Below are 288,358 nucleotides of genomic sequence, written 5' to 3'. Positions count from 1 at the left end.
AGACAACAAATATGTATGTATGTAAAATCATGCTATCTATATTTCTGTTTATCAGTTCTTTCGCTGGATGTAGATGCTCTATACATATTAACCCATTTGATTTTCACATCAAGCCTTGTGATGCAGGTGCTATTAATATCTTTCTTTTATAAAAGAGGAAACTGAGGCTAAAAGGGATTAATTGCTTTTCCAGGGTCATGGCCAATAAATATCTGAACTCAAGACTTCCTGACCCCAGGCCCCATTATACCATCTATCTGTCTCAAATAACAAAGAAGAGAATTGAGCAGTAAGTGTATTCTCAGTACCTATCTGCAAATGTGAACAATTTCTTGCACCTCCAAAGAAATTATAATCTAATTTGCTTTAAATCCTCTGATTCTTTGATATAAAAGAGAACACATTCATCTTGGAACCAACAGCTCCAATGGTCTGTACTTAGAATACAGTACCATTTACATCACAGAGTTTCTTCTGTGGGGGATGTATTGGAGAACAACTGAAATCTCTTAGCTTGCTGACCCTCTGAAGGGGTCAGGGTTCTGCCACAGTTTCTTAGTTGAGGCATGCCAAAGCAATACGACTGTACATTGTGCTCTTCTGTTTTCCCTTTTGATCCCCTTTCCTCCCTAGTTTTAATTTATGCCACTCATCCCTTCTCTCTCCATTCCTCCTCTTGACTTACGTCACCTAATTTTAAAACTTTCTGTGTTGCAAAACATTCCTCTATGGAGTCTTCCCTGGGCAAATCACTACATATGGCACTCACATGTACAACCTTCCTGGAAATATTTTGCAGAAAATTTATTCTGATAAGTTCTCCCTGCACTAAGCATTGTGGAAGATGAGCCCTTTATAGCAGGACTAATACATCTTCCTTGAAACAATACTATCATATTGGCCACTGCCAGCTGTCATTTAGACAAGCAGTTCCTACTTTGGGGTTAGTAAGTGAGAAGTCACCATATCCATTTTCCATTAGACCCAACCAGTCCAAACCCTACTCATCTTCCTGCTATGCTGCCATTTACATATCATCCCACTGTCCATCCATTCTTCGCTCCAGGAACAGTAATCAGCTCAACTCTACTATTCTTGAAAAGGGATTATCCATCAATTATTGCCTTATGTTTTCATTCCTTCTATGGCTTCTAAGACCAAAAATGTACTTTTTAAAATTAAGGTTTTTACTTTCAAAACATATGCATGGATAATTTTTCAACATAGACCCTTATAAAACCTTGTATCCCAAATTTTCCCTTCCTTCCACCCACCCCCTCCCCTAGATGGCAAGTAATACAAAATGTTAAACATCATATATATATATATATATATATATTCAATAATCTTGCTGCACAAGAAAAATCAGATCAAAAAAGAAAAAAATGAGAAAGAAAACAGAATGAAAGCAAACAATAACAAAAAGAATGAAAATGCTATGTTATGATCCACTCTCAGTTCCCACAGTCCTCTCTCTTGATACAGATGGCTCTCTTCATCACAAGATCATGGGAACTGGTCTAAATCATCTCATTGTTGGAAAGAGTCATGTCCATCATAGTTGATCATCATATAATCTTCTTGTTGCCATGTACAATGTTCTCTTGGTTCTACTCACTTCACTTAGAGTCAGTTCATGTAAGTCTCTCCAGGCTCTGTAAAATCATCCTGTTGGTCGTTCTTTATATAATAATAAGATTTCATAACATTCATATACCATAATTTATTCAGCTTTCTTCAATTGATGTGCATCTACTCAGCAAAATTTACTTTCCTAAACGCCACTACCCTATGTGTTCTGTCTTCTTCATTAGAGTATAAACTCCTTGAGAACAGGTACTATCTTGCTTTTTATACTTTAATTCCCAGTGCTTAGCACTGTGTCAGGCACATAGTAAGCATTTTCTAAATGAATTTGCATTCATTCTTTCAAGTAAAAGACTAAGACTTTTGGGATAATCTGTATAATATGCTTACTTTATACTGGACATTATAAAGATAACAACCAATCAGTTCCTGCCCTCAGGTATATTCCGGGGTTTTTCTGAGGATTAAATGAGATGGTAATTGCACAGTATTTAGCACAGTAGCTGGTACATAGTAAGCAGCATAAAATTGTTATTGTTGTTGCTATTAAATTATAACTCCTACATTGATCTAACCCTGAAAAACCCTGGCTGCTCAGTAGAAATCCCAAACGATCTCACTCATGCATTTAGAACACACTAGTCTTACTGAACTTTTTTTTCATTTGATCCTTCCATTTCATAGGTACTGAAGTTTCCTAACAACTGTGAGGGTTTTACTCTATCTGCTCTTGATTGGAAGGCCCATTGCTTCTCTGTTAAGTCTCTATATTTTCTTGAACACTGGCACAAAAGGGCTAAATTATTGGGTTCCAAGTCCTAATTTGCTGTCTGAGATGCTTTACCAATACTTTAAACAGACTTGAAAATTGGTCCTAATCAACACTGACACTCCAGAGATGTCTGCCAGGTCTGGACACAATAGAGCTATGGTATTCACCTTCTTAATGATAGCAATGACTTCCCTTGGAAACTCTAGACTCAGTCTTGACAAAACCCAGAGACAAATAGCCTTTCTCAATCAAGCCACAAATATTCAAACTCTGCATAAGCTATAGAAATATTGAAATTAACCTTCAAAAATGATGTTGTAGATATCAACTTTCCATACCACAGGGCACTCTCTACATTTTCAATCTTTACGGCTATTACTTTGTGGGGTCCTTGGAATACAGATGGAAAAGGCCCATGAAAGTTTGGTGGGACTGAGGTTTAACATATATTTTATATTTTTACTGGATTTAATATATATTTTAATATCTTTAGGGCCTGAAATGATTCCTAGGCCTAGCTCCATTCCAATTTCTGTGGTATTCTGCTGCTGTTAAACTGAGTCTAGACTATTCTTGGGTATATCTGTCTTACATGGACTCATCTATTCCAGAATTGTGATAGAAGACAGAATGGCCTCTTCACACTCTCTAGCTTCCCATAGTAAGCCATCCCGACTTCTGGTCCCTTTTATTCTTTAGGACAAGTATCTCTGCTTTCTGGTTTAATCTTTCAGCTGATTTGGCCAAAGGTTCATAAGCAATGTATGGCTAAACTGAGGAGATCTCTCTTGGTTTCAAAGGCCCATAACTGAGATGCTGAGGTACTCTGGGGCCACATAGGTCCAGCTTTTGTAACTTTTGAGTTGTTATTTTGGCTTCTATTTTTGCTGACAGGGCATTTCAATCAGGAATTAGTAAGAAACTTCAAGAGGATGACATAATTCAAGGAGTCAGTATGATATAAAGAACAAAATAAGCAATTTGATACTAATTTTTTAAAAAACTAAAGCTTGACAAGCAAGAAATAAGAGGCAAGAGCAAACCCCTAAAAAAAGAGATTATTGAAAATTTTTAATTATCTAGATAGTCACAAGAAAGCCAATGCAAAAAAAGGCAGGTGGGATTGAATAAACTGAAAAACTGCATCATTACTTTTATGATGAACAACTGTACAGTTACTTCAAGGTGAGTGGTAAATCATGGCTTCTTCATGAAACTCAAAAATGATAAGCTAGATAAAACTCACAACTGTTCTCAAATATTTTACATTGACACATAAATTACTAACGGATCAGTTAGGTGATACAGTAGATAGAGCACTGGCACTGGAATCAGGAAGCCCTAAGTTCAAATCTGGCCTCAGACACAATATTTCCTAGCTGTATGACCCTGAGTAAGTCACTTAACCCCAACTGTTTCACCAAAACAATAACAAAAACATAAATTCTTAACAGTTTCACTAGCTTTCTACAATATGCAAGCCTGATATCTTTTCTTTTTTTTTTATTTTTATTTTATAATTATATAATTATAACCTTTTTTTTTTTTTACAATATACATGGGTAATTTTTTACAACATTATCCCTTGCACTTACTTCTGTTCAGATTTTTTCCCTTCCTCCCCCAGATGGCAGGCAGTCTTATACATGTTAAATATATTACAATATATTCTAGATACAATATATGTGTGTAGAACCGAATTTCTTGTTGCACAGGAAGAATTGGATTCAGAAGGTAAAAATAACAGTTTACACTCATTTCCCAGTGTTCCTTTTCTGGATGTAGCTGATTCTGCCCATCATTGATCAATTGGAATTGGATTAGCTCTTCTCTATGTTGAAGATATCCACTTCAATCAGAATACATCCTCATATAGTATCATTGTTGAAGTGTATAATGATCTTCTGGTTCTGCTCGTTTCACTCAGCATCAGTTGATGTAAGTCTCTCCAAGCCTCTCTGTATTTCTCCTATTGGTCATTTCTTACAGAACAATAATATTCCATAACATTCATATACCATAATTTACCTAACCATTCTCCAATTGATGGACATCCATTCATTTTCCAGTTTCTAGCCACTTTGAAAAGGACTGCCACAAACATTTTGGCACATACAGGTCCCTTTCCCTTCTTTAGTATTTCCTTGGGATATAAGCCCAGTAGTAGTATGGCTGGGTCAAAGGGTATGCACATTTTGATAACTTTTTGGGCATAATTCCAGATTGCTCTCCAGAATGGTTGGATTCTTTCACAACTCCACCAACAATGCATCAGTGTCCCAGTTTTCCCACAGCCCCTCCAACATTCATCGTTATTTGTTCCTGTCATCTTAGCCAATCTGACAGGTGTGTAATGATATCTCAGAGTTGTCTTAATTTGCATTTCTCTGATCAATAGTGATTTGGAACACTCTTTCATATGAGTGGAAATAGTTTTAATTTCATCATCTGAAAATTGTCTGTTCATATCCTTTGACCATTTATCAATTGGAGAATGGCTTGATTTCTTATAAATTAAAGTCAAATTCTCTGTATATTTTGGAGATGAGGCCTTTATCAGAACCTTTAACTGTAAAAATGTTTTCCCAATTTGTTACTTCCCTTCTAATCTTGTTTGCATTAGTTTTGTTTGTGCAGAAACTTTTTAATTTGGTGTAATCAAAATGTTCTATTTTGTGATCAATAATGATCTCTAGTTCTCCCTTGGACACAAACTCCTTCCTCCTCCACAGGTCTGAGAGGTAAACCATCCCATGTTCCTCCAATTTATTTATGATTTCGTTCTTTATGCCTACAACAACAGCAGCAAGAGATACAAAGAGAAATTCCACTCAAAATAACGGTCGATAGTATAAAATATTTGGGAATATATCTACCAAAGGAGAGTCAGGAATTATATGAGCAAAATTACAAAACACTTGCCACAAAAATAAAGTCAGATTTAAATAATTGGAAAGACATTCAGTGCTCTTGGATAGGCCGAGCGAATATAATTAAGATGACAATACTCCCTAAACTAATCTATTTATTTAGTGCTATACCAATCAGACTTCCAAGAAACTATTTTAATAACCTAGAAAAAATAACAACAGAATTCATATGGAACAACAAAAGGTCGAGAATTTCAAGGGAAGTAATGAAAAAAAAATTAAGTGAAGGTGGTCTAGCTGTACCTGATCTAGAACTGTATTATAAAGCAACAGTCACCAAAACCATTTGGTATTGGCTAAGAAATAAACTAGTTGATCAGTGGCATAGATTAGGTTCACAGGGCAAAATAGTGAATAAAAATAGCAATCTAGCGTTTGACAAACCCAAAGATCCAAATTTTGGGATAAGAATTCATTATTTGACAAAAACTGCTGAGAAAACTGGAAATTAGTATGGCAGAAACTAGGCAGGGACCCACATTTAACACCACATACTAAGATAAGATCAAAATGGGTCCAAGATTTAGGCCTGATATTTTTTCTTAACAAAGGGATCACATATCTATTACTAAAAGATAAGAATACAATTCTTCTAAATATAGGTCAAATATAAGGTTTTGTACATTGTATAAAGAATTAGCCAGTTTTGGAATTTTAAAAATCAACAAATGCTTGGAAGAAAATATTAGCTGAGATATAAAAAGGTTATACTAAAATGTCCCAGAGGTGTAATGAACAACTTAGTATCCATAAAGTATTTATTGAACAAGTTGTCCCAATGCACTATAACATTGATGCTACATTGGTTGATTACTTCAAAGTCTTTGACTCATTTACACACTCATGACTGAAAATTTTTGAAATAAAAGTAAAGTGAGAATATTAGAGTTTTACTTATCCATATGTGATTTAAAACATGTCATCAACACAAACATGTCAGAAACAAATGGAGTAAAACATGACTTTTATCAGGGAAACAGTTTAAACCCATTGTGGTTCCATCTAACAGGGAGTGGGAGCCAGCTTGAACCTGCCAGAAAAAATCAATTGTTAAATTTTAATACAAGTATCTACACCTGGGAAATCGACAAATTCTACAAAATCATGGCTTGATTTGTTAATTGTCTTAGAAAATGGTGGGGAAAGTGTTAATAATATAGGTTTAAAATTCAGATTAAACTTAAACATATAAACTGTGTATATTTCTTTTTTCATGGAGGCAGTAAACATTTACCAGTATACCTCTTCTGTTTCATATTTCCTAAATAGAAGTCTGACTTCCAAATTAAAGAGGGAATTAAAGGAAGCATTTTATAAAATATGATTTTATGGATGATACTGAATTATGTAATACCACCAAAACCCAAAATAAACAATTCATTCATTTATTTACATGTCATTTGGAAATGTTTTCTTTTAGGTTAAGAAGATAATTTTTAAAAATTTAATAATATTTTATTTTTTCTAATTGCATATAAAGATAATTTTCAACATTAATTTTTTGAAAGATTTTGAGTTTCAAATTTTTCTTCTTCCTCTCCTTCCAAAGAAAGTAAGCTATAAGGTATTGATTAGAGTATAAAATTCTTATTATATACCAAAGAATGATAAAGGTTGAAGGCTTCCAAATTGATTCTTGAAGCTACATTGAACTAGTAGATAAATGTAATACCTATATAAATACATCAATCTTTCCATGTGAGATATATTGAGCATAAAATTATCAAAAATAAAACCAAGGCTGAACATGATGGGCAGCTAGTTGGCTCAGTAGATATAGTACTAGGTTTGGAATTAGGAAGACTCATCTTCATGAGTTCAGATCGGGTCTCAGAAACTTTCTAGCTATATGACTGTGGGCAAGTCATTTAACCTCTGCCTCAGTTCCTTATCTGCAAGATGAGCTGAAAAAGTTAATGGCAATATGTTTGTCAAAAAAACAAACAAACAAAAAAAAACAGAAAGGGGGTTATGAGATGATTAAACAACAAAGATATTACAAGATTCACTAGCATCTTGTATTCAAAGCTTAATGGAAATATGTTAAAAATCTATCGGCATCTCCAAAATATTAGTTTTCTTATATACTTTTAAAATTGCAAAATAGAAGATGACATTCAGAAAATTCTATCACCAAAAATCCATATAATACTGACAATACCCGAGGCCTCTCACCCTACAACTGTTTTAGAAAGATGAACACTCCCCTTCCAAAAAGAAGGAAGGACATACTTAAAAATTCATATTAACACCTGATAAACATGTCAGAAACTTACAGAAATTATTTTATCACAAGTAGAAGTCATTTCAGGCAATAGTAATAACTGATGAGTACATGCCTTTGGATTTCTCAAATACATCAAAAAAAAAAAAAAGTGGTCTACTTCTAGGTAAAGTCTATGAAATAGCTAAGATCCAAGAATGGAATAAAAATAATTTTTATGACTGATATCTTTGTGAAATCAAACAATAGTTGACAAAAGAAAAAATAGACAAAATAGCTATTCTACACATTTGTTTGAGGAAATGGAATAGTTTTGGATAGGGATTTGAACCAGATCATTGACACAAGAAATTGTCAAATGAGATCTACCTACATAGAGGAGCTTAAACTTAACAATAAAAGTAAGTTATGCCAGGAAATACTACAATCTATAAGACATCACTTTAGTCTGTACAAATTTTAAAACTACCAAATCCTTTGGAAGATATGAGCTGATGGTTAGAATTCTATTTCAGAATCTTACTTTCTGTCATTCCTTACAGATAACGAATCTCCAGACTGAAAAATAAGACTTCAATATACTTTGGAGAGCTCAACCAACAAACTTTATTAAAGACAGATTATCATTACAAATCAAACTTCTTGCACAATTGCCTGGACACAACATAGGATATACAAGAACTTAAAGCCAACATTTTTAATAGTTGTCATCATACCAAATATTCATAATCTCCAAACTACATGGGATGAAAAACTATCCAAATGTAGAAGGCATATGGAAACAGTGTTATATACATCATCACAGTCAACATGCTGCCTGTTGTCTACTAGCAGTGTTGCATGATGCATGCTCTTGATGAGACTGCTAGATTGGATGAGCTCTATTATTAATATTCAATTATAATAATACTTATTTTATCTTCTTCCGCAATAATCCACTCATAGACCATGAAGAATAAAAGAATAATATCTCAAAACAGCTTCTATTTTAACTTTATCAAAAAGATGAGAAGACCTATATAATAACAATAATTGAAATTTATATATTATATAAAGAATTGTAAAGTACTTAACATACTTCATTTGATCCCCTTAACATTATAGGTTAAGTCGACAGATGTAATTATCCCCATTTTGCAGATGAGGAAATTGAGACTCAAGTTTAATGACTCACCTAGAGACACCTAGAGTCACACCTAGTGTATATGAGGCAGGTATGATGGTGCAGTGGGTAAAGAGCCAGTCCTAGAGTCAGGAAAACTCAAAAATCTAGCCTTAAAAACTTATTAGTTCTGTAACACTTGACAAGTCACTTAATCCTGTTTTCTTCAATTCCTCATCTGTCAAACAAGCTGCAGAAGGAATGGCAAATCATTCCAGTATCTTTGCCAAGAAACCTCCAAAAAGAGTCTTTAAGAGTCAGACGTGACAGAAAAACAATTGAGCAACAATAATTTCTCACTGCAAGTCAAGCAATTAATCTATTGCTCCAGAAAAGGGGAAATTATCTTCAGACCACGGGCATGGAAAATTCTAATATAAACAAGTATGGTAGTAAGGCTACTTTTATAAGAAACTTACTCTTTGAAATCTAGTATCTAGATCCTTCTCCTCCAAAGGAAAAAAAAAAAAATCTTCAGTGGATTCTGCAGTGCTAAAATAGCCTTAGTTTGACCTGATATTCCAAAAGCAGGTCTACTGAATTATAAACTTTCAGGACAAACCATCGTAAATACAGCACTTGGCACTGCCCACACCGTTTCTATGACCCTGTAGAAACTGGTTACATCACTGTGTTCTATGGTCAGAGGTACAGGCTTCTTGGGAATTTCTCCCAATGAGTGATGTTCTCTAAGCCCTAAAATAAAGCATCCTAATGTCATTCCCACTGTATTTGCATAGAAAGATAGCTGGGAGAGGAAAGAGCTCACAGTTTAGAACCAGAGAATAGGAATTTAAGTCCTGATTAGTCACTGTAGAACCTTAAGCATATTATCGGGTCTCAATTTGCTTATTCACAATACTGGAAAAAGAATATCTTCCCCATCTGACAGACTTATTTCCAGGATCACATGATCCTGGAAATGGAATCCTGGATTCCATACATAAATGATGTGTATGGAAATGCTTGGTAAAGTTCTATGTAAATTTATCTATAAGTAACTAGTTATTCCTTAATCCATTGGAGAAGAAAATGGCAAACCATTCCAGTATCCTTAACCAAAGAAATCTCATAGACAATATTGTCATGTTATGGTCCACAAAGATATGAAGAATCAAACACAACTGAACACAATAAGTAAATAAGCATGGTGGATGAATACTGCACTTGAAATCAGAAAGACGAGTTCAAATTCTACCTCATATACTTACTATGTAACCATGGACAAGTCTTGAATCTCTCTACCTCAGTTTTCTCATCTGTAATCTGGGGATAATAATAGCCCCTACTTCGCAGAGCTGTAAGGATTAAATGAGATAGTATAAATCAGTTTACAAACCTTCCAGTGCTGTACAAACATTCACTCTTATTATTTTAAAAATTATTGTTTATTATGTTGCTGTTGTTATTCTTTTTATTGTGAAACCTTTCAAGGCTGCCCCATAGAAAGCTACTTCTGTTCTCTTGTATCAGGGGAGAAGGGATCCAGAATGCTCTTCTGTGGTCACAGCAGGAAGGAGGAGCTTGCTTAAGCTAGGGGGAAGCTGAGGAAGAGTTACTGTTCATAAATATCAGTGAAAGCAGACGAGGTTTACCAGCTGCAAATAAAAAGAGAGGAAAGATTAGTCTGGAGCTCTGCTGGAGCTTGTTTATTTGTAAATGTTTGGATTTTGAGTCTGGTCACACTCTAAAAACTGTTCAGATAATCACAGGAATTACAGATGGAAAAGATCTATTAGGTCCTCTCATCTAGTCCCTTGCCCATAGAGGTTTATTCTCTACACAATTCTCTCTTGCATTCTGTCCAACCTAGTTTTAGAGGTCCCTGAGGACTGTGCTTCCCCCATGTCCCTCAGAAAGCAATTCCAAAATTCATAAGCAGGAATGTGTGCATTCCTGCATAGACTTAGACCACGGCTTGGGTGGGGGTAGATTTTTAATTATCTAAAGCACTGAACAGCAGCCTGGCATCATAAAAAAAAATTGCTGAGGGCCCTCTCCCCCTCCACTCTTTCCCACCAATACACTCCCTCCAGTGCCTCCCTCCCAACTGTGAGCCATGATACTGGTGTGCACCAGCCCCGTGGCAGGATAGCAGATCCCATTGAGTCCTGCCAGGCAGTATGACTGACACAGCTCAGCGGGGTGGGCTTCAGGCCCGGGTGTCAGCCCACATGCCTTAAGTAAATGTAACAGAGGAAGTAACTCACTAATATATATAGTTTTCAGAACTCATTGGGAATACGAAATTCTACACAGTTTGCAAAAGTCACATTGGTTATCCCTATATATAATAGAGCCCCTTAAGACTTAGGAGAAAATGAGAAAATTGCTACCTGATCTTACCTCTGCAAGTTGGTAGGCACACTCCAGGATGAAGATTTATCAGAGAGAATTGCTAAGACAACGACAGCTGCCAGCTGTGATTCAGTAACACAATTACTCAAAAGCTACAGTATTCATTTGCCATTACTACCATCACTACCCCTTCTCAAGTATGGAAAAAGTGAATACCCCCTTTTTTTCCAAAGCTCATAATCAAGATTCGTGCAAAGGAATTGCTTGTTCATCCATAGGAACTAGATGGAGTATTCTGAAAAACAAGTTATAGAGTCAAAATGCTAAAGAAAAAATAAATAATGGTGATAATTTTTTTTTAAATCCAGCAAACCTTAACAAGGCAAGTTTTAAAGGCTGATCTTAAAGACTGAAAATCTGACTTTGAACCCCTGTCATCACTTGGGCAAGTGAATTTATCTCTATAATTCTCAGTTTCCTCTCTTAAAATGTAGTTAATAACACTAGTCTTTTCTCCATCAAAGAGTAGCTGTGTTAATAAAATTATATCATATATAGAAAGCATTTTCAGAACTATAACTAGCATAGGACAACTGGGACTTTGCCTCAGAGTGAGAAATTTCAAAGATGACTCATAGAAAGTTATACAAAGCATATTTGTTCTCAGCTCCTCCAGAAAAAACAGTACCTTTCTGCCTTTGTCCAGGCACTAGCATTTTTGTCAGAGTAAAAACCTTGCAATGTTCTAATAGTTACACCTGGCCCATGCCCTGCCTCCTTACTCCCTACATACAATCTTTCATTAATATAGGAATATTTGTGACCTAGAGTCACAAAATCAAATGTAATATTTCCAATTCATTGAGGACATTAAGGAAAAAATATCAGCCTCTACTCTCAGTTTCCCTCTGTCTCTCTTACATATACTATACATATATGTGCATACATACATACACACATTCTTACTATTACTATGGGATCAAGAACCAAAAAATTGACATTTCCAAATGATAAGTATTCCATCTGACCACTGGCATTATGCCTCTTTGCTAATTGCTTTAAGTTCTACATTTAGTAGGTTTGGTTGTTATTTGATATTCTAACTCTATAGTCAAATTTAGGCATCTCAGGAATTTTTATTTAGTTCATAAACGTCCTAGAGTTAAATTGATCATTCAATCTTGAAATGCAGAAAAAGTGAACAAATTCTTTGTCCTCCAGGATAATAAAGGGAGACAGGAATGCTCCTTCTGCCTACTCTCTTATATTTGGTGAGGCTGTGGGAAGAGTTGCTCAGACTACTTATTTACCTTTTAATAGCCTTTGTTTGTCTGAGTACAAACCAACAGGTCCCTTTGATTACCTGAACTTTATTTTACTAGGCAGAAAGCAGCACTGGTCCATCTGGTTTACTTGGACAATGGAAATACGTCCTCTACAAACACCAGCTCTGAGTTTATCATTCAGCTTTTGAAGAGGCTGCCTCACTCTCTTAGTTAAATGTTCCCTGCCAAGATGCTATCCGATTGGCTATTTTTCAAAACTAGTCCAACCAATAAGTTCTCTAAAGTATCAGTTAACTTACACACAGACAAAAATTCAGTTCCACACTCACCAACTGCTCCTATATGCCAGCAAGTTCATGACATGATCACAGAGGCAAACAGATGAGAGAATGAATGGTTTAGGGATCTCCTTTGCCATTCTTAAGGAAACAACTCAAAAATTATGGATTTGTTGTCATTATATATGCAGCCTATAATCTATGGCATTACTGACTATATGTTTTATATATTTGCAAACATATATGTATATATATGTGTGTGTGTATATACTTATTTGTCAACTTGATTTCATGTGTAAAAATGACCCTATTTAGCTATTATATTTATTTGTATATATATATATATATATATACATAAATTATTGCTGATGATTTCATTTATGAAAGTGACAAGAGAAGGAATATGATGTTAGATGAAGGCAAATATTCATCATGAAGACATAACTATTGCATTGTTTCCCTAGAAATGGTAAAGGGTGGCTAGAATCAAGATTTGTGCTAAAAACTTGGTTGTTCATCTACAAGAACTCATTCAGATGTTCTGAAGTAAAATGATAATATATATATATGTACCTATCTATCTATACACAATGTATATATGTTTGTATGTATATACATACATATACATATCTACTATATTTACATGTGTATATAAATATATGTGTGTGCTATATATGTCTATATATGTTCATATGTTATAAAATATATATATACATATAGTAATAGACATAATAGAGGACATAAAATAAATACATCTGTATACCTACCTTCAAGGAGTCTTGTTGTAAAAGTAAGAATTAAGTGATGAAACAATAAGAAAACAATACAAGAGAATGTCTATATATGCTGATTATAAGTGATTTAGGAATTGACAGAAAGGAAAAATGAATGGAAACTGAAGTAAGAGGTGAATATCTCCTTGATAAAGATATGACTTTGATTGTTCTTTGAAGATCTGTTAGATAGATTTGCCTACAATTAAGGTGGGAGAGAATAAAGACATATTTTTATTTTTTTTAACCATAAGAAAGACTCAAACATGAATGTTAATTCAGGGCATGTAGGGAACAGAGGTAAAGTATATTAGAGAGAAAGTCCCAGGTATGACCACTGATTGCACTACAAAACTACAATGAAGTTTTCTGCCCACATCAAAGCTACATGGAACCAGTACAAATCTGTAGCCAAATGGACACAGAAGTTTCATCATAAGTCTCCTCCCCCAAATAACTTGACTGGGGATCTTTTTTCTCATTTCCTCTTTACCACCCTAGAATAAAAGAAACATAATCAAGAATAAAAGTATTGTTTAGTATTTGCCTTGATGTCAGAATGGAGACAAGTTATGTTTTTCCCTTTTGCTTTTGATTTATGACACTCGATATATTAGGTATTAATGAAGCTGATGGCTTTACATTGTTTATATTAGTAACATGAATGATCAGATCTCCAGCTGAGAGAACTGGAATGCATCTTTTCCTCTTTTGTTGGCTGCCAAGTTGAGGTTGAGTGAGCTTACAATGTATGTTGATTTTCTGTTGTATATGGCTTTTATTTAAGGGTTCTTTTAATGAGAAACAGTATCCAGTGAACTTTTCTTACAGCAAATCCCAAGAGATAAAGGAAACTATGTGTTACCAGTGGGATTTAATTCTGGGCATCTTTCCTGATTGAACCTCTTCCCTCCCCTCCTCCTCCCATCCCACCTCCCATGCATACACTCCGACTCAGACATGCTTAATTTGGAAGCTCCCTTGGTTCTGTTTATGTCACTTGGGACCAATACCTCAGTGGCTCTCTTTCTGAACAAGTTACACTGTTTTGTGAAAAGAGTGAGTGGAGGGGGGGGGGGCGGAGCAAGTAAAATTTTCTAAAAGACTGGCTTATGTCCGGTGCTCCCCTAAGTCAACTGAGCCCCTGGCTTTTAGCCTTTAGCCAGACAAGAATGTTATTGTTTTATTTGAAAAGCAATAGAGAGCTACTGAATCCTCCTGAGCAGCAGAATGTAATTTGGCAGTTACATGAAGGGCAGAATAGATTCGGAAGAGACTAAAGTCAGAGAGACCAATTAGGAAGAATTAAAATATTCAGTGATTTTAGAAAAGATTGGATTGTAGACACTTTAAGATCACTTCTGATGAATATCCCAAGGTTCTATAACATAATAGAAAATACTCCAATACTTGATCTGTAAAGTGGAAACAGAGATTGGTTGGGCATGGGGGTATAAAAAAGGGGAGCCAGGGAGGGGATGAAGATCTGAGAAGAAAGGCTGCACATTCTGTAGTAAATGTGAAATGGATAGAAATCCACAATTTCTTTGGACCTAAGATGTCAATCTTCACCAATGTAGATTTCAATTTTCCCCCCTTAATATGTGGCCTATCTGAGATACTCAGTGATTAATTGTGTTGATCAGTTTAAGGGTTCCTGGAACTTTGCAGTCCCAAGCAAATCAATAAATTCAACAAACAGCTGGATTGTGCATACCAGTGTATGACAAAAATAATAAAATCCCTGTTCTCAAATAGCTTAAATTCTATTATAAGGATATAAGATGTATGTAAATAAGTAAGCACAAAATATGTAAACAATAAATACAAAGTAGAGGAGAAGGCATAATATTAATAACTACAGAAATCAGTAAATGCCCCTTTTAAGAAATAACACTTGAAGTGAGCATTCAACTAAGGATTCCAAAACTTGGAGGTAAGAAAGAAGAACATTCCAGACAAAGGTCCAAAGACAAGAGAAGGAATATGACATTAGATGAAGGCAAATATGCCAATTCATTTGAATACATGAAGGGAAATAAGAGAAATTTGTCTAGAAAAAAAAACAGACTAGAACTAGATTGTGAAAGATTTTTAATGTCAGAAATATTTTTATTTTGTTATAAAAGCAATAGAAAGTTACTGAATCTTCTTGAGCAGCAGAATAGCATAACCATAAAAAAATTAATTGGCAACTATGTGAAGGTCAGGTTAAATTGGTTAGAGATGAGAGTCTGAGAGAGACCAATTGGAAGGATATTTCAATAGTACAGACAAGGGATGAAATGAATTCGATACAGAGGGTGGACATAAGAGTAGAGAGAAGAGGACTCCTCCTGAAGAGGGAGCACATTTTGCAAGTGTTTGTAGAGGAGGGATGAGTACCACATATGAGACACAGAGAGAATACTATTTTGACTTCATCATAGAGATCAGGAAGGGGAGATCAAGTATAAAGGACTGAAACTCTGAACAGGTGCACTTGAATCAGACAACCGATCACTTAAGGCTAATTACCTATTGGACAATGATTCTATGGGGTGGGGTGAGAGAGGCCAGAGAACTTCACTTTGCAGCAGGACCAGGAGAAGGGAGGTTGGTGGTGAGCTTGTGGTGGTTTGTCTGTCTCCTTCACTTCTCCCCCTGAAGACTAAGGACTTTTACTTATTCTGACTAGGGCTGTTCCTGATGCCTCCAGGGAGCTAGCCCGGACTTTACAATCAAGTACCATACAAGTGACAAAAGCAGGTTTTTGTGAGGTTGTGAAAGCAAGACAATGATGAGCAAGCATTTATTAAGCTCATATGCCAAGCACTGTATTAAATGCTAAAGATACAAATACATGCCCAAAGAAATTAATCCCTGCCCTCAATGAGCTTGCATTCTGTTAGAGAAAGACAAGGCAAGAGGATAGAGAGGTACCAATATGGTAGTTTGGTATGAAAGTCTAGAGAGTCAGGAAAGCCAGAGAAAAGGAAGAAAAACTAGTCTGGCATTCTCTCCAAAATGGAAGCTTCTGGAGGATCATCGTCAGTGGACAAAAGAGCTAGCACAGTGGAATATTTTAGGGTGAAAAGACCCAGATGCTGAAGAAAGTTCCATGGTAAAATAGCAGCTCAAAGAGAAAGAAATAGAGCCAGGAGGAGAAATAAAAGGCTTTAAAACCAAAACAAAGAAGTTTATATTTGATCTTAGAGACAATAAGGGACAACTGGGATTTATTAATAGGACAACGACATGATCAGACTGAAAATAAGCTGCCAGTTTCACCATTTTACCCACACTCAGCCCTCAATGTGAAGAACAGCAGCAGTGGCCAGCCACATTCTCCAGTATCAAGTGAGCTTTCCGTAACTGGGATTCTGCCCTCCATCCCATGTTTTGAAAATCAAAACCTACCTTTGATTCATGACTCAGTGATGTGCTTGACTAGTTTCAGTTTACAGAAAGTTTCTTATTATTCTCAGATTGTCATTTTGAGGGCACAGTTTCTAATTGAATGTTCCAGAGGGGAATATTTCTAGTATTTGGTTTTGAACTTTTGCTTTATATTATAACCAATTAAAATATGACTAACCACAGAATACACTTTCCTTTTCTTCAGCTATCACCCCCAACAGAGAAAAAGAGGTTTGAACTTCATAATGTTATTTTCCATGCTGTTCCCACTCAAATAATGAAAAAGGAGAGGTTTTAAACTTCTTTTAAAACTTTATGACAACCCCATTTATTTTTCCCTGTTTCTTGTTATTCATTGGGCAGAATATATAAAATCTGTTTTCTCTCCAGTATTCACATCAAAACTCCTTATATGAGATAAATCTGGGTCACTTTCTATGTAGCTGAAAACCAAGTTATGAAGGATGGTTTTAAAAGATGATACAGACATATGGATAAAAGATGCCTGGCAACCAGCCGGCAGTTCCCTTAGAAGGGACTGGTTGCAGGAAGTTTCCTTACTAGTCTCATCAGAAAGAAGCCTGAGTGAACAATCAATTCCTGCTAAATAGCACAATTGATAAGGGCACTTGAAATCCAGAAGTCCTGAGTTCAAATCTCACTTCAGACACTAGATGTGTGATCCTGGACAAGTCACTTAGTCTCTTTTTCCCCCTATTTCCTCAACTCTAAAATAGGGGTCATAAGAGCACATATCCCCCAGGCTTGTTATGAGAATAAAATGAGGTTATATTTATAAAGTACTTAACATAGTGCTTGACACATAATAAGTATTTAATTAATGCATGAGTCCTTCCTTGAGTCTTCTTTGTAGGCAGAAGTATAAGATGCCAGGATTGAGATACAGAAGAAGCTCTAATACCAGGAATCCTTTTTACTATTAGCCTAGAAGTCAATCAGTCATCAAACAACATTTATGACAATGTCACAGAATCTCTATGTTGGAAAGTATTTGAGAGGCAAATGAGGAAAAACCCTTAGCTGGAAAACAAAACAAAACAAAACAAAACAAAAAAAAAAAAAAAAAAAAAAACAAAAAAAAACTCCATCTCCACCTTAATTCTTAGGAAATCTTTTCTTTCTCAAATCAGAAATGGCTTCTCTGCAGCTGCCATTCATTATTCCTAATTTCTAGGAGTAGAAATTGAGTAGAATTGAAAAGAAATTCTACTCATTTTGTGTAGAAATGCAGAATGAATCTTATCTGTCTAAGTTATCTGTCTTCAAATATTTGAATAGAATTATTGTGGACCTTTCCTAATCTTCCCCAGGGCAATCCTTCTTAGTTTCTTCAGCCAGTTATCTTGTATAATGGTCTCCAATCTTCTCACAGTCTTTATATAAACTCATGGACATTTTGTAGTTTATCAATGTTCTTTCAGAAGACAGCCAGTGAAGATTTCCCCATTTGAGTCCCCAGTTAGCTTACTTAACCCTGTATTCTAAGGATTCTTTGTGTCTGAAACACAAATCACAGTCCACACTGTCTATGACCACACTAGTGTGTTCTACCAATTAGTCACAAGACTCACAGCAAAAGTATCTAATTATATGGCAATATAGGTCAAATATTATCAGAACATTCCCCACTTACACTTAAACTTGAATTTACTCTTCCATAAAACATACACTCAGTGAGGAGAATAGATTTCACAGAAATTATATGTGTGGTATCCATACTTGGGGGGCCCATGGGGTCAGGGTTCCTGCTTAAAGGGATTCACTATCAACAAAGTAAATATGGAGCAAATGCAGGAAAGAACTACTGATGGCCATAATAATTGTTAGTGTGCTCTTATCTTTTTTGACCTGCTCGCAATAAAGTGTTGCTTTCTATGACCCCTTTACCAATATTGATCTTAGCTGTTTCTTGGCAGGTATTACATCAATACTATAAATGGTCTGTTAATTAGCTTTTTCATTCACTTCTACCATCTGATGAAAGTGTAGTGGTTAATAAGCCTCTCTCCTGTCAGAGAAAATTAAGCTCTTTCAGGATACTAAAAAAGAAGACCACAATGATCATTCTTCTCTTCCAGTATCCTTCTGTTTCTGTATTCTTCAGCTGAGCTGCTAGTTTTAAGAACCACTTATAATTCTTTCTTCCATCTACTGAAAGTACTTTGATTATTATATTTTTCCCCCATAGCTAGAAAACCGCCAACCCACATGCAGTATTTATTATTGTGCTAAGCAGTGAGAATACAAATACACAAAATAAAAGTTTCTACTTTTAAGCAACTTATATTCTATTGGTTTGAACTATACACACACACACACACACACACACACACACACACACACACACACTATTGTACCTAATAAATAGAAGTAAATATAAGGTATTTAGAGATGGAGGAAAGCTTCATATGGAAAATGGTTCTTAAATTGCATCTTGAAGGAAGTAAGGAATGCTATGAAGCACAGGAAAGGAGGGAACATATTCCTGGCAGGAGGGACAATTAAGAGAATCAAAGATGCCAGATTAGATCTAGACTCTGTTTGATAATATATTATTTATCCATAATATACAAATTAAGTACTTATTCTGTACCTGAAAATATACCAATCTGTCTCACTGGTTCTTAAGTAAGTCACCACACCTCTAGGTAGAAAAGTTAGAGATCAGGTTTGGAAGTTCAAAAACACATAAGGAAGAATAGAAGGCAGAAAGTAGGTACAGATAATTGAAGAATCAAATTCAAGGAAATCAGCTAAGACAAGAACCAAGAGTCTAGATCAAAAGACAAGGAATGAAAGAGGCCTTTCATCTCAAGGACTCAAGCTAATGGTCTGTCAGGTAGAGTAGAAAACACACATACTTTAGAGTTAGAGAACCAAGGTTCATATTCTGTCTCAATCTACTTATATAATCCTGAGAGAATCACCTCTCTGATTCATCATTTCCAAAATGAGGGGATGGGGCTAGATGGCCTCCAACATCTCTTCTAGTTTTAAACCTATAATCCAATAATCCAGTCCAACTACCTTAGGCATTCAGAGATCAGAAACTAGACAATGAAACAAGATGAAGGCAAAAATAAACATCTATGAAACTTAAATTTAGTACTAAGCCATCCTCTTCCTGAGCCCAGGATTGCTACAAAGTTTCTTGAAAGCAAGGACTTTGTCCACCTTTGTCAACCCAGAATTTAGCATAGTTCCTGATACATAGTAAGAACTTAATAAATATTTATTCACTGACTAACTGACTGTGATTCTTGCTTATAGCCAAAACTGGTCTTAAGTGTGTGGTTAGCTCTGAATATACCAAGGGAAAAAATAAAGAGTAAAGGATTAAAAGATCTGAAAGTATGATAGTATCTGATACAGACAGTGTAGAGATATAAAGGGCATGTAACTGGGGAGTCTGCCTTCAGGGGGCTAGCTTGGAAGGGGCTAGTCTTGAAGGAGTCAGTAAGAAAAAAAAGACCTAATGGAAAACGCTTCCATTCTCAAATCCCATGATGCCTCTGTTTTGCTAATTCTTATGACCAGTAAAAGAATGAAATTGTCCTATTCTTGTCTTCCTCAGTATCTGTGAGATGTCCTTTCTCTGATCAGACTAGTGATAGCTGGAGTCAATAGGTAAATAGGCAAGAAAGATTTAGCTCCATAATCTTTCCTGTAATGTCTTTGTTCAGTCTACTATACATTTCTGAAATATGTGATCTCCTCATTGTTGTCTCTTAGGACTCCTAGATTCCTCCAAATATGAGCTTATGTGATGATCTTTATAAGAGGTTTTTCCTGATCTAGTTTTGTGCTCATTCCTAAGCCATTTTATTTTCAGTTTATTTTTAATTTATATTATTTACATATATGTATATATGTAGTTTCCTCCAATAAAATATAAGCTCTTTGAAGGTAAAGATTTTTTTTTTGTTTTGTCTTTGTACCCATAGCACCTGGCATAGTAGCTGCAACTTAATCAGACTCTATTAAATAAGTAGATAAGAGTATAGAGTAGTGAATAAAGTCCCTGATATAAAGATGGGAAGGCAAGTTCAAATCCTGCATTAGATATTTATTGAACATGTGACCCTGGACAAATCATTACTATCTCTAGGTCTGTTTTTTCTTTCTTTACAAAGAAAGAGAGTTGGATTCAATGACTCTAAGATCTCCTTCATCTCTAATCCAATTATCCTATGAATAAATATGGTAGAGTAAAAAGGTTATGGAATTCTGAAGAAAACCTGGGCCAAAGTTTTGGGCTTGCCAGTTGCAAACTGACTTTGAACACATACCTTAACCTCTCTGAGGTTGTTATATTATGAGGAAATGTTTTTTAAATATTTTAAAGGCAAATATACACGAGTTATTATTATTACTATAGATTATAAGCCTTTTATCATTGTATTGTTCTTAGTTGGACAGCATTCTGAAAGTGATTGGATATCCAAATAGAAAAAAGTAGCTTTTTTCTAGGCCAAGAAATAGAGCAATTTCTGTCGATGGACATGAGCTAAGTGCTCAGCATTCCCAAACTTCCCCACAGACATACCAATATTCTTCAGGAACCATCCTGAGGGAGAGAAGCTGTCCAATTGAGGTCTTGTCCTCCGTGCTTTGAATGCCAACACCATGTTCAGTGGCTCCAGTTTTGATGTGAACTAGGAACTGAACTGAGACCATCAATTCATTTAACAAAAACCATGAAACAGCCAACAGATGGCAAGTCATTAGACTTTTACTCACTACTGACTTGGCCTGGATTTGAATCTGTGACCTCCAGGTAAAAGGCTTTGTGTTGCAGCAATAATGGCCTGTGTTATTTGGGGCTCCCCAATCAGCTTTTTATTAACTTAACCCTTTGGTATGCTGAGGGGAGGGCCCAGAATGAAAGTCTCTCCTTGAAAATAATGCTATCTAAGAGAAAGAGAGCCTTACCCTTTCATGTTAAGGTACTGTTGCTCTTTGTTGAGAGGCTGTGCCAATTTTTTTAAGAGATAGTCATTCATATGTCATTGTGGTATTGCAGAAGACAGTTGTCCAAGTTTTATCTTGACTTTATGTGTTGTATTCATTCATTCACAATAAACAACCAAACTTATTCAATACAATTTTCATAAAATTGCCTCCCTATACAGAACAATAACAACAAAAATCCAAATTACTAGAGATTTTACATCTACTGCTTCATTAATTTACCCAACCCAGTTAGAATGCTGGAACAAATATTCCCATCATAGAGGTGAAAAATCTGTACTACAGCTAACACTTATATAGCACCTGGAAGATGTTATCTCACTTGATCCTCTCAACATTCTCACAACAACCCTTGGAAGAAAGTGCTATTATTATTCCTGTTTTATAGATAAGGAATTTAAGCTGAGAAAAATTAAATATTTGCCCACGAATTTGCCCATTAAATATTTGCATCATTAGGAATGAGACATCATTCAAAAGCAAGTTGTTTTTTTTTTTTTTTTTTCCTAAGTCTAAGTCTAATATTCTATCAGCTTTGCAACAATGACGCTTGAAATTCAAAGACTAACACAGATCCCAGACCTCAAGTGTCACTTCCCAGCTCATCAGCTTTTGGGAAGTTCCCTACTGCATCTAAATTTAAATACTAACTCTTTAATCATATATTCAAATTTGTCTCCAGCCCACCTTAAAAACGTATTCTATATTACTCTACCCATTTTACAATCCAGCCAAACTGAACTACTGAATGATTCTTGAACCCAACATTCCTTTGTGTGTTTGTATAAACTTTTATCCATCCCCAGAATATACTTTCTCCTCATCTTTGTCTTTCAAAATTCTTATTTTCCTTCTAGGTTTATCTAATGTGTCATCCCTTCCTATATAAAGTCTTTTCTTACCCCCCCCCCCCATTGATTTCTCTTTTTTCAAATTACCCTGTATTTGTTTCTGGGACTATTTTATATCTTGCATCCCTGGTTCCTAGCACAGTGCTTTTGCATGTTAGGTGATTAATAAATGGTAGGTGAATTTAATAGAGAAAAACACAGAAAAAGACTAATGAAGGTTTCTTACTGGATAGTCCTTAAGTTCATCTTTCTCTTTAGTAATAAAATTGGCACTCAATCTGTAATTAGCTAATTCATAGATTATCAAATCTAAAGAAAAGATGAGTTGTTTTTAAGTGCAAATCATGAAAAAATACCATGCCAAGTAAATTAATAATTAACAGAATCTTATATTCACCTAAATATTCTTTGAGACTGAGACAGAAACGTTTTGGTATAGTGGAAAGAAGAGTGGATTGGAACTAGAGAACCTGGCAATCACATTGCCTCTTTGAAAGTCAATTTCTTCATCAGTAAAATCAAGGTTTTAAGACAGATGGCCTCTAGCATCCTTCTACAATTAATAGTAGGATCAGATCAATCCTATGATCCCATTTCCCTTTATTCCCAGACTCTTTCACACATTTAGTCTCTGTCACTAACCAAAGTATGTCAGATTACAGATTTAGAATTACAAGGAACTTCAGAAATCACCTAACATAAATGCTTCATTTTACAGGAGAAGAAACTGAGACCCAAAGAAGGTAAGCAATTTGCTGAATTTCAAATTGATAGTTGATAGCAGAGCCAATATCCAAAATCTGATTACAATATATTGTACTTTCTCTATAATGTGTGATTTTAGATGGTGGTTAACAATCAGGATCAGAAATTTAAGAACCATACCTTTTTATAGTAAGGAAAACCTATAGTATGTACTCAATAAGTGCTGAATAAATGACCATGTTGCATGACCTGTCTGTACATGTCCCCATTTGTGACCTATTAACTTAAACCTTTTCCTATCTAACTTCTTCACCTACAGACTCATTAAATAAGCTAAAATCATACTGAGTCAGAACACGTGGACAGAAATTATCAGTATGGTTAAAATTATATATCCTTCCTCATTTGAGCCATATTTCATTTTACTTTTTTGCCTCCCCTCCCTACCTTTACATACTCCATGGTCTAACTAAAGTAGATTATGAGCTATTGCTCAAACTCAGCATACCATTCCTTCTTCTATGCATCTATGAAGACTCTCTACCATGCCTAGAGTACACTCCCTTTTCACTTCCAACTTCCAAAATCCTTTCTTTTTTTTCAAGTTCAAGGTCAAGGGTCACACCTTCTTTATAAAGTTTACCCATGTTATAAGCAAGGTGAAAAAATATTTGTAGAGAGAAGAGGACAGAAATAAGATATGAAATAACATATGAGATAAGAAATGAGGTAGAGATTTGACAACTGACTGGTTACCTGAAGCAAGTGAGAGAGAGGAATGAAGAATAATACTAAATATGCAAACATGGATGACTGAAAGGACTGAAAGGACAGTGGTGCCATTGACAAGAATATGAAAGTCCATAAGAGAAAGTATGAAGAGAATGAATTGTGTTTGGGGCATATTGAGTGTGAGATATCAGAGGGACATTCAATTTGTAATATCCCAGCAGTGATCAATTGTTGGTTAGATATGGATTTAAGAAAAAACATATGTAGCAATGATGTTTAAACATATAAGAACTGATAGGGTCATGGAGAGTGTTGAGAACAAAACATAATTTTCCCATATTTACCTCCAAACAACCATAAAATAGCACTGTCCAAAAATCTTAGAACAGCAGAACTAGTAAAAAGATGGAGTGAAACAATCTTTTAGCCCAAGAAACTTGGAAGATCAGCAAGAAAGGTCAGTCTCACTTGGATAAAAGGAAAGCACAATCCAAGATAAGAAGCATCCAAGCAAGCTAGCAGGAGATCCTGAGCTCCAGTAGAAGAGAACAGGCAAACACCAATACCATTGGATCATCCCCATCTCATGTGCCTCAGCATAGCCTGGGCAACAGGCAGACTTTAGCTCCAAAACTACCAAGTGATTCAGGATAGTCCCTGCCAAAGAGACAATTTCCAGCAGCCATGTGCTGCATCACCATGTGCTTCAGTGTAGCCCCACGGAAATGCAAGGAAACACTCCACCAGCCTCAGCACACTCCAGACAATAATACCAGGATCCTGACTCAGAAACCTGGTAAGCTGCAAGACAACTAGGGCTTCTAGCAATACCAGTCAACTCTCACTCAAACCTTTAGCTCATCACCAGACATGAGGGTTTCTGTGGGCCTCACAGCAGTATCAGTGCAGCACCAGGTAAACAGCAGAAGCCAGCAACCCCTAGCATAAGAAGTTTGAGGTGGTCTCTTTCCACTTCAGGAACAGAGTTCAAAATTTTTAAAAGATCAACAAAATAACAACAAAAAAAGAATCTCACCCTAGAAACTTATGGTGATGGGAAGATCAAGACACAAATTCAGAAGACAACAATGTCAAAGAACACCTTTGGGCAAAGCCCCACAAAAATATGGAAGAAATCTCAAGCCTCACAAAAAACTCATGAAACAGCTAAAAAAGATCTTAAAAGCCATATTTAAAAAATAGAAGAAAGGTTGAAAAAAAAGGAATGAGAATACTGCAAGAGAATTAGGGGGGAAAAAAAGAATCAACAGCTTAGAAAATGGAAAAGGAAATGCAAAATTATTTTGAAGAAAAAACTCCTTAAAAAGTACAATCGGCCAAATGGAAAAAGAAGTAGAAAACTAACTGAAGAAAACAATTCCTTGAAAATTAAAATTGGGCAATGAAGGATAATAAGTATGAGACATCAAGATATGAGACATTAATTGAAAAAATTCAAAATTTGCTTTGAATAAAAAAAAATGCAAAATACATCATTGGAACCACCCAACATAACAAATAGATCCAGGTGAGACAATGTCAAAATCATTGGACTACCTGAAAGTCATAATCAAAAAAGAGGACCTGGACAGCAACATTGGAGAAATTATCAAAGAAATCTCCCCTGATATCCTGAAACCAGAGGGCCAAATAGAAATTGAAAGAATTTACCAATCACTTCAGGAAAGAGATCCTAAATAAAAACTCCAAGGAAAATTTTAGCCAAATTCCAGAACTATCGGGTCAAGGAGAAGATACTGAAGAAAAAAAATTCAAATACCAGGGAGCCAAAATCAAGATTACACACAACTTATCAGGCACAACATTAAAGAACTAGAGGTCATGGGATGTGATGTTCTGAAAGGCAAAGGACCCAAAACTACAATCAAAAATCACCTACCAGATAAAATTAAAAATAATACTTCTAGGGAAAAAGTGTTCATTCAATGAAATAAAAGGATTTCAGTTTTTCATAAGGAGAAGACCAGAATTGAACACAAAAGTTTGATCTCCAATTTCAAAACCCAAAATAAGTTTAAGAAAAAAAAAAAGAAAAAGGAAAAATAAGGGATTCAATGGAGCTGAACTATTTATATCCCTATATGGGAAAATGATACTTGTAATTCCCTAAAATTGTGCCACTAATAGTACGCCTAGAAGGAATACACATAGACAAAGGGTACAGGTATAAAATTTGAAGAATGATATAAAAATAATTAATAAATGAGAAATGGAGTACAGTGGGTAGAGAAGGAAGGGAGAGGTAGAATGGGATAAGTTATTTCACATGAAGAGGCTCAAAAAACCTGTTATTAAGGGGAAGGGGAAGATGAGAGGATAGGAATGAGAATTTCTTGAACTTTATTTTCATCAATATTGACTCAAAGAGGGAATAATGTATATAACCAATTGAATAGAGAAATCTATCTTGCCTAAAAGGAAGAAGAAGGGGAGGTAATTCAATTGGAGTGGGGGTAGGGAACTGACAGGAGAGAGGGAAGATCAGGGGAGATAGTAGACAATTAAAACCCTAACAAGGAGGGAAAAGGTGAAAGTAGAGAGAGAGGACAAACAGGAGGAAAATAGGATGTAGGGAAATACACAATAATCATAAAATAGAAGCAATTAGAAAAATGGGCCCAAATCAAAAAACAAAATTCTATAATATGTTGTTTATAGGAAAAACAATTGAAACTGAGAAACACTTCAGCTGAAGTAAAAACATACCAGGGGTAAAAAACAAGCAAACAAAAAACAAAACATGTCAGGGGTAGCAATCCTGATCTAAGACAAAGGAAAAGCAAAATAGACCTAAGTAAAAGAAATAAGGAAGGAAACTATATTTTTCTAAAAAGTACTATAAACAATGTGGCAATATACATATTAAAAATATATGCACCAAGTGGTATAGCATCTAAATTCTTAAAGGAGAAATTTAGTGAGTTACAGGAGAAAAATTAGACAGCAAAACCATACTAGTGGGAGATGTTAATTGACTCTTCTCAGAATTTAATAGAAGGGAAGAAATCATGACCAAACAAGAAATAAAGAGCATCACAAAATGTAAAATAAATAATTTTTGTTATATTAAATTAAAAAGCTTTTTGCACCAACAAAACCAATGCAACCCAAGATTAGAAGGAAAGGAGAAAGCTGGAAAACAATCTTTATAGCAAGTATCTGTGATAAGGCCTCATTTCTCAAATATATAGAGAACTGAATCAAACTTATAAAAATGTAAGCCATTGTTCAATTGATAAATGATCAAAGTTCATTTTCAGATGAAGATATCAAAGCTATCTATAGGCATATAAAGAAGTGTTCTAAATCACTTTTGATTAGAGAAATGGACATTAAAACTACTCTCATGTACCATCTCATACCTATCACATTGGATAATTAAAAGGGGAGGGATGATAAATGTGGGAGAGAATATGAGAAAATTGGAATACTAATGAACTGATACAAGTGTTCTGGAAAGCAATTTGGAACCATACCCAAAGGGCAACCAAATTGTGTATACCCTTTGATCCAGCAATGCCAGTACTGGTTTTGATGAGAATTAGGTAAGGGGTACCTAGATGTCATTAGGGTTAATTGAGGTCTAGTGGCATGTTCGGGGTACAGGGAGTCAAATAGAGCTCTCCTGCCACCCCTTTGGATTTGGCACAAGAATACAGAGTTAAAATGAGGTCTAGTAGCGGCGCAAGAGTTCTCTGTAAAGGAATTTACAGACCCAAAAACCTAGATTAATAAAAGAAGTTTGTTGTGGGGTTTGGAAATAAGGTTGGAAGGTAGAAAGACACCAGGGCCAGGGCTGGCACCAGGCTGGCAGGAACCCTTGACATAGCTGGCATAAGGATGCCATGTTTGGGGCTCCTGCAAAGAGTGGACTCCAGTTTTGCCCCTTTTTATAAGGGGTGGGGGTTGGTAATCTTGAATGCAGCCCATGGGTGGAGTCCCAAGTTGGCTCCCCGGCTGGTTTCAGCTAGAGTTAGAATTTGAATAGAAGTCAATGGGTTTTTAGATAAGGAACTGTTTGTGCTGGGGTTGGAGGGTTGGGGAAACCTGAGCAGATCATTAGAATGGGGGCTGGGACAGCCCAAGTTAGCTCAGATCCGATGGGGGCTGGGAGAGCCCAGATATCTCCCATTGGTATTCATGGGGGCTGGGAATTAGAAAGGAATCTTAACCCACATCATTTTGATATCTCATAAAAAAGGGGAAAGAATCTACATTGCAAAAATATTTATAGCAGCTCTTTTCATTGTGGCAAAATATGGGACATTAAGAGGATGTGCATCAATTCAGGAATATCTATGCTATATGAATTTAATGGAATACTATTGTGCAGTGAGAAATGATGAACAGTCAGATTTAAGAAAAACCTGTAAAGACTCATATGAATTGATATGAAATGAAATAAACAGAACTAGGAAAACATTATACACAGTAACAGCAACATTTTGTCATAATTAACCATGAAAAACTCAGTTCTTCTCAGTAACACAATGATCCAAGACAAGTACAAAGGACTCATAAAGGAAAATGCTATCCATATCCAGAAGAAAACAACAACAACAAAACAAACAAACAAACAAACAAACAAGCAAAAAACAAAAAACAAAAAAACCTGATGTATTCTGAATGTACTTTTTGTGTTTTTTTTTTTTCCTTTTGGTCTGTTTTCTTTCCCAACTTTTACTATTATTATGTTTTACATGATAGCACATGTACCACCCATGTCAAATTGTCTACCATTTTCAGAAGAGGGGCAGGGAAGGAAGGGAGGGAGAAAAATTTGAAACTTAAGATCTTGTAAAAATGAAAGCTAAAATTTTTCTTGACATAATCAGGAAAAAAAAATAAAATGCTACTTTTAAAAAAGATAGAGAAGAGGAAATAAAGGTGATTAAGCTTAAATAACTTTTATAAGAAGTTTGTCTTAGAAAGGGAGAAAAGATAAAAGATTATTTATTGTTAGTGGAGATGATAGGATCTATTAAGATTATCTTTTAAGGATAAGAGAAACTTTTAGATAGCTTAACTAAACTGGTAGATAAACAGAATGATCTAAATGTAATTTACCTACACTTTGGCCAAATATTTGACATAATATTTCATGCTTTGGGGAGAAGGAAATAAAAAGTAGACCAAAGAGGAAGTATGTGTATTCAGAACTGATTGAATGGCTGAATTCAAAGAATAATTGTTAATAGTTAAATGTTAGCCTGGCAGGAAGTTTCTATGGGATTGCCCCAGGGATGGCCCTGTGCTGCTTCATGTTTTTATCAATGACTAGAATAAAGACATATAGGACATGCTGATAAAATTTGCAAATAACACAAAACTGGGAGGTATTGCTAATAATAGTTCATGTAAGGATCCAAAAATGTCTTGACAATCTAATACACTGGGCTGAATCTAATATGATGAAGGTGATATTCAGTGGATAAATAAAAAATCAGCTACAAAAGTAGATGGGGAAGCCATGGCAAGATTGTAGCTTTTGTGTAAAGGAGCTAGGAGATTTTGTAGATTAAATGCTCAATAAAAAAGAGTAGTATAAAGTACCACCTAACACAGCTAATGAGATCTTAGGTTGAATTAAGAAAGACATAGATTCCAAGAGTAAAGAAGTGACCATCCTTTATACTCTACCTTAATCAGAGAGCATCTAGAATAATAGGTTAAGTTCTAGGAACCAAGACTTAGGAAGGTCATTGATTAGCTAACACATGTGAAGGGCAATCAAGATGGTGACAGGTCTAGAATCCATTATATATGAGGATCAATTGAAGGAAGTGGGCTCTTTAGCTTGGAGAAGAATAGATACAAAGGAGAGAAGACATAACATATATTGACAAATATTTGAAAGACTGTCATGAGAAAGAGGAATTAAATGTATTCTACTTGACACCAGAGAGAAGATTCAAAAATAATGAATAAAATTACAAAGAAACAAATTCAAAATTGCTATGAGGCAAAATTCCTGATTATAAAGAGTAATAATCTGTCTTGATAGTTAATAAGTTCACCCTTACTGCAGATCTGCAAGCAAAGGTAAAGTGACTACTTAAAAGGCATATTCTAGTGGGAATTTTTTTTTTAGATATGGGCTATGTTGTGTCACATTTTAATGTCCTGACTAATTTTCCCTAAATTGTCCTGCCTCAGTTTCCCTAATTGCTCTTCCTCAGTTTCCCTAAATTGTTCTACGTCAATTTCCCTAAAGTGTTCTGCCTCAGTTTCCCTAATTGCTTTGCCTCAATCTCCCTAGTTGCAAACCCCCCTTTCCTAATCATTAGGCCTGAGATAATTAAGGCTTGGAAATCTGGCTATTCTGACATTCCAAAAGAGTCATAAAACTCCTGATGTCCTATCGCAGATACCTCATTGGTATCCTCTATCTCTAAGTTCCAGACTTCCTGGTTTTAGTTGGACAACTCCTAAGTCCTCCCAATTTGTAAGAATTTATAGACCTTACCTCCCAACCTGTCAGAACCAAACTGATGGTCCCTGCCTGGAAATTCCCACTCTAGGTGTTCTGACTCCACCCCTGCCTTTGTCTATCTACCTTGATTGCTTAGAGCCATGTATATATATTTCATGAAAAATTCACATTTGCTGCTGGATACAGCCCTGGGGGAAACATGGATCCTGTTTTACCCCCAGCACAATCTCTCTCAAATAAAATATTAAATCTCTATCTTGCCTCAGTTTCTCCAGCATTACAGTTGGATGAGTTGGTCACTGAAGTCTCTTCCAATTCAAGAAATCTGTGACTGAATTTTCTTGGGATTAATCAATCAATAAACATTTATTAAGGGCCTATCAATGGATAGACCACTGGGCCAGGAGTCTTTACTGATTCTTCCCCACAACTACTAGTATCCTACCTCCCAAACACCTATTTTTTAACTACCTGGTATTTACTTTTTATAGTTGTCTTTATAATTATTCTGTATATAATTATATCGAGGACAGCTAGGTGGCACAGTAAATAGAGTCTCAGGTCTAGAATAAGGAAGACATCTACTGAGTTCAAATCCAGCTTGAGTCACTTAGTAGATGTATGATCATGGCTTGTCACTTAACTTTTGCTTGCTTTATTCTACTGGAGAAGAAAATAGCAAGCCACTCTAATGTCTTTGCCAAGAAAACCCTTTGAACAAGATTGGCACTGGGTCAGAAAGACTCACACAAAACTGAAAGACTAAATAAGAGTGTGTGAGGCAAGGTATTAAGTGCTAGAGTGGAAGACAGACAGACAGACAGACAGACAGTCTGACAGTCCAACAGAGATAAGAGAGGGAGAGAGGGAATGAGAGAATGAGGGACAGAAAGAGTTGGGGAGAAGGGGAGAAAGGGAAAGGGGAGGGGGGAGAGAGAGAAAGAGAGAGAGAGAGAGAGAGAGAGAGAGAGAGAGAGAGAGAGAGAGAGAGAGAGAGAGAGAAAGAGAGAAAGAGAGAGAGAGAAGAAAGTTTCTACTCTCAAGGAGTTTACAATCTAATTGGTAGTAGGAATAATAGTTTGGGTTGTTTTGTTTTTTAAATCTTTATATCCCTAGTAGTTAGTAGAATACTTTGCATGTAGCAGGTTCTTAAGAACTGTTTATTCTATTGCATTAAATTGAATTGAACAATAGCTAGAAAATAAACTAGACTTCAACTAACCAACTGATTAACAAATATTTATGTAGTAATTTAATATATACTGAATGCTATGAAGAATCCAAGTATAAGATCTATTGTAAAACAAATATTTATTATATATAAAAACAAGCCTTGTACCTTTAAAAGACCAAGTGTGAAGGCATTCCCCCAGCAGCTACTTGAGGAGGTTAATTGGAATCAGTTGAAATAGAGTGACATCACCACATGCTTCCAGTCTGTAAGGGCAGCTTTGAAGCTCAGAGGGAGATCTGCTTCAGTTCAGAAGAAAGAATAGCTACAGGGAGAAGACCAGACAGGAGAAACTTGTTCTAGAGAAAAGCTCAGACAGAAAGAATGAATGACAGAAAGGGAGCTTTGCTTCAGAATGGAGTCTATAGACAGATTGTTCCAAAATGAGTTGACTGGCAGCTTTGAAACTAAAGGAACAAATAAGATCAAAGGTATTTAAGACTTTGTGCCTATTGATGATATTAGCATTCAGTTATTGTTAGGATTATTTTAAAAGAGGTGGGCAAAGGCTATGGGAAAGAGTAGGCCAAAGGAAGATGATTACAATTGAAACAAAGAAGTAGCATACTTCTTGTGCTCCCCAATCCCCACTTTAATTCTAGTGCCTTTCCTCTGTTAATTATTTCCAATTTATCCTATATGTAGCTTGCTTTGTATATATTTGTTTGCACATTGTCTTACTCATTAGATTGTAAACTCCCTGAAGACAGGAACTGTCTTTTACCTCTTTTTTCATTCCCAAAGCTTAGCTTAGTGCCTAGCACATGGTCCTTAATAAATGTTTATTGATTAATTAATTATACTTAGCAGCTTCTTTTCTTTTGTTCTTGAAATTAGTGAAACCTATACCTCAGAGCAGCTAATGAGGTGGATAGGATGTTGGGTCTAAAGTCAGGAAAACACAAATTCAAATTCAGCCTAGTGCACTCAGTGACTTCATCTTGTCTCAGTTTCCTCATCTGTAAAATGAGCAGGAGAAGGAAATGGCAAACCACTCCAGTATCTCTGCCAAAAAAATAAAAATTCAGGACACCAAGCTCTGGGTCTACCAGTATAGTCTAAGGAGCATTATCACTTAATCTTATCTGTTTGGTTTACTTTATCCCCACCCAGGAATCTCAGAATACATCCCATGTTAAGGTGTCTACAAATCTTAGTTAAAGGGATCTCAACTCTTCTGCAAGCATCTAGTTCACAAACACTTTAAATTAAGATATCTTAATTTCATTCCATTTAAAATGCAAAACAATATGGAATCACTATAACCCAAAAACATTCATAACAATTCTTCCCTCTCTATTAGGTCCTATCTTCTGTCTTCATAGACTTAATACACTTCTCCAGACTGTTATGACCTGAATAAAAAAAAAAAAAAAATATGGCCCCAGACCCTGCCCTTCTTTGCCATTAGGACTGGGAGAATTGAATCAGGAAAAAACTTGGGGCTCTGATCATCTTAACATACCATTGTGTCATAAACTCCAGGTTCATTACCTTGATTCTTGCTGGGATAATTCCCCCTCCTTTTGAGTATTGCCCCTCACCTCACAGTCTCCTGCCCTAGATCTTCTTATCTTCATCTCTATCTTGTCAGGATTGTTATGATCCTTTCCAGGAATTATAACTTGTCTGCTTACTCACTGTCCTTGCTCCACCCCTCCTCCCACTTATCTGCCTTTGTTTCCCTTATAAGATTATATATTGAGGTTATGTGTTCTGCTTGCAAACCCTTGTTAGCTAAAGTCCTATATAAGTTCCCTACCTCAGTTTATGGAGGCCAAATTGAAGAAGGGACCCCAAAACTCGAAAACTCCTTGAAGGAGAAAATCTTCAACTCTGCCTCAGTGAGGGACCTGCCCAAGGGAAACAAGCCACACAGTTTCATTCTGTTATCTAACAAAAGAATTCCAATCCTATTCAATTAAAGATCTTCTATACAATTCTATTCAAATTCCAGCTCAAGCTGAAACCTAGCTAGTAAGTAAGCCAATTTGGGACTCCACCCACGAGCCCCCTTCAGTTCGTAGCTAAAGCTCTTATTATAAAAGAGCCAAACTAAAATCCTCTCTTTGCAGAGGTTCTAAACATGCCATGCTATTCCATGCTAGGCTATGCCATGCTATGCCAAGGAAGCCTCTGCCCACTGGAATAATATTCTTTTCCAGTGTTACCCTCTCTTTACCCTCACCTAGTTCCCTAACCAGACTTTATGCCTCTCTGTCAGGATTTCTAACCTTACTTCCCAATCCCTATAATAAACCTCTTTTATCAATCTAGGTTTTTAGGTCTGTAAATTCCTTTACAGAGAATCTCTGCACCGCCAGAAGGGGGTTCCCCAAAACTCCCTACCCTTGTGCCAAATTCCAAGGGATATAGGGAACCAAACCTCTCCATTTGGTTCCCTGAACCCAGAACCTGCCACTAGACCTTATCATTTAACTCTCTGACCACCAGAAACCCTAACCTCATTTTGATTCCCTAATTTAGACCTTATCATTTGGTTCCCTGAACCCAGAACCTGCCACTAGACCTTATCATTTAACTCTCTGACCACCAGAAATCCTAATCTCATTTTGATTCCCTAATCTAATCTAATTGCAATCCCTACAAAAGGGAACCCCAAAATCTGAACCTCCTATATTTTGGTTTCCAATGGTTCCCATTGGTTCCACTTTGGAGCCCCAAAAAGAAGACTTCATCTCATCAAAATGATTTGAACAGAACTCCCATCTGGCCAGCTAGTCTAAAACTTTCCACATAAAATTAAAAACCAATCTCTGTCTAGCCTCAGTTTCTCTGGTGTCACAAGACCTGTAACACTATACTACCCCACCAGAAAGAGATGAATTTGGAGTTGCTTAAAAGTAAATCTCTCACATTCTGATGAGATACACCTGCATCTCAAAGGCATTAAAATTTGCAATAATACTCTCAAAACAACAGTTCTTAACATAAAGTTCCATGAATTGGTTTAAGTTTTTTAGTAAAAGTTTTTTTATTTTCAAAAGAAATGCAAAAATAGTTTTCAGCATTCACCCTGTAAAACCTTGTGTTCCAATTTTTTCTCCCTTTCCCTCCTTCTCTAGACAGCAAATAATCCAATACATGTTAAATATGTGCAATTCTTCTAAATATAATTCCACATTTAACATGCTACATAAGAAAAATCAGATAAAAAACAAAATAAATGAGAAAAAAGGTAAGCAAATAACAAAAAAATTGGAAAAATATGTTGTGATTCACATTCAGTTCCCACAGTCCTTGCTGCAGGTGGCTCTCTCCATCACAAGTCTATTGGAATTGGCCTGAATCATCTCAATGTTGGAAAGAGTCCAGTCTATTGGAGTTCATCAGGACATAGTTTTACTGCCATGTACAATTTTTTCTTGGATCTGATCACTTCACTTAGCATCAGTTCATATAAGTTTTTCCAGTCCCTTCTGAAATCATCCTCCTGATCATTTTTTGTAAAATAATAATATTCCATCACACTCATATACCATAATTTATTCAGCCATTCCCCAACTGATGGGCATACATTAAATTTCCAGTTCTTTGTTAATATTTTGTTTAATATTTTATTAATTGTATTTCAATAGGATAGTTTCCTTTGCAACACTGAGATTGTGTTTTATATAATTTTAAAAAATGATTTCAAGAGGGTTTTACAGGTGTCACCAGATGGCCAAAAGGATCTATGATACCAAAAAGGGGGAAAGGTTAGGAACCCCTGCCCAAAAATTTGGAAAACTTTGGAAAGAAGGCAAACTTAGCATTTCTAGAAAGATAACACATTTCCTACCTAATTTACAAAATTCAAAAAGCTCAAGGGATTTGCTTGATCTTTCCCAGTCTGACTTAGTTTTTTGCGTTCTTCCAGCTCAAGGGCTACATACTAATTCCTCTCTATGGACAGGGTCCAGATTCTCTTGCTATTCTACCATTGCCTCCAGCTGCTACCCTTTAAGGCACATGGTATTATTTGCACAAGCTTCCACCATTACCAGAAGTAGAGTTTTGGGTCTCTGCTATAATGCTTTTATATTCATTTATACACAGATGTACTTTTAATTTTGCTCAAGGACTGTATTCAATGGTTTCCTTTGATAGTTCCATTTGTTCTTTTTTATAGGCCCAATACAAAATTATTGCTCAGAACAAAGCCAATCAAATCACTCCCAATGCAAAGACTTAATCACTTATCTTCATTTAAGTATGAATGGGTCAGCAAGCACTCAAGCCAATCAATGCCCTATCTCTGAGACTGGCTATATCAGGAAAACCAAATTTCCTTTTCTTTTTACAATTTCTAGAGTAGAGGATCAAGGAAATATTATAATATTTATATTATAAATATACAAAACAATGTATTTATATATAATAAGTTACATATATAATATAATTATATTTATATAATAAATATGTAAAATTTAAAAATTATAATACTAATTTGCAAAACAATTATCTTATTTGATTCTTAAAGTAATTTTATGAATTAGGTACTATTATCTCTATTGTATAGATGAAGCAATTTAAACTGAATAGATTATGGGACCTGCCTAGGATAATGCAATTCAGGTCTTCCAAACTCTTACAGCATTCTATCCACTAAGTCACTTACTTGTGGATTGGATGATAATATAGTTAGGTAAATTTGAAACTAGTTAAATGACCATTTCCAAAGAGCAGAGATTAATGAATGGATGTAGACCTGGAAGAATTTCACAAATGCCATGCTACTGGGTCACTTTGGCCCTGTTTCACCCAATGTGTGATATAGATGAACATATATTGATGGTATGTTTATTACATTTCTGAATGACTTGAATCAGGAATAAATAACCAATATAATAATAACAATAATAATGATGATACCTAATACAGTGATCAGTGTGAGCTCATATACATCAAAAGAAATGAATCATATTCATATCGATATCTTCAGTACAAATGTAACCAGAAGACAAAAAGAAGTTACAAAGAGATCAAAGAATAACTCACTCACCTTGGAGAGGCAAAGAAAAGTATCTGGCAGAGGTATTAGTGGTGCTTATTCACTTACTTCCAAAGTCAACAAGAAACCTTGTTTTCTGGATCCTTGGTCATCTCATATTGCATTTCTCATGAGAGACATTAGCAAAAGGACCACCAAGGAGATATGTATAGCATATGCTGCTATAATTGCTGGAAAGAATGAGGATTTAGAGAAATGCTATGAAGATCTCATTTAAAAGCCTTTCATATTAAATCAATACTTTAATAAACACATACTTTAATGCCAGGTGACTTTAAAACAAAGGTGGACCTATCAGAAGACTGCAAAAATATTTTGGAAAATATGATTCAGGATTCCGTAAACAAAGTGACCAAAAATTTATATATTAAGCAGAACCCTTAATAGGCAAGCATGGAATAACATCCCACAAAATGAAAATGTATTATCTCAGGAATAAGAAATGGCTTGTTAATAATGTAGGGATTGTTTTTGAATTTGTATTGTACAGTCAGACCACAGACTTCTTAGAGCAAAGATTCAAATCTATTCTAAATCAGAGAAGCAAATAAAAATGAATCATTCTGTACAGTTAAGTAATCTAATCACTAAATTATTTGATGCTGTTTAAAAGAGAGATTAATCAATGGAACAGATTATACAACATGCAAAACAAATGAATATAATAGCATTGTAGCAGAGACCCAAAACTCTAGTTACTATTTGAAAAAAAAATCTAAAAATTAGATATAGGCAAAAAGCTCACACTTTATACCAAGAAAAACTCCAAATGAGTGCATAGTCTAGACATAAACATTGACTTCAGAGGCAAGTTAGAGAAGCAAGGAAGAAACTTTCTTTCAGGTCTATGGAAAGTGGGAAAGTTCATGATTGAACTAGGAATAATGAGAATCACAAGATAAAACGGACAATTTTGCTTAGACAAAATTTTATAAGTTTTTGTACAAAAAGCTAATATACTTAATCTTAAAGGGGAACAGGTAATTGGAGAAAATCTTTGCAAAAATTTTTCTAATAAAGATCTCCCATCAAAGATTAATGAGACTGGTTCAAATTTAGAAAATTAAAAACCAGTCCCCAATAAATAGATGGTCAAAGGACATAAGCAGGCAGTTTTCAAAGGAAGAAATCCAAACTATATATATTTGTAAACTTTGATTGAAAATGGTGAAAGATCATCAGAACTATTGACTCGTAAAACAATCACTAGTGGTGATGTTTACAGAGAGTTTGGTGGAGAGTTTGCTGGATCACTCTGAAAGAATTTAGGCTTGAAACTAGAAAGAAGATAACAAAACAGATGAAAAGTGCAAAGATTCTTAAAATTTTTATAATGATTTTTCTCCATCAATGATAGTAGAGTCACCATTTTGCACTCATGTTAAAGTGCCTGATGGATATGCAGTATGAACAAATACAAATTATTTTAAAAGAAAACAAAGATGGTAAGAGTATCTGAATTAGACCATTGTTCTCATCAGAGATTTATGCTGAGAGAAACACACTTTCAATGCAAGAGCATTGAAAGATTAATTATCTAGGTAAGAAGAAAAACATCCCCAAAATGAGAAAATATCAATAACTACTTATACACATGCTATGTTATTATCTCTACAAAATATGTATGAGAATAATTTGCATATGCAACCAGAGCATCCTTAATAAAAGCATGAAAATAAACAAAAATTTGCAAATGACATTTTACAACAGACCACATCTTTATAGTTACAATATATTTATTATTTATTGACTATAAAAAGCATTTTATTTTGCAAAACAAAATGCTATCTTAGAATATCTCCAATAAGATGGCTTCTATTAATATGATAAAAACAAATCCCATTATTTGAAAGTTGCAACAATAGAGATCATTTTATGTGATGTGGCTTTTATTATTGGTATTAGTGATAGAAGACATACTCTTACTAAAAGTGACTGCCCACAACTTGGAGAATATCAATGCTGAGTACAAATGGAATGGGTATTTTTTATAGATAGTGAAGTCTTCCCAATGATCTTATTTGCAGATGATATTGTACAGATTGTAACAGTTTCCAAAATATTTCAATGCCTCATAAAAGAGATCCATAATCATTAAAAATGTTTTTGTTCATCTAGATACAGAGGAAAGATTAAGTGGATGAATAGTTTCTCTTGCTCAAATTCTGAGATGCAGTTTGATAAACTGCATAGACTTGGTCTATTGATACATTAACTGCTGCATTAAATACTTTTAGTCAGTAGGCAATATCTGCTATCCTCCACTTTTTTGTCTCCAAGACTCCCTATTCTTCCCCTTTCCTTTTTTTTTTTTTTTTTTTTTTTTTTAAGTTAAAGCTTTATGTTTACAAAACGTATGCATGGGCAGTTTTTCAACATTGATCCTTGCAAAGCCCTCTGTTCCAAATTACCCTCTCCTTCCCCTCACTCCCTCCCCTAAATGGCAAGTAGTCCAGTACATGTTAAATATGTTAAAATATATGTTAAATCCAATATATGTATACATATTTATATAGTTATCTTAATTCCCAAGAAAAATTGATATAGAAGGGGAAAAAAAACTGGGAAAGAAAACAAAATGCAAGCAAACAACAATACAAAAAGTGATAATGCTATGTTATAGTCCCCACTCAGTCCTCTCTTTGGGTGAAGATGGCTCTCATCATCACTGAACAATTGAAATTGGTTTGAATCATCTCATTGTTGAAGAGAGTCATGTCTATCAGAATTGATCATTGTATAATTTTCTTGTTGCTGTATATAATGATATCCTGGTTCTGCTTATTTCACTTAGCATCAGTTTATCTAAGTCTCACCAGGCCTCTCTGAAATCATCCTGTTGATCGTTTCTTATGGAACAATAATATTCCATAACCTTCATATGCCATAATTTATTCAGCCATTCTCCAATTGATGGACATCCATTCAGCCACTACAAAAAGGGCTGCCACAAACATTTTGCACATGTGGGTCCTTTTCCTTCTTTAAGATCTCTTTGGGATATAAAACCAGTAGAAACACTGCTGGGTCAAAGGTTATGCACAGTTTGATAACTTTTTGAGCATAGTTCCAAATTGTTCTCCAGAATGGTTGGATTCGTTCACAGTTCCACCAACAAAGCATCAGCATCCCAACTTCCCCACATCCCCTCCAACCTTCATTATTATCTTTTCCTGTCATCTTAGCCAATCTCACAGGTGTGTAGTGGTATCTCAGAGTTGTCTTAATTTGCATTTCTCTGATCAAAAGTGATTTGGAGCACCATTTCAATTTCTTCATCTGAAAATTGTTCAAATCCTTTGATCATTTATCAATTGGTGAATGGCTTGAATTCTTATAAATTTGAGTCAATTCTTTATATATTTTAGAAATGAGGACTTTATCAGAACCTTTGAATATAAAAATGTTTTCCTATTTTATTGTTTCCCTTCTAATTTTCTCTGCATCAGTTTTGTTTGTACAAAAACTTTTTAACTTAATATAATCAAAATTATCTATTTTGTGATCAATAATGATCTCCAGTTCTTCTTTGGTCACAAATTCCTTCCTCCTTCACAGATCTAAAAGGTAAACTATCCTATGTTCTTCTAATTTATGATATTATTCCTATGTCTATATCATGAACCCATTTTGACCTTGGTATATGGTGTTATGTGTGGGTCAATGCCTAGTTTCTGCCATACTAGTTTCCAATTTTCCCAGCAGTTTTTGCCAAATAGTGAGTTCTTATCCCAAAAGCTGGAGTCTTTGGATTTGTCAAGCACTAGATTACTATAGTCATTGATTATTTTTTTCTGTAAACCTAATCTATTCCATTGATCAACTGCTCTATTTCTTAGCCAGTACCAAATGGTTTTGATGAACATTACTTTATAATTTAGTTTTAGATCTGGTACAGCTAGTCTACCTTCATTTGCTTTTTTTTCCCCATTAATTCCCTTGAAATTCTTGACCTTTTGTTCTTCCAGATGAATTTTGTTGTTTTTATTTCTAGGTCAGTTGTTATGGGCCAGAACTTGAAACAAGGTGCTAAGTCACTGGAATTAATATAGACAATGCTTATGTACTTAGTTCACACCTTTAAGAGAATTAACACATTAGTTCACACATTAGAATTCACACCTTTAGAGAGCATATATAAGCTAGGAGCCTCAAATAGGATTGACTTTGGGACATTCACAAGTCAGAGTCAGAGACCCACAAGCCCACTTTCTTGGAGGCGGAGTCAGATTCATTCCATTTTCCACCTTTGTGCTGGCTGGAGGCTAAAGGACAAACCTTTAGATTCAGAGACATTTGGAGTGAGCTCTTGGAACCAAGGAGAGATATAGGCCTCTATTAAAGCTAACCAGGCCCCAGGAAAAGAGACAAGAATTAAAAGGAAACAATAAAGGATTTGGATTTTAACTCCTAGCTGAATTTGGGGTGATTACACTGAATTGAAACTAAGGCTGCCTCAAGCTCCCAAGAAAACTGCTCACAGAGAACGTTAAATTTTAGAGAAGAGAATATTACAGTAAGTAAAAAACTTTTTTGGGAGTTTGATTGGTATAGTACTAAATAAGTAGATTAGTTTAGGTAGTATTGTCATCTTTATTACATTCGCTGGACCTATTCAAGAGCTCTTGATATTTTTCTAATTGTTTAGATCTGACTTTATTTGTGTGGGAAGTATTTTGTAGTTTTGCCCATATAGTTCCTGACTTTTCCTTGGCATGTTATAGATTACCAAATATTTTATACTATTGACAGTTATTTTAAATGGAATTTCTTTGTATCTCTTGCTGTTGGATTTTGTTAGTGATGTATAAAAATGCTGATGATTTATGTGGATTTCTTTTGTATCCTGCATTTATAATACAATATTGAATAGTAATATTGATAGTGGGCAATTTTAATTCACTCCTGATCTTATTGAGAATGGTCCCGGTTTATCTCCATTACATATGATGCTGATGGTTTTAAATAGATGCTACTGACTATTTTAAGGAAAAGTCCATTTATTCCTATATTCTCTAGTGTTTTTAATAGAAATGGATGTTGGATTTTATCAAATGTTTTTTTTTCTGCATCTATTGAGATAATAATCGAGATAATAATTTTTGTTAATTTTGTTATTGGTAAAATCAATTATACTAATAGTTTTCCTAATATTAAACCAACCCTGAATTCTTAGTATAAATCCTTCTTGGTCATGGTGCATTATCCTGGGGATGATTTTCTGTAATCTCTTTGCTAATATTTTATTTAAAATTTCTGCATCAATATTCATTAGGGACATTGGTCTATAATTTTCTTTCTCTGTTTTCATCCCACTTGGTTTAGGTATCAGTACTATGTCTGTGTCATAAAAGGAATTAGGTAGAAGTCCTTCATTCCCAATTTTTCCAAATAATTTATATAGTATTAGAGTTAATTGTTCTTTAAATGTTTGATAGAATTTACATGTTAATCCATATGGTCCTGGAGATTTTTTCTTAGGGAGTTGATTAATAGCTTATTCTATTTCATTTTCTAAAATGGGACTATTTTAGTAATTTATTTCCTCTTCTGTTAATCTGGGTAATCTAATTTTTTAGGTATTCCTCATTTAACTTAGGTAATCAAATTTATTGGCATAAAGTTGAGCAAAATAACTCCTAAGTATTGCTCTAATTTCCTCTTCATTGGGGGAAAGTTCTACCTTTTCATTTTTGAGAATAACAATTTGATTTTCTTCTTTCCTTTATCTAATCAAATTAACTAAATGTTCATCTATTTTGTTGTTTTTTTTTTTCATAAAGCCAACTGTTAGTTGTATTTATTAATTCAATAGTTTTTTTTTTTTTTTTTTACTTTCAATTTTATTAATTGCTCCTTTTATTTTTGGAATATCAAATTTGGTATTTGATTGAGGTTTTTAATTTGTTCTTTTTCTAGCTTTTTTAGTTGCAAGTCCTATTCATCTAAAGATATAAAATTTCCCCTTATTACTAATTTGGCTGTATCCCACAAATTTTGGTCTCTTTATTGTCATTCTCTTGGATGAAATTACTCATTGTGTCTATGATTTGCTGTTTTACCCATTTCATTTTTTAGGGTGATATTATTTAGTTTTCAATTACTTTTTGGTCTATTTTCCCCTTGCCTTTTATTGATTGTACTTTTTATTGCATCATGATATGAAAAAAATGCATTTATTATTTCTGCTTTTCTGCATTTGATTTTGAAATCTTTATGTCCTAATATATGGTAAGTTTTTGTGTAGGTTCCATGAACTGCTGAGAAGAAAATGTACTCCTTTCTGTCTCCATTCAATTTTCTCCAAATATCTATCATACCTAACTTTTCTAGTATTCTATTTACCTCTTTAACTTCTTTCTTATTGATTTTTGTTTTGATTTATCTAGTTCTGAGAGAGCAAGGTTGAGATCTCCCACTATTATAGTTTTACTGTCTATTTCTTCTTGCAACTCGCTTAACTTCTCCTTTAGGAATTTAGATGCCTCACCACTTGGTACATATATATTTAATATTGATATTGCTTCCTTATTCATGGTATCCTTTAGCAAAATATGGTTTCCTTCCTTATTTCTTTTAATTAGATCTTTTTTGTTTTTGCTTGATCTGTGATCAGATGGCTACCCCTGCTTTTCTTTGTACTTTACTTGAAGCATAATGGATTATGAACCAGCCTTTTACTTTTACTCTGTATGTATCACAAGTAAACAACATATTGTAGGATTCTGGCTTTTATCCAGTTTTAGGGGAGAGTTTACCTCATTCACATTTATGGCTAAAACTACTAATTCTGTATTTCCTGCCATTTTATTAACCCCAAATTATACATTTCTCTTTTCTTTTCCCCTTTCCCTCCTCCCCAGTATTTTACTTATGAGTACTACTTGCCTCAAGCAGTCCTCCCCCTTTAGAATCTCCCCCCCCTTTTGTTATATCTTTACCCTACTGTTTCTGTTTTCCCTTCTATTTAGCCTATCTCTTCCATTTTCCATTTTCCCCTCCCGCTTTTTTATAAGGTGAGAGAAGTTTTTTGGTGAAGCCAAATATGACTAATATTCTTTCTTTGAGCCAAATAATATGAAAGATTCACACACTGTTCATCACCTTCCCTTCTTTCCCTCAATTATAATAGGTTTTCTTTGCCTCTTCCTGAGATGTAATTTCTCTCATTTTTACCTTCACTTTCCCCTTTTTCCAGTACAATCTCCTTTCTACCTCTAGTTTCTTTTTTATATTATATCAGTAAAATCAAATTATAGATATACTCTCTATGTATACCCAAATAGAAATACAGTTCTCAAAAGTATTCTTTTTTTTTTTTGTTTAACCTTTTTATGCTTCTCTTGAGTTCTATATTTGCAGATCAAACATTTTATTTAGCTCTGGTCTTTTCATCAGAAATAAATGGAATTTACCAGTTTCATTGAATGTCCATATTCTTCCCTAAAAGAAATGCTCAGTTTAGCAGGGTAATATCAGAATCCAGGCCTTTCAATTCTTTAAGGGGGACCCTGCTAAGTCCTGAGTAATCCTTATTGTAGCTCTTTGGTATTTGAATTGTTTCTTTCTGGCTGCTTGTAATATTTTTTCCTTGGTCTGATAATTTTGAAATTTAACCATGATATTCCTTGGAGTTTTAATTTTGGTATTTCAAAAGATGTTTGGTGAATTCATTCAATGGCTCTTTTATCTTCTGATTCTATGACATCCAAGTAGTTCTTTGTGTTGATTTCCTGAAAAATTGTGTCTAGGCTATTCTTTTCATCATAGTTTTCAGAGAGTCCAATAATCCTTAGATTGTCTCTCCTAGATCTATTTTCTGGGTCAGTTGTTTTCCCAATTAGGTATTTTACATTTTTTTTCTATTTTTAAATTTTTTTGGTTTTTCTTGATTGGTTCTTGTTATTTCATTGAATCATTCATTTCCATTTGTTCAGTTCTGAATTTTAGTGAATTATTTTCTTCCTTTACTTTTTTTTTACTTCTTTTTGTATTTGTCCAATTGAATTTTTAAATGAATTGTTTTGTTCTATGGAATTTTTTTTCTATTTCATAAATTCTGTTTTTAAGGAGCTATTTTCTTTATCCATTTCACAAATTCTGTTTTTTAGGGAGTTATTTTCTTTTTCTGTTTCACAAATTCTGTTTTTCTGGGAGTTATTTTCTTTTTCCATTTTATCACATCTATCTTTTAATGAGTAATATGCCTTTTTCAAACCCTCTTGCAAAATGTTTATTTCCTTTCCCCATTTTTTCTAGCTCTCTTTTAAGAGCCTTGTGTGATGGGGATCATTTTATATCACCTTTTGAGGCTTCATCTTGAGATGATCTGTTTTTAGCCTCCTCAGGGTATGAAAGCTGATCTTGTCTTTCACCATAAAAATGATCTATGGTTAGAGTTCTTTATGCTTTTTTATTCATTAAAAAAAAAAAAAAGTTGAGATTTGTTTTTAGGGCAAAGGGGTTTATCCAAGTTTCCTCTACAAGCAGCAGCAGTCCTCTGAGTCACTTCCAGTGTTGGGGGGCTGTGGGTCCCATGAGATTCTTGAGTTTTGGGGCTCCCTTTTTACTTTTTGTGTTTGTGTTGGGTATTTATAACTTCTCTGCTGATCTTGCAACCTGGGAAGAGTAGGCAACACTCTGGTAGAGTCCTCCCTATAGATTCTCTGCCATGTAGAGCACTCCCAGCCCTGGGTTTGCACTGTCTGTGCTGGCACCTGTGCTCTGCCTGCTTGCATTTGGTCTGCCTCCCTCCTTGCTCAATTGAAACAGACCTTTCAGGTGATCTTCAAAATTATCTTCTGCTGGTAATTTATTGCACTCCCAATATTTATGGATGCTGCCAGTCCAGAACTAATTCAGAGGCTGAATTTGCTAATTAGTCTGAGGGTTGTAGGAGAAGGTCAGAAAGAAATGTATGTCCTTTCCACCATCTTGGCTCCACCTCCTCCCCTTTCCTTCTTAACAGAATTAGGGATTAGTCTGATTCACAGATCTCAATCTGCTCTCTTGGTAGAGAATATAGACTGAACTCTGAAATGTAAGTATCAAAAATTTTAGCCACAAAGACTTTGCCTCCCCCAGTGTAGGAGTGGTGATGGAGGTTGGAAGCACCATAGAGTGATGAAACCTCCTGCTGGTCTTGGAGCACAAATTATCCCAGATCAAGGAAATGAAAGGGTTAATTTTGAAAAGTTGAGGGCCTGAATTTTCAGTTGCCACAGGGGTCATAGTCAGGTTGATGATAAATAAATTTGAAAGTACAAACGACATTACTGAACACTTATAAGAAATCCTTTCTATGCTTACCCACAAGTAAATTTTAGTTTTTAGTTTTAGGATGGGGACTCAATCTTTTTTTGTATCACAGACATCTTTGACATTCTAGTCAAGTCTATGGAATCATTCTTGTTGTCTATATTCATAATTGAGAGAAATGGCAAATTTTATTTAGAGGATAGTAAAAATAGAGAAAGAAATATTTTTCTCATCCAAGTTCATGAAACCTATTCATAGAACACATCCAGAAAACTCAATTTAAGAATACTTGGCTTACAAGCTAAGCACACTGGATGAATATGCTTTCAACAGCTATTATTATTGTTGCCATTGACTCATTTTCAGTCCTGCCTGACTCTTTGTGAAACCATTTGGCATTTTCTTGACAAAGATACTGAAGTGGCTTGTCATTTTACAGATTTTTACATTTTTTTTTAATTTTTTTTTTTACAGGTTTTATAGATGAGTAAACTGAGGCAAACAGGGGTAAGTGACTTGCCAAGAATTATACAACCAGGGAGCATATGAAGCCGGATTTGAACTCAGGAAGATGATTCTTGCTGACTCCAGGCCCAGTACTCTATCCACGGCATCACTTAGCTACTCCTTCAGAACTTGCGCTTTAATGTATTTTTTGAAGAGAGAATTTTCATTGCACAATAGAAATAGGTACATAAAAATTATTCTATATTTTTTTCTGTTTTTCTGTCAGAAAATCTTTTAAACTCTAACATAGTCTTATTTCAGAGACTTAACATGAAATGGAGATGACCCTGAACCTCAGAAGAATTTTTCAACAGAGTATTAGCCTAGAAAAGCTCTAAGTAGACCTGCCAGTACTCAGGCTCTTGTCAGTTGAGTCTATTTAACCTTGGGGATGTTCAACATGAGACAGAAATGCAATAATGAATTCTGCTTTAGCAGCTTCCCAAACCAAATCACCTTTCCATAGACACCACTCTATTGGATTAATTGTTTTCTCCCTTTTTAATGTAGCAACCTATGAAGAGGATCTCCTAAGTCATTTAAGTGTTTGTATCCAAGTAGACTGAGGAAACACCCACCTCCATGAAATCACAGATCTTTGAAGAATTAGACTGTTAGGAATCAGAATTAACAAGGAGTCCTTTTGACCAGATGTTCTGTTTAGCTTCTTTGATGGTTTGTTGCCAAAGTTTATAATTTTATAACACTAAGACATTAAAAAGCTTCTTTTCTGATCCTTCCCCACAAGTTCTAGTGTCCTCCCTGCCAAGCACTTGGTTTTTAACTACCTAGTATTTACTTTTCATAGTTATTTTTCATATTTATTTTGTATATACTTTATATCAAGGACAGTTAAATGGCATGTAGATATGGTGTCAGGCCTGCAATCATAAAGACTCATCTTCCTGGGTTCAAATCCAGTAAAACCTTACTGACTGTGTGATTTTGGACAAGTAAATTAAACCTATTTTCCTCAGTTTCTTCATCTGTAAAATGAGCTGTAAAAGGAAAAGGAAAACTACTTCAGTATCTTTGCCAAGAAAACCTCAAATGGAATCATGAAGAGTTGGTCACAATTGAAACAACCAAAAGACAAATATTTATATCAGTGATTGAGAGTCAGGCTTGTTTCATTCTCTATGTTTGTTTTCCTAACACCAACCACAAGAACTTAACAATAACCACTGGGTGGAAGGTAGAAGAGATGATTTTGGCTAAACATCTGGAATAATTAAAACTATGGGCAGTGAGGGAGAATTTCATTACTAAAGACCATTGAGTGGAGACTGGATGACCACTTTGTCACACCATTGTGGATGGAATTCTTGATTTGGGTAGGGCTTTGGATTAAATGACCTTTAAGATATTTTCCAACTCTGTAATTCTGAGATTTTAATAAGCATTGTGGTGAAAAGCAGTATTTTAGAAAGCTTACTCTAGGGGAAGTATAATTAAAATGGAGAGGGACACTTAGAAACAGGGAGACTAGTTAGGAGACTAGATGATAAAATCATGGAACAATGAAAGGAAGGGAAGAAAGAAATGTTACAGCATTTTTAGGCTGTTCCATAAAAGAGGAGATGGTATAAGTATTATTGATAATAGTTATAAGGGAAGGAATAGAAGCAGACACTAATAATATTAATATGAATGTTGTGACAGTAACCAAATTTTTAATCACCATGCTCAGTATTCACCTGTTGGGGAAAAATTAATTTTATATAATGAAGAAATCATTGGGGAATTGTACCAATGATCTTTTCTTTTTTTTTTTAAATCTCAAATCATTACTCTTCTAGTTAGTTACTCATGGCCTGATTTCATAGAAATGGGCCACGAACATGCAGATAGGCTATTAAAGGAAAAGCCTGGGCCCCAAAGATTTCACACCTCAGTTGCCTCATGCACAAGAGAATCATTTCATTGGGGGAGAAGGGAGGAACAAAGCACTTAAATGAAAGGTTGGCCTGGAATTCAGGGGAGGAATCAAAGTCTGAATTGCATTCCCTAATGGCATTTACAAACGTAAGAGCCTCAAAATTTTCTCTGCCCAGACAATAGGTGGAAACTGAAAAGAAGCAAATTTAGGCTTGCTATATGGTTCAAACAAAAAATGAGATAACCACTTGTCTCATTGCTGTGGCAGGAATTCCATGTCGGTTCTAAATTGGACTAGCTAACTAGCAAGGTCCAAGTGTGGAGACATACAACAATTTTTACTGACTTTCTTTGCCACATATTCAATCTTCTTGTAGTTTTTATCTTCTGGAGAAGTCATAAGACAATTCAATAAGTATTTAGTGAAGACTCATATGGTACTTAATCCAGGACTAAACAAATAGAGTTTCATTTCAAGAATAAATAGCAATAGCAAGAATAAATAGCCCCAGGGGAATTTAACAGTTTACTAGGAATATCAAAACTTAGAATCTGGTTTTGGGATGGCTATTTATTTCCAGGGTTATATCTTTGATGGATGGCAGATAATGAAAAAGGCACTAAATTAAGAGGCTGAGGACCTGGTTCAAATCTCAGTGCAGTTACTTACTAGCTGTGTAAATGCTTACACAAAGCATTTAATTTTTCTGACCCTCATTTTACTTACTTGAAAAATGAAGGAATTGAGTCAGATGGTTTTTTCTAGCTTTTGATCCTAATTCATAGCAGATGGAAGAGGTCACCTACTTGCTGTGATTTAAAACACATGAAAAAAGGACTATACCCAATAAATATGTCTACTGGCTGCCAGTGATTCCTGATATTAATAGGATTTAGAGTTGAGAAGAACTTTAGAAGCCATCTAATCAAACTCTTATATTTTATAGATGAGGAAACTGAGGCACAGAGAAATTGAATTGCCCCAAAGTATATCATAAGAAGTAGAAAAACCCTAACATACTGGGCTTCTGGTGTGAATTTCCCATATGCCAGAATTACCCTTTCACATTCAAATTCAGGTCTTCCTGATGCCTGCACACCCACCACACCATTCTCTGGCCATTTCTCCACAATATCACCATTCACATATCACCTACCTTCTGGAAATAATAATCAAATAAAAATCATTTTGGAAAAGGGATACCATAATCAATTGACCTATGATTCTACTCACCACCCTTATAATTTCACAAAAAAAGGAAAGCAATAAACATTAAATAAGTACCTAATATGGGCTAAGTATTATGCTAAGCACTATACCAATATCTCATTTGATCCTTCAAAAATCCTGTGAGGTAGATGCTATTATTATCCACATTTTATAGTTGAGGCAAATACAGTTAACTGACTTTCCCTGGGCTATTAAATGCCTGAGACTAGATTTGAAGTCAGTTTTTCCTGACTCCTAGTCCAGTATTCTATCCACTGTATAAGCTTATTTTTTCTTTTAAAATTGAAGTGGGGACTTAATTGCTTTTTTTGTTTGTATCCCCAGTATTTACCACAGTGCCCAGCTGATTAATACAGGAAGCAGTACTTTATTTGAATTAATTTATCAGATCCTCACTTTCCAGAATAGTATGAAGCCTCAGGTACCTAGGAAAGATAGAGCACTGAATTCAGAAAAAGAAGCAGAAGGTTAGTATTCACAACTAAAATCCAAACACTTCCAGTTATGTCTGTGTCTGACCAGCACTGTCACCATCCACGAGGGAAGGCTGATTGACTGTGTGGTCAAAACTCAGTGGCTTAGGCCACAGGACCTGATCCTTACAACAGTCCCCAAAATGCAGGAACAAAATCCATTTAATTTTAGGGTAATCCGCACTTTGTTTCTTCCACAGAGAAAACAATTAGTCCCTCTTAAGCAGTCCCAACTGCTTTAGCCAGGCTGTTTATTAATTCTTCTGACAGCCTGGCTGAGGAAAGCATGGAGGAAATTGTCTGCAGAGAGGGTATGGAAGAAGGAGCACATAGATGTGTCAGAATGGATGAATTCTTTCCCTAGGAGGCCAAAGCTCAGAGCAGTAATGAGAACGTGAGTTTATGACCAGCACCAATTAATATCACCTGATCTCTTGTATTGGCTTAAGTGCAGGGTTGACAAAGGCTCTAAGACCAAAAGGTAGAAATTGTTTGTTTTTAGAATTTGTTCCCCTCTCTTTATTACCTCCTTCTTTTTCTATATGATGCTCCCCAATTCCACTTCATAGGGTTTTTATTTGACTCAAAGACCCATCCCCCTTTCCACGATGGCATTCTGCCAAAACCTACCACTCTGAAACACATCCCATCTTTTTCTCCATATATTTTCTCTTCCTTTGCCATCAGAATCTACTTGCCCTCCATTCCCACTGGTTTCTGCACACTGATAACTATCCCATCAGAGCCCAGTCATGAAAACTTGCAGTGGTAGGATGTTGCAGTGATAATAACTATCATTTATTTGGCATTTTAAGATTTGCTTAGCCTTTCCATATGTTGATTCTCATTTGATCTTCACAATAGCCCTGTGAGGTAGGTGCTGTTATTATCCCCATTTTAGCAATAAGGAAAATTGAGAGTTGAAGAGGTTAAGTAGCTCATCTAGGGTCATATAGCTCATACTGTCTCAGGAAAGATTTGAATTCTGGTATTCCCAACTCCAACTGTGCCATCTAATGCTACAGAAAAAGCATTCTGGAAATTGAGAGATATGGGTTCAAATTTTACTGCTGATGTTGACCATTTGTGTGATCTTGAATGAGATACTTAAGCTTGCTTTACCTAGATCTTCATCTATAAAATTAGAAAGTTTGAGAAAATGACCTGAAGGCTCCTTCCAATTCTGGGTCCAGTTCATACTAATGGCTCTAAATGAATTATTCTTCCAGGAATGTTTGTATTTTAATCTGCCTCAGTTTCTTAATAATCCAAGGAATGATTTTCCAATAAGACTTTAATTTGAATGAGATCTCTGACACTTCCTCAATTGTTTCAGTCATATCTTCCTTTTTGTGACCCCAATTGAGGTTTTCTTGTCAAAGATACTGAGGTGGTTCACCATTTACGTCTCCAGATCATTTTACAGATAAGGAAACTGAGGCAAATAGGGTTATGTGACTTGCTTAGGGTCACACAGGTGGTAAGTATCTGAGATGAGATTTAAATTCAGGAAAAATGAGTCTTTCTAATTCCAGGCCTGCTGTTCTACTACTCTACCCCCTCAACTGCCCTACCTGTGCATCCTTAGGCAAGTTGTTTTCTTTCAACGAATTTCTTCACCTGTAAAATAAGAATAATAGAATAGATGACCTTTAAGGTACCTTGAGTGTATAAAATAAGTCTATGCAGTGATGATGGAATTTCAGACAATAAGAAAAGATTGGAGGAGGACATGCTTAGCAATGGAGTGGGTATGAATATGATTTTCCTATCCTACACAAAACTGTTACCTTTATGTGAAGCTAATCTTAGATCTATGCCATAGACCAGGCATGGTCTGAATATATTCTACAAAAAAAGTAACTACAAAACCAATGACTGGAGAGGAAATACATGAGGGGAGAGATAAACAAAGCACCTGTTCCCACCTTTCAGAATGCATTGAATTAGCTTGCTGCTGTGAGATGGTACATGCCAGCCTTGCCTGTCTATGACAATGCCATCATTGGAAACATGTATTCCAACTGAGCTTTAATCCAGATTGCCAAGAGAACCTGCACCTGACAGGCATCCACTAAGCCATTGGGGGTGGAGGGGAGCCTGTTGTAAAAAAGATCACGTCTGAATCCTGGGGCAGGGGTTGGCCTACAGAAGTAAGAGATATTTGGTGAACAGAAAGTATATGAATGGCATCAGAACTAAAGTTAAGTCTTCTCCAGTCCTGAAGTTCTTTCTGTATAGTTAGTTTCTCTAGTTAGAGAAACTCTTCAAGATATGTTTCTTTCTATACTGCTTTCTATCTGGAAACTGTAGTAAATAGTGATAGTTGAGTGGGAGGGTGAAATGTGCATAATTTCAATGAGAATTTGTCTGATGTCAATGATGAAAGTTCCCAAAATGAATACTTTAAGGGGATGCTAAGTAAATTTATAGAACATCCATGTAATGGGAGGCAGCAAGGTGTAATGTAATGTTGGATATGGAAAGAGAAGACTTGGGTTCTACTTACAATTATGCAAATTAGAATACTGGTACAGTGGATAAAGACTTGGGCATAGAGTCAGGAATACCTGCATTCAAACATTCACTATGTTTGTGACCACTAGCAAATCTCTGTTTGCTCAGTTTCTTCAAATGTAAAATCAAGAACATAATAGCAATCCAAAGGATCATTGTGAAGTTTGAGATGATATTTGTAAAGAAAGAATAAATATTTGTGATATCTGTAAAGAAAAAAAAGAAAATAGCTACCAGGAAATTCTTAGAACTTTCTGGATTTTCCAGCTTCTGGGATAAATACTCATTATTTGACAAAACTTGCTGGGAAAACTGGAAAATACTATGACAGAAACTAGACATCGACCAACATCTAATACCCTATAACAAAATAAGATCACAATTGTTTCATGATTTAGACATAAAGGGTGATACTATAAACAAATTAGGAAAGCAAGGGATAGCAAGCATCTCTGATCTGTGGAGAAGGGATGAATTTATATCCAAAGAAGAGCTACAGAACATTATGAAATGCAAACTGGATAATTTTGATTATATTAAATCAAAAAGGTTTTGTACAAACAAAACCAATGCAGCCAAGATTAGAAGAAGAGCAGAAAACTGGGGGAAATTTTTATATCCAAGGGTTCTACATTTCTAAAATTTCTAAAATATATAGAGAACTGACTCTAATTTATAAAAATACAAACTATTCCCCAACTGATAAAAGACCAAAGGGTATGAATGAACAATTTATTGCCATTTTTAGTCATATAAAAAAATGCTCTGAGTCACTATTGGTTAGAGAAATGCAAATTAAGAGAATTCGAAGGTCCCACTTCATACCTCTCAGGTTGACTAAGATGACACGAAAAGATAATGATAAATGTAGAAGAGGTATGGGAAAATTGGGACACTGATGCATTGTTGGTGGACTGTTGTGAACTGATCCAACCATTTTGAAGAGCAATTTGGAACTATGTCCAAAGGGCTGGGTTTTTATTCCAAAGAGATCATTTAAAAAGGGACAACAAACCACATATACAAAAATGTTTGTAGCAGGCCTTTTTGTAGTGTCAAGGAACTAGAAACTGAGTGGATGGCCATCAGCAGGGATATGGCTGAATAAGTTATGATATAAGACTGTAATTGAATATTCTGTAAGAAATGATGTGCAGACTGATTTCAGAAAATCCTGGAAAAAATTACACGAACTGATGCTAATTGAGGTGAGTAGAACCAAGAGAACATTGCACAGGAACAAGAAGACTATGTGATGTGATGGGATTGGCTCTTTTCAACAATGAGGTGATTCAAGGCAATTCCAATAGATTTGTGATAGAAAGAGCCATCTACATCCAGAGAGAAGACCATGGAGACTAAATGTGGATCCCAGTATAGTATTTTTACCTTCTTGTTGTAGTTTGTTTCCTTGTGGTATTTTTTCCCTCATTTTCCCCCTTTCTTGTGCAGCATGATAAATATAGGGAAATGTTTAGAAGAATCGCATGTTTAATCTATCTTGGATTACTTGCTGTCTAGAGGAGGGGGAGGAGAGTAGAGAGGGAGAAAAATTTGGAATACAAGGTTTTACGAGGGTGAATGTTAAGAACTATTTTTTCATTTATTTTGAAAAATAAAAACAATAATTTTAAAATGAAGAACATTCAAGGTTATGACAGCTAATGGTTACATAGAGTAGTCAAGATAAGAAACATTAATAAATGTCCATTAGCAAAATGTCCGACATATAATTATAGTTGTTCAATCATTTTAGTTAGGTCCAATTCTTTGTGACCCAATTTGGGTTTTCTTGGCAAAGACATGGAATGTTTTGCCATGTTCATTTTACAGATGAAGAAACTGAAGCAAACAGTTAAATGACTTGCCAAGGATCACACAGCTAGTAAGTGTCTGAGCCTGGATTAGAACTCAGGTTTTTTTGACTCCAATCCACTATCCACAGACATATAACAGGCATTTAATAAATACTAATTCTCTTTCCCTGCTCTTCCCTACCTGCATATTAACCCTGGGTAAATGCTCCTATCCTAGGTAGACCACTGTGTCCTAAAGACTATCTCCCTGCCTTCATGGATATAATCTATCTATGAATCTATTATATAAATTGATATATTGTAACTTATTGATTGAAATGTTTAATAGACATGCAAAGTCCTAAACAAATTAAGAGGTTGAAAAAGTTGTTGTTCACTAGGTATCTCATGAGAGGCTTCCTGGAAAAGTTAAAGGATTAATTAGCATTCAAGAAATAGAGGCTTGGCATGGGGAGCAGCAATAAAGGCAGAGAGATTGGAAGGTAAGGTATGTGCAATCCCCTAGATTGATGCAAATAATATCATTTTCTAAGCCTGGGTTGCTCCCCTTTCTCATTTCCACCTCTTAGCTTTCCTGACTTCCCTCACGTTCTAGCTAAAATCCTACCTTCTGCAAGAAGCATTTCCCATTCCAGCTTAATCTTAGAACTTTCTCTCTGGGAATCATCAGCTTATCCTGTATATATGCATATTACTTCCACATGGTTGTTTACATATTCTTTCTTCCATTAGACTTTGAACTCCTTAAGACAGGAAGTGATTTTTTGGCATAACCCAGAATGTTGTAAGACTTTGCTGATAGTTTTTTTTTTTTCTTATTTTGTCTGAAGCAGAGATTTCACCAGGGAGAAACTCCCTCTACCACTACAGATGGGCAATAGCACTGCAACTTAGTGTCTTAGAGAAACTGAGAGTCAAATGACTAGCCCAGGGTCACAGAGCCAGCATGTTAGCCAGCATGTTAAACCCAGATCTTTCTGACAGTGAGGCTAACTCTGTATCCACTGTCATGGCAGGCTACTTCTTAAATATAAGAAAAAACAGAAATAAAATCCAGCATAAGAACTACTCCATCTAAGTCTCATACTTTGCTACTTCTTGGCATTTTTTTCCTATTGGTCTAAAGCTGATGCTACAGGGGTTCTACCAATCTCTGTTTGGCAAAGGACATAATCTTTTTTTTTTTTTTTTTCCATTTTTTCCTACATCTTTTCCTCTCAGCAAGCCCACTTAGGAATGAAATTCAGTAACAACTTGCCATTGTATATTGCCATTGGAAGCCTGTCTCTGAAATGTTTTCTGCTTGCTGCTCCATTATGCAGAGATGATGTGGTAGTGTTCATGTGAACCCCAGGTTTTGGTTAGTTTGATGATATGGTACAACTAATAATAATCTTGTCCAAAGGCAGAGGAATAATCTGGGCAACCTCTTAATTCCCTTTCAGATTCATGATCTGATGAATCTTAGATTCATCCATTATTAGAGTTGGAAGGAGATCATCTTGGAGGTGATTTAGTCCAACGCTTTTATTTCCATATTAGGAAACAGAACCATATGGAATCAGAAAACTTGATTTCAGATTCTAGCCATACTCTTAATATAACTTTAGGCCTCTATTTTCTGTGCCTTATTTTCTTTTTCTTTTTTTCTTTTTTAAAATTAATTTTATAATTATAACTTTTTTTTGACACTACATATGCATAGGTAATTTTTTTACAACATTATCCCTTGTACTCCTTTCTGTTCTGAATATTTCCCCTCCTTCCCTCCACCCCCTCCCCTAGATGGCAGGCATTCCCATACATATTAAATATCTTATAGTATATCCTAGGTACAATATAGATGTGCAGAACCGAATTTTGTTGTTGTTGTTGTTGCAAAGGAAGGATTGTATTCGGAAAGTAAAAATAATCTGGGGAGAAAAACAAAAAATGCTCACAGTTTACACTCATTTCCCAGTGTTCCTTTTCTGGATGTAGCTGATTCTGTCCATCATTGATCAATTGGAATTGGATTAGCTCTGCTCTATGTTGAAGATATCCACTTCCATCACAGTACATCCTCATACAGTATCATTGTTGAAGTGTATAATGATCTTCTGGTTCTGCTCGTTTCACTCAGCATCAGTTGATGTAAGTCTCTCCAAGCCTCTCTGTATTCCTCCTGTTGGTCATTTCTTACAGAACAATAATATTCCATAACATTCATATGCCATAATTTACCCAACCATTCTCCAATTGATGGGCATTCATTCATTTTCCAGTTTCTAGCCACTACAAAAAGGGCTGCCACAAACATTTTGCTATGCCTCTATTTTCACATTCACAAAACAAAGAGAATAGATAGATGGACCTTAGAAACCAATTCCAGAGCCATGATTTATGATCCAATGTGACTGGACATAATTTTTGGAGTCTAGAAAAAATTAGTGGGATTGGTATATGTCTCTATGTATTTTTCCCATTTGGGGGTGAGTAATACATTATTTAAAAGGCTTCTCAAGCTACCTTTCCTACTACTGAGATTTGATTAAGTACTACTAAAGGCTGCTGTACTGTAAAAAGTTCATGTTAGCCCTTGTTCCTTTTACTAGAATCCAAATTGTTGTTGGGATCACAAAAACATAGACAAATTGGTCTGCATTTTTAAGGAACCTAAATATTGCTGTTATTTTGGAAGGATGATACAACATGTACACAAATAAGTATACTCCAAGACAATTTCATAAAAGAAGAAACATCTGGAGGGATTAGGGAAGACTTCATGGATGAGGTGGCACTTGAGCTGAGCCTCAAAGGAAGAATTTTAATAGATGTTTGCATACCATGAATAATTTCCAAGTTACGTGAAATGAAATGCTTTTAAAATATAGAGACCCGGTAGAGGAAATTAAAATCATGTGGGAACAAAATGAGGTACATATCATCCCAATTGTCTTGTTTGCTACTGGAATTGTACCCAGGATGATTATAGCGAATCTACAAAGATAACCTCACATCCTAATATTTGTCAACATCAACAACAACAAAAAAAGGTATTTCATTCAACTGTGCAATAGTCCAGAGAATAATAAATATAAAATGATAATAGGGCACTGCCATGTAATAGAAAAGATGGGATAATGAGATGATAATAATAATAACAGTCAAAACACAATCCATGTGAGGGGAGGGGAAAGAGGGAAGAAGAATCAAAGTAAAAGAAAGATGGCCAGGGAATTGTTCAACAGGAACACTGTGTGTCTAGAGACTACTATAGAATCTGTGTAGGCCTGGCAGAAGTGAATCATACCAAAACATTGCATTAATCACTCAGTGTATATAGCTGACATTAAGTTATATGGCTCCAATGAAAATCAATTGAAAAACTACTTCATCTCATGGAAATTTTTTCTACCAATATCAAAACACTATTAGAACACAATAAGTAGAATGTTTAATAGGTACTAAGGATGTATAGATAATGAAAGAATCAAGTTTGAATCTGAAAACCAAGTGGAACGAATTGATGAAGTGATTGATTTATACAAATACATTAATTTCCCCCAGATAAGACATGAAGAGTAAGGCTTTTAGGGATAAAGCTGTGGCTAAATATCTTAAGAAACTTACTGGTATCCTGAAATCAAAACTGAATGGAAAGAGAATTTTAAATCTCAATGTACATTTTTGGAATGATAAAATAGACCAAAACGTACTTAAAATGCCAATGAAATATCCGTCCCATTACTCTAAAGTAATGCAAGAAAGGTTAACACTCTCTCACTAAAAAGGAGGAAGAGGAATCATAGAATCACATCATATGTGATAATTGAGTTAAAAGTTTACAGAAATAATTTAAGAACAGAAAAAAATTCATCAAGCAATAGTAAAGTCTGACAAGTAGGTAGCCATCATATAATTACAACAGAAAATGGTTTACCTCCAGATAGAGCACATGAAACAGCTAAGATCCCAGAGTAAAATCAAAGGGCTCTACAATTAGGACAGTCACATACCCTCAGCCAACAGTATGCTGAAAGAGATGAGTCAAACAAATGGCTGAATCACGTGGATTTATTTATGGAAACATAGGGATTTATGATGGCAATTCAGGACTAGATCATTGCTACCAGAAATGACAGCTGGGTCATCATCAAGGAACCCAGATTTGGTGATTGATGTAGATATGCAAAGACATGGTAGGCAATGTGTAGTGCATTACCATAGACTGCAAAAATTTAACACCTACCTAATACCAAAAAGACATGGTCTGGTGGTTAGAATTGTACATCATAAAATCATAAAATTTCATAAAATAACAGATGACAAACCACCATATTACAAATACAGATCTCAAAATATCCTTAAAAATTCAACAAATGAACTGAATTGAAATTGGATCACTGTCACAGATAGAATAATTACTCATAGTTGCTTGACATAACTTTGATCCATAAAAATTGAAGAATATATTTTAATAGAAGCCACTATATGGTATATATATATATATATATGTATATATATATATATATATGTAAAACTTCCAAGGTGTGACTGATGAAAAGTTCTCAAAATATAAAGAGCTAACAAAATCATCATCAAGAGCTAATCAAAATCATGTGGAAACAGAATAGATTCATATCATTTCAGATTTGCACAGATGGAGTACAAGCTTATGTGCGAGCATAATTATTTGAAAAAAATTCCTAGATGCTTTATTCACTTGTGCAATGGACACAGAATATTAAATATTAGAATAATAGAATAGTAACTTATCCCAGTATTTTTTCTTCTGAAATCTACTAAGAAAAATATAATTTCATGAATAACAAAAAAATTGATATTTATACTTGTCCTATCACAATATTGTTGAGAGAATCAAAGAAAGCAATATACAGGAAGTATTTTATAAACATTAATAAACTTGGTAGATATCAGGTTATAAATAGTGAATTGGATTGGATTTAAGTGAGGCAGAGTTGTACAAAGTTGTCAGCCTCACTCTCTCCTCCAGAGTCATTGGTAGTATTTAACAGATAAAGAAACTGAGACACATGAAGTTGTGTGCTTCCTTAAGAATACACAGTTTGCAAGTGTCAAAAACAAAATTGGTACCCAGACCTTTTGGCTCCAAATTTTGTTTTCTTTGTGTGATTGAATTACTCTTAAATTGGTTGTGCCAGTGAATGATTTCACTTTTAGGTAAAGCAAATTTTGGCATTGGTTCTAGGTATAGGCATACTACTGAGTAAAGGAAGAAAGCCTTGTACTTGAAATGAAATGTTGACCTTTTTTGTAAAAGGAAATTCTTTTAAATCTCAACTCAAAAACTATATATTTTCAAGAGGCAATATTTCTGTTTCCTCATCTATAAAATGGGTATAAAAATGATAATATCTACTTCATAAGATTGTTTTGTAGATCAAAAAAGATTATATATGTGTGTGTCTAAAATTCTTAGCAAATCTAAAGCATTATTCTTGTTATTTTACTGAAGGATAACAAACAATCCCTTTTCCATCATCTTATGGCCAGCCATTCTACCACAAACATGGTTGCCTCCAAGAAACATGCCATATTCGTCATTACTTCAGAGCTATCTAAAGTGTAAGATCTTCTTCCTCACCTAAAGATTTATTTGATGGAGTAGTTACTGAACATGTGGGACTCCTTCCTCAGGAGCTAACTCACCCTCTATCCCAGATTCCATGTTCCTTTTTCTTCTTCTTCCTTGTCCTCCTTCTCATACTCACAACAATGTTTTCCCAACCCCCTGTTAAAGTTTCCTGAAACCAGTCTTGAGAATAGACAGAAGATTGCTGTCTTTAATCACAAGATTTTTTTTTCATCAAAACAGGGAATCAGAATGTGCACATGCCCTCCCCTGAACAGACTTCCTCTTTTGTCCATGCTGCTTATCACTCCTCTCCAGCGAAGCCTTTTGATCTCCCCACTTCACTGATGGTGTCGGGGTTACTCCTTAGCTTGCATCTCTGTTTGCAAAGATAGGTATCCATTTCAGCCACACAATGGAAGAATAACAACAACATGAATTACAAATGTTATGATGCATTATGCTTTGATTAAATAAGAAATGTGATCGGCTGAGTCCAAAAGGAAATGACTACAATTCCATCAAAGGGAAAGATGAATGAACAGAGCTACAGTGACATCTGCTGGTCTGCTCATTACTGTTATCGGTGTAAATGCCACCAAAAATTGGGGGTGGGTGAAAAAAAATGAATCTCATGCTCAAAATAAATCCTTAAAATAAAATGTGCTTTTCTATAAAGATGCATTAGGTTCAACTGCTGCAATTTGTAATGCTGCAAGTGGGAAAAGAAATCATCCTATTCGATATAAAGAGAAGGTTATTCCTTAGTTGCTCATAGCAAGACTGGAAAAGACCACTTAGGTCATCCATTTCCTGCACCCACACACACACACACACACTAGACACTCCTACTGGATCTGAAGCTAAAAGACCTGAGTTTTGAGACCTACGTCTGCTACTTGATGGGTAATTGTATGACCACATGCAAGTCATTTAACCTTTCTCTCAGTTTCATCATCTGTGAAATGGGAATAAAAGTATTTGCCCACCTGACAGGACTGTTTTCAGAAAAGCACCTTATAAATAGTAAAGAGTTATATGAATCTAAAGTGTAGATATACATAATACTTATTATTAAAGTAACCTGGATGATATGCTAGAACTACAAAGGAAGGGGATATGTAATTTTAAAGGATACAAATATCCTCAGACTAACACTTAGAAAACTGGATTCAGATGTTCATTCATTCATTCAATAAACATTTATTAAAAGACTCCTGTATGTCAGGTTCTGTGCTACAAAAAAAGCATCTACTCTATAAAAAGAGGCAAAAGACAGTTTTTGTCCTCAAACGAACCCATAATCTAACAGGGAAGATACATGCAAACAAATATATACAATATAGGCAAATAGGAGAAAATTAAAAGAAAACCCTGGAATTAAGAGCTACTTAGGAAAGTTTCCTGTAAAAGGTAAGATTTTAATTGGGACTTAAAGGAATCCAGAGATTAGTTGGAGTGAGGGAGAGAAAACACTCTAAGATCGGAGAACAGCCAGAGAGAGTCTTCCAAAGTAAGAGATGGAGTGACTTATTATTGAAACAGTCAGGAGTCCTGTGTCAGTGGGATAAGGTATAAGAAGACTGGAAAATTAGGAGATAACATTATAAAGGGTTTTGAATGCCAAATAGTGCATTTTATATTTGATCATGGAAGCTAAGGTAGCTGAGAGTCTAAGGATGGAGTCTACCTTCCCTTCTTGGGAAGAATGACAGTTCTCTGTAAAGACATGTCTACCACAGCTACTGTTCAGGCACTAGAAAACTATTGACAGCCAGCAAGCACAACCTGAGAGCCAGTGCTCAGGCTACATCAATGAACTTTGCCAGGCTATCCACCCCTTTTTTGCTGTTGCCTCCATTTTCATTGTTCTTCCACATCCTCTACATTAAACCAACAACCAAAAGGAACAGAGATTTCAAACTGTAAGGATCCTTGAATGTCACTTTATCCAGCTCCTCTCATTTTATGGATGAGGAAAATAAGGACCCAGAAAAGTTCAGTCTCTTGTTCAGGTCATACAGATTAACAGACCCCTACATGTTAGGTTCTATGCTATAAAAAAAGGCATCCACTCTACAAAAAGAGGCAAAGGACGGTTTTTGTCCCCGAACAAACCATAATCTAACAGGAGAGATACATGCAAACAAATATATACAATACAGGCAAATAGGAGAAAATTAAAAGAAAGCACTGGAATTAAGAGCTACTTGGGAAAATTTCCTGTAGAAGGTGGGATTTTAATTGGGACTTAAAGGAAACCAGGGATTAGTGGCAAATCCTGCAGAGCAGGATTTGAAAACAGATCATCTGGTTCCAAATCCAATAGTCTTTTGACTGTATAATTTTGCTTGTGTATAAGCAAGCATTAACTGCTCTCCAGTTCCTTTCTAAGTATTCTCCCAAAGGGAGCAGGCTTTGGAAGAAGGGCAAAACAGCATTTTTAAGGGTCTCTCAAGCTTCCTGGAAAACGGCCATCCCAATTCTCAACAGCTTGCACATGAAAGTCCAGGGCTTTCCACACAGTAGGTGCTTAATAAATGTTTTTTGAATGAAATAGAAATCAAAACTCTGACTGTCTTCTTTAATATTCTGTCCTTTTCAGGAGAGTCTGCTGGGCTCTCCACACCATTACTTACTTTAAAAAATATATATATATATATAAAGAATAAATGTCAGGTCTTTTAGAAACCACCTAAATTCTTTTCAAACATGTCACAAGAAGCTATGCTTTCCAGGTCACTGTGACAAAAGGTGGGCAAGCCTCAGGATCAATGAGTTTTTGTTTTTGTTTTTTGTCACTCTAGCTTGTATAGTTCTTTTTTTTCTGCTCTGCGTAGGAGAGGGTTGTGTCGTCCTGCCCTGTACTCAGCATCCTTAGCCCACGACAACAATAGTGACAACAGCAACAAAGGCAGAAAGAGATCCCACCTCATGGCAGCCTGTGGGAACAGGGAGATCTAACAATTGCCAAATATTGCAGGGAAAAATGGAGGTGAGGACAATATGCTCTCCTTGAAAGCTAAGCTACCTTATAGTCCTCTCAGTTGCTGTTAATGACTCCAAGGAACAATGCATCACCTACAGGACTAAAGTACATTCGATAAAACATCTTGGAGTTGGTGCCTGTGGAATTCATTTTCCAGAGACCGCCAGGCTTGGGGATTTAGTTTCCAAGTTTTTCTTTTTTGTATTTAAGCTGCAAAACTTCTTCCCTTTCTATCTCATCCCCCTACTCTCTCTCTCTCACACACACACACCACACACATGTACACACAATTTTTCTAGGATTCTTTTGTTCTGGAGGAGACCAGTCCTTTTTTCTTGCCCATTTATGAATGTTTGCAACACAGGTAGCTTCCTGATTTAACTCCTATTGACTATCATAACAACTACCAGTAATTATCCATGAAAAGTGAAAGCAAGATCTACTCTGGGCAATTCCTACCATTCAGGGATTTTTCAGCCTTGTAGTCAGGATAGGCACACTCTTGAGAGACCCATTCATCTGGTTCTGACAATCTACCTTCCATTATTTCCACAAATAATGCTACAGGATAGAGCATTGAACAGAACTCAAAATATCATTTCCTGCAGCTTCCACTTACAAAAATGGTGACTCTTTTTTTTTTTTTTCTATGAATATTTGTTGTAAGAAATCCAACTTTAACAGAACGATCAGTGGGCCTCGGGGCAGAAGTCTTAGTAGGTTTGAATCTTAGCTTTACCACTAACTCACCAGTAACCTTGAGTAAGTAATTTACCTCTTTGGGGCCTCAGGTACTTCTTCTGTTAAATGAGGGCTTTGGAGTAGATGATCTCTCCAAGGTCCCTTATAGCCCTGACTTTTCTATGATTGTATTTCTGAAAAGAAGAAAATAGGAGTAAGAAATATGCCACTGTATGGCAGGAGTGTGCTTTGTATCCACAGACCCCTCAGGGCCACTGTCACCTGGACATCATGACCACCCACAAACATCTGTCCTTTGGAATTCAATCTGAACCATTTTGGAAGCATTAGAATTTTTTCAGAAGTCACCCAAGATATTAGCTCATCCACAGGGTCCCTTTCCAGACTAAGATTTCTCTCTGTAGTTATGCCCTTTCCCTCAATATCCATCAAAGTGTCTGCTCTGTACCTGTGGGAGAGAGTAGAAAATCACCTGGACCATAACTTAACCCTGCCATTTCCGATGTGATAGGAAGAATACAGGGATATTGAAAATAAGGCTGTAGAAACCTCTTAGTGAGTGGTCTGGTCCCTTCCACATTGCAGCTGGATTGTTGATCTTCCCATGAAGGCTCCAATAGCTGGCACTTTACCCTGTTTCCCATCTCCTTCCTATCTTCCCTCAAATATACCTGTGTTCAAGACTATATGGCAAGACTTAAACATCCATTGAGAATTAGCAAAAAAGAAGTCACTCTAAGTAAAAATAATTGGTGTAAAGGAAGAAACTTTAAAGGGCCTCTTTATAACCATACTTCATTTAATAAATGATAATAATCAAGATTATGATAATAGTAATAATAACACTAATATAGTGCCTTAAGCTTTTGCATAACAACACATTTTTATAGTATTTGATCCTCACTACAACTTGGGAAGTTATTATTTTTCCCATTTTACATATGGAGAAACTGAAGCTGAGAAGTTGTGACTCACTGAAAGTATATAACTAGTAAGCATCTAAGTCAGGATTTGAATTGAGAAATTTCTAACCATAGGCTTAGTACTCAATTTATTTAGAGGCTACCAAACCTGAATTCTTGCTGTGTTAGGTAGGAAAACACTTGACCTTTATTTGTCATAATTAAAAAATATATAAATATGGACATTCATAATCTTTTCTCTTATTAAATATGCTTTCTTGAAATGGAAATTTATTGTTATATATTTTGAATCCTCCTTGTTCTACTGGGCACGTGACAATGTTTGTGGATTTTTTATTTTCCTTTTCTGTCTTTTTCTATTTTGTTTTTTCTTATTTTTATTTAGTTTTTTAAAAAATTAAAAAAAAAAGACAAAAAGAAAAGGAGTGTTTAACATCAGAAATTATAATGAAACATCATATTTAATTTAAGAAGTTTATAAATTTGCATTAAAGGGTTACTGGTACAGTGGAAAAAGTGTATGGCTTACTTAGCGTAAGAAGATTTTGGTTATCTCAGTTTCAACATACCTGTGATAGGGAGTAAGTCAGTTATAATAAAGATAATAATATTTGCACTGCCTACCTTACAGGGGCATTGGAGGAAGGGAGAAAAAGGTTTGCAAATCTCAAAGCTCCATATAAATGTGAACTGTAATTAATATTATTGTAATACAAAAAAATGGGAAATTAGTCAATCAATCAACAAGAATTTGTTAAGAATTTACAATGTGTCAAGCAAGCACTGTGCTAAGCACAAAAGATACAAAGGTACAAAGACAGTAAAAAGACAGAATAGAAGATGGAATAGAACTCAGAATATCCATCTACTGCAGCTTCCGCTTACAAAATGATGACCCCCTTTTCTTGCTATGAATATTTGTTGTAAGAAATCCTACTTTAACAGAAAGATCCGTGGGCTTAGGGGCAGAAGACTTAGGAGCTCACTGTTATATGGAGTACATAACCTTATGTACAAACAAACTTTGGAAACAACAAATTGGGAATAATCTAACTACAGAGGACACATTTTTGAACTTTGAGGGACTCTTAGGAGACTTCACCAGCAGCAAGTAACTTCTGATATCCTCATAAGTGGATTGTTGGTGTTCCCATGGCTTCCACTGGTTCCATCTTAAGAGAGTCTTCATGAACTATGCCCAAAGGGCTATAAAACTGTGCATACCCTTTGACCCAGCAGTGCTATTATTGGCTCTGTAGCCAAAGGAAATCATAAAAGAGGAAAAAAAGACCCACATATGCAAAAATGTTTGTAGCAGTTCTTTTGTGATAGCAAAGAATTATAAAATGTGTAGATTGCCCATCAGTTGGGGAATGACTGAACAAATTGTGGTATATGAAGGTAATGGAATATTATTGTTTTATTAAAATGATGAATAAGCTGATTTCAAAAAGGCCTGGAAAGATTTACATGATCTGATGCTGAGCGAAACAAATAGAACCAGGAATACATTGTACACAGTAACAGCAAGAATGCGTGGTGATCAACTATGAAAGACTTGGTTCTTCTCAATGGTTCAGTGATCCAAAGCAATCCCAATAGACTTTGGACAGAAAACACATCTGCATCCAGAAAAACAACTAATGAGACTGAATAGAAATCAACACATGTTATATTCACTTCTTTTTTTTTTTTTTTTTTTTAATTTCTCCCATGGTTTTTCCCTTTTGTTCTGATTTTTCTCTGCCAACATGATTCATAAAGCAAATGTGTATTAAAAATAAATTTTAGGGGCAGCTAGGTGGCGCAGTGGATAGAGCACCAGCCCTGAATTCAGGAGGACCCGAGTTCAAATCTGGTCTCAGACACTTAACACTTCCTAGCTGTGTGACTCTGGGCAAGTCACTTAACCCCAGCCTTAGGGAAAAATAAAATAAAATAAAATAAATTTTAAAAAGAGAGTCTCTATAGAATTCCACAACAATGATAGATTATTATCATCCTTTTTTTGCACTACCCCAGCTCCTCAACATTTCAGATGTTTTTTCAAGCTGAAGTTAGAAGCTTAGCTATATTGGTCCTTAAACAATAGACTTATTAATCCGTAACCAAACTATTGCTTCATGATGTCATGAATATGATGTTGAACATGAAATCTTGAATATCTGCATTCAAATCCTGTCCCAGACATGTACTGACTGTGAAGATATTAGAGTTAATGATCTCTAAAGTCTCTTCAGCTCTAAATCTATGACCCAACTTTTCTTCCAGAATTTGATTTCCAGTGGTATCGCTGTTAAGAATCCAGGTTCTTCTCCATACACCATACACCATCAGGGGGATATTTTATTGGAAGAGCTCATAGAAATAACTTATATTATATAGATCAAAATTGCTGATGAGGATCTTAGAGAAGAAAAAATTATAGTAAAAAAACACAAAGGGGGAGAAAGCAGCAAGACCAGCCTAAGTATACACTGAAAAAGTCTGTGATGATGTCACAATTTTGAAAGCATTAAAGGATCAGTTCTCAGGATATCTAAAAGGTATTGAACATATTGAACAAAATCCTGGAATGAATGAATGAATAGATGGATGGACACACAGATGAATGGAAGAACAGATAGATGGATGGATGGATTTATGGAGGGAAAAAAAAGTATTTATTAAGCATTCACTACATGCCAGGTATCATCAGAAGCAGTAGGGATTCAAAGATTCGAAGATACAGTTCCTACTAATGTACTGTTGGGAGAGTTATGAACTATTGTAATTATTCTGGAGAAGAATTTAGAACTATGCCCAAAGGGCTATAAAACTGTGCAGTATCCTTTGACCACTAGGTCAACCATTAGGTCTATATCCTAAAGAAATCAAAGGACCTAGATATAGCCAATCCTCAACTTTCACAGGGGTAACATTCCTAGAAAATGGAGCAACTCAAATGTTGATATATTGAACCTCTGGGAATAACTGTCATCCTTTGCTAAAGATTGCTGAAAATAGTTTTCTTCATCCTATTCAGTATAACAAAATATTAATTCTGATTAATATGCACTTTCTGGAGTGAATTCATAAACACTTTTAGAAAGGCTTTACTTCTTCTTACAGATAAATGAATAGTCAATCCACTAACACCAAATTCATGGTGGACAGCAGCTGCAGATATTTTGGAACAAAGTTTATCTTCTCAAAATTTATTTTCTCACTAAACCTCATCACTGTCTTGACGCACTTGGGTTTAGAGCCAAAAAATTTACACTGCGTTTTGGGGGCATAATTGCAATATGAAGCTTGAGTTCCAAAGGCAAGCAATGAAATTAATCAAGGAATACACAGGGAGATCTTTATAACGATTGTGTAAACAGAACCAGTGAAGTACCTAGAAGTTTATCAGCCACTCCAAAAACTTGCAAGCATTGCACCTTTCATTTTTTCTGTACTGCAAATAACCACAAATATGTGCAGTTGCCAATGCACAAAGGAAAATGAAATTATTAATGTAATCACACAAATTCTTGAAGTTGCAAAAACTCAATTCATAAAAGTTAAAGATCAACTGTATGGAAAAGTATTTATACCAGTTCTTTTTGTGATGGCAAAAAAAAAAAAAATAGATATTGATGGTATACCTAACAATAAGGGAATGGCTGAAGAAGTAGTAATGGAATACTATTGTGTTGTAACAAGTAATAAGGGAGATGGTTTCTGAAAAACTTAGGAAGACTTATATTATTGATGCAAAATGAAGTGAGCAGAATCAGGAGATCACTGCACATAGTAAAAGAAATAATATAACAATAATCAACTGTGAAAGACTTAGCTACTTTGAGCAATACAATGGAAAGACTCATGAGGAAAAATGCTATCTCCAGAGAGAGAACTTGTGAGTGCAAAATGAAGTACATTTTTTTCTTTTTGTTTGTTTGTTTGTTTTTCTTGCCTTATTTTTGCAATGTGGCTAATATGGGAATACATTTTGCATAATTTCACATGAGTAGATATTGTTGATTTTCTTCTCAGTGGCTTGTAGAGCGTAGATATTGTTGACTTTATTCTCAATGGCTTGTAGAGCTGGAGGATGGGAGAGAATTTGAAATAGAATTTTTAAAAATAAATGTTAAAATAGATGGTAATTTTTTAGGGGGAAGGCAGCAGGGAAGAGGGAGGGAAAAAGGGAGGAAAAGAGAGAGAGAGAGAGAGAGAGAGAGAGAGAGAGAGAGAGAGAGAGAGAGAGAGAGAGTGAGAGTGTTTCTGGCTTCAAGAAGGACAAAACAACAAATGTAAGTGAGAGATGACTAGGGAAAGAAATTTTATTCAGGGGAAGTGGGAAGAGGGAAAGAAATTGGCAGACAAGTGATGAGATTGCCTGAGTGAATGAAGGCTGGATTTCATATGAAAATTAGCATATTATGAGTTTTAATATCCTGAAAAAAGCAAGAGAAAAAAATCATTAACTAACAAACTGTATGCCTACATTCCTGTCTTTATAGGAATATATTGAATTATATTGTCCTATACTGAAGACAATCTTGGGGAAGGTATGAGAAAGTTAAAATTTTACAAATTCTATTCTATAGCAAGTCACTTTGGGGCAAGACTGGATCTCTCTATTTCAACCAGTTTGGAAGTACAATGGTCATTCACAAGCCCAATTCTACTATTGATTGACATGGGGTTTTTTCTGCTCCAATTGCCATTGTGTTGATTCTCTCCTATTTGAGCAACCTGATGCCCTCATCCCACCCCTTTGGCTCTTGAGGGGAATCACCATATTGGTGCCAGACTTAATACATATATACAATTGGTTATTGCCTACTGCAGCTCAGAACTCATGAACTCAACTGATTACCAGCTTCACCCTCCACCAGTAACAGAGAATATAGGCAATGTGATACCACTCAGTTCTAGATAACATCTTTAATGTAAAAAAAAAAAAAAAAGATTAAAAAATGAGAGTACAGAATATAACATGTAGGACAAGACTACTTAAACAACATCCTACTTCAGAAGAAACCAATCAAGCATTCATAAAAAGTTATATGTAGATTAGTTTAGGTGGATCCAAGATGGAGGAGTAAAGTCAGGAAGTTGCTGGAGTACTCCTAGTTTCCTGGAAAACCATATGAAGCCAAGCCTCTGATGGAACCTAATGGTTCTCCAGCTCAAGATAGACTGAAGGTCAATCTCACTGGGGTGAAAGGGGTGTCAGGTCAACTAGACTCTGGGAAAGCTGGGAGAGGGGCTTAATGACAGCAAACCAGCAAATAAGACCCTCAGTCATGGCTCAGTATAAGAGGAAATCAGTGAGGTAGCTTCCAGGCCCAGTCCAGGAGGCAAACTCTGGGAAACTAGGCTGTTTCCTGTATAAAGCAGGCAAAGCTATTCCCTGCAGACACAAGGAACCCCTGTCTTCAAAACCAAGGCTCAGAATTGCACAAGAAGCTACTTTTACACCAGGAGTAGAATCCACCTTAAAAATAAAAAAAAAGGAGGAAATACCAAAAGAAAAGGAAAGAAAATGAACAAGAAATAGAAAAGAGGCTTGATCATACAAAGCTATTAGTGACAAGGCAGACCAAAACACAAACCCAGATATAGACAGAATCTCCACAGAAAAAAATCTCACTGAGATAAACTGATCTCAAGATCAAAGAGGCTTGAAGTCATAAAAGACTTCAAAAAGCAAATTATAGAGGTAGAAGAAAAATGAGAAAAGAAATGAGAGGTATGTAGGAGAGAATCAACAGTTTGGAAAAGAAAGGAAAAATATTCTCTGAAAAAAAAATGACTCCTTAAATAGTAGAATAAACCAAATGGGAAAAGAGATACCGAAGATAACTGAAGAAAGTCACAGATTAAAAACTAGAACAGGGCAAATAGAAGCTAATGACTTTGTGAGACAGCAAAAATCAAACAAATTAAAAAGAATGAAAAAATGTGAAATATCTCATTGGCAAAACAGCCAACCTGGAAAATAGGTCCAGAAAAGGCAATTTAAAAATGATTGGCATACCTGAAGGCCATGATCAAAAAAAAAAAAAAAAAAAAAAAAAAAAAAAAAAAAGATCCTGGATAGCATTTTATAAGAAAATGATTAAGGAAAACTGCCCCAATATTATAGAAACAGAGGGGGAATTATTCATTGAAAGATTCCATCAATCACCTCTGGAAAGAGATCCCATAAAGAAAACTCCAGGAAATATTGTTGTAAAACTGCAGAACTGTAATCTCAAGGAGAAAATACTGCAAGCTGCCAGACCAAAAACAATTCAAATATCAAGGAGCAATAGTCAGGATTACTCAGGACCTGACAGCTTTTAGAATAAAATATTAGAGGGCCTGGAATAACATATTCTGGGAGGCAAAACACCTGGGGTTACAACTAAGAATTAATTACCCAGTAAGATTCAGCATCATCTTTCAGGGGAGGAGATGGAGCTTCAATGAAATAAGAGATTTTCAATCATTTCTATTGAAAAAAACAGAACTATACAGAAAATTTATAAACACAGGACTCAAGAGAACAATAGAAAGATAAAGAGGGGAAAATATATATATATAAAAGTTGAACTTTTTACATCTCTAGATGGGAAAATAATATTTGTAACTCTTGAGAACTGTATCTGACACTGGAGCAGACAAAGGGGGCATCATATGGACTGAGGATGTGGTTGTAAATGGATCTTGATGTGATGACAACAAAGAAAAAGACATTAAGGAGTGGGAAATGGTCTATACTGGAAAAAGAGGAAAGGGGAGGTATTAATGAGACAATTAGTTCATACCAAGAGACTCAAAAGACCAACTACAAAAAGGGGGAAAAGGGAGAGAGATGAACATTGTCTGAAGCATAATCTCATCAGTTTGAGCTCTAAAAGGGAATAACTTAATCATTCAGCTGGGTACAAAAATTTATTTAATCCTATAAAGAAGTTGGAAAACAAAGAAAAGAAAATTGAAGGAAGGGATAGAAGCCAGGGCAAAAATATTAGGAAGTAAGGTAAGAGAAAGAGCAGGGGGAGGATTGATAGAAGATAAGATAATGGATAGAGTGCATTTTAAAAAGCACTATTAAGAGAAAGGAGGAAGAGTTATAGGAGAAAATGTAGGGTGGGTAAAAAAAATTAAGGACAAGGTGAAAAGAGAGAACAAAAGTATATATAGGGGAGAAAATAGGATGGAAGAAAATAGAGCTGGTAATCATAACTGCCAATGTGAATGAGATGAACTCTCCCAGAAAAAAGAAGTAAATAGCATAGTAGATTAAAAAATAGAATCCTACAATATGCTGTTTATAAGAAACACATTTGATACAGAGACACATAAAGAGTAAAGGTAAAAGACTGGAACAGAATTTATTATGCTTCCACTGAAGTAAAAAAAAAAAAAAAAAAAAAAAGCAGGGGCAGAAATTCTGATCTCAGGTAAAGCAAAAGTAAAAATAAATTTTATTAAAAGAGACAAGGAAGAAAAGTACATCTTGATAAAGGATTTAGCAAATAATGAAGTTGTAAGGATACCAAAAGTGCATGCACCAAGTGGTAGAGCAGCCAAATTCCTAGAGATTTTAAGCCAATTATAGGAAGAAATAGACAACAAAATTATTCTAGTGGGGGACCTCAACCTTCCCCCCTCAAAATGACAAATCTAGCCACAAAATAAACAAGAAAGAAACTAGAGGGGTTATTTGTTTTTAATTTTAAAGCTTTTTATTTTCAAAACATATATATAGATAATTTGAACAACATTGACCTTTGCATAACCTTGTGTTACAGACTTTCTCCTCCTTCCCCCCACCCTATCTCCTAGATGGCAAACAATTCAATATATGTTAAACATTTTAAATATATATTAAATCCAATATATATAAGCATATTTATACAATTATTTTGCTGCCCAAAAAAGTTAGATCAAAAAAAGAAAGTAAATGAGTAAGAAAACAAAATGTAAGTGAACAACAACAAAAAGAGTGAGAAAGTTATGTTGTGATCCTCATTCAGTTCCCACAGTCCTCTCTCTAGGTGTAGATGGCTCTCTTTGTCACAAGATTGTTGGAACTGGCATTAATCATCTCATTGTTGGAGTCACATCCATCAGAATTGATCATTATATAATACTGATGTTGCTATATACAAATCTACTGTATACAGCAATACTGCTGTATACAGTTCTACTATATGCAGTAGAGTAGAATTGTATACAGCTATACTCATTTCACTTAGCATCAGTTCATGTAAGTCTCTCCAGGCCTCTCTAAAATTATCCTCCTGATCATTTCTTATAGAACAATAATATTCCATAACATTCATATACCATGACTTATTCAGCCATTCTCCAACTGATGGGCATCCACTCAGTTTCCATTTTCTTGCCATTATGAAAAGGGCTGTCACAAACATTTTTGTACATACAGGTCCCTTTCCTTCCTTTAAGATCTCTTTGGGATATAGGCCCAATAGGAACACTGCTGGATCAAAAGGTATTCACAGTTTGATAACTTTTTTAACATAGTTCCAAATTGCTCTCCAGAATGGCTGAATCAATTCACAGAAACTAAGGAGATTAATAGGATCCTAGAGAACCTAGACATGACAGACATCTAGAGAAAATTGAATAGGGACAGAAAGGAATCTTTTTTCCAGCAGTACATGGCACCTACACAAAAATTGACCATTTATTAGGGCATAAAAACCTCACAATCAAATATTAAAAGGCAGAAGTAAGAAATGTTTCCTTTTCAGACCACAATGCAATAAATTATATCGAATAAAGGGCTAGGGAAAGACTAAAAACCAATCAGACATTAGATAGTATAATTCCAAAGACTGAGTGGGTCAAACAACAAATCACAGAAACAATCCATAATTTCATCCAAGAAAATGACAATGAGACAACATACCAAAACCTATGGGATGCAGCCAAAGCAGTTCTTAGCAGAAATGTTATATCTCTAAAGAGCTATTTATTTATGAAATAAAATAGAGAAAGAGGAGATCAATGAATTAGGCATGCAACTAAAAAAAAACTAGAAAAAGAACAAATTAAAAGCTTCCAATTAAATATTAAATTAGAAAAAAATAAATAAATATTAAATAAGAAATGTTGAAACTCAATGAGAAATTAATGTAATAGAGACTAAGAAAACTATTAAACTAATGAACAAAATTAAGAGTTGGTTTTATGAAAAAACTAACAAAATAAATAAATCTTTGGTTAATTTGATCAGAAAAAGGAAAGAAAAAACGAAATCAACAGCATCAAAAAGGGTGACGTCACCACAAATAAAAAAGACATTAAAGCAATAATTAGGAGCCATTTTACCCAACTCTATGGCAGAAAATCTGACAATTTAAGTGAAATTGATGAGTATTTACAAAGATATAAATTTTTCAGGTTAACAGAAGAGGAAATAAAATGCTTAAATAGTCCCATTTTAGAAAAAAGAAATTGAACAAATCATTAATGAACTCTCTAAGAAAAAAATCTCCAGGGCCAGATGTATTCACAAGTAAATTCTATGAAACATTAAAAAAATAAATAATCCCAATACTGTCTAAACTATTTGCAAAAACAGGTAAAGAAGGAGTATTGCCCATATATTGTATTACCATATACTTTAACATATTCAACATGTATTGGTCTATCTGCTATGTGGGGGAGGGGATGGGGGAAAAGAGGTGAAAAATTGGAACAAAAAGTTTTGCAAGGGTCAATGCTGAAAAATTACCCATGCATATATCTTGGAAATAAAAAAATATATAATAAAAAAAGAAGGAACGTTGCCAAATTTCTTCTATGACTCAAATATGGCACAGATGCCTAAACCAGGAAGGGCCAAAACAGAGAAAGAAAATTACTAACCAATCTCCCTAATGAATATTGATGCAAAAACTTTAAATAAAATATTAGTAAAGAGATTACAAAAACTTAATAGCAATATAGTGCAGGGTTGGTTCAATATCAGGAAAACTATGACCATAATTGACCAGAAATCATATGGTAATCTCAATAGATGTAGAAAAAGCTTTTGACAGCACCCATTCCTAATAAAAACCATCAAAGAGCATTATTTGTAATGGAAAGAAGCTGGACACATTTCCAATAAGCTCAGGGGTGAAACAAGGCTGCCCTTTAACATCACTATTATTCAACATTGTACTGATTGGCTTTAACAATAAGAAAAGAAAAAGAAATTAAAGGAATTAGAATAGGAAATGAGGAAATAAAATTATCACTTTTTACAGATGATATGATGATATACTTAGAGAATCCTAGAAAATCATCCAAAAACTACTGGAAACAACTCACAGCTTTATCAAAGTTTCAAGATATAAAAATAAACCCAAATTATCAGCATTTCTATGTATTATTGACTAAGCCCATCAACAAGAGATAGAAAGAGAAATTCCATTTAAAATTATTATAGACAAAACAAAATACTTCGGGGTCTGCCTACCAAGAAAAACTCAAGAACTATATAAATAGAATGACAAAATGATTCTCACATAAAATCAGATCTAAATAATTGGGAAAATATCAATTGTTCATGGATAGGGCAAGCTAATATAATAAAAATGACTATTTTGCCTAAATTGTTCTACTTGTCCAGTGCCATACCAATCAAAATGCCAAAATATTATTTATAGAACTTGAAAAAATAATAAAAAATTTATTTGGAAGACCAAAAGGTCAAGAATTAATTAGGAATTAATGAAAAAAATAATACAAAGGATGGTGGCTTAGCAGTACCAAACCTAAAATATCATAAAGCAGCAGTCATCAAAACCATTTGGCACTGGCTAAGAAATATAATGGTGGATCAGTGGAATAGATTAGATATGAATGACACAATAATCAAGGCTTATAACAATTTAGAATTTGATAAATCCCCAATTTGAACTTCTGGAATAAGAACTTACTATTTGAAAAAAACTTGCTGGAAAAACTAGAAAATAATATGCCGGAAAGTCAGCATAGACTTACATCTCATACTCCATCCCAAAATTAGATCAGAATGGAGACATAATTTGGGCATAAAGGATGATACTGTAGAAAAAATAGGAGAACAAGAGAAAATTTACCTATCAGATCTTTGGAGAAGGGAGGAATTTATGACCAAAGAAGAACAAGAGAACATTATGAAAGTCAAAATGAACAATTTTGATTACATTAAGTTAAAAATGTTTTTGCACAAACAAAACCAACAGAAACAAGATTAAAAGGGAAGTACAAAGCTGGGGGGAAATCTTTACAGACAATATTTCTGATAAAGGTCTCATTTCTAAAATATATAAAAACCTGCTTCAAACTGACCAGAATATAAGTCATTATCCAATTCATAAATGGTCAAAGGACATGAATAATTTTTAGATGATGCAATTAAAGCTATTTATAGTTATATGAAAAATGTTCTAAATCACTATTGATTAGATAAATGCAAACTAAACCAACTCTGAGGTACCACCTCACAGCTCTCAGATTGGCTAAGATAACAGGAAAAATAATGATAAATGTTGGAGAGTATGTGGGAAAACTGGGAAACTAATGCATTGTTGGTGGAATTGTGAAATGAGCCAACCATTCTGGAGAGCAATCTGGAACTATGCTCAAAGAGCTATAAAACTGTGCATATCCTTTTGCCCATCAATGCCATTACTGGGTCTGTATCCCAAGGAAATCTTAAATGAGAGAAAAGGACCCACATGTGCAAAAATGTTTGTAGCAGCTCTTTTTGTGGTAACAAAGAATTGGAAAAGAAGTGGATGCCTATCAGTTGGGAATTGGTTGAACAAGCTGTGGTACATTAAGATAACTGGATATTATTGTTCTATAAAAATGATGAACAAGCTGATTATAGAAAGGCCTGGAAAGATTTACATTAACTGATGCTGAGTGAAACAAGCAGAACCAGGAATACATTGTACTCAATAACAACAAGAATGTGTGATGATCAATTGCAAAAGGCTTGTTTCTTCTCAGGAGTTCAGTGATCTATAGAATCCCAATAGACTTTGGACAGAAAACACTATCTGAATCCAGAAAAACAAGATCTAAGAAGACTGAATGTAAATGCACACATACAACATTCACTTTTTAAAAATCTCTTCCATGGTTTTCCACTTGTGTTCTGATTTTTCTCTCCCAACATGATTCATAAAGCAATATGCATTAAAAATAATTAAACTTACTATAACTTAAAAAAATAAAAGTATAAGATTTCACTACAATTGTTTGTAGACTAAGAAAAAAAAAACAAAAAACATTTGATTGGTAGAAGAGTAAAATAACTCTATAAAAGTCATTTTCCAACAACAAGTTTCTCACGATAAACCCAAATCATCAAAGATTTCCTAAAAGATGTAATAGTTGATATCACTTTGCTTGACAAGCTATGTATTATGAACATCATTTGACAAAGGCGGAAGATGCATGTTTACCATAGGTATTTGTCATTCCCATGGAGGGTGTCTAGCACTAAATTCACATAGAAGAAGGATTCCTCATGGACAGTGAAGTTTTCCAGATACTCCTGCTCACTCTGTCATAAAAACATAAACTCAAAGAATATTTCAGAACTTCCTAAATGTAATTACTAAAAAGGTTTTTTTTCCTATCTTTGTAAGAAAAATCAGGTAAATTAAAAACACCTGCTTTCTATATTAGACTGACATAGAGATAGTCAACTCCATATGTATATGTATGCCCTGAACATATCCTAAGGACAGACAATGACCTGAGAATAGAGATGAATAGAAAGAGAAGAGTGGACTAAATTGCTTTTGTACTATTATGCTGGGCTTTTAACTGCCTAAGTTTCTCCCTGAAATAAAGACCTATTTTTTAACAACAATATTCTTCTGATGATTCCAAATGACTGTGAGTCACAGAGTAAACATAATCTCTGAAGAAATAAAGTTGTGGATCACTCAGAGGTAATGGAGAAGTCCATGATGGCTCTGGGAAAGCTGAAACATATTTCCAAGGAAAAATTACACAAGAGAAAGGGCATAAAGGATGCCAGTTGGTGTCCGTGTAATATCAGTTTAGAAGAAGACCATTAGCATGTAGGATGAATCCTCACTGGAAGATTTATGTGAGAATGCATATAAAAGTTGCATAGAAAAAGAAAGCATAAATAGTTTGTGATCCTTTTTTTTTTTTTTTACTGAAACTACTTTTCATTAAGATCACAGAGCCAATTAAGTATTATTATGATATTTTATGATTATTAAAAATCTACATATTCATAGTCACATTGATCATTACAATAATATGTGAGCTAGTCTTACTAACCCCATTTTACAGAAGCTCAAAAATTTTAAATAAACAATTGTCAAGATTACTTAATAGTAAATAATGAAGGTTGGGTTAAACCAGGTTTTTTGAATCCAAGTCTAATATTTTCCCCACCATGCCCCACTAGCTACAGATTCTTATATTTCAGTTAATCCTTAATTTACCAGTGACAGAAGTGTTTGAGTGAAGCACTTTTTGTCTTCCTTAGTTGGTCACTATTTGTACATTAACATGTTTCCTTCTTGTTGCTTTTTTTTTGCCCACAATGATGAGAATTCTTGTCAAAGAAAAGGGCAGTCCAGTACACACACTTGAGCCTTATTACAAATAGAGAATGAATGGAGGCATTGATTTGCCTCATAAAAGTCAGCAAAAATGAAGGGGTAATCAAAGACATTGATCAAAACAACTGAATATTGAGAATCCCACTTAGAAACATGATTTTCTTGTTCCAAAGAGAAATGAACAAAGAAAAGAGGCCAAGGCAAAGAACTGTGTGGAATGCAGTAATGAAAAGAAATCAAAGTTAGAGCCCAGGGGACATATGGCTCCATAGTTGGGTGGACTGTGTAATACTTATTCACTGTTGGATCTCCATGGCCAGGGTTCCATGGCCAAAGCTTCTCATTATGAATGCAATGGAACAAAATCAGACCAAATATGCTCTCTTCTACACTATTGACTCATATTGCTTGTGGTGTGAGTGTGTGTGTGTGTGTGTGTGTGTGTGTGTGTGTCTGTCTGTCTGTCTGTCTGTCTGTATTCTTGCATGTTCTCAGGCTCTTGTTTGTTGGGGGAGTTCCATAAGACACATATTTTGCTACCCTGAATCTTTGATATTTCAAATCACAGAGGAGAAAAGGAAAATGACAATGAGAAAGCATTTTTAGAAAGGAATTTTATAATGAAGAAGGTGAGAAATAATGAGGAAGAGTTCTAAAATTTTAGCCCCAACTTTTCCTCCTTTATTTACAGATTAGAAAACTTAGACATAGAAAAAAAAATAATAGTGATGCTTGCTGAATTGAACAGAATTAAAGAGAAGTGATTGATTCAAGTAAAATCACATAGATTGTTGAGAGCCAAGCAAGGATTAAAATAAGTATTGGCTTTCATGGGTATATAACTGCCAAAAAGGAGAGAACACACAAAGTGGTGATTTAGAAAAATAAGGGTCAAGAGATGCTAGGAAGAGAGTCCCTTGAGGTGCCAAGATTAGGGTGGAACAAATATAATGACCATTTTTGGAATACCTTCCATTCATGAAAAGTATGATAATCTGTTATGTTATTGACAAGATTAACAAAAGACATTCAAGCTGGGATAAAGCTCCATCTTAACCAGAATTAACAGCATCCCCATGAGTCACAGATTTTAACAGAGGGACTAGAGGTTGATAGTTCTAATTTATGCTCTATTCTAAACCTCCTCCTTGGCCAATCCATATATTTCAAAGATGAATTTTGTCTCAGTCTTTTTTCACTAATTTTGCCACAGTATCCCTTGAATGCTTTAACACTACTAGATGCAATGTAATGAAAATTACAGTGAGTAGAGGTGAGCCTGTGGATGGCAAATTAAAAGAAAGCTTAATTTCAAATTAGATGGATTCAAGTGCAGGGATTCCTGATCATGAATAGAAGTGCAAAGATCTCTAGGAGTAAGGGGGAGAAGGAGGAAGGTTTGACATTAAATTTATATTATGGTGTCTTACTAATTAAATTGTTTTGCCCATATGCAGAAGCCCGTAACAGCAACTTTTGTCTAAGCCCCCCTCTTCCCACGATAAATGCCTCTGGGACTTGGGAACCAGCAAGGACTGCCATCATTTTCTATCAACTGAGTTGACCTTGAAGTAAGCAGAATAATTCAGTAGAAAAGAAGCCTGAGTTTTGAGTGCTAGGACCTGGACTTAAATCCTCACTTCTTACTTTTAGAAGACTTTAGCAATTGTCACCTCTCTGGGCTTCCTTCCTCCTGCTTAATACCACAAAGATGGGGACTGTCCTAGAGAGTTCTACTGATAACAGGACTGTGCAGACTTAGCCCCAAGCAGCCATTTAATTTGGTCTAACTGGACAATTCCATGAAGGAAGAAGCAGACCAAGCTCGTTGACTGATTTTTCCGGCTGTTGGCCTGAAAATGACCAATCGACTCAGGCCTGTCTGATTTCTGTTTTCACTGATATTTAAAGCTGCTTTTGCTGGTAAAAATAGCAACTCTGCTGGCATTTGGCAAAGCAAACCAGGAGCTTAAAATGCATTATGGAACTTAAAGATCATTTGATGATAAATACTTGAAATCCATAGTACCCAGGTAGTCCCTGGATGGTGCTGATGTTGCCTCTCTCGATAAATTCTAAAAGTCAAGACAATTTCAAATTCCTTTAGAAACCCAGTGGGAAAAGTAGTGTGGATCCCACTTGATGCCCCATTTCATAAAGTAATTCTTTTTTATGTGAAAAAACACAATGAATGGACTGACACATGCCAATTAAGTGTGTTTCAGGGGCCCCAGCCCTGCAATCAGTGTTGGAAAGCAGCATTCTCTCTGAATAGACGTGCCTGTCCTGCTTGCCTGCCCTACTGATGCTTGCATCTATTTGTTTGACTTGAGCAGGCCTGCTCTGCATACACATCACATGCAGGATTCCATTATACAAGAGCAGAGCGAGGTTTGTTGCATGTTTTGTACTTTTGACACCTAAATAATCCAGTTATCATCTTGACATGGAAATTGAAATGTCTTTGTTCTAGTGGCCCAATATGCTCCTGTTGGAATACATACATCAACACTTTCAAAACATGCTATGTTGTAAAAATATTAAATCTTCTCCCTTCTCCTCAGCTGCAAACAAGCCGCACAAACAGTTCATTAGATAGAAAAAGGCCTGTGCAATTGTCATTCATCAGCCAGCACTCAACAAAAAGACCTGGTGCTTTCGTGATGTGCTCTCTTTGGCCTATCTATTTAGTCTCCTGAGATGTTGCCCCCATACTTCACTCCCTTTTTGATGAAAATAGAAGGCACTGAAAAATTTCAGATTATAAACCAGATTTTACTTGTTCTGTTATCTGAGGGAACTCTATATATTGTATTGGCTAGAGAGTTAGACATGGAAGTTAAGAAGATACAAATCCAAGTATTTTCCTCAGATACTTATTAGCTGAATGATCCTGGGAAGGATACTTAGAATCTCCCAGACTTAGGTATCTCACTGTAAAAAATTAGTAATAAAATACCTACTGGGAGGGTTGTGCCAAATTAAATTATGGAAAAAAAATTATGCAAAAGTAATTTGTGTAGATGTATATATATATATATATATATATATATATATATACATATATATATATATATGCATACACATACACATGATTGATTGATCTATCTATATGGCAACTAGGTGGATAGAGTGCCAGGCAGAGAGTCAGGAACACTTGAATTCAAATTCAGTTTAGTTATATAATCCTGGGCAAGTCATTTAAGCCTGTTTGCTTCATTTTTCTCAGCTGGAAAATTAAATGGCAAACCACTCAGTATTTTTGCAAGAAAATTCCAAATGGGGTTAAGAAGAATTAGATATGACTGAAAAATAACAACAACAAAAATATGTCTATATATGTATGTATATGTGTATGTATATACATATATATGTGTATTTATATATACATATATAAATATATGTGTGCATATATAGATATAAAGCATTTTTGCAAGCTTTAAGACATTATACAAATATCAATGGTTATTCTTATAATTACTTTTGAATGATTTCTGGTTTTCATGGGATAAAACTCTGTATAGAGTGCCCATATAATTCATTGCACAGTCCTTTCCATCTTTTGTAATTCCATGAAAAGCCAATGTAGTTTTCAGCACAGAGCTTCAAATTTGTTGCTGAGTGACTGGACTGATGTTGCTATGACTCTGGCAATAATAATTAATAATAATACATACTTTCATAGGACTTTGAGAGTCTATGTGGCACAAGGGATAGACAGTTGACCTTGATACCAGGATGAGAGGGTGAAAGACTAAACCTTGGTGGCAGAGTAGCAAGAAGTTCAACAAAACTCAAATAGATTTTGAAGACCCACTGCTGGATCCTCAAGGAGAAATCACACACACATGCACACATGCGTGCGCGTGTGCATACACACACACACACACACACACACACACACACACAACACAGTGAGTCATTTTGTAGCCCAAACTGTAAGATAGAGGGGTTTTTGGACATTGCAGATACGGTCTGGAAAGAAATATGTACAGGGCACTCTGGGACAGAAAGAAGCTGTGCACAAGGGAAAGATGAAGTCACTGACTTATATCGTGTAACAGGAATTTTGTGCAGGATATAGGAAAAGATTCTAACTTGTAGACTGAAGAGAATATATTAGTTTAGGAGTAGCATTCAGGGATAAAAAGGCAGACATGAGCCAAGAACAAATTCAGAAGCAAAAAGCAATGTCATTGATCAGCCTTCAGGAGCAGAACCAGATTCCAGCCCAAAGTAAAGATGCAGACAAAGCATTAGGTTAGAAATTCCAAACCAAAAGGTAGCCTGCTGTTCTACTATTCTGAACTAAAAGAGCTTCCCAGCTGGCTGAGAGTGACCAAATCTAGTAGTGAGTAGTAGACCAAATCTACTGTTGCTTAGCTGAACTTCAGTAGAATCTACTATTGATGGTACCAAGACACTAATCAGAAATTTGTGAAGCTCAGACCAGGGGACAGCAATCAGACTTTACCCTGTATCAGACCATTTAGAGAGTAATTAAATCTTGCAAGTCACTGCCTTAAACTGTTTCTAAAAACCTGAGACAAGGCAACATTCAATACCCCTCAGAAAGCAATAAGACGATCCATTCAGCAGACATTACCTCCAGAAGTACACAGAGCTCAACTCTTAACATCAACTCTGAAATCAAAAAATAGACTGGTAGAATGAGCAAACATAAAAAGAATCCCACCATGAAAAGCCACTAAGATAACAGAGATGCAGAAGATACAAATCTAGAAGAGGAAAATGATTCCAAAATTCATACAAGAAAAATCTCAGGGAAAAACACATCTCTACAAATTCAACTAAAATTCTTGGAAGAAATAAAACAAAGAGTTTTTTTTGTTGTTGTTGTTAAGAAATGAAAGAGGAGTTTTTATAAATGAAATGGGAATGCTAGAGGAAAAAACTGAAGGGAAAAAAAATAAGTTATGGAATAAAGAATTGGAAAGGGAATTAACAGTTTGGCACAAGAGGTATAAAGCTTTGCACAAGCAACAAACTCCCTGAAAATTACAATGGAGTAAATAGAAGCCAATGATCTTACAAAACATCAAGAAACATTAAAACAAAGTCAAAATACTCCTTAAAAGACATAATTGAAAAGAGAGACTAGACACTGTATTTCAAGTAATCTTAAAAGAAAACTGCCCAGATCTGTTAGAACAAGAGAACAAAGTAGAAAGAAAAATAAAGAATATAACCCCCTGAAAAAAATGAAAACTTCCAGAAACATTATAATAAAAATCCAGAATTTCCAGGACAATGAAAAAAAGATTGTGAGTGTATAGAAAGAAATAATTCACTCACCAAGGAGCATCAATCAGGATGAAAAACACAATTTAACTAGCAGCCACCACTAATAAAAGAGCAGACGGTAAAGAATTTACAACAAGGCTTACAAGCAAGAATTATTTGCTTAGCAGAACTGAGTATCATTTTATAAGGTAAAATGGACTTTAAAAAAAAATGAAAACTTTCAAACATTCCTAATGAAAAGATCAGAGCTGAGAAGAAAATTTGAAGTTCAAACACAAAAGGAATAAATTATATATATATATATATATATATATATATATATATATATTTATACACACACACACACACACACATATATATATATATATATTTAAACCCAGGAACAAAGAATTGTAAAAGAGACTGAACAAGGATTAGCTATTTATATTTTAATATAGGAAGATGAACCATGTGTCCCCTCTGAACTCTATTATCTTAAAGCATCATATAGAAACTTTATTTCCATAGAAAGACTGGAAATGGTTCTGTTATATCTTAATGTCCTAATGGCTAAAGAAAAGAATGAAAAGAAAGGGAACAAAGAAAGCACTAGCAAAAAAATAAAAAGAAAAGAAAAGAGATTTGGGAAAATCATCTCATATAATCAAGATGTATAAGTAGATATCATTACAAATAGGGAAAAAAGGGAAAGCATCAATATATGCATGGGTAATTTTACAACATTGACAATTGCTAAACCCTTTATTCCAATTTTTCCCCTCCTTCCTCCCCCCCAGATGGCAGGTTGACCAATACATGTTACATATGTTAAAGTATAAATTAAATAAAATATATGTACACATGTCCAAACAGTTGTTTTGCTGTACAAAAAAAATCAGACTTTGAAATAGTGTACAATTAGCCTGTGAAGGAAATCCAAAATGCAGGCAGACAAAATTAGAGGGATTGGGAATTCTATGTAGTGATTCATAGTCATCTCCCAAAGTTCTTTCGCTGGGTGTAGCTGGTTCAGTTCATTACTGCTCAATTGGAACTGATTTGGTTAAACTCATTGTTAAAAAGAGCCACATCCATCAGAATTGATCATCATATAGTATTGTTGTTGAAGTATACAACGATCTCCTGGTCCTGCTCATCTCACTCGGCATCAGATAATGTAAGTCTCTCCAGGCCTTTCTGAAATCATCCTGCTGGTCACTTCTTACAGAACAATAATATTCCATAATATTCATAACCACAATTTATTCAGCTATTCTCCATTTGATGGGCATCTACTCGGTTTCCAGTTTCTGGCCACCACAAAGAAAGCTGCCACAAACATTCTTGCACATACAGGTCCCTTTCCCTTCTTTAAGATCTCTTTGGGATATAAGCCCAGTAGCAACACTGCTGGGTCAAAGGGTATGCACAGTTTGATAATCTTTTGAGCATAGTTCCAAATTGCTCTCCAGAATGGCTGGATGTATTCATAATTACACCAACAATGTATCAGTGTCCCTGTTTTCCCACATCCCCTCCAACATTACCTTTTCCTGTCACTCTAGCCAATCTGACAGGTGTGTAGTGGTATCTCAGAGTTATCTTAATTTGCATTTCTCTGATTAATAATGACTTGGAGCATCTTTTCATATGGCTAGAAATGGTTTCAATTTCTTCATCTGTGAATTGTCTGTTCATATCCTTTGACCATTTATCAATTGGAGAATGGCTTGATTTCTTATAAATTAGAGTCAATTCTCTATATGTTTTGGAAATGAGACCTTTATTGGAACCTTTGACTGTAAAAATGTTTCCCCAGTTTATTATTTCCCTTCTAATCTTGTCTGCATTAGTTTTGTTTGTACAAAAACTTTTCAATTTGATATAATCAAAGTTTTCTACTTTGTGATCAGCAATGATCTCTAGTTCATCTTTGGACATAAATTTATTGCTCTTCCAAAGGTCTGAGAGGTAAACTATCCTATGTTCCTCTAATTTATTTATAATATCATTCTTTATGCCTAAATCATGGATCCATTTTGATCTTATTTTGGTGTACCGTGTTAAGTGTGGGTCAATGCCTAGTTTCTGCCATATTAATTTCCAATTTTCCCCAGCAATTTTTTGTCACACATTGAGTTCTTATTCCAAAAGCTGGGTTCCTTGGGTTTGTCAAAAACTAGATTATTAAAGTTATTGATTATTTTGTCCTTTGGACCTAACCTATTCCACTGATCAATTAGACTATTTCTTAGCCAATACCAAATGGTTTTGGTAACCTCTGCTTTATAATATAATTTTAGATCTGATACAGCTGGTCCACCTTCATTTGATGTAATGTTCTGTTGTCTCCAGAAACTGCCGATCACTCTCTGGGAGGAGATCTGCTGTCTCAACTCAACCTCCTGGCCAGACTCTAACCTAGAGTAGATTCTCCTCTCCCTTGCTCAATGTCGCTTCTTTTATCCTCCCAGAGAATGGGAGTGGAATAACTCAGGGGCTTCTGGGAAAAAATGCTTCAACCAATGAACTTGCTCTTCTTAAACATGCAAGCTCCTCCCCAGAAGTTCAAAGGGAAAACTTCCCTTAAAGGCCGGAACTAGAGAATTATTAAGTACTGACTTAGCACTTAGTAAGAACCTAACATCTCCCCCTTTCTTTTGGTTTAGAACATAGGGTGGTCATGACCTTGAAACATAAATCCATCAATATGGGAGGCATTACACATAATTACATAGATTACATAAACACATAGTAACATAGTAACACATGCTAGAAGTATGTAACAAATAACATGATCAAATAATCATAAATTGAGAATTTATAAATGTCCATAAGTCCATTGTCCATTAGTCTCATCTTGTGTTAGGAAATCCAATGATTCCTGCTGGTTTTAAAGTTCTTTAACAGTCTTCTTATTAGCCATACTCTTTCAGTGTCAGATGTTTTTTAGATTTTCTCCTTTGTTTTGAGGTCTTTCTCTTTTTCTATCTCTCTCTGATGGACAAGACGAATAAAACTCATTGGCACCCATCTGATTCCTTCTCCATCTGAAGAAATACAAGCAAAAACTCTCTCCAGGCAGTTAACCTATCTAATTTCCTTCTATTTACCACTTTCTAAATCTCTTCTCATCATCTGGCAATTACATTGGAGTTGTTTGCACTGGACACAGCCCTGTTGGTTTAAAAGGCCTGTATTCTCCCCAAATATAATCCATTTTTGCAATCTGATTGCCTTTTGGCTGACTTATCAGGTAATCCCTTTCTGCCATGTGATCGCTTTTCTGCTGATTGATCAAATCAGAGTCCTGACCTTCTAAAGGCTCTTTGGGTGTAACATCAGCTGCCATCATGCCCCAAGCCTTTTTTGCCTGGGGCCCTGGACCTGGGCCCCTCATCCCATTTCCCTGAATTAGTCTACACTCTGATGCCCAATGGAGTCCTCTGTTGCATTTTGGACATGGGGTATTGGGTCTTGTTCTCCATATGTACACTGAGCTCTTATTTGTCCAATTTTTTCACATTGGAAACATCGATGAATTTCTCTAGAAGTCCTTTGCCAAGAGGGACCCTATCTTTCCATGTTCATCATAGTCCGGGTGTAAAAAGCATTTGTTCCTACTGTAGCACAACATCTTATGATCTCCTTTAAAGAAGTATCTTTGTCTAGTCCCCATATAATTATTTTGCAAATCTCATTGGCATTTTCCTTAGTCAGATGTCTGGTCATTATTTCTGTAGCTGCATTTTCTCCAATAGTTCTTTTGACAGCAGTTTGCAGATGTCCCACAAAATCTGCAAAAGGTTCATTGGGACCTTGCTCTATTTTAGTGAAAACCTCTCCCCGATCTTTCTGTCCAGGAAGGACACCCCAAGCTTTTATTGCAGCCTTAGCAATTTGCTCATACACTGTCATGGGATAATTAATCTGTTCTGAATTCTCTCCATATTGACCTTCACCAGCTAATTGCTCAAAAGTGAATTGTGTGTTAACACCTATTTCCAAATTGCATCTGACTTGGATTTTACATAATTCATGAAACTCTGCAAGCCATAACAAATTTTGTCCAGGTTCTAGACATGTCCTTGCTATGGATTTCCAATCATTCGGGGTTAGGACTTCATAAGCCAAACCATCTAGTAACATTTTAACATAAGCTGATGTAGCCCCATAAAGGGTACAACCTTTTTTCAAATCTTTAATTTTATTCAAATCTAAAGGTATATATTTTCTCCTTTTTTGACCTACAGAGTAAATCCCTTCAATCACAGGATATGCATGTATAAAATCACTTATATCCTGTCTTTCTCTCTTAGTCTTAATCAATGCTTTTTCTAATCTTGTCATAGGCTGCTTCATAGGTGATTCTGTTTGTGTTTCTGCCTCTTCCCCTCCTCCTTCTTGCTCCACCCCTGAAGGGTTAATTGAGGGAGGAGATGGGAAATGCTCCTGTTGCTCAGAATTGTACTTAACTCCATTGTTATCTGATTCATCCTCTTCACCTAGTTTAGTTGACACCTCCCCATTTTGCTCCTTCTTCTTTTCCTTTAGAATAACAATTTTAAAAGCCATTTGGATTAAATTGTAGGTATGAAGTGTATCTTTGGAAATTAAGTTTGGTTTGGAATTATAGTGTTCACCTAATTGCTTTCCTACTAATTCCCATTCATCTAGATCCAATTCTTCTTCCAGAGAAAAACAAGGACATATGACTTGCATAGTTTTTAAAAGTTCAGTAATCTCCTCCAAAATTATAATTAATCCTTGGCTTTTCATAACCTTGATAATGCTCTCTAAACATTTTCCTTAAACAGAAGGCATTTACCCCATTTCACTGAAATCCTACTTTAGCTCTTTAACAAAGTTTAACAAAGTTTCTGTAAGTTTCCGTGTTACTCATGCTTCTGGGTCAGAGAGACTTTTCCACTGAAATCTGGATCGGAGACTTTTCCACTGGGATCTGGATCAATGGCTTTTCCACTGAGATCTGGTTCGGGGGCTTTTCCACTGGAATCAGGATCTTATCTGTCCCTATTTGGGCACCAAATTGTGAAGGCCCGTTTTAGCTTCTCTGAAGGGCTCAGAATAAGTCCTTGTCAGGATAAGCAAAAGTCCTTGCCCCACATTGGGCCCCAATTTGTCTCCAGAAACTGCCGATTACTCTCTGGGAGGAGATCTGCTGTCTCAACTCAACCTCCTAGCCAGACTCTGACCTAGAGTAGATTCTCCTCTCCCTTGCTCAATGTCGCTTCTTTTATCCTCCCAGAGAATGGGAGTGGAATAACTCAGGGGCTTCTGGGAAAAAATACTTCAACCAATGAACTTGCTCTTCTTAAACATGCAAGCTCCTCCCCAGAAGTTCAAAGGGAAAACTTCCCTTAAAGGCTGGAACTAGAGAATTGTTAAGTACTGACTTAGCACTTAGTAAGAACCTAATATCTCATTATCTCATTAGCACTTAGTAAGAATCTAACAATTTGATTTTTTTTCATTAATTCCCTTGAAATTCTTGACCTTTTGTTTTTCCATATGAACTTTGTTGTTATTTTTTTCTAGGTCATTAAAATAGTTTTTTGGGAGTCTGATTAGTATAGTGCTAAATAAATAAATTAGTTTAGATAGTATTGTCATCTTTATTATATTTGCTTGCCCTATCCAAGGCATTTAATATTTTTCCAATTGCTTAGATTAGATTTAATTTGTGTAGAAAGTGTTTTGTAGTTTTGTTCATATAGTTTCTGTTTTTCCTTTGGCAGATAGATTCCCAAATATTTTATACTATCAGTAGTTACTTTAAATGGATTTTCTCTTTGTAGCTCTGTTGGATTTTGTGAGTGACATATAAGAATGCTGATGATTTATGTGGGTTTATTTTGTATCCTACAAGTTTGCTAAAGGTATGGTTTATTTCTAATAGCTTTTGAGTAGAATCTTTGGGGTTCTCTAAGTATACCATCATATCATGAGCAAAGAGTGATAATTTGGTTTCCTCATTACCTACTAAAATTCCTTTAATGTCTTTCTCCACTCTTATTGCCAAAGCTAGCATTTCTAATACAATATTGAATAGTAATGGTGATAGGGGCAATAGAAATCATTCTTATCTGAACTAGTCAAGGAAGGGAGGAATATTTATGCACATACACATACCAAAATACACTTCATTCAATAGGGCAATAGGAGGAAAAGAAGAGAATGAGAAATTAGAGGGAAAGTAGATGATGGAAGGGATTAATTCTAAGCAAAACAAACTGATTAATGATATGTTAAAATATTTATAGCTCTTTTTGAGGTGAAAAAGTTAGAGAAAAAGAGGAGTGCCCATCAATTGGGGAATAGTGTAACAAGTTGTATTGTATAAGTGTATTGGAATACTACCATGCATTGTGAAATGATGAATGGGATGGTTTAAGAGAAATATGAGAAGATGTGTATGAATTGATGCAGAATAAAGTAAAAAGACAACAATATTTGAAAGACAAACTTTGAAAAACTTAGGAATTCTTTTCATCCATAATGAGGTCATTATGTGAGTGCAGATAAAAAAACATGTTCCTGGTACAGAAGTGAAGTATTCTTCATAGTTCAGAAATACACATATGCATGTATATTTGTGAATGAATGTATGTGAATGTGTGTGTGTGTGTGTGTGTGTGTGTATGTAAATACTCACACAGGACCCTCCAGGTGCTATATCGAATACCCAAAAAAAGAAAATCTTTGTTGCCAAAGCCCTTGGCATTATCAAATGGCTGGACACGAGAAACTGGAAAAATTTTATCTGTAGAAATGGCATCAAAGAAGATGCATTATCAACAGATTTGGGACTAAAACCTTCTCTATGTGCTGTATCCTCCATTAGAAGGTGAGCCTCTTGTTTTTCTATTTGTTTGCCTAGTACTTAGAACAGTGATTTGAACATAGAAAGCACTTAATAAATGCATTATGTATTCATTCATTTGTTCATTCACTCTACCCCCACATAACTACAGAAGGGAATTAACAATGAATTAATGATTAGCCATACACATTGCCCTTAGAGTTGCAGAGCTGAGACATTTAGCCTCTAACAAGACTACCACAGTACAGTGCCTGCCACAAGACAGCATCATGGAGAGGGAGAAACAGCAAAAGCTTCCAGGTACCTATTACTATTAACTTTGTCAATATCTTGTAGCTAAAACTCTAACTTTTGGCTGGATTGACTCAGATTTTCAGTGAGCCTTGAGGCGTGCATAAGATATTTCAGGATAAGTTACTTAAAGCTAAAAAAAAGTATTTGAAGTGTATAATAAAGAAATCTCTCGTTGATAGGGAGGGGGGAAATCCAGTAACTAGTGAATTAATGAATCCTAATTAGAAGATACAACACCATGACTGCTATGAGGTATGCCAAGGGGCATAATAAGGTTATATCAGCAACTAGCCTTCAAATGTAAGTCAGCAAAGAAATTTAAAATATTCATAAGCTGGGACATAAAAAGAGATGGCATGGTGTAATAAGTAGAATGGGGCTAGGAGTCAGGAAGAATTGAGTTGAAATCCCACCCCTGACATTGTGTGACAAATTGTATTACTCAATTTGGCCCTAAAGAACCAAATTTGAAGCAATAGAAACAAAATACAAAGGAGACAAACGTATGTTCAATGTAAGTGATTTAAGCTTAATGTAGTGATTTGAGCTATTCAAAATTGACATTTGGAATGGGTCAGGAGGTGATCTTCAAAGAAAAGTTAAATGACCCTCTTATTGGGTATGTTGTAGAAAGAATTCTATTAGAGAGTAGAGCCCCTCAAATTCCTTCCAACTATGAAATTTTGTGATGTCACTTAACCTTAATCTCCTTAAACTTATCAACAGATAAGTTTATCCTTTGTTTTGGAAGAGGATACAAGTGATTTTCTGATATGATTGTGAATTGGTTTTAAGTGAGAAGCAAAGTTTCTCAGCCTTAATCTCCCTTCATAGACATCATAGTCCAATGCCTAGACAAAAGTCAAGAAGGCTGGCAATGGGTTGCAGTAGATGTTCCCAGGCTGTGGTTTGTCCAAGGAAATGTTCATCTCCATGAAAAGATCACTGAATGAAAATATCTTAATAACTTTCCACATCTAACATCTTATAACTCTAAGCAAGACCAACAAACAGCAAATCCTCAACAGTAGGTCAGATATTGTTATTTAATAAAATTAGCAAAAATGGTAACAGTAAACAAGAATAGAGTAGGATGATACTAATTCTCTAATTCTGTATGATTAGTTCATAATAGTAAAGCAAATGGGATGTTGAAGAACTGCAGTCAGGCAGTCAACATGCATCTATCAAGCACCTGCCATGTGCTAAGATTGGGAGAGAAAGAAAGGCAAAAAAAAAAAAAAAATTAAAAAAAAATGTCCCTACTCACAAGGAACTCTCAATTTAATGAGGCAGAAGTAAAAAATCAGGTGGGGCAGTTTCATCTTCACCAGTCCAAACATATCATAGGATTTTGTTGTGATTTGGGCAGTACAAAAATTGTAAATTTGCCCTTTCACCACAATAGATCTTCATCATGTACTACACTTGGCTAGTAAGGCCCAGGACCTTATTAAATTAAATGAAGTTTAGAAGTGAAAAAGATCTTAGAAGCAGGAATCCCCTGAACAATATACTTGACAACATTGTCCAACAGAAAGTTTGCTAGATATGGAGTCAGAGGGTCTTAATTCTGTCACTTAATAGCTATGTGACTCTGGGTCAGTCATTTAACTTTTCTTTTATCTGAATTTTTATGAGAATCAAATAAAATGACGTGTGTGAAGATGCTTTATGACTTATAAAATGCTATGTTGCAAGTTTTAATCATTCCTACATATACAATACTTATTATGCACTCGTTGTACACAAAAGATAGGACTGGATTCTAGAATTTCAAGAACAAAAAAACATTTTTAGTTCCCTGAAAGTTTACCTTTTATTAAAGAGAATAGGACATGCAGAGTTAAGTAAAATGCAACATAGGAATAATAGAAGCCAAAGACATATTGAAACTAAATGATGCCCAAAGGACTATCAAACTGTGCATATTCTTTGATCCAGCAGGGTTTCTACTGGGCTTGTATCCTAAAGAGACCATAAAAGAGGGAAAGAGACCCACATGTGCAAAAGTGTTTGTGGCAGCCTTCTTTGTAGTGGCCAGAAAGTGGAAATTGAGTGGATGCCCATCAATTGAAGTTATACTATATGAATGTTATGGAATATTATTGTTCTATAAGAAACATCTAGGAGGATGATTTCAGAAAGGCCTGGAGAGACTTACATGAACTGATGCTGAGTGAAATGAGCAAGACCAGGAGATCATTATACACGGCAACAACAAGATTATATGATGATCAATTCTAATGGAGATGGATCTTGTCAATAAAGGGTGATTCAGACCAGTTCCAATGATCTTGTGATGAAGAGAGCCATCCAATAGAAAGGAATATACTTTCTTCTCAGCAGTTCATGGATCCTATACAAAAATTGACCATATATTAAGATATAAAGATCTCAAAATTAAATGTAGGAAGGCAGAATAATAAATGCCTTCTTAGATCACAATGCAATAAAAGCTACATTCAGTAAGAAGTTAGGGGTAAATAGACCAAAAAGTAATTGGAAACTGAATAATCTCATCTTAAAGAATGACTGGGTAAAACAGCAAATTATAGAAACAATTAATAATTTCACCCAAGATAATTACAATGATGAGACATCATACCAAAATCTGTGGGATGCAGCTAAAGCAGTATAAGGGGAAATTTTATATCTTTAGAGGCTTATTTGAACAAAATAGAGAAAGAGAAGATTAACAAATTGGGCTTGCAACTTAAAAAGCTAGAAAAAGACCAAATTAAAAACCCCCAACCAAAAATTAAACTTGAAATATAAAAATTAAAAGGAGAAATCAATAATATTGAAAGTAAAAAAACTATTGAATTAATAAATAAAACCAAGAGTTGGTTTTATGAAAAAGCCAATAAAATAGATAAACCTTTGGTAAATCTGATCATAAAAAAGAAAGAGGAAAATCAAATTGTTAGTCTTACAAATGAAAAGGGGGATCTTTGCACCAATGAAGAGGAAATTAGAAAAATAATAAGGAGTTACTTTGCCCAACTTTATGCCAATAAATTTGATAACTTAAGTGAAATGGATGACTTCCTCCAAAAATATAGGCTCCCTAGATTAACAGAGGAGGAGATAAATTGCTTAAATAGTCCCATTTCAGAAAAAGAAATAGAACAAGCTATTAATCAACTCCCTAAGAAAAAGTCCCCAGGACCAGATGGATTTACATGTGAATTCTACCAAACATTTAAAGAACAATTAGCCCCAATGCTATATAAACTATTTGAAAAAATAGGGGATGAAGGAGTCCTACCAAACTCTTTTTATGTCACAGACATGGTACTGATACCTAAACCAGGTCGATCGAAAACTGAGAAAGAAAATTATGGACCAATTTCCTTAATTAATATTGATGCTAAAATCTTAAATAAGATATTAGCAAAAAGACTTCAGAAAATCATCCCCAGGATAATACACTATGATCAAGTAGGATTCATACCAGGAATGCAGGGCTGATTTAATATTAGGAAAACTATTAGTATAATTGACCATATTAATAATCAAATTAATAAAAACCATATGATCATCTCAATAGATGCAGAAAAAGCATTTGACAAAATCCAACATCCATTCCTACTAAAAACTCTTGAGAGTATAGGAATAAATGGACTATTCCTTAGAATAATCAGGAGCATATATTTACGACCGTCAGTAAGCATAATATGCAATAGAAATAAACTGCAACCTTTCCCAGTAAGATGAAGAGAGCCATCTACACTCAGAGAAAGATGATTGTGGCAAGTGAGTGTGGATCACAACACAGAATTCTACTCTTTTTGTTTTGTTTGCTTACATTTTGTTTTCTTTGTCATTTTTTTCTCTTTTTGATCTGATTTTTCTTGTGCAGCATGATATTTATAGAAATATTTATACAGGAATTGCACATGTTTAATATACATTGGATCACTTGCCAAATGGGGGAGAGTGGGGGAAGAAGGGAAAAAAAAAACTGGAACACTGGGTTTTGTAGGGATAAATATCAAAAATTATCCATGTATATATTTGAAAATAAAAAGCTATAATTAAAAAAAATAAATAATATAGGAAAATTTGAAGAGAGAGAGAGAACACTTTTAATTAGGGGGACAAAAGAAAGATTACTGGAGAAAGAGAAAACTTGAGTCTTGAAGGATTCTAAAAGAATAGTCTATATGAGTTCATGGAGGCCAGAGGTGGTATATCAGGCTCAGTCCAGTTTGTCTGGAATGCTAAGAAGAAGCACAATGTGAAATATGACTGAAAATTAAGGTAGAAGCAAGACTCTAGAATGCCTTAAATGTTAAACTATAGGATTTGGGGGGGAACTTTTAAGCGACAAGAAATCACTAAATAGTTTTGATGTTATATGATCGTGTTGCAAGACATGATGAACTGAATGATTTTAGAAAAACATGGAAAAACTTGCATGAAATATTGAAGACTAAAATGAGCAGAACTAAAAGAACTTTGCATATAGTAATAGCAATATTGTTTTAAGAATGACTTTGAACAAATAAGCTATTAACTATTATAAAGACCCGAATTAACTATAAAGGACATATGAATAAAGACTATCTATATCCAAAGAAAGAACTGATAAATAGAAATATGTATAGATTAATTTTACATATATGTATATATCTCACATACCTATTTGTGTCTGATGATGTAGAGGGCAGAGAGAGGAGAGAAGAAAAGTAGAAATTTATGTAACTATAATATATTTAAAAGGAATAACAAGTTGAACAAAATAGATTTGAAGTTTCATGTGCAATTGTCTTTTTTATACTATGTTATGGAAATGGTTGTTTTAGTTCATAAATTAAAATTTTTAAATCGAAGAAATAAAAGAGTTTTGATCATAATTAAACTTGTGCATTCAGAAATATTATTTGTAAAATAATGAAGTAAAAGGGAGAAGCCCATTTTGTGGAATCCAAGGAGCTTTTCTCTTGGGATTAAACTTGAAGGGAGGTATTACAGGAGGTAAGGGAGCCAGGGAGATCATTCCAGGCTTGAGGGACCATATGTGCAAATGCATATAGGCCATAGGCCAAAATAGCAAGTGGTCAATCTGACCTGATTGTAGAGCACATAAAGGGAATGACCCATTTTGGGTCATTAAAAGTTAGACACGATAAAAGACTTAACAGTAACAGAAGAGTCTTTTTCTTTTTCTTTAATTTGTTTGAGGATCTACTCCTAGTGTAACTCAATTAAAAGGTATGTATTTTTAGTAACTTTGGGGGCACGTTCCAAATTGTTTTCCAGAATCACTAGATCGTCTCAGCTCTGCCAACAATGACAAAGGATGCTCATTTTACTAAGGGTCCCACCAATATTTATCGTTTTATTCTTTTGTTATCTTTTTCCAATACGATAGGTTTGAGGTAACAACTCAAAACTGCTTTAATCAGCATTTCTGTAATTATTGATAATTTGGAATTTTTTTTCCCAAATAGTTGTTGATAGCTAGCATTTTTTTCCTTTGAAAGCTTCCTGCTTATTATGTTCTTTAACACAAGATTGGGGAATGGATCTTGAAAAATTTGAGTCATTATCTTATAAATTTTGTTCTATCACTAATTCATTCATGAACTCTCTCTCTCCATGAATACAAAAGATAATTTCTTCTTATCTCTTCTAATTGGTTTATGATATAATCTTTTATATCCTTAGCATATATCTATTTAAAGTTTATTTGGTACTTAGTATAATGTACTGGTTTAAATCTAATTTTTGCTAGATTCCTGTCCAGATTTACCAGGTGGTTTTTTGTTTTGTTTTGTTTTATTAAATAGTGACTCTTTTCCCCAGTAACTGGGGTTCTTTAATTCTATCAAACAATATGCCATTGATGGGCATTTTGTCTGTATATTATGTACCTAGTATGTTTTACTTATTGATCTTTTTTTCTTAAACAAGTACTAAATTGTTTAAATGATTATAGCTTCCTTAATCCTCTATATCTTCTGTATTACAGAATCTGCTACTTTCCTTCTTTTTTATATATCAGAGCAACATTTATCCATTTTTGATTTCCAGATTGTCTTCCATTCTCCATGTTTCCTCCAATATTACTAACATTGGCTCAGCACCATCATCTTCAAAGTCTTTCAAAACCTCAGGCTATGTGATTCGCTGAGGCTTGAAAATTCTCAGTTTCAATATGCTCTCTCACTCTCAGCTCAAAACCTTGAGTTTCTTATTCCTTTTAAAGATGTTTTCTGCTCTTTAAAAACTGAGATACAATGATAAAATTTGAATTTTCTCTCTATTACTTTTTAAGAACATGGCATTATCTTTGCCCCCAATAGTTTTGTAGAAAGTATGACCACAAACACACATTTAAGGTTGTTTTTTTTTTTTTTTAAAGCATGTTTTACAAGTTTTAATTCATTCTGTGCTTTGTGATTTCTTATAGTATTCTTTAGGCCCATGATATTTCTAGTATATTCTTCCTTGATGCTATATTTCCTCATTTTACTACTCATTATTCCATATATATCCTTTTTTTTTTTTCCTAGACAAGTTCATTAGAGAGTTCCCTTTCTTTGAATAGCTTGCTCTTCTTCTCCATTTGAATTTCTTTCCTTGACTTTTTCAAAACTGAAGATAACAAGGTCACTTTCTCAAAAAGTTCTCACCATTTTAAATTTTCTATTTTGGAGGCAGAATTAGATCCAAATGAGGAGTTCCTCTATTTTCAGAGGCAATAAATGATCAGTTAGGCAACTCAAGAATTTATCAGGAAGACAGGATTATTTCTCTTTTTTGTACCTATGTAAATGCCCTTCAAACTGCTTTCTTCTTCAGACATGTGGATTTCCAGGCAGGAATCTTTCTCTCTTTTTTTCCCTCTTTTTATCCCTCTACTTCTCTCCCTTTCTCTCTCCATCCCTTCCTCTCTCCCTTCCTCTCCCTCTCTCTCTTTCTCTCTTCTCCCCATATGTATATTTGTGGGTAATAACAAATATTTTATTAAATAAAAAAGTGATATTCAAATGTTCCAGGCATTGTTCAAAGCTCTGAAGCTATACCAACAAACCATCCCTATCTCAAGTATTTTGTATAAAATATATTCAAAATAGACATAAAGTAATTTGGGGGGCCAGGCAGTCAGGGAAGGCTTCTCATATGCAAATCTACAAATACATACACAAATACACTGGATCTAAAATGTTAATTTTCCATCTTGCTATCAGATAATTTCTATTTGTTAAATGCCTGCTCTTCCACTGTCCTATTCTAAACAGATGCAGCTTGATATGTCAGATAGACTATTATTCTTGGAGTCAGAAGCAGCAGAATTCAAATCCTCTCTTTGATATTTATTTACTAGCTGTGTGATTTTGGGCAAGTCAATTATCCTCTCTGTGCTTTAGTAGCTAGATAGCACCAGGTCTGGAGTCAGGAAAATCTAAGTTCATATCTGGCCTGAGACACTTACTGGTGACTAGGCAGGTTACTTACCCCGGTTTGCCTCAGTTCCTCATTGGTAAAATGCTCTGAAGAAAATGGCAATCCACTCCAGTCTCTTTGCAAAGACTAAGCTAGGAAAGTGCCTTAGGCAACTTCCTAGGATTTACTAAAAAGAATGAGAACAATTGTGATCTATTTTGATGGAGGGGATGCCTTACATTAACAAAAAGATAGGCCTTTCTTTTCTTCCCAAATAGTCCAGTCACAAATCTCATTCCACCAGGTCTTAATGATACCATTCAAGTTCTTTTGCTAAAATCTCAAATTTACTTTGATTATTACCCAGACTCTATGATTGGCCTGCAGGAATCTGAGGTTATAATTTTGTTCCCAATGTGTTTCCCAACCATTTCCCTCTATGAAATACTTGGTATTTCTTCCACTATCATTTATCTTTCTGTTACCTCATGTTCTCCATGAGATCCACTTTTGCAGGTTTAGTGGAATATTTTTTCTTTCTTCTACTTCCAGTTTGGAAGGCTCATAATCAGATTAGCAAATTCTTTCCTGTCTTCATAACATGATCTGTATAAATAATCTGAACTTGTCCCTATTCTGATCCTAGAGATTACAGATTTAAAACTGGAAAGGAAGGATTTTAGTAAATAATCTGAACATTTATTAAACACCTACTATGTGCCAAGCACTGTGCTAAACAATCAACTCAATCCCTGCATTTTACAAATGAAGAATTTGAGATCCAAAGAAGCTAGAAGGAAAGAAAAAAATCAAAGTCAACTACTATTTATCAAACACTATTTATTGTCATTGCTATTTCCAGGGAATTAGTGCTATAATGCATCACCACAGCTCTTTAGTACTGTCCTGAAGTTTCAAATTGGAAGAAGAGGTGAAAATATCATTGTACCTCCCCATGTCCCTCAATTTTCAGTCCAGGACTTTAGTCTCTAGGGATATTCCAGGTTACCTCTAGCCATTTCATTTGTCCCCATGTGACTAAACAGTAATGGTTAGTAGTTAACAAGTTTGATTAGTCTCAGCAGGTTTTCTCTTATGTCCCAGATACACACTTCAGGAAATTAGCACATCTCCCCATTGGTCATGTCAGGTTTACGTATTACTACCACCTCCATATTCCTCAGCAGGGAGTTACCAGCCACCATAATGGGTATCTTCCTCCTGGGGCCAGTAACAGAATTTCTGATGCTTATTAACACCTGTGAGACACTGTGATGTAGCAGATAAAGGGATGACCTTGGAGTCACAAATAGTTGGGTCCAAGTCCTGGTGCTGCTGACATGTCTGGAAGAAGTAGTGGCCCATATTTTATTGAAGCTTAACAGGTGTAAGGATGGGCAGAAAACAATTAAATTCCCACACACAACTCAGTGAAATTATACATTACAAATATTAAAGATCTGTCATAGAAGGGGGAGTTTCCATATCCCCTACACCAGTGAAATCACAGATATGGTCCACAAACAAGCAAATACACAAATCTTTATACCTGCTCATGTTCCTTTCTCTCTTATAGGGTGGGACTTCTTTAACTTTTTCTACTCCTGATCCTTTTCACCTAAGAATTTTTACATGACTCCAGGTATGTAGATATATAAAATAGGCATACAAATAAAATATTTACTGAAAATTAATCATAATTTCACATCCACACATTCAGTTACAAAACTCCATAGGAGGTCAGGTAAAAAGCAGGGCTATAGAGCACAAGATACGACTTTTACTTTGGAAGGCCCTTATCCAATCTTTGCAGAAAGAATACTACAATGTGTTAGATATCACAGTTTTCCAGCCAACCTCTTGCCAATGGTTTTGATTTTCTCAACTTCAATGCTAGTGCCTTTCACTTGAGATTATCTCCACATACACTGACTATATACACTATACATTATTTTTATGTTACTTTCCATCCCCTTTAGATTGTGAGCTCCTTGAGGGCAGAAATCATGTTTTTGCCCTTTTTTTGTAGCCCTGGTGCTTACCAGAGCCCTGAACACAAATACTTGTTGATTGACTGACTGACTGACTCAGAATATTTTTTTTTTTTGGTCTTGGTTCTATTAGATAATTTCTTCTATTCTGTATTGTCATTCTTTTAATAAACAAAAGATAAAGAAAGATTCCTCAAGCTTCTTTCTCTTCTTTAAAGAAAAGATATTATAAAACATAATATACACACACATGCACATACATATACAGAGTTAAGGACTTTTACTAACTTGGCAAACTGAGCATAAATTCTGTAGAACACTTCAATAGAATTATAGAAATTTACTTTAGATATGGATGCTGCCTTACAAATCATTTAGTCCAAAATCCTGTTTTTATAGATAAGGAATATGAAACCCAAACCCAGGGTCATACAGCTCATAAATGGAAAACTTCAGACTAGAATCTAGATATCACAACTACTGGGCCAATTTTCTCTTTATTGAACCATATAGTTCCCATGAATTTTTTTTTAGTTTGTTTTGTTTTATTTTTTAATTTCTTGCTTCTTAAGTGAAAGGACAGATCTTCATTGGAATAGATTAGGTTCACAGGACAAAATAGTGACTAATTAGAGCAATCTAATGTTTGACAAGCCCAAAGATCCTAGCTTTGGGGAAGAATTCACTATTTGACAAAAACTGTTGGCAAAATTGGAAACTAGACATTGATCCGCACCTAACACCATATACCAAAATAAGGTCAAAATGGGTCCATGATTTAGACATAAAGAATGATATTATAAACAAATCAGAAGAACATAGGATAGTTTACCTCTCAGATCTGTGGAGAATGAAGGATTTTTTTTTAAATTATAACTTCTTATAAACAGAGATTCAACTAAAAACTATTAGAAATAATCCACAACTTTAGCAAAGTTGCAGGATACAAAATAAATCCACATAAATTATCAGCATTTTTAGATATCACTAACAAAATCCAACAGCAAGCGATACAAAGAGAAATTCTATTTAAAATAATTGCTGATAATATAAAATATTTGGGAATCTATCTGCCAAGGGAAAGTCAAGAATTATATGAGCAAAACTGCAAAACACTTTTCACACAAATAAAGTCATACTAAACAACTGGAAAAATAGCAAATGCTCTTGGATAGGTCAAGCGAATATAATAAAGATGATAATACTGCCTAAACTAATCTATTTATTTAGTGCTATACAATCAAACTCCCAAGAAACTATTTTGCTGACTTAGAAAAAAATTACAACAAAATTCATCTGGAATAACAAAAGATTCAGAATTTCAAGGGAATTAATGGAAAAAAAAAAAAAAAAAAAAAAAAAAGCAAATGAAGGTGGCCTAGCTGTATCAGATCTAAAACTATATTATAAAGAGGCAGTCATCAAAACCATTTGGTACTGGCTAAGAAACAGAGTAGGTGAAATAGGTTGGATAGTAACTGGGACACTGATAGTGCAACCGTGAATGGATCCAACCATTCTGAAGAGCAATTTGGAATTAACTCAAAAAGTTATCAAATTGTGCATACCCTTTGGCCCAGCAATGTTACTACTGGGCTTATATCCCAAAGAGATCTTAAAGAAGGGAAAGAGACCCATATGTGCAAGAATGTTTGTGGCAGAAGAAATTGGAAATTGAATGGATGCTCCTCAATTGGAGAATGGCTGAATAAATTATGGTATATGAACATTATGGAATATTATTGTTCTGTAAGAAACAACCAACAGGATGATTTCAGAGAGACCTGGAGGGACTTACATGAATTGATGTACATGCAGGTCCCTTTCATTATACACCATAACAAGAAGACTATATGATGATCAATTCTGATGGATGTGGCTCTCTTCAACAATGAGAGCATTCAAATCAGTTCTAATTGTTCAGTGATGAAGAAAGCCATATACACATAGAGAGAGGCCTGTGGGAACTGAGTGTGGACCACAACATAGCATTTTCACAGTTTCTGTTGATGTTTGCTTGCATTTTGTTTTCCTTCTTAGGTTTTTTTTTTTCTTTCTAGATCCAATTTTTCTTGAACAGCAAAATAACTATAAATAGCTATACATATATTGGGTTTAACATATATTTTAACATATTTAACATGTATTGGACTACCTGCCATCTAGGAGAAGGAGTGGAGGGAAGAAGGGAAAATTTTGTAACAGAAAGTTTTGCAAGGATCAATGCTGAAAAATTACCCATGCATATGTTTTGTAAATAAAAAGCTTTAATAAAAAAAAAAAAAGAAGGAACTGAAAAAAACATCACTATTGATCAGAGAAATAAAAATTAAGGCAACCCTGAGATACTACTACACACCTCTCAGATTGGCTAAGGTGACAGGAAAAGATAATGACGATTGTTGGAGGGAGTGTGGGAAAACTGGGACACTGATACATTGTTGGTGGAATTGTGAATGGATTCAGCCATTCTGGAGAGCAATTTGGAACTATACTCAAAAAGTTATCAAACTCTGCATTCCCTTTGATTCAGCAGTGTTTCTACTGTGCCTATATCCCAAAGAGATCACAAAGGAGGGAAAGGGACCCACATGTGCAAAAATGTTTGTAGTAGCTCTTTTTATAGTAGCAAGAAACTGGAAATTGAGTGGATGCCCATGAGGTGGAGGATGACTGAATAAGTTATGGTATATGAATGTTATGGAATATTATTGTTCTGTAAGAAATGATCATCAGGATGATTTTATAAAGACTTGGGGAGACTTATATGAACTGATGCTAAGCGAAATGAGCAGAACCAGGAGATTGTTATACATAGCAACAACAAGATTATATGATGGTCAATTCTGATGGATGTGGATCTTTCCAGTTCCAATAATCTTGTGATGAAGAGAGCCATTTACACCCAGCGAGAGGACTGTGAGAACTGAGTATGGACCACAACATAGTATTTTTCACTCTTTCTATTGTTGTTTGCTTGCATTTTGTTTTCTTTTTAAGGTTCTTTTTTCCTTCTTGAATAGATTTTTCTTATCCAGCAAGATAACTCTATAAATAGGTATAAATAAATGTATATATATATATATGTATATATATATATATATATACATATATATATATATGATTTAACATATATTTTAACATATTTAACATGTATTGGATTACATACCATCTAGGGGAGGGGTTGGAGGGAAGGAGGGGAAAATTTGGAACAGAAGGTTTTGCAAGCTCAATGTTGAAAAATTACCCATGCATATGCTTTGTAAATAAAAAGCTTTATTAAAAAAAAAAAAAGAATGTACAGATCTTTCTGGATTCCTTAATAATTTCCATTGTTAGTGGCCATGGTAGTTGTAACTTCTCTTTAGAACTTAAAATTTTTCTTTAAGTTGTATTTTTAAATGACTTCCAAATCTTGCAATTGCATTTCAAAATATGAGTGGGATATTTCAACTTTTCCTGGTGGCAAATTTTTCAGTAATCTGATTTTGCAGATGAGGAAACTGAGGGACAGAAAAACCAAATAATTTTTCTAATATTACCTAACAAGATTAGTTGTTAAATTGAGATGAGAACCTAGATCTGACTTTTAGACCAGAACAATTTTTGGATTCTAGGAGGTCTTTAGGCTTACAAAGGAGGTTCTGATATATGAAATTATAATTGATTTTAAGAAAAAATCATATTCAAGTTGGGAGATAAATTTAAATCCCATTAAACTAACTGAAAAATTCATGAGCAATACATGGATAATTTGTTTCTTATTAAAACATTAAACTTGTAGAGAATATTTAGCTGTTCAAATGTCAAGTAACAGGATAGCTATAGTAAGTTAATTAGGTACCAATTCATTGCTAAAGATACTTAATTGACATTTAATAAGCATATTAAATACCAATTAACCAACTATATTTAGTGCTAACTATATTTAGTCAAAGCTGTTTTGTTAATTACTTGCTCAGTGCCTTAGTATCTATGGTCAATAGATTAGAACCAGAATTAAGCATATGCATTAATACATTTGCATATGTTTGTCTCCCTTGTGGGATGGGTGGGTATATCTTTGTATATGGCTACCCACCAGCAAGCATTTAATGAAGAAAAAAATCCTCCTCTTAGCTGTCCAAAGCTCATGGCATGCCTTCCACAGAGAAAACAATCAGCAAAGTGAAGATAGGGATCTGGCTCTCTTACTCAGTGGAGTCACCACAGAGTCTTGAAAGTTATAGGCATTTACAGGCATTTGTACATGGACATTCACAATTCAGGAAGAACTATTAGGATTATTTATTTTATCTTATTTTATTTTATTTATATTACTATTTGCTGAAGGAGAAAATATGTGAATGACTATAACTCCTTTTAGGATTTCATTACTGTGGTGCTCAAGAAGACTGGCATGACCTTGGAAAAATCACTTCTCTATCTGAGCCTCAGTTCCCTCATCTATAAAGTGATGAAGTTGGAGTGGGTGACCTCTGAAATTCCTTCCAATATTTCCTTTTTGTGGGCACAATTTTTTTGAACCATTTGCTGACTAGTAAATAGTCACATACTTTGGGATTTCTGGACTGAATTCGGGTCACAGTGAGTTTTAGCAGACATGATATTTGCAGCACAAAAGAGAAGAGGAGCAAGAGATGAGATCAGGGACCAGACCATATTAGCCTCAAACTCTCTTCAATGATCCTAAAAAGGAATTTACTATGTCAGTAGAATAGGACTTCAGCAGTGCTTCCAAATGTTTGACGGTGCACAGAAATGCACCAGCAAAATAGAATCACAAAATTACTGCACTGAAGGGGGCATCATGAAATCTTCTAATTTATTCTTCTTCCAGGTAAGATTAAACCTAACTACCTTCACCCTTGAGACATCAATCCTATTCTTATAAGTTTCCAAGGAATGCCATTCCATGGTTTTCCTTGATGACCAATCCTAGATTTTTAACAATTCTTATTATGAAATTCCCTTTATATACTGATGGGTAGATCATCTCATTTCAGATACTATCAAGTGTATAAAAGATATATTGGGAGTCCTAGTAAATGGGAAAAGGAAAAATAAAAGATAAATTTAAAACATAAAAGGAAACCAAAAGTAACCCTTTGAGATAAATTCAGTTCTGACTTTAGAAAATATACATGCTAAGTAAGGCTGAGGAATGTTTTTAATTGCAATGAAGCTATGTTTTCTAAATAGCAGAACCACTGGATCACAATAGAGCATGGCAAAACCAATCTCTTCAGTCACCACAGCTTTCTCTGTCGTGTGTGTGTGTGTGTGTGTGTGTGTGTGTGTGTGTGTGTGTAGGGGTGCAGGTACACACACACACACACACACACACACACACATATATATATATATATATATATGAATAGACTTGGAATTACTGGTTATATAACTCAGTTATATAACTTAGTCATGTGAATGATTTGGCTATTACACATACAAAAAATATAATATCTCTACTCTGATTCTTTTTTTTTTTTTTTTTTTTTTTTGACAAGGCAATTTGGGTTAAACAACTTGCCCAGGATCACATAGCTCATGCATTGGGTTTCTGAGGCCGTATTTGAACTCAGGTCCTCAACTCTAGAGACGGTTCTCTATCCCCTGTGCCATTTAGCTACCCTCTCTACTTTGATTCAATCTGTTGATCACAGATGATAAGACAAAATGGACTAACCTATAGGGAACTCAGATGACCTATTCTACATCATTGTAGCTGAGCAGAGTCTTCCAAAGTTCTATACCTAGTATCCTATGGAAATCATCAAAATAATTTCAATTGCTTTTGATAGGGTGGTCTCTCCACTTCAAAAGCTCTATTCACATGGAACTACCTAGCTGAGGTAAGGATCTCCTCAGAAACTTTAAATCTGGCAAAGCATAGAAACTCTTAACTGTCCAAAGATATGTCAGGGAATAGACATTCCATTCTGCTTTTTCATAGCATAATATTTTCAACACAGTGTGGTATAGTGGTCTTAGATTCAGAACATTCAGGTTCTTTAACTTTGACATTTGCTAGCTATCTGATCCTGGACAAATCCTGGACAAATGTAACCTCTTTTTCTTCATGGTATTAATATTTGTACTTCCTACCTCATGGTTTGCTACAAGGAAAATGTTTTATAAATCCTATAGCATCATATAAATGTGATTCATCATTAATGAAGGGTTGCTCTGTGCCTATGAGGTTGGTTTGAGGAAGCCAAGAAGTTGAGGAAATGAAAAAGGTTCAGAAGTGAGTAAATGCTAAGTTAAATGAGTTTGATCAATAACAGGAAAGGAACTTGGGAACAGAGTCATATTTAATCCATTCCAATATAAGGTACACTTGGGTAGAAATAGTACTCATGCTAAGGATAGTTTAGATAATTAAAGAACTGAGTCTGACTTTGATGATGAAGCCAGTATTTCCTTTAGTTGGCAGAAGAAGTGAAGATAAATTGAAGGTTCAAAAGTCCATAGCATAAAATCATAAATTTTAGGACATTGTATTTATTTTTAGGGGGCCCATAGTCTGGTTTCAATCCTAAAGGAGAAAAAAAAATGAAAGAAACAATTAAGTTGGAGGGCAAGTCAGCTGCAGAAAAAAATCAAGATAATAAATTGTATAGAGAATCTTGTGTATGAAGAGAAATTGACAAAATGGGATTCCATATTTAGTCCTGAAAGTGGGTGATTAAGAGGCAATCTGAATGAGGTATTAAACTAGATATGTCTTATAAATTTTAGGTTGATGATCAATTTGAGTTTATTAGGTAGATCAGAACATGAAGACATAAATGCAAATCAAGAGGGAATATATATAAAAAGAATTTAAGGAGATATTTTATGAGGAAAGTGATGAATTTAGGAATGAAATTGGATAACTATATGGAATTCAGAAAATGAAAAGAAATATAGTTAATCTGATGTCTCAAAGCAACTGCCTGAATATTAATGGTTCAAACAGAATATATTTAGGGATCATGCCCATGGCCTAATTTTATATTTTATAAAGGGATATACCTTAATTTTTTCATATATGTGTGTGTGAGTGTCTGTGTGTGTAAGAAAAAGACACCCTTTAAAAAAATGACTCCACAACCTCAAGGGATGATTGGGTAGTGGCTCCATCTATGGATCAGTCACCTTCTCCCTCAAATGACTTATTTATCTCTTTAGGGGAGCTGGGTTCAGAAACAGGGATAGAGAGAAGGATAAATTAACCATAGATATATCTGGTTGACTTAGTGTCATCTCTCTGCAAGAGGTATAAATACAAAAGAAAACTTAGGTAACACAATAAACAACTATAGGATAAATAAAGGCAACCCTTATCAAGCACAGTAGAGGAATGAAATTATTCAGATATATGGAAGTCTTCAAATTTGTTAGAGAAAAAATACGAATTTTGTGTGTGCATATGCATATGTTTAGACCATGATGTGAGGATTAGTTGAAAGAACCAGTATTACTTAGGCTGGAAAAAAAGAAAGTTTAGGAGGGACATAATTTTGGATCTTCAAAACTGTGAAGGGCAATCATGTGGAAGAGGCTCCAGTATGAAAGGGGATTGAGTGCAAGTGACAGGGAAGAGAATTCAGGATTAATGTCAGGAAATTTTAGCTAAAATTAGAAGCATCCTAAAGTGGAATGGGCTGCCTTGTGGGGTAGAGGGCAATTTTTCACTGGAGATTTTTAAGTAAAGATTGAATGATCAGTTGCCACTTACATTGTTGAGGGTGTTCTTGTTCAGATATAGATTGAACTAGATGTCCTTGAGGTCTTTTCTAACTCAGATTCTATGATTCTATACCTGTAAACTGGAAATAATATATAAAGAGAAAGGGTTGGGAAGCACTGGAAATAGATCACTTTTTGCTTCCCCCCTTTCCCCTATAGTCTCTCATGGTTCTTCCTTTCATCATCTCAGTCCATCCCCTCCCCCTCTTTCAAGGCACCTGCAACCTCTTCAGACTTCTGGCCACCTCCTTCCTTCTATATGACCTAGTTTCTGGCTCTGTGCCTCCCCACGACCCTCAATCTCTGCCTTTCATCCAGTGAATTCACACACCAGGCCCTACGGAGGTCTTCAGATGTCAAGTACCAGAGCTCCCATCTTCAGATTGCATTGCTATTCACTGTCCAAAGCAAGATTGAAACAATTTGCCTTAAAACTAGTTCTTGGAGATAGAAGACAAGTCATACAAATACCAGGGATTGCATTGCCTTCTTGCAAGCCAGTGCCTTTGGCAACATCTATCTATCTGTAGCAATGAGATTAGGAGTTTGTTTTGTACTTCTTTGCTGGGCACTCTGATTTTTTCCCCAGTGTATTGTCTTCCCCTGAGGGGTAACCTCACAAAGTTTTCTCAGTGGTTTGGTTTCTCTACGCTAAGAAACTCATAACTAATTACCATTACTTCAATTCCTAACTTGACCAGCTGTGTCAAAGAAAGGAAGCCACGGTCTCCCCCTGTGTAGCAGGATCTATAATTTATCCTCCATATAAAAAAAGTCAATATTGGACCAAAATGACATTTAAAAATCATAAAATAAGTAGCCTGATATTTACCTAAGATGTTTTCTTCTTCCCATCATTTTATATAACATATACTGCACTGTTTATTTTCCTTTTATGCTGTGTGTTTGTGTGTGTACATGCTTCTATGATAGTTCTCTCTCTCTCTCTCTCTTTTTTTTTTTTTTCCAGAAGATTTCTGGGGAAGGGAGAAAATAAGACTACTGAGGAAAGATAATGGGGACGAAGGAGAGAGAGCCTCTGAAGACATTTTTTCTGGCAGTTTTGATCTTGTAAAAATAGGTTAACTTTAAGAACTGAGAGCAGCAATTTTGGGGTGTGTGTGTGTGTGTGTGTGTGTGTGTGTGTGTGTGTGTGTGTGTGTGTTTCCCTGATCCTAAAATTGTGCTGTAAATTTTTATGGCCTTACAGATTAAAAAAAGATTAAAACCGCAAAGCACACGTTAATTACAAATGGCTCACCAGTGGCAAAAAAATATTTGTCTCCTCCATCAGGGTTTCTGGAAGCTCCTGCTCTGCTTTCCACATGGGGCGTCCCTTTTCCTCCCATGGCAGCAGCAACAACATCAGGAGAAATGCACCAGCTGGGTTGATGTTAATGAAGCAGTAGCAGCAGCAGCCGAGAGCAGAGCAGCTGCAAAAGCAGAGCCTCTTTGGCCCAGGCAAACTCTCCATCAGAGGCGAAGGGCAAAGTCCCTTGTTGCTATGGTCCCTCTCAGACCTCTCACCCCAAAGTAGATTCATCCCTACCCTCTATGCAGACATTGTGGGAAAGCTATGTTTAGGGTCATGGCCTGCCCTAGTAGGTTCAGGCACCTCATAAAAAAAAACTCCAGACAAAAAGGAGACCTGAATAGGAATAGCTGGGCATCCCAGGGGTTGGCACTGAGACCACTGGTATGGAAGGAATTTTTTAATGAGTTGGAGGAGGAAATGGACAGATTTGGGGGAAGTAAATCAGTGGGGAAGAAAGCTGCTTTTAGTAGCAACCTAGAAGACATAATATAAAACAGGGAGAAAAAAAAGGAAAGAGAAAGGGAAGAGAGAAGGAAAGAGAGAGAGAGAGAGAGAGAGAGAGAGAGAGAGAGAGGAGAGGAGAGAGAGAGAGAGAGAGAGAGAGAGAGAGAGAGAGAAAGGAAGAAAGAAAGGAAGAAAGAAAGAAAGAAAGAGAAGAGAAAGAAAGAAAGAGAAGAAAGAAAGAAAGAAAGGAAAGAAAGAAAGAAAGAAGAGAAAGCAAGAAAGAAAGAAAGAAAGAAAGAAAGAAAGAAAGAAAGAAAAGAAAGAATAAGAAAGAAAGAAAGAAAGAAAGAAAGAGAAAGAAAGAAAGAAGAAGAAAGAAGAAGAAGAAAGAAAGAAAGAAAGAAAGGAAGGAAGGAAGAAAGAAAGGAAGAAAGAAAGAAAGGAAGAAAGGAAGAAAGAAAGAAAGAAAGGAAGAAAGAAAGAAAGGAAGAAGAAAGAAAGAAGAAAGAAAGAAAGAAAGAAAGAAAGAAAGAAAGAAGAAAGAAAGAAAGAAAGAAAGAAAGAAAGAAAGAAAGAAGAAAGAAAGAAAGAAGAAAGAAAGAAAAAGAGAAAGAAAGAAAGAAAGAAAAGAGAGAAAGAGAGAAAGAAAGAAAGAGAGAAAGAAAGAGAGAAAGGAAGAAAGAAGAGAAAGAAAGAAAGAAAGAAAGAAAGAAAGAAGAAAGAAAGAAAGAAAGAAGAAGAAAGAAAGAAAGAAAGAAAGAAAGAAAGAAAGAAAGAAAGAAAGAAAGAAGAAAGAAAGAAAGGAAGGAAGGAAGGAAGGAAGAAGGAAGGAAGGAAGGAAGGAAGGAAGAAGGAGGAAGGAAGGAAGAAGGAAGGAAGGAAGGAAGGAAGGAGAGGAGAGAGAGAGAGAGAGAGAGAGAGGAGAGAGAGAGAGAGAGAGAGAGAGAGAGAGAGAGAGAGAGAGGGAAGGAAGGAAGGAAGGAAGGAAGGAAGGAAGGAAGGAAGGAAGGGAAGGAAGGAAAGAAGGAAGGAAGGAAGGAAGGAAGGAAGGAAGGAAGGAAGGAAGGAAGGAAGGAAGGAAGGAAAAAAGGAAGGAAGGAAGGAAGGAAAGGAAGGAAGGGAAGGAGGGAGGAATGGAGGGAGGGAAAAAGGTAGAAAAAAGAGAAAGAATTAAAGAAACATTAAAAAAAAGAAAAAAAAGTCTCTCCCCCCTCACTACCACACACACACACGTACACACGCACACAAACACATACACACACACACACACACACACACACACACACACACACACATACAAAGAAGCTGAGAGTATGTACTTCCTCTATCTAGAAACTTACAAATGTGCAGTAGATGTATTACCACATTTTCCAATAATGACTTCAGATTAAATTGTATCCATGCTTGTTTGTGGTACAATATTTGTAAAGTTAAAAATCTAAAGTTTGGTGAAGAAATTGAAATGCAAGCATTGAATTTGGAGACAACTGATGAAAATTTCCCTCTGCTTATATTGTAAATTTTAAGAATATATTTTTATTCATTTATGAAGCAGAGACTTTAAACACACATTCTCTTCCTAGAGCCTTCCTTAAGCTCCTCCAAAGTTTTAATTCAACAATTGTCCTAAGGGAGTTGTTTCATTTTCATGGTTTTACCCCATCAACTGTGAACTTAAAAATCTCAATGTATGCATTAGTAAATCCTGAATTGAATTGAATAACTTCAAGAATCCCAGAATCTCAAAGTTGGAAGGAAGCTTTGTGGCCATGTATTCCATTTCATATCTAAGATAGGAGTCTCACTTACAACATCCATCCTTCAATCACGGGTATTAATCAGTATCTCCTATGTGCCAGGTGCTGGGTTAGACTGGGGATACCAAAAACAAATATCAAATGTTCCCTGACTTTAAGGAAATGCATTTTATTGAGAGAGATAGAAATCATGCAAATACAAGACAACATATATGAACTAAATACTGGGTAATTTTATGAGGTAGGCATCAAAATCTAGGGAACAGGAAAAACCTCAGGTAGGAAGCATGTTTATATTTGATCTTATATCTGTGTTTAATAAGAATTCATTGAAATTTATTGAAAAATATAATAATATGGTCAGTCTTGAGATTCTTTAGGAACATCCCAATAAGGTCATTCAATCTCTTTTTTTAAAGACCTCTAGGGATGGAAAACTTACTAACTCTTAAGGCAGCACATTTTACTTGGGAATTATCTTTGATTTTCCCTTCTCCTTCACCTTTGAGATCTAAATCCTTTCCTATCTTCACCTTTTAGATCACCTAGCTTTCTTCAAGGCTTAACGCAAGTGCCATCACCAAAATATTGTTGTTGACAATATTTTCCCAATGCTAAAAGCATGTGACTTCCAGTTGTTATTTTCTCCCTTGAAACTACTTCCTAAGAAGTGTACATGTTTAACATGTATTGGATTATTTGCCAGCTAGCGGGGAGGGTGAGGGAAAAGGAAGGGAGAAAAAAATTAGGGAACACAAGGTGTGAATTTTGAAAGCTATCTATGCATGTTTTGAAAATAAAAAGCTTTTAAAAAATAAACTCTCCTCATACCATTAAAAAAAAGAAATTGCCTTCTAGATGTTTTATATTTACTTATATAATGTGCATGTTCTTTCCTCAAAAGAATGTAAGCTTTTAGACTGCCTGGACCATTTCATTTCTGTTTTATCTTCAGTACCCTGTACTGTGTCTGGCATATTCTAAACAATAAAATCTTGTTGAATAAATGAATGAATAGACATTTAGTTCTGTTTCCACAACTTCTTTTACATCTATCTCCTTTTTCTCTGCTGCCTCACCAGTACAGATCTTAATTACAACCCATCTGGATAATTACTATGACCTCCTTTGCAGATCTTCAAACCTTTTCAGTGTGTGGTTTATGCATAGTTCTAGACACATCACTGTTTTGTTCCAAATCTTCAGGAATTTACCATTGTTTCCCAAATATCCAAAATCATTCAAGGTCCTCCCCAATTTGATGCCAACCAAACTTTCTGGTTTCATTTTGTATTAATTCCTTCCCTGTGCTCTGTTCTCCAATCAAAAAATGACACACCACAACCCCAACACACAGTACAGTCTCATACCACCTGACCACCATTCAAGTTTCTTCCATTTCTTGAAATGTTCTGTCTCCCACAATACCCAATTGAAATCTAAGCTTTCTTTTTTATTGTCTCTAATAGATTTTATTCTAAAAGCTCTATTGTATCAAATATATACAAATATATATAATTTAACTATGCTATTAATACCGTAGAATACATGTATATATACATATATAGGTCCCATATATATATATATATATATATATATATATATATATATATATATATATATATATATATATATATATATATATATATGTATTCTACGGTATTAATAGCATAGTTAAATTTTTTTAATTTTTTTTTGCATTTAATAGTATTTTTTCCAATTACATGTAAAGATAGTTTTCAACATTCATTTTTGTAAGATTTTGATTTTTACATTTTTCTCCTTTCTTCCTTCCCTTCTTACCTCCCCAAGACAACAAGCAATCTGATATAGATTATACATGTACAATCATTTTAAATATATTTCCATATTTCCATTTTGGGAAAGAAAAATCAGAAGAGAACAGAAAAACCATGAGAAAGTCCATCTTAAGAATTATATCCTTTCGGAAGCCATTTCTGATCACCCTCTCTTTTTATCACAACACTAGATATACTTTGTTTTGTTAATCTCTAATGTACTTAATATAATACTTGTTTCTAAATTCTTGATCCAGGGCTTAGCACAAGGTTCTGAACACAAATGTAATTAAGAAAAAGTTTATTAACAGTTTAATAAATTAATAGTATTTTAAAATGTCATTTAATTAATGGTATTAGGCTAATATATATTTGTCTATGTATATAGATATATAAAGAAATGCTTAATCACAGAAATATGTACATATGCGAGTATATCTTATCATTCTTGCTATATGGAAGCTCCTCAAGGAAAGAAACTATATCTTATTTCTCTGTCTCCTTCAGCTCCTAGCATACTACAGTGTACATAAATATGTTTTTAATCCAGATTCTTATCACTTCATTCTAAAATTACTACAACTATCACATAGGTAGCCTCTTTGCAAATCTTTCTGACATACAGATAGCAGGTGAAGAGGGAAATGAAATACATTTGTAGAGCATTTTATAATTTTCAAGGTGTATTTCATAATTTTCAAGGTGCATTTTTAAAATCTATTGTTTTTCTTCTTTTAACTCCTTATCCAAGAATATTACTATTTCTGCTATGTTCAGCTAAGTTCTTTTGTTTGGCATTCATGTTATTCATTTTATCGTCTTGGTCCCAATCTTTGTAAACATATATATATATATATATGTGTGTGTGTGTGTGTGTGTGTGTTTGTGTGTATGTATGTATGTATATATATATGTATATATGTTTAAATTTTTCTATCAGCGAATCAATATAGTAGTAGCAATTGTAGGAGTAGGAGGAGGAGTAGTAGTAGTAGTAGTAATAGTAGTAGTAGTAGTAGTAGTAATAGCAGTAGTAGTAGCTGGTAGTAGTGATAGTGGTATTGGGGGTAATATTAGTTGTAATTGTGATCATTGTCATGGTGATGGTAGTAATATTAGTAGTAATGGTGATAGTAGTATTACCTACCAAATAGGGATTAATATAGTGCTTTAAGGTTTGAAAAGTCATATACAAATATTATTTCATTTCATCCTCACATCACATTGGGAGGTAAGTGCTGTTATTAATCCCTATTTTATAATTGAAGAAACTGAAATGGACAGAAATTAAACAACTTGCCAAAAGTCACACAACTAGTTGATTTAGAGGAGACTAAATATAAGTTAAAAGCGTAAAACTGAGTTATGGAAAATTGTAGAGGGGGAAAGTAATTTTATGATTTCTTAACTATGGACTCATGTACCATCTGACAACTTCTCAAGTCAACTAGTTTGATCCTATTATTATGGATATTTCTAATCCTGGATAATTTTAGGCTCTGCTGACTCCTTTATAATATTGATGCAATATAGCTTCAAGGGGAGACAGCAATAATTTTAAGGTCCCCTGACCTTAGGGTGCTTCTGTTCTAACAATCTGTCAGTGATTCTAAATCTTCTGCCTTTGGAATCTGTGATCCTGAGGCCCTTTTGATCTAAAAAGCTATTGTTCTGTCAATGATTGTATAAGTCTTCTGGCCAAGGAATATAATATTTCTTCCCTTAAACTTTAGGGAAGTTATATTAGTGATCCTGAAATTCTCTTTCTGACAATCTTGTCCGTGAGTGACTCTAAAGTCTTCTGGTTTTAGGTTAGTCTTAAGTCTGCTGGTCAGTGATAACCAAATTCCTGAGACCATACTCAGTTCTACTTCTAGGCCATAAAATTCACATATTAATAACATGCAGAACTATATAAAAGTGCCTTCTTGCTTCTAATGCTTTGCTAAATTCCTGGACTTTAGCCCACTTCAATTGGCCTTACAATTACAATAAACTTTGCCCCTTGGCTTGGATATGGATTCAAGCCTGCAAATTCTTTTGAGACACTTTGCTGTCTGCAACCCCCAACCTTTTGGAGTCCCTCCCAACCTCAACAATATGATAATAATTCTTCAATAATAATGTAAAAGTCTGAGGTAGCATTTGAACTTTTAACTCCATACCCATTATTCTCTCTCTTACATCACCTCACTACCTCATCTACAACACAAAGAGGTTGACTTAGATTACCTCTATGTCCCTTTGAATTCTAACAATAACCTGGTTTAGTGAAAGGAATGCTTTATTTGAGGACAAAAGTTTGGGGGTCTAACTCTAGCCTCAGATCCATGTGAACATGGACATTTTTCAGCCTTTAATCCTCCTCCTTTAAAACTGGTATGTTCCTTCATGAGACATGTTACAGGATTGTTGTGATCCTAACAAGTCATTTAACCTCCTTAGTCTTCAAATACCTGTTATCAAAGGATGGAGGTTGAACTAGAAAGTCTAAGAGCAACTTGTGATCTATGATCTCTTAGCATGCATCCCTTTTCACTTAATTCTCCAATATTCAGAGTATAACTTGATATTGATATAGACAAATGGTTTTCTAAATTTCTTTCTTGCTTAATATTTTGCTTCCTCCGGGGGCGGAGCCAAGATGGCGGAGAGGAAACACACGACTCAGTGAACGTCCTCACTCCCTCACAACCAATTAGATAAATTAAGTCTCAAAATTAGCTCAGGACTGATAGATACCACAAGGACTGGAAGCACGACTCACCAGCTGAAGAGAATCTGGAGTTTCAACAGGAAAGGTCAGTTCTCAGGGGAGGAATAAGAAAGACCAGCACAGACGGTGGGGTAGGGGCACACTGCGCCCATTGCGCTGGGAGGGGCTCTGGGATCAGAGAAGCCACTGAGGTAAAGGAATCTGGCACAGGCTGTTAGCTCTTCTCTGCTAATTATTTAGCAGTTCAGAAGAGAAAGCCAAAATATTTTAAAACTCAGATTAGATTTCCCCCCCACCCACCCACCCTGGGGGTGACTCGGCAGACTTGGCACCAGGGGGTGTGGCCTCAGCTCCCTCCTGAGAATAGTTAAGAGACTGACAAGTGGGTGGATACGGCCCAAGGCAACACACACTGCCTAGCTTAGCTGGAGGGAGTGGAACTCAGCTCCAGGAAGTCCCAGAGAAGCGGAACCTTTGAACTAGGGACCGCGGTTTCTGGCAGACACTTCCAGTTTGAGCGCAGGGGCTTCTCACGTCACCTGCTGCAGACATCCACGCCCCACCCGGACACATAGGCTGAGCTTCTTGCTGTCTTCACTATTCTGCGCCCTCAAAGCACAGCAGTGCTAATCACCTCTGAGGCACTTCCAGGGAGGGGGTGGGGAACTCTCTCCCAGAGCTCTCTCTTAGCTCGGGGCGCAGGGGCCGCTGCATCCATCCGGTCTGGGAGGAAGCTGGTAAAGAAGTAAATAATTTCCTACCCCAGGGACAGACCCCAAAACATATTTTAAGTATGAGCAAAAAAGCTAGAAAAACTATAGATTCCTTCTATACAGAGAAAGAGCGGGTACCCAACCCCGAGGAAGTTAACAGCAAAGATTCAGAAGATAACAACCTAAAGGGGAACGATTCCTGCCCCCCATCACATAACTCTCTCCTAGAAGAAGCTCTTAAGAAATTGAGGGAGATCGAAGAAAAATGGGGCAAGGAAAGGGAAGTTATGATAGAGAATAACAACGTCCTGAAATTGGAGTTGGAAAAAATAAAGAATTCACAGGAGATGCAGGGAAACAAAATTAGTGAATTAGAAAAGGTTAAAAAAACACAGGAAAGTAGGATTTCTGAATTGGAAAAGATAAAAAAGTCTCAAGAAAATAGAATTTCTGAATTGGAAAAAGAAAATAATTCTCAAAAAAAAAAAATTAGGGAAATGGAAAAAAATTCAATAGAGCAAAATAATTCATTTAAAAACGAAATTGGGCATTTACAAAAAGAACTAAAAACTGTGAAAGAAGAAAATAACTCCTTAAAAGTCAGGATGGAACAAATAGAAATGAATGATTCACAGAGAACCCAAGAATCAGTCAAACAAAACAAAAAAAATGAGAAGCTGGAGAACAACGTCAAATACTTACTGGGAAAATCTATAGACCTGGAAAATAGATCTAGGAGAGATAATCTGAGGATTATTGGACTTCCAGAAAACTATGACCAAAAAAAGAGCCTAGATTCTATTTTACAGGAAATTATCAAAGAGAACTGTCCAGAGATAATAGAAACAGAAGGGAAAGTAGATGTGGAAAGAATTCATCGAACTCCTTCTGAAATAGACCCTAAAAAAAGAACACCACGGAATATTGTGGCTAAGCTGCAGAATTACCACACAAAGGAGAAAATCCTGCAAGCAGCTAGAAAAAAACAATTTAAATACCAAGGTGCCACAATAAGGGTCACCCAAGATCTGGCTGCCTCCACATTAAAAGATAGAAGGGCCTGGAACCTGAATATTTTGCTTCCTCCAATTTTCAAAGCCTGGACCATATTTTCTAATTCTTTTGTAATTGCTCATTTAATCATTCACATGTACATGCAGGTATATACCACAGAACTTAGCATAATGTTCTAGGTAAAAGAGACACACAATATATGCTTATTATTTAACTAAAGAGTTATTATTGCCTATGGGATAAAAGACAAGAGAGTTATGGTACAACAGGAAAAAATAAAAAATCTAAAGAATAACTGATGTGATCACTTCAGGAACAACTTGAAGGTCTGAGGATCTCTTTAAAAAACATGCACTGGACGTATCAGGAATAAGACTTGAAAGTGTCTATAAAATATAGTCAGAAAATGCTGGAGGGAAATGTTTAGAGGAGGAAAAGAGTTGACTGTGGTAACATGATGTAAAGGGGTTAAGGGGAATGATCGTGGCTTTTACAGATGCATCAGGGGGAAATAGAAATACCAATGATCCCATTAATAAATAAGGAGGGCAAAAAAATCAATGAATATCTTTCAGTGGTTGAACTCCCCAACTTGCTTTTCTAAATCAGTTTTTAGAAAGAAAAAAGAGGTTTGAATCAAGAAAAAGGAGCAATATCTTAACCCAAGTATTTTAAAAGGAGAAAAGATGAAAATTATAGAAACAATTTTAAGTTGATTCAGGACATACTAAGTAGGAGTTAAAGGCTTAAAGTTGAGTAATGGAAAATTGCAGAAGGGGAAAGTAATTTTATGATTTCTTAAGTATGCTCATGTACCATCTTTCAATTCAAGTCAACTAGTTTGATCCCAATATTACCATATTTCTAGTCCTGATAATTCTAGGCTCTGCTGACTCCTTTACAATATGATAATAATTCTTCAATAATATTGTAATAACCATAATTATAATACAATAATGATAATGAATAATCAACAATTGATACTATCATCTGGGAACATAGTGGCTCCTGCTGGGGTTAACTCCTTTTGAAAGTTGAAAGACAATATCTATTGCCCCTAGCAGGAAGAAGAAGGTAATTGATCTGTAGGGCATGAAGGCTGCAGCTGTTGTAAATAAACCTGATGAGAAAACTAGCCTCTTTCTGCCTCTGGTGCTGCCTATGATCAACCCGGAAAGGTAAAGATAACCCAGGTTTTAAGACCTACATTTATAAACTAGCCCTCAAGCTATTAAAAATGACTATATTGTCAGGAGGGAGAGCAAGAGACAGATGAATTTTCCATGTGACAGAATCGCATATATCTCAGCAATCTAGCTGCCTGTATGATTTCTCCATGCCTGGGTCTTGTGGTCCATTCTGTGTCTGTGACACGGGGTGCCCCCAAAAGCTTCTAGGAACAAGTGTTTATGCACAATAAAGAGCAAAAATTCAGCCAGTGATGATGCTGGGCACAAGGTCAGTAAGCACTGTATTCTTGACATTTGATCTTTTCCTTATTCTTTTAGGCTTGTCTATGCCAGAGGTTATGAGACATTGGCACTCAGAGGTTGTGGCAATTTAAGGTTGCTAACTCTCACAAAGCTCTCTTTCCATGTGGTACACGGAAAAACTTGGGCACTTCGACCCTACCCGCTTCTTCCGTCTCATTAACTTCAGGATCCAATATAAATTCCTCTGCTTGGCTTTTAAAGCCTTTCATTAACTGGCCCCTTTCTACCTTTGCAGTTTTCTCATACCTTACTTCCCCTCTACGTAGTCAATGATTCAGTGACGTCGTTCTACTTGGCTCTTCTTTGCATATGACTGTCCATTGCCCAACTTTGCGAAGCTCCCTTTCATACTCCTTGTTCGTGGCTTCCTTGGTAAAGTCCCACAATTTGCAAGAAGCCTTTCAGACAGTCTTAATGCTAATATATTCCCTCTGAGATTGTCTCAAAATAGATGCCTGTTTATACAATCTAGTTTTTATCTGGTCTTCCCTATTAGACTAAGATCCTGAAGGAGGAGAATGTTTTACCTTATAACTCCTTATATAACATACATACATATATATGTATATATAAAAATATACATATATGCATATATATATGTATATATATATACATATATATATATATATAAACACTAAATGGTGACTTAGAACAATCCCTGATACATAGAAATGGTGCTTAATAAATGCTTTTTTTCTCTACTTGACCCTGATATCCATGTCAGGGAATCAGGTACCATTGTGGTAGCAAAACATTGTCAGAACTTCCCTGACTTCCTGACTAAGATTCCTGAAAGTTCATCAAACTTTTATTGTATTTTCGTGGTTCTAAGAGGCAACTTCAGAGTCTATCTATTCAAACCTAGACAAGAATGAGAATTCCTTCTTCAAGCCTTTGCTAGAAGACTACTGTTGAGGGTAACTGACCACCTATTTCAGTTTTGGACTTTTTCTAATTTTTGGAAAAATTTGCCTACGTCATAACTGTGTCTCTTTCACTGCAGTTTCCACAGATTCCGAGTTCTATCCCCTTGGTTAAGGTGAATAATTCTTCTGTACCATAGCCCTTCAAATACTTGTAGGCAGCTATCAAATGCTAATCACCATCTCCAAAGTCTTTTCTTCTCCAGGATAATCATGCCTTAGGTAACTTCAGTCTCATGTGTCATCATTTTCAAGCTGTCAGCAATATATTTGCCTACCTCAATAAATGTGTTTCCTATATTGGGGCACTTAGTACTGGGGCACTTGTACTTTGGATATGAAGTAGAGTACAGCTTATAGATTATCTCCCTAATCTTGGGTACTAGGTCTCCCTTAAAATAGCTATTGAGAGACCTAGTATCCAGGACTAGGGAATTGCTATGTTGTATGCTGCCGCAGTCAGATCAGACCAGAACTATAGAACTGTGTTCGTTTGTGTTATAATGTCATTTAATTACTGCTCAGGGGTCTTCCTATGACCTAAACCAGTGTCATCTCTAATCTGAATTTCCTTAGGAAGACAATAAGGGACAAAAACAACTGGTAGTTGGTGATCAATCAAGTGGAACAAAAAGGGACACAAAGATAGAGTTGAGGACAACATTCAAATTGGGTCACCTGGAGTAAGATGCAGAAGCCAAGTATTGAGACAAAAGATAGATCCTATTCTCTCCTGTATTAGGCCAGGGTTTTAAAAGATGAAATAGAGGAGGACTAGAACCCAGAAACTCCTTACCCATCAATTAAAAAAAAAGGTGTGTGTTTTTTTTTTAAGCACAATAATATTTTATTTTTTCCAACTACATGTAATAATAGTTTTTAATATTCATTTTGGTAAGATTTTTGAGTTTCACAATTTTTTTTCTCTTTCTCCCTTCCCTGTTTCCTCCCCAAGATAGCAAACAATCTAATATAGATTATACATGTACAATCATTAAATATATTTCCACTTTAATTCTATTGTGAAAGAAGACTCAGAACAAAAGGGAAAAGCTATGAGAAAGAAACAACAAAAAAGTGAAAATAGTATGCTTAGTTCTCCATTCAGACTCCATAATTCTTTCTCTGGATGTGAATTTTTAAAAGGATTATAAGAAAAAAGGGAACAAAAGTAATTAAGCATAACCAATCATATATCAACTTTGTCTGGCAGTACATTCAATATTACATACACATAACTTCTTATCCCTGCCAAAGAGACAGGGAACCAATACTTCTCCATACTTTTCTAGAGCCAAACTTTTTTCTTTATAACAAGGTTGTTCTTTTTAATTTTTTTTTTGCTTTTTCCATTCACAATATCATAGTTACTATAAATACTGTTTTCTTGTTTCTGTTTATTTCTATCTGCATCAGTTCACATATCTCCTCATGGTTATCTCTATTTTTGATTTTCATGATTTCTTATAGAGCAATAGTATTCCATGAATTCTATGAATGAAAATTCATGGATCACAAGTTATTTGGTGCTCAACCACTTTTTTTTTCCTAGAGCTAATGACAGATAAGTATAATGGTAGATAGACCTAAAGTCAGGAAGACCTGAGTTCAAATTTAATCTTAAACATTTACAAGCTATGTAACCCTAGACACATCATGTAACTTCTCTCTAACTCATTTTCCTCAATTGTAAAGTGGGGATAATACAGCACTTATCTCCCAGGGTTGTTGTGAGGATACAATGAAATAATACTTGTAAAGCATTTCCCTAAATCTTAAAGCACTATATAAATGTAAACTATTATTACATTACTTAGTTGCTATTAAAAACACTGGTGAGAATTTTGGGGGGCATATGTCCCATTCATTAATAGTTTTAACCTCTGAAGTATATTCTTAGCCATGAGTTATAGTGGTAAAAGGGCATGATTTTTACAGTCATTTCAAACAAACAAACAAATAAATATAATTTTAAATTGCTTTTCAGAATGGTTGATCCAATTCACCATTCTAAAAACAGTATATTAGTGCACCTGTGTTTATTTAGCCTCTCTAAAATTGTTTCTGCCTTTTGCCAACTTTGCCAATTTGCTGTGGCATATAGAAACTGAGAATTGTTTTTATTTACATTTCTATTATTAAAGATTTGAAGCAAGCTTTTGTATGTCTGTGAATTGTGTATAATTTTTTGTTCATATCCTTTGACCACTTATGAATTGGAATATGCTAATTGATCTTATATAAAATTATACATTTAGAACTAGAAGAAATTTTACAAGTTTCTAGACTATACCCTTATTTTATAGTAGAAGTGGGCATAGATTGTTTAGGGGAATGACCTGTAATCACCAGGTAGTAAGCATCAAAATTAAGCCTTAGCCCCCATCTTAGCCCCCATTCATTGCTCTTTTCACAATAGTACACTGCCTTTCAAAATATTTCCCCATACATCTTGGGACAGCAGACTTTTCCAGAGATACTTGATATAAAAAAAATCCCTTTTTATTGTAACTTCATTGATTTTCTTCATGTAAAAGCTTTTCCATTTCATGTAATTGAAATTGTCTGATTTATAGTTTATGATTTCCTCTATCCCTTATTTGGTTAAGAAATTTGCTTGTACCTGATCTCATTCTCTTCCAAGTTTTTAAATATATAATTTTTTACAATTAGGTAGCTTATGCATTTTGAAGAGTAGTTAGGTGCCACAGTAGAGAGAGAACTGGGTCTGGAGTCAGAAAGGCCTAAATTCAAATTCAGCATCACTGAACTAACTGTGTGATCAAGTCACTTAACCCTGTTTAGCTCAATTTTTTTGTCTGTAAAATGAATGAGAGAAGGAAATGGCAAATCATTCCAATATATTTGACAAGAAAATCCCCACGTGGGTTGGGAACAGTACACTGTGATTAAAAATGACTAAAATTCCCCAACAAAAATGCATTTCGAGCTTATTAGTATATTGTGTAAGTTATAACCACTTTCTTTTCTAGATGTTCACTGATCATCCCTTTAATAATATGTTTTAGACTTGTCAGGAATAGAATGAAGACTTGTAGCCTATAGTTATCAGGCCTTGCCCTCTTTTTTGAAAATTATTCTTCTCAAATCCAGATCACACATAAGTTTTCTCCTTTTCTCAAAGTTTCTATCATTTCCAATTCAATAACCAGTTCCTCTTTGTTGAAAATTAGATTCACAATGGTCATTCTTCTCATTGTTTTTTCCATCTTTTGAAGAATTAAATTATCATCAAGACAAGACAAGAAATTATTAGTTGCTCTACTTTTGTCAAAAAGAAATTTAGCAGATGTCTGGATAATTGAATTCCCCTGAAATTAATATTTTGTATATCTATGGCAGATTTGTGCTCTTTTCCCCAAACTATTCATTTACTTCCTCTTTCTGACTAGGTGGCCTATTGTATACATGGATTATTATATTGCTTCTGCCTCTTTTTCTGTTGCTCATACAAATTATTTCCAACATCTACACACCATTTCCTACATTTCCTCCTATCAGTACATCTTCCCAATACAAACTGCTTCTCTGTCCCCCTCCCTTTTCCCCTATCCTGTCCATTTTTTAATAAGTTATACTCTTTTAGAGCATGATACTCTAATCAGGAGAAATACCACCAAATGTCAGTAATATAGAATGACATAATATTGAGCTTACGTTAGGATTTCAGGATTACATTATCTGCAACTGTACAGACAACCAAGGCCAGGACTTTTGTTGCTGGCTTCTTTTGAGACTTTGCCTATTGGAATTTCTGGATGTTTCTCTCTCTCCTTCCTCTATATGGAACTATGGACAATCTCTACTGCATTGATAATTTTCTCTTTCCCCTTTCCTCTTTAGTTTAAAACCCTTTAAAATTCGATTTTCAACTCTTTTTTTGTTGTTGTTGTTGCTGAGGTAATTGGGGTTAAGTGACTTGCCCAGGATCACACAGTAGGAAGTGTTAAATGTCTGAGACAGATTTGAACTCAGGTCCTCCTGACATCAGGGCTGGTGCTCTATCCACTGCGCCACCTAGCTGTCCCAACCCTTGTCAGGGGTACTCTCTTCCTGACCAGCAAGGGGTATAGTGGATATAGTGCTAGTCCTAGAATCAGGAAAACTCAGCTTCCTATGTTCAAACTTAGCCTCAGATACTGACTAGCCATGTGACAAGTCATTTGATCCTATTTGTCTCAGTTTCCTCATTTATAAAATGAGCTGGAGAAGAAAATGGCAAACAACTCCAATATCTTTGCCTAGAAAACCCCAAATAGGGTCACAAAAAGTCAGACATGACTGAACAACAACAACAACAACATTCCTGGCCAAGAATCTCATTTTATCAGCTATGTTCTGGAAACCCAAATCTCTTTTCCAGATACTATTTTTTTTTTAACCAGTCCTTATCTTTAATTTACATTCCCCTTATGTCTTTGGTTCATAGGCTCATGAGGGCTCAAAGAAAGTAGATCCTTGACAAAAATATCCATTTCCTTACTTGTAAAATTATTCTTATTTCATAAAATTATAACCCAGTGCCTGGCACTGACTTAACAAGTGTTTTCTGATTGATTGAATGAATGAGTTGAAGGACTAAGCTAGATGATTTCTAAATTTCCTTCTGAATTAAGATTCAAAATCATTATCTTTTGTCTTTTTTGTAATAGTGAAGGGTCCAAAGGATTTTGTGATCCAGATAGGGGTTACATTAGATAACTTTTAAGGTCACTTCCATCTCTGAGATTCTAGAGCTCTGTGCTAGCAAGAATGGGCAGTGAGAGCACTTTTTACAGCAGTTCTCTGATGCATTTATAGTTATCCCTTATGGAAATCTATGGCCTTGATGATAAGGCAATCCTACCTGATTATCTCAATTAACACATCTCACGGAGTGGTAACATTATTTGAATTTGCACTGCATATTTCCATTGGATTGGGATACATTAACATATTTTACATAATCATAACTTTGAATAGTATAATTTTGATAGTATGTAGTATGTGACTGCTTTATAGATTCATTATCAGCACTAATTGAGTCCTAATTACAGGTTCCCAACCACGATGAATAAAAAAACAGAAATAGGAGCAGCAGTGATTGGAGCCTTTTAACTATGAGAAATCAATTTAATTCATAAACTTTTATTAACTATTTACTAAGTAGTAGGCAGAGAAACAGTATAGAATAGAGGGTGGATTGAGGGTTGGTCAGATTTAGGAAAATCTAGGCTCTAGTCCTACATCTAACAAATATTAGTTATGCAACCACAGGATGATCATAATCTTTCAGTACCTTGAGCAACTCTTCAAGACAAAGTTACAGATGAGTGCTGAATTGCACTATGAGTGGCTAGGTAGCACCATGGACAGAGTACTGGGCCTGGAATCAGGAAGATCTGAGTTCAAATTTGCCCTAAGACATTTAGTAGCTATGTTACCTTAAACAAGTCACTTAACCCTGTTTGCCTCAGTTTCCTCTTCTGTAAAATGAGCTGGAGAAGGAAATGGCAAACTACTCCAATATGTCTTTGCCAAGAAAACCTCAAATAAAGTCACAAAAAGTCAGAACTGAAAACAACTAAACAAAAAAAAAATTTAAAACTAAAAACTACATTAATGGAAGGAGTTTTTGTACTTATATGCAAAATTTTGTGCACATAATTTGAAACGTTGTTTAAATTTATAAAATTAAAGATTCAAATATTCCCTACTACCAACCCTAATCTTGTCAATTTGGTTTTTAAGCAGCAGAAACTTGCATAGGCTGTGGGATATAAAAATGGACAGTGACATAGGGAGCTTACAATCTAATGGTATAAGACAAAATTATGAAGTTAGTCTTTAGCACCTTCTAAGTTTTTCTGAGCTGCTTTTTTATTGTTTTGTAAAGATATAATGCTTCTGTCACATCATTCTTCAGTTTCATGTCTCATCCAATAATCTACCCAGGCAATTTTATCATTGGTCTCCTACCTTTGATCTGTTCTTACTTAAGTAGATAAGTACCTTAACACATAAAGCTTCCTGAATCTTCTCTTTGATGGAGTAATCCATTATCTTTGGAGATCCTACCTTACTATCCTATGCCCAGTTGATTAGTAAGTAAGTGAGTTAGACAGTGAGTCAACAAGCATTTATTAAGTCTTAATATGTACCAGGCACTGTGCTCAATGTTGAGAATATAAATGCAAGCAAAAAGATAGTTCCTGCCCTTAAGGAGTTTATATTCTTTTTCTCTTTTTGATAGTGTTTTTTTTAAATTCCAATTACATGTAAAGACAATTTTCAGCATTCATTGTTGTAAGATTTTGAGTCTCAAATTTTTTCCCTCACTCTCTTACCTGTCCCTTCCCCAAGACAGCAAGGTGTCTGATAAAGATTATACTTGTATAATTATTTAAAACATGTTACCATATTTATTATGTTCTAATAGAAAAATGAGACCAAAAGAGAAAAACCATGAGGAAAAAAAGCAAACAAACTAATGAAAAGAGAGAAAATAGTATGCTTTGATTTGCATTCAGTCTCAATAGTTCTCTCTTTCTCTGGATGTGGATGGCATTTTCCATCCCAAGTTTATTGGAACTATCTTGAATCACTGCATTGCTGAGAAAAGCTAAGTTTATTATAGTTGATCATCATAAAATCTTGTCATTACTATGTACTATGTTTTCCTTATTCTGCCTCACTTCACTCAGCATCAATTCATATCTTTGCAGGTTTTTTTGAAATCAGTCTGCTCATCATTTCTTATAGAATAATAATTCCCCAATTCCCCAAATGATAGGTATACACTCAATTTCCAGTTCCTTACTACTACAAACAGCTACTACAAATATTTTTGCTTTTGTGGGTCCTTTTACCTCCTTTATGATCTTTCTGAGCTATAGATCCAATAGTGTCACTGCTGGATCAAAGAGTATACACAGTTTTATTGCCCTTTGGGCATAATAAGGAGTTTGGATTCTAATAGGAAGGCAGCACAAAAAAGGAAACAGGGATGAAGTGGACTTCTAAGATGAAGATGAGTCTTTCTAACTTCAAGTCTGTGCCACCTAGCTACCCAGTTAAAAAGGAGAAGGCAGCAAAAACTGATAGCCTTGGCTTGCGAAGAGATGAGAAGACTAAATAGGTACTCTTCATATTTAACTTTTATGATTCTGCAACCCTTGAAACATTAATAACCTACTTGATGACATTTGAGCTTTCCTACAAGCTCTGGGGATCAAAATACTTGCAGAGAATTGGCAAGCAAATTTGTGTGTGAATGTGTGTGTGTGTGTGTGTGTGTGTGTGTGTGTGTGTGTGTGTTTATGCTTGTGCACTCTTCTCTCAGACACAGTGAAGGATTTTCCATTGCATAGACAAGTTTCTCTCATTGATTGGAACCTTTTATGTGGGCATCAGCCATTATCATTCCCCAGCCCAACATTTTGACTTAGTGATGGCTATGCAGTTTTTGGATGCTCAGCATTCATAGTCAAACCTACCCCTTTATTTATTTTCAATTTAGAGGCTTTCTAACTAACAAAAAGACTCCAGAATCCAGGTCATCCTCTGCCCATGCCAAAGTAGGTATATCCAAGGCTACCAATAAATAGCATCTACATAGCACTTTGCAAAAATCTTTATAAACATTAATTCATTTTATATTCACAACAACCCTATGAGAAAAATCCTATTATCATCCCCATTTTTATAAGAGAAAACTGATAGAGTTAAGTTTGTCCAAGGTCACAAAGTCAGAAGGTTTTTGAATTCAAGTCTTTTTGATCCAAAGCTTTAACCATTGTTCCACTTTCAGGGAAAATCATACCTACTTTCTCCTGTGTAGTTGTTATTTCTTTTTTTTTTAATAACTTTTTATTGGCAGTACATATGCATGGGTAATTTTTTACAATATTATCCCTTGCACTCACTTCTGTTCCGACTTTTCCCTTCCCTCCACCCCCTCCCCTAGATGGCAGGCAGTCTTATACCTGTTAAATATATTATAGCATATCCTAGATGCAATATATTTGTGCAGAACCTAACAGTTCTCTTGTTGCACAGGAAGAATTGGATTCAGAAGGTAAAAATAACCTGGGAAGAAAAACAAAAATGCAAACAGTTTACACTCATTTCCCAGTGTTCCTTCTCTGGGTGTAGCTGATTCTGTCCATCATTGATCACTTGGAACTGAATTAGATGTTCTCTTTGTTGAAGATATCCACTTCCATCAGAATACATCCTCATACAGTATTGTTGTTTAAGTGTATAATGATCTCCTGTTTCTGCTCATTTCATTCAGCTTCACTTCATGTAAGTCTTTCCAAGCCTCTCTGTATTCATCATTTTTTACATAACAATAATATTCTATAACATTCATATACCACAATTTATCCACCCATTCTCCAATTGATGGGCATCCGTTCATTTTCCAGTTTCTAGCCACTACAAAGAGGGCTGCCACAAACATTCTTGCACATACAGGTCCCTCTCCCTTCTTTAGTATCTCTTTGGGATATAAGCCCAGTATAAGTAATACTGCTGGATCAAAGGGTATGCACAGTTTGATAACTTTTGGGGCATAATTCCACATTCTCCAGAATGGTTGGATTCATTCACAACTCCACCAACAATGTATCAGTGTCCCAGTTTTCCCGCATCCCTTCCAACATTCATCATTATTTTTTTCCTATCATCTTAGCCAATCTGACAGGTGTGTAGTGTTATCTCAGAGTTGTCTTAATTTGCATTTCTTTCATCAATAGTGATTTGGAAGTAGTTGTTATTTCTGATTAATTACAGCTCTTTTTTATTAAAGCTTTTTATTTTCAAAACATATGCATGGATAATCTTTCAATATTGACCCTTGCAAAATCTTATGTTCCAAATTTTCCTCCTTTGCCCAATCCCCTCTAGATAGCAAGTAATCCAATATATGTTAAACATGTTAAAAATATTAAATTCAATATATGTATACATATTTATCCAATTATCATGCTGCACAAGAAAAATCATTTCAAAAAGGAAAAAAATGAGAAAGAAAATAAAATGAAAGCAAACAATAAAAAGAGTGAAAATGCTATGTTATGATCCACACTCACTTTCCACAGTGCTCTCTCTCTGGGTGTATATGGCTCTCTTCATCACAAGATCATTGGAACTAGCCTGAATCATCTCACTGTTGAAAAGGACAACATCCATCAGAATTGATCTTGCTATAAATAATGTTGTTGTTGCTATATACAATGATCTCCTGGTTCTGAACATTTCACTTAGCATCAGTTCATGTAAGTCTCTCCAGATCTTTCTGTAATCATCCAGTTGATCATTTCTTATAGAACAATAATATTCCATAACATTCATGATGGGCATCCAGTCAATTTCCAGTTTCTAGCCACTACAAAGAGGGCTGCCACAAACATTTTTGCACATGTGGGTCTCTTTCCCTCCTTTATGATCTCTTTGGGATATTAAGTCCAATAGAAACACTGGCTGGGTCAAAGGGTATGCAAAGTGTACCAACAAATGCTTATTCATACAATTTGATACTGCTTATTTACAAATTCATGTTACAAATTCAAGCAAGAAGTAGGATTTGGGGGCAGGATGATGTCCTTCTAGCCAAGGGAAAATCAAGAAAGAAAATAATATATAAAATGGGTCCTTACCAACCTCAGAATAAGCTTGGGAAGTAAATGAAATGGCAGTTGGAACTAAGCTCTCAAAATTATATTGAATTCACAAAAATAATAGTAATAATAATTCACAGTCATTTGGCACTGTGCTGCTTAAATGCATTTTCCTAACCACAAACACTTTCATAGCCACAAACCATAAGACAGGCAAAGAGACTATTACCCTTCCCGTTTAAAAATGAAAAACACTGAAATTCAGGGCAATTGATTATAAAGGTCAATAATTTAGTGACTAAATTTTCAATATATTTTGACTATAATCCCAATCTGTTCCAACCCATCACTACCAAGGGGGGAAAAAATGAGGCCATGGGAAGTAGTCAATTGCCCAGAGTCAAGTAAGGAGTTAGTGAATAACTTTAAAATGTGTATCCCAGTATCTCTTGCCACTTTGTGTTTTAATATTCTCATCCCTACATCATCTCCAAAAAAACACTTGTCTTACCAGCTGCCCCTGGACATCCTGGAGTTTCTTTTGGTGGTACTCTATGTCCCAAGCCTTCCTCTCATGTCTCTCTTACTCATGTTCCTTCTTCTAACAAAACTTCTTTGTTTTCAACCAATTGCCACAGAGATCAATATTCTGAGATTTGCTAATCTTATAAATTTACCCATACTAATGTTAGGTCTATAGGAACTGAAGAGATTCTATATAATTCTATGTAACGTAGAATTATATATAAATTTTACATAATAGAACATAAATAGAATAATGATAATAATCATAATTAGAATATAATTCCATATGATCATACATTAATGGATTATTGTGGGTTAATATGTTCCTTTTTTTAATTGTATTTTAATAATAATATCATAGACATATAATGCTCTTACACAAAGGAATTGACCTGAAATAGTGGGATATTAAGCACTTAATAAGAAGAGGTTTTATCCTTCTGCTTAAAAGGGACCATAAATGACATCACTGTGTTGGAGTCAAGGTCCAGCTGATCAGAACAATACTGGCGTGGAAAACTCTACCACAAGTTGGGTAACAATAGGTCACATGAACATTTGTAGATGTTTCTAAATTTGCATGTCTCACATTTCTTCTGAGCTACTTCAATTCTGCTTTTTTTCATAAACCACAGAGCCTTCTTGGATACAAGCACACCATGCTGGGTGATCCTATGCCAATTTTTCCCATGTTTCCCAATTATTTTCAAAATTCTTCAGAGAGACTTGAAGGTATCTTTGAATTGCTTCTTCTGCTCTACATGTGAGTGCTTGTGTTGAGGGAGTTTTCTATAAAACAGTATTTTAGGCAAAGTACATTTGGCATTTGAACAACATGGACAAGTTACACTTAGAGTTACACTCTCTACAGTAGAGTTGGATTGCTTGGCAAACTAGCTTGAGAAAGAGCCTCAGTGTTCTGTACTTTATCTTGTTAGGTAACCTTCAGAATCTTCCTAAGACAATTCAAATAGATGTGATTCAGTTTTCTAGCATGGCAAAGGTATACTATCCAGGTTTCACAAGGATACAACAATAAGGTCAGCAGCACAAGAGTTTGGTAGGGAGCCTCATATCTCTTTCCCACACTTATCTTCAGACCCTCCCAAACACTGGGGTAGATTTGACAATATGTTTGTGTCAACCTCAGAATCTATGTGGACATCCTAGAGAGTATACTATCAAGGTAAGTGAAATTGTCTACAGCATTCAAATCTTCTCCAATTGCTGTAACGATGGTTCCATGTATGGGGTGATATAGTGTCACTTAGTGGAGAATTTCTGTTTTCTTTGTGTTAACACAGTGTTAAGCAATGAAGTGAGAAGAGACATATAATTTTGATCAGCCTGGTCTTTTTGCAGGTCTCAAATCATTACCTACAGCTAAAATCATTTCTAAGAACTAATGCATGCTCCTTTATCTCTGTCAGTGTATATAAGGTCCTTACTTAAAAAATTTCTTAAATCCTTATCATGTTGTTGCCTTATGATATCAACTAATCCCTTAACCTTATTTAGCAAAGTTGTGCTCTCTTGAAATGCAAGAGGCACTTGTCTAAGGGCCTGTAAGGGCATCTGAACTTTTTCCAGCTTCAGATCTAGAAGACAAAGGAGTAAGAAAAGTGCAATATAGCAATACATTTTAACATTCCCTGGGTAGTCTATAAACTGGATACAAGGAGTGAAGCTATCATTGGAACCATCTTTGACTATATTACTAAGATGATACTGAGTTGATCAGTTTTTAAAATAATATTTTATTTTCCCCAATCACATGTTTTTTTTTTTTTTGTTCTTTTGTGTGTATGTGTGTTCCAAATTCTATCATTCACTCACTCCTTCCCCTCCTGCTTCCCTGAAATAAGCAATTCGATATAGGTTATATATGTTCAATCATGTAAAATATTTCCATATTAGTTATTTTGTGTAAGAAGACTCAAGAAAGGAAAGAAGATATGAAGACAGAAAAGAAGGGAGGAAGGAAGGAAGGAAGGAAGGAAGGAAGGAAGGAAGGAAGGAAGGAAGGAAGGAAGGAAGGAAGGAAGGAAGGAAGGAAGGAAGGAAGGAAGGAAGGAAGGAAGGAAAGAAGGAAGGAAAGAAGAAAATAGTATTGAGTTGTTCCTTTCCATTTTCACTTTTCAAAAACAGGGGACTTGGGCTAGGATCTAGACATCCCATCTAGTTCACAAGACCAAGTTACTAAGTTTAAGGTCATTAGGTTTTCTTTCTCTTGAGTACCCAATACACAGAATCACAGAAAATTAGAGCTGGAAGATATCTTAAGATTTATCTAGTACAGAGGTCAGCCTCTATGGCCTAAGGGCCAGCCATCTGGGTCAGCATGCCAGAAAATTTTTTTTAAAATGTTTTTTGTTTTGTTTTGTTTTTACCAATACTTAAAAATGCAAAACCATTCTTAGCTTCCAGGCCCATTCAAAAGCAGGCTGTTAGGTAGATCTGGCTCTCTAGACATAGTTTGCTGACCTCTGACTAGTCCAAATCTCATTCTGCAAATGACTAATGTACAGTGAAGGAAAGGCTTTCTCAAGGTCATACAATTATTAAGTGCCTGAGCTGGGAATTGAACCCACATCTTCTAACTCCCTTTTTTCTACTATACCAGGCTCCCTCAAGGCCTGACTTACCAGTTCTGCTACCAGTGGCCAAAGGAAGCAATAATTTTCCTCCCAGATTGCTTCTGTCTCCTGCTCTCCTTCTCTCCTTTGTCCATGTCTCTTTTCCTTCCTCACTTTCTCTCCTTCCTCTCTCTCTCCTCCCTCCTCCTTATGTCTCTCATAGGAGGTTCTGTGAGCATAAATGAATTAATATTTTAAAACATGTAAAGTAACAGTGGGCTCCTTAGAGGAAGAGAGTCATATAAATCTAAGTATAAATAAATGCTGTATAAATAAATGAGCATATCCTGACCAAATTTCTGAAGGTGGCTTGGCACCATGCCTCAGACCTCCCTCTAGAAATGTTTCTTCCAACTGTTGGACTTAATTAGAATTAGAATATTAAAAAGTATAGAAGAACTTTCTGTGTTTTTTTTTTTTTTTTTCTGTGTCCTCACTGTTTTCCCTTATCAGGAAAATAGGAGGTAGGAGAGGAAGGTACAAAGGAAAACTGTTATTTGTTTGTGGTTATTTTTTTGTTCTTCATTGGTTTTCAAAGAGGAACAATGATATCAGGAGGTGGTGGCCTGACTTGTGAGTAAATTGAATTTAAGTGAGACAGAACTGTGCAAAAACATCAACCTCATTTTCTCCTTCAGAATCATTGGAGTTCATTGGCAAGACAAAGATCTGAACAATTGATGTTGACCTCAGATGCAGTGGTGAGTTTGACCTTTTAAGCTAAAGTCTTTCCCAGATATTATTGTGCCACAGTCTTTTTTATTATCCTGACTTATTTTCCCTAATTGCCCTGCCTCAGTTTCCCTAAATTGTCCTGCCTTGGTTTCCCTGAATGGTTCGGCCTCAATTCCTAATTGTTCTGGTCAATCCTGCAACATCACCCCTCCCTTCTAATCATGATGATCTAGATAAGGAGAAAGACCTTCTATTTTAGACATCTTCAGAATGTTGGGTGCCTCTCCCCATTCTGTAATCCCAATTATCAGATATCCCCCATGCCTCCCCTCATCCTATCAGAATCAGATCCATAGTTCTGTTCCCACTCTCAGCACTCTGACTCTGCCCCTGCCTCAGTCTATCCCCTGTATCTGAGCCACATGTATATATATGTCATTCAGAACACTCACATTGTTTGCTGGATTCTTGGAGAAGATAGTCTCATTCAGCCCTGGGATCAAACCATGGATCCATTTGGTCCCAGTAAATCTCTCCTTTTCAAATAAAATATTAAATATTCTCTGATCTCCATCTTGCCTCAATTTCTCTGGCATTACAGTATCAATTTATTTGAGATAGAGCCCTTTCAGTAATTAAGGGCTAGGTAAGAATTGAGGCAAATGATAGTCTGGTTTGCTTTCACGAAGGAATCAATCTGGGAGGGGAAAGGCCTTCCAAGTTTCATAGAACCTGAAGAGAAGCCTTAAGAGAGACAAGAGAGTTATTTTCATGCATTTGAAGGACTATCTGTGAGATGAGGATTGATATTGTTCCATTTGGCCCTGGAAGACACAACTAAGAACAATGGGTAGAAATTGCTTATAAGGAAATTTATCTTTTTTATAAAAAAACACTTGAATAACAAATTAAAGTCATGCAAGTGGAATGGGCTACTCTTTCACTGAAAGCATTCAAGCCAAGTCTGGGTGGCCACTTGCTGACTATATTAGAGAGAAGATTTCTGTTCAGATTTAGGTCGGACTAGGTGGTCTTAGGGGCTCCCTTTAACCTGTTATTTTGTGATTCTGAGGCACTCGATAAGAGAAAGGAACAAAAAGGTGAAAAGTGAAAGGGGGAAAGAGTAAAAAAGAGAGAACATAAGATGATAGAATGAAGTGAAAAGTCAAATAGAAATGAAAAAAACTTTGACAGAATTTCCATTAAATGTGAGGTATGAATGAAGGAAAGGAGGAAAGAAATGAGTTCCTTTTATAAGGGTTCTTTTCTATATGTAAAAGTTTTAGTCAATGGTTAGTAGTGTTTCTCAGATATAAAAACTTACGTTTTCAGGACAAGATTTTATTATTTGGTAAATATATATTGGGAAATCTGGAAAAGTCTGACAAACTGGGCATATACCAAATCTAAATATAGATATAATTTACCAAGATAAAGTCAAAATGAATATATGAATATATGGATTTGGTTCTGGGAAATAAAGAGGATATCCAAGTAGAACTAATTCCAAGGTGTGTAGGAAGGAAGGAAGGAAGGAAGGAAGGAAGGAAGGAAGGAAGGAAGGAAGGAAGGAAGGAAGGAAGGAAGGAAGGAAGGAAGGAAGGAAGGAAGGAAGGAAGGAAGGAAGGAAGGAAGGAAGGAGGAAGGAAGGAAGGAAGGAAGGAAGGAGGGAGGGAAGGAGGAAGGAAGGAAGAAAGGGAGGAGAGAGGGAGGGAGGGAGGAAGGGAGGAAGGGAGGAAGGAAGGAAGGGAGGAAGGAAGGAAGGAGAAAAGGAAGGAAGGAAGGAAGGAAGGAAGGAAGGAAGGAAGGAAGGAAGGAAAGGGAGAAAAGGAGGAAGGGAAGGAAGGGAGGAAGGGAGGAAGGGAAGGAAGGGAAGGAAGGGAAGGAAGGGAGGAAGGGAAGGAAGAGAGGAAGGGAAGGAAGAGAGGAAGGGAAGGAAGGAGGGAGAGAAAGAAAGAAAGAAGAAAAGAAAAAAAATAAACTTTTCTTAAAATCTACTGAGTAGACTAGCTGCTCTTCCTGGCTCAGTAGCCAACTTTCTTTTATTCATTCCACCAATCACAGAAACACACAGTGATCAACCATGAGCATCTAACTGATAGGCTACAGCTTCTAGGGGAAATATAGCAGTAATCCTGAGGCACTTAGATCTTAGGAGTGCTATTGTTGTAACCATCTGTTTGTCAATGATCCTAAGTCTCCTGACTTCAGAATACTATTGGAGAGTCCTAGAAACATTGCTGATTTCCAGATAACAATCTTGATCAGTGATAACAGGGATTCTGAGACAAATGGTGAAATGCTTACCAGACTACTCCTCAAACTCACCTCTAAATCATAAAATTCAATATTGAGATGCATACCAGACCATTCCTTAGTTCTACCTCTAAACCATAAAATGAGCATATTAGTGACATGAAAAACTAGATCTCTCTGTCTTTTCACATAAATTTATCTTCTTGCTAAATCTTCTTGGAACTTAGCCCACTTCAATTGGCATTATGAGTATAATAAACTTTGCCCCTTGACTTGGAGATAGGTTCAAGCTTACAAATTCTTTTAAGACATCTCATGACACCATGCTGGGAACCCAGCCTTTTCGGGTCTCCTTTTGAACTTCAACATAGTTACATATGTGCTTTAGCATCAGACTAGTTTGCAGATTCATTCTCATATATGTTCCATAAGATGACCAAAGTCCAGTAGATTGGGGGATCTCTCTTACTTATCCCCATTATGTTATTCCCAGATTTGAACTCAGATTCCTTTTTCCTTTTGATTCTACTTCAAGTGGTATTTAAACCATCATTTGAGACTCATAGTCTGTCACACACAATTTAGGATTTAATTTAATACTGTTATATGCTTTCCTATTGTTTCATGTGTTTATATTTCGGGGCAGCTTGGTGGTGCAGTGTATAGAGCACCGGATCTGAGTTCAAATCTGCCCTCAGACACTTAACACTTCCTAGCTGTGTGGCCTTGGGCAAGTCATTTAACCCTAATTGCCTCAGCAAAACAAGAATAGAAAAAAAATCATGTATTTATATTTCATTTCCCCAGTGGGAGTGTAAGCCCTATGAGGGAACAAGCCTAGTTTCTTTGGATAGCTCAGAATAATGGCTGGATACATTATCAAGTGTTCAATAAATATTTATTTGACCTGATGCCAATATTACCTGAAGAAGCATGGTGCCAGGTTTATAAGGAGTGCTTTCCATTTTTTAATAAGTAAAAATTTGACTATGACCCGGATTCACTTTGAATCCACACAAATGTAAAGTTTGCCTGGACCAGCGGATTTGGATTCATGTAAACTTCTATTTGAGCACCAGCTTAATATGAAATTCAGCACCAACCTTCCCATCCTCACCCCACACATGCACTCAAGACCACACAGCATTTGATGCTCAGGTTGCTCATATGCTGAAACTATTTCTTTTTCCTTTTTCTTATTTTTTTAAAGGCTCCGCCATCCCCTAGCAGGTGCATGCCCCGCAGCTTCAGGAAACCAAATCGTGTTAACAGACACAAGGAGTAGGAACATGGGAAGTTCAAGCAAGAGCCCAGAAGGTGCATCTCCCCCTCCTTCCCTCCCTCCCCCCAACTCCTAGTTGTCTATATTTATTTTAAACCAGATTACAACCCTTATAGGAATTTTAGGTCGATCCTGCTGATTCCCCTGGTAGGACAATTAATCACCACACCTGGACCCTGCATTAGGCTTTATTAGATCATGTGGGGCCTATTACTAACTATAATTTGCTTGGCTTGACTGAATCCCTGTCTGTGGGTATGGCGTATTTTCTGATACATCAAAAATAAGGAATTCATCTGGAGGTGCAACGTGGGTGGTGCTCACCTTGGATGCCACAATGTTGCCATTCCTTCATTTCTTCCAGCATACTTTGGGTTCTGGAGTAGTCCTGCAGACATGAGGGATTTTAAGCCGGCTTCGTTAATAGACATGTGCAACCACTTTGCCAGCTAATGAACCAGCCCAGAGACAGAAGAGTACACTCGCCCCCTCAGGGAGAAGCCCCAGAGTAAAACCCAGAGGGGGGTGGCAACATGTGACCCGCTGATGTGCTCTGGAAGCTCCCCTCTGCTAATGTGGGTTCTATGGAAGCTGACTGAGAAAAACAGTTTCTATGGAGTTGCCAGTTGTTGTTATTGTTTTATTTCTTTCTTTGAAATGAATCACACTCCTGTCTTAATGAAAATGCTACTCAATTACTATGATTTTATTAGCAAGACAAGTGTAGCTATTTAGTGCATAACAATGCAAGAGTTATAATTCCAAAGGGATTGTCAGATGCTAATTCCAAATTCAAAATGCAAGGCAAAAGTTTTATTAGCCTCTTCCCTACAAAGGATACTTTCTACTCCTGTGCAAATCTGGTATCTGGGTAATAAAAATCCTAAAGATTGCTGTAGTCATCATAGGTAGATCATAAACCCATGAGTATTTTGCAAACTGAAATGCTGGAAAACAAATGTAAATGTCAGTTTAGGTGGTGGGGGGCAGCTGGGTGGCGCAGTGGATAGAGCACCAGTCCTGAATTCTGGAGGACCCGAGTTCGAAAATCTGATCTCAGACACTTAATACTTCCTAGCCGTGTGACCCTGGGCAAGTCACTTAACCCCAGCCTCAGGGGGGAAAAATTTATATATATATATATATATATATATATATATATATATATATATATATATATATATATATATATAAATCAGTTTAGGTCTTCACAAACGTAGGAGCCTAGAATTATTCACCCTGAGATGATCTCCTTCCACCAGTCATATCTAGAGAAATGTTACATCCAGGGTGAGTATTACAAACTATATTCTTATTTGAGAGAGTCAAAATATAGAAAAGGAAACTAAGAAAGGGAAGAGAAGGAAATAAGTACCTTTAGATCACCTACTTTTGTGCAGGCACTGTGCTAAACATTTTTTACAAATGTTATGTCTCACAATCAAGAAAGATAGATACTATGATTATACCCACTTTTGCAACTGAGGAAACTGATTTGCTGGAATCTTACAGCTAATGTCTAAAGTCGAATTTGAACTCAGATCTCTATATTCACTGTGTCACCAAAATAATAGAGAATGCTGGTCACTATCTTCTAAGGAGTCTGCTGAGCAGAGGAAGAGGAAATCCAGGGAGGAATGGAAGAGGAGTTCACCCTAATCTGCCATCTGGAAGCTCCTGATTTAAACTAATTATCCATGCTAAGATAAGTATTATAAGTGTTCTCATCACCCTCTAAACTGTTTTTTTGGGGGGTAGGATAAAACCCCCATTGAACTTCCCCAGTTTCAGCCCTTCCTTAAACTCATTCCCTGATTATAGTTTTAATGAAAGAGGAAAAGAACAAAGCAATTGCACTGAAGTTTTATCCTCATAATTAACTATAGGTTAAATTAGGACTTAGTCTTTCTGAAGATTTATATACCGATCAGTAGGTACACATAAAAAATTAACTGAATTGGCTAATTAGAGAGCTGTCTTCTCTATCTCTTTGTCTGTCTCTGTCTGTCTATCTCTCTCTCACCCACAAATCAATTTAAAACAAATGTTCCCTGAAAATTATTGTTGTTGAAGGATCTCCAACATGACTTAGTACATCATAGTTCTTTTTCCATAAATAATATAATTTGGTAGTAATATCAGATACTAGAGCACCTGGATCTATACTTTCAAGATTTCTTAGCCTCAGATGCATTACTTTAGAGCTTCCTTCTAGCTCAACCGGACCTTTTTCCAGACATGATGTTTTCTATATGTCAACTGTCTGACTCTCCCATCCTCACCACAACCTTCACTAACATATTTATCCAATCCATCATCCTTGAATTTCATTGCCTTCTCATTGATTCTCATCTTCTGAATTTGAACAATTAATAGACGCTGATGTTGAAATGTAATAAAAGATATTCTTTGGTGAATTATAACAAAGAGATATCTGCGTCAATGGTTTTTTAACCTTTTTTGTGTCATGATCACTTTAGGCACTCTAGTGAAATCTATGGATATCTCAGAATAATGTGGATTTTTTTTCTTTAAGTATAAAATAAAGTACAGAGGATTACAAAGGAAACAAAAATATTGAAATGCAGTTATCAAATATTAAAAACTCTAAATCTGTAGGCTCACTAAACCCCTTAGAGATCTGATGGATTGAGGATTAGAACCATTTATCTAGCAACCATGCAGGTTAAACTTGATTTGTAGTATATATCAAATTGCTTGTCGTCCCAGGAATCTGTAGAATATCTAGTCCAGTGTCCATCAAAAAGGTATTTTTTGTCTCTTAAAGAACGGATGCATGCTCCAATTCAAAATTAGAGTTTTTAATCATGGTAACTAATGAGTATCTATAAAATAGTTCTACATTAAAATCTTTTTACTTATCAAGTAACTAAGAATTATAATATATTATTTAAAGGAAAACTTTAAGACCAACACCTGAGATCTATAAAGTTGGTCTGAATATCTCATGAGATCTGTTCACAGAAGTGACTGATACACTTATATTTAGGTAAGCCAACTGATCCCTTCATCACCCCAGATTCTTAATTTTACTTTTTTATGAGAATCAAAAGGATTATATTTATTTCTTAGTATGTATGATAATTTTACCCCCCAAAAAAGTGATGGAGTGTAAAAAATCTCATAAATAAATTCAGAAAAGTAGAAATGTCAAATGCATCCTTTACTGACCACAACACAAATTATAATCAATGTAAAGGGGGAAAATGATGCAAACTTAATAAGAAATGGAATAATTTTGCTCTTGAGAGATGGTGAGACTCCTAATTTTTCATCAGATTGGGAAGAGTGTTGTCTTCATCAGGCCAGCTCTTATAAGCAACCTGAAGTTTACTCTGAGGCAAGCAGATGCTGTGTCCCAGCCAAGATAGCCCTACTTCCTCTTTCCCCCTCGCTACCCCAGATCCAGTCACAATGCATATGATAGACAACAGCACTAATCTCTCCAGGACACTCCAGAACACAGAGCTCAGCTGTGCTTCCGGGATAGATTTTGCAGGAGTTGTTCTATGGCACCCAACCCCCTCCAGCCTGCCAAGACTGAGGCTGGGCTATGTGATACCCAGGCAGCTGGCACACTTCAGCATCCTTGGGAGTGATGATGGAAGCTGCTGAATGGTGTTCTGACTCCTCAGGAGTTTCTGGGGAAGGAAAATCTGCATTACAATGTACACTCACATCTGCAGAGAGGAATCTTACCACTTCCCAGACTGGGCCACTGAACACAAAAGTGTGTTTTCATTTCCAAGGAAGCCAGTTTAAGGGACACCCTTAGGTCTATAACCCCTAAACCTTTCTGGAATCCAAAGTATTCCATTGAGCAAGGGACAAAGATTATTCCATGGCTTACTTTCCACCACCAAAGAAGACCCAAAGAATGTCTACAAAGGTTTCTTTTTCTTTTTCTTTTTCTTTTTTTTTTTTTTTAAATGAAAGCAACCTCACTAAAGGACGGACGTGTGATTAGTGTGGCTGTTAAAATTACCTTGGCATTAATTGCCTGGACAGGTTGTTCAGTCATATCACCCTGGCTCCCTAATAACGGGAGCTGCCTGGTATTTTAAATGACCATGGCACTAATGGCCCAGCCTGCCTGTGATTTCGCATCGGCCTGGCACTAATGGCCTGGAAAAGGGACTTGTTTTGCAGATTAACGAGTAGCCTCCAGACAACAAAGGATTAAGAAGGAAAAAGAAAAAAAAATACAATTGTTTTTAAAGAAAATAAGAAATAAATTCAACTGGGAATGCATTCCTGCTGGCTTTTAGGGATCTGCTTTTACTCCCTCTTTTCTTTTTCCTTTTCTTTATTTTTTTTCTTTTGATTGTTATTGCTGTTGTCTTTGAATGTACCCATAATATATTAAAGGAAAGAGCTTATATTGAAACTCTTCTCTTTATCAAAGCAGATGGTAGTTCAGTATCTTCTCTGCAATGTATGTCATCTTAAACAGAGGTTTTTAATGTTTTCTGTAAGATATTATAGACTCCTTTGATAGTCTGGTAAAGCCTAAGGTTCTCTTCTCAGAATAATATTTTAAATAATTGAAGGAAATGCTTAATTTTAATTACAGATTACTGAAAATTAAGATGTACATTTTGTCTTGTTTTGTTTCCCCATCCAAAGTCATGTATCCACTAATCTAGAGACCCCTTGTCAGTCCACAGACCTCAGGTAAAGAGCTCTGGCTTAGATGGTTGCTTGAGACATTAAATGAGTTAAGTAGGGTCACAGAACTAGTCTGTCTCAAGGTAGGAGTTAAGCACAGTTAGACCCAGGTCTTTATGAATCCAAGGCAGTTTCTTCTTTGCAGCACTGAATAAATATCCTGCTTTCCTTTTCTTCTCACAAGATACTCAAGGTCTCCATTTTTTAATTTCTGTCACTTATTTTGTGGAAGAACAAAAACATCCCTGACCTAAGCTTAATGTTTCAACTTTGCTTTGTGGTCTATATCCCTTAGTACTTGTGCAAACTGTAGCCATATTGTTTTTGGTTTTTTTTTTATCTTGAGTCCATACCATGTCTTTTGATGAGGAGAATGGTGCTGTGCTAGAAAGCATAGCCCATCCCTCAAACTAAGAGTGCTCTTCTTTATATGCATTTGATAAATCTTTCTCCTCCTTCCTTAATTAAGGGGTCACCTTCTCCATTAAGTCTTCTTTGATTTCCTTTGCTGAAAGTTCTCTCTTCTTCCCGGATTTCTCCTCTGTCCCTCACCATACTCCACTTTGTATTATACTGGTTTCTATAAATGTCATAACCTTTCTAATGATTCTATTCATTTCTCTCCTGGCCTTGTCACTGATTTAATGGACTTCAAGGTCTCCCACTACATCAAGGGACATCCCCAGTTATCTTGACCTATATCTTGTCACTATACTCCAATGAGTCTGGAGGATAGAGTAAACTTGATGACTTTGTACAATTCTGCCTCACTTAAATCCAATTTAAGTGGCAAGACTTAAGACATCTCCTTCCTAGAGGTCTTCAAAAGGACTTCAAAATCATGGCCTGGAGCTTCCCTGGAACATTCTTCCATCAGTATGCCATGCTCTGCACAAAGTCTAACCACCCTCTTCCATTGGTAAGTCATCATGGAACCTCCATTTTTGTGAAGGAGTCTGGACCAGTCCGCCTTCATCCCTTTCCTGAACTTATTATTAATCTTCTAGTATTCAAAATGGTGTCTCTATTGCTATATAATCCTGAAACTTTTCAGTGCCTTGAGTTTATTCTCTCTGGAACAGCCCACCATTGCTATGCTCTGCTCACTGTGAAATATGTCCTCTCAAAGCCTTCTCCACTTCCTAACTTTCTGGACTTCAAAATAATACAAAGGATGGGGGAAAAGTAGAGGCAGGAGAAGGAAGGGAGGGGAATTCCTTTTTGTGTGTTATCTTCCCCCATTAAAATTCTAAGAGGAAAAAGCAGGGACATAATTATAAATAGCATCAAAATTGGTTCTTAAAGCTTCAGCCTGAGAGCACATGCATAATAGGATAAAGCATCCTTAGTTCAGTTTGATTTTAGGTGATTGTTACAGTTTTCCATCTTACAGCCAGACTCAAGAATAATCAAGTAGATTTTTATTCAAAGGAACACTACTGGAAAACTGAGTCAGAAGGATCCTGCCTTAAATGGAGGCCAAAGTTGTCCTCCCAATTCTTGTTCAGATACTAACCTCTACCTGTAACAATTCAGAATTACATTTCTCTGAGTAGCTTATGGCATATTCCTTTCAGATGGTGGGTTATTGGCTTGATGATCCATCAGACAATCTTTACCTGAATTCAAAAGTCCAAATAATATCAACTACAATCTCAAAAAGATTTTATCTTAAATAGAAAGTCTTAATCAAAGTTTCAGGTGAATTTAGTTCTCAAGGATCACATATCTTAAATAAGTATTGACTATAATCTTACATTGATAACAGTAAAAGCTTTACCTTCGAAAGTTCAGAACTTATCTTCATATCTAAATAGATGGCTTTAAATTCAACATTACATAAATCATTTTTACGCTGAGATGCTTAATAATCATTCCATAGCAAAACATCTTCAGATATTTACCATGTTCAAAGAGACAGAGACATAGACCACTGTTCTCAGAATCCCGCTAAACAATGGGAACAGCTTTAAGATGATAATACAATCAATTAAAACTCATATAGAATATAAAATTACTAATTTTGTCTTAAAGAACCCTATCAGAATTAACATTAATAATTTCTTTATCTTAAAAAATGTTAATTCAATTTCCCTCAATTGAGGAGTCTTGGAAATATAAATAACAAGTACAACACCTATATTATAAAAATTCTTTTAAGTACAATTAATCTCTCCTCCCACCAAAACATTCCTAATTGTCCTGGTACAAAGTCAATTTTAGAAGTTATAAATTGTCCTTAACAGTCCATTCTTGAGCTTCCTCCATGGGTCTTTTAACCCTGGTGTAATGCTTAGTCTATCCCTTTCTCATCTCTGGATAGCAGTCTTGGTCATCAATAACATTTGGTAAGGTCCTTCCCATTCTGTTTCTTCCAGGACTTAACTATCCCACTCTCCAGAACTGCAAACTCCAAAAGTGTCTGGGCCAGCAATCCTTGCTTCCTAAGGGATGAGGACACTGACAGTATGTAATTCCTTAAAAAATTATCCTTTGTTTCAAAAGAGGGTATTTTCCTTTCCTCTCCCAAATAAAGTAAACCAAACAGCATCTCATATGGGGAAAAGTTCCAGATCATTTCTGGGGACAATTCTAATTTTTTAACAAAGCAATAAGTAAACATTTGGTCTAAGGCAATCTAGAATCTAACATCAGTATAGTCATATGTTTCTTAAGAACCTGATTCATTCTTTCCACTTTACCTGATGATGCCAGCAGATGTCCAGATGTATGGAGTTGCCACTCAATTTGCAATCCTTCCCATTATTTCTTATAAAACCTTAGAAGTAAAGTATGCACATTGTCAGAATCAATAGTCTCTACCAATCTATACTTTGGTACATTTATTTCCAATGTTATTCCACTGCCCTCTTAAGGCAGCAGACTCAAGGAAAAGCTTCTAACCATCCTATCAAATGGTTCACTATAATCATTAAATATTTCAATTTTTGCCCTGTGTCATTTTAGTAAGACATAACTTGAATATTCTGGAACCAGGCTCCCTCCTCAATACCTTCTTATTTATCTTTAGACATATTACACACCTTTTAGCTACAATTTGTTTTGTAATTACACATATTCTTATATGTCAATTTTTCTTGCTTTGCTGACACTGGGCCAGGGCTGGGACCAGGTCTGTGCTAGTGTAAACCAGGTTTGCAGGTTGGACTCCCACTCTGGTATCAAAGAAAGACCTTTTCTGCTGATCTTTTAAGTTGCCTTCAGCTACAACATGTTCTACTTAGCTTCTTGGTTATTCTGCTGCTCTATCATTTGTTTAGTCATCATTTAATAGAATTTGGAGTGTCCTGGGGGAGAGGTTGGGCTCTACTACCTTGACTCCACCTTCCCAAATTTTCTTAAAAAGACACCACACATTGCTTGGCCAATGACTTCCCTAATACAATTTTCCTAGTCATGGTTTTACTTAACACTCTCCTCATATCAGGTCATTACCAATAATCTTCAGGGTTTTTTTTGTTTGTTTGTTTGTTTTTAATTTATTGCTTTGATGTGATCCAACCCTTTTCCTTCTGATGTGGGTTAAGATTCCTTTCTGATTCCCGGCCCCCATGGCTGACCTTTGATTCTGGGATTCTGGTCAAGGGCACCTTTTTGAATTTCAATGGGAGATATCTGGGCTCTCCCAGCCCCATCGGATCTGAGCCAACTTGGGCTGTCCCAGCCCCCATTTTAATGATCTGTTCAGGTTTCCCAACCCTCACCCCAAGCACAAACAGCTTCCTCCTTATCTAAAAGCCCATTGAATTCTATTCAAATTCTAACCCTGGCTGAAGCTCAAGCCAGAGGCCAACTTGGGACTCCACCCACAAGCCCCCCTATTATAAAAGGGGCAACACTAGAGTCCACTCTTTGCAGAAGTCCCAAACATGACATCCTTACCCTGGTCATGTTGAGGGTTTCTGCCCACCGGACCTCTTCCGGTGCCCATTTATCTCTACTCCCAACTTTACTAACTAAACTTTACTTCCAAACCCCACAATAAACCTCTTTTATTAATCTAGGTTTTCGATTCTGTAAATTCCCTTACAGAGAACTCTTGCCCCACTACTAGACCTCATTTAACTCTGTACCCTTGCGCCGAATCCAAAGGGGTTGCAGGGGAGCTCTATTTGACTCCCTGTACCTCAAACCTGCCACTAGACCTCAATTAAACCTAATTTCATTTAGATACTCCTTATCTAATTCTCATCACTTCTTTTTATGAATCAGGAAAGCCTTAAATATCTGATAAGCTATTTGCTGCCAGAGTTTTTAGAGTAACAGAGAACTACTCTTCTGTTTACCTTAAGTTCCCAAAACTCTCAGATTCTTCATTCACACTGTTTCCTTGTTATTTTTCTTTCTTATTCTGATCCAATACTTTTCCTGCTTTCTTCTACTTGCTTTTAATATCTTCACTATGCTGAACATATTTTCTTTTCTTCTCTTTTCCATTTACCCATCCTTGCAGCAAGGAGTGAGGGTAATAGAACTTGGAGAGAGAAAAACTTTTCCTTCACAATCTTCAAAATTATCAATTGCTTTGCCAACCAGCCTTCTTGCTTTTATTTCTTTTTTAAAGAGAGACAGCAAGACAAACCTTAAAATCCAGAATATAGGTAATATCTAAATAACTCTGGACAAAATTTCACAAAATTTATACCACATGTCCAGCAGGGCTGACAAAATGTTAAAGCATAGCTCATACAATTTTTATATATTGCCCAGTATATAATTTAGAAACCAACATAGTACCTTAAATATATTTCATCTAATTAAGAGATATGAACATGATCTCTTTAGATAAGTTACCAGAGAATTTTAATACCCAGTTTTTACTTAAAATCAAGTCAAATACAGGTTTAAATTTCTAGTAACAATACTTCAATATTAATGTACACATATTTCTAAAATCTTACATCAGAATGAAATTAACAATTTTAGCACACACTAGTTAATGGTAATTATCTCATACAATTTCAGAATCAGAATTCCAATTTAAACACATACACAGATTTAAAATTTAAGGTAGCACAAAACTGCCCTTTCAAGTCCATCTATCCAATTAAGTTAGGGTTGAAGGGATAGAGGGCCCAAGGCAGAAAGCTCCCATTTCCAGGACAAGGGTTATAAGAAGGGCTTTAAGAAATTGGCAGCCTTTAGGACCCTAGGGAAGAGGGTCAGAGAATTTAGGACCCAGGTCTGGCTGGGGGTCTGTTGTCCAGTGACTAGTCCACCCTCCTTGCCAAAAATACCAAGGAGCCATATTGAAGATTTGGGGCACCAGGATTAGGGAGGCCATCCTAGCCAGGAAAGATTCCACAAGCCTCTCCAAAGGAGAGAAGTATGGAAAATCCCAGAGCGGGTGGATTTTGGTTTTGTTTTGTTTTGTTTTTTCAGTTTTTCAGTAAGCCTCAGCTTCAGACTTGCAGAAGGCTTTTAGTCATGTAAATTAGACTTACTTAAAAATACAATAGACTAACTCAAGCTAATTGACCAAGAGACATTGCCAAGCAACTTAATTATTAGTCTCCAAAACCCAAGAATCTGCTAATATGTTTTAGTATTTCTATAACTTTAAGTAACTGTTTCTGTAAACCCAAATTGGCCAGTTTGAGATCTATAGAAACATGTCAGTGTTTTGTTTTGTTTTGTTTTTTCTTTTTAATGTGGTAGTTAAAAATTTTCCCTATCAGAGAAATATCCCAGACAAGCCTCCAAAGCTGTATGGGACAGTGACACTTACCCAAATTAAAATCAGAGATTCTCAAGGTAAAAAGCAAAAAGGATTTATTGCAATCTCACAAGAAAGGGCAACTTCCAAGACACAAGGTGTTGTCAGTATAGGAGTACAAAGTGCAAGCTGCAAAACACAAGATTACATAGACCCTAATGTGGAAACTCCCTCCCCCCCCCACTTCTTCCCATTCTGATGCAAAAATCTGTCCCAGAAATATAGAATACTAGCCAATGAAACTCTCTTTGCCATATTAGGAACTTAATGCTATTGAAAAGGTAAGGGGAGGACAAGAAGGGAATGTAGGTTTATCTAAGATAATAAAACACCTGAAGCTTTGGGCTAATGGCAGGTATTAGGCTATAGCACAACTTGTTACTGCAAAGTCCCAAATTACAATTAGGGCATAGGTAGAGATCATATTCTTATGAGAGGTCATTCTGTCCCCTTGCATACAGAGTAGCAACATAATAGATATTGAAAATGTGAATGGTATTCAGATTATAGCTTGACTATTTATCAATGTGTAACCTTGGGCAATCATTTCATTTCCTTGATCCTTAAACTCTTCTTCAGTAAAAGAGGGACAATAATACAGACTTTACTCACTCAACAATGTTCTTATGACTAAGTACTTTGTAAATCTTAAAATACTATATAAATATAATCCTCTGATCATGACAGAGCATCATAGGATGAGATATTACAGCCAGAATGGACCTTAGAGCTCTTCCAATCCAACCTTCCTATTTATGAATGAGGAAACAATCCCTAAGCAATTAAGTACTTCCCCAGAGTTACACAGATACTAAGGCATTTAAATCCAGTTCCTCTGGTTCCAGATCTATTTTACTGTTATTATTATTAAGAATAATATTCACAATAATAAATTATTTTAAATCCCTGAATTAATAATAATAGTAGCCAGCATTGACAGAGTGCTTTTAGATTTGCTTAGCTCTTTACAATTATCTCATTTCAACCCCACAATAAGTCTGTGAGGTAAGTACTGTTATTATTAACATTTTATAGATGAGGACAGGAAAATTAGATGTGTCCAGGATTATCATTAAGCTAAGGAGTATTTGAGGAAGGATTTGATCTCAGACCTTCTGAGTCCTCTATCCATTATACCACCTGACTGCCCATGAAGAATATGAACAAATGCTTTACACCTGAAGAAATATGGTTAATTGAAAAAAAAAATGTTATCCATGATAGGATCAGTCTATCTCAAAAGTCTCCTATCTTTCTTCTCATCTAAAGCCACCTGAAGATACATATCAATATCAAATTATTCCTAAATTTCCTCACTTCCATCATTTTCAAAGATAAAAATTCTATAGGAACTAAGTTAGCAACTGCTTTTAGAAATCCTTTATGTTATTAACCACCTTTTATTAGGAATTTAATTTGTCTTTCTACTCAGCTCAGTAGCTTGTGAAATCAGTCAAAAGGTTATGCCTGCAATCATAGCTTCTTCCTATGTACAACTCGAGTTATAACTGGAAATTCTGTGCTCAAGGGTGAAATTCAGTAGAAAGGGGGAAAGGATTGAAGAGAAAGAGATTCTGGGAGAATACTTTAAGGATGTTATGTATCACATCCCTTCCTTTTGAGCATCCAGATGTCCTGCACAGCACAGATTCCCTGTGTGATATTGTGCTCTAATCAGATAAAGAGCTGCTAGAGTGTTAGAAGAAATGTGGACCCAGAGAGAGGAACTTAATGATTACTGGACTTTGGTAGGTGGAGAGATAGTACCAATACAAAGCTGGATGGGGGTGGTAAGACTTCTTCATTCCTCATTACTCAGTCCTATGTGCTTTGTCAGTCCTGTATTCCCTAGTTCAACTATGATGAGGAGGAACTAGACCAGTTAACTTAAGTGATACCAATTTCCTATGGGAGAAATTGCAGCCCCTTGAGTGTTTGTGCCCTGGGACAAAGCCCTAGTGATTTTATACTAGGAATCATTGAATGCATGCGGAAGGCAGGAGCAGCCAAAGTCTCAAGATATTACAGAAGCAGAAACCAGATTTTGCAACTGATTGGATGTATAGAGCAACAAAGAGATTTAATGTAAAAATAGCTCAGAGTCTAAGAATCTCTATGACTAAGAGGATGGTGACAGTACTGATAGAAAAAGAAAATGGGAGAAGGGTCAGTTTGATAATAAGGTGATTAGTTTAGACATGTTGAGTTTGAGTTGCTGGTGGGCCCCTAACTGGAAACATCTAGCAAATATAGGAAATATAAGATTGGAAGTTCTGGGAGTTAGAAATATCTGTAGAGAGATTGTGATTGAAGTCATGAAAGTAGATGAAATAACTAAAAAGAAGTCTAAAAATTAGAGTAGATAGTCTAGAACAGAAGAATCTTAGAGAATACTCATATTTAAGGTGAGAGGTGGTAGAAAAAGAGCCAGGAAAGGAAAAAGAAGAGGAAGAGACAAAGAGACAGAGACAGAGAGAAAGGAAAATTGAAGGAAAGGGTCTTAAAGGAAAAAGAAGGAATTGGGAATGAAGATACAAATGACACTGAGAAGTGGAATGGAACAGGGAAATTAAAGAAGTTTATGTTAGATGACCTCAATCCATGTTAAAGAAACCTATCTGTGTTATTATTAAATATTTCAGAAATGTCTTTCCAGTCACAAAATAGAAGATTTTGATTACATCAAACTAAAAAGTTTCTGTACAAATAATACTAATGCAAACAAGATTAGAAGGGAAGTAACAAATTGGGAAAATATTTTTAAAAACAAAGCTTCTGACAAAGGTCTCATTTCCAAAATATATAGAGAACTGACCCTAATTTATAAGAAACCGAACCATTCTCCAGTTGATAAATGGTCAAAGGATATGAACAGACAATTCTCAGAGGGAGAAATTGAAACTATATCCACTCACATGAAAGAGTGTTCCAAATCACTACTGATCAGAGAAATGCAAATTAAGACCACTCTGAGATACCACTACACACCTGTCAGATTGGCTAAGATGACAGGAACAAATAATGACAAATGTTGGAGGGGATGTGGGGAAATTGGGACACTAATACATTGCTGGTGGAGTTGTGATAGAATCCAGCCATTCTGGAGAGCAATCTGGAATTATGCCCAAAAAGTTATCAAACTGTGCATACCCTTTGACCCAGCAGCGCTACTACTGGGATTATATCCCAAAGAAATACTAAAGAGCGGAAAGAGACATATATGTGCCAAAATGTTTGTGGCAGCTCTTTTTGTTGTAGCTAGAAACTGGAAGATGAATGGATGTCCATCAGTTGGAGAATGGTTGGGTAAATTGTGGTATATGAAGGTTATGGAATATTATTGCTCGGTAAGAAATGACCAGCAGGAGGAATATAGAGAGGCCTGGAGAGACTTAAATCAACTGATGCTGAGTGAAATGAGCAGAACCAGAAGATCACTGTACACTTCAACAACAATACTGTATGAGGATGTATTCTGATGGAAGTGGAAATCTTCAACATAAAGAAGATCCAACTCACTTCCAGTTGATCAATGATGGACAGAAATAACTACACCCAGAGAAGAAACACTGGGAAGTGAATGTAAATTGTTAGCACTAATATTTGTCTGCCCAGGTTGCATGTACCTTCGGATTCTAATGTTTATTGTGCAACAAGAAAATGATATTCGCACACATGTATTGTACCTAGACTATATTGTAACACATGTAAAATGTATGGGATTGCCTGTCATCGGAGGGAGGGAATAGAGGGAGGGGGGTAATTTGGAAAAATGAATACAAGGGATAATATTATAATATATATATATATATATATATATATATAATAAAAAAAAGAAAGAAAGAAAAGAAAACTGCAAAAAAAAAAAAAAAAAAAAAAAAAAAAGAAATGTCTTTCCAGGCCTCAGAGGGGAAGGGAAAATTGGTAACAATCTCACTGTGGACATAATTTTGCCAAGGATATCACAGGTATATCTGAATATACTAAAAGAAAGTATACTTACAAAGGAAGTGAGTACAAAGCTATTGCAAAATTTCATTAATATTCCAAAAGTGCATAAATAGATTCCTCTCATGAATTCTTCCAGCCTAAGTGCCTTTATTAAAAATCTAGAAATCTAAGACACATTACAATTATCTGGTGCACTTTGTATATTTTGTAGTAGAGATTTATGTTTGTATCCTGTCTTCCTTTTAGTCTTTAAACTTCATGGAGGCAAGAAACAACCTTGTCTGTACATGAGGTCTTCCCTAGCACCGAATATGATGCTCTGCACAGTCAGATAAATGTTGATACTTGATAAAACTTGTTTGGAGTGGGTGAATGATGTGATAAGTTTGTCTTTTATATAACTTTTGTTCAAAATTTGCCCTCTTTCATCTTATCCCATTCAGTTCTATGCCATTGAGAATATCCTTTTCTTTCCCCAATGACTTTTCCAAATCCTAACCTTTCTTCAAGACCAGGGACAAATACCATCTCTTTGAGGAAACCTTTGCTGACCACTGCAGCTTACAATTATCTTTTCTTCCTCTACAGTTTTAGCACACTTTATGTCTGTGCCCCTTATTTCACTCCTTATCATAGACTTCTTTGAAATATCCTTTGCAGGATTATTTTACTCATCATGAGTGACTTTCCTCCCCAACTAAATTGTAAGTGTCTTAAAGGCAGAGGTCAAATATTATGATTCTTTGTTTTATTTTGTACAAGAGATAGATGATCAGTGAGCTAATATGAGGGGCTAGATATTCAAACAACAACATACTCATTATCCAATTCTCCCTTCAAAGCATGAAGGATCAAAACAGAAATCTGACTGATCACTATGTTGACTTTGGGATTCATACTTTTCTTTTTGAATGTATCTTTGTCTTCTATAGAAGGAATGCAGGCACTTGTTTTTTAAAAAAAAGTTTTAGCAATGCCCTTTATTTTCACATTACAATCGTTTCTCAACACAGTATCTGGCACTTAATGAATGAATTGATTGATTGATTTCTGAACAAACTTCTGGCCATTGAATAAACCTTTGTAAAAAGAAGAGTTAAATAGTACCAACTGATGCAATAGTCAGACATTAAAATTTTTATTAAACTCTATGTCAGATGCTATGCTTAACATTGGAGAAATGAAGAAAAGATAGCACCTGCTCTCTGATGGGGAAAACAATACACAGAAAGAAGATGAAAAGCATTAGCAGAAGTATCCAGTGAGGGGACATAATGGAAAAGTCTAGATAAAAATGAAAAGATAGCTGGCCTGGGCACCTCCTTGAATGGAGGAATTCTCAGTTCTCTACCCTCCAATCAGAGTGGAGGAGGAGAATTGAAAGCATGGGACCTGAATCCCAGGGATGCTATAATCTTTCAAGTGATACTAACAAGATGCAAGTCCTAGGCCAACGGGATGGAGATGGAATGGGGCCATGATGAAAAAATTCAGAGGAGGGTGAAACCAGGAGAGAAATGAGCAATTGCAACCAACAACACATGCAACAGTTTACACCATTAGTGCTTACCTTTCTGAGGAAAGGAGTGTACATTGATTTCTTCTCTGGGACCAAGATGGATGATTATAATTACACCACATTAGATTTCATTTCAGTGTTCATTTGTATTATTATTATAGTCATTGTGTTTATTATTTTTCTAATTCTTCACCCTACATTCTCTATCAATTCAAATGTCTTACAATCTTTCTCTTAATTGCTCATATTTCTTAAGCATGACAATATTCCATTATATTAATATAACTTAGTTTCTTTAACCATTTCCCAATCAATGACTCCTAGCCTTTAACAAAATAGAATGAGTTCCTCAAAGTCTTTAAAGAGATTTTTGATTTTGAGACTTTAAATATCTTCTTTCATGGAAGAAAGCATTCTTTCAAAGGAAAAACACTCAGCAATTCTAGGAGCCAGATGGAAATCATCAAGGTTTTCTGTTGACCCATTCCATGGGTTTCTGTAATTGGCTTTGCTTTGTGAGTGAAATAACTCTACTTACTCCAAAATTTGCTAACATGTCTTAGGAGTGGGCACAAGATATATTTCAAATCACGTCTGGATGATTGAATTTCCTTTTTTTTTTTTTTTTTTTTTTTTTTGTTAAATATTGCCATATAACCAGTAATTAGAATCTAATGATCCTGCATTTTTCTTCATCTGTGAAGTCTCATGAATGGATGAAGATTTTGACTGTACAGTAAACTCTTTCTGACAGAGATATCTAAGAGAAAAAAAAGGAAAAAAGAGATTTCATTTTTTTTATTGTTGCTTCAGGCCACAGAAGTCTGGCAGAGACCTAGGGAATTTTCCTCTTGAGGTCCCCAAGAATTTATTTGCCAGTATTTTTAACTCTCTTCCAATCTGTGGCCATATAATTACTTCAAGTTAAAATTTGCGTTTCTTTTTTTAAAATTGATTTGCAAGGAAGAAAAATTCAAGAATTATTAACTAAATCTGCAAAATGGCCATTTGTCGAAATGAGAGGATGCAATGCAAGGTGAGTAATGTTGGCTTACAATCAGAGGATATATATTAAAACTCTGACTTTTCCCATTATAACCTTTGTAACCTCAGACAATTCATCTTACCTCACTATTCATCAGTTTGATCTGTAAAATGAGAGAATAGACTAGACAAGCACTTGAGCTAAATCTAGAAACCTATTATTGTTTAAAAATAAGAATGCCTTATTTATTTCTTACTAATTTGCCTTGCTAAATTAATGTGTAACCAGATGTCTATGAAGATCTCAACCATTAGAAAATTTGGCCATCCCGTATATTAGTTTAAGAATTGATGAGAATTATGGCCAGTTTAGAATATGACAGTGGGAATGGGACAACCTTATAATAAATCTTTAAAAAAAGAGGAATGTCCCTGATACACTCAACATGTTTTCAATGGCTTAAAGACATAGGTAATATAGTCATCAGATTTACAGATGGCACAAAAATAGGAAGGATAACTAAAATGTTGGATAAGTGGGAAACAAACAAAAAAAAAAAAAAAAAAAACCCAGAAAAAACCAAAAAACAAACCAAAAAAAAATCTCATGAGAGCCAAATCAAGTAAAATGAAAATTCATAAGGATAAATTTAAATTCCTACAATTAGAGTCAAGTAATCAATTTTACTTCTACAGAATGGATGTTAGTTTTTGGTAGCCAAGATGTTCAAATTCACAAGAAGGGATAGAATGGGAAGATAGATATGAGAAATGAACATTATCTTGAAGAAACCCAATGTTCCAGGATATATCAGAATTTCTGCTACATAGGAGAATGTTTGTGTTTTATCTTTGACATGCCAATGTCACTTTTACACCAAGATAAAGTCTTGAATTGTGAAGTTGGTGGAGGATTAGTTCTTAAACATTTACTTAACACTTTAATTTTATTTTATCAGATTCATCCCATAATTCTATTCTCTTGAAATCCTTTTGGATTCTATTTCTATCATGTAATATATGTGGTACCTATACATGGGGTTACTTTCTAATTTGATAAGAATAACATCTACTTCTTTGTCAAAATTATTGATTGGAAATGTTGAATAGTATAAGGCCAAGGAGAGATCCTTGTCTGAAAACTATTTATGAATCATTAATTTTTGAGAGTCATCATTCAGACAGTTCTTACTCTACATAATTGTTGTTCATCTTTTGTTTTTGAAGAGGAACAAGAGTAATGTCTTGACTTGCACACAGATTAGATTTAAGTAAGGGAGTGTTGTACAAAGTTGTAAGCCTTACTCTCTCTTCCAGAGTCACCTGGATAGGAACTGGTCCTGTGCTTTCTCTGGTATATACAACTTCTGGATGAGGAACTTCCCTCTACTAATGAGAATTGTCATCTGTTTAACTTAGAGTCTTAGAAAGTTTCTTAGAGTACCAAGAGGTTGACACTTGCTGAAGATCATAAATCCACTATGTATCATAAGCAGTACTTGAACTCAAGTTTTCCTGTCTCTAAGGTCTTCCCTCTACCTACTATATTGTTGTTCATCCTTCATTTTTGAAGAAGACCAATGACCATTGGAACAAATTGTTCTCATGTGCCCATTCCACTGTAGGAGACCTTCACTTGCTTAGGGAAGACATCCCCCCCTAACTCATCAACAGTTTTGAGGCTTATTTATCTTGTCTGCTGAGATAGTTCACAAGGGAATTGTCATTGTCATAACTCTACTATCATGCAAAACACATTTTTCAATCTTGAAAATATGACAAACTTCATGAATTGCCTTGTTAAAATCCATGTTTACTATATCTTCCAAACTCCTAACTCAGTAGTCTAGTTTCTCTTTAAAAAATTAAGACAAGAAATTTGGTTAGGCCAGCAAGTTTGGATTTTGATGGGCTGTATTCAAACAGGATTTCCCTCTGTAGATTCATCAACAAATGGCCTTTTAGACACCATTATTCCCTTTTATGAGTGCTCATAAATTTTTCCCTTTAGAATGGTTTCAATTTTTGGTAAAATTTGGAAAACAAGCCTACTAGCTTAAAGTTTGAAGAATTCAGCTTTTACCCCTTTTTGAAAATAAGGATATTGCTCATCTTCAGTCCTGCAGCATTTCTCATGTTTTCCATGATTTTTCAGACATCATTGGCAACAGCAATCAAATCCAACTATTATTCCAGTACCTAGGAATGTAATTCAATAGGCTTAGTGACTTAGAATTAATAAAGGGCAACTAGGTAGCTTCCTACCAATTCCTCTCTTGTCTCAGGTTTCAATCCACTTTGTTCTATCCTTGCCAATACAAAAATAAGTTTCCTTACTATAAAAAAAAAATGGAAAATGAGTTTTGCCTTCTTTCCATCTTCAGTTGTCATTATCTCATCCATACTAAATAGTGACTTTCTTTCATCTTCCTCTTGCCCCAAAAAGACTTTTAAAAGCTATTTTCATGACTTCCACTGCAGGTCTCTCAACTCATTCAATTTAACAAATGTTAATTAAATGTGTACTCTATGCAATTGTAAGACACAGTGCTAAGGTGTTAGGGCCAGAAAGACAATAAAAATTATAACTAACATGGATATGGAGTTTAAAAGTTTTCAAAGCATTTTCCATTACTAAAATTCAATAAATTTCAGTCCTCACCATTTTTGACCCCCTGTAGCTTTTGAAAATGATAATAGGCATTTAGGAGCCAGGATAGAATGCTGGGCCTGGAGTCAGGAAGACAACTGAGTTAAAATCCAATCTCAGATACTAGCTATGTGACACTAGGCAAGCCATTTAATCTCTCTCGTTATCAGTTTCCTCATCTGCAAAATGGGGATAATCATAAAAATATCTCCCAGAGTTTTGAGGATAGAATGAGATAATTCTATTATGTTTACACATCATAACTTATTCAATCATTCCCCAATTGATGGCCATCCATTCAATTTCTAGTTCCTTACCACTACAAAAAGGGGGCTGCTACAAATATTTTTATATATGTGTGTTCCTTTCCCTTTTTTTATGATCTCTTTGGGATAAAGATCCAGTAGAGACACTGCTGGATCAAAGATTATACAGTTTGATAGCCCTTTGAGTATAATTCCAATAACTTCAGAATAGTTGGATCAATTCCATCAACAATATATTAATGTTCCAGTTTTTCCTCATTATCTTTTCCTGTCATTTTAGCCAATCTGAGAGGTGTGAAGTAGTACCTCAGAGTTATCTTAATTTGCATTTCTCTAACTATAGTGATTTAAAGCATTTTTTCCTGTGTATAGAAATGCATTTCTTATTTAGAACTTTCCTTCAAAGCTTTATTCCTTCAAAGTTTCCTCCTCTAAAGGACATTTTTGCTAACATTCAATTATTCTCTTTTCTCAAAATATAATATATATTATAATGATTATAATAGATATAGATATAGATATATACACACACACATACACACACACACACACACACACACACACACACACACACACACACATATATATTGTATTTAAACTCCCTCATCATTTCCAGAAGAAGTTTATTGAGGACAGGGATTACTTTTCTTCATTTGTTTTTGTGTTCTGGTCTAGTAGAGCAAAGCTTCTTAAACTGTGGGTTATGACCCCATATGGCTTTCGTTTCTGAATGTAAGAGTTGGGAAATTATGATTTCTTTTCAGTAAATACTTGATTTGTATACCTATTTTATATACCTATATACCCAGGATCACATAAAAATTTCTTAGGTGAAAAGGAATAGAAAAAATTTAAGAAACCTTGTAGTAAAGAAATTCAAATAGAGAAGTATGTCCACAGGGAGCCCTTTTTTTTTTCTTTTGCTGAGGCAATTGGGGTTAAGCGACTTGCCCAGGGTCATATAGCTAGGAAGTGTTAAGTGTCTGAAGCTAGATTTGAACTCGGGTCCTCCTGAATTCAAGGCTGGTGCTCTATATACATTGTGCCACCTAGCTGCCCCCACAAGGAGCTTTTGATCTAGAAAAAAAAAAAAATGGGAGAAGTTAAGAAAATTTGTGTTCAAGTCCTCCCTTTACATATATTGACTATGTGACTTTGGGGAAGTCAATCTCTCTCTTTAATATGGATAGAATAACCTGGGTAAATCAACCACAAGGAATGAGAGAAACTCACATCTTAAGGAAAGAAAAAATTATGCACAATAACGAAAATGAACTCTAGGAATGGCATTTTTCACAAGTCTAGTAGAAAGAACCAAAGTTGGGAAGAAAAGTTTCAAGACAGAGGAATCCAAAGGCACTGGCTGTGCTTGAAGCAAACAGAGCCATGGGCACAGGGACAAACTCTCTGCACAGAAGAGGGACAAGAAGGGGGATGAGATGCCAAATTGGCTAAACCCAGAACTCTACAGAGACTGAAAAGGCAAATGGGAAAGCCACAAATAGGAGAAATTGGGCCAGATTGCAGTGGAGGAGTTTAAAGTAATAGCATGATTGTATATTAAAAAAAAAAAAAAAAAAAGATGCCAGAAAAAACTTTCCAGAGAATTCTTCATTGGAAAAACTCAGGTGTGCCCCATCTGAAAGACACATAAAACAGCTCTAGATGGTGATAAAAAAAAATCCTCTGAGTTTCTGGAGCCTCATTCTTTACCTATTTCTCTCCCCCTAAACCCTCCCAAACCTCCAGAAGGTGGGACACAGAGTAATGCATTGAAGTTAAAGAGTTTTCTGCAGTATTAGCCCTTGAGGTCACCTATTCAAGGCCCAATCACAGTTTGATTCATATTGCAATACAATCCCAGGGCTAGAACCAGCCTGGGAAAGGTGACTCTCCAATTGTGTATCACTCTCCTGTCCCCTGTTCCCCCATCCTGGGAATTTCTGCCCACGGATTTTGAGCCTTTCCTATAAGGAGTGTGGCTGCGGACAGCTGTGCTAAGTGTAAGCCTCCTTCTCCATGAAGATGTGGGAGGGGAGCAAGAAAAGGGGGAGGAGATGCTTTCTAGTGCTTGGGAGGCCCCAGGGCTTCTGCCCTCCCTAGCTTGAAGAGGAGAAGTGGGCTCTGAGAACATTCCCCAAAGTACAACTGTCCATCTGTTACACTTGGATGTAATAGAGGTGGGGGGGGGTAGATCTCCATCGTTTGCTTGATTTTACTAGTAGCTTCCATGCTGTTTAAGCAGGTAATCATGTATTCCTTAAAAACCCTGGCACGATTTATCTGAGAGTCTGCTTCGCTTTCTAATGAGTGATCATAATAGCACTGTTTGCTAGTGGCTTCTCTCCCTCCCCCCCCCCTTTCTTTCTTTCTTTCTTTCTTTTTCCTTCTTGGTTTTATCAAGGTCTGATTTAATTGCCATTAACAGCTAAAAAACAAGATCAAATTAACAGATGAAATCATAGGGTTCCAAATGGATACCTATTAATACATTCCTCATTTTGTGACCTGGCTAATAATGGCCCAAACCCTTGACAAAATTACCTAAAAGGAAAACAAATATATCAAGACAGGGGAGTGTTTGCATACTCCTGAAGGCTGGGCACTGGCTCCTTTGCTGCCTCCCAGCCAGCCCACCCAGATGCTCACAGAAGGACACCACCTAAAGAGAACGCTGACAGAAGCTGGGTAGCTTTGCCAGCTTAACTATTTCCCCTCCATTCTCCCACATCTCTGCATTGTCTCAGGAGATTTGGGTGGGGACAAACAGCTTGTCCAAAATGACTCCCAGAGCCTCCAGTCCTTCCCATGTCCCGGTGGCAGAGACCGCCAATCTGAAAACACTTTCAGATAATACTCAAATCCAGCCCCTACTTGGTTGCATGCTCTTAGGCCTTTGAATGGGCTTGAAGGACTCTACACCCCTAAGAGCCACCTTTGAATTAGCAGTTTTGTTCTCTGAATTGCTCTTTGTATTTGCTCTAATCAAATTCTCTCTCATCCAGATAAGCATTAAATGTGGATCACATCATAAGCAGACACTTGCAACTCCCTGCCTGCTTTTTTTTTTTTTTCCAGCACAGTGAACTTGCCTTTGTTATGGAAATGTCTCTCTCTCCATTGTGGAAAATGCTTTGGGAAGGGCTGCACAAGCCAAAATGCCCCCTTCTTTCTACTCTATTTACTTGCCTCTTGCTTCTGCAGTGTATGGCTTTAGCAATGAATCTTTCTTTTGGTGAGGATTGTTCATTCTATAGCAACACTTCATCAAATCTGCAAACAAGACCTTGTGCTGGAAGCTGTGTCCCTGCACGCAGAGGTCTGTTTCCACTGAAAGGCAAGGTTGTGGAGTTAGAAGATTTTTTTTTAATTCCTCACGACCATGACCATGGCTGCTGGAAAGACCTTTTTTCCTTTCTTTTTTTTAAAGTAGTTTATTGGGCTGCAACCTCCCTCAAACAGCAGGATTTAGCCAGCATTTTATTTAATTGGCTAGAATGTGTTATTTGTCTGGAGACTGTGGGACAAGTGTTATACTAGTGATTTCAGCCATAAGATCATAGATTTGAGAGCTGGAAGGAAACTTAGACATCACCCAGATGAATCGCTTTATTTTCCAGAGGTGAAAACTGAAGCGTTGTATTTTAAGGATGCAGAGTATATTTTATTAAATGATGTGTATCCACAGAATTTTATTTATTATTTTAAGGAAATCGTCTATTGAACAATCAAAAAGGACATTTTTATTCCTCAAATTTAAAGAAATAACAATTTGTTTTTAATCAACAAATTGTACTTATCCTTAAAATTTACCTCAAAATACTTTTTGAAATATTAGAGTACTCCTGAGTATATCAAGTATGTTCTATATACATCCATAAGATCACCAGTAAGAAGCAAAAGCAAATTCATGTTTAATTATTCTGGTTTTAAATCAAGGACTCTCTACTATACCATAACTCATTAATTCAGCAATCATGTAAGCAATGTGCCTACTTTGTACAAAGCATTGTGTGTTTTGGCTAATGGTCAAACGACAATCACAATGATGGAGACTCATGAGTTGTATAAATATATTGTTGTATTCCTTCAATTGTGTCTGAAACTTCATGATCTCACTTGGGGTGTTCATGGCAAAGATGTTAGTGTGGAATCCCAATTCTTTCTCTAGTTCATTTTACAAATGAGGAAACTGAGGCAAGCAGAGGTAAGTGACTTATCCAGATTTACACAGTCAGCAAGTGTCTCAGAGGCCAATTTGAACTCTTAAAAATGAGTTCCATGTGCAATCCATTGAGCCATCTAGCTAGCTACTCTCGGTACACATAAAGGACATTAAACTAGGGATCGTATTGAAGGAGATACAAAGACAAATGATACTTGAAGCTTTCCCTAAAAACTTATTATCTGTCAGAGGCAAAGATTTAAGCCTGGAAGACAATTTAGAGATCATAAGGTCCAATCTTTTCATTTTGCAGATGAGGAAACTGAGTCCCAGAGAAGTTTGCCCAAAGTCACAGAGGTAATAAGTACAAAGCTTGAATTTAAACCAGGTCTGCTGATTCTAAATCTATTCCTAATCCCTTTGCATATTACAAAGTAAGATGTGCACATCAATAACTATCGTAAAATCTAAAACATATTTTGTAAATGGAAAAAGTAGAAATTAAGAGCCCTTTGCCAATAGAATCTCAGTTGGTAGGGTCCTCAAATCTAAACTAACCCTTAACCAATGGGTTAATTGTTTACAACAACCCACACAAGCAGATGATTTTAAAAATTGCTTTTCTGGATTTGACTGGCAACTTCCATGCTGTTTAAGCAGGTAATCACCTATTCCTTTAAAAACCTGGCACAATCTATCAGAATCTGCTTTGCTTTCTAATGAGTGATCATAATAGCAGATTAGGGAGAGACTCTCACCTGCATAAAGCTTCATTTTTTATTTGTTCATTATTAATAACTGAATGTGCATTAGATTCTCATTTATAAGCATGTCTCTAATACTAAATTGCCATATATAGAATGAATCATCAGTCAGACATCAAAATGAAAAGGTCTGCATTTTGCTTTAATTATTCTTCCACAGCTTTATCCATAAATAGGCCTCCCACAGGATTAAATCATTCTCTCTTCTCACTAGAGACAAGGTGTTAGATTGGAAAGGGAACTGAATTGGATTTCAGGAGACTTGGTTCAGAACTCTCCTGCTCTCTACTTTTATGACCTTGGATATATCGTTTAACCATTCAGATCCTTAATTTCTTCATTTATAAAAGGAGGAGGGCTAAAGTAATTGGTCTCTAAGGTCCCTTCTAACTCTTAAATTTTATGACTCAAAATAGCAAAATGATTGAACCCCAGATTTTAAAAAATGGAGATGGCCCAGAAGAAGTAGAGAACTCAATGGATTATTGCTGTATTAGAATTTTGGGCAGCCAAACAGACTTATTTGGGCTTGAATCATTTTCTGCCAACATCTTCCTAAACATACTAACAGAAGAGAGGAAACTGAATTAAATCAGAAATTAGGTAAACTCAATTTTGGAACTAAAAAGTCATCCTAGGATGCATAAACACAAGAGATCGTGCTTTACAAAGAAGTATGCTTTGCCAAACAGCGTGCCAGAGAATGCAAACACATTATTTTATAAGTTATGCAAGTATCGTGGTTGTTCAGTCACTTGTCAGTCATATCCGACTCTTTGTGACCCCATTTCAGGTTTTCTTGGTAAAGATACTGGAATGGTTGCTTTTTCCTTCTCCAGCTTATTTTACAGTATCTTTACTTTCTATAAGCAATGCTTGTAATGTTCAAAATTTTAAACAAAATATTTCTTCTCTTCTATAGCCCAAAAAATTATTAAGCCAAGGATTGGCACTGGCAAAGAATTTCAAATTTGGGATATGTATAGATATTAGATCAGTATTTTCTATCTCTTGTTTTATTACTTAGCCAACATTTAGTATGTTATTGTTGTTGATCCTTCATTTCTTGAAGAGGACCAATGTTATCACAGGGTGATGTCTTGACTTGCTCATGATTTGGATTTAAGAGAGGCTGAGTTGCTGAGGTCATCAGCCTTCTAGTCATTGAAGTCCAATGGCAGGACAAAAGTTTAGATCACTGATCATGGCCCAAGATTTAGTCATTTGGCTTCCTTGATGTCTGATCAAGCTCTAAACACGTCACAATGCCTGCTTCAGCTGCCTTGATAACCACTGGAACAAATTGTTCTCATCCCCACATTCCATCAAGGGAAATGTTCACATGTTTGAGGTAGACATCTCCCTACATCACCAATGGGCTTGAGGTCCAGTGGCTATTCTCAATCCAATTTATCCAAACTGCTGAGATGGTTTACTGCAGTATAGAAGCTGTGAATGGTATGTATGTATTGTTGGAGCCACAAGTGAGAGCTAGGTGAATTCTGTGAACACCAAAGGTGATGAGCAATCCTAAAAAGGGCTCATCAGGCCCCCACACCAAAGGTGCTAGTCCTCCTGAACAGTGCACACAGCTAAAGCCAAAATGTTGTATAAAAATGCCTCTAAGGTAGCATATAATAAACATCATCACATAACAGAGAGCTGGCTTGAGAGTCAGAAACCGGGTTCCAATTTTTGCCTCAGACAAATGTTGGCTATGTGACCCTAAACAGATTATTTCTGTGGGCAACTCTGTTAAGACTAAGCTCTAGGGGATATTAATACTTATTGGTAGAAACTATGTCTTCACTAGAGTTCCAAATACCAATAAAATCATAAATCTGGTACTATCCTAAGGAAAATGTTAGCACTAGTTAGGTCCACTAAGTTTATGATGTCATTGATCTACTCTCTTTTACTATATAAAGTGAGATTGATGTAAGATGGATTTTCAGATATGACTTATAAAATCAAAGTCACTACTGTGGGTGTCTTATCATCTGGATGGAGAAAACTAAATTAGATGAAAGGATTTCAAGCTGAAAAGGACCTTCAAGACTCTACTGTGGCCCATTGAAAACAAGTGCTGTGTTCAAAGTTGCACACAATGCTGAGATCTAAATGTAGGTCTTCCATCTTCAAATAAAGGGGCTCATTTTGCCCTACAACCTGACTTTCACATATATATCAAATATGATCTTGAGAGCTGACTAATGTGCAAAAAACATGTAAGGATTACCTTAACCTTGGAGGTTTGTTCCATACTTAAAATTGTTCTTCCTTCTATCTAGATACAAGTGGAAGAGACTCTATTGCTTAAAGACTTCAAAGATGTGGTTATTCCCTTTAGTGATATATATTCCAGACCCTTCAGAGACGAGATGAATTCATGTGTCACTGTGGCCCAATATGTGTCATTCCCAGATAATGAACCTTTTATGAGCCTTTCTAAATTTAACTTGTTGGGTTCTTAAAAGGAATTCATTACTGGCTTTGAAGTCTTTTCAGCTTTAATAGAAATTGCCAGAGTTTGTGATCCACTAACAGAGTTTTCTGTAGATTTGTGATCTCTTCTAGGTGACAATGTTGTACTGACTTCATTGTTGTATACCTGTGAAACCTGGTCAATATACCAGCACCATGTCAGGAAATTGAATTGCTTCCACTTGATTTGTCTTAGGAAAATTCTGAAGATCACCTAAAACTTCAGAGAGCACAACTCCGTTAGACCAACACGTTGTTCAAATGACAAATGTATGCTTGCCAAAAAAGTTATTTTATGGAGAATTCATGCTGGGGACAAGCATTCACAGGGTGGCCAGGAAAAGCAATACAAGGGCACTCTCAAGGTCTTTCTTAAGAACTTAAGAATAGATTGTATGACATGGGAGACACTGGTACAGGATGACCCAGCATGATGTGCCCTCATCAGAGAAGATGCTGTGCTCTATGAGCAAAGCAAAATTGAATGAGCCCAAAAGAAATATGAGATGCACAAAATTAGAGAAGCTACTCCAAATGTGCATAGGGAATATTTGTGTTCAAGCTTTGGCAAAGCATTCTGAGCTCGTATTGGTCTGATCAGCCACAGCTGGACATACTGTAACTCAACTCTAACATTGAAATGTCATTTTGGTCCTCTTCTAGTACAAAGGACAACCAACCAATCAGTTCAGAGTTTTAGAGGATAATTCTGAAGATGAAGGGATGGGGAGGCATTGTTTAAATTCTATATTTTTTGGTTGCTAGTGAGATTTTTAAAAATTATTTTTATTTTTTTTGTGTTGTTTTTAAAAATTTTATTTATTTATTTACTTAAATATGGGACTTTTTATCATAGCTGCTCTATTTGTATTTGAGGGTTGCTTTGAATAGTGACTGCATGGATAGAGTTAGGAGCTTGTAGAAGGGAATCTTAAAAGATAAATTCGTTTAAATTATTACATTAGAAATTCTGATAAACTACAGAATTCTGATAGTGTACAGAAGCAAAAGGGAAAGTTTAAGGATATTATCATTAATGAAAAAGAACATATGGAACTACCTCTTCCTGCCATTTCCTCTATCACCATAGTCCCATTGTAGGATCATCTCTCCCCCAATAGAAACTTGGATTATACCCACAGTGCATCCCAATTCTGAGAGGTAAATTCTTTTCCTTATCTTACCAAGAACCAGAATTCCATGCCACAGCTACTTCCTACAATCTCATCCTCATGCCCTCCTACATCCTTTCCCTCATTAGAATATAAACCACTTGAGGGCAAAGATTATCTTGTTTGCCTTAATTTATCTCCCCAAAGTTAAGCTCAATTCTAAGTAAATGACAATTGCCTAATAAATGCTCTTATCTTAACTGTCTATCTCCAGAACCCAACTCCCTAGATGGTTAAGAACTGGATTCAGGAAAGATATGAATCTTATGATCCATTAGCCAGGTAATGAGAGAAATCACTTAGAGTAGCCTTTCAGGGAAGCTCTCTGATTGCTGGGACTAACTTGGAAGCTCATGGTCTTTCACTTCTCTCTTTTCTTTCATTGATATCATGTCCCATATATATTATAACTTTTGCCCTTTCCCCAAAGTATCTTGCTCTTCACTGTTATTTTAAAAAGCAGAGTTGCTAAAACGTCAGCTGATAAAAGCTTAATTTAATTCAACACACATTGATTAAGCATCTAGCATGTGCAATGTGCTCCCATGGGCTGTTTGAATTTTAAAAGGGGAGTTGAAGAAAGAAAAATCTTTTTTTAAAAATTGGTATTGATATTTTTGCTTTAGTATCATTTGGGGAGTATGGAGCAAGCATTGAGGTAAAGTTTCCCTATTTTGATCAAGTTAAAATAGTTTCCCTATTTTGATCATAGGCCCATCCATTGATGATCAGCATGGACCATTTTACCTGTTCAATTTCTGACCTCAGCAAGTCATTCTAGTACGTTGTTCTTTCCCCTTTTCTCCCATCCCACACCTGCTTCAAGGGGCTCACCACACTGGTATCAGACTTGGCATGTAATATCTGATCAGTTTTAGCCTTATTGAAATTTGCTGTTCTTGAGCTCAAGCAATCCATTAATCTCAAATTCCAAAGCACTCAAAATTTTAGGCATGTATCACCACACCCAGCCACCTTTGTTTTCCAATATATTCTATTCCCACCCCACAAACAAACATCCCTAATAATAAAAGATGAAAAAAGAAAGAAGAAAAAACTTACTTTATTTCAACTATCCAATTCGTGAATCAAGTCTGTTCTGGCTTTACCTCCATAATCCCATCCTTCAAAGAAAAAAAGAGAAGCATTTTCATCTCTTCTTCAAAGTCAAACTTAATCATCAATAATTATACAGTGTTATAATTATACATTTTGTATCAGTTCATATAAGTCTTTCTGTATCTCCTTGTATTCTTCAAATTCATTTCATACTGTACACATATTCCATTATATTCACATGCCATCATTTGTTTAACTTTCCTCAATCTATAAACATGAATTTAACTTGTCTCCAGGCTTTTATTAATACATAAATTGCTGTTATAAATATTTCAGTGTTTATTAGGCCTCTCTTCCTATCCTTGTCATCCTTGGGGGATGAGCCTAAAAGCAAGATTTCTGGGTCAAAGGATATGAACATTTTAATTACTTTTGTAGCATAAGATTGCTTTCCAGAAAGATTGAGCCAATTCACAGATCCACCAACAGAATATGTGTTCATGTGTTCCCACAATCCCTCCAAGAGTGACTATTCCCATATTTTTTCATCTTTTCCAATTTGCTAGGCATATGATGAAACAAGAGTTATTTGGATTTGCATTTCTCTTATTATTAGTAATTTGGAACGATCTTTCATATAGTTGGTAATAGTTTATAATTCTTTTTTTTTTGTTCATGTCTGACCACTTATCCATTGGGAAATGGCTTTTGGTGTTATATATTTGAGTTAGTTCCTTTTGTGTCTTTGATAAGGGTCTGATATCCCCTTTTGATGCAAACATTTTCCCTAATCAGCTGCCTCTCTTCTTATCCTAGTTGTTGATTTTATTAGTGCAAAAGCTTTTCAATTCAATGTAATCAAAACTATGTTATCTTCTATGACAGTCTCTATCCCTAGTCGACTTTAGAACTCTCCCTCATCTCATCTGTGAAAGGTACCTGATCTGATTTTCTTCTATGAATACTGAAAAATCTTAAGAACTGAAGGATTGAATATCTAATAGTAGAATTTCAATCATAGTAGAGTCACTTTCTCCCCTCTGTTATTTTTTTATATGTAGGAAGAACTCTCTGCACTCACTCTCTCAAACTAATGTCCTTTTCAGGGTTCTAGTAACCCCCAAGGGGTTGAACTGTTTCTTTTCTAATGCTATCATTTCAGGCCCCCATTCTACTTTGTCTTCCCACTGTAGCTGCTAAGAATTAATACCCCAGTTCCATTTAACCAATTAGCATAAGTTAGCTTTTATCAAGGGATATTTATGTTGAAGAGAAGAGAACAGAATAACAAACATTCACACACATACACACACTTCTGACTACTTTCTCCCATATTACCTTGTTACCTGGGGAGAGAAGGCTCATATTTAACACAATTTGTGCTTAGCATTGCTCCCACTAAGCAACTTGACTGTAATGTCTCTATGAATGCCAGACTGAGTCTCAATTGTTGTTTTTCACTCTTAGAATCCTCAAAGCTGGACCAAATGACTTCAATACTGAACAGAGACTCAACTCTCCAGATATCTCAAAATTCACAAAGTTTTAATAATCTTCAGTCTCTTTTACCTAAAGTGAGAGAACAAAGACTATGGCAAAAGTTTGGGTTAGTTTTGAAGGAAGAAGGCCCAAGGTTTATCCCCTTTCTTTCACAAGAACTCTGCTAGACCAGAAAAAGTCAGCTAAACAGAGGGGTCAAGACTGACTGATGCCTTTTGAATTAACCCCTATTCCAGCTATGTAGCTACATTTAAAAAGGCCCCTATTCACTGTGTGGTTAGTAGATGAAACATCTGTGCAAGCTCCACATATTTCTAAGGCATATCTATACATTACTTCAATTATCCTGGAAGCCAGCTCCCCATCCTCTTCCACAAATAAAATTGAATTAGCCAAGTTTGTTGATCATAAGGACCAGTCTCCTAATACACATGAATTTAGAGTAAGGTAGAAAGAGTGCTTGAATCACAGTCATATGGATGTGGATTACATCATGGATGTTTTGGTTTAATCTGGGATTAAACTGTGTTGTTTTTTTCCCCTTAAAATTGATGAGGGGGAGATGAAGGGGCAAGTGCAAAATAGTGTTTAAAAAAAAGGAAACTACCTTCCTTCTACATTAAAGTTATATCCTTTAATGTGCTGGTCTGCTGTATGTGGGCCTAACACAGGAATAAAGAACAAAATCATCTTCTAGACTTGTGATTCTGATTGAATTGATAGTTAACTCTTAGCAGGCCTGTAGATTGGTTTTTATGTATCTTCAGAGAATATGAAACAAAGATCCAAATTAAGGGGAAGCTTAATTTACTAGAAAACAAGTGTCATTTTAAAGATCTGCATGGAATTTCCTTTAAAATTATTTTCTGAGCGTCTCTATTCACCATAGCTATTTGTTTTGCTTTTAAAAATATATCTAATGAAAATACAATAGGGTTCAAAAGAGATTATTGTTGGAAGACAGGCAAAGTAAGTCTCTAACTTGGCTCCATCATAGACAATATGGAAGGTCTTAAACTGGGTTGGATGACTTTCACAAAACAGGATAAGGAAAATTATTTTGCTGCCAGACCACTGTACAGTGTTGAAGAGTGGCAAGCCATTGCAGTTCCTTTTTTTCTCTTCAAATATACAAAAAAACACAAGATCCTTCTCAGACCACCAGGCAAATGACCAATTTTTAAATTAGTCTTAATTACCTTATTACTGAGTAATCTTTTATTTGAGGCTTTACTAGTACAAGTGAGAAACTAGTGACTGAAAGCTCTTCTCCAGCAAATCTTTCAGACTTCACTGTTTCTATCAAAAGCATCATCATCCTTCCAGACTCACAGATTCATTGTCTCAGTTTTAACCTTAACTCCTTTCTCTCTTCTCTCAATATATCCAGTCTGTTCCTGCATCCAAATCCTTCTCTATCAGGCCTTCATCAACTCTTGTCTGTTTAACATATAATTCATGGTGCTTTAAAAGTTTTTTTTTTTACTTTAAACAACAAGTTTTTTAAACTTTATTTTAAAAGTTGTATCCCAGTATCTTTTATACACTGATTAATTCATACAAATCATTTCCAATGCTGACTCTCAACTTTGGACTACTGTTCCCTATAACACATAAAAGTGGGGTTTTATCTTAATGTGGCCACTGGATTTTCAAGTCACTATGTAAGACAAAAATCAGGGATGCGTCATAAAATAGAATTTAGGAAATTTCTATTGTTCCCCTGCCAAATACTTCAATTAATTCTCTCTTTCACTTCCCATACTTTTTTGTTTTGTTTTGTTTCTTCCTTATCACTCCCTGCTGCCCTGGAAAAAAAATGAGGAACTCCATCATTGTGGAGAAATATGCCAAGGGGGCTAGCTGTTATTGTTCTGAAAGCTCATTGGTCCCTTTTCTGAATTACCCAAGGAGTGGGAGTACCTGGCCTATAATAAGGCAGAAGAAATATGACACAGAAAACCTAGAACCCAATGTCTTATACAGCATAGTTCTGTTTTATAAGATAACATATATATTTGTATATATCAATGTATATATTTACACATATATACACATAAACATATACAGACGCAGATATGTAATACATATGTATATATTCTCATATGTGCATATATATATACATATATATATGCTCTTCCCATATACTTAAATTTTTCAGAGTTAAATGTGATTATGATGCAACTCCACTAATAGGGCACATTATCAGTATTCTACCTTCACATATATAAGATGAGAGAAGTTTGGCTATATGATCCTTCTTTTGAAAAAGATAGGGAGTTTTTAGTGAACTATCAGCACATTATGGAGCAAAAATGTAGTATGGTAACAAAGAAAGCTAAGATAATTTAGGTTGCCTTAAAAGAGGCCAAGTATCCAATATTAGGAAAATTTTATATATATTTACTTATTTGTATCTATTGGTAGCTATCTCTAGAGTGAGAGGAAGAAAAAAAAAGGGGGGGGAAATAAATTTTCATGATAACTTTATTATATATTTAAAAGGAATAGCAAGTTGTACATAATGGGTTTGCAGTTTTAATTACAATCATCTTTTTATAATATTATGTTATGGAAATATTTGTTTTATTCCATAAATTAAAAATAAAACAAAATAATAGTCCTATTCTATAATCTTATCTATAGTTCTTAGAATGACATTCTAAGAAATGTGAGGTTGAAAAGCACAAGCAGTTGCTAAACCAGAGCAGTGAAGGGTTCCAAGATCAGGCTCTATCAGAATCACTTAAAAAAATTAGGGAAACTTAAGCTGGAAAAAAAAATAGACATTGACAATAGCCCTTTTGAAGTATTCAAATTAGATTTGTTCTTCATGGTTCCAGAAAACAGAAAGATCAATTAGATTGAAATTACAGAGAGAAAAATTTTGGTTTGATATAAGGAAACACTTCCTAATACTTTAAGAACACTTAGATGGCCCCAAGAAGCCTCCTAAGGGAAGATGACCACTGGGCAGTGTATGTTTTTAAGGGATTCCTGCTCAATTCTTGGATTGAACTCTGAGAAATCTTCTTTGTTTCTATTATACTGTAATCTTGAGTCTCATTCTGTTTCTTAGCAGCTTTAATATTACAAATAATAAGTAGAATCTTCCCTATGACCTGTACAAGTGTAACTTCCTCTGCCCATCTCTCCACGAACATGCTCTGGCCACTCTGATATTTTGAGTTAGTAGGAATTCCATATGTAGGAGAGAGATAAGCAAGTCTTTGGAAAGAAGTTAGAGCAGGCAGATTTTATGGCTTTTATAGCTGTTTCTGCTTCTGGAAAGGAGGCAGCCATTTCAATATAGCAAGTACTGTGAACCTGAACCCAGTCCATATAGGGCCAAAGTCTGGCAGGATCATTGACATTTCTGCTGCTGCTATATTCCAAGTAGAAATCAGGTTTGTGGTCATTTGCTAGTTTCTTTAAGACTTGGAGAGATTCTAGACAAGTGGAAGAGTGCCGAGTTTCAGAAATTTCAGACTGTAGCTATTAGGGCTCTGGCATCAAGAAAAAGAGGTGGGGGACTGGGGGAAAAGGTTGGAGTGGATTTGCTTGTGAACAGATTTTAAACATTCTGCTTTTTTTTTTTTTTTTTTTTTGAAACAACTTACTTTGTAATCATTGCCTTGGCTTTGGGCCCTTTCTCATTTAACCTCATCTGCCTGACTTTAAATTCATGGAACAGATTTGCACTGCCTTGGAATCCAAGTCGTTGGCTGGCGGAGCATTCTTGGATGTTACCAAAAAAAGGCATTTGATACCATTAATCATATTGCCATATGTAATAAATTGGCTGTCTATGGTACATCGCCTAAAACTGTCACATGGTTCCAATCAGAACTCTGCCAACTGAAAGTGGTTATTGGAAACTCTGACTTTCCCTTTCAGGCCTTCTTCTTCTCCTCCCTGCTGCCGGCAAGGCGTTCCACTGGCTCCGTCCTGTTTGTACTGTACATTAATGACCCGCTGGCTCAATGTCTGCACAAAGGCCAGACCTTGCAAGAATGTACGTTTCTGAGTGCTGCTATACATAAGCAATAATGTGCTTGATATCAGAGTCACATCATTACAGTCAGACGTTGATAATCTCGGTAGGGACCTCACGACTAATCCCACTCGTGGCTTAATTTGCAGTTTAAATGTTTGCCAGAGCAGCCTGGCCTCCACCAATATCACCCCTCTCCTTTCCACCCTTTTCCAGATTCCCTAAAAGAAATGCACATTGAATCTGGTTGAGGAGAATAATTCTGGGAAAGAGACTCCTACAGCTCCTGTCAAGCTGAGTGAGGGACTCTTGTCCCACAGCCACTAGAAAATCTGCAGAGTACTTGAGAACAATAGGATTCTTTCTAGGGCAGGGAAGATGATAGAAATCTAGTGTGGTGGCAGCTTCTGGGATTAATTGGCAACATTTGTGTTGCTTTTTGGATAAGCAGATAAATCTGGATAAAAACAACTGTTCATTTAGGACATGGTTTACATGTTCAAACACAATCTTTCTCTGTCTCAATTTCTCTTTCTTCCCTTTCTCCTCCTTACCTGTCTCTTGTTTTAAGAGTCTTGAATAAACTTCATGGAGTTGTTTTTTGCAGGTTGAATTCCATATATATTCCACATATTAAAGAAGGGAGGGAACACTATACACAAATAATATGAAGAGAGCATTTGTGTATATGTGGGTGCTTATGTATATGTCAAGTAAAAAAAAAACTACGCAGTCTGTAAATGCTTGAACACATCTGTAGAGTGTGTGTTTATGTGAGCACATGGTCCTCCTTTGTGCACATCTGTACCTCCAGATTCCAGCTGGGACCAGGTACTGAAATCCTGAAATACTGTTCTTGTCTCATTTCCAGCCAGTTCTAAAACAGGAAGTATAGGAAATCTTACCAAAAAAAGAAAAATAATAATAATAAAAAAGGTTCTGTTCTCATGAAATTTGCAGCCTGATATTTGCAGACCCAAGAGGTTCAAGTAGTTTGGGTAAGGTTCAGATAAACATCCCTGCCACCATCTGAAACCCATAAATAAAGCCACTGGGGAGAGGAAAAGAAGGACCCTCCTTCTTTCACACCACATCTACATCTTTTATCTCCAGGAAAACATTGTTCAATGGAAGAGGAGACCATTTGGATAGAGTCAGAGCAGAAAATTAATAGATTTAGTCTCAAAAACAAGAACTCTGTGTTTAAAAAGAGCTGGTGGCATGTTTGTACAAACCCAAGTGAAGTTCCAGAATTTGTTGGGTGGGAGGGAGCGGGAAGAAAGTTCCCAGTTGTAAGAGAATGTCTGGCATCCCCAATGCTTTGGAAAAGTACAGAAAATAACACAAATCTAGGGCCCAGACTCATTTAAGGCTTTCCAATCTGTGGTAGTCTCTTTGCTCCACACAAGACCAGAGGTCCCATGTAAGTTGAATCCAAAGGCTATCCTTGGGCATAAATGAAAAATGGACAGTAAAATATCTACAATCACATTTAATGATTGCTTTCCTTAGTATTATTTTTCTCCCACTTCAAACAGAAGTAGCTTGAATATTTCCTGAGTCAGAATACATCCCTTAGGACAATACTAAGAGGTGTTAAACACCCAAGAATGGAAAATATTTCCCCCCCCCTTTTTTTTTTTTTAATCACTGGCTAAAGTAGGAGGTTCAAATGTAAATATTCATCATGTATTTATTTAAGGGATTCTGTACACAATTCAGCTTTGAACACAAATAACTACTACATTTATTTATTTATTAGTTTGTGTTTTGGACTTATAAATAGGCTCCAATTATAAAAAGCCCAGGGCATACATACATTGAATTAATAATAATATCTGATACTTACAAAGTGTCATGCTTCTGACAAGCTTAAAGCATCTGCAAATACTATCTCTTTCATTCATTCAACTGGTATATATTCAGCACAAGAGTACCTGGCACTCATTACACTAGACACTGGATCAAAGGGAAAGAAAGGTTGATGAGGAAATTATTGGGGAAATAATTAAAATAAATACAAACACACTGTAAGGGAAATACAAACTCCCATTAATTGGGAAATGGCTGAACAAGTCATGGTATATGATTGTGATGTATTTTATTACAAGAAATGACAATGAGGATGCTTTCTGAAAAACCTGGGAAGACTTATATGAACTGATACAAAGTAAAATAAGTAGGAGCAAGAGAACATTATACATAGTAACAGCAATATTTCCCAATGATCAACTGTGAATGGCTTAACTATTCTCAGCAACATAAAGACCCACTTGTAATGAAAAATTCCATCTGCCTCTAGAGAAGAATTGATAAAATCTGAATGCAGATTAAAACATATTATTTTTCACTTTTTTTGTTCATGTTTGTTCTGGTCTGTATTTCCTTTATCTTATGACTCATATGGAAATAAGTTTTACATGATTGTGCATATATAACCTATGTCAAATTGCTTGCCATTTTAGGGAGGAGAAAAAGACAGGGCAAGGTGAAAATTTGGAACTCAGTTTTAAAGTGTTTAAAATTGTTTTACATGTAATTGAGAAAAATAAAATAATATTTTAAAAATATAAATATAAAGTTGTAGTTAATATCTGTTATGTGTGTATTCAAGAAATGTGAGGAGCATTTGGGCATAATATCTTGTCATGAGTCTACTTTTAAAACCTTATTTAAAAGCTTAAGTAGAAAAATTAAAATATGGAAACTAAGTGGCACAGTGCATAATGTATTGAAGTCAGGAAGACCTGAGTTCAAATCCTGCCTCAAATTCTTACTAGTTAGGTGACCCAGAAACTAAGCATTTAATTGTCTCTCAGCCTCAGATTCTTCATATATATGAAATAAGGATGATAATAGCACTTTCCCACATTGTTGTTTTTAGGATTAAATAAAATAGTGTACTTTACAAATCTAAAAGTACTATATAAATGATATCATCACCATCATCATCATCACCATCTCCAAGGGTTCATAATCTTTTTTGTGTCATGGATTCCATTGGCAGTCTGGTGAGCCTATGGAGCCCTTTCAACAAGACTAGTGCTAGTTGCCTATACTCATAATTGCAAAGAATGCCAAATTTCAGTTGGAAGTTAATGAAAATAAAGATTTATAGTGTTTTTCCCCTATCCAAATTCATGCAACCTATTCATAGACACTAACAGATATAATATAGTATAAAAAGAACAAGTTCTAAAAAGAGTTTCCAAGTATCTGTTTGCAGAAGTAATTTCTATTTAATATAGAAGATCTGTCATAGTTGCAGTAGAAACCATTGTATATAAATTCAAGTCAAATATCTGTTGGAAGGAAGCAGGAATGACACCTCCAAAAATAAAGAAAGAAAATGTCTAGGTAAAACGATAGGTAAAGCAAGTAATTTATAGAAGTCTGATTGGGCAAACATAGTCATAAGTGGTTTGACACCTTACATAGCTATAATCTTTTTTTATACTTCATTTACATAGGAAAAAGAAATCAGGAGAGTCAGGAAAAATGGTACCCAAATTCTAGCTATTTCAGAGGCTAAACAGCTGCTTTAACTATAACAGTCTAAAGAGAATGAGTAGACCACCTTTTACAGTGATGGAGAAGAGCCACTACCAGCTAACAAAAGCAATCTAGTTACTCTTATACAGCCAAATTTAGCTTAAGTTTTGGAAGTTGTGCAAGAAAGAATCTAGGGTAAGTTATAAAGAACATTAAAATCAAGATTTAGTTTTTTAAAAAGATTAGGATTATACTTACCTATGATTGAGGTTAAGAATTATTAAGAAAGGTACCAAAGTATATCTTTTATTCTTTTTTCTTTTTTAAATTTTACATGTGAATATGAATATATGTAAATATATCATATATATATATAATTTTACATGTTTTATGGTAATATTTTGAGGTTTTAAAATAATTATATTTTGATAAAAGTTCTTTTTTCTTCCTATTTAAGAATATAATAATTTCATAAATATCCTCCCACACACAAATCTTATGATATATTTTACTATTTAAACCATATAGATTAAGACCAAATTATTTGCACTAATTTGGATCTAACTGCATATTGCTTCTTTACAAATTCATATTGTATTTCTCTGAACATAGTAGCCACTTAGGGAATTTGATTTATTGACTGATTAATCAGTTGGTGATTAACTAATAAAATTGGTGGAAAGCATATTAGACTGTATGTGTGTGTGTGTATATGCATGCATGTATATACTCAGTGAAAGTAAGGGGCATTGAGCCATAATATTTTTCCATGAATCCATTTTTAAAATGTATATTTTTTAAAAATCTTATTTTTCCCTGGTAGTAGCATATTTAAAAGTCAAGGGATAAAATGACTGAAAGGGAAAATTAACTTCTTAAATATTGATGACATTGCAAACCTCAAATTATAAAATTATGGCAAACCTCTGTGTATGTGTGTCTGTCTCTCTCTGTCTCTGTCTCTTTCTTTTCTTTCTTTTCTCTGTTCCTCTCTCTTTCTGTCTTTGACTCTGTCTCCATCCATCTCTATTTCTCTGCCTATCTTTGTTTCTGCATTTTCTCTGTCTGTCTCTCTCTCTGTTTCTGTCTTCCACCTTAATTCCCTCCTTTCCTCCTTCCCCTCACACATGGAAGAAATTGCATTCCTATAATTGAAATGAGATATGATTCCAATAGTTCTCCTATTTAGTCAACAGTGAAGATTCCCAGCTTCACAATAATTGTGAAGTTTCACAATAAGCTTCTTAATAATTGCTTTATAAATTAGTAAATTCTAAGTCAGATTGTTCTAGATAATTCATCCTCTGAATGTCAGAGGGATATCTGAGTAACTGAATTTTTTACTTCCAAATATCTAGAAGACTACATAGTGCTCCTGTTGTGGTCTAAAATTGGATGAGCAAATCACAACCTGGAAATGACTTACACTTTAAAGAGAAATCATACTAATGCTCAGAAAGATTAAATAACTCAACTAAAGCCACTTAGTCCACAGAAAACAAACTTTCATTCCAATATGCTTTCCACTAACTTTATTAGTTCATTACCAACTGACTAGTTAATCAGTGAATAAATGAATATTTCCTAAGTAGCTACCATGTTCAGAACAATATAATGCATGCTGAAAAGAAACAATATCCAGTTAGGTGCCAACTAGGGCAAATAATAAAAACTGTGAGGTTGATCACATGTATTTGAAACCATATTATTCAAAGTTACAATTATGTAAAGTATGAGAATTTGTTCCAGCCCAATGGAAAAAAAAACATGGCATGAATCTAAATAACTTGACTATTTGAGGAGCTTATTATTTGTACTAATTGGGACTTTGCTGTATGCAATTATAGAAATTACAGCCCGTGCCCATGAGTATATTTATATACACATATATGTATATGTCTATATTTACATTATATATACATATATATAGTATATGTGAGTATATACATATATACAGTATATGTGAGTATATACATATATATGTTTATATGTATATATATATATATATATATATATATATATATATATATATATATATTTACATATATATCCATATATTCATTGTGGGTCTATTGTGTGTATGCACACATATAATGAAACTCAGTGTAATTTGAAATAGACTTACCTAACCCTCCTAGTAGAGATGGAAAAAGTAGATTGAAACATGCACATACATTGCTCAAATTATGGCATCATGATCTTGGAAGAATTTGTTATTATTCAGTCATTTCAGGCATATTCAACTCTTTGTATTCTATTTGGGATTTTTTTTCATAAAGATACTGGAGTGGTTTGTCATTTATTTCTTTTTTTTTAATAATAGCTTTTTATTTTCAAAATACATGAAAGATAGTTTCCAGCATTCACCCTTGCAAAACCCTGTGTCCCAATTTTTTTTCTCCCTCCCTGCCCTAGACAGTAAGCAATCCAATATATGCCAAACATGTACAGTACTTTTACACATATTTCCACAATTATGCTGCACAAGAAAAATCAGATCAAAAAAGGGGAAAATGCTATTAATTTCTTTACTTCATTTATTTTACAGACAAGGAAAATAAGGCAAACAGGAAATAACTTACCTAGGGTCACACAGCATGAAAGTGTTTCAGATCACATTTGAACTCCTATCTTCCTGACTCTAGGCCCAGTTCTCTATTCACTGTGCCACCCCAACCCTTGCATGAATTAATTACAAATTCCCCAAAGAAAAATAAAAAGATAGTGAAAATAAATAGGCCACAGCATATTGCCAACAATGATCTGCTCAGAAAACAATTTATTTTTAGTCTGTTATTATTTATTGTTTTAGGAGGGTTAGTTTTATTATTTACTACTTTGATATTGGATTGGACCTGTGGTTTTGATACTGTAACTTTCAATATGTCATTCATAGGAATTTGCAATGAATTAATCTTTTCCTATAACTCCTTGCCTTTTTCCAACTTCCCTACTTTTCTTCCTATAGTTTTTTAAAATAGTATTTTTTCTAATTACACATTATGACAATTTTTAGTATTAATTTTTACAAAATTTCAAGTTTCAACTTTTTCTTTCCATCTTCCTTCCCACCTCGCTTCCAAAACTGATAGACAATTTGATATAGATTATACATGTATAACACATTTCCATATTTGTTATAATTATAAAAGAAGAAACAGATCAAAAAGGGAAGAGGAAATGAAAAAGAAAAAAGTAAATTTTTAAAAATAGTATGATGGAGGATTCTGGGAAGATGGAGGCGTAGGTCAATAAATTTGAAGCTTTTCAGATTTCCTCCACAAACAGAACAAATATATGCAAAGGAGATTTAAGGCAGAACAAGGTCTTCCTGGATTAACCCGTTTAAAGTGCAAACACCTCCAGGCTAGCTCCACAGAAACACCCAGTGGGGACCTCTGGGGTTAACTGTGTTTGGCTGGAGCTTCAACAGGAACCACAGAAACTTTCATCCCTTAGATAGCATGTGGAGTCAGGGCTCTGAGTCCAGGAAGATGGAGGGAACTTCCACTAATTAGAAATGTCAAGCCCACCTGGACTGCAGAGTCGCAGCCCTGAGTGAGAAGGAACCAGCACACTTAGGAGTGCAGAGGCAATGGGATAGAGATGCTGCTGGAAGCAGCCACTTGCTGAAGGATAGAGCTTTTGGTTTGGGGCTCAAGGTCAGAGGGAAGAGCTGAAGTAAAACTAGAGATACCACTCCCACCCCATGATTAGAGGTGCTTTTACTAATATTTCTCATTTTTAAAAAGTAGTTGGCAAAAAAAGTAAGAACCCAATCTTAGAAACTTACTATGGGAACGGAGAAGACCAGAGTTCATCTTCAGAGGAAGACACTGAAATTAAAAAATAAATAAATAAATAATAAAAAATAATTTTAAAAAAGCTTCTTCTATACCAAAAAATTTATAGAACTCAAAAAAGAATTCAAAAATCAAATGAGAGAGATTAAGAAAAATATAAAAACCATCCCCCCCAAAAGTATGTTTCAATCTACATTCCTAGTCCATCAATTCTTTATCTAGATGTGGATAACGTTTTTCTTCCTTGAGTCTTTGTACTTTTTTGGATCACTGTGTTGCTGAGAAGAACTGAGTCATTAATAGTTCATCATCATACAATATGGTGTATCGCGATTGATATTGAACACAATGTTTTCCTGGTTCTGCTCATTTTACTTTGAATCAGTTTATACAAGTTTTCCAGATTTTTCTGAATTTTGCCTATTAATCATTTCTGATTGCGCAATATCATTTCATTATGTTCATATACCACAGTTTGTTCAGCCATTTCTCAATTGACAAGAATGTCTAATATTTTGCCACCACAGAAAGGGCTGCTATAAATTTGCACATGTGGGTACTTTCCCTTTCCTATGATCTCTTTGAGATATAGATCTAGTCGTGGTATTGCTAGATCAAAAGATATCCACAATTTGGTTGTCCTTTGGGCATGGTTCCAAATTGCTCTCCAGAATGTTTGGATCAGTTCACAACTCCACCAATAGTGTATTAGTATCCCAGTTTTTTACGTCCATATCCAACATTTATCATTTTCCTTTTTTGTCATAGTAGCCAATCTAGTAGGTGAGAGATGGTACCTCAAAGTTATTTTAATTTGCATTTCTCTAGTCAAAGTGATTTAGAGTTCTTCTTCATATACCTAAAAATAGCTTTGATTTCTTCATCTGAAAACTGCTTGTTCATAACTTTTGGTCATTTACCAATTGGGGAATGGCATGCATTCTTATAAATTGCCCTCAGTTTTCTATATATTTTAGAAATGAGGTCTTTATCAGAGAAACTTGCTATAAAGATTTCTTCCCAGCCTTTTCTTTCTTGCATTGGTTTTATTAGCAAAAAACTTTTTTTTTAATTTAATATACTCAAAATCATCTGTTTTACATTTCATAATGTTCTTTGTCTCTTGTTTGGTGATGAACCTATCACTCACTTAATTTCTGCTTTAAGAATGTAGATGCTATGCCACTTGATGTATATATGTCAATATTGCTATTACTTCATTGTTTATGGTACCTTTTAGCAAGATGTAGTTTCCTTCATTATCTCTTTTAATTAAGTCTATTTTTGCTTTGGTGTTGGCTAAAATCCAGATTGCTACTCCTGCTTTTTTCACTTCAGCTGAAGCATAATACATTATGTTTCATCCCTTCACATTTATTCCGTGCATATCTCTCTGCTTCAAATGTATTTTTTTGTCAACTAAATATTGTAGCATTCTGTTTTTTTTTTATCTATGCTGCTGTTTCCCTTTCACATTCATAATTATGATTACTGTGCATTTTCCTACATCCCATTTTTCCTCTGGTTTGTCCTCTATTTTCACCCTTTCTCTCCTTGACAGTGTTTTGCTTCTCTCTACTGCTCTATCTCCTGTCATTCCCCTGCATACACATACTCACTTTATTTAATCTCTTTCTCTCATACTTCCCTGTTACGTAACATGGATTTCTCTATTCAACAAGTTGTGTATATTATTCCCTCTTTGAGCCAAAGTTTATGAGAGTAAGGTTCTAGCAATGCCCATAGCCCACCCTGACACAATCCCCTCCACTATAATAAGTCTTTTATGACTCTTCATGTGAAATAATTTATCCCATTCTACTTCTCTCTTTCTTCTGTACCCAATGTAGTTCTCTAATTTTTTTTTTTTTATGTCATCCCCTCTGCCTATGTATATTTCTTCCAGCTATACTATTAGTGGTACAATTTTAGGGAATTACAAGTACCATCTTCCTATATAGAGATGTAAACAGTTCAGTCACACTGAATCCCCTTGTGTTTTCTTTTCTCTTTTTACCTTTTTACGTAATTCTCTTAGTCTTGATAGTAGAGATCAAATTTTTTGTTCAATTCTGGCCTTCTCCTTATGAAAGCTTGAAATCCTTCTATTTCATTGAATGACTACTTTTCCCCTGAAAGTATTATGCTTAATTTTGCCAGGTAGGCAATTTTTAGTTGTGGTCCTAACACTTTTGCATTTCAAAATCTCTGATCCTTTAGGGTTACAGCTGCTAAGTCTTGTGTAATTCTGATTTTGGCTCTAATATTTGAATTGTTTTTTTTCTTTGACAGAATAGTTCTGTAATTTGGCTGTAAGGATGTGTTGAGATTATTTGAGTGTTTCCCCAGGGCTACCCTGAAGCATATGAGAGTTCTCAGAGCTGGAGCCTGCCCATTACCCTGGCAATGTTGAGGCACTTAGTGGGGTTCTAGGATTGACATTTTCCTGCTCCACCACACTGAGGCTTAGGATTTGATGAAGTGAGCCTTGCAGCCTCTGTACTGAACTATATTCCTCTTTTATCTCAGTGAAATAAACCTTTCTTGATGATCTTCCAAGTTTCTTGGCCTAAATGATTGTTTCATCCTATCTTTTTGCTGATTTGTTTTGAGCAGCTAATTGGTTGTCTGGAGGTAAATACAGGAGAGTTATAGACATTTACTGCTTCCTCTACCATCTTGGCTCCCAGAAATGCAGAAAACAATTTATTAATAATAATAATAATAATAGTGACAACAATAGCTAGCATCTTATCACTAATGATTTAGTCAGAAAATAATAATTAATATTCATAATGAGCATTTTCATATTCATTTGATGATCACAACAACTCTACTAAGTAAGTGCTATTATTATCCCCATTTTTCAGATAAGGAATTGAAACTAAGAGATTAAGTGACTTTTTAGGGTCACACAGCTAATTGTCTGAGAAAGAATTTTAACTTAGTTCTTCCTGATGCCAGATTTAATGCTCTACTCACTGCAAAAACTTAACTGTCTACAAAAGCAGTAAGATCATTAGAATCAGGTGTGACTTATTAGGAATGGGGATTAAATTTCTTAGAAAAGTCCTCAAAGTGACCAGAAGACTTGGCTTGGCTGCTATTAAGGACTGCTTCTGGACATCTGGCATAGCTTCCCTCTGGGGCCTGCTCGTCCAAGGAATTGGGGAAGGGAGGAGAATTTCCTATATAGATGACAAATTTAGGCCCCATTTTGCTCCATACTTAAGTCTCTTAGAGTGAATCATGGGCACACTATATGTTCAGTCATCCATTTAATGAGCAAAATCTACTTTCCTGTGGTGTGAGATACTCTGACAGGAAGCTAAATTTTTTAAATAAGCAAAATATATTCAATTCTGTCATAGAGCTATTCTATATTACTTAACATATATTTCACATTTTTATTTTCATTTCTAACTTATTTTATATTATGGTCACCCACTGATCCAATGAAACCAGGTAATTTCTGGCTCAGTTTTAGGTATAATTCCCAGTTTCTGAGTCAAAACCATTCTCAAATCCGAAGCTACATGTTCTCTTGAATTCCACAAAAAAAAAAAAAGAAAAGAAGAATCCTTTCAAGTAATTATTCCTAGGCCTTCTATCACAGCCACTACCAATGTGCTAGAAATTCCTTGTGAACAATTGGATCTCTATACTTCATTGACTCACACATAGTAGGTGCTTAATAAATGATGGTAGAATCAAATTGAATTGATATGAATCATAAAATAGTACTGAGCTAAGGACTTCATCCAACCAAACCCCTACTCAGAACCTGAATCTTGTCCACAAAATCATCGATTGGTTATCTGACTTAAGAATACTGTGAGAATTCAGTGGAGGTCTCTCTCAAATATGTAAGGAAAACAGAAGCTGAGTATATCCCATTTCCTGTTTAACACCTTGGGGGCCTTTCCTAAAAATTTCCACATCCCATGTTTACATTGTGACATCAGGAAAATAACTTAGGTTTCTTTCCTATGCAACTCAGCAGCTGATTGGAATTTTTTTCTTACATCAAGCTGAAATACACTCTACCTCCTATATCTCTGTCTTGCTATTTCTGTCTCTCTCTCTGTGTCCCTATCTCAGTCTCTGTCTCTGTTTCCCTCTGTCTCTTTCTGTCTCTGTGTTTCTGTCTCCATCTCTTTCTGTGTCTGTCTTTCTGTCTCTTTTTGTCTCTCTCTCTCTCTCTGTCTCTCTCTGTGTCTGTCTTTCTGTCTTTTGCTTTTTCTCTTTCTGTCTCTCTCCATGTCTCTGTCTCTGTCTCTGCCTCTGCTTCTCTCTCTGTTTGTCTCTCTCCTCTCTCTCTCTGTTTTTCTCTGTACACTCCCAAACTGTATACAAAAGTCTAGATGTGGTCTGACCAGAACAGAGTACAAGAATACCTTCCTTTCTCTGCATGCAGATACTCTCAAAGAAGGCTACTCTCATATTATTCATTTAACTGTGATATTATATTGTAGATTCACATTTAACATCAAATTCAATGAACATATCCAGGTCTTTTCTCATGCAAATTCCCAGTAGTATATAAATTCCTTAAGGTCAGGAATTCTCCACAGGACCTAGTAAAAGCCTTGCATAGAATAGATACTTCATAGACATTTATTGTATTGAATTGGATTGGCTCTCATCATGTATACCATATATCAGACTTATGCATTTGATTTTATTAACCAAAAATCCTAATATTTCAAATTTATCTCTTTACAATTTCAGTTTATTACCTTTGGCCCTCATAATGCAATCATACCCACCATCCTGCTTTGCTCATGGTTATTTCTAAACTGGACTTTGAGATGTCCCAATACCCTTGTGCCTGATGTTAGACCAGGTTTAGGACATTTCTGGAGCATAGAAACACTGTCTGCCCCCATGCCAGAAAGGTGAGAACAATAACATGAACTTGAAGGTATGGGCAGGGGAAATCTTGAACATTTTAATTACCTGTCTACATCAATGAATCTCATTTCATCTACTGGCACTCTGTGTAAACTCTGCCTTATCTTAGTTTCCTCACCCCAGTGATCTGGAACTTTGATCACCAAAGACCACAGCCCCTCCCAAACTATACTTATCTGCTTTCCTATTCCCACTATTCAACTCTCCATTTCTCCCCAAACCATCTCTCTATATCTGCTGTACGCTCTGTAATGCTCATTCTTTAATTAACAAAATTCTTTTATTTTAGAACTCCTCCTTTGAGATTTACACTATTATCTCATCTAAATTGTGATGGCTATCAGTTTCTAGGACATAATCCTTTCTCAATAAATCAAGTATCTAAATCGGTATCTTTCTCCTATAAATCCTGGCTTTATATTAAGAAACTGAAATATGAATGTTGATGTTCTTTCTAAAGTCTAACCTCACAGATCCTCAATTTATTCATCTTCTATGATTTAGCCCTATATTTCACCTCATCTCTGGGTGGGGGAGGGACAACTCTTCTTCATCACTATTTTACCAACTTTTATCATTCAACTTCCATGAAATTCCTCATAATTAAAGCTGCTCCAAAATAATATTTAATATGTGTAACAGTGTAAGATCTTTAAACAGAGCTAGACAAGCACTTACCAGGTGTGTTATAGTGGGAATTCCCCTCAGGCATAAGTTGGAGAGATCTCATTTAACCCTAAAATTCTGTAATTCTATTATTCTTCTGATTTATATTTAAGAAATCCTGTTTAAAAAGTGAACATAATTAGTATGGTATGACCTGCTTTTGATAAAAATTGCCCTGGATTTTAATGAATTTCACTTCCATTTTTAGATGGTCACATTGGCTTCCTTCCTACCTTCTGTAGACTTTCTTTACCAAGGCTACTTACTTCCAAACCCTTTTCTCTATTAAAAAGTATTTCTTCTTTATTTTGTACATAGCTTGCTTTGTATATATTTGTTCTCATGCTATCTTCCCCATTAGAATGGGCCTCCCTAAGGTCAGGGATTATCTTTTTCCTCTATATATCCTCAGTGGTTATTACAGTACCTAGCACATAGTTGGTGCTTAATAGGTGTTTATTGATTGATCACAAAGTGATTTTATTGTTATAAGGAATTCCTACATGAAAAAATTCCTTGACCAGTCATGGTTGGTTGGGACCTTTATACAATATAGCCTTGGAAAGTTTGCCAGCACAATAAAAGGTTAAGATATTCATCCAGGATCATATAGCCAGTATGTGCCAGAGAGTCAGGACTTAAACCCAAGCCTTTCTGTTTTAAGACCAGTTCTCTATCTACAGCATGATTCTGCCTCTCACTTGTGAATAACTTGCTGCAGCATATTGAAAGAAATTGAAGTCAAGCTCATTGCCTATTATTTTCAGAAACCAACTTTTCACTTTTTTTTTATAAAATGGATACTTGTGCACCTCTAATCCTGCAGAACCTCTCATTTTCTCTGATTTTTTCAAAACTTACTGACAGCATTTAGAAATCTTGTCCTGATGACTTGAACTGATAACACATGAATTTACCAAAGTCAACAAGATTCTCTTTTACAATTAAAAAAACAAACAAACATACTTTTCAACACCCTATTAATTATTCTCCTTCATCCAAAAATCATCCTTATTGATAAAACAAAAAAAAAAATGAGTTGAATAATAGTCTTACCTTTTCTCAATCATCCATTGTCATTGTGCCTTAGAAACAATCCTATAACATCTCCGATCTGTCTCCAACCTCAACAGAGTTTTGTTTTTTGTTTTGTTTTGTTTTGTTTGTTTGTTTTTAAGATTTTGTTTTATTGTCCTTGGAATTCATTGAAAATCTCTCGGACTTCTGAGCTATAGTGCCCTGGACACTACAATAAAAGGATTATTCTCCTTTTTTTAATTCATCCTTAAATTCTGCCCTTGATTCCATCTTTTATATATGTCTTTAAAATCTAAGTTGATAGATAAGGAGTTGAAGTGCTGGGGGCTGAGGCAGCCCCACCCCCTTCCCGGGAGAAGTGCCATCACTATGGTTGGAAATTTAGAAAAGGCCAGGACAGCCTAATCGAGATTTCACCAAGATCAAATTGAAGAAGAGAAAGTTAAAGAATGAAAGCCTTTTCTTACCTGAAAGTGAGAAATGGTGATAACAGATTATTGGGGAGATCTCAAGAAAAAGTGTCCCAAATTCAAAATGCTGGTTTAGGCAAATTCAGAATTTGAGATCTGAATGATGAGATTAATATGCACATTTTTATGTACATTGCTCTTTTTAGGCAGTTCCCTCTTTTTTCCCCTCAAACAAATTACTGCTGTTTGAGTCTTCAGAATGGGTCTAATTTCTATGGGAGCTATTTTTAGGCTATGGGAGCCTAACTAACTTTTCTTTGTTCTTTAAAAAAAATATCAGATTATGCCTAAATTGCCTCTTATTCTATGAATTCTAAGATGCTATGGATATTTATCCTCAATATTCCCATCATTTCTACCTCCCAATCCCCTACTTCTTACACAGAATGAAGTATAGAATAATAGCTTTCCTCAAACTTCTTCCATCTTTTGATACTAAAATAATTATTAAAGAAAGACAAAAGAATATTAATTACTGTGCTTCAGAGACAGACAAAGTGACAGAGACAGAGAGAGATAAAGGAAAGGAAGGCATCAGAAAAGGAAAAAGGAGAAAAGAGAGAGAGTGGGGAAGAGAGGTCTTTCAGTTGTGTAAATAATTGAAATTCCATATTTTTAACTATATCAAGTTCCAGGACCCCATTTTCATATGTTTTCTTAATTCCTCATCGCTTTCTTATGCCTATCCAAGTGGTCAATAGTATACTCCCATGACAATATCATTTTTGTTTCTCTGTTAATTGTTTCCATGATTCCCTCCGTTTTCCAGTTTCTGAATTTCTTAACATGAATATATCTTCTTGATATGAAATCTACTTCGGTGCTTGTTTTATCTAATTTTTTTTAATAAGATGTGGCCATCCATATCCATATATTTGTCACCAGTTATGTCCAATCAATTCTCATTTATATCTACAATACCAAATTTTCATCCTTAAATTAGGGTTTTTAGTTTATCTTATTCATTAAGAGGCAGCATGATATAGCAAATTGAAAGCAGAAAGTTTCAGATTTGAATCCTGCCTCAGAGATGTAATAACTCTATGACTCTGAGGTAAGTGGAAATGTGCCCCAAGGAGCTGAAAATCAGAGGCTGAGGAATCCAAGCTTCTGTCCAGGACTCTGAACAACTGGGATTGCTAGTGTGCAGGGGAGCTAGGGAGGAAAATAAAGTTGTCAAAAGTAGCTGAACCTGGAGGGCTGGAATGGAATCAGCACCTACTGAGCAAGGCTACCTTGCTGGTTGATGCAAGGGAATGGGGAAAGAGCCAGGAGTCCCAGTGCTGAATCTGCCTTCTAAAAGTTCTGGTACCTTAGCCCTGTTGTGGGCTGTGTGCCTGTAATGTTCCCTTTTCTCTAAATTGTTATCATTCTCTGTGAGCAGGTTTCTTGGGGAGCTTCTGAAGGCAGCCTTAGTTTCAATTCAGTTCAATAATCCCAAAATGCAGCCAGGAGTTAAAGTCCTTTAATCTTTCCAAATCTTATCTCCAGATCCTTTATTTTCTCCTTCAAGTCTTGTCTCCTTCACTTGGGGCTCGGCTAGCTTTCTTAGAGGCCTCTCTCTCTCCTTGGTTACCCAATGAGCTCTTGTCCGAGTGTCTCTAACCTCTCCTCTTCCCAATGTCTCCAGCCAGTACAGAAGTCGAAGTGGGAATGAATCAGACTCTGCCTCCTAGAGGGTGGGCTTGTGGGTTTTCCAGAAGTCAATCCTAGTTGTGAATCTTGCAGAAGTCCATGAACAGGCTTTTCCTTTAGACTTGTGAATCCCCTGGACTTGCTAATCCACTGAATCCTGGCTCTGAATCTCCTCAAGCTTCCCTGAAGTTCTCCCTGGAAGTCCTCTCCTTGACTCAATCCTGGCTCTGAATCTTGGCTTTTTATATCCTCCCAGAGAATGGGCTTGTGGGAGCTTCTTAAATGTATGCTTTCTTAAAGGTGTGAATCTCATGGAATTCTAGTAAATACATTACTGAACTAGAGAATTGTTAAGTACCATGCTAAATTAGATAATGATATCCATTCCAGTGATTTAGCACCTTGTAAGAATCCTAACATGTGCCTATTACTTGGAATATGACTGGGAGTCCATTGGCTTAGACTCATGCATGATTCAGTGCTTATCTATGGCCAGTTAGTTGGGCATCTGGGTCCCTATAACATAAGGGCTATCAGAAGCTGACTGGTTCCAGACAGTCATGATTCCAAGAATGATGGAGCTGAACCTGTGGCCTCAGGCTCTCATAACCTGGTACTTGCCCCATATATTGATGGATAGAGTTAGGAGGTTTTAGGGCCTGGTCTCAAAACATGATGTCTCTCCCTTCATTCAGTAAAAGGAATTGGGTCATAATTATGGGAAAGGAGTGATTAAAAGAACCTCTAATTTGGATGAGTTCTTCCAACAATAAATTTGATGAAATTGCAAAACTTTTTTTTTAATCATTCCTAATCTCTTGTTTTTATATTACTTTTATTAACCATTATGTTATGTCCTCTTCCCCCTCACTTTTTAGAAAAAGACACAGCTTATAAAGCTCTGAAAATACCTCAGCCTTTGGCTGAAAAAGGTATGCTTTAGCTCACTGCTGAGAGGACCCAGAAAACTCCTCTGCTTTGTTTCAAATGATTGATTTGCTTCTTGATGATTGGTTGATTTTGGCTCTGGAGGAAAAACTCTTGTCTTGACAATGGAAGGTAGCTGGTAATAAAGTGATCTAAATCTGGTCACCGGACAGATAGCTCTGGAGGGGAAAGTGAGTCAGGTGACCTGATCCAGCCCTCCCTCACTTAAATCCAATTCATTTGCCTGTCATGGCATCCTTTTCCTGATATTGTGGTCCTCTTCCAGAATGAAGGATAAACTATAGCAACTAGACCAGGAAACAGGGAAACCTGAATTCCAATAAAGCCTCAGGCACTATGTGATCTTGATTCAAGTGAGGCAGCAAGGGGCTGGACCTTGAATTAGGGAGGTTCATCTTCCCGATTTCAAATCTGACTTAATCACTAACTAGATATAGGACCCTAGCAAGTCATCTTCTCCTGTATTTCTCCATTTCCTCATCTGCAAGAAGAGCTGCAGAAAGGAAAGGTAAACCATTCCAATATCTTATCCCCCCCCCCCAAAAAAAAACCCAAATGGGATCACAAAGAGTCAGGTATGCATGAATGAAAAATGCCTGAACTACAAAAAATGTGTGTGTAATAATAAGGACTGCTACTTCCCAGAGTTGTTGTGAGGATTAAATGAGATAATAGTTGTAAAAAAATGATGAACATAGTGCCTAGTATATAAATGTTGTTATTGTTGTTAAGGTGTTCAGACCTGTCTGACTTTTTGTGATCCATTTGGGATTTTCTTGTCAAACATAATCCAGGGGTTTGTTACTTTCTTCTCTAGCTCACTCAGTGTTATTTAAATGTTTATTCTCTTCCCCTCCATTTGTCAGAAACAATAGCTTTCCCTGAGTTCTGCAAGGGCTAGCTATAGATAATGCAGAGAAGCCAGGAAGTACCCTGATCTCTCCCCAGTTTCTCTCAGAAACAATGCTAAGTCAAACCTCTAAAAGTTCTGGAGTGATAAGATTTATAAAAAGGTGGAACAAAGCAATTTTCCACTTCACAAGATAACTTAGAAGAACTTCAGGAAAAGTTTGTCTCACTTGGATAAAAAGAATAGCCCCAGTGCAGACAGTGTCTGGGCAAGCCCTGGGGAAGCTGTTAGCCATAGCATACGTAGGTCAGTAACTGAGACCACATGGTTCTAACTCAGCAGGCCAACCATGAGGGTAACCGAGCCCCATTACAGAAAGCAAAATGCCAGCCCCAGTTCTCAAGGCACAATAGGCTCAACAATAGGCACACTAGGCTCATCACCTTAACACAAGTGTGCATGTCATCCATCCCAGAAGCCTCAGTGCAGAAAGAGAGTGGCCAGGTTCCTGTCACCCAGTGCGGGAAGCTTGGGACAGTGACCCCTATACCTGAGGAGCAGAACTCAACTTTTTAAAATGAGCAAAAAATCAAAAAGGAGTCATGAACACAGACAGCGACTATGATGACAGGGAGGTTCAAAACATAAACTCAGAAAAAGACAAAAATATCAATGCAAAACAATATCATGTAAAGTCTCAAAGAGAATATGAATTGATCTCAAATTCCTAAAGTTCTTTTGGAATAGCTCAAAAGAATTTTTTTTAATCAGGCAAAAGAGGGAGAAGAATAAAAGAGGGGAAATAAAAGGAATGAAAGTTATGCAAGAGAATTATAAATAAAAGTCAACAACTGGGAAAAGAAAGCACACAAATTGGCTGAAGAAAGCAACTTCTTTAAAAGTAGTATTGGCCAAATAGAAAAGGAAATACAAAAGCTAACAGAAGAAAATAATTCCTTTGGAATTAGAATTAGGCAAGTAGAAGCTAATAACTCCAAGAGACAACAAAAATCAGACAAAATCAAAAGAATAAAAAAATAGAAGAAAATGTAAAACACCTCATTGGAAAAATAACTCACCTGGAAAATAGAACCAGAAAAAATAATTTAAAAGTTATTAGACTATCTAAAAGTCATGACCAAAAAAAGGCTGCACACATTTCAAGAAGGAAGAAGATTTATTAAGGAAAACTGTTCTAATATCCTAAAAGCAGAGAGGAAAATAGTCATTGAAAGAATACACTGATCAGCGAAAACTAAAGTGCAGCCAAATTTCAGAATTAGCAAGTCAAAGAGAAGATGCTGCAAAGAAACAGAAAGAAACAATTCAAACATCAAAGAATCACAGTCAGAATTACACAGGACATAGCAGCTTCTACATTAAAGGACTGGAGAGCTTGGAATATGATATTATGAAAAGAAAAGAAGTTTGGATTATAACCAAGAATCAACCAGCAATATTGAGCATAATCTTTCAGAGGAAAGGATAAACTTTCAATGAAATAGGGGACTTTCAAACTTTCTTGATGAAAAGATCAGAGCCAAACATAAAATTTGATCATCAAATATAAGACTCAAGAGAAGCATAAAAAGTCAAACAGGAAAAGGAAAAAAAAAAACCATGGTATTCACTAAGGTTAAATTATTTACATCTCTACATGGGAAGATGATATTTATAACTCTTAATAACTATCTCTATTAAGGCAGTTAAAAGGAGGATACTGTAATGATTTTAAAAATAATAATTAAGTGGAGAAAAGGAAATGAAGAGGCAGGAAGGGGTAAATTTTATCATATGAAGATATATGAAAGACTACTACAGTAGAAGGGAAAAAAGAGGTGAGCATTGGTTGAATGTTATTCTCATTGGATTTGACTCAAGGAAAGAATAACATACACATTCAGTTGGGTAGAAAACCCTAGCTACCCTACAGGAAAGTAACAGGGGAAAGGGGAAAGAAAAAAGAATGAGGAGTTCTGATAGAAGTGAGAGCTGAAGGGAGGGCAGAAGTAAGAGGGCAAATATAGAATATAGGCTAGACTGCTGAAGTTGATTGTAAGGAACAAAATACAGGTGAGGAGGGACAGGGTAAAAGGAGGGAGAAAAGTGTAAAAGGTTGTGGAAATACACAATTAGTAATCACAATCATGAATGTTAATAGGATGAATGCTACCATAAAACAAAAGTAAATAACAGAGTGGATTAAAAAACAGAATCCTACATATGTTGTTTACAAGAAATACATTTGAAGCAGAGAACCACACAGAGAGTAAAAGTAAAGGCCTGGAGCAGAATAGATTATGTTTCAACTGAAATAAAAAACAATGGGATAGCAATTCTGATATCAGACCAAGCAAAAGCAAAAATAGATCTACTTAATAGAAACAAGGAAAGAAACTATATCTTCCTAAAAGGTAACATAGATAATAAAGAAATATCACTATTCAACATGTATGCACCCAAATTTTTGGAGCACATATCTGAGTTACAGGAAGATATAGAGAGCAGACCTATGCTAGTAGAGGACTACAATCTCCTCTACACAGAAACAAATAAATCTACCTCAAAGTAAACAAGAAAGAAGTTAAGGATGTATATAGAATTTTAGAAAAGTTAGATATGATAGATATGGAGAAAAATGAATAGAGACAGAAAGGAATATACCTTTTTAATGTCAGTGATACATCACACCTACAAAAAAAAAAATTTGACTATCTCATAAAAACCTCACAATCAAATGCAGAAATGTAGAAAATATTAAGAGCATTCTTTTCAGATCATGATACAATAAGAAATTACAATAATAAAGAACCATGTAAAGCTAGATTAAAATTAATTGGAAACTAAATAATCTAATCCTAAAGAATGGATGGGTTAAATAAGAAATCACAGAAACAATAATTTCAACAAAGAGAATAGCAATAATTTTTTTAAAATATGCAAATGTATGGAAGTCAGCCAAAGCAGTACTTAGAGAAAAGTTTATATCTCTAAATGCTTACATAAATAAAATAGAGAAAGAGCAGATGAATGAATTGGACATTCAATTTAAAAAGCTAGGGAAAAACAATGGAAAATCTCTGATTAAATATCAAATTAGTAATTCTAAAAATCAAAGGAGAGATAAATAAAATTGAAATTAAGAAAGCTATTGAATTAATAAATAAAACTAAGAGCTGGTTTTTAGGAGGAAACAATAAAATTGATAAATCTTTGGTTTATTTGATTTTTTTAAAAAGTCAAAAAATCCAAAATGAAAAGGTTGAATTCACCACCAATGAAGAGAAAATTAAATCAATAATTAGGACCTATTTTGCTCTGTTGTATGCTGATAAATCTAAGTGAAATGGATGAGTGTTTATAAAAAATATAAATTGTCCTTATTGATAGAAGAGGAAATAATATAATAAATAACTTTTTTTTTTAAAGAAATTGAACAAGACATCAATGAACTACTTAAGAAAAAATATCCAAAGCCAGGTGGAATTATAAGTTAATACTGCAAACATTTAATTTCAATACTACATAAACTATTTGGGGAAAATTGGGGAAATAGTAATTCTACCAAATTCCTTTTATGAAAGTGCTACTCACTAAACTAGGAGATCCAAAATTCTAGATCAATTTATCTAATAATACTGATGCAAAAATTTTAAAAATGTATTAGAAAAGAGATTATAACAATTTGTCACAAGGATAATACACTATGAACAGGTGGTATTTATACCAGGAATGCAGGGTTGGTAAAATATTAGAAAAATTATCTGCTTAATTGATTATATCAATAACAAAACCCAACAGAAATTATATAATTACCTCAATAAATACAGAAAAAAACTTTTGACAGAATATAGCACTCATGCCTAGTAATAACACTAGAGTGTATAGGAATAAGTGGAACTTTCCTAAAAATGATAAGTGGTATCTATCTAAAACCATCAGCAAGTATTATTTATAAAGGGGAGAAGCTGGATACATTCCCAATAAGATAAGGGGGAAAGAAGGGTGCCCATTATCACCATTATTATTCAATATTGTGCTGGAAATGTTAGCTTTTGCAATAAGAGAAGAAAAAGAAATTAAAGAAATTTGAATAAGCAATAAAAATAAACAAAATTATCATTCTTTGCAGATGATATAATGGTATATTTAGAAAATCAACTAAAAAACTACTTGAAATAATTAACAACTTTAGCAAAGTTGTAGAACAAAATAAACTCATGTAAATCTTAGTATTTCTAAATATTATCAACAAAGCTCAGCAAGAAGATATAGAAAGAAAAATTCTATTTAAAATAACTACAGACGATATAAAATATTTGGGAGTCTACTTGCCAATACAAACCCAGATTTTTCACACAAAGTCACATTTAAGCAATTGGGAAAATATCAATTGCTCCTGGGTAGGCCATTCTAATATAATAAAAAATGACAATTCTCCCCAAATTAATCTACTTACTTAGTGCCATAACAACTAAACTATCAAAAATGATTTTGTAGAACTAGAAAAATATTAATAAAATTCACCTGGAAGAACTAATCCAAATATTCTGGAGAGCAATTTGAGACTATGTTCAAAGAGCAATACATTTCTTCATACCATTTGATTCAGCAATACCACTGCTAGATCTATATCCCAAAGAGATCATAACAAAGGGAAAAGGAACTACATGTACTAAAATATTTATAGCAACTCTTTTTGTGGCAGCAAAGAATTGGAAATTGAGGAAATGTCCATCAATTAGAGAATGGATGAACAAGTTATAGTGTATGAATATAATGGAATACAACTGGGCTCTAAGAAATGATAAGTGGATGGATTTCAGAAAAACCTGGAAAGACTTTTGTGAACTGATGCTGACTTAAGTGAGCAGAAGCAAGAGAACATAATACGTAGCAATAGCAATATTGTGTGACAATCCAACTATGATGGATTTAGCTCTTCTCAGCAATACAGCGATCCAAGACAATTTCAAGGGTCTCATGTTGGAAAATTCTTTTTTTTTTTTTTTTTTTTTTAAAGCTTTTTATTTTTCAAAACATGTGTGGACAATTCTTCAACATTAGCCCTTGCAAAACCCTGTGTTCCAATTCCCTTCTCTTCCTCCATACCCTTCCCTAGATGGCAAGTAGTCCAATATATGTTAACTCATGGTAGAAATATATGTTAAATCCAATATATGCATACATATTTATACAATTATCGTGCTGCACAAGAAAAAAAAAAAGAGAAGCAAAATAAAATGCAAGCAAACAACAACAAAAAGAGTGAAAATGTTATGTTGTGGTCCATACTCAGTTCCCACAGTCCTCTCTCTGGTGTAGATGGCTCTCTTCATCACTGAACAATTAGAACTGGTTTTAAATATCTTAATGTTGAAGAAAGCCACGCCTGTCAGAATTGATCATCATATAGTCTTGTTGCCATGTATAATGATCTCCTGGTTCTACTCATTTCACTCAGCATCAGTTCATGTAAGTCTTTCCAGGCTACTCTTAAATCATCCTACTGGTCTTTCTTATAGAACAATAATATTCTGCAACATTCATATACCATAACTTATTCAGCTATTCTCCAACAGATGGGCATCCATTCAGTTTCCAGTTTCTGGCCACTACAAAGAGGGCTGCCACAAACATTCTTGCACATACAGGTCCTTTTCCCTTCTGTAAAATCTCTTTGGGATATAATCCCAGTAGAAACACTGTGGGGTCAAAGGGTACACACAGTTTGATAACTTTTTGAGCATAGTTCCAAATTGCTCTCCAGAATGGTTGGGTCTGTTCACAGTTCCAATGTTGGAAAATTCTGATCACATTCAGAGAAAGAACTATAGCATCTAGATGAAGCTTGAAGCATACTATTCTTCCCCACCATTTGGGATTGTGGGAGTTTTTGTAACTTTTCCTTCTTGTTTGGTTTCTTCTTTCACAACAAATGTGGAAATATGCTTACATGATTGCATGTGTATAACCTACATCAGATTACTTGCTGTCTTAGGGAGGGGGGATGGAAAGAGGGGAGGAAAAAAAATTTGAAACTCAAAATTTGTTAAAATCTAACTTTACATGTAATTGGGAAAAATATAATTATATTAAGTGGAAATTTTCAATTTAAATTAAAAAAAAAACTCAAAATGTTCTCAAAATGAATATTGAAAATTATTTTTTTCATATCATTAGAAAAAAATACTATTTACCAAAAGAAAGTTAGCTATAAGGGGCAGCTAGGTAGTGCAGTGGATAGAGCACCAGCCCTGAAGTCAGGAGGACCTGAGTTCAAATCTGACCTCAGACACATAATACTTCCTAGCTGTGTGACCCTGGGCAAGTCACTTAACTCCAATTGTCTCAGAAAAAAATTAGCTCTAGAAATATTTTTTCCCTTTTTGTCCTGGTGACTTCCAGACCAGAATGCAGTAAAGGAAAAAATTAGAGGGAGGAAAAAAGGATTTCACCCCTTCTCTAAAAAGATAAGATACTGCCTGGATGGCAACCTTATACTTATCCAGAGGAGTCTGGGTTTATAGATCTTAGAACTCTCCATTTCTGACTGCCACCAAAATTTGGCCTAATCTGTGTGAGCCCTGAATCTGTCTCTTGCATAGGCTCTTGGACAGTTCCTGGGACAGTGCCTGGGAAAAGATCAATAAAGATAAAAATAAAAACAATATTTTCATATCCATAGATAACTGTGTAAACCATTTAGCCAAAAGGAAGAAATGGTTGATGAGTTCAGGAAACCAACTGTAAGCCAGAAGCATGATTGATTGGAGATTGAGATTTTACTCAGGTTCTTTCTACTTTTAAATCTACAATTTTGTGCCTTCTACTAGAGCTCTCTCAGCTAAAAACAGAAAAATTCTTAAATTCTTCCCCTGCTTTAATGATAATTTCAGCTTCAAAAGTAGAGCAAGTGAGTGGGGTAGGTATGATATTGGAACTGATACTGATGCTAAAATATAAGTCATAAGAATTGTGGAAAGTAAGTCTGAGGACTCCATGTTTAAAACCTTGCTTAGACTTGGGATACCCAAGTAGCCAGCCTGTAGGCAATGACAATCCAGAAATATCTTTCCCCATGTATACTTAGGCATGGAGCTTTAAGATTTGGGACAGAACTTTGCAGATAATATCTCATTTGACCTTACCAATGACTGTGAGATACATGCTATTATTATCAACCTTTTACAGATGAGCAAACTGAGGCAGAGAGATTAACTTTCCTTGGATCAATACCTAATAAATATCTGATGCAGAATTTAAACTTAGTCTTCCTAATGACAAGTAATTCACTGTGATGAAAGCTGTTTCATATTCTGAAATAAAGAGGAAACCAGATCATGATGTATGGTAAGTTTTCAAAGAATATAATTCTAATAACATAAATAGAAATATGTTTTGTTTGTTAGACTAGAAAACTTGATAATTCCACAAGATTTCTGGATGATCATATCTCCTTATATTGATAAATATTGCTATTCAAATGTTAATAAGCATCTAATAATCTTGACTTTCATTTTCTATGAGGTCATGAATGGATAAAGATTTAGACTCTTCAAGTAAATTATTTTTGCCAGAGATACCTAGGAAAAAGAAAAAGAAAAAAAACAACAATGATTTTCTTTTGTGCTGCCCCAGGCCATAGAAGCCTGACAGGAACTAGTGAGTTTTCCTCTTGGGGTCCCCAACAATTTATTTACCAGTATTTTTAACTCCCTTTCAATCTTTGACTATGCTTTAAGCACGGAAGGTCAAGGGTTGTGTTTGTTGTGTTTTTCTTTTCTGACTTATTTTCAGAGAAAAATAACTTTAAAAAATATTGTTAACTAAATCTACAAAACTGGAAAGGAGCAATATGAGAGCATAGGTTCAGTGAAAAGAATTCTGAAGATAATCAGACCATATGGATTTAAATCTGGTTATATGGGCAAATCACATCTGGGGGACTCAGTTTCCACATCTTTTAGATGGGGGTTAGGCTAGATGATTTTTATGATTTCTCCCAGGTTTATATCTATGATCCTATGATTCTGATAAGTGAGAAAATAGAAATCTCTCTAAGCAGACTATAGATGGACAGGGAACTCAGCAACCAACTTAGATGTTGAAAAGTCATTCATTTTGACAAGCAATTCAACAAACATTACAGTGGTTATAAAGGTCTGTTTCAAAGTCCTTCCTAGGCTTTAACTAACAATATCTGCATATGAAAGTTTCAGGAAGACAGTTAAACTGGACCCTGAGCTTAGCTTTGTTTCTCTGCCATTTTTGGCCATTGACTCATCTATAGGAAGAAAAGAAAGAGATTTAGAATTAGGGAATCCCATTCTCTAGATGTTTGGTAATTACTGGGCAAATAAACCTTACCCATTTTATAATATTGAAATTAAAATTGTGGGAGAGGTCCATGGAATACTCACCATAAACTAGGATGACATCTCCAAGAAAGACCCTAACTACTAAAGCAGGAAAAAGAGTCAAATAAAAGATTAAATTTGAAGACATTAGTTGACTGGAAGGACTCTGTTCCAAAGAACTCACTTCCTACACTGAGTATCCTATTAGGGACAAGAGAGTGCGAATCATAAGGTAATAATTATATGGGAAAATCTTAGGGAAGGCTTTTTGCTGGTCCAGTGCAAGAGTTTTAAAGCGTACGGTAACAAGAAAATAATCTATGAGCTTTAGCTAAAAGAGTATGACATCTTTGAGGAAGAGATTGTCAAGGATTTTAGCCGAGCATCATCCGGTAGAGATCATTCTTTTCTCATACTATATAGCAGAGTACATTTATGTTTTATACTAATCATATCTACTGGCTGACTATTAAAGATAAACACATTAGTAAGAACTTATGAGTTATGGTTTCAGGGAAATAAATCCATATAGTACCCTGAATTTGGAGTAGCCCTTTTCTGCAGTACTCCCACTATGAGTTAGTAGGTGTCACTAGTCACTAGAGATATAAAAATGAAAAATGGCACACTCCCCATCTTCAAGAAGTTTATAGTCTACTGTCAGGCATAAGACATGTACACAAATAAATATAATATGAGGTAGAATATAATGGAAGCAAAAGAGAGATCTAGTCAAACTTATCCAGGAAAATCTGAGGAAAAGAGAGCTGCTTTTTGCAGGAGAGATGAAGAAAGCTCTCACAAAGAAAGTGGTACTTGAGTTGACTAATGAAAGAATAAAAGAATTTTTGACAGAAATAATAATGATGTACTTTTATATAAACTGTAAAATTTGTGAAACAATATATATATATGTATACATAAAATTTTATTTAATCCTCAGAACCTCCTTATACACTGCCTTAGAAGTAAATAAGTTCATTGTCATGTAGATGTATATGCAAAAGATCAATGACCAGCTGTTATTGTTAAAATGATTCCTGCAGAAGTTAGACTCTTGGCCCAAATGCTCCATTTCACCTCTAACAGTTTGAAAATCTTATATCAATCAGTTGATCAATCAATCAAAAACATTGGTAATATCCCCTATGTATCCCAGCCAGTTCCTACCCTCAAAAGACTTATCCTCTTACCAGGAGTGATAAAATGACATGTAAATTTATGCAAAATATAAACAAAAGCAATAGAAAATAATCTTGCATGGGAAACACTAATAAGTGGGGAGATCAAGAAAAGTTTCATGTAAAATGTAGCATTGAGGGAAATAAGAGGTTCTAAGAGTTGGAAGTGAGAACAGGATGAGAACCTTCCAGTGATGGAATTACTGCAATAGTCCAGGGGTAAGGAGATAAGAGTCTGAACAAGAGTGCAGATTATGAGAAAAGGGAGAAGAGAAAGGACAGGAGAGAGACTGTGGAATTGCATATATGGGTGAAGGAGGAAGAAACAAAGATAATACTGAGGTTATTAATCAGAGAGACTGAAAGAATGGTGGTACCTTCAAAAAAAAAAAAAAAAAAAAAACCAGAAAAAGCAGGAAGAGGAAGAAGAACAGGTTTAAAACTAGAAAGAAAATAAGGTCTGTTTTAGACACATAGAGTTTGAGATGTGTCCAAAAGTCCAGTCTGAAAAGTTTAATAAGCACTTGGTGTGGGACTGAATTTTACAGGAGACAATAGTGTTTATCTGTGAGTTATCTGCATAAAGATCATAATTAAATCCATGATATTTGATGAGATTTGAGAAAGAGAAAGAGATAGACAAAAAGATAAAGAGATGGAGAGATAATGTAGGAAAAGAAGAAAGACTAGGAAAGAGTGTTGGGAGCATACTTATATATAAAAAGAAGGATATGGATAATGATCCCTTGAAAGAGACCAAGGGGGGGGGGGGAAGGCAGTAAGAAAACCAAATAAAACCAGTGTGATGAAAAACAGAGAGGAAAGAGTATCCAGGAGGAAAAGGTGGCCAGTAGTGCCAAAATCAGCAGAGAAGACAAGGAGAACTAAGAAATGACCATCCGATCTGGCCATTAAGAGATAACTAGTGACTTGGAAAGGAGCAGTTTCAGTTGAATGGTGGGTGAGATTGGAAGCCAGACAGCAGAGGATTGACAAATGCCTGAGAGGAGAGGAAGTGAAGGCAATTAATACAGATGGCTTTTTCTGGGAATGGGATTGTGAAAGAGAGAAACATAGAACGTCTGCTTAAGGATATGGTTGGATCTATATAAGAGGGTTTTATGGTAAACGTGAGCATGTTTGTAGAGGCAGTAGGGAAAGAGCCTAAAAATAATGACAAATAAAGATTAGAGGAAAGAAATGATCATGGGAACAATCTACTTGTGGAATTGGGATGAGATGGCAATCAGTGCAGAGGTCTGTTCATAAATATTTAACAACAAGGTCTCCAGAGGAAAAAATATACTGTTGGATCAAAGGTGTATGTGAAGAACCATCTCTTCATCAGAGACTGGATAAAAGTGCTTTTTATGTCAAATATCAAACATAATACATGTAAACGTATGAACATAAGAACATCTTCATTTTTTCTCTTTGTTATCTTCAATACCCACAGGACTTAGCACACAGTAGGCATTTGACAAATGTATATATAATAGCAAAGATTGATCTCTGCTCTATTCTAAAACTTTGCAAAATTAATAATATTTCTTTAATTTTCTTAGTATCAGATATTTCAAATACCCATCTCAATAAATTCTGAATTGTGTGCCTTAGGATCAGGAAGAGGTGAGGAATCTTGATCCATAAGGTAGATGCAGGATGAATTCATGATTCTCTAGCACATGTGACCTGTGTCACTGCCTGTGGGAGCTGCTTGCCCTCTTGCCATATGCCCTTGGCTAGAAGGTCAAGGTAGAAGAGTTTCTGCTCAGAGAATGAAGCCCTCAGGCTGAGCAAAATAACCCAACCATGATTTAGAGAGGAGTATTTTCTTCCTTTTACAGATTTTCCAACTTGACATGTTGCTGGAGTACACTTCACATCTGATTACATTAGTCACATTACATTACACCATATCGGATGTGACACGATGCAATGGGATTGTGAACAATATATAAAGATGTCCTGGCAGCCAATAATGACTTCTCATTTCTGACTCAGGCCCTGTGACACCAGTAAACAGAGAGAGGAGTAAAAACCCTCCTTTGCAATCCTTTGTGGAGGCCCTTTAATTTGCATAAAGCTTTTGATACCTTTTCATCAAAGGAGGCAAACTACATTGTAAGGAGAAAGCTCCAAGTATTTTATGTTAGTCATTGGTTGTGAAAATAAAATAAAATTTTTCAATATTCCTTGTTTAAACTAGAGACTGTTTTTGTTATCAGCTTTGTTTGTTTCCTGCTAGAGATTTTAGATCCTTAACACTAAAAGATGAAATCCCAATAGGTTATAGATTCTTAAAAACCAAATAATAAGAAAAATATTGTAATATCTTGAACACCCTGAGGTTGGAAACTTCTTTGTTATTTAATTCTAAATTATTCTATTCTAGTCCCTTACTTCTCTCCAATTTCCTGCCCCTTTACACCATTGCCAAATTGAACATTTTGTGCATTTTAAAAATTATTCCTTCCCTTTACTCAAGAACTTCTAATAACTTACTAAATAAAAGCTAAACTTCTTTACTTGTTATTCAAGGCTCTCTGCTTTATCTCACCAGACTTATTGCATTTAAACTAATCCCTTTGACATGTTTCATGGTATCAGTCTGCAAATCATTTTAATCAAAAACATCTAGCTATAAAAATTAGTGTACAAATATCCTCAATGTGCATATGTATATACACACACATATATATATATGTATAATATACACTTGTTTATTCTTGAAATGTACTACTGTGTACCTTGTTCTACTTTAAGCTTCCCCATATAATGGACAGGATTCTTACTCATCATTGCTCCAAACTGCAAGGCCCACACTCCAAGGGTAGTACCACAGCTATGAGATCTATGTGGGAAGAGTAAATATATCAGAGATTGTAGGGAGGGGAGGATTCTCCAATAGAATTTGCTTCTGATATAGGAGTCTAGCTTACACATAGGTTTTAAGAGCCCTGAGGAGATGATTTCAAGGACAGAAGGAAGTTTGGAACCTTGCACAACCACTGATGGGAGCAAAGTAGAGGGAATTAGGGGAAATTGTGGATTAAAGGCATCTGTGGCTGTACCCCACAAAGCAGGGAGGAGGAGATTTGTACCAATCTTCACATCCTCTGATTCATTCGTAAAATATCTCTGAGAGTCAAGCTACGTAGCCTTATTTGCTCCAGCTAAACTGGATCACTTACCATTGCTTGAATATAAAATACAACCTATATTTTCCCAGTTAAGGAAACTAGGTAAACAGAAATTAAGTGATTTATCCATAGTCACACAATATCTGAGGGCAGACTTGAACTCAGATCCTCCTAACTCTAGATCCAGTGCTCTTATATACTGTACCATCCCACCATTCACTTCTATTCTAGTCAGTAGAAATCCTATTTATTCTTTTTTCCCCTGAGGCAATTGGGATTAAGTGACTTGCCCAGGGTCACACTTCTAGAAAGTATTAAATGCCTGAGGCTGGATTTTACTTCAATGGAAACAGGGAAATTTAGAAGAGGGTTGGGTTTAAGGGGAAATGTTATGTGTTCTGTTTTGTACATGCTGAGTTTGAAACATGTCTAGAAATTTAATTTTGAAATATCCAATAGGAAATTGATGATGCAATACTGAAACTAAGGGAAGAAAGATTAAGGAAAGACATACCTTTAAATACTTTGCATAAAGATGATAATTAAATCCACAGAATTGATAAAGTCAACAAGAGAAAGTGAAAAAGAAAGATGGCTCAACACAGAGAAAGTACCCAACTTGGAATTGTGATGTGGATGATTATTCTACAAAAGAGACTGAGGACAAAGAGAGAGGTACAAAAAGAACCAGGGAAGATTTTGCCAAAGAGACCAGATCCATGAGAACAGGGTATAGTGTCAAATGTAAAAAAAGTCAAGAATGAAATACTGGTGGTGACATCAACAAAAATAGACAAGTTTAGAAGAAGTATATATTTGAAAGGGAAAGACCATCAACTGAACTACTAAGAGATCATTATTAACTGTGAAGAGAGAGAAACTTTCCATCTACCTGAACTGTGTGTGTGTTTGGCTTGGTATATTTTCTATTCTTAAAATATAAGCAGGCTTCCCTGCTAAAAGAGAAGGTAAAGAGGTTTAGGGAATGGTTCCTTACACTCAGGTTTATCAAGGACGACAAAGTGTTCCTTAAAACAGTGGAAGAAAGGTAAAAACAAAAAATTGGAGACCCTAAAAGGTCAGAATTCTGACCAGTAGCAAAAATCTAGCTAGTAGAAGAAAATAACAGAGAAAAGAATGTGAATAGGTAGGATCATTAAATATTCAGTCCTTCTGAGAAGGAAGAAGATATTTATCTTCAGAAGAATTGATTCAATTTTGATTTTTTATATTTTATTTTTCACCAATAGTTTTCCTACATACAAGAAAGAAAAGAAAAAGAGATTATAAAATAAAACATTATTTCTATTGTATATAGCTTACTATATATAACTATTTATTAAAGTATTTGTCAAATTCAACATGCTACTTTCAAAATTATCTCAATTATTTTCTGAGTTTCTTTCTAAATTTCCTTTTGTAAATTTTCTTTTTTTAATGCTTTAATGACCCTCTTTTCTTTTCTTTTTTTGTTACCATCTCATTACCCATCCCTCCTTTTCAAATCTTCCCTCTCCCACAATTTAAAATAGAAAAGCAAAAGTCTTATAATAAATAAGCATAGTCAAGCAAAACATACGTACACATTGGTCATATTCAGAAGTAATGTATTTTTTTTTCTTCATTTGGAATCCATAGTCTCTCTGTCAGGAGATGGTTTGCTTACATTATCATCAATCCTATTGGATATTGCATTGATCAGAATTCTTGACTGTTTCAATTTTTTTCTTTATAATATTATTGTTATTGTACAAATTGTTCTACTAATTCATCTCACTTAATTTAATATCATTTCATGTCTTTCAAATTTTAATAGTAGTCTCCTTTGTCATTTCTTAAGGTATAATAGTATTCCATTATGTTCACATTCTATAGTTTGTTCAGATATTCCAAAATTGATCAATGCTTCGTTTCCAGTTCTTTTCTTTTCCTTTTACCTATGCTTATTTTTTATTTCTTTTTTTTTTCTTATTGCTTTTTCTTATTAGCATGTCTAGAACCTCATCAATTGATGGTGATGATAATGAGCTTCATTGCCTTAACCCAGATTTTATTGGAAAGTTCTTTAGCCAAACTCCATTACAAATGATGCTACTTCTTGGTTTTCAATACATACAATTTACTATACTAAAAAATGGTCAATTTATTCATGTGTATATTAAGTTTTGAAAAACAACAGAAACAGGTGTTGGATCTTTTCAAAAGATTTTTTTTCTACATCTATCAACAACAATAAAGTTTACCTTCACTTTTCCTGTTATTCCTATTATACAATCCTGCATTCTTCACATAAATGTTACCTGATCATAATATATAATCTTTTTTTACATGTCGCTACAATATTTTTTGCTACTATTTTATCTAAAGTTTTTGTATTGGTATTCATCAAGGCTATTGTTCTATAATTTCCATTTTTGTTTGTTTTTTCTCTGTCTGATTTCTGTATCAAGAAAATATTTATGGAATATCATAGAAAGCATTTCCTAGTATTTCTTCTTTTCCCATTTTTTGCAGTTTTTTGAAATAATTTGCTTTTTGAAAACTTATTCTAACTTGCTCCTTTTGAGATTTCATTTATCATTTTATTAATTTTTCTTTCTAAGAGTAGTAACTTAAATCCTCCATTTCTTACTTGAACAGTCTTGGTGTTTCAAAAATATTCATCCATTTAATTTTTCTTTTTTTTGAATAAAATAGGAAAAATGTTCTTTAAAAATTTTCCTTTTCTATTCTTTATTATAGATTTCTTTTCATTTAGATATTGATAATTTTATTTTCTTCTATAATTCTAAAAAGTAAGACTAACTAATGGTTTATCTATTTTATGTGTTTTTATTCTAAAATAGCTTCTGGTTTTATTTATCAGTCAGTAGATAGTACAGTTGGAGTACTTGATGTTTCTTTAGCAGTACTGAAGCACAAATCCCTCCATAAAAACAGAAGCATGGAATCAGAAAGGTATGTTACCATTATGAGAGTCACTCTTGGCTTGAAGTCCCGGGAACACTTTAGGGAATTCTTGCTTTTCTAATTCATTGTTTCCACTCAAAAAGAATCTAGAAAATTTAGTATCTGGCATGCCCCTTACAAACATCCAGGTTCATAAGAATTAAAATAGAATAGATTTATTTATAAATTAAAGGAGACAGGGGGAATTTGCAATCAAGATAATAGTCAAGAGATATTTCCTCCCACTCCCAATAGGTCCTCCCCACACAGGGACTTACAATAGTGCCATTGGTATTGTTTTGTCCAAGGAAGGACCCCATAGAAGCTAAAATTTCTTTCTTGCCATCAAGTAATCCAGCTCATTGCTCTTTAACCAATCACTCTTCTCTGGTTTCTGCTTCTTGTTGCTGTTCCATCACCTTGCCAATGTGATGCTCCTTTCCTGAAATTTGTTATATATTCTCTTTGCTACTGCCACTGACCTGGATTCCTATTAAGTGCCATGGGATCCTTCTTGCCAATATGTTCCTATCTCTGCTATACTGTTCCCTGAAATGTGGTTCTCCACAAGCAGATAACACTTTTCTTCATCATCATCATCATCATCAACATCATCTTAGCTAACATTTAAATAACACCTATTATATATACCCAGCACAGTGCCAAGAGCTTTATAAATATCTCATTTAATTCTCAAAACAATCCTGGGAGATAGATGCTATTATTACCCCCTTTTTGCAGAAGAGAAAATTGAGGCAAATAGAGATTAAATGATTTGTCTAGGATAACACAGTAAGTATTTGTCTGATTGGATCTATGTCTTCCTGAATCCAGTACTAAAGCTCTGGACTACCAGTCCAGTGGACGCCCTGGAGTTCCTCTTCTTTAGGGACCAGTTTTGAAATCAAGGGCAAAGTCTATGAAGAAATAAAACAGAAAGGATTACAGTGGAATCTCAACTGGTAGTCTAATAGCCTCTTCATATCTCTGGGAACTGAATGGATCTAGCCTATTTAAACTTTTGATGTTTTATAGCTTAGTCTCTTGGTCCTTTTCTACCTAGAACAGTTCTAACCATTTTTGTGAATCATGAGTCCTTTCATAGTGTAGTGAAACTTATGAACTCCTCATAATAAGATTTTGACATTGCCAGTCATTTTCAGTTGTGTCCAACTCTTCATGACCTTATTTGAGGTTTTCTTAGCAAACATACAGGAATGGTTTGGTCATTTCCTTCTCCAGCTCATTTTACAAATGAGAAACTGAAGTAAATGGGATTAAATGGTTTAACCAGTGTCACATTGCTAGTAGTGACCAAGACCAGATTTGAACTCAGGAAGACAAGTCTTTGTGACTCCAGGTGTGGTATTTTATCCACTGTACCACATAGCTGCCTCAAGGTTTTAAAATGCATGAGATAAAATGTACAGGATTTCAAGGTAAATCAACTATATTGAAATAATTATTGTAATTTTTAACACATTTCCTGACTAACAGTTAAAAATTCCTTCTATAAGGAGTCATTATAGACATAGCTTTTTATATGTGTTTAATTATGAAAAACACATTTCATATTAGTCATGTTATAAAAGAAAACATGTTTTGAAAAGTACACACAATAAAGAAAGCTCACTGAAAAAATAATTGCTTAAAAATTAAAATGGGGCAAATAGATACTAATAACTATTAGACATGAAGGAACAATAAAACAGTCAAAAGAATGAAAAAAATAGAAAAAAATTTGAAATATCTCATTGAGAAAAACAACTTATTTGGAAAAATAAATACAGGAGAGATAATTTAAGAATTGTTGGACTACATGAAAGACATGATTTTTAAAAGTGCATAGTCATCATATTTTAAGGAATTATCAAGGAAGACTGGCCTGATCAATCAAAGGGTAAAAGTAAAAACTGAAAGAATCCACTGATTACTTCCTAGAAAATTTCATCCCAAAATAAAAATTCCCAGTAATATTACAACCAAATTTTAGAACTCCCATGTCAAAAAGAAAATACTTTAAGCAGTCAGAAGGAATTCAAATATTGTAGAGTAAGGATGACACAGATTGTAGCAGCTTCCATATTAAAGGAGTGAAGGTCTTGACATATGATATACCAGAAGATAAAGGAGCTAGGATTACAACTAAGAATAACCTACCTGACAAAACTGAGCATAATCCTTCAGGAAATTTTATATTTAATGAAATAGAGTACTTCTCAAGTCCATGGCTAAATAGAAAATTTGATATTCAAACACATTTTAAAAAGTAAAGATGAAAGAGTTATAATCATAAGACATTCAATAAAGTTAAACCATTTATATTCTTATATGGGAAAATGATTCATATAATTCCAAAGAACTTTATCATTAATAGGACAGTTAAAAGCAGTTTACATAGACAGAGGGAGTGGGTATGCGGCAATTATATTGGAGGTATCTTTAAAAAAAAAGAAAGGGAAGGGAGGATGGTAAAATGGAAGATAGATTAAGAAAGGTAGAAGTTAGAAGCAAAATAGACTTTAAGGAGGGACAGAATAAAAAAAAAAAAGAAGAAGAAGAAATAGAAAATAATGGAATGGAACTGGAAATGAATAGCAAAATGAAAAAGAAACCGGAATACAACAATATGTTCTTGGAGAACCTTGAAACAAAAAGACACATACACAGAGTCAGAATAAAGGACTGGAACAGAATATAATAGAACTGAAGTAAAAGAAACAAAAAGGTGGGATAGCAATCATGACCTCAAAGCAAAAACAAAAATGGACCTAATTAAAAATAATCAGGGAAGCTACAATTTGCCAAAAGAATATCATTACAACAAGTTTCTCTGATAAAGGCCTAATTCTCAAATATATATTTAATATAGAACTAACTCAAATTTACAAAAGAGCCATTCTCAAATTGATAATTAGTCAAAGGATATTTCCAGAAAAAAGAAATCAAAGCTATTTATAGTTACATGAAAAAATGTCCTAAGTCACTATTGGAAAAATGAAAATTAAAACAACTCTGAAGTATCACCTCATAAGTATAAGTAGTGAAAAATGCTAGAGAGGGTGAGGGAAAAATAGATATACTAATAAACTGTTGGTAGAGTTGCAAACTGTTCCAACAATTCTGAAGAACTCTGTCCAAAGGCTAAGAACTCTGCATATTCTTTGACCCAACAGTACCATTTTTGGTTCTACACCCTAAAGAGATCAAAGAAAAAGGAAAACAATTCATATGTACAAAAATATTTATAGTAGTTCTTTTTTGTGTCAAATAATTGCAAATTGAGGAGAAACTATCAATTGAAGAATGATTAACCAAGTTGAGGCATATGAGTATGATGGAATACTATTGTTCTATAAGAAATTCAGAAAAAACTTAGGAAGATTTATATGAACTGAGGCAAAATTAAGTGAGAAAAATGAGATCATTGTGCACAATAAGAATAATGTGGTAATGATAATCAACCATGAAATACATGATTACTCTGATCAATACAATAAACCAAGACAATTCCAAAGGTCTCATGATGAAAAATGCTATTCATCTTCAGAGAGAGAACTGACAAACTGAGTACAAATTGAAGTATAATTTTCTCACTTTATTTTTTTTACTTTTTCTTTGAAATGTGACTAACATGAAAATGTGTTTTGCATGATTTCACATGTATAAAAGATATTATATTGCTTTCCTCCTTGCTGGAAGAGCAAAGGATAGGAGGGAAAGAATTTCAAATTCAAATTTTAAAAGAAAAGCATGTTTAAAAATAAATAATATTTTTCAATATGATCAAGAAAATTTAAACAAATAAATAAAAATATAATATAACATTTTTTAAAAATTAAGCATAAAAGGGTCAACTTTAACTCCCATTGCCAAAATACCAAAAGCATGAAAAACACTGATTGATTGAAGCTTAGCAATGGTGGCTCTCTGTCTATCAATCAAAATATAAATATTAATTTTCTTGTATATTTAAAGCACTTTGCTAAGCACTGGGGATACAAAAAAGAGAGCAAAAGACAGTGTCTACCCTCAAAAAGTTTACAATGTAATGAGAGAATATATTAAAAAAAAAAAAAAAAACAAAGCAAGCTATGTGGGTCTGAAATAAATTTTTTCAGTTTAAGAAAATTTTAAAAACCCTTAGCATTCCAATCCTAAGAAAAGATTTGTTAAAAATCAAAAGAAAAAATGAGAAGTCTATTAGAAAAAGAATAGAAACTTACTGCTTTACTGTCAACTGTGATTCAGTGCTACTTTAATAATTATGTTCTCTGTTATTTCCTCTCATTCACATCCTGCCCTGATGAACATAATGAGCATACAGGTGACTTCTGAGCTGATAAATGTTTAACAACTGACTATGGGGGTGGGGGAGAATGCACCCTGACACACTTTTTAACCTAATACACATCATTAACGTTTCTCCATCTTTTTTTTTAAGACTAGACCACTGACAAAACAAAAATGTAAGACCTGATTTGTAGCATTTACATATTTTTTTTGTCTGAAGTGTAAATGCCCACACTGAAAATGTAACAATTACTTCTCTCCAAAACATTTAACCAGCTGCTGCAGTATACTCTTTCTTCAGAAGTCCATTTCAGCTATAACTCTCCTAAATGCAAAAATGTAATGTTTTATGATCACCAAATATATTGTCATTATTTCTTTCATAGTGGTGGGTACCTAGCATTATAATATTGGAGTTGCTGGTACTCCAAAATACATTGTAACAATCCCTTGAGTTACTCCTTGAATTCCCCAATTGTTCTCACTCAGCCACTGGCCACTCTATTCTTCCAATCTGCTTTAGAGATTCCAAGCTCATAAAAATAGAGTTATAGAAGTCATCTTGCCCAATACCCTCATTTTAAAGATGAGAAAAGTGAGATCTGAATAGATGCAATGATGCGTCCATAACTAGAAGAGTACTAATCTTACTGCCATAATTAAACCCACTACTCAATTCCTGCACAGACATCATACACAAACATTTTGCCATTTCTTATTATACTGTTGTGTTTAATACAATTTATAGAACACTAGTAAAGTAAGAGTTTATTTCAAATAATCCTTGAGTTAAAAGACTACCTAAAGATCATCTTGTTCAACCTACAACTAAACCTGTTAAGAAACATCTCCTGCTCCACACTTGTACCTAGCTGAAAATATTGCAGGTAAAGGTGGAGTAAGTATGGAAGGGCAAAAATAGAAGCTTCTCATTTCCACAAGCTATAACCTAGGAGTATTGTGGTCATCAAGCAAACAAGTGTGGTTGTAACTAAAACTTGGGTGTAAATTGGTCTTTTCACAGTTTTCCCCCTGAGGGTACTAGGGAAGGGGTAGAGAAATGGAAAGTAAAAGTGATATGAGAATAGAAAAGAAGATTAGACATGGGTAGGTTCTTATTTTAGTTTTTGCCTGGATTTATGCTTGAAAATGAAAGATTGTCTTCATATTACATTCCAGCCACCAGTTCTTGACTCTGTTCATTTTTCTGGAAATAGACATTTTCATTTCTTTCCTTGAGAAGCCTATTCGACAAAGTAGGAGGCTGTCAATAAGGGTTGTTGTGCCTCAATATATTTATCTATTGCCCCTGAGTCACCACCATCACACACTAGGATCCTAGAAAATTATACCAGGTTTGTAGAATTTTAGCTCATTTGTTCCCACCAATGTTTTTCTTTTCACTATAAGAACCAGAGGACATATTGATGTAATGCAAAAGATATTTTATTCCGTTTCGCTAAGTAAATTATAAGATCCCTCCTCATACATACATAGGGATACTCTCCCACTCATTTACCATTCCAATGATACAGAGAATATATGTGACAAAAGGACAAGTATAGAAAGGGTGTTTATTCATTCAGGAAGCATATGCAATCAAGGAATATGCATGGAGGAGCATAGGTAGGAAACAAGCATGTGCAGGGGAGTATGTGTGGCTGGAGGAACTAATCCTTCAACACTGCAGAGCCACTGACATTATTACCTACCTATCTGAAATTTGGATTTTTGGTTGCTTTGCCTCAATTTTCTGTGTACACCAACTGGTCCCTTATCTTTCATGTGACTTCTCCAAAGGGGAACGCTCCTGCCAGTTCTTTAGCTTATAGCTCCAAGAGCAATCTTTAGCAATTTGGTGATGAGAACTCCAGCCAGACATCCCCAGATAGCTAGCCAGAGAAATCTTAGGCATTTTAAAGTCTGAATTAAGAGTTGTTTTTCCCCCTGTTGCTTACTGAAGGCCTTCTTGGCCAAATTCTGAGTAATGTTCTTACTTGTAAACTCCTATCAGATCCTTGGAGCACTTAGAAAAAGGCAAGTTAGCTGGGTGGAGCTGAGACAAGAAGATTCTTTTCAATTCCCATAATACCTCTGGCTGCTTTTGCAGATTGGCCCAAGAATAGTACTGAAAACTCTAGATAGAAGTTGATAATCTTTACTCTACTTGCCCCCAACCCCAAAAAATGCTTTACTGCCTACTGCTGGAAAGTACATGGACTCAACCAGATGATCACAAAGTCCTCTCCAGCTCTACATCTCCCCATCCGATTCCATGTACTATTGGCTAATTTAGTTCAAACAAGACTCAAAGAATACCAAACTCTCTCATGAGGAAACTTAAATAATCATAATTTAAGGTAGGTTTAAAGAGCAGAAGACAATATATTACTTCAAACTGCAGATATTAACAACTCCAAAACAGGCTTTACTTTTAGCTAAAGCTACTGCTTAGTTTTACCTTAACTGTCCTTGAAGGTGAGAGAGTGTCTTTAGGCTACATAATAGTCAGCAGTCAGTGATTTTCCAGGGCCACTATCCCATGTATAACATGCTCAGATTCAAAAACTTTTCCTTTTTCTAATCATCATATGCCTTTTCCTCATATAATTTCATGTGACACTAGAAATTGATGGCAGTTCACAACTTTATTCTACTTAGACATTCTAGAGTGCCGCTGTAAGTGCTTAATAATCATCTACTTCAATTAACAGCCTTTGCTGATTTGATTATGAGATTCTTGGAATTTCACTCTCAAATCCAAGTGCTACATATTTGATAAAAGGAAGGATATGTTTTCCTGATTTTAGCCTTTGCAAATTGCCCCTTTTGGGTGTGAATAAATTCTCTATTTCTGAAAACTGATGGCAAATTCACCACACTCCCCAAGATGCATGCATGACTTGCTAAAGCAATTGCATAAATAAATAAAAAAAAAAAAAAGCTAATCTTTTGAGCAAAAGGGACTGGACCTGTGATTAATAAACAGTGAGCTAGAAAGAAGGTACCAATCTACAGCAGTAAAGGTAGTTTTTTTCACCTGGGAGTTCCCCATACCAAAAAAATCACAAATCCAGTCCCTATCCTTGATTTCCAAATCTAGGGAAGTCCTCAGCATGGTAATCATAAGTCACCACTGCTCCAGAGAAGCTTGTTGTTGAAAGGAGGAATGGCTCCAATTTGGCTTTCTGCATCCTCCCATAGAGATCCAAACACTCCATTTGCTGAATTTTAATATAAGCCTTGAACCAGCACAGCAGCCATGAGGAAACAGTTATTCCAATGCATAAGTTTGCCAATGGGCCATAGCTTTCTCCTCCTTTCATAAGCCTGCTGTCTCCTCACCCAGATCCATAGAAGGCTTATTTTTAGCAGTGACTAAAGGGCTCCATGCTCTAATTTATGTGCACATATAAAATCAATAATTACTTAGTCGACCTTTTCATTCGTCTAAATTTGGCCTGGCATAATGGAAGCTGCCCACACAGTTTCCATTGAAAATGATAAATATGTGATGGTAGTGCATCTCTATCCCATCTCTAATGGGCAGATGAAATCAGAAGCCTCCCTTGCCCTAACCTCGGCCAGTCCTTGACTTGAGCCGAGCTGTCTTTTGTTGAAGGCATATTCCATTTTGACAAATACACATTATGTTCCCCAAAGCCGTCCTGATTTTATACTGTGATTCCTCTGATGTAGAAAATCTAGTGTTCATATCCATCAGGAGAAAGAACTTATGCTATAATGTGTTTATCCAGTTTAGATGTAACTAAGGAGACATTCCTTAAAATCAGAGGAGGGCAAAAAAAAAAAATCCAGTTTTTGAAAGAGAATTAAGGAAGCAGGTGCTGAAGAAAGGGAGCAGGCAATCACCTTCCTTGTGGCAAGCATATTTCAATGAGCTTGAAAAAAGTTTCTGGGAAGTGTCCATATTTCTCACAGTCTCAGAAGCCATCCAGTTCAATCCAAGAATCTCCTATACAACATCTTCTTAAAGATGGAGGAGATGATCCAGGTGCATTAAAAGTTTTATACATAATCATCTATGACTTTTGGTGAAACATGATTACAATATAATATTGTCTGATATGTCCAATTATTTTAGGTACACATGTAGACAAAAAAAATGTTCTAAACAGCCTTTTCTCTCATCTCATAAAGTTTTAATATTTTTGTCCCAAACTGCTTTGAACTTTATTTCTTCTCAAATGAAGTCTCTTCAAAATACTAATTACTATTCTTATGTCTGGTCTTGGAGAAAAGTAATTTGATTTTCTTCCACAGTGAACAACACCAGCCTAGGAGACTATATTTCATTTATTTTGTTTTGTTTTCCTCTTTCTATGGAGATTAGGACTTGTCTGTAAATTTACTTGTTTAAATCTATCCTATTCCTCCAGCAAAACTGAGCACCTACATCTCCCATTTTGCCCTTGTTCTGGGTCAAGGTTGAGATGTATCTTTAATACCATGGTTTCATAATGACAAAGTAAGGCAAGGAACAAGAACTAGGCCATTTCAAGCCTGCCAGTATCACAATGTGATGAGTTTCCCAGAACATTTAGTCTCAAAAGAACATCAACTCTGGGATATAATTTATCTCTAATAAATTAGCAGTCCTGCGTCTGGTTTTAAATAATAACACACCTAAAAGGCTTTATGAATATATCATTGAGAATTTTACCACTAGCTCAAGCCCCAGTATTTGTTATATTACTTCACTTGATTTTGTCACAAGTCTGATCACAGGCCATCTAACACATATCTCGATAGCTACTTAGTCCTCCTCTCTTCTACCCTTCCTTTTCCAGAAGCCATTTTATCTTTGTGACTCAGCCATGAGCAGTGTCAAAAGACATAAGGTGGTGGTTTTCTTCGAGAATGAACAACAACAAGATGGTAGAAGGAAGAGAAAAGGATATAGCAATAGATCTTATAAAAACAACCTGGTTTTGGAGCAGCTAGGTGGCACAATGGATAGAGTACCAGCCCTGAAATCAGGAGGATCTGAATTCAGATCTGGCTTTAGACACTTAACACTTCCTAGCTGTGTGACCCTGGGCAAGTCACTTAATCCCAATTGCCTCAGCAATATATATATTCTAATTTTCAAAGAAAATTAGAATGACCAAAGAACCAATTTCAGATGTTGTTTGGAACCTCTAGATCACTAAATGGGAAAATGGGAGAGAATGACCATTGTTAAAACTAATGAGTTTAAGTGAATGAGTTTAAGAATTAATCCCCTTTCTGAATTCCTCCTAGCAGCTTGTATCCCTTTGTTGCACCTTTATATTCACTTTCATTTTTTACTCGGTTTTTATATTTGGCTTATTCTCTTAATGGGCTACAAGTTCCATGATATTAACCAATCATTTTTTATTGCATCATGGAGCACACTCAGATTTGCCCTTCCTACTGGGTTATATAGAATATGTGCAGATACTTAATGTTCCTCATGTTCAATCAACCATGTAAAAACTATGGGAGGAGCCTATTTCTGTCCATGTGCAAGGATTGGCACTGTGTGTTGATGAAGAATTTTCTCACTTTTGCACCAAAATTCAGTATATATACAAAAGGAACAACTCACCTCTTCTATTTCTTCCTTTCATGTCAAAGGAATTGCTTTGCGTGGTCCACAAAAGGTGGTGTCATGACCACATGACCCCCACTTCTCTCTTTTATTTGTTTTTTCCCGATTTTAAATAAAATGAGATGTGGAGAATATATTAGCATATAAGGGTAACACACAGCTCCTAACACTGGAAATCTTTCTCTTTATATTTTTGCACTGCTCCTATCAGGAGTGACCCTGCTTGGGATCTGAAGATCTGTGACTTTCTTGAGTTCATAGCTGATACTTATCTCCACCAAGAAGGATCATGCTCCCTACCTGTCCTCATTGCCCTTCTCCACTCCTAATAGATGTTTCCCCTGCTGTCAGCCCCTATCACTCTGAAAACATCACAGTTACTGCTGCCTTTCAGCTCCACCCACCAATGGGACCCCGGTTGGAACTTCTACATCTTCCAAACTTCCAGTTTGTCCTAAGGACACATCCCTTTGGGGATGTTCTTAATATCTTTGGGATAACTTAATATTAGGACAGAACAAATATTAAATAACCAAGGGGACCATTGTACCCAGAGTCTCAAAGACTAGGTAGGGGTTCAGCTCTCAGGAGAAGCTCAAACTAGTCCTGCCTTGCTTGCTACCAGGAAGGTAGAATGTAATGATTAGCAAGCAGATTGCCTACTAAGTTCTTGCTCAGCAGTCATTCAGAGAACTCCTTACTATCCAGAATAAGCCACTGAATATAGTTGGAAGTAGAATCCCTCCAAACTTCCATATGATAGATTAGAAACAAGTAGAGATTATCGGCCCATATTCTGTATAATTTACCTGGAAGGATTTGTTCTATATTCCTGATACATTATTATAGATTTAAAAAATTGAAACACAGTTTCAAGGTCATTAAATGAAACTCACTTGTCTTGCAGAGAGGGAAACTAGAGCACAGAAAGATGATTTGCCTAGAGTCACACAGTTAGCATCAGAAGCAAAATTTGAATTCAAATCTTCTTGATGTGGAATTCAGTTTCATATCCATTATGCAATACTATCTTTATCATTTGTCTTTTTTTTTTTTTTTGTATCTCTTTCCACATAGTACAATGTGTTCCATAGAATTTTTGCTTAGTCAGTAATTTATCCAGGGGAATTGAACATGGAGAAAGAGAAAAGCAGGAACAGAGAGGGCTTCTTTGAAGAACTAGCATCTTCTTGGTTCAGTGATTTCTTTTTGTTTAATCATTTTTTGTCCTCTCCAACTCTCCTGTCCCATTTGGGTTTGTTTTTTTGGTTTTTGGCAAAGATATTGTAGTGCTTGACCATTTCCTTCTCCAGTTCAGTGATATAATGAAACAATCAGTTACCTTCGTATAGTATAAATTAATTTAATTAATTAATTAAAATGTGGAAGAATGCTTAAATGTACATTTTTCTGGGTGAGGAGATCTGGCTGTGAGGACCTCACAAATTCTACCTTGTTCTCTGATTTTAGTATCCTCTTCTAGAATAGTTAAATGTTTCTCATCTGGGGTAGTAACATTTGGAATGCTTAGAAGCAGATATACCAGATATTAATGTAGATACAAAGTAGAGAAACCCCAAAATCAAAGCAGGGAAGAGAGCAACTATATCTCCTATAATCTCCATGGTTCCTATACTAACTAGCCATGTGACCTCATATAAAACATAGCATTTTGCCTATACTTTTTTTTCTTCCAACTTTCCACCTTCTGCATTTGTATTGTATTATTGTTATTATATTTTAGTCCTCTCCCTCCAATAATACCTACTCTCAGCCTAATATGTTATAAATCCTTTGAATTTAGAAGCTTTCTTTCTTTACATAGTAAGTACTTGATAAGTGTCCTCAGTTTCTGAATCTTATTGAAGGGAAGAGTCATAAAATCCTAGATTCAGAAGAAATTATAAAAGTCACCTAGTTCACCCCCCCCCTAATTTCATAAATAAAGACAGTGAGACACAAGAAAGGCAAATTGTCCAAAGTTACATAAATGGTAAGTAGCGAAGACAGGATTTAATCCACTGAACACAGAGCAAAAGAGAAAAAAAAGCTTTTTTTTTTTTTTTTTTTTGGTATATGCCCAGAAACATGTTTCCCAAAACAGAAGGGGAAATCAGAATGTTTCAAGTGCTTACGACCTTGTTCATGTTACTTTAAATCCCCAGCCAACATCTAGTTTCCTCGCTAACATGGAGGGGGATCGCCTACCTGTCAACTGAAAGACACACTACTGACTGTTCAGGGAGATAGCCTAGACAGGAAGGAGCCTGCCACAATGATTTCAGTCCACAGTGATGGCCTTAAACTTTTTTTTTTTTTTTTTTTAGTACCATTACTCACTACATCATTTTACCTTTTAGTCAGCCCCTTTGAAATCCACCACGATTTTGTATACTCTTTCCTGGCCAAACAAAATGCTGTTTATCTCTGGCTATGATGCCAAAAGTTAAAGATCCAGAGCCATTCTGAAAATATTAATATTGAAAAATAAACACCTATAAGAGATGGATGCAGAACTATAGCACTAACAAAGGGAATCCAGAGAAACACAAAGAAGTTAATTACATAGGCAGTATTGTTTTTTAACTTGGTTTCATTTGAGGGAGAAAAAAAGGAACTAACATCAAAAATGTTTTAAATCTTTAAAAAATTTAAAGTTCCTAAAAACTGAAAATACTTTACAATAAGAATGAGAATGAAATTATTAATTAAGAGTAGTATTAGAATAACGAGAAGGAATATAAACAGTTCAGAATTAAATTTCAGTAGCTTAACTGCAGAAAGGTATCAATCCTTGCCTTTAAGAATAAATGAGATTCAATTGGGGAATAGCTAAATAAATTGTGGCACATGATTATAAAAAGAAGAATGGAAAAACATGAACTGATGCAAAGTACAGTTAATAAAACCAAGAAAATAATATATAAAATGAATGAAATAAAAAAGATGGAAGGAAAAAAAAGCAGTTACCACACAACAATAGAAAGTGAATACCATAATGCAATTACACCACACATTCCTACCCCACACAATAAATTCCACTGATACCTATCATTTCCAGGATCAAATATAAAAACCTCTCTTTGGCATTCAAAGCTCTTCATAACCTACTTCCTTTACCTTTCCAGTTTTCTTATACCTTATTCATGCACTCTGCAACAATGTCCTCCTAGTTGCTCATTTTTACATATTCTTCCTCCATCCCTAGAAAGCTCTCCCTCCTTTCTGGCTCCCAGCTTCTCTGACTTTTTTTGGGAACCAAAAATCCAACATTCTGCAGAAAGACTTTCCCAACCCCTAATTCTAGTATTTTTCCTCTTGTTGATTGTTCCCAATTTCTCTTGCATGGCTTATTTGTAAGTAGTAATTTACATACCACTTTCTACTCTGAGCTCCAGAGCAGGGACTTTTTTTTTGGTATCTCTTTATACCCTCAGCACTTAACACAGTACCTGGAATGTAACAGGTATTGACTGACTAAGAATAAGCATGGCCCAAAGAAGAAATATGAGAGGACTCTCCTTTCACTGTGTTACAGAAATGGAAAATCCATAGGCATGGGACAGTGCTTGCATTTTTAGATTTTTTTTCCCCCAAAGTATCACTCAGTATTGCTGATTTCCCCCTTTTTTTTTCTTAAAAAAATCTTTGTTATTTGGAATGGCTTTTTGGGAGGAAGGAAATAGAGGGATACTAGGAGAAATTTGGGCTATGTAAAAACAAGTGATGTCAATAAAAACTATTTTAAAAATGAATCATTTAAGACTAGATCAAATATGTTCAATTCTAGACATTTCCATTTTTGACCAGATTGAATAAGATCACAGGATCAGAGATTTAAAGTAGTAAGAGACTTCAAAGATCATCTCTCTTAGTCCACTCCCCTTTCCTCCTTCATTTTAAAACAAAATAGAAATTTGAAGCCCTAAGAAGCAGAGCAACTTGCCTAAAGTCACTCAGATAAAAGTAGCTGAGTATGGATTTGAAATCAGTAGCTGGGTCTCCAAATTCAATGCCCTTTTCACTACAAGGCTTTTCACCAACTTACTTTTAGGCAGGCTAAGGGGCTAAACTCCTATAGATAGGATGGTTGTAATTTTGAGATGATCTTATTTCTGCTCTCACTGAGATAACCTAATCCTGTTCTTTCATTCTACAAATAAAGATACTGATACCTCCTGGTTTTCCTGGAATCACACAAATATTCAGATTCAAACCCAGAACTCTAATCCAATGCTCTTTCTGATAGATCTATAAGAACAACAAGGAAGACTGCTGGGGTTAAGCTGTTGATTGATGAGGGAGCATTAAAAAAATTAAATATTTATAGCTTGGTTAAACGATGACTAGCAGGGGACATAATAAATATCTACTCAAATTTAAAGGTGTGAAAATCAAGTAGGTAAAGAATTGTTTAGCATGATTCAAGAGAACAAATAATTGGGAGTAATAGAGTCATTGGAAAGATAGGAAGAACTGGGCTGGATATTGGAAAATACTTCCTGATGAGGTGGTTCTGTTAGTTTGTGTATTGAATTTCCTAGGAGAATTGGTAAAAATCTATATCAATTGAGACTTAAATTAGACAGCTCAAAATACTGCAAGGTCACAGACTCTTCAGGCTAAAAATTACCTGGAAGTAGTCATCTAGCCCATCTCTCTACCTTCAGGCAATATTATAGCTAAACTATCCCAACCAGATGGGAATATATTCCATTTTTCAAAACCTTGCAAGGCCTTTATAGCTTTCTGAGGTAACCCATTTAATCACAGTTTTCAACAAGTTATTCACTGTATTCTATCTAAACTCTTTAAGTCCATATTTTATTGGGTTCTTAGATAAAAAATGTTTCTGAGAAAGAAAGCCTTGAATATAATTTATTCCAACTCTTTATTTTAAAGATAGCAAACAAAAACCAATCACAAAGAAGCTGAGTGACCTCCTCAAATCACGTAACTTGTTAGTAACAAAGCCGAGACTAGAATCCATAGAATCTGATATTCAAATGGAACTTCCAGATCAGCAAAGGCAAACCCTATTGGAGATTTAGTTCTCTTTTTTAGTAACTATATTTCCTCTACTAATTTCTTTGAGCAAGTATATGTTGCAGACAAGGAGAGGTCCATGAATAGATTGAGTAATTAACTATTGCTATGGAGGGATATGATCAGGTCCCATGAGGTTTACCTGATCAAAATTACACCAGTTATCTATCTGAATTTCTGTCTTTTTAATTTATTAATTTAAAACCTAAATACAGAATAAGGAAAGAAAGAAATTTCCATGTGCATAGCAGAACATAAAAGAGGATTCAAAATATGAAACAAATTTCCATTTTAAGAAAGCTTATATAAAAAAATACTACACTTTGTGTTTAGAGCATCTTTTCTTTGCTTCCTTATAAGTTTTTTTTTGTTCTCTGCTATCCACTTTTTAACTTTATTCTTTTTTTCTCCTTTCCTCTTCCCCTCTACCAAGAAGGCTACAATTAAGCATGTACATATTTATGCATATAAATATATGAATTTATGTATGTATATTGATGTGAGTATCCACATGTATTACTCTGAAAGTGAATAACATCATCCTTCATATGTCCAAGTCTTTCCATATTTTTCCAAATCCATCATTCATCATTTCCTATACCATAGCAATATTCCAACCTTATTATTAACTAGTTATTTTAAATAGTCTAAGACAATATTGATTAATATGGCTACCATATAATAAAGTTTCCCTATTTTTCTCTTTTGATCAAATTTATTTTAACTTCAACTTTGTCTGAGATCAATAATTACTACCTCCGCTTTTTTTTCTACTAAATTCTACTCCTGATCACTATTATTATGTTTGTGTATATCTCTTATTTCCCATCCCTCCTGATGCTAGTTTTACTTCCATCCACTCCCTTGCTTTGATATTACTTAATCTACCCCACTCTTCCCATCACCTATTCCCTCCCTCTTTAATCAATTCCCATTAATCTACACATCTTATCCCATTCCTGTTCATCTATATATCCTTCTATATCCCCGCCTTATGTTATTCCCTTCCCTTCTTATTTCTTTATAAATTAGAAGATTTATATAGATAGATAGATAGATAGATAGATAGATAGATATTTTTTGTTGTTACCTCTTCAAGCCATTCCCAGTAAGAATAGAATTCCAGAACTCCCAGCCCTCCAGCCCCATCCAATTCCTTTGTGTCATCTCATTTGTCAAACAATTACTTTTTACCTTTTCCTATATGATATTGTCTTTAAAAATCACATAATACTCAGCTTTATCCCAATCTTTTTTTAACTATTCAATTACTAATGACAGTCTTAGACATATGGTTTGCATTTCCACATATAAAACATAAAGAGTTTACCATTATTGAATCCCTTGAAGTTAGTCTTTGATGTTCTAACACCTACGGTCTTTTCTTATAGTCACTGTTAGGTCTTGTATTATTCTAATTGTGACTTCACTACATTTGAATTGTTTTGATTTTTTTTCTTGCTGCTATTTTTTCTTGACCTAGAGGTTTAGGGATTTTGGCTATGACATTCCTGTAGGTTTCCCTTATAAGATCTCTTTCAGGTGGGGATGGTAGATTTTTTTCTATTTCTACTTTCCCCTCTTATTCTAATACTTCAGGACAATTTTCCTTAATTATTTCTTATATTGTTGAATCAAGATTATTTATTGTAGCTTTCAGATAATACAATTATTCTTATGTTTTCTCTTGTGCTTCAGATCAGTTGTTTTTTTTTTCATATGAAACATCTCACATTCTATTATATTTTTTCATTCTGTATATTTTGTTTTTTAATTATTTCTTGATCTCATAACTTCATTGACTTATCCTTGTCCAATTCTAGTTTTCAAGGAGTCATTTTTTTCCTTAAGATTCTGGATTTCCTATTCTAGTTAGTAACTTACTTTTCATAATTTTTTTTTGTTTTTCTTGTATTCTTTTTTTTTTTAAGACTTTTCCTCACACTCTCTCATTTGATTTTTAAATCTTTTTTTTTTTTTTTTTTTTGAGTTCTTCTATGAATTCTTTTGGTGCAGGTGACTGCTTAACATTATTCTTTGGGGTAAGAGAAGTTTTTTGTTTGCTTCAATATCCTCCTCTGAAGATGAACCTTGATCTTCCCATTCCCATGCTGCTCTTTTTTTTTTTTTAATAGTAGATTGTTGGTGTAATCATTTCTAGTTCTTGGGTACGGAAGATGGTACCCCCAGTCTCATATTCTCTTTCAGTTTTTTCCTAGACCCTAGAACCTAAAACCAAGAACTCCACTTTTCTGTAAATACCCAGAGCCAATAGCATTCCTGCCTCACTGCTTCTATACTCACTGAGCATGTGCTAGTTCCTTCTTTTCCAGGGTTTGACATTCCTTATCAGCAGAGATTCCTTCAATTATCCCCTACTTAGACATCCAATTTCCCATATAATCTGAAATGTAAAAATTCCTGTGGCTACTTAACACCATATACCAAGATAAGATCAAAATGGGTCCATGATTTAGGCATAAAGAGGGAGATAATAAATAGATTAGAGGAACAGAGGATAATCTACCTCTCAGACTTGTGGAGGAGGAAGGAATTTATGACCAGAGGAGAACTAGAGATCATTATTGATCACAAAATAGAAGATTTTGATTACATCAAACTAAAAAGTTTCTGTACAAATAATACTAATGTAAACAAGATTAGAAGGGAAGTAACAAATTGGGAAAATATTTTTAAAAACAAAGGTTCTGACAAAGGTCTCATTTCCAAAATATATAGAGAACTGACCATAATTTATAAGAAACCAAACCATTCTCCAATTGATAAATGGTCAAAGGATATGAACAGACAATTCTCAGAGGAAGAAATTGAAACTATATCCACTCACATGAAAGAGTGTTCCAAATCACTACTGATCAGAGAAATGCAAATTAAGACCACTCTGAGATACCACTACACACCTGTCAGATTGGCTAAGATGACAGGAACAAATAATGACAAATGTTGGAGGGGATGTGGGGAAATTGGGACACTAATACATTGCTGGTGGAGTTGTGAAAGAATCCAGCCATTCTGGAGAGCAATCTGGAATTATGCCCAAAAAGTTATCAAACTGTGCATACCCTTTGACCCAGCAGCGCTACTACTGGGATTATATCCCAAAGAAATACTAAAGAGCGGAAAGAGACATATATGTGCCAAAATGTTTGTGGCAGCTCTTTTTGTTGTAGCTAGAAACTGGAAGATGAATGGATGTCCATCAGTTGGAGAATGGTTGGGTAAATTGTGGTATATGAAAGTTATGGAATATTATTGCTCAGTAAGAAATGACCAGCAGGAGGAATACAGAGAGGGTTGGAGAGACTTAAATCAACTGATGCTGAGTGAAATGAGCAGAACCAGAAGATCACTGTATACTTCAACAACGATACTGTATGAGGATGTATTCTGATGGAAGTGGAAATCTTCAACATAAAGAAGATCCAACTCACTTCCAGTTGATCAATGATGGACAGAGGTAGATACACCCAGAGAAGAAACACTGGGAGGGGAATGTAAATTGTTAGCACTAATATCTGTCTGCCCAGGTTGCATGTACCTTCGGATTCTAATGTTTATTGTGCAACAAGAAAATGATATTCACACACATGTATTGTACTTAGACTATATTGTAACACATGTAAAATGTATGGTATTGCCTGTCATCGGGGGGAGGGAATAAGGGAGGGGGGGTAATTTGGAAAAATGAATACAAGGGATAATATTATAAAATATATATATATATATATATAATAAAAAAAAATTTAAAAAAAAAAAAATTCCTGTGGCTGGGGCCATCACTACCTTCAAAACTCAGTTAGCCCCAGGACTTGCTATTTTCTGTTTCAGCACAACTATTGTCCCAGGAGGACTACTATTTTGCCCCAATTCTTGTTTGTTTTACATTTGCTCTGAGATTCTAATTGTAGAGGGAATCTGGAGAGCTTGGATTTTTTTTACCTACTTCACCATCTTCCCATAATCCTCCCTGAATTTCTGACTTTTTAAAGACTCTTCTGGACATAAGTGTATTTTAACTGGTTGATGAAATCAAGCTAATTGACAGGGATAACACAGTACTACCCATTATCAATATAACAAAAATTATGGCTTTGAAGAAACTGATTAGTTAGAAAATAACTAAATTTTGATGAAAAATCAGGATAGGGAAATGTCTCAAGAAGATGCAGAACTAGCCATGAATAGTCAGAAAGAAGTATGAAGTTATGAAAGACTTTGGAGGGTGTAAGGGCCCTTTAAATGGGCGGACACAGTGCATCGGGAGATTGAGGCCCAGAAGTAATTTCTGTGGATATTAGGACTGCCCTTGGGCGGGATCCTGGCCATATTGAGATAGTTTCGTAATGGGTGACTCTCTCGCTGATTGGCTGTGTGTGTGACCTCACAGGCCCTATGTAAGCCCACTGCAGGCAGCAACCGCCCTCTTTAACCTCCTGCTGTTCACCCTGGCTCCTAGCCTGGGTGGCCAAGCCAAGATGGGTAGCCGAAAGAGGTAAGGATTTTGGTAGTGAACACATGGGTCTTCTGACCAGGTGTTCACCAGGGAACCAACAAGTCAGGGCATCAGTTAGGGCATTATGTGAGTAGGTATAATAAAGGCTTTTAAGATTACACGTGGTTGTTCTTGAGTGCGCTACCGGTTATTAAGCTATAGATTCAAGAGATTGTGGCCAGAGACCTTAGAAGGCCTCAGAGGAGGCGAGCCGGGTAGAGCTCACACTGCAAAGGACAGTGGTCAAAGGTGCTCTGGTGGGTTTAGGACAGACTAGTAATTGTAACTGCCAGGAGAGCACGTTACAAATGGCGCCCAACGTGGTGGACGCATCAGGAATTATCAGGTTTTGAAAATATTTAATATTCAGAATTAAGATTCTGAAAGATCCGGTAGAAACGCCACTTAAGAGGGAAGACAGAGAAGCAATATGGACCCAGGTAACTCTGGGATCAGACTCAAGGACACAGCTGAACATAATGCTTATATCAAGAGGTTAAAGAGCCAGATGGAAGATCTTTTAACAAAGATCACCACTGAAGAACAGCAGGAAGCTTGTAATCAAGCTCCCAGAAGGCTATCCCCACACCTATTAGATATAGCTCGGAGAGGGAGCAACCTAGAGCTAATGCGTATGTATGACAGTATAGAGTATAAAATGCCACAGCAAGAGTTGCTGGAATTGCAGGTTAAACTACAGATGGAGATAGAGAAAGAAGAAAAAGCTAGGTTACTACAGATAGAACAGGAAGAGTTCAAACCAGTGGCTGAAACTAAGGAAGGAAATAAAGGAACCACATGGACTAAAGTTGTAGAAATTCTTCTTAGCATTTTGTTGGTTTACCTCCTGCATTGTTGTTTTAAGGAATTTATCCATTACTCTTCCATTGAGAAGAAGTTTAGTTCTTTTTATGTGCAAAGCTCAGGTTTGATTTGGAATCAGCCTTTGGGGGATTTTCCAATTCTTCCCTCTGCCTCACCTTCTTGGGCCAAGGGAGAAGGGGGAGGAGGAAAAGGAAGGGCGATAATACCATCAGCACTGCCCATTAATCCATTCAAAACTCCTGTGTCTTCATTTCAAAGGACAGGAGTAGGCTTTATGCCCCAAGGCAAAAAGGAATTGTGGGGTATTGAGTATAATCAGAAAAGTTTTAAAAATACAGTTCAGTTAATTTCTAAGAAACCTTACAGGGACAAGACCTTGCAGTTAGAGAGAGTGGAGTTTTATACTTGTAAAACTGCTAGGATCGTCTTTGGAGAGTTGAAACTCCTCTTTTCTTACCTAGTGGATTTTCCACTTCCACAGGTGAGCTTGATTTCCAAACCCCCCACGGGTACTTATAAAACAGTGTCTATGTCTAGAATGGGTTGGAAAATTGCTGTTTTAATCACTAGAATAAATAGACAGTGTGTGATCTTTGACCCAGGAGGAAAATATCAGATTTATTGATTCACACTCCTGGAGTACAATTCGGTATCAGAAACTCAAACTTTGATTTTTAGGCAAAAGAATTCAGGGATATAGCCGAGTGTTCTAGTAAAGTCATTACTGCACAGACTATCCCCAAGATCTCTTCTAAACAAGAGAAGGGAATTTTGGGATATGTGATTGCTTACAATTTTAAATTTTGATTTTACATTTTTAAACATTTTTGATTTTACATCTTCAAAGTATTTTGATTTTACATTTTAAAGTTATTTTGGTTTTATATTTTTAATCTATTTCGTTTTTACACTTTTAAATTATTTTGGTTTTACATTTTTAAATTCTTTGCCTTTTACCTTAGCAATGCACTTCGGGCATACATAGAAAGTGCAGCTAAGTGACAAACTGACTGACTTTTGTCTGACTTGTTAATCTTTTTGACAACAACTTTGTTTCCACTGTGATGTGGAAAGGCCTGGATGGCATTTGGAAAGGCCCAAGTTGGGCCCCGGGGACATTCCTTCCTAGGTGCAGATCCAGCAGCAGAGTTCATCCCCACCAGAGACATTTGTAACCTGGGGATCCAAGAGAAGGACCAGACAACAGCCCAGAGGGACCAGCCAGATGTCAGCAGCCCTTCAGACGCTGATGGCAGCAATGTCCCTCCTGACCGTGACAGCAGACACAGTTCCAGTGTTGCAGCTGAAATGGACTGTTTTGGGTGATACGCAATATAAAGACTGTAAATGGACAATGGGCCTGCTTGCTTCTCCCGTGGCTACTTGCCATATGGTGGCCTGGGAAGAGGCTTTGCCCTATGCTTTCTATTGAAGGACTATGCTTTTAAATTAGTGGGTGAAAAACCAACACACCCACCTGCCATTGTTATTGAGACAATGTTACTGGACATGACTTTGCTTATGTGCACCTGTGAAACTAGAATTGTTCTAGAATTGTGAAAAGTGCAATAGAGAATTGTGATAAGCTAGAATTGCTCTAGAATTGTGAAAAGTGCAATAGAGAATTGTGATAAGCTAGAATTGTTCTAGAATTGTGAAAAGTGCAATAGAGAATTGTGATAAGCTAGAATTGTTCTAGAATTGTGAAAAGTGCAATAGAGAATTGTGATAAACTAGAATTGTTCTAGGATTGTGACAAGTGCAATTGAGAATTGTGATAAGCTAGAATTGTTCTAGGAGTGTGAAAAGTGCAACAGAAAATTGTAAGAAACTAGAATTGGTCTAGAACTGTGATAAATGTAACTAGAATTGTGACAACCTACCTCACTGATATTTGTTAACTAGAATTGTGATGTTTTACCTTGTTGACTTCCCACCTCAGTGTTGACATCCTACCTCATTGGCATCCAACCTCTTTGGCATATTATATCGAGTATGACTTTGATTAATGGGTTGAACATTTGGGCCACTGTTGAGCCTGGTTCTCATTGTCATACTTCTGTTTACTGATCTGCTGCTTTGTACCTCCTTGGGCATAACACTGTCATCTCATGGATCAAGTGAACTATAGCTGGTGCTAAAAGTTTAGCTTGGTGAGATGTGCGGTTCCCGCAAAACAAGAGAAAGGGAATTGTAAGGGCCCTTTAAATGGGCGGACACAGTGCATCGGGAGATTGAGGCCCAGAAGTAATTTCTGTGGATATTAGGACTGCCCTTGGGCGGGATCCTGGCCATATTGAGATAGTTTCGTAATGGGTGACTCTCTCGCTGATTGGCTGTGTGTGTGACCTCACAGGCCCTATGTAAGCCCACTGCAGGCAGCAACCGCCCTCTTTAACCTCCTGCTGTTCACCCTGGCTCCTAGCCTGGGTGGCCAAGCCAAGATGGGTAGCCGAAAGAGGTAAGGATTTTGGTAGTGAACACATGGGTCTTCTGACCAGGTGTTCACCAGGGAACCAACAAGTCAGGGCATCAGTTAGGGCATTATGTGAGTAGGTATAATAAAGGCTTTTAAGATTACACGTGGTTGTTCTTGAGTGCGCTACCGGTTATTAAGCTATAGATTCAAGAGATTGTGGCCAGAGACCTTAGAAGGCCTCAGAGGAGGCGAGCCGGGTAGAGCTCACACTGCAAAGGACAGTGGTCAAAGGTGCTCTGGTGGGTTTAGGACAGACTAGTAATTGTAACTGCCAGGAGAGCACGTTACAGGAGGGTGGGTGCCAAGGTTGAATAGGGGGCATGCCTAAAAAAGAATGAAAAGGAATAGTCTGCAGAGAGAAGCAAACTCAGTCTCCTGCTCAGCTTTGTCTTGGATCAACACTAGTTCTAAAAGTCCAATTTATAAAACTTCCTTGGTTTTCCTATTATTTGATACTCTGAAAGATTATAAGGTCAAAATATCTCATTCATAGGTGATGTTTGATGCAATATGATCATACCAATCCAATTTCTGTCACACTATATTTGCCTGAGATCCTACAATATAAGATGAGAGAATTATACCCTGTAAGGTCTAATTCTCAGAATGGTCTGTGAAAATATGAACTAGAAAGTAACTAGATGACAGGTTCAACAATTCTTATATCAAAATACTAAACATTGACTAATAATCAATTCATTTATTCAATAAACATTTATTCATTGCTTAATATTTTCAAGCCACTATGCAAGGTATAGGAATAAAAAAAAAATTAATGACATAGTTCCTCTCCGCCTTCAAGAAGCTTACAACCATATGTGCTCTACAAAACACATGAGCTCTACAAAATCTGATAGATTAACTTCTGATATAATTCTTTTTTTCAGAATTCAGTTCCCTAGGATCTGATATCTTCTATCAAAGGATTGAATTATATAGCCATAAATAGAAAGAATAGCTACCATTACTTCACTCAAATGATGTGATGATTCAAGATAATTCCAATGGACTTGAGATGGAAAATGCCATCTATATCCATAGAGAGAACTATGAAAACTGAATGTGGATCAAGCCATAATATTTTAATCTTTTTTATTATTATTTACTTGCTTTTTTTCTTTTTCATGGTTTTCCCCCTTTTGATCTGCTTTTTTTTGTACAACATGACAAATATGGAAATATGTTTAAAAGAATTACACATATTTAATGTCTCTCAGATTGTTTGTCATCTTGGAGAGGAGGAAGATAAGAGAGGGAGTGAGAAAAAATTGAAACACAAAGTTTTATAAAAATGAATGTCAAAAACTATTTTACATGTATTTGAAAAAATAAAATACTATTGAAAAAGTAAAACAAAACAACAAAAAAAGAATAGCTACCATTTCTCAATAGTATTGTTATAAGAGTGAAGAATGCATTATTTTAAAAGACTAGGGACCTTTTAAAGGAAAGAATTCAAATGTCTCTTCTTTCTCCCAAAGCTAATGAAATAAAAATGAAAAACTATATCATCCTGGGACACAACAAAACAAGAAACAAAACATTTCCATTAATCAAACGTGGAGACCCAGAGCTGGAGGTGTTAGTCACAGTAAAGTCACAGTAAAAAATGGTCCTTTCCATAACATCTCCTGCAACAATACCCTGCTTTGTAGAGTTGGCTGACTTTGGGAAATCTGACTCAGAAACCAGACAGATATTACCTTTTCTTTCATTTTCATAGCCAGCACCTTCCCTAAAACCTTAACTCCTGCAGGGTCTAGACCTCTTAATAATGTGTCTTCCCACCTTCTTTCTTTTAACCCATTCCTCCATAGCATGTCATTACCACCTTAGCTTTGAAAAATGGAATCTGTGTCAATATGTTTTAGAAAAACAACTTTGAACACTAAATTTATCTTTATCCAAAATTAACTTGGGTTAAAGAGAAGGAAAAACTCAATTGTGACAATTGAGCTTTGTATGTCTCAATAATGCTTACTATATTAGTCTTTTAGCATTTTAGTTTCAAATTATGTATAGTAATTAATCTCAAAGGATAATTTATTTTTGCATATTTAGTCTCAAGTCAATGTAAGGTGGGAATCAATTGAGCCAATCCATCAGTGCTCAAACACTCCATCCTACTTCAGATAACTAACAAAGATGCTACACTCTGATAGCTTAACAATGTAACAACACCTCAATCAAATCGAAATCCAGTTTTAGACTAGATTTGGAAAAGTGTTTTTCCAATTTAGAAACCTTGAAAGTCATTGGATGAAATGGAATTATATTAAATATGAATTTAGATAGATTGGTTGATGAAAGTTTGCTCATAATTGTGAAACCATGTGCCAGGAGTTGCAGATAAATATCTAAGATGAAATCACTTGTTTAGGGGAAAATGAAGAAGCTAGAACCATGACTCAGGCTTCTGCCTTACACTTACATAATGAATGAGTTTCTCATGTTATTATGACCATTCTAACCACAAATCCAGATAAAAATCTCTTTAAGTGGTGATCAATTAGCATTCTACATTATCTACTCTCTCTCTCTCTCTCTCTCTCTCTCTCTCTCTCTCTCTCTCTCTCTCTCTCTCTCTCTCTCTTCTCTCTCTGTCTCTCTCTCTCTCTTTCCTGTCTTTCTCTCTCCCTCTCTCTCTACATATATATATATATATATATATATTCCCTCATTATAACTCAATAATTTCAAAGTCTAAATAATCAAAGCAATAATTATAATCTACTGCCCATGTAATCAACTTTTGTTTTAAATGTTTATGAAAAATCAGGTTTGTAGTGATCAAAGTTCTTAAAAAGGAAATGGGTGATCCTGATCACATGTAAATTAATGATCCATGTACTTCACAATAGCAATCTTGGATAGTATCTGTAAAACATCTAATATTGAGGCTATAAAATTAATTTGTTAAGTAGCTTTTTAAGAGCTACAGTTACCTTTGTAGTGTCTCTACATGTAACCATTGGGTTGGCATTGTGTGCCTCCCAGGCAGGAATAATATCTATCTCTATCTTCATCTCTCTCACCCTTCCATAAAGGCAACTTTAATCTGCCAGGAAGGAAAGTAGGGGCAAAGACTTAGTTACTTTCTCTTCTCAGGGAGACAGGGTACTAAGCTAGAATCATCCCTATCTACTCCCTTAAATATTGTTAGTTCAAGGGATGTGGCTTTCAGGTTCAATTTAAATTTTAATCACTGTGTATTAATGGGGGAAAAAAGAAGCTACCCTTTATGTCCACACTTTATGTCCTTGCCCACCAAATATCTGTTGCACAATGAACACAACATTTCAGATAGCAAAGAAACCCATTTGTCCAAGTCTAAGATAACAAAACAAAAGTAAGAGAAAGTATACAGAAGACCTTGAACAGGAAAATAAAGATCTTAATCTTAGGTATCCAATACTCCTTCCTTCACCTCAAATTTGGTTATTCTTACCATGATGAGCAAAGGAGTGGATCTCCCTTTCACTTTTCTCACTTGACAGAAGGCACAAATATTCTCTGACTTTTTCCTCTCAGCTATAATTACTATTCCAATTATCTGCTAAGCTAGAACTTCAAGAGATACTAAAGGGGCCATCCCTAAACCTTGGTTCTCTCCTCCCTTTCAACCCTGAAATGTAAAAATGACTCTCTGAGGTAGGAAGGAGAGACGAGAAGGAATGCCCATCCCCGTATTTGGCCACAAGTTATGAATTGATTGTAAGTCTGTGTCTGAAATGGAGTCAACTCTTATTTGTGTTTTATTTCCTTTGGTGCAGGGTCTTATGAGGTCTGGAAAGGAAGTTGCTATCTTTCCTTTCAGAAGAAGGAGGAGGAGGAGGAGGAAGAGGAGGAGGAGGAAGAGGAGGAGGAGGAGGAGGAGGAGGAGGAGGAGGAGGAGGGAGGGAGAGAGAGAGAATGACAATACAGGGACAGAAAGAACCTAGTTAGCACTGAGGAACTATTCTTAATGAAGGAGAAATATAAAATATCCTTCAAATATCATGATGAAACTTAAATATTATAGAAGAATTGCATATGTTTAACATATATTGCATCACTTGCTATCTAGAGAAGGTGGGGAGGAAGAGAAAAAAAAATTTGGAACACAAGATTTTGCAAGAGTGAATGTTGAAAATTACCCATGCATATGTTTTGAAAATAAAAAGCTTTAATTAAAAAAAAGAAGAAGAAACTTAAATACTAACCTCTGGTACTGATTGTAATCATATTATGTAATCACTCTTTATTGGTTAATTCCCTTTCCTGTGTGGACATAAACTATCTGATTCCTACCTGATTCATCTTTGTAATTGGGCTCTTTTATCTTTGTTTTTCTCTTAAGTGCATCTGGTAACTCAGTGAATAGAAAACCCAGTCTAGAGGCAGGAAGGCCTGAAGTCAAAATAGGCCTAAAACTCTGAGAAAGTCACTTAATTTCTATTTGCTTGAGTTTCCTTAACTGTAAAATGAATAATAATAAGACCTACTTCCTAAGGTTATTGTGAGCATCAAATAAGATAGTATTTGTTAAAAGCACTTAGCACAATGCCTGGTACATAGTAGGCATCCTAAATGTTTCATTCCCCTTTCTCTTCTATCTGGCTAAGGAGGATTCCTTACATAAAAGTCAAATTAAGAACAGTTCCTTAGAAAAGAATGGAATGAAACAACTAGAAGCCTAATTCTCTATTTGAGGAGATAGACAAACTCAGAGCAATGAACCCAGGATTAACTGTGAAGCAATGTGAAGAATCATCATCCATTTTTTTAAAGGTCCAGAACCTGTGGTCTCCACTTTGTGGCACTTAATTACCTGCTATGCTAGTCTGATTCTAGACCCATGACTATCATCTGGGAAAATGCCCTCCTAACCATTGAGTATCCAATTCCAAACAAGAAAGAAGCTTCCTTAAATGTACCTCAAAGCTCTCTCCAGCTTGAGTTTCAAATCTTGGCACATTTCACCCCTTATCCAAAAATGTCTAATTTCTTTCTCTTCTGGACATTCATTCTTTCTCATCATTTTCTCTGTATTCTCTGCTCTGCCTAGTCTATTGAAAGTTTTGCTATAGCAGGGATTTTTTTAAAATAAATTTTTATAAAAGTATAATATGTATATTGTAAAATTTTTATAAATTTATTTTATAGATACTGGGAGATAGATACAAATTCAGATTTTGAAAAGCTGGTTTTATGATTTAATATTAAAATGGTGGCTCAAGAACATTTATCTGGGCATATGAACTTACTCTAAATGTGTGTATACTCCCTTTTTAATGCATGTATTGCAATTATTAATTTGGTTTTTATAACGTTGTGTTATGTTTTTAAGACTGGAGTGAAACTGGAGTTGGATCTTCAGGAATTTGTGAATTATAAACTTGCATCTGACCCTTATTTTTACACCTAGTCAAGGGGGGGAGTGATTTTTATACCCCAAATTAAAATTGTGATGGAAAACCTATAGAAACTTTCAGTTAATCCATCTGTATATGTTTGACTATGTTATTTTTTTTTCCACCAAAGGAGTTTAAAAATAAAATCTAACCCTGACTTAACACATTACTACCTTTTTCTGTATGTATGCATATCTCTATACATATATTTATAATTATTCATATGCATTTTAGTTTTATTAATTAGATTTATTTATAGCTGTAATTAAATAAAAGAGAAATTTTATAGACTGTAATTTCTAACAGAATGGCAATTGATTTTGATGTGATTCTAATTGAAGCAATTCTATCATTCCAGTGATAAAAATTATCATGGTGGAATGAGGAAGATAGTTACATAAAGAAGTATTGAGAAATGTAATAATATTTTTGTGGTGAATTTTTTTAATGCATTCACTATTGAATGTAGCTTGGAAAACATGTTAGTATATCATGAATTCAGAGTGAAATGGAATCTATTTACTGAAGACATTTAAGATCCCATTTTAAGATTGGCTATTCCTAGACCCGGGAGGTCACAATGGTATCCTACTTCCTAGAGTCATCCATCATCATATTGGTATTGGACCATTCAATTGTGAAATGGGAAATTAGAAAAGGATCTAATTTGGGAGAAGAGATTTCAAGTTATTTCAGTACCAATTTTTCAAGTACCAATGGAAAGTATGATGGAATACTTTTGACATTGACTAGTACATAGGAAGTTTAGTCCTGCAACTTTCCAGGGACATGAGTAATGAAGAGCCAAGCACTAAACATGTCAGATGGTTGATATTTAGGGAAAAGGCTAAGAGAATGCAGACCATGGAACATGATCATAAAGGAATTCTCTACCACAGTTATTAAATTCAAAGGATGGAAAAGAATTTTTGTAATATTGAAACAGGATGATAGTCAGAAGTACTGAGAGAGGCAAATGCGAAGGGGGATTAGAAGGAATGGAACTGATGAGCACAATGAGGCTTAATAAGGAAGATGTTGAAGCAAACTGAACAAAGACAAGAAATATATATTAATATACACTGTTCATCTCCCTAGTTCCTTGTTCATAGATATAACCTGTAAACTATATATAACTCCGTGGTCTAGGTTAATACAAAGTTCATTTTTTGGGTAGTCTCTGTAGCTCATCTTCCCTACTTACAGAATTCTCTATAGAACCTCAGAATATGGCTTATATCTAGGTCTCCACAAATGTGGATAAAAGAGCCCCTGTATACATAAGCACAAAAAGTAATAACATATTGTATGTAGAACAGCCTTTACTTCATTACATTGAAAATAAAAAACAACATAAAGAATTCACAGAAACCCTTTTTTAAAAAAATCCATATAATTCTTCTTCTCTGGTTAGTCTCACCTTGCTCCCAGAAACCTGTTCATTGCTCCTCCCACCATGTGAGCTGGGTCCTCTCAAAAACTAAATAAACTTGAGGTTGCTAGAAAAGACAAAATCCAATAAGACAAATTCGAAAAAGAATAATTTATGTATCTTTACAAGTCTCCAGTATCTATTAGCCTTTGGTATGCATGCTAGAGGCATAGCTTTGTTTTTCCATCTCAAGGAAATGACTTCATGGCTGCCAGAAAGACAACTTCTTTCCCACCTGAGCTGCACCAAATGAATAACTCAAAACAGTAGCAGAAGACAAAGTCCAGGCCATCATTGTTCCTATCATGGTTCAGTCCTTTGCTCTTTCTTCATGTCAGGGAACTCTATGAATGATCCTCCTCTCTCTGAGATGCTGGAGATATGAATGTGCCAATTAAATACCAAGGGTCAGGAAACTTGCTTAATATTCTCAAGGAATTCTTAAAAGGAATACTCATATACTTCAGAGAGAGAAGCAAACAAAGCCTCACCTCCCTGTAACCTCATCAATCTGTTCAGGTGTCTCTCAATTCAACCGTCTTTATTGAAAAACTTAGTCATTTTATCTTTTTTATAATAATAGCTTCTTATTTTTTTCAAAATACATGCAAATATAGTTTTCAACATTCACCCTTGCAAAATCTTGTATTTCAAATTTTTCTCCCTCCCTCCCCACCTCTTTCCTCCCATAAACAGCAAGTAATCCAATATAGGTTAAACATGGTCAGTTCTTCTAAACATATTTCCATTTTATCATGCTACACAAGAAAAGTCCGATCAAAAGGGGGAAATGAGAAAGAAAAAAACAAGCAAGCAACAACAACAAAAATGGTATAAATACTATGTTGTGACTGACATTCACTCCCCATAATCCTCTCTGTGGATGAAGATGGCTTTCTCCATCCAATAGACTTGGATGACTAAGACTAGACCAAATGATTAAGAACAATGGAAATCACAAAATAAGATTGTTTTGCACTGACATCTATCCTCCTCTTCCACTGGTGACTAGCAAGAGTGTCCTCAACTGCTATCCTTATGGGACATATTGGAACCACACTCTCACCTTTTATACTGCTAGAGATGGAAGGAGGGACAATGATGGAAGCATCAGTTTAGTTTGGGGGGCTAGTATGCCATGCTATATAAGTTGAGTTTGGGGAATGCTTTGTCACTTCCTCAGCAGTCCTCACCAAAGTGGTCATGATATGTTCATATCATGAATTATTCTATGCTCTGTAATCTCTAGGGATTCCCAGAACTAGGAAATAATGAAAGCTAAGAAATTCTACTAAGTTTAATTGGTTAGCTTGGCTCTCTTGGTGAAATATGTCTTCCCCTTCAATCCCATGAAAACACTGGGACCTGTAACCAGACCTACTTTCCCTAACTCAGACCTATTTAATCCTGAGTTATCACATAGCACCCCAACCCAGCAAACTTTTTTCACTGTGAAATTGTAAACCATTATGCTCCACCCCAACTGCCCACTTGTTATGGGCCAGAACTTAAACAAGGTGATAAGTCAGTGGAATTGATAGAGACAATAGTTATCTAATTTAGCATGGTGTTTAACAGTTCTCTAGTTCAGTACAAGTACTAGAACTTACTATAGTTCCACAAGATTCAAACCTATGATGAGAGAGGATCTAAGCTCAGACAAACTCAGCCAGAAGGAGAATGAGGGAAGACCAGAGAAGTGGTGGAAGGCTCTCCACCTTGAAACCAAGATCCAGAAGGCCTCCAGAAGAACTAGCCAAGCCCCAAGTGAAAGAGACAAGAGTTTGAAGGAGACAATAAAGGATTTGGACTTTAATCTCTGGCTGCATTTGTGGTGATTACTGAACTGAGAGGAAGGCTGCCTGCAGAGACCCCAAGAAAACCCCCAAAAGAGAATATTACATTTTAAAGAAGAATATTACACCCACTAACTGTCTAAACTGAGCCCATAAGAAAATACCCTAATATCAGTTGTTATTGGCTGCCCCACGTTTTTTTCTCATTTTGGGGCAGTTAAAATAATTATTACTTTCTTTGGTACTATAGTCTTTTTCAATTCTTCATCTAGTAGTAACTTAAAGGCAAATAACACTATCCTGGGGTATTATTCTACCTCAAGTTAAAGGCTTTTAAAAAAGAGGTCATCATCTCTTAAACATTAATTCTTATCTATAATTAGATTTAAAAAAAACACAAGAATTAGATTATATATAGGTACCCCATCACCACCACTTCTGGAAGGGAAAAAACACACATACAAAAATATATGGACCTATTATTATTGTGATATATTTTCTCCCCTCTTCTCTATTAGACAGTTATTTCATACATACATGTACATGTCTACACACACATACACATCATGCCATACTATAGAATCAAAGGACAGCAACAAAAAGAATTAGTGTGGATAGCTTTCAAAACCTTGTATCATCCCATTCAGGTAAGAGTTTCTATCTTGGCTTATAGGGGAGGATGCTGCCTATTAAATCAGTCAGTCCTAAGCACGAGTGCCAACATTTCCATCTCTCCCTATGTTGTTAGACTATAGTACCAGGGACTAGAAAACAGTACTTGAACAATCTGCAAATTAAAATGATTTTTCAGCAGTCGTAAACTTCAAGCTGAACAGGCGATTCAGAAATCTGTGGTAAAAGAGGCCATAACTGTTTTATCTCTTTCCATAAAACTCTAATGCATTGGAGGAAAAATAAAGAAACCACAGGTATAAACACTGCTATTGTAAGTTCTTCATACAACCCCTGTGATGTAGCTACAACAAAGTCAATGCAATGAGTGAGGATAAAGATAAAATTCCAAACAGAACTCATGAGGGGAACCAAGATGATCTTTTGTTTTAAAAAAAAAAAAAATGGTTTTTTTTAATGGGATTTATTAGCAAGAACGTCCCTGGGAATTGCAGTGACATACATATTAAAGTTTTTCAAAGGCAAATTACACTATGTTGGGCATTATTCTACCTCAATTTAAAGGTAAAAAGCAAAAAAAACCAAAGGTCATCAGCCCATGAGTATATTAATTTATATCGAGAGTAAGGTTTTCTCCACACATGAAGAAGTCCAAGGGGGGGGAAAATATAGCTCCCCCAAGAAATTTTAGGCAATAATCTTACATAATTTACAGCATAAAAGGACATTTCCATGTCCAGAAATTGTGGTTCATCAGCATTGTAAAAATGAAGTCACTCAACTCATTGGATGCTTAAAATCATATCAGCCCCTGCAGCCAGTGGGCAGCTTTTCATACTTTCTCTCTTGCTGAAGTCACCCTCACAACAGGCAATAGTTATAGGCATTATCTGGGACAGAAAAAAATGCAAGAGCTTTCTAAGGAGACAGATAAAACAGGAAGGAGAAACCCAGTTCCTTTGAATGATAAGAAGAATCCCACCATTCACTTGGCAAGAAGTAAACACCAAGTTCTAGCCCCTAATGCAAGGCCATTGGAAGATACTGAACAATTGCATTCGTTTGTCCTTTTTAAAAGGAGAAAGCAGTCTGCTTTCCTATTTCATGATAATTGGATGAAGGAATGTGGGTGGGAGCACAATTCATTGTAGAGTCTGATGAATTATTTACCAATTAAGGGAAAGCATGGAGAATGACGGGGCGGGCTACATTATTTTGATATGAATGTTCCTTTTATTATATTATTTATACACATGGAATTGTTGCTTTTATTAACTAAGAGGTTAATCACTTGAATGGGGTACTTTGCATCCTTTACAATCACAGACTTGGGCAAATTGGCTAATTTTATGTGAGGAAAATAACTTGGCAATTTTTCTCGCACTTATCTGGGTGGTACAGTTTGAAAACATTTTACAGGGTAGAAAATGAATAAACTGACTAGTTTGCTGGGGTAGCAAATCCACTCAGTTCTTACAATAAGCAAGGATAGGGTTCAAAGAAAGCCCCAGAGCCTTAGTGATACTGGAATTCCAAGTGGGTCCAGATGGTGCTAATTTCTTGCCTGTCAGGTGGCAATGTAGGTTGCTAAGGAGCAACACAGAGCCACACCAGGAGCTGCCTCCCTAAGAAAATGCAGCCAGAGGACGTCATAGATTTCCCAGTATTTGGCTCTGCTGGAGACCAAGGAAGATCCTACCTTTTCTACAGTATGTTGTTGACACCCTCCACTAAAAAGTCCTACAATTGTACCCTAATTGTTAAAGCTATCCTGATGGAACTCGGTCTCTGGCAGGGGCTATCAAGCTGGAAAAGCTTTGGATCCAGACCTGATGTCAGGCTGCGTGTCTGTTTTCCAAGAATCAGACTCATCACCAAAAATGTCTAACCACTAGATTATAAAATTTTTTGTTCATGGCAAAAGAGCTGACATTTCACATCCATCCCCTTCTCTCCATTTGTACCAAAACCAGCCTAGCCCAATCCCTTATCATCTCTCACCTAGAGTAGTGCTACAATCTCCTAACTGGTCTCCCTGCATTCACTAACTCCCTTCTCTAAAACACCATCATCCTGAATTGCTAGTCTAACCATGACACTATCCCCTTCAGGAAGATTTGGGGCTCCCTATTGTTTTTAGAATTATGCAAACTCCTTTATATATCATTTAAAGCTTTTCAAATGCTGGTTATAGTTTATCTTCCTATGCCAATTAGACATTAATCCAACTTCTGTATATGTCATTTAAAGCTTTTCAAAAGCTGGTTTACAGCTTATCTTCCCATGCCAATTAAACATTATTCCAACTCATGTACTTAACATCTAATCCCACGGTTCTTACCCTAAGGTCCAGAGATTCCCTAGGGAATCTTGGATAGATTTCAGGGAATCAATGAACTTGAATGGATAAAAAAATACATCATTATTTTCCTAACCTCTAACTGATGTAAGGAAATTTAGAATTTCCTTTAGTTATGAATATAGATTCCCCTCCACTCCACAAAAATAATTATTCTGAAAAAGGGTCCATAGATGTCACCAAATAAGCAAAAGAACTCAAGATATGAAAAAAGCTTAAGAACCTTTCCTTATTTTAAGCAAATTGTCCTATTTGTTGCTTGTTCCTCATTCTTGAAATGATCTTCCTTACCTCTTAGAAACTCAAGCTATCTTCATTATTTAGATAAGGTGTTTCCTCTTTCAAAAGGTCTTTTCTGATTCTTCTAGTTGCCTTCTGCCTCAAAATTAGTCTTTTTAAAAATTTTTATCTTATTATTTACATATTTTGTACATGTTGTATCTAATGGTCTGATCAGTCACAAGCAGGCACACTCTGTCTTGACCCCAACATATTGATGTTCTTTTGGTCCTCCTCAAGAAAAAAGGACAACAACCAACATGGTGTATCTCTCCAGTGAAAAGGCTGTGTTTTTGGATCCTCAGTGTCTAGGTTAGTGCCTAATAGGTGCTTCATAAATGTTTGTTAATTGAAAAATTGATTGGAAACATTGCAATCCCTAAAAGAGAACTCCATACTGTTAAATCACAGATGGTTCAAAGTATCAAAATATTGCTAACATGCCATAAAAAAGTTAAAGAAAAATGAATTAAGGGGCCGGAAATGTCAGGGTGAGTTTAAGGAAGGGAGAATCCAGTAATGTAGTTGGAAATGTCAGGAGGGCATTGGCACAAAAGGAACCATTAGGTATTTCATAACCATAGGTTACTGGAGCCCTGCTTTGACAGTCTCATCCAGGAGACAGTTGCAGTTGCCACTATTGATTAAGGGAGTGTGTACTAACAAAAGGTGAAACTTTTAGATTTAATGAAGCTAGAAAGCTATCTATGAACAACAACAACAAAAGCTGCTATCAAACTGATTACAGTAGACAAACCCAGTCTGATTAATTCCATGGAGCATTCATTCTACAAAGAAGTTTGCTGGATTTTACATGAATCGAGTCACCCAGGATTGGAGGAATTTGGCAAATTTCAGTCTACTAGTAAATAAAAGGAAATATTCTGTTGGTTAACAAACATTTATTGAACCAGTCTCCTAAATCCCTGCCTGCTAGTGATTTATGTGTTTAAGGAAATAGAGTCACTCTTTTAGACCATAAACTCTGAGATTGCTTGGGTCTGCTAGAGAGACTAAAAGTATCAAAAAGGCAGCCAGCGGCATGCTTGTGACCAGCAGATTGAGATTGAGATTAAAAATGTAATTTGGAAATGTTAAGATAAATATAAATACAATAAATACAAAATACATACAGTAAGATAAATATAAATACAATAAAACATAGATAATATTGCATTTTAATACTAAGTCAATAAAAGAGGTCTGTATGGATGCTTATTCTTTTGATTTGACACCACTACTCTAGACATATATGAGTATCTCACACTTCCAGAGACAGTTGGAGGATCTGGTTCTCTATGTGTCTTTATTCCCTATCCTGCAGGCTATATATGGTTCTGTACTAAGAAAAATGATTATTAACAGCCAATGATTTGGGGAGATCTAGAGTTCCCCCTTTTTTCCCCAAAAAATCATGATTTTAAAAGTTCAGACTTTTGGAGGGCACTGCTGACAATGAGATTGGACTAACGTCCTTGTTCATACCCCAACTTAGTGAGACAGCTATTGGGGTCTACCTAGGTTTAGGTAAGAATAAATTCTTTGAATACATTGTCCAGGGCTGGGGTTAATTTAAGAAGTAAATTTTATAATCAAAGTTCATGTCCAGCCTCTCAGTGAGAATACATTCTCTCATTAATAGTTAACCAGTCAGAGTTAATCTCCATGTGGGGGAACAGGCCTCTTCCAAAAAGGCATGTAAACCATGAGGCTGCTGTGATGATTATCTTTTGTCTAAAATAGAAAGATAGCCAAAGGACCAAACTTTTATTAAAATGCTGGCATTATTAATAAAATGATTACATTATCTAGATCTGTGTCCCCATAATACAAAACTTCAGCTGGATCTGGAATCAGAACATAGGTTCAAATTCTGGCTCTGTTGCTCATCACCTTTGTGAGCTTGGGATTGAGCTTCTTTATTTCTAAAATGAGATTCGACTAGATGGTAATTAAAATTTCTTCCAACTCTAATCCACTCAGAGTTTATAATTTTGGATTATAGACAACCTAGGAACACAATATTTTCCTTTTAACTATATGTGTGGCTATTATTTATTCTAATTTCTTGAAAATATCAGAGGTTTGGGCTTGGGTCTACTGAGAGGATAGGAGAAATAAGGCTAGGCTAGGAAGAAAGGAACAGAATAGAAAATATAAATTAAATAGAAGACTAAAGTAAGAAGGAAAGACAAGCTACTGTGAGAAGACAGACTATGTGTTTATGTGGATATGTATGTATGTGAATGTATATATTTACACAGGTATATCTAAAAATATTCTTTTTTTTAACTATTGTCTGTTGGAGATGGTGGGGGGATGAAAGTGGGGGAAAAAGAATAAAGTAAAAAATAAGGTATGCAGAAGAGAACAAAAGAACAATTTACAAGGAAGTAAAGAAAAGGTGGACACTCATGAATATAATTTCTTCTACTAATATATGTACTTTCTTAAATTGGTATTTGTTGTTATATATCTTGACTTCTCCCTGATGTTCTGCTAGGACACATAATGTTCTCTTTCTTTTGTTTCATTTTGTTTTGCATTGCTTTTCTGTTTTTCTTTTTTTTTTCTTATTCTGTTTCTTCAAATAAAATAAATTTGGAGAAAAAAAGAAGAAAGACTGATTTCTTAGTCTTAAGAATAAATGATTCCATTATAAAAGAAAAATCATTTTTGAAGACAAGAATTCTGATCCATTCATATGGGGAACAACACACAAATCACTATGTACAAATAAGCTATTTACAATATAAATAGGAAATAATTAACAGAAGAAAGGCACTAGAATTAAGAGAGATTAGGAAAGGCTTCTTATAATAGAAGATGGGATTTTAACTGAGGCTTTACTGGCTAGAAGTTTATAGAGAAAGGGGAGTGACAGTGCTGAACCTGTGCTTTCAGAAAATCACTTCAACTACTGAATGAAATGACCAGAAAATTTCCCTTGCTAAATGGAGTATGGATAAGGAGAGACTTGAAGCAGCCAGACCCACCAATAGTCTATTGCAATAATTCAAGTTTAAGGGATGAGAGTCTATACTAAAATCATGGCAATATTAGAAGAAGGAATTTAGGAGAGATCTTGCAAAGGTGAGATTGACAGGCCTTGGCAACAAATTGATTAGAAGGAGGGGGTATTGAGAAATAGTGAGGAGTTAAAAAAAAAAAAAAAAAAAAAAAAAAAAGACAGTTTAGGAGCCTAGGGGATTGGGAGAATAGTGGAGCCCTTAATAGTAATAGAGAAATGTAAAGTGGAGGAAGATATGTGGGGAAAGATAATAAATTTAGTTTTAGACATGCTGAGTTTAAGATATCTATGGGACATTCAGTTTAAAATGTCTATTAAACAGTTGGTGAATAGTATGCTTCATCATTAGTCCCTTGAAATTTTCTTGGATCATTGTATTACTGAGAAAAATTAAGTCATTCACAATTCTTCATCATACAATATTACTATTACTATATACAACATTTTCCTGGTTTTATCCAATTTATTTTGCATCAGTTCATGTAAATCTATCCACCTCCAGAGTAAAAGCTGACATTATTTGACTATAGACTGAACAATGCTATTTTTCACTTTCTTTTTCTTTTATTCAAGTCTTGTAAAAAATTAAAAATATGGAACTATTTTACATGATTGTACATGTATAACCTATATCTACTTACCAGATCAGGAAGAGGGAGTAAGAAATAAAATCTGAAACAAAAAACTTGTGTTTTACAATATTAATTATTAAAATCCCTTTTCCTTCTATGTGTTCTCCCAATTCTATTTCACATTTATCATTCCTATTGTCTATTGTACCTCTTCATTTTGTCTGTAACCTCTTCTCCTAAATAAGCCTATCTTTTACCAAAGAGAATGACCACTGTGAATTCTTCACATAATCGAATCCCGGCATTTGGTGTCTACAATCTCATCACATCCAATCCAAACACATCATTTGGAATGAGCTATCCTAAATCATTTCAAGCTGATAAACCATGTGAAGTATCTAGGAAGATAATAATAGATATGGATGAAGATTGAGAAAAAAGTCATTTGGATTTGACAATCAAGAGATCACTGGTAATCTTGAAGAGAGCAGTTTCAGTTGATAATGTGAAAAACCAAATTATAGAGTGTTAACAATCCCTTGGTATGAAGAAGATAGTGATAGAAGGCCTCCAATATAAGAACAGGAGCATGGAAAAGAAGCTTCCAACAGATGGTTTCATTTTTCTTTTTCAGGAATTTTCCCTCCTTTTTCAGGAAATGAAACTGAAAGTAGAAATAAAAGTGAAATTTTTTCATTTTCCTTTTCTAGGAAAATATAATGCAAGTCTCTCAGTTAAGAAAGTTGGAGAAAGAGAAGCCATGAGAGATTTGAGGAGAAATGAAAAAATTAGGAAGAGTTGCTATGGAAAGTGAGAGAATGGATTGTATTAAGCAAGGATATTAAAGGATATTAAATCTTTTGATCCAGCAGTGTCTCTCCTGAGCCTGTATGCCAAAGAGATCATAAAGAAGGGAAAGGGACCTATCTGTGCAAAAATGTTTGTTGTAGCCCTTTTGGTAGTAGCAAGAAACTGGAAACTGAATGGATGCCCATCAGTTGGAGAATGGCTGAACAAATTATAGAATATGAATACATATGAATGTTATGGAATATTATTTTTCTGTAAGAAATGATCAGCAAGATGATTTCAGAAAGGCCTGGAGAAACTTATATGAATTGATGCTAAGTAAAGTGAGTAGAACCAGGAGATCATTGTACATGGTAACAGCAAAATTATATGATGTTCAATTCTGATGGACATGACTCTTTCAACAATGGGATGATGCAAGCCATTTCTAATGGTTTTGTGATGAAGAGAGCCATCTGCACCTAAAGAGAGAGAACTGTAGGGACTGGGTGTGAATCACAACATAATATCTTCACTCTTTTTGTTGTTGTTTGCTTGCATTTCATTTTCTTTCTCTTACTTTTTTTCCTTTTTGATCTTATTTTTCTTGTGCAACATGATAATTGTGGAAATTATCTATGCATATGTTTTGAAAATAAAAAACGTTAATAATAAAACAGAAAAAATAAAAGAAAGATTGCCTAGTAGCACTGAAGACCCAACTAGGAGTAAGTTAGCATAGGGGACTAAGTCAGAAAGGTTGTATGATTTTTTTCTATTTTAGGATAAGGTCAAAATAAGAAAAGTAAGAGAGTGTGACATGGGATGATGGCCTAGGAAAAAAATGAGGGAACAAGGGATTAAAGATTTTGATGTGGCTAAAGAGCAAGTTATGGTATTGCAAGGCAGAGCAAGAAATGCTCAGAATAGATTGTGATAAGGGAATTTCAGAGTTCATGAACATGAAGGTGGTGCATTTATTTGTAGGTGGTGACAAAATCAAGATTATGACCATCTTCATGTATGGTTGAAGTGAGGTGAAGATGTAGGTCATAGGAAATGAGTAGGTTAAGAAATATGAGGAAATATGAGGAAATCCTCTAGCATGAGGGCAGGAGTGGAGGAGGAAAGAGAAATTGTGACTCAGGTACTGAACTCATTGAAGAAGAAAGAGTAGTGTGCTGGAGATCTGCAGAAAACAACTTTCGGGATTTTGATTGGATTATATATATATATATATATATATATATATATATATATATATATATATATATAATTTTTTTTTTGGTACAATTCAAAGTAATGATGCTACGGAGACAATGCGGAAGTGGCAATGGGGAACAAAGAGTATTCACCTTGACCAGCAAGTCAAGGGGAGAATAAAAATGCAATCCGTGCTAGAAAGGGTGGCAAGAGAAGCTGTGTCTCAGTGTTTTTTTTTTTTTTTTACCAATATTATTTCATTTGATTCTCATAACAATCGAGATGATTATAATTTTACAGTTGGGGAAATGAGGAAAAGCCCCCAGGGTCACACAGCTAGTAAGCGCCTGAAGTCTTATTTGAACTCAAGTATTTTTGATTCCTCTCTAGAGGCTGAGATGGGGATGCAAAATATAAAGTCACATGAAAAGCTCCTAAGACCTTTAGGGTACAATAATGAAACAGATGATACTGTAACTTCTTTAATGTTATTTCCATTGATTAAATCGTATCCATTTCTGATGATGAATCACTTGACAGTGCCAAAGAAGTTGGTGTAAAAAACTTTTTCATAGGTCATCAGTCAGGCTGCTGGAAAAGGACTGCTTACCTTAGGAACCAATTGTCCAGAATGTATCTCCACAAAGACTGAGTCCTTGGATGATGGTAATGAGGGCTGGCTTGGAAGCTGAAGCAGCAGCAGGAAGGAGGGGAGAGGACAGAAAAGAGGGATGCTATTTTCTTGGGCTCAGGGTCCTGGAACATCATCACCAGGATCATCAGGGAAATGATGGTAGAGATGGTCTGTCTTGCTTGGTACACATTGCCTTCTTCCTTTCTCTCACGGTGTCTTGCTACTTTAGCAAGGCTGATTTATCTACCTTGTGAATGGCACCTCGTCAACAGCTGATGGTAATGGGTCACTCTATGATCTTTCAGAGGCCAGGCTGAAAGATTAATTAAGATCCTCAGTTTTATGTACAGTGCTTTTTCCATTCTACTTTCTACATGGAATGCTCATTTTATTTGGTATTTGTTAAGTTCAGAATAAAAACAATAAAAAAAAAAAAGAAAAACTTGATATGAATACAAAAGATTGAAGAGTAATCATGTCACTTATTTTCAGACAAAGAAGTGATGAACTTAAAATACAGAAAAGGATATATGCTAAGGTGGGAATTCGGCCATAACATATAGATATGTAATGAGAGATTTATTTGGTTGTTTTGTTATTTAATGAGCTAAATTGAGGTTTAGGGTAGTGGGAGGGACAGATTAATTTTTAAAAACTTGTTGTTGGAAAAATATTATTTATAAAAGAAATAGGTAAAAGAGGACATTATCCAGTACTAGGACTAAAAGTAATGTTTTGAAATTGGATAAAGGAAAGTTTAATAAAAATAAAAGGAAATGCTAAGCTAAAACATGGGTAACAAACTTAGATTGTTCATTATTTCCTATACTGCTCCTAACGAGGTGGTATGAATAGGAAATATAAGTCAGTATTAGAAAGAGAATAACTTCAAAGAACAAAGAATTATCTAATTCATAAGATTAATATCCATAACCTTCCTTCCCAGAACCACTGTTGGCAACACAATTCTGACCAAACTAGACTTTAAACTTGACCTGGTATGGCAGTCCCTATATTCTCATGTAGATAACATTGATTTGAATCATTTTCAATGACACTCTTAGCTTCCCAATATAATAAACATCCCCTTTCCCTTTCAATTCAGTTTTAGTACTATTCAATTCAACAAACATTTATTAGGTGTCTTTTTATATGTAATATTCCCATCCAGCTACACTCCTTTGGATTTTATCATATCACACTACCCTCATGCCCCCAGGGACCTCAACATCCTGCAAGACCACATCAATCCTAGAACATATTTTATCAGTGTTCCTTGTTAAAGGGGTCCTTTCCTCTCTCTGATTGGAATTCCCCTATAATTCATTTAAGGAAGGCACCTAAGTCAGCTATTGTTTAATTTCCCACCAGGCTGCACTTCTCTGGAAGCCATCATCCTTCTCCACATCTTCCTGGCCTTTTATATGTTGTCTTCCCCTATTAGACAGTGAAATCCTTGATAACAAGGATTGTATTCTGACTTTCTTTGCATCCCCACAACTTATCACAATACCTGGCACATAACAGGTCTCAATTTTCTGAACTATAAATAGCAGTACTATACCTCCCTGAGCTTCTGTAAAGATCAAAGGAAATAATATTTGTAAAGTGCTTAGCACAATGGCTGGTACATAATAAGCACTATATAAATGCTTATTCCCTTCCCCCCCAACCCTTTCCTATCTGCTTAATGAGTATTTATCATTATTTATATAATGTACTATTTGAGATATTGGGAATTAAAAGATGAAAAATTAAATTAAATATTCCCTGTCCTCAAGGAGTTTACAAAATAATAGGGAGAAAAGGCTTGCACACATATAAGTGTACAATGTACTAAAATATTCTTAAAATCAATTTGGCTTCACCCAAATTACTGTTTTGTGCTCCCATTTCTCCTTTTCTGAATTCTATTGAAGACATTAATATTAATCATATGACATAAACCATTGTAGTAAAAAAGGGAGAAATTTCCTTAATACTTCGGAAACTACATTAAATAGCTGACATTCTCAATGCATCGCTCTAAATAAACTGTTTCTTTAGATCAGGAGAATGGGAAGCTAGAAGTCCAACCTAGCCTTAGCCCTATTACAAAATTATTACCTCCTCTTCTTCCTGTTCTTTTTCTTCATGTTCTTCTTCTTCATCCTTTTCTTCTACTTTCTCTTCTTCTTCCTCCTCCTCCTCCTCTTCCTCCTCCTCCTCCTCCTCCTCCTCCTCCTCCTCCTCCTCCTCCTCCTTCTTCTTCTTCTTCTTCTTCTTCCTCTTCTTCTTTTTCTTCTTCTTCTTCTTCTTCTTCTTCTTCTTCTTCTTCTTCTTCTTCTTCTTCTTCTTCTTCTTCTTCTTCTTCTTCTTCTTCTTCTTCTTCTTCTTCCTTCTCCTCCTCCTCCTCCTCCATTTTCTTTTCTTTAAACCACCATCAGACTTTTCATTTTTAACTGTCATACAACTTCTTAAGTAATGTTATCTCTGACCAGATATTTATACAGAATCCTAGAAGATGTGGTTTAAAAAAAATGGTTCCCAAGCATTTTTAAAGGAAAAGAAATATATTTGGAGGTAGACCATTTTATTTTAAAACTGTTATTGTAGGTCTTTAAATGAAAATGGGCTGATCATTTGCCATGGATATTATAAAAGAGATTGATGTTTCAGAAGGAATTTGAATTAAATGGCTTCTGAGGTCCCTGTCCATTCTCTGAAGATGTTATCATCTGTGATGTACACAAAGTGACTGCATTATGGGAGAAACACTTCATTTGGAGTCAGGAAGCCTGAATTCAAACTTAGATTGTTTTGGATAATACTTGCCTAGGAGAACTTGTGCAAGTCTTTGAGCCTCATATGCCTTAAGTATGTAATGAAGATAATAATAATATTAATAAACATAATCAGTGCAATCACAACACATACCATCTACTTCACAGAATTGTTGTGAGAATCAAATGTGAAAAGCAAAATATGAATCATAACAGAAATAGCAGCTATTGACATATAAAGAAATGTCATAAATTTAATCCTGAGATATAAGGATCCATAAAATTCCTATTTATAATTAAATCCTCCCCTTTTTTCTCCTTAATCATCTACACATTCAAATTAGCAAAGATTAAAGGTCACAAAAAGTTTATATATCTTTTCTCAACCATAATAAGCATAGTTAATTTATCAGAGGTCAGCCTTCATGCTTTCTCATGATAAGAATAGATAAGCATTTTTTGGTTTTGATCTAGTAGCATCTCCTATGTGACTAGGACTTTGTTAGACAATATTCAATATAAAAGAAGTATAAGAAATTGTCTCTACCACTTAGAAATTTATATCCTGATAGGAAAAATTTGGCACATATGAAGGAGTTAAATAAAAATTAAAGGTGATATATCAGTCAATGCTAATGGTTTTCACAAACAACAAATTGAAATTCTTGAATACTAAGAGTAAGCTTTTCAAAAGACACTATCAGAATATATATATGTCATTGGAAGATTCTGGATTTTAAAAATAATCAGAGCGGGAGGAAATCTTAATTCTCCACCAAGGGCAATCAATATGACCATTATAGAAACTTATGTGGCTGCTAAAAGTAGTGGGTTCCTGAGGTGAGAAGTAAGTAAGAATAGGAAGTCTACCTTAAAACCCAACACAGAGCTATATGTAAGCTGACCCCTCTTTATTCTTCTGTTTTTGCCTTTTGTGGAAATGATATTCATATTCTTCCCTAGGCATTAAACTTTTTTAGATATCATCCCCTATACCTACCCCAAAAAACTCACCAATAGCCAGAGAAGGAGGGGATTGCTGAAATGCTGAATTTGTGAATTCTTCCAACCATCCAGGTTGTGTTGATTCATTCCCCTAGAGGTTAGCATCATCAGCATTCACTAGAGGCAATAAATTACCCAGCAACTGACATAGTCAGGGCAATTATATCTATTAATATTCATGTCTTTGATCAAAGTGGATTCTTATAAGCATATTAGATTTATGTCTTCATTTCCAGAAGCCTTACTTCTTTTGTTAAATGAATGCTTATAACTCTTGGTGAAGAATATTTTGACTCTATTTTAAAAAATTATTAGTGTGATTTCATACTTCTTATGAGAAAAAATGATAACAACAAGCAGTAAAAAGAAGCTCTACCAAAGACAATGGGTAGCTTTTCTGTGACTTAAAGTATGAAGAAACAGTCATTGTGGAGCATGAGACAGACATCTGGCCAGGGAATCAGAATTGAGTCCTATTTCTGACACATACTCACTGAGTGGCTCTCTGGAAATCATTTAACTTATCATGGTCCAGACCCTTTCAAAGACTCCATTTTAAATGAAGAAAAATAAAACTGAGAAAGATTAAGTAATTTTGTGCATAACTATTATGCAAATCAGCAATGAAATTGAAAGAATATGTCTCTTCATTTACAGTCCCACACTCTCCATTAGACAATTAGCTCTCCTAAATAAGTTTTATCCAATTTCTCTCTCTCTCTCTCTCTCTCTCTCTCTCTCTCTCTCTCTCTCTCTCTCTCTCTCTCTCTCTCTCTCTCTCTCTCTCTCCTCTCTGTTTCTCTTTGTCTCTTTATCTCTCTTTGTCTCTTTCTCTTTGTGGTTCTCCCCCTCTCTCTATTCCCTCTCTCTTTTCTCTTTTACCCCCAAAAGTAGAAGAACCCAAAGCAATCTCAGGGGGTTGAAATGTTTCAAAAGGTAGGTGAAGAATTGAGGAATGAGTCTCCTAGTGCAGTAATGGGATGGAGCTGTGTCCCAATGTAACATTTCAAAGTGTCTGATGTCTAGTGATTACTAAAATTTGTGTGAGGGGTGCAGAGAATTAAAGCCTCCCAAAGCCCTAATCAGAGCCATCCCCGCTGAGAAATGCAGGATAAAATGGACAGAGTACTCTCTTGCCTTTATGTTTCTAATCACTGGGAAGCTCAGGAAATTGGAAGCTCACCAGAAACAACATGCCATATCAAATACCAGAGCCTCAGAGATCCATCATCATCATCATCGCTGCGGTCATTATCATTCACTTCTACTCAGTATACAGCCCATAAATCAGTTTGCAGAGCTCTCTGGGATCTCTGAGTGAAAGGCACTGAATAAATGTCAGCTGGGATTGTTAGAGATACCTCTCAATTTGGACAGCAAGGAGAGTGACTTCATGTTCAAGGGAGCACTAAGTCATACCCCAGATCCTGAAGGGCCCCATGTTCCTAATAACTGATAATGGATCAAGAAATGTGAGATGGTAAAAGAGAGGATTGGTAAATTTTTTTTTAATCCCAAGAGAGTTAGTTAGTTTATAGCCTTGAGTATTTTGAAAGCCCTTTCCTACACCTGTCTTTACTTAGTTATAGTTTCCAATCCATTGTGTTTGCTCAAATACTCTCCTTTGGATGACTGGATATTATTAGAGTATCAGGTCCCAGAGCAACTCATCTGTGATACCCAAACCAGATTTGGGACAGACACTTTTTAATCACCATTCCAGTTAAACGGGGCCTACTTCTGAGCAAAGCAATAGAGCCTCACTAGAAAACTATTGGTACTGTACTCTAATCACTTTTGATTATGAATTTGACCTTGACTAAAATATATGTTTTACTCATACTTTCCCTTTCATTGGGGATGGTTTTAATCAACTTAATTAATCTTTGCTGCATAGGTCAGAGTCTTCATTAAACTCAAGTACCTGGAAACCAAGGGGGATGCCCATCAGTTGGGGAATAGCTAAACAAATTATGGCACATGATTGTGATAGAATACTAATGTGCTATAAGAAATGATGAGCTGGTTGATTTTAGACAAACATAGAAAGATTTGCAGAAAGAATGAACAGTGAAATGAATAGAATCAAGAAAACATTGTATACAGTAACATCAATATTGTTCAGTGACTCTAAATGACCAAGTTATTCTGAGTATTAAAAATACTCAAACTACAAAGCATCTACAAAAGAAGATACTACCCCCTTCAGAGAAAGAACTGATAAGTATAAATGTGCATAGTATAGTTTTACAAATATACCTATATACACACACACATAATTTACATATATAACGAGGAGGGGAAGAGGAAGAGAAAAGAGAGAGAAAGAAGGAAGAAAAAGAAAGAAAGAAAGAGAAGAAAGAAAGAAAGAAAGAAAGAAAGAAAGAAAGAAAGAAAGAAAGAAAGAAAGGAAGAAGGAAGGAAGGAAGGAAGGAAGGAAGGAAGGAAGGAAGGAAGGAAGGAAGGAAGGAAGGAAGGAAGGAAGGAAGGAAGGAGGAAGGAAGGAAGGAAGGAAGGAAGGAAGAAAGAAAGAAAGAAAGAAAGAAAAGAAAGAAAGAAAGAAAAGAAAGAAAGAAAGAAAGAAAGAAAGAAAGAAAGAAAGAAAGAAGGGAGGAGGGAGGGAGGGAGGGAGGGAGGGAGGAAGGAAGGAAGGAAGGAAAGAAGGAAGGAAGGAAGGAAGGAAGGAAGGAAGGAAGGAAGGAAGGAAGGAAGGAAGGAAGGAAGGAAGGAAGGAAGGAAGGAAGGAAGGAAGGAAGGAAAGGAGGAAGGAAAGGAGGGAAGAAGGAAGGAAAGAAAGAAAAAGAAAGAAATAAAGACAGAAGGAAAGAACAAAAGAAGAGAGAGAGATACACAATATTATTATGTCTGTGGTGAATGGTAGCCTCTAGGTGTGGGGTGGGAAGGGAGGGAAAGAGATGGTTTGAAACTTAAAATTGTAAACAAAAAACTTTTAAACTTTTTAAAAAAGAACTCCAGTACCAAAATATTCAGTTGAAGGTTATGGGAGTTGAACCTTTGAAAGATTTTTCCCAACATTTAATTCCAAAAATTTAATGTCTCCTAGGGATTATCTGGAAATTTATCATTTCTCCATGGATTCAGGGCCAGAAATAATCCTTCTTGCTGAAAATTTTTCTTTCACTTTCCACTGAATTGGTTTGCTGACCCCAGCCTTTATCTAGGTGGTGAAAGATGAAGATAATGATTTCTCTTTTAGCATTGTTGGTAATGATATACCATTTACTATTTACTATTTGCTGAATGCCGAGTTCAGAAAGCAGGCTCATGACTAACCAACATAGTAGAAGATTTAGCCCTTAAGGATGCCCTGAGGCTTAAAGTTCAAAAATAGAGATACTAAAATAGAGGGATTCTGGTAACATTACAATGTAAGTGGAGAGAGAGAGAGAGAGAGAGAGAGAGAGAGAGAGAGAGAGAGGAGAGAGAGAGAGAGAGAGAGAGAGAGGAGAGAGAGAGAGAGAGAGAGAGAGAGAGAGAGAGAACCAAGTTACTTATAATGTGCACTGGGAGTCAGAAAAGTGGGTGTAGATCAAGGTATGTTAAAGGTTCCCATAAGGAGGTACTCTGACCACTTATTTAGTGGTGAGCTTGCCAAAGGTTGCTCTCCCTCTCGCTTCTTTGGTTCAGTGACACCATTCCCTGAGCCTTTTGTAAAGCCTTGTTTGCAGTGTCTTACATCCTCCTCTCACCTACTATGTGATTCTATATTTGCTCTTAACATGATCCTTAAAATTATTTTGAAACGTACTGGAATAGACCAATCAGTAGCACAGAATAAGGACTATGGGGAAGCCTCAGGAGTGCTTTCTGTGAGCTGATTTCTGTTTCTGAAAGTTAGAAGGAATTTTTTCCCCTTTGAAGTTAGAGGGTTCTCTAACTTTGAACCATTCTGCCATTGTCCTGTATCACAGAGAAAACTATGAGCTGCATGAGTCAATTGAGATAGAGGGATCTATGATACAGGTGACTGACTGTCTGGAGAACTGGGCTAGAGTGACCCAGTAAGCTATGACAAAGCTGCTGGTCACACCTCATTTGATTCTGTTTCTTTCTGATGATCATAGATCCAGTGACAAAGTGAAGGATTTTGTCATTAGCCTGGAGTCCCAAAACCTATGATTAAAATTTTCTAGAAAAAACAACTCCCTAATTCAGATTTAACAACATATGTAGCAGGGCTGCTTAATCCTTAACCAACCACAGGAAGGGAGTTTTCCAGCCAGTTTTCTTAATGCCTGTTGCTCATTAAGCAGATAAGTTTTCCAAAGTAGATAAACGCCGTCTGGTTGCCAGAGAAGAATTTCTCCGGAAAAGGGCGAGCCTCAAAGAATCAAAGACTTTAATTACTGAACAGAGATAGTTAGAAATTCATGTTAGCCCATGGGTCATGGGCCAAAAAAAAAAAAAAAAAGATTTCAGCATGGCAATGGGATTTTTTAGGGTGGTGCCATTGATTCTACATGGGACAGTTCTACAAACACCTGAGGAGGAAGATCCCATACATTTAGAAGAGATCTTTAGAAGACATTTTTTTTTTTTACAATAACTGAGATCCAGGAGGTTAAGCCATCCACTCAACATCACACAGGGAGCAGGTGGCAGAGTCTGGATTTGAACTCAGTACCTCTGGCTCTAGATCTACTGTTATCTCTATTGTACTGTGATGACTCCTATACCCAGTGGTACCAAACAAATTCCTCCTACAAAAGAGATATAACCTGGAAACATACAAGGACTAAAGTGAGTCTACAGAATTTTTATTCAAGATAATTTTACCACTATCTGATTTATGAGTCGTATACTTATTATCAAATCATATGTAAAATTCTTAAGCACCACAGCAATTTCCTTCAGTATTCACTACATCTCCCTCAAATTTCGGATAGATTCTCTACTCTTCAGTGAACAAGAGTAGTAAAGGGGTCCTCCAATCTTAACTTCAGAGTTGTGATATATAGGAAATCAACATTAGGAATTACCATAACTTGCTATACTTCAAAATTTGTATTAACTCAAGCTTATATAATGCCACTGCCTTTAATTTTCTCCCAGTAAGAAAAAAAGACAATAGGGCTCAATAAAAGTTTTCTTTTTGATTGTTTTATTTTTTCTGGTTATACATGTGCATTAATTTTAATACAAATTTCTTTATGAATTATGTTGGGACAAAAAACAGAATGAAAAGAAAAACCATGAAAGAAAATAAAACAGAAGAAAAAGGAAAAAAATGTGAAATAGCACGTGTTGATTTACATTCAGTATCCATAGATCTCTCTCTCTGGATGCAGATGGTATATTCTATTCAAAATTTATTGGAATTGCTTTGGATCACTGAACTGCTGAGAACCAAGTCTTTCCTATATAATCATTGCACAATCTTGCTGTTATTATATATAATGTATTCCTGGTTCTGCTTGTTTCACTCAGCATCAGTTTGGCAAACCTTTCCAAGCCTTTCTAAAATCAGCTTGTTCATCATTATTTATAGAACAATAATATGCCATTAGTTTCATATGCTATAACTTATTTAGCCATTCCCCAATCAATGGGCATTTACTCATTTTCTAATTCTTTGCACCATAAAAAGAAATGCTACAGACATTTTTGCATATGAGGATCCTTTTCCCTCCTTTATGATCTCTTAAGGATACAGACCCAGTAGAAAAACTGCTGGGTCTAAGGGTATGCACAGTTTGATAACTTTTTGAGCATAGTTCCAAATTGCTCTCCAGAATGGCTGGATTCTTTCACAACTCCACCAACAATGTATTAGTGTCCCAGTTTTCCCACAGCCCCTACAACATTCATCATTATCTTTTTCTGTCATTTTAGCTAATCTGAGAGGTGTGAACTGATACCTTAGAGTTGTTTTAATTTGTATTTCTCTAATCAATAGCACTTTAGAGCATTTTTTCATATGACTATAGAGGGCTTTAATTTTGTCATCTGAAAATTGTTCACATTCTTTGACCATTTATCAATTGGGGAATTACTTGAATTCTTATATATGACACACACTTATAAATGAGGCCCTTATCAGAAACACTATTAAAAACAAAACAAAACAAAACAAAAAAAACCTCCCAACTTTGTACTTCCCTTTCAATCTTGTTTTCATTGCTTTTGATTGTGCAAAAACTTTTTAAATTTAGGTAAATTATCCCTTGCTCTCTTGATTTGCTTATGGTATCACCCTTTACACTCAAATCATGTACCCATTTGGATCTTATTTTTGGCATGGGGTATGAGATATAGATCTATCCTGACATATTGTTTTCCAGTTTTCCCAGCAACTTTTGTGAAATGATGAGTTCCTATCCCAGAAAATGGAGTTTGGGAGTTTATCAAATAGTAGATTACTATAGTCATTGATTTTTGTGTCATGTATCTAACATATTCCAGTTATTTCTTAGTCATTACCAAATGGTTTTGATGACTATTGCTTTACAATATAGTTTTAGGGATTGTCCTGTTAGAACATCAGCCTTTTTATTTTTTTTTTCATTAATCCTCTTGAAACTCTTGCCTTTTTGTGCTTCCAGATGAATTTGTTAATATTTTTTCTAGCTTTATAAAATAATTTTTGGCAGTTTGATTAGTACGGCACTAAACAAGTATACCAATTTAGATAAAATTGTTATTTTTTTTATATTAGCCCAGCCTATCCATGAGCAACTGATATTTTTTCCAATTGTTTTGATCTGACTTAATTTGTAATTTTGTAATTGTGTGCATATAGTTCCTGAGTTTTATAATTGTGTTCCTATAATTCCTGGGTTTATCTTGGCATAGACACCCAAATATTTTATTTTGTCTATAGTTATTTTAAATAGAATTTCTCTTTTTATCTCTTGCTGTTGGGTTTTGTAATATATAGAAATGCTGATGATTTTGTGGATTTATTTTATGTCCTGCAACTTTGCTAAAGCTGTAAATTGTTTCCTGTAGGTTTCTGGATGATTTTCTAATATTCTTTAAGTATATCATCATACCATCTGCAAAGAGTGAAAAGTATTATTTTCTCATTGCTTTTTCTAATTCCTTTAATTTCTTTTTCTTTACTTATTTCTAAAGCCAACATTTCTAGTATAATAATAGTAGTGATATTAGACATCCTTGCTTCATCTCTGATCTTATTGGGAATGTGTCCAGCTTCCCCCCATTACAAATAATGCTTGATGATAACTTTAGATAGATGTTGCTTATCATTTTAAGGAAAACTCCATCATTCAGGTTATTCTAAGGTCTACATACAAGAAGATTAGCAACTGTCCTAGATAGCTTTTGACCTTTGAGTTACTTGATTGGTGCACCAAGAATTGCTCTGACATCCATTCACATTGCTTTTATTAGTGACATCTGGAGCAAATGAAAGAAGTATCCTTAGACTACAGGAAGCATTAGAGCTTTTACATAGACTCAGGGAAGTCAAACACTGTGTGTTACTGCTTTTGGCCTGAGAAAGTCTCTGATTATTGTATCACAGAAGGTCCTGTTAACCTTAGCTCCATTTCAGCTTGATAATGAAATGAATAGAGCATTGGGACAGAGTTCAAATCTGACTTCAAGCATTTACCAACTGCCTATTTCTCAGGGTTCTTGTGAGAATCAAATGAGATAATAATTGTAAAGTACTTAGCATAGGTCCTGGTACATAGTAAGTACTATTATTTATTTAGTGATTATTATTTTTATTAATTCAGGGACCCCTGTCCCCAACTTTCCAAGAAATTAAAGTAGAATAATGAAAAACAAAATTCTAGGAGTTGTGGGTTGTTAGGTTCCCCCCCCCCACTTAATAGTAATTTATTTTTTCCAATTATATATAAAAATAATTTTGAACATTTACTTTTACATGATTTTTATTTCCTTTCTTTTCTCTCTACCTCCTTTTCCCACTCCATAAAATAACAAGCAATTTGTTATAAATTGTATATGTACAATCAAATTAAACATTTTCAGATAGTCATGTAATGAAAGAAGGATCAGAATAAAAGGAAAAATACACTAGGGGAAAAAACACAAAAATAGTATACTTTAGTCTATATTCAGGGTTCATGGTTTTTTCCCGGGATATGGATAGCATTTTCCATCATGAGTCTCTTGGAATTGTATTGCTGAGAAGAGCTAATATCAGTTGATTATCACACAATCTTGCTATTACTATGTACAGTGTTCTCCTGTTTTTCACTTGACTCAGCATCAGTTCATTTAAGTCTTCCCAGGTTTTTTCTGAAGTTGTGGGTTGGTTTTTTTGTTGTTGTTTTTTCAAAAGGAAGAGGGGATTGAAGATTACCAATGACTAGTAGGGGCAGCCTATTATATTGGAAAGCATTGTGGTCTTGAAATCAAAAAGAAAACAAAGTCCAAAGGAACCAAAAATACTGATGATTCTAGCAAAGTTACTCAGTCCCTGAAACTCTTTAGGGTTTATGGACTAAATTAAACAATTGTTAGCTATCCCAAGGCAGCTCCTTCACCAATGAAATCCCAGGTCCTTTCCATTAATAAAAATGGATTTTGGAGAAATTGCTGTGTCAATAAATACATAATGATGTGGAAGTAGAAGGAAATTCCCAATGTCTTTTGCTGATTTGCTTGTCCATCTTTACCTGATTCCTATTTCCTCTTACTAACAAGTCTACTAACATAATTTTTACAATCCTAAGTATCCCAAGTTACCTGCAAATGTATCTAAAGCAATTGAAGAGCTATCAAAAAAGGATTTTAAACAATGCTTTGTTGCTTTTGTTGGAATATCTTTGTTGCATTTAATTGCTTCAAGATGGAGAATGGAAAGAGAAATATACTAATAAAAGTGGGAAAAAGGATTTATGAGAAGACTGAGGAGTAAATAGAGTTCTCTGTTGATTGGGACAACTCACAGACATTCCCTCCCACAGGGCAAATATAACCCTTTCTACAATCTGTGAATCCTTTGCCCTTTGGAGTTAGATCCAAGTTTTACAACTCATTTTACCATTGAGTTAAGTCCTCTTTACCATTTTTTTTCCTCAGTGAAGAAGATATCTGCACAAAAATCACTTGTCAAGGCACAGAGATAACCCTGGACCCATATGCCGATGTAGTATAAGCTCTGAAATCAACCAAGCTTGAAAGGTTTTAAGACTAGGTGACATACTGTGTCTATTATACCATGTCTAGCCTGAAGAGATGAACTCATTTCAAAAGATTGGCTACTATGGGATTAAGATTAGTTTTTATGTTTATTTTGCCATAATGACCCATCAATATAAATAAAAATAATTTTAAATTGACTTTAATCTTGTGTGTCCTCTTCTACTTTTTCAGGGACAGCAGAAGAATACCCACGAAAAAGGTATAAAGTACTAAGAAACATTCAGTTCTTAGGCTGTCTGCAAATAAGATTGGTTCAGAATGAGAAAACAGTGGGGGTCGTGAGCTGCACCTGTGAAGGAAATAGCTGGACCAATGAGAACACAGATTCAGCAAAGTACAGAGTAATATAAACATTTTGAAGTAGAAATCACTGTAAGTGATTGCATTCTGACCAGGCCTTGTTTTTCTGCAAGGGAGCACTTGTATAAAGACTGAAGAATCAGAATCTTAAAGGAATAGGAGATTAAAGACAATAAGTTTCTGTGCCATGGGCTGCTATGCTCCTGATATCCCATTCTGTGACACTGAGCATGGAAGCTCCTTAAGGAGAACTTGTGAAAGACCCATCCAAGGTTATCCTCATGCTATGGCAGTCTCTGTTTCCCAGCCCAGATGGCTAGGGATGCTACGAGGCAGAAAACTGTGCTCCCTGTGGAGAACTGAGTACTTGAAATTATTTAAATCATGACCACTCATGCCCACAGGACAGGTTGGTTTGCCTCTCAGAAGGGCAGTGAGTAAGTAAAGACCCTAGAGAGTCAAAAAATTCAAGATAAGATAAAAATGGAAGAATTAAAGTTATATAAGTGATATTGTGAACACTCATCTTATCAGATCTGGATAGAGGCAGACAGAAACACTGGCCAAAATTGAAGAAAGTAAGAATAATGGAATAACACTAATGGGGAAAAAAATCAGCTACCAGGTGGTCATGCATTTGCATTTTTAAACTAAAAAGAGGAAAAAGAAGCCAAAATTAAAATCCTTATTAATTTTAACTTTTACAAGTCAGGCAATAGTCTGCTTGTACCCATGACAGTTTTGAGATTAGGTTTAAGTTTTAAAGTTTGAAGATGGGACTGCCACTGGATGCTTTTTAAAATTGCCTTGAAGTGAATAATACATTTCACTGACTGTAAGTTGCTGGACAGCACCCAACATTTTAGCTGCAACTGTCAATGTTTTTAAGGAGCAGCTTGTCAGTGACTGTTCAAATTCATTCCATCCTACTGACATCATTGATTACCAAGCACCACTATCGGAGGGTTGTTGCCAGGATCCACTTTGGTATTGCCTCACAAAATGGTTTGCCCCTCATACCCCATAGATACTGCAGCATTATGGAAAGAACAATGGAGGCAGAAATTTTGGTTTTGAGCCTCATCACTGCTATATATGATGGGTCATCTTACTTCTGAGACAAAGCTTTTTTTAATCTGTAAAATGGGGCTAATATACCTTCTAGCTCAGAGGTTTGATAGGGGGGATTAAGTAACATACTGCATGCCAAACACTCAATAAACTGTAGAAATGTCGATCATTTAAATGCCAGCTATTTGGTATTTCCCTTTTGTCTTAACATAAGTTTCATGAGGTTTGAGATAACAATAGTTCTGGATATGGATCTCACAACAAAAGAGTAAAGCAAACTAACTTTATTGCAGGCAGGTATTCACAAAACAAGGGGAGGGCAGAGAAAAGGAAGGAAAAAGGCCACTACCAAATACTAGTCACCCCACTAAGGTTCCAGGGAGAATGGGAAACCCACTAGTGGTCCTAGAGGATGTGAGGTACCCTCTTCTCCAAACCAATAAAAACTAATGGGTTTTTATAGGATTGTTATCTATATCCAGCAGATCCAAGCAATGGGGATGGGAGACAAGGAACAGGGACTTGGGGATCAGTGAAGATTCATGCTAATGCTGGGAGGAAATCCTACTGGGGAATCTGAAGCTAATTGATATTCAAATTCATCACCAGTGGGAAAGGAGCTTTGGGCCTTTTATTGTACACCTTACTAGAGAATAACTCTGGGTTTGTTTGTTTGTTGTTAAGCTTCTACTGTATCCCTTTCACCTGCTAAGGTTCTTTCTAGCCAAGCTACTATTGAAATCTCCCACAAGTTTGGGCAAAAATTCCTCTCTCCTGCCCCACCACCCAAGTCCCTCGAAAGATAATTTCCCACACACACACACACACACACTAATATACACACATCCCAACTGCCCACAGGTCCCCAAAGCTTTTCAAGTCCTGTGCAATTAACCACTCCTATTTTATGGACATCAAAAAATACAGATTATATATTTATTTCTTATAGAAGTCAAGATTTCCCCAAAAGCACACAGACATAATTCTCTGCTCTATAGGAAAATTTAGTAGTCTAGCATGTTCTCAAGACTAACAGTACAAATAAAAGATTTGCGAAGGAATTAACTGGTGCGTGATTTAAAGATTACTTTTTTTCGTAGAATAACTGACATGCCTTTTAACATTTCTTTACAAGTTTTTCTTTTAATCTGTCTTAAATTTGAGGGGGAATTGAGGGGAAGGAAACAGCCTTTTACTTGTCCTAGGTAAATGATGTCTAAATGAATAAATTAAGGGGCAGTCTAGTAAAAGAATGGGGCATGTACAAGGAGTTAAAACACCACTCTTAGATACTTAGTAGCTCCATGACTCAAGCATGTCGTTTTATTTTCCAAGAGCATCAGTTTCTTCATCTGTAAAATGAGGAGAATGAATTCTATGGAGCCCAAGGTCCCTTTCAGTTTTGATTCTATGATTCTATTAATAATAGCATTGTCCCTCTTTCAGCCAGAATCAGGGTTATAAGACAGAGAATCCAACAGAGGAGTACCTACTATTGTTTTAGTATAAAATCAATTGTTTTTAGACCAAAGGGATGTGTCAAAAGATGGCTTGGAAAATGTCTGCTCTATACAGCGAAGTCTAAATATTTTAAATTCAAATAACAAAAGAGATAGCAGAGTTTCATCTACTTTATTAAGTCTTTCATTGACATTGTGTTAAGAGGTATCCTTCTAGTAGTTTTCCACCAGCATCTTTACTTTGCCTCAAGAGACTACAAAGCTAAAAAGAGTAATGATCACCACCAATCCCCATCTTAAAGAGTCTTTTTTAAAATTATTTTTAAGGGGCAGCTAGGTGGTACAGTGGATAGAGCACCAGTCCTGAGTTCAAATTGGACCTCAGCCACTTAACATTACCTAGCTGTGTGATCCTGGGCAAGTCACAAAATCCAATTGCCTCAGGGAAAAACATATTTTTTAAAATGATTTTTAAAAATAGTGCTGTAAAATAAAGGCAGCTGGATATCATTAGTACTTAGAACATTGGATCTGGAGTCAGATTGGATCCTGGAATCAGGAAGACCTGAATTCAAATCTCACCTCCAGCCTTTACTTGCTGAACAAGTCACTTAAACCTCAATCTGTTTCAGTTTCCTCATCTATAAAATGAGGATTTAATAGGATCTATCTCCAAAGTTGTTGTGGGAATCAAATGAGACCATATTTGTAAAGATTTTAGCACTACACCTGGCATATGGCAGGAGCTTAATAAATGTTTATTTCCTGCATGTCCCTAAAAGTGTGACAACTTTCAGCTTATCCTAAAGGTTAAGTTTCACGCTGTCCATGAATTGGCCATCACATGAATCACTTCAGGAGGTATCATTCCTATCATTCTTTTTCAAGACTCTGACATTTTCTTTAAAACCCCACAAAGGCTGGGACAGAAATGGCAATGTGAGTTCCAGGCAGTGCTCCATTGCCTTCCTATGTTTTTTTTTTTAAATCATTTTTCTGGGGAGGCTTGATTTTTCTTTTCTACCAGTGTAAATATCAATGAGACTACTCTTTTAAAGCACCACAGTTCTTTAGTTCCTAAATCCTTAATTTAGCTCAGGAACCCAAGTTTCTAATGGTCTATGGCTCCAGGTTTAATGTCCTAAATATGGTAGGTTTGTCTTGGGGCTTTCCATTGTATTCAAATTAATGGCACCACATTAGCATGGGATGCCCTTTGGTGCTCATTTGTTCCTGCACTCAGGGGGTTAAAGGAGCCTCATGCTATCCAGATGTTCAGTAGCTTTTGTAAATGAAAGATTAGCGATTTCTGCTGCTATTGCTATTTCCTCTATTCCCTTTTTAAAGCTGATATTTTCTTTAGGAACTTGCTTAGTGTCTGAGTCAGAAAAATCTCTTCCCTGAGGTATATCAATCAATAGCTTGCACGAGAAGAGGAACAAAATGTAGAGGAGGTAGACATGGCCTGTTTTAATTTGTTTACAGCAATCCCCTTCCAATGCCTGATGTATGCATCCTGTGGTTTCCCTCTTCCCTTTGAATTGTGGATCAAGCACACATGGTATTTTTGTCAGTCAAAAAAAAAAATCCCTTTTTTGTGCAAAAAAAAAAAAAAGCTTTTCATTAGTGATACGACAGGAACATCTTCTTTATTTTCAAATTTGGTTTATCTTTGCTTTAAGCAAGAAGGAGTAAGTGTCTGAAATATGACTGTATCTAACTCAAAGATGCCACCAACAATGACTTCCCAGGAGAGAAATAAGAAAAGTACCCAAAATGGATTCCAATAAATGAATGCCAGTTTAACATCTACCATGTCTGTCTTTTGTATACATAGACATGCCCAGGTTCCTGCTGTTTCAAGAGCTGTTCAAGCATAGAATAAGTAGAGTTCCAATGAGACGAAACCTTCTGCCTCAGCTGGTGTTTAACAAGCTGTTTTCTTGCCACAACTCAGTCAGGATTTCTCTAACCTTAGCAGAACCTCCGCCTTCCACATCCTCTCCTAATACATTTCCAATGCTCCTCTTAGCACCAAGGAAGGGAGACTTGACATTAAAAAGAAAAACCTGATGAATATGGTTAGCATTGCCACCTTCTCTCAACCATGGGGAAGAAAATGACTAATAGACTGAGACAGAAGCTCTAAGGGCTGCAGGGTCTAGGCAGACATCTTTATCGACATGGAAACTTTTGCAAAAACTGAGACATTCTACCCTGCAGGGATCTCTGATGTGGATACTGGAGGGTAGTGAGGACAGGTTGAAACTGGCACCCATGTTTGAGTGGCAGATGTCAGGATGTATTTGTAGATAATTAGTTCTGACTATTAAGGCTGCGATGAGGACTGAATATCTTTTTCTTGTTTCAAGGTAGATGCTGTTCTTAGGCATGGTTTTATAAGCAAGGAGTACAGTTGGAAGGACTAAAGATGAAAGGTTTATAATGTATGAATTAAAATGGCATCTGTGGGGATGCTAGCTGGGAGAAAATTAAAAGGGCTATCAACACTCATGCTCCAGGGCATGGGCTGATCACCAGCTGAGGTCCCCCTCCCCCTCCAGAGCTCACCCCCAGTCTTTCCCATTAAAAGCATTACATTGGGGTGTGTTTATGCTTTCCTCAGAAGCATCCTGCTGCCAACATGTATGAAAGCAGAAGGGAGGGAAACTTCAGTGCACAAGGAGAAAATAGGAGGAAAAGAGGAACTAAGATGAACGGAGATTAAATGTGGAAGAGCTAAGAGGAAAAAAAAAATCCAGTAAATTCTGGAAAGCAATTGGTCAATCAAACAAGTATTAATTAAATACCTATGTCAATAAATAAATATTGCTAAAAATGCAAATATAAAGTTGAGAAAGTTCCTGCCCTCAAGGAGATTACATTCTACTGGAGGATTGACTATGTGCTCACAGATAAGTAGGTAAAAAATATAAATTGACAACTGGAGAAATTAGAAAAGATCTCTTGAAAAAGGCAGTATCTGAGTTGAGTTTTGAAGGGAATTGAAAGTTCCAAGAGGTAGAGGAGAAAAAAAGAGAACATTAAGGCATGGAGAACAGCCCATGAAAGCCACTGAGGAGAAAGATAGAATGCTGTCTATGAGGAAAAAAAGAAGCAAATCAGTTTGGGGGGATGTTGTGTATTTAAGGGAGAATAATATTCCTGAACGGATCCCTAGAGCAATATTATAAAGAATTTTAAATGCTTAAAAGAAGGATTAGTGCGGCAGCTGCTTGGCACAGTAGATAGAGTACCAGCCTTGAGGACCTGAGTTCAACTCTGGTCTCAGACACTTAACACTTCCTAGCTGTATAACCCTGGGCAATACACTTAACCCCAATTGCCTCAGAGGGAAAAAAAAAAAAGAAGAGTTAATATTTTATTCTCTTTGAGAAAGTGAATGGGTCGCCATGGATTTGAGAGACAAACCACAAGGTAAGATTTGCATTTTTACCAATATGTATTTAGTATTATGTGGAGGTCAGATTAAAGAGGGGAGAAACAGAAGGCAGAGAGGCTAATTATAAGATAATTACAATCTTCTATTTGCCAGGCAATTACAATATTCCATTTGAGAGGTGATGAGATTCTGAACTGAGTTGTGAGTATAATAAGAACTGATGTAAGAGATGTTGAGGAGATAACATCAACAAGACTTGGAAATTAATTATATATGAATTAGGATGGTTGAGAGTAAATTAGTGATGACCATTAGGCTTAGGACCTGAGTAACTAGAAAAATAGTGGTAACCTTAACAGAAATAAGGAAATTTAGAAGGAGATAAGGAGGAGGAAGAGGTTTAGGGGGAAAGATAGTGAGTTCTATTTTGGATATGTTGAGTTTGAGATGTCTAAGCAATACATAAATTGGGATGAAAAAGCTGGTTCCCAAATTTAGGATGGAAATGAGGGCTAGATATATAGATGTGGGAGTCATCTGTATGAAAATGATGAATCAATAAGATCTAAGATTAACCAGATGAGTTCAGAGAGAGTAGGACAGAGGACAAAGTCTCCAGGCCCACTCACTTATAGAGAGTAAACTATGCATTGTGATTATGCAAAGGACATTGAGGGATTAGAAAAAGAGAAAGAAGAGGGACCATAACAGAATAGCATCATGAATTCAGGGATGAGAGAGTATTACAAGGTATTAAAAGGCATTCAGTGGGTCAGACACTGTGGAGAGGAAAAGGATGAGGACTGAGAAAAGACCCATCTTGAAGAAATAAAGGGGGATGAAATCCAGATCATAACGAAAACTAGAATTGGCAAAGAGAAGACTCCAACTCATCCTCTGAAACTTAAACAAAGAAATAAAGAATGGATGATGATATCAAGGTAATTTGAAGTGTGGAAGCATGGGAGATGGTTGACTTCATTATAATTATTATTTTTTGGTGAAGTAAAAGGTGATGTCCCCTGCTGAGAGAGAAGGATAAAGGTGTGGTGTAGGTGGTATATAGATAAGACAATTTGGAACGACCATTGTGGGGCTTATAAAGTTGATAAAGTTGATCTGCAAAAACTAAAAGGATTATCATGCAGCAGTAAGGGTCCAACTGAAATTAAATAGCATAAATTTGTAAGATCCACCTACCGAGGTTGTGTGACTCACTCTAACAACTTTAACAGCAGGAGCGAAGAAGGCAATGTGTAGGGAAATCCAGAATTGGAGTCTGGGATGCCACTGAGAATAACAGGACAATGGGACAAGGGATTCAGATTTTAAGGACAATGTAAACCTGATTTAGTTAACCAAAGGATTCAGATTTTATGGGGAGGAAAGTGAGATTAGGATACTTGGAACAACAGAAGATTATAGTCACAGATAGGACATTCACAATTATGGATTGTAGAAACAGAACCTTTGTGTATGATATTGAAAATAAGAATATGAACGTTCCTAGATATGAGTAAGACAGAGTAACAGTATGCATCATAAGAATCACAGATAATATACTGGTAAGAGAGAGTGTTGGAAAGAATATCAGCATGTAAAATTGAAGTCCTCACAGATAAGGTCAGGGGTTAGAGCAGAAAAGAAGATAGCTTAGGTTAAACTCTTTGAGAAAGGAGGGAAAATAGTTTGAGTGCCAATGGACACTGGTCTCTAGGACAGGAAATACATGATATATTAAGATGGGGTGAACCTCAAAGAAAATTTCCCTAAGGAGAGGTAGTAGGGGGAGGATAGGAGGAAACACTAATCAGACAGATACATATAAATATAGATAAAGATATCTCTTCCTTCTTAACCTCTAACAATCCATTTCTGATCTTATTCCAACAAAACTTTTCTTTCCAAAGTTACCAATGTTCTCTTACTTACCAAATCTAATAGTCTTTTCTCAATACTCATGTTCCTTGACACTGTTGATTCCTCTCCCCTCCCTGACACTTTTCTGTAGGTTTTCAGGACACCACTGCCTCCTGATTTTCCTTCTACCCATCTGGCTACTCCTTCTCATTCTCTTTTGCTGGAGTGGGTGTCCCTCAGGATTCTGTCCTGGTCCCTCTTCTCTTCTCCCTCTATAGTACTTCACTTCGTGATCTCCTCTATGCCTATGGATTTAATTACGATCTCTTTGTTGATGATTCTCAAATTCTGTCCCAAACCCTCAGACTTGAAATCTAGGAGATGTCCTGGTCTTTTCATTATCTTTTAGCCCTTGTATCCAATCTCTTGCCAAAGCCTGCCAATTTCACCTTTGCAAAATCTCTTAAATATATTCCTTTCTCTCCTAAGGCACTGCCACCACTCTAGTGCAAGCTTTCATCATCTCATGAATTGATTATTACAATAACCTGCTGGTGAATCTACTTGCTTCAAGTCTCTCCCCACACCCAATTCCTCCTCCACTCAGCCATTGAAGTGATTTTCCTAAAGCACTAGTCCAGTCATGTCACAAACAACATCCCCCATCCTTATTACCCCCACCAATTCAATAAGCTCCAATGCCTTTTTATTGCCCCCAAGATCAAATACAAAATGTTCTATTTGACATTCAAAGTCCTTCATAACATAGCTCCTCCCACCTTTCCAGTATTCTTACCCTGCCACCTAATTTTTCCAGGAAGAAGATACTTCATCCTTTGACTTTTGGATATTAGTCTGGCTATCCCCCATACCTAGATACTCTGCTATGACTACTTTGCTCTGACTGTTGATCTCCTTAGATTTCTTTATGTCTCGGTTTAAATCCTACCCTTGCACAGGAATACTTCCCCAATTCCTCTTAATTCTAGCCTTTCTCTCTACTAGTTCCCATTTTTTCATGTATTTCCTAATTATCATATATATATATATATATACATGTATATGTATGTATGTGTATTAATGTGTATATATATATATATATATGTGCGTACATATATATATATATATATATATATATATATAATAGTAATATACTGTCAATAGAGTTATGAATTCTTTTCAGAAAAACATTTCGGAATTCTGCAGAAAAGGTAACTGACTTGTTCACACCCCCTGACCCAGTTATACCACTATTTGTCATAAATGGTTAGGTATATATATATGTGCGTGTGACAAAATGATTATAATATCACTTTTTATAATAGAAAATAAGTGGAAATAAAATGAGTGCCAATATTTTGGAAAATAGCTAATTAAATTGTAGTATTTGAACATAATAGGATATTGCTACATTGGAAAAAAAAAGAGAGAGAAAATCTGAACATATGAGAAAACTTGTTTGAACTTGTACAAAATAAAGAAAGCAAACCTAGGAGAACACTATACACAATAACTATAATAATACAAGTTCCAAAAACATCAAACAAATTTCAATGAATAATCTTGGTCATGAAGGGAAACTAATAAAAACATTTCTTTTCCTTTGGTAAGAGATGGGAAACTATGACCATTGTAAGATGCGTTTGCTGTCACATATCACCATGGTCATTTTTGTTAATTGCTTTCGTTTGCTGTTTTGCTTTATTGTAAAGGAAAATTCAGGGAGAGAAGAGAAGTAAACAAACATACATACACACAGCATCAATAGCACTTAAAAAATAAAAATAAAAAAATACCAGCAAATTATGGACAATAGACTCCCAATAACCAATCAGCTATTGGTTTCATTTGCATGAGAGGAGTAATCCAGATTCTCCAGTATTCTCCTTTCTCTTTAGCCCCCCAAACTCTGCTGTACAAGAAGAAGGCATTCTAAAGTACCCTAATATTCATCATGGAGACAATCTAAAGCCAATTCCTTTTTAATTGTGTTGGGATAAAGTGACAATGCTTGAAAAATATCTGGTATTATGCTCAAAAGTTATCAAACTGTGCATACCCTTTGGCCCAGCAGTGTTACTATTGGGCTTACATCCCAAAGAGATCTTAAAGAAGGAAAAGGGACCTGTATATGCAAGAATGTTTGTGGCAGCCCTCTCTGTAGTGGCCAGAAACTGGAAACTACGTGGATGCCCATCAGTTGGAGAATGGCTGAATAAATTGTGGAATATGAATATCATGGAATATTATTGTTCTGTAAGAAATGACCAACAGGATGATTTCAGAAAGGCCTGGAGAGACTTACATGAACTGATGCTGAGTGAAATGAGCAGAACCAGGAAATGGCTCTGCTTCAACAACCATACTATATGATGATCAATTCTGATGGACGTGGCCCTCTTCAACAATGAGATGAATCAAATCAGCTCCAATAGAACAGTCATGAACTGAACCAGCTACACCCAGCAAAAGAACTCTGGGAGATGATTATGAACCACTACATAGAATTCTCAATCCCTCTATTTTTGTCCACCTGCATTGTGGATTTCCTTCACAGGCTTATTGTACACTATTTCAAAGTCCGATTCTTTTTGTACAGCAAAACAACTGTTTGGACATGTATTCATATATTGTATTTAATTTATACTTTAACATTTTTAACATGTATTGGTCAACCTGCCATCTGGGGGGAGGGGAAGGAGGGGAAAAATTAGAAGAAAAGGTTTGGCAATTGTCAATGCTGTAAAAATTACCCATGCATATATCTGGTAAATAAAAATGATAATTAAAAAAAAAAAGAGTAGATGCTTACAAAGTGAGTAGAACCTGGAGAATGTTGTACATGGTATCAGCAATATTGTGCATTGATTAGCTTTGACAGACTTTGCTTTTCCCAGCAATACAATGATCTAAGACAATTAAAAAAAAAAAACTCATTAAGGAAAATGCTATCTACATCCAGAGAAAGAACTATGAAATCTGAATACTATTTACATTTTTCTTGTTTTTTTCTTTCTCATGGTTTCCCCTTTTGTTCTGATTCTTTTTTCACAATGTAACCAATATGAAAATATATTTAATGTGATTGTACATGTATAAACTATTGCTTGCCATCTTGGGAGAGGAGAAGGAAAAAAGGAAAGGAGAAAAAAATTAGAAATCCAAATCTTTAAAAAATAAACTCCCATTTCATACAGGACCATCTTCAATTTTCCTGATCTGTATCTGACTACTGGATACAGATGGTTCTGGAGGGGAAAGTGAGGCAGGGGACCTTGCATAATTCTCCCTCACTTAAATTCAATTCACTTGCATGTCTGGCATAACCTCCCTGATGTCATGATCCCTTTGGAGAAAGAAGGAAAAACAATAACAACAATCTTTACATATATTTGAAAAAATAAAATACTGTTAAGTGGGGGAAAAAGAGTAGGTGCTTAATAAATGGTGATTGATTGATACTCTACCTTCCACACCTCAGGGGAAGCCAAAGTGTTTCAGCTCTGGATTCTCCAAGACTAAACTTTTTCACCTTAGATATTTTCCTCCCCTGCTGCATTCTTATAGATAGTCTCTCTTACCTTAGCACCTATTGTGCTGAAAACTGAAATAAATTCTTATTGCTATAAAAAAAGAAAAAATATCTGGTATGTCCATCAGGAACTATAGTGAGACTTTAATGAGAAGATTGTGGAAGCAAAAGTCTCTCTCTCTCTCTCTCTCTCTCTCTCTCTCTCTCTCTCTCTCTCTCTCTCTCTCTCTCTCTCTCTGTTTCCCTCTCTCTCTCTCTCTCTCTTTCTCTCTTTCTCTCTCTTTGTCTCTCTCTCTGTCTCTTATAATAATAGCTTTTTATTTCTCAAAATATGTGCCAAGATAGTTTTCAACATTCACTCCTGCAAAATCTATGTTCCAAATTTTTCTCCCTCCCTATCTCCCCCCTCCTCTAGAAATAAGCAATCCAATGCAATTTAAACATCTGCAATTCCTCCAAACACACATCCACATTTATTATGCTGCACAAGAAAAACCAGATCAAAAAAATAGAAGAAAAAAAATGAGAAAAAAAAAAAACAAGCAAGGAAGCAAAATAATGAAAGTACTACAACAAAAGTCTCTGCTCCTTTCTTTGGACCCAGCTCATGGAGACAGGGATGTACAAAATTTGTAAACTACTTCCTCTCCCACATCTCTCATTAATTCTATAAATAAAGAGACTCAGATATTTTAAATGATTCAGACTTAACTGTCTGCCAGTCAATCAATAAACATTTATTAAACACCTATTATGTGCTAGACACTGTGCTAAGTTAGAGATACTAGAAAGGTAAAATAAATGCTAATGTTTTTTAAAGAGACAGGTCCATTTTGCCCCTTTCTTCTCAGTTCTAAAGTAGAAATAATTTAAATAATTAGCATTTGACAGGCACACCTCTTTTCAAGCATTTCAAATTGTGCTAAAAGTAGTGGGAATTTAACCTGGCACTTATCACTTGCTTCATTAATTCACTGGTGTAAATAGTCTGATGAAAACATAGAAAACCTGGTGATTTGTAGGTTTGTTTTTTTGTTGTGGTTTTTTTTTTTTTTTTGGTTTAGGTTTATATGAGATGGGGAACTGTTGTTTATTTATTCATTTATTTATTTTAGTTATTATTGTTTGGAACAGAGGGATAAGTGGCTTTGATCGCCAAAATTCTTTTTTACACCTTCCTCTTAATAGCAGAAAGTAAATACAGTATTCTGTTGATTTTGCAAGTCATATCTAGACTGAGATCTAGAATTGAATTTTAAAAATTATACCTTTCTCCTCTTCTCCTGAGCAGTGAAGGGAGTACAAGATGAAAAAAAAAAAAAAAAAAGAAGAAGAAGAAGCAAAATTGAGCATCATGTTCAATCTTGGGGAGAAAAAACTTTTTTTTTTTTTTTAATGAATAGAGAATTGTAGAGGCACAAAATATAAGGCTGACAGCCAGTTATTAACCAGACAATCCCAAATTAAAAGGCACCAAGCAAATCAAATTTATTATAAATATCCACTTTTCAGACATCCGTCTTCTATTGACAGATTTATAGCTCCTTTTTGCTATACAAGTTAAAAGTTAGTTCATAGAAACATAACTCTAGGAATTGTAAGGATCATAGAGTACAAATATAAAACTGGAAAGGTCCTCAAAGACCCTAATCCAACTTTCTTGTTTTTCAGAGGACCAAACTGAAGCTTATGGTAGTTAAATATCTTACTTAGCTCCCAAACAAGAGAAATAGGATCTGACAAACATCCTCTCACCTCAGAGATAGCTAGGGAGTTACAGTGAATAGAGCGCTGAGCTTGGAACCAGCATGGATTCAAATGTGGCCTCCAACATTTACTGGCTATGTGACCCTGGGCAAGTCATTTAACCTTGTTTCTCAACTGTAAAATGTGTTGGAGAAGGAAATGGCAAACCATGGAGTCATGAAGATGTGACTGAAGCAATTCAACAACAAATATCAAAGATAATATTCTTACTGTGTAGCCACTTCTGTGAGTTGAAGTGGAACAATAACTAGACTTGATATTAAAGAGAACTGGGTTTACATCTGGACTCTGCTGCAATTTGTGGCAATCTACCAATGTGATCTTAGCCCAATCACCTGGCTTCTATGAGCCTCAATTTCAACATCTATAAAATTAAGGAAGTAATACTTTAGATTACCAAACTCACTGCACTTTGCCCACTTAATAAATGCTTTTTCATTCATTCATTCACATTGTGAAGATTAAATGAGATATTGTATATACTTTTTTAATAGTAAAAATGCTATGTATCTTTGTACTCTCATTTATTTATTTATGTTTGTTTGTTTGTTTGTTTTTCCCTGAGGCAATTGGGGTTAAGTGACTTGCCCAGGGTCACACAGCCAAGAAATGTTAAGTTTCTGAGGCCAGATTTGAATTCAGGTCCTCCTGACTTCAGAGCTGGTACTCTATCCACTGTATCACCTAGCTGTCCCGTTTATTGATATTTTTAAATAAAAGGGTGAACTGGAGAGATCCCTACTTTCATTAAAATAAATATCTTTTAAATGCATTTGAAAATAGGCTTTGTGATTGGTGGGTTCTGCAGGAAGTTAAAACCCTCCAGGAATCTAGTTAACTAAAGGCAAATGTACAAGAAATAACCAACCACAAAGGCCATTGACTTTAATGGGGCCTATAGGTATTAACCCTAATGCCTACAAGGCAAAATAGACTTTATGCCCAATAAACATGTGAAGAGGATGATCATAAGGGAAGCCCCAGGCAGAAATTCCAGTAAAGATAGAACAAGGAGAAACAAAACCCTAAAGAGGGATGATTCCAGATTTTGGAGGGCACTTGACTTCAATACCATATCATAATATTCCCAGCTAAGGAATCTCTGAACAAGTCACTGAACTTCTCTCAAGCTATTTTGTCATCTGCAAAATGGAGGTAATAAAACAAAATAAAATAAAAAATAAAACACTTCTAAGGTTGTTGTGATTGTGAGTTCTTTGAGGTCTGGGACTGACACTTACAATATTTTGTATTCCCAGCATTTAGCATAGTGCCTGACACATGGTAGGTGCTTAATAAATGTCTGTTGATCAATTGAACAATGATCAATGTTCACATGAAAAAGCTCTTGAAAGCATACTTAAATGTCAGCTATTATTGTGGGAATCATAGTTATGAGATTGTCAAGCTGCCTCAATACTACTTTCTTCCTCATGCATATACATATCAGACTGAATGAATGAGAAGAGATATCCTGTGACCACCAACTCCCATTTATCTATATTATTGTCAATATAATATTGGTATAGTAATATACTAAGATATTATTGTACAATAAGAAATGGCAAACATGGGAAATTCAAGAAAAAATGCAAAGATATGTTGAATTGATACAAAGTAAAATAAGCAGAACCAGAAGAATATTATATACAGTGACTATATTATATACACAGTGGAAGGAAGAATTCCTTAAAAAGAAGTTGAGCTTTAAGTAATTAAAAACCCAATGATTGTCCCCCAAAAATATAAAAAATAGAGCTCCTACCTCCCTGAAAGGGCATAGGAATGAGCAAAAGAGCAAAAAGCTGCATATATTATCAGATTTGGTAACTCTCTAAATGATTTTTATCTTAACCACTCATTTTTGTTACAAAGGAAGAAACTTCCCTTGGAAAAGTGATAGGAGAGGTTTTATGAGTTTGATATAATGACAAAAACCAGAAATAAAGATTTGTTTCAAACAAAATCCTAAAATGGTTAGTTAGTTGGCTCTACTTACAAATAAGCAAAATAAATAAACAAATTCTTTTTCCATTTTTACGAGTCATGAAGATTAAGTTTTCAAAGCTTGTAATCTGTCACAAATAGCTTTGTTTTTAATTTTTTATCCATATATTTTGTTTTTATGTCACTTTAGTTTTTTTTCATATATCCCTGAACCTTCTCCTACTCAGTGAACTATGACTTGTCATTTTTGGTAAGGAAAAGAGAAGAAAATGCATTTCATTAAAATTAACAAATATATAAATCAAATCTTTCAATTAAAGAAGAAAGGAAAGTACATTTTCTCTTCTCTTTTTAGCTTTATCATTATAATGTAATAATATTTTTATTTTGTTGTTCTTTCCATTGATATTGTTATAGTTAAGAATATTATGTATCTATTTTCTTTCACTGTATCAGTTGATATGCTTTCCAATGTTTCTCTGATATCTTCATATCCATCTTTTCCTACTGTACAGAAATATTCCATTCTATTCATACATCACTGCTTATACATTTTCCAATCAATAGAGATCTGTTGTAGTTATTTGCTACTATGTGCTACTATGATTATTTAAACAGTCTATGACACCTTTTTTCTATCTTTGCTTTCACTGAGACATATAGCCAGCAATGTGATTTCTTGGTCAAGGGGGATAAATGCTGATATCTTCACATTATTCTAATTCATCTTCCAGAGTAGTTGTCTTATTTCACAGCTCTGTTAATAGCTTATGAGTAGAACTGTCTTCCCATAATTTTTCTAACATAAAACTATTCCAAATTTTTTTCAGTTTTTGTCACTTGGTTGAATGTGAGGTGAAATCCCATAGTAGTTTTTATTTGCCTTTCTCTCATTCTCAGAGATTGGAACAATCTTTCCTAGATTGTTAATTGATTGCAATTCTCGTTTTGAAAACTATTTCACAATGCCTTCAAATCCCACTCATGGTTTTAGTCTTTGTTTTTATAAAAAGTGCATTAAGGTAATAATTACCTTGTCTATTGTTGTGATATTAAAGATAACATTTAAATTTTGAATGGCCCTCATATTTTTCCACTTTTGATTAGGGTGATGGAACCATCAAGAGATAGGCTAACTCTCTGCTAATGGGCTGCTTCTTTCATTTGGGTTATGTAGAAACTACCTTATCAGTATTTTTTCCTGGAAATGGAGAACAACCTTGGACAGAAAGGTGGAGGAAGAACCTTGGTCATTCCTAGGGAAAGAAAGCAGGAAAGCTAATGCCACCCCTGTAAAGACTCAAAACTAACCAGATCATGCTAAATGGATGATATTCAAGCATCAAGATGTAACAACTAATATTGTGTGCATTTCTTACAGAGCCAAGGAGAAAGAATAAAAAGGAAATTGAGCTTGGGGAATAGGTAGTATGCCTGCAGTGAGCTCTGGTGGGGAGACAGAGAAATTATTCACATTATCCCCCACATTTAATCAACTCATCAAGATGAAATTGAGATATGAGCAGCTTTTGTTTCTTCTCAGTTTAGTCAATCTGAGGAATGAAATTCATAGATTTTGCCCTGTGGGGAAAAACTTTTGCCTTGTCCTTTCTCTTCTACCAGTCTAAAAGTAGGTGAAACCCTTATTGACACAGGAATTAAGTTATCATGATTTTGGAGAACTTTAAAATGGCCTAAGAGAATTCTGCATGTTGAAAGCCTTTCTCACAGCTAATCTTCAACATTTTCTTTCTTTATTGGCATTTTCTTGGCTACCTAATGCCTGTTCTCTCCCTTTTTTTTGTTCCTTTCCAATTGCATATAGTGTAGATCACCTCTGGGCAGCCTTTACATCTCACTCTCAGGTGGCAAAGAGTGTTTATGCTGAGCTTCAGCAAGAATGGGTCAATGAAAAAAATTATATATCAAGTCTCTGCTTCCTTCCCTCCTCAAACCTGCCACATAGCCTTAGCTACAGTTGTCTTTGTTAGAACATCCCAATATGTAAGATGCTTAGAAAACCATCAGAGTTTATCATTCACTCCTCATAATTTTTCCTTTCTTCTTGTGTTTATAATTTCTGGGACATGCATAATTAAAGTTGTCTTTCTCTTCTTCCTTTCTTTTTTCTTTTTCCTTTCTCTATTCTTTTCCTTTCCCCTTTCCCCTTTCCTCTCCTCTCCTCTTCTCTCTGTCTCTTTCTCTGTCTCTATCTCTCTCTCTTTATATATATATATTTTTTTCAAATCCCCTCTCCATCCTGTTCACCCTTCTGTGAATATATTGCTGCTTATTAAAAATGTGGCATACTGAATATTCCTTTTACCTAGAATAGTTATATATATATATATATATATATACATATATATATATATATATATATATATATATATATATGTATATATATATATATATATAAAACTTTTTTCTTCCCTTTCTTCTTCCCTCCCTTCCTCTCCTTCCTTTCCTTCTCCACTCCTCTCTCACCATCACCACCACCCCTATCCCACACCTTATAATCTCTTCCTTTGACAAGGCATTACCACATGTGCCCTTATATTCTGGTGGTAGTAATGTTTCTCTTCATCCTAGTTACTAGGAAAGATGGGGGGTACAGATATTCTTTCAGACATGGACTACAGATATTATATACTCTGTCTCCCACTTCTTTTTTTTAACATTGTCACAGCCAAGAATAATGGGAGAGAAGATAGTAGCTAATTTGGTCAACACCATGAATAAGAAAAGTCGTAAAGATGATCTCCATGCGCTTTGTAAATGCCATCAACTATGCATGTAGTGTCAAGGAATTGGAAATTGAGTGGAAGCCCATCAGTCGGGGAATGGCTGAATAAGTTATAGTATATGAATGTAATGGAATATTATTGTTCTATAGGAAATGATGAACAGATTGATTTCAGAAAAGCCTGGAAAGACATGAACTAGGGAGAGGACTGTGGAGACTGAATGTGGATCAATGCATACTATTTTCACATTTTTTTTTTTTTGCTTTTTCTTTCTTATGTTTTTTCCTCTTTGATCTGATTTTTTTTGTACATCATGACAAATATGGAAATGTGTTTAAATATGTATAGCTGATATTATATTGCTTGTTGTCTTGGGGAGAGGAAGGGAAGGTAAATGAGAAAAAACTAAAACACAAAATCTTACAAAAATGAATGTTAAAAACTACATTTATATGTATTTGGAAAAATAAAATATGATTGAGAAAACACAGATCAACAAATGTTTTGCAACTTAAAAAAAAAAGTATGCATGCTTCAATAGTTTAATGGGTCTACAATTTCATTATTATATTTGCTCTTTCCAAATATGCCCATGACCCATTTTCACAATCCATCCATGCCTTTTCATCCTGAGTGACCTTTGTCCTCCAGTAAGTCCTCCATAGAGTCCCCCAATCTGCTGGGAGTTTTCCAGTAGATACTTTGACATTGCATGGTTACCTATGGAGCATGTGGGCTTTTCATCAGTTATCACATGAACTGCCCACATCTTTTTCTGTCCTATATCACTCAGATGATATCCTTTATGATATCGACTTTTCCTTTGTGATTCTTCCTTAGAATCACATAGCAGTAAACACACCCAATGTTCACCTTTTCCTTGCCCTTTAAATGACCTGCAACTTTAAATTCTTCTCAGACTGGATTTCTATGATTTGACGGCATACTGAACCACCAGAAGAACAGTGATGTTAAAAAAAAAAAGCTGGGTATCTTTGTTTTAGGGTGAAATTTAGGGTCATCCAAGGCAATGCTGAGCTTCTTAAAGGCAACCCAGTCTATTCAGTTCTGAGCACAGTCCATTGTTCATGTATTTACAGTGTCTGTCCAAGCTTTCTGCTATGATGAACTCACAAGAATGTAGCAAGAAGATTTAAGGAAGAGGAAAAGCAGTGCCTGCTGTCAGTATTTCATGTATTGACTATTGCCCTGAAGTTGGAAGGCAGATTTGCTTGTTTGCCAAGAATAAAATAGTCCCAGGTAGGTCTCTGGGGTGTATAAAGGCTGTGGCTGCATTGTCTGAATTAACCAGGAGACTGTCCTGCTTCCCAATGCGCTGTGGGTCTCTCCCAGTTATACTAACCCATGGGAAGGGGACCAGGATGCTGTACATTTTGTCTGTGTTTTCCCTTCCCCTGAACATCTGTGTGCTGGTCTATGCTTGGCATCTCCCTAGTGGCTAAGGGCTCAGCCTTCCAATGCAAGCAAGTCTGTGATAATAAGACCTTTCTGAGACAGCCTAGGCTGTGTCTCAGAGATGGTAATTGTCTGAGACTCTGCCCCATCAACCTTTGGGCATGTTTGAGAGCTCCGTATATAATATAGAAAGGACACTAGGGACATACAAGAGTCCATTTTGCAGGGTGATAGGGTTGGGGGAGGGAGGTCTGGTGTCATTTCACTGTCGCCTATTCTAGGTAAAAGGAATATTCAGTATGCCACATTTTTAATAAGCAGCAATATATTCACAGAAGGGTGAACAGGATGGAGAGGGGATTTGAAAATGGGCCATTGGAGGATCAATTGAAAGAACAGGAGATATTTAACCTGAAAAAGAGACAACCTCAGGGAAGACATGATTTTTGTCTTCAAATATTTGAAAAGTTATTGTGAAAGAAGGATTAGGCTTGTTTTGTTTGGCCCCACAGGACCAATGGAAAGAAGTTTCAGAGAAGCAGATTTTTGACTCAATATAAGGAAAAATATCCTAACAATTACAGCTACCCAAAAGCAGAATGGCCTGCCTCAAGAAGCAGTGAGTTTACTACTCTTGGTAAATGACTATTTATTTTCAGGAATGTGATCAAGGGGATTCGTGCTTCAAAAATGAGTTGGACTAGTTGACCTCAGAGGGCTATTCCAACTCTGATTTTGATCCTACTTCTAGCACCAAAGATAGGACCTGGGGTAATTGCTTTATCCACTTCTACCCTTTCTGAAGAGCCAGTGCTGTAGCTGTGTGTGTGTGTGTGTGTGTGTGTGTGTGTGTGTGTGTGTGTGTGTATGTGTACGTGTGTGTATGTGTGTGTATGGTGTGGTATATATGTATGTGTGTGTGCATTTTAATAACCCAATTTAACTCTCTATGAGGATATACCCCAAGGATTTTAGAACTGAATCCTTTGTAGGATTTAACGAAAATTGACCCAAGCTTCTGATTAGTAAAAATAAGAATTTCGCATCTACTTCTTTGAATTAGTTTGAATTTTTAAATAGCATCAAGAATAGAGTTGCTTTCTTCCCCACTACCTATGAATTGTCCCTTTTTCTGAGGTCAAAACATAGTCATTTCATCTAAAAGAAACACGTAATATTAGATATCAAGAAAATTAATTATGCTTAAGCAAAATCTGAATTCAATTTAACTCAATTCAACAAATATTTAGCAAACACCATTGGTATCATATGCACAGACTGGGTTTTTTTTTTAAGGAACAAATCTTTTTTTTTTTTTAATTGAGAGATGACTCTCATTTCTCAAGTTTTTATTTTGTTATTATCATTGTTATACATTTATTATACACCCAAACTGTAGCATGTAAAGTGAAGAAACATCTATCTGGAAATATATGACCAACTACATTTCAGACTGTCCCCCATCCAGCATAGTGTAGTGAAAAAAGTAAGATTTTCATTGGAACATTTCCTCAGAGACTTAACTACTTCTCTGACCTTGAAGGAGATCTCTTCATCTCTCTAAATTTCAGTTCCACAGATAAAGTGAGGGAATTACATTAGCTGGCCCCTGAGGTCCCTTCCATTTCTAGATGCATAGTCCTAATATTCCCTATAAAAGGGGGGCAATGAAGAAGACCCATTCTTCACTCTCCTTTGCCCTGTTTTGATAATCCAAAGAGTGCCCATGTATACTTGCTGTGTTCAGAAACCAAAACAGCTGCTGTTATCTATCTGTAAAGAAATCCTTTGGATCAACTGAATTGGCCACAGGATGTCACTGTTACTCCACAGACATAAAGTAAATCAGCTGTTTGTTGTCAAAAGGGTAGATTAAGATTGGGACTCATTTCTGTGGAACCCAAGGTAAACCTCTCCCCACCTCTTCTGGGATTGGGAACCCTTCACACTCTGCACAAACACAATTATACCTCCTTACAATGGCCACACATACTGCCTACCCCTCTTTGTTTCCGGCCTTCATTGTTCCATGTCACATAAACAATCCACCAGTCTGCCACCAGATCTGGGAGTGATATAAGTTGTGTTCATCTCCCAGATGGCAGGTAGGATGTGTTTTAACAGCATTTCTGGTGTTACTATTTTTCAGGCAACAGGAACAGATGCCAGTAGGGGAATACAAATTTTTATAAGGCCTTAGCGTAGTCTCCCTGGTTCAGTCATGTTGGTTTGTGTGTCTGTGTGGCCCTGTTCTCTATCCCAGTCACAGCTTTGTGGTCCCCCAAAGACCAAAATGCCTTTTTTCCTTTCTTGTGTTAATATCACCATCAGACATTTATTCATGGGGCGATACAAAAAATAAAGAGGAAAGGAAACAAAAACAAAAAGAAAAGTAGAAACACAGGCAAAATCATTTCCCTAATATGCACTTCTCTAGCACCTGAGTTCTGAAGGATCAGAAAATCCTTTGGAGACATTGACTTTTTTCCCTCCCCTCTGAGCAGAGGCCAACAATAGCAATACAGTTTCCCAGGCTCCAACAAAGAGCTTCCCCATCTCTCCTCATATGCTGCCCTGGAGCTCTGGGCAAGCCTCAGTCCAGAAGAAAAAGGAGATCTTGCTGCTGGCATCCTCTGGCCACTTCAAAGTTGGCAAAACAAACCTCTTATCAGGAAACACACCCGCAGCCACTGCATGAGTAACAGAATAACCTCTGACTCATGGCAGCTAGCTATTTTTTCTGGCTTAGTAATAAACCCACTGAGGGACATTCTTGTTTTCAACAGCTCTACCAGTCTATTTTCTACCAGTCTATCTACTCTTTAGTAAGAGAGAGAGAGAGAGAGAGAGAGAGAGAGAGAGAGAGAGAGAGAGAGAGAGAGAGAGAGAGAGAGAGAGAGAGAGGAGACAGAGAGACAGAGAGAGAGACAGAGAGAGAGACAGAGAGACAGAGAGACAGAGAGACAGAGAGAGAGACAGAGACAGAGACACAGAGAGACACACAGAGAGAAATTTAACAATGCTGCTAGCCCAAGTAAACTAAGGTGCCCTTTCCCATTGACAATTCATGAGTTCTGGGCTCCAGTGGGTACCATATTCAGTTTTGAAGAAGTTTGGATTCTAAAAAAAGGGACCAAGATCCTTCTTTTTGTCTCTGAATCTATCCTGTAATTACAGTAAAAAGAATTTTATGGCTCATGTCTAAGCTCTCCCAAGAAGAGAGTAGAAAAGTATTCAAAATAGGATGCAGAGCAGGTATAGAACAGCTATTTTTTTATATTTAAGAAATGCTTAAAATTTGTAAGAAACATAAAGACTCATCAATAAAGGCTTAATATCATCTACTTTGTATAATATAGTAATCTACTTTAACTTCTATCATATTCTCTTGGAAAGTTGATCCTTAAAACATTAAAGCATGAAACAATTTCAGGACTATTAAATAGTCTTTTCTCCTTCACCTTAGATCTACTATCTGAACAATTTCCTCAAAGATCACATCTTCTGGCAAATCAGCCAGAGCTCAGGATCATCCTCCTGTCAAGGGTCATCTTCTGGAGAAGGATATAATTACAGAAAACTCTTCCTGTTATTTAGTTCTATTTGAAGGACCTTAGAGTCTCAGAAGGAAGGGAAGAAAAAAGAAAGGGAAAAGATAAAGGAAAGAAGGAAGGAAAGGAGGGAGGGAAAGAAAAAAGCAAGGGAAGAAGAGAGGGAGGGAAGAAAAAAAGAGAGGGAAGGAGAAAAAGAGGAAAGGAGGAAGAGAGGGAAGAAAGGAGAAAAGAAGGAACAGAGGATAGAAGGTAGAAATGAAGAAAAGGAGGGAGAAATGGAGGAAAAGAGGGAAGGAGGGAGGGAGGAAGGAAGGGAAGGTGGGAAACAAAAGGGGGAGGAAGGAAAAAAGGGAGGGTGGAAGGGAGGAAAGAAGGAAGGGATGGAGGGATGGAGAGAGGGAAGGAAGGAATAAAAGAAGGAGTAAGGGAGGAAGGAAGGGAAGGAGAGAGGGGAAAGGAAAGGAAGGGAAGGAGAGAATGAGGGAAGGTGGAAGGGAGGAAGAAAAGGAAGGAAGATGGGAAAGAGAGAGGGAAGGTGGGAGGGAGGGAGGAGAAAGAAAAGAAGGGAGGAAGGAAAAGGAAGAAAAGGAGGGAGGGAGAGAAGGAGGGAGAAAAAAGAAAGAAAAGAAAAACATTTAAATTACTTATTAAGTTCAGGAGGAACACAATAATTTAATATACATTTAAATGTAACATTTGCTTTTTTTAAAGCTGTTCAGTTTCATATACAATCCTTTTTTGTTCTTTGAATGTTCATGTTGATGATTGTTAAGTTTATGATAAAATTTTTTAATACCAGAAAAGCAGATTTACAACACTATTAACCACTCCGAGTATCATAGGATCTAGAGCCAGAAACAACCTCAAAAATCATCTAGTCTAACCTTCTTAATATACAGATAAGGAAATAGAGAGGCACAGATCAACTGTTTTTCCATAGTCACACATATTAGTATGTCAGAAACAGGATTTGAATCCAGATCCTCAAGCTTCAGAGTCCAGTGTTCTTTTAGTGAGAAGCCTATAGCCTTGTTGGAAGAGTCCATGGCAATAAGGCAACTTCATCATAAATCTAAAAGAAATGGAAAGCATTATTCTTTCTAATATTTTTATCAGTCATTTGAACAATTACATAATTTGTAGATAACTCAAAGCTAAAGTACTTAGCTAATACATTAGATGACAGAATTAGAATCCCAAAACACTGGGGAAATGAGATAAATGGAATTCAAGAGGAAAAATATAAAGTTATGAACCTGGGTTCAAAATAATCAAATGTATAAGCTCTGAATTGCTAAGTGCAGTTCAATAGGAGCTCATGTGAACAAAAGATTTCAAGGTTTTGGTAGACTCTCTAATTAAATGGAAGTCAGCAATATACTATGATTTTCCAAAATATTAATGTGCTCTCTCTACAACACAGGAAGGCTGAGGGCTAAGACTGTTTTGATTTTGCCTTTGTATGTCCAGAGGCTTCTACAATGCCAGGCTTTTCAAAAATCCTTGCTGATTTAATGATTGATTTGGCTATATTAATAGAAATATTATATCTAAGACAAAGGAATATCAAATTCCAACTAGGGTATTCAGTTTGGGGTATCATGGTATTTTGGTTTTTTAAATAAGATTTTGGCAAGCTATGGAATGTGCCAGTGGTACAACAAAGATGAGGAGGGAATTAGAAATGATATCATATAGTCAAAACTATGAGGAATATTTAGCCTAGGCAACAAAAGACTTTGGGAACATATCATCTCTATCTTAATATACTTAATGATAAACATATGAAAAAGGAATTTAATTTATTATTTGATTTTCTAAAGGACTAGAACTGTTGGATTAGAAGCAAATGCCAACTCATAACAATTAAGGTGGAATAAAAATTGAATTAATAGTGTTATGAGGTAATAGGTTCTCCATCATTCAAGGTATTCAACCAAGAGGCTCTATAAACACTTGTCAAAAACATGGCAGAAAATATTTCTGTTCAGGTAGCAAGGTTAGACTAAGATGACCTCAAAGGTCTCCTCCAACTCTTAAGATTCCATCATTCTATGATTCTTATTGCCTCATTAAGTCTAACATTATTCCCACAAGGGAGGTAAGGTTTTATTATTCCTGCTTTGCAAATGGGGAGACAGAATCATTGAGAGTTTACAAGATTTGTTCAAGGTGACACAGCAAGGCATTAATACAGCTGAGCAAGCCCTTTGAAAACTGTGTATTGAACACAATTTACCTTGAACCCCTAGGTTTCCCCTTTATATTCCTTTTCCCCACCTGATGCAGAAAGAGGAAAGGTAAAGGACCTTATCAGTTTCCTGTGCAACAACTTTGATTTCAATGTGGGAGTGTTGTCTCTTTTTTTTCTTATTCATTGAGATAATTGATGATTGTATTGTTATGATTTCATTCTTGAGAATCTGTCATCCTTCACACGTTATTTTTCCTTTTAGAGTCTCAGGCTACATACTGTTGCACCACACTTTTTAATATCTTTTTTTCCCCTTTTTTCCTAGTCATTATGCCCTAGACATCCCAGTGGAGTATACCTCTCAGTCACCTGTGGTGGCCAGTAGGATATATCTCTCAGACACCTGGAACACCAAGCAGAATATGCCTCTCCAATACTTAGGGTAATTGCATAGTCATTCTCTATTCTTTCTTTCAATTCAGCCACACTACCTTTCCTGCCATACTAAGAGTAGGATACATGCAGCCATTCTTAGGTGCCAATTAGCTTCACATTCTCGTCTCTCCCACTTCATTACCAATATTTTCCCTCAGGAAAAGTCTGACAGGTTCAGTCATAAGGTATAAGAAAAGTCAAGGCATTAAAAGCTTAACCAGCTATCCTCCCCAAAACATGTTAATTTCTATAATGGGGCAGAGACAAAAGCTGAAGGATCCTATTTCCACTAGTAGATTTTTAGGTAACAGTTAGCTAGTGGAAGATATATTTTGGGGATCTAGATGCCCCACTTCCTTCCTTGAATTCACACAATGTAGCTAGAAACCTATTCTATTTCTAAAACCTTCCCTATGATTAGGGATAAAAACTATATTTAACATCTTGTACTAAATCAAATTAAAACTAGTCACCTTGCTCAAACCCAAAGTAAACATGTTTTCTGGACCCCAAATCAGGGCACTTCCTCAGGAAAGATATCTTTTTTTCCCCAAACTATTCATACTTTCTTTCTTTTTTTTTTTTTAAATTAAGACTGTGCTAGTAAGAACATACATTTGAAAAGTATTTAAATGCCTTCTATGTATAAGGTAGTATGTAGTTGCTAAGGATACAAATAAACAATGAAATAGTTTCAGAAACATCGAGTCTTCAAGAGGTCAGATCCCTGTACCTGCAACGAAGCACAAGTGATCTAGTGCTGATTAATCAAAGGGATTGACTTCCTCTACCTCAGAATCTATGCCCATTTCACCACCACCACACCACCACCACCACCACCACCATCATCATATATAATATTATATATATTGCCCAGGAAACTGATACATTTTCTCTATTTTCAAGGCATAATCTTCAACTCTTGTCTCATTAATCATCCCAAGTCCTCCACTCCTAATTATTCCAGTCTCTTCCAATCCTAATTCTCACCTGTGACAAAGGAAAGAAATACTAGGATGGAAGGGGTCCAAATGCATATACTAAGAAAATGTTCAAGCTGCAAGGAGCCTTAGCGATTCTCTCATCCACACCTCTCATTTTACAGATGAGGAAAATGAGACCTAGAAGGGCAAAAATGAATCTCTAATATCACATAGACCATGAGTGACAGAATTTCAAATACAAGGAATAGGTCTCAATCATAGTTTTCCCAAGTCCAAGACTCACACTCTTTCCTCTACACTAAACTTCTTTCCATTCATGAGGGTATAGGAAGGAATAAGGCTTAAGTGATGTCTCATCATGTGGTGAAAAGCATAGCAGGTCATGGATGGAAGGAACATATCGTTACCTAGTGTTGCTAAAGCTTTCTAAGTTCAATAAATTAAATTAAGTATCTGACACAATGGAAAGAATCATAGGTCCTGGGTTCTAATCCTGTCTCTGCTACATACAACCTTTATGACCTTGGAATGGTCATTTAATTTCTTTAACTTAGTTTTCTCTATTTTTAAATTAATGGGTTAAACTAGACTGATATCCCTAGCACACATTATAATTTCTGATGACGCACCACTTTTTCAACACAGTTAAGAGACTCTTTCTTTGTTTGCAATGAGGCAGCCAAAACCCAGAAGGAAGAAGGCAGAAAACAAGAAATGCCCCATTATAAGTAAGTTCATTTGGGTGTTCTTGCCAAAGATACTGGAGTATTGTTTCTCTGGCTCATTTTACAGTTGAGGAAACTGAGGCAAACAGACTTAAGTGACTTGCCTCATTTGGGGTTTTCTCAGCAAAAATACTGGAGAGGTTTGTCATTTGCTTTTCTCGCTCATTTTACAAATAAGGAAACTGAAGCAAATAGACTTAAGTGACAACAAATAAGGTCTGGAGCCAGATTTAAACTTCCTGACGCTAGTTCTGTCATTCTATCCACCTAGCTGCTGCCCTAAGTAGAAATTAAGAACTCTTTTCATGTCTGAGGCTCATCCACTTAGAGTAGAATATCTCAGACTCAGAGAAAGATTTGGATTTCTTCCTAGATAACAGGCTTGGGGTATATTGTTCCAAAAAAATCCAATCTAAGGGACCCCAAAAGTCAATTTCAGCAATTACAACTATTCAATAGTTCCAGGCATGTGGTTTATCAAATGCTGCCTTAGATAAAACCAATAGCCCAAGGAGAGTAACCTAAGCTTCCTGGGGAAGTTTAGAACTTCATCTTTCCAGGATCCTTGCTACTGAGTAAGGACTCAGAGCTGGTCTAAGCGCCTTATAAACTTGACTGAAAGCAGTGAACCTTTCTCCCAGGAAATTCCAACTTATTTTATCATTAACTCAAACTCAAGTGCTCTAAATGGAACTTGTCTCTAGAATCAGACAGTAATACTAAGGTTGAGCCAATGAGAAGTGGGCAGGAATCATTCAGCAGAGCAAGAGCCAGGAAGGCATAGATTCAAATTTGTAGGAGCAGGAAGATATACAGGATCAGAACACATGAAGAGTTGAGAGTCCAAAGTCTCAGACATAAGTTATGGATATGAACAAGACTAAAAGGTTAATGCAACCAGGTCCTGGTAGATCAAGGCAGCAACACTAACAATCAAGAAGACTCAAATGAACTTGCTTATAGGGCACTTCTTGTTTTCTTTTGCCCTTTTCCTTCTGGAGTTTGGCTGCCTCAGGCCCAAAGGTTTATAATTGCAAACAAAGGAAGAATCTCCTGTGTAGAGAAAGGGATGTGTCATTAGAAATTCTAATGGGTTCTTCCACACTGGGTAGTTGCCTTCTATATTCATGGGAATGCCAGCATTAATTTAACCCAAAGAGGACTCTCTCCCATGAAGATTAATACAATCTCCTAATGGCATCAGGTTAAAGCTCTGGATTGAATCAAGTGCTAATGATTTCTCACTCCTTCTCCCTTATTCCCCCCTCCTCTCCCTACAGCCCCACAAAAAAGGGCATTGTAGCTAGACTTATTCCTAGTGATGGCCCATATTCCAGACTACTGTTCCATGTTTATTTGGGAACAGAGAGGCTATCAATTCATTCCTGTTCAGATAGAGAAGTGAAGGAAAAATGGAAACAAAGACAAAGATGGAGCAGAAAGAGATAAAGAAACAAACAGAAACCGAGAGCCGGGGAGAAGATAGAGACAAAGAATCAGGAAGGCTCTACAGAGAATAGAGAATACAGAGACAGAGAAAGAGAGGGAGAGACAGAGAGGCCCAGAGCACTGGGCTGGTGAGCGAGGGGAGAGAGACAGAGGCAAAGAAACAGAGAGCTCAGAAACACAGAGATAGACACACAGAGAGAGACTGAGAGAGAGAGATAGAAAACAAGAAAGAGAGAGAAAAAAGATTGAGAGAAAAACAGACACACAGAGAGACTGAGAGAGAGAGATAGAAAGAGAGAGTAAAAAAGAGATTGAGAGAAAAACAGAGACACACAGAGAGACTGAGAGAGATAGAAAACAAGAAAGAGAGAGAAAGAGATTGAAAGAAAAACAGAGACACACAGAGAGACTGAGAGAGAGAGATAGAAAACAAGAGAGAGTAAAAACAGATTGAGAGAAAAACAGAGACACACAGAGAGACTGAGAGATAGAAAGAAAGAGAGAGAAAGAGATTGAGAGAAAAACAGA

This window comes from Sminthopsis crassicaudata, chromosome 1, assembly GCF_048593235.1.
Source record: "Sminthopsis crassicaudata isolate SCR6 chromosome 1, ASM4859323v1, whole genome shotgun sequence".
Taxonomy (NCBI): Eukaryota; Metazoa; Chordata; class Mammalia; order Dasyuromorphia; family Dasyuridae; genus Sminthopsis; species Sminthopsis crassicaudata.
Note: the sequence above shows the minus strand (reverse complement) of the source record.